At 43.8% G+C, this 262,740-nt stretch overlaps 1 protein-coding gene across 1 annotated transcript; it reads left to right on the forward strand.

Annotated features, from left to right (window-relative positions):
- Positions 1–41,706: 41,706 nt before the first annotated feature.
- Positions 41,707–182,156, forward strand: TMTC1 (transmembrane O-mannosyltransferase targeting cadherins 1; the record flags this gene model as incomplete). Its single annotated transcript, XM_080635398.1, has 20 exons — positions 41,707–42,020; positions 54,411–54,588; positions 56,301–56,374; positions 57,511–57,687; positions 59,580–59,786; positions 97,830–97,911; positions 98,898–99,001; positions 111,434–111,623; positions 124,839–124,960; positions 139,391–139,555; positions 147,635–147,748; positions 163,331–163,474; positions 169,312–169,420; positions 175,207–175,309; positions 178,288–178,423; positions 179,213–179,357; positions 179,471–179,608; positions 180,007–180,129; positions 181,199–181,276; positions 182,016–182,156. 20 exons carry the CDS (start codon positions 41,707–41,709, stop codon positions 182,154–182,156), a joined length of 2,844 nt encoding a protein of 947 aa, XP_080491524.1.
- Between the last annotated feature and the right edge of the window lie 80,584 nt (positions 182,157–262,740).

Below are 262,740 nucleotides of genomic sequence, written 5' to 3' on the forward strand. Positions count from 1 at the left end.
ATTTCTTTACAGCAGTGCCCCAGCTGAAAAGTCAAAGCCCTTCCCATACCCCATCAGATTTCCATTGACTGTAATGAATTACAGATTGTTGGCCCCACCCTGTGCTGAAGCTTTCATTTCATGTACCTCAGAGTAATTATAATTCAGTCTGATAAATCTGAAGCACTGTATGCCTTGCCTTCTGGAAAAGGCCAAAGTGTCTCTGTCTGTTTCTTGCCCCATCCCTTGGGATTTTCTGAGCCTGGCAGCTGAGGGGCAGAAGGTTCCCCGCTGCTTTCCTTTTTCCTGCACCTTTATGTCAGACTCTCTCCAGTGCTGTTCTCTGCTGCTGGTTCTTTCCTACCCTCCCCCAGCAGCTGGAGATTAAAGTTGGCCTGGTTTGTGTAGGTTTTTCACTGCTGCTACTCACTTAATAGCAACAGTGAAAACTTCTCACTTTCAGATTTGTTGAACATATGGAAAACTCTGAGAATTTGAGGGTCTGTGTTTCCAAAAGGGAACAATACATTGAGCTGCATTGGGCAGGCTCCTCAAGCTCAAACAACAGAGGGCCAGAACATCCTTTATTTTGAACATCAGGCCATGAAAATTATAGGTCACTTTTGCTGATTTAGGCCTGGGGTGAATTGACTGAGACGGTAGGAAGACATTATATCCAGTTTGTTGGTGAGTTTCTCAGAAACCATAGAAGTTTTGAATTCCTTCATGAATTTAAGGAATGGGGTTTTTTTTGAAATAAAGGATATGGACATCTTCTCTCTTCCCTGAAAACCGAAGTGAAGTATTAGTCAGGTAAACTGTTTAATCCCTTTATTATCTTATTTTTAAAAATGAGATTGTTGAGGTGGGTTTCTTTAAAAGCCCATTTGCCTTCTCTACACTGACATGCAGAGTAGAAGAGGGATTTATTTTTCTTCTGCTAATGAGGTTGCTTGCACAGTCACAAGCTAATATTTAGGAGTTGATGTGTTCAAGGAAAAATCTGCTTTTGCATAGCATCTTTGTGTCACTCAGCTGAACTATGGCTGCTCCCTAGTTCTGCTTCTTGTATACTTTACAAATCAACTGCCAAGAAAATTTCACCCAGATGTTTCTTACAAGGGGTTTAATCAGCAACGTGGAGTCGGGAATCTTTGTTGTCTGTTTTGCAGTGGGGGTCAGAGATGTCTGAGGGGATGGCATGTAAAAAGGTTAAATGCCCTTCCCTTCCCAGGAGATTCATGAGCAAATGTTTCTACTGGCAAAAGCAAACGTTAATTATTTTATTCCTTTTTTTTTGAAAAGGGTTTTCATCCAAAAGGATTTATTGAGCTCTAGCCTCCACTTTAACATACGGTTCTCTTTTAACATGATAAATATCCATTTGTACATGATCATAAATAGGTAATGGATTTTAGGGATTTCCTTCTGACCTGTGTCCAGCTTTGTACTACATTAAAGGGAGAGTAACACAATGTGCATTACTGTCTCGCTTTGATGCCAACGTAATAGTGGAATATTGGGTACCAACATCAGCCAGTCAAGCATGATGTATTTGCCATTGAAGTGCAGAGAATCGTGAATGTATTGTAAAATAAGTCAAAGGCTGATAAACAGTGACCTGTGTTGCCCCATGTTCATCTTCCTAAAGTGTGAAGGTGACTTGTATGGGCGCTATGGGGGCTTTACATAGGAAATTAGCATTCTGTAGGTTATAATCATAGCAAATGTTAACTTACATGATAAGCTGCTTTTTCAGATAAAATTAACTGATCCTGGGTATTGAATTGCATATGCTGTTTTGTCACTTTGAAAAGAAAATGAGATTCACCATATGTTTTGACTGTTACTTTTTACTCTCTCTCTTTCAAAGTTGAAGGTCTTGGTTTGCTTTCATTAGAAGCAGAATCTTTGATCAAAATGGCCAGGTCCAGGAAAAGTGCAGAATATCAAGCTAAGGAAAAAGCTAAATCCCAAACCTCAATAATCCCCCAAAACCCACATGTGCACAGTCTGATTGAAATAAATGTGCTTTGGGAGTGTAAATCAAAATATGTAAGGAATGTTACACAAAATGATATTGAGAGATTCTTTGCTTTAGGGGGAAAGGCTGCCTGCAGGGTGTCAGGGAAGCATGAAATCAGCTGCATTAGGACATGCCCTTTGTCTGGGTAGTTTGTGACTCTGGAGTCCATCATACATTGTAGAGGAGAGAAGGTAGGACAGTAGAGGATTTATTTATTTTTTTACTATAAAGCAAGAGTCTGTCTTGAGACTTTGGTGAACATGAATGATTAACTGTCTTTTGTTTCCAGAATCCATTTTTCTTCCCTCCTTTATTTCTATTTGCCAACCAATGTGTTATCAGATATTTCAGGGGTTGTTGAAAATACCTGAAAAGTTAAAGATTAAACAATTTTTTTAAAATCCTATGGTTCTTGAAGCAATGCAACCTATCCATTGCATTTCTGTCTGTAGAATAAAGTCTCTCTTTTGACGTATGCAGATGTTACAGAACTACAAAACCCCCTCACTTGTGCCTGTGGTTTGATGAGTGTTTCTGTGTTTTACTTCTTGAGGATATGGGTACTTTGAAATCCCCACACCTTGTACTGATATTTACTCAAAGGATAGGCAAAACTGCAATATGTAATGGAGTACCCAGTTCTAGTTCTTAGATGCCCTCGTCAGTCTTCTGATGATGTTTGACAGGCTGGTGATCAGTTCTTCAAGGATCTCCATCTCTGAGGACATTCTTGAAGTCCAAGAGACTCTGAATCTTTGCATATGAACAGAGAATCTGTATTTCCCTGGTCACAAGAAAGCATACAGCAGGCATGGCTATCAGCTTCTTGATCTTATAAATGAAAATAGCACTCTCTTCTGTCAGATGTCAAATTTTACTCCAAACAGATGGCGTACAGAAGATGCGGATGTTTCTTAGTGTGTTAAAGGAAGCCAGATACTCTTCCAGACACCAGAAAGTCTTAGCATAAAGCCATATCATAAAGGATATGTGAGAGGATATATGAACAGTTCAAGCTGCTTGCTTTTGACACCCGTTCCACAGCTACTAATTTGTAAAACAAAACAACCAAAACACTGTCCTGCACAACACCCTTGTCTCTGAGTTAAAGAGGCATTGATTTGATGGATGGACCACTGGGTGCATAAGGAATAGGTTGGATGGTTGTGCTCAAAGAGTTGTGGTCAATGGCTATATGTCCAGGTGGAAATCAGTGACGAGTAGTTGTCCTCAGGGGTCAGTATTGGAACTGATCCTTTTCAACGTCTTTCTTGGTAACACGGACAGTGGGATTGAGCGCACCCTCGGCACGTTTGCTGACAACACCAAGCTGTGTGGTGGTGTTGACACACTGGAGGGAAGGGATGCCATCCTGAGGGACCTTGACATGCTTGAGAGGTGGGCTGTTGCCAACCTTATGAAGTTCAACAGGGCCAAGTGCAGGGTCCTGCACCTGGGCTGGGGCAATCCCAAGCACAACTATGGGTTAGGCAGAGAATGGACTGTGAGCAGCCCTGAGGAGAAGGACCTGGGGAGCTGGGTGACAAGAAACTGAACATGACCCAGCAGCGTGCACCTGCATTCCAGAAAGCCCACGTTACCCTGGGCTACATCAAAAGGAGCGTGACCAGCAGGTTGAAGGAGGTGATCCTGCCCCTCTACTCTGCTCTCATGAGACCCCACCTGCAGTACTGTGTTCAGCATTGGGGCTTCCAACAGAAGAGGGATGTGGACTTGTTGGAGTGAGGCCACAAAGGTGCTCAGAGGGCTGGAACACCTCTCCTATGAAGACAGGCCGAGAGAGTTGTTCAACCTGGAGAAGAGAAGACTCCAGGAAGACCTAATAACTGTTTTCCTATACCTAAAGATGGCTTACAAGAAAAATGGAGAAGAACGTTTTACAAGGGCATGTAGTGACAGGACAAGGGGGAATGGCTTTAAACTGGCAGAGGAGAGATTTAGATTGGATATTAGGAAAAAAATTCTTCACAATGTGGGTGGTGAGGGCCTGGCACAGGTTGCCCAGAGAAGCTGTGGCTGCCCCATCCCTGGCAGTGTTCAAGGCCAGGTTGGATGGGGCTTTGAGCAACCTGGTCTAGTGGAAGGTGTCCCTGCCCATGACGGGAGCAGGGTTGGAACTAGATGAGCTTTAAGGTGCCTTCCAAACTAAACCATTCTGTGATTCTATGATACTAAAGGGCTGCCTAAAACACTCTATGTCTAGGGAGCTAACTGCTTCCTGACTAGAGTTTTGTGGAACAGCAGTTCAGAGAGAATCTGCAGGCATATGTAATTGTAATGAATAGAGGAAGCATCCAGTTTCGTATCCTGTGATATATCTGATATGATCTCAGATTTGCAGTGTTCCCGATGTTGCTTGGATCTTCTACAGGAGCATCCAAGAACTTTGTCCCATGCCTTTCTCCAGGAAAAGAATGTAATGGGGCAGCCCAAGATTTGATGGGATGCTTTGAGCGTGGGGTCAGAAAGCAGTTCTTATTACAAGCAGGTAGTTGTCCATATCAAAGAAATGAGGTGAAAATGGTATATTAATGCAAGGATTCTCTTTATAGCCTGTATAGAAGTTTGCAATTTCAAGTGCTTTGCAATACGCATGGTGGTGTAAGAGTAGAACTTTCAGAGGCATCAATTTCTCCAACATTTATACAACAGTGTCAGTTCCGGGATTCACCTGAGGTGAATGGAAAGTGTTGGTCAGGGGCTGCCTGCTGGACTATCCAGGATTATGTTAGATGAAGTGAAAGGGTAGTTTGAAGCTGTTGAGCAACAAAAATGAGTGTTTTCTTGAAATGAGATTTTAATGTTATGTTCAGGTATGTTTTAATTTTTGGGTTTCTTGCTCTCACTCAACATACAAAATCACTACATGACATGGAGGCCTATTGACTTTTCACAGGACAGCTTACTGTTGGAGGGGTTAATCCAAGAATTGTTCCTCAGTTTTAGGCATTTTCAACGCGTTTGTTAGTGAAATTACACATACCCCTCTTTCACTACTTTCCATGCACAGAGAACTTGAAATGAACTTAAGGAAAAAGAGCAGTGCTTTAAAAGAGAAGACTGTGCATAAGGTGGTTATTTTTAGAAAACAGAACAACTATGGCCTCTGAACGAAATATGAAACAAATATTTATACTAAAGTGCATGAGGTAAAGAAAGAATTTAAGACAATATAAGCAGGACTCCGTTCTTTGATCACAGCTGTAATGGTTGTTTTTTATTGTTGATAAACAGTGTGTGAAAATTGCTTTTGATTGCATGTGCTGTTGGTAGTATGCTTGACATCACCTGCAATGTTTTTGGGCTCAGAAAGACACCAAAGAGGCCATGCAGATTTCTTTTGGTATTAAAAGCAAAAATAGGAGCCTGTGCCTGCAGTGAGGTAGACCACTATGTGCTACATTAGCAGATTGAATTGCAGGTTCATCACCTTTGTAAGAAGCCTGAAATACTAAACTATGGGTTGGCTTTGAGGGCAAGAATTGACAAATGCAAAACATGCATCGATGACAAGAAGAACCTCTTCCTAGCTTAAAGAATTCTGGACAGTGTGCTCTGAAGCTGTGCTGAATTTGCTTTTAAAATAGTAATAAATCTTACTGCTTAGGTCGAATGTTACATCTGTTGTGCATTTCTATGGGAGGAATAATATTTCTTAAAAAAATGTAACATGCCACCTACCAAGGACCCTGATCTCATTTTACAGCCTCTCTTCGTGCAGCCATAAAACTGACTTGCAAGAACACCCCAGAATTAATTTTAAACAAATGTGTGTGTTAACAATCCGGAGTTAATGTGTGCATTTGTGTAGCAGTGTCTGTTAATCTCAGATTTGTGAAGGTAACTGTTCACATGCACACTTTGTCTGCAAAAGAACACAGCTGTTGTTTAATGGAGATGATACCATTATAGATCAGCCATATACATTTCTTAAATTATCAAACTAGTTAAGACAGTGCTGAGAGAGGGGATTGCACCAGGGCTTGGGCCAGTCTTCTGTGAGTAGGAATCCTGCTGAAACTGCAAGCCCAGTATTTGTATCAGTGGAGTATTTTCCTGACAGTGAGTTGCTGAAGTAGCCTGTTTGCTAGCAAACACAACTTCCTTGGGTGAGGCACTGGAACAGGTTGCCCGAGGAAGCTGTGAATGCTCTCTTCCTGGAGGTGTGCAAGGCCAGGCTGGATGGGGCCTTGAGCAACCTGGTCTAATGGAAGGTGTCCCTGCCCGAAGCAGGGCACTGGAACTGGGTGATCTTAAGATCCCTTCCACCCAAACCATTTTATGATTCTAAATTGTACTGATTGATAATGCTTACCCTTTTCTGTATGGGGCAATTCTGTGCCACAGTATCTCCAAGAGCAGTGGTTAGTGCCTGATTGTTATAACGGGGGAGGTTGAGTTAGTATAGTTTGCCCAAAGCTGTAGCAGTGTGTTGCAGCTGGCATGAGAAATTAAAATCCTGTCTGTAGAAGTGTCTGGGAGTTTTGCCATTCGTTTTAACGGAGCCAGGATTTTGCCCAAGAAATTTGCTAGGTCCTAATGTTTGGATCACTGCTAATACCTTTCCGAAAAGCTCTGTCAGAATGCAATTTATGAAAATGCGTAGTAACAGTGACTTCCTCTATTGAGCTGCAATTCTAATCTGTCTAGCAGTGACATTCTTTAGTTGTATCTTTTGTGGGTTGCTTGGTATGACGAGCTGTCACGTAGAAAAATGGTTCTCACCTAGCTGATGAATGACATCCTGACTGTTAATTCCTCTTGAGGCTTTGAAGTGAACCCGTTGACGTGGGAGCAAAACTCTGGGTGACCTGTGTGGTATCATCTACACCATGTATCAGAGCGTTGTGGAGCTTGTAGCCTGTCTGCAGGTATTAACAAACATGCTGGTTTGGTTGTGAAACTGTATGTTGTGATTGTAAGTGTTCAAGGCCAGGTTGGACAGGGCTTTGAGCAACCTGTCTAGTGGAAGGTGTCCTTGCCCATGGCAGAGGGTTGGAAGTGGATGAGCTTTAAGATCCCTTCCAAACAAAACCATTCTGTGATTCTATGATTGCCACTTTTAATGGGTTCTATAGGTGTATTTTCTACCAAAGTAAATATATGGCTCCTATGCCACCTCCTGCCCTCTGACCGAACATTGATCTTCTTTTGCCTAGAATCACGTTCTTAAGCTGAATTCTAACTCCAGATCTCTTAAAATGGTCATTTCTCTTGGTTGGTCCCCAGCAAAGGTGAAAGGTCGTCGGTGTTTGCTTCCTCTTACTATCAGAGATGTTAAATGAATAATTTAAATACTGTATTTACCTGTTTGATTAAGGTCTTGGGACTTCACCAATCTCATGCAGTATCCCACTGAATTTATGGGTTTTCTGACGAACTCAAGCTACATGGATTTGTGTGCACATCAGGAATACTCTCCATAGTCATCTTAATGAGATTCAGAGTAAAAGAGAGAGAGAGAAAGCGTCTGGAAAGGTCATATCAGCACATAAATAATGGATGTTTCCCTTTTTTATTAAAGATATTGGCCTTCTATCTCTCAGCACCTTGTAGAACAGATCATGCAGTGTCTGTATGGAGAAAGCATAACCTGTGTCTCCTTTTCCTCCTGCAATGAGTATCTTTCTGGAGGATGCAGGGGGTTAAACAAAACTGCAACAAGAGAAATTGGAGAACACCAAAAGCATCTGAACATGCACTGAACTGAACTAGCTATCACCATCCATTTCTATGTATAGACCACTCAGAAATGTGTCGACATCAAGCGAGATTAAACAGATGCATGAACTCTAGTTTTCCTCGGTACAACAAGGTTCATAGTTGTTGAATTCTGCCAAACAAGAATCAACTCAAGGTAAACAGCATGATTAGCTCAATTTGTATTCTTGTTTTGAAGAAAGACTGACAGGATCTGTCTGCATCATTGTGGAGATAAAAAACACCACCACCACCAACCTGGCCAAGATAGAGACCTTGAAGAAGTCTCCCAAGCATTATTTTCACTGGAAGAGCAAGCATGGAAATTCTCAAAGGCAGAGTTACTACTCCTGGTGCTCAGTTACAGAATATTTATCCTTTTTGTATTGTTAATCGAAAGATTTACTGATCTCATGAAGATAAGGTAAGTAGGTTGCTAATACTTCCCCACTGTGCTCTTCTGGTAAGCATGGTTGATTTCAGAACTAAGGGTCATCTGAGCCACTAGGCTGGAGGGTCTGAAGGGCTTTTCCTGGCTGCCAAAGGTCCTTCTGTCAAGAAGGGAGAATTTTGCAGTCTCAGGTTGCCTCAGTTCTTTTGGTTGCTTCTTCCTAACTGCTGGAAAGGGATATTTGGTTGTTTAATGGGATTTGCTATGATTTAGCGATTGATGTTCTTCTAATAAAACACACATACTGAAAAACCGCTGCCACCGTGTGGCTGAAGTAGCGGTTGTTTGTGGTTGCAAATCATTCCAGGCTGCCTGTCACACAAGAAAGGGTGGGGGAAAGTGCTTGTGTTCGTCTTTGTTATGATCAGGCTTGTTAGCCTCCTCTTTGCTGTCTGTTCTATAGCTTTAGGATGCAGTGGTCTTCCAAGGCATCAGGATATTACCTTAGATCTTCAGTTTCTGCTTTTTGTCAAAAAAGATTCTCACTTAATCATGATTCTGGATTTCTCTGTCTCCCACTCACCTCTTCAGGGCTGTGATCTTCTGAATTAAGAACAACTGTGGAGTAATCCAAATTTTTCTGTAAATACGTATTCCTACAAAGCATGGATTATTAATAATGAGATTTTCTTACTACTCTGTTTCTTTCTTCAGATACAGTAGTGTGGAAAATGCTTTCAAATAGATTTTGAGCAAGTTTTTCAGTGTTTCAGGGCCCAGATCCAGATTGAATGGAAATCTGTCACTACAGCAGGTTGGGGAAGATGCAGGAAATGTGGCAAACAAATCAAAGGTTAACTATGAGAAGAAAAAGATAGCATTGCTTTGTTTATAAACTGTAAATACTCAGTTTTATAGCTTTATGTTCTTGCTCTGTTCCTGATTTTAGGGTGGGGGGGAAGATTTGATTGTCTTTTTGTTTGGATATGGAGTTGCACTTGACTGTTAACTCCAGATTTTACTTTGTGACAGTACTGCTGCAAGAAAAAAAGGACTGACTACTTAATGCCAAAGAATTAAGTATTGCCAATTGCCAGCTTATTTTGTTGCCATCGTTGTGGCTTCCATCCAAGGTCCCTTCTGCTACAGGACACCTGAGTCCAAGTTTCGTTTTGCTGCAGGAGATTGCCTAACAGGACACTAACAGTTCTTAATCTAATGAATTTCCAAAGCAGTATTAAAGCACTGGAAAGCATTGCATCCTTTCCTGAATGCTTCGTTTCACCATATAGTTTTATACAATAGCATTTTTTTACTGTTTTTCATAATATCCCCGCTTTGGTTGAAGAGAAATAGAGGGAAAAGATGACCAACTGTGGATATGATGTTTAAAGACACACAGGTGAGCACTGTTATGTGTAGTACTAATGAGGACATAAGGGAAAAAATAAGCACACCATCTGGTTTTAGGTACCTAATTTAAGTTAGGAGGCTTATCTTGTTAGGCTTTTGTAGGAGGGTGGGGGATAGACAAAGTTGTGCTTCTAAGCCGTCAGATGCTCTAAATCACCCCCTGGCCAAGCCTGCTTCCTTCTCTTCTTGCAGAGCTGGCTCAGGGAGATGAAACATCCAGGTTGAATGGGTAATTCAGCTCATGTGAGTACGCCCACCTGGTGGGTTTGTTTGGAGGGGAAAGAGAAGCACTCAGGAAGATTGTAACACTCAGTAATCAGAGAATAAAAGTCTCTGCTTCTTGTTTGCTGATTGTGTGCAAGTGTATGGTCGGTTTTGCTGATGCTTGTGCAAGAGAGAGATTCTGAAATGTAAGTAATTTGATGCATAGGCTTTGTCTTGTTACAGTAAATGACAGCCTTTCCTTGCCCAGGAGCTGAGTGATAGCTCTTCCTGTTTTAAAGTGTTATGCTGCCTTGATTGCACCATGTATTGTGAAATTTTTGGTGCTTTTTATTTTTGTCTTTTCCTGTGGATGCTCTAATCCAAGTAAATGGTACTGCAGCATTCAGGAAACTTGTCAGACTGCATTCAGGTCAGCAGTTCATCAGTGAGTGCTATGAAAGATAATCTATGAATGTCAAAGTTGCAGGACCTTGAAAAAGGCAGTCAGCAGGAACAGCTTGAAAATCTGCTGAATAGAAACACCTAAAGGTAGGTAAGGTAGTGATTATGAATTATTGAATGTGTCAAGCCCCTGGGTGTGTGTCCAGATTCTGGGCTTTGTGGTGACCATTAGCCTATCCCTTAGGATTAGGGGAAAACCCTAAGGAAGGGAAACATACAGCCTGTGGTTGGGAGTATGTTACAGAGCTGGATTTTCTATCAATTTCTGTTATTGTCCCTGCTTGAAAACTTAGAATCACTAAATAGTTCAGGTTAGAAAGGAGCTTAGGAGGTTTCTAGTCAACCTGCTGCCCAAAGCAGGGTCAGCTTGGAGACAGAGAATATTGATTGGGATTTTATTGAATCAGTCTTGCTGCTCTTCCTGTAGGATGGGCAGGGGGAATTGGGGGTTGGCAGTGGTGAAATAGCTTGGCTGGGCTATGTGAGCAGAGATGATTGGGAGGGCAGGTGTTTGACTTGTTCAAAAATGTGATAATTGCAATAATCTTGAATGAAGTGGCTGTGCTTCAGACAGTCAGAGGATAATTAGACTTTACATTTGAAAGGACATGATCAGAAAATGCAATAAGCTTTAGGCATGAGTCTCACTACCATGCAATTTCTAGCTCTGGAAACTACAGCTTGAAGTAGCATTAGCTTCAATTGCTAGGGTATGTCACTTCCTTAGAGCAGTCCAGAACTTGTAGCATGAACTATAAAGTTGTGTGGGAGGGGAAGGTATGAAAAGTATAAACTCTATTGCATGAACTATAGATGTGTAGGAGAGGAGGTATAAAAGGAGAACCTACATGAGAAATCAATGTCTTCTTGGATTGCAGAGTGTCAGCAGGTGTCTGGTAGGTTCTGCTTGCTGAAGGAAGCAGGTGGCTTATTATTCACAAGAGAAGAAGGAGCATCTCACTGACAAAGGATCTAAGCATGGGAGAGCCAAATGAATGGAGGGATCTCTGGAGGTCTCAATGAGATGGGTTGTGACCCCTATGTTCTTAACCTTTTCCAAGATGACAAAGCATATTGCTGAAGTAGAAAAGGCTGGACAGGGAAATACTGTCTTTTAAAGGCTGAGAAAGGCACCTGCAGTCATTTACTTTGTGTTACTGCAGGGGAAAGTAGAGGCACATCCATACCCTGCAACTGTTTGCTCAGCCCTAGTACAGGGATGCACATCCAGCACACCTGTGCCATCCAGTCTCACGCTTTGCTGCCAAATTTCAGCTTCTTTGCAATGATTCACTGATGGGAGGTGCAGGTGTATTGCCTCTTCATGGGTGCCTTGGAAAGCCAGATGGGGCAGACCAAGCTGTATGAAGGTCTAGATAAAAATGTAGCAGTGAAGAAGAGGGGGCATGCAGGTATACACAACCTTAGAGAGAAGACAGAGAGTTATTAATACAGTTACAAAACCCATGCTTTCTCCTTCATAGCAATTTAGAACACATTTGTAACTCTTTCCTATATTTCTACTCTCATTTACAGGGGAAATGTTTTTCCTCTGGTACCAAGCCCAGGTCACTACCACAGAGCCAAAGCCTGCCATGTTCAGGTACAGCTCTGCCATGAAACACCCAAGCTCAGCAGTTCCTCCAGCAGACTCTCTTCATCCAGCTTCATCTGCAATGTCTTCTCCAGAGGACACTGTTGTGCCAGTGTTCAGTTCATCCTGTCAGCTATGTGGCAGGGCCACAGCAAATCGGGGCCCAGCAAATCGGGGTGACATTGTGAAGGGGACTGTGTCTTCCCCTCTTGCTTCTGCTTGGGCAGGCTCCTTCCACTGAGCAGCAATCACAGGTTTGCTGTTGGCTTCCTGCTTGGTCTTGAAAAAGATTGGCTGCTCTATAATCTTTCTGTCTGTAATCTCTCTGTCATTTCTCACAAACTGTGACTTTGGGGCCCACTGGAACCCCGAGATTTTCACCCTTGCAGATAGCTGAATATCTCCAACAAGGGCTACCTTTCCTATTTCCTTGCAGAGAGCTGCTATTGCTGAAATAACTGCCTGCTAATCTGAACACAGTGGGGAGTTCTCAGGAAGATCATACTTCCGAAAACGGCTGTGCTACACCAAACCAAGGAGCACCTCAGCTCATTAGTTGAGAGTTGCAAAACCTGAGTCCTTAAAACCCTGACTGAACTGATACAGCTGAGCTTCTGTATGCTCTTGATTACAATACTTGATTGCCTAAACTGCTTACAGTAGCTAAAAATATCTGATATATTCCAACTATCAGTGACACATGCAGCACATAATACTGGATGCCACCCACTGGCTTGAAATGTTTTTTCACCATGTGCCTGACTCGCTACAGGAGCCAGAAGGCAGGAAGAGAGACAGTTGGGGTGACGCTGAAAGAGGCTCCCTTATTACTTATCTAACTTGGATCAGTTTGTGGTTCAGAGTTTTGTAGTACTAAAAGCTCTTTACAAAGTGTGATTATTTAAATTGGTGCAGTCTCTCTGATGATGTTGGAGAGCTGCTTCTGGTCCAGCATTTCTCAGGAAAGCTGATAGTAAAAACCATTCCTATAGGTTTTACATACTTCTGACACTGTGGTTCGGTCTACTGCAACCTTTGGGTCCATGAGAAGATCATGTTGGGCTCAGCTGTACCATTCTTTGGTGACTAACGCTTAAAAATCTAACATTTTGAGAATAAAGATAGATCTATTTTTCACTTTGACATGTTCATGGGTTCCTTCTGACAGCGTATGCATGCCAGTCAGATTCAAGGAAGAAGAGATCTCAACACCCACCATCACCTTGATTCCCTAGGCCAGCTGAGGATCCAAGGAAGGAGTGTTTGAGAGGAGATCCTGTATCTCTACACACGTTTTATGATTCTGCAATCTCTATCAAGCATCCCTTTTGGCCGTTTTGTAAAAAGCCCTTGTTAGCAGGATGCCTTTTCCTCCTGCTTCTACCTTTATCTTGCATTTGGCGCTGTTTCTGTTTAATTCAGGGAATAGCAAAATGCTTTTATTCAGCGTGATAGTCCTTGGTTATAAGAGTCACAAAGCTGATGCACTAGAGCTTTACTTCTGTGCCTGTTGTTTCCTTCACTTGCAGGAAGGATGTGAAGTTTCATCTACAACAATCTTGCTTTTAGCACAAGGGCTTGTTCTCAGGATTATCGTTAGCATGGGACATTTTAGTGTTATATATTAGGATTCATATGATTCTAGAAATATCTGCTTCATTTCTCCCACTTGTTCAAATAATGGCTGTACAAAAGAGACCACTCATCTTGCCCGTGCCAAGCAAGAACTCATTTCTGCAATTGATGTACCATCACCCAGTCTTTGCCTGCAGAAATATGTTATGCACAGAAAGAGTCAACTGTAGAGGGAAATCTCCAGGAGTGGAGTACAACCATTTATAAACCTCCTGCAACAAAAAGCATAAAGTGTTTGCCATTACAAGTCATGCCTGGAGACTTCAATCATGCATGATTTTTCATCCCATGATCTTCAAGAATGACGCACATGTAACTTTTAAATCTTTTAATAGTGTGCACGTTAGGAAGATTAGGTCAGGCAGAGCTCAGCTAGCCATCAAGATGATTTTCATGCTTTGTCACCAACTATTTGTTATTCCCAGAAGGCTAAATTTGTGGTTAGGTTGATTGCACAAGGTGACGGGCACAGGCTTAGCTTCCCTCTCCTTTGCAGTATTTGAAGCTTAATTGGTGGTTGCAGAAAAAGATTCCAGATACCTTCAGAGACTAAAATGTTTAAATCCAGGTGAGAAATGCTTCTGTCAGACCAACACGTTGTGCCAAGTAGAATAGAGCTTCCTTAAAGCAGAGCCATGTCTGTTAAGTCCCTGTTCTGAAATACTAGTTTTCTGACCTGATTATTTATATGGGGATTTTAGAGGGAGACATGGAGCACCCCCAATTGCTCTGTGACTATCTCAGCATACCACTCCTTCTCCAGAGATACACACCTCCTAGTTTCCCTGGTCTCTGTTGTGACTATATCGATCCCAGAGGAAATATTGTATGCACTTTTTATTCCCTGCAAAGCAGGAAAATGCCAGTTTTACATTAGCAAAGGAATGAGAGTTTGATAGAGCCCTCTCTCTGCTCCACTGTGATATGTTAGGCAGTAAATTTACTAATGGCTTCTGCTACCCACCATATGACTGTGTGGCAAATATTATGGTTTGGGAGCACAAGTCTAGGTAATATGTGTCTGTGATTAAAGAGGCAACAGATTAGCTATGGCAGTGTGTTTGTAATGGTTTAACCCCAGCTGACAACTAAGCCCCACAGAGCTGCTGTTTCACACTCTCAGTGATGGGGGAGAGAATCAGCAGAATAATCAAGTGAGAAGATTCATGGCTTGAGATAAAGCGAGTTTAATGAGTAAAGTAAAAGCCACATGTGCAAGCAAAGCAAAATTCATTCACCACTTCCCATCGACAGGCAGATGGTCAGCCATCTTTGGGGAAAGCATGTCATCATCATGCTTTCCCCGAAGCTTTACATCACATGTAACGGAAGATAAACACCATTACTTCAAATGTGTCCCCCCCCTTCTTTTTCTTCCCCCAGCTTTACGTGCTGAGCATGATGCCATATGGTCTGGGCTATCCCTGTGGTTAGCTGGGGGCAGCCTGTCCTGACTGTGTCCCCTCCCAACCCCTTGTGCACCCCCGGTCTGCTTGCTGGGGGGGTGGCGTGAGAGGCAGAAAAGGACTTGAGTCTGTAAGCGCTGCTCAGCAATAACTAAAGCATCCCTGTGCTATCAACACTGTTTGCAGCATAAATCCAAAACATAGCCCCATGTGAGCTACTATGAAGAAAAGTAATTCTACCCTAGCCAAAACCAGCACAGCATTTCATCCTAATGAACAAGAGCAAGGCCTGACCTACCTGACCTAGTTGGCCCTGCTTTGAGCAGAACACTGGACTAGACGACCTGCAGAGGTCCCTTTTGGTCTAAATTATTCCATGATTCTAACACAGCTGCCTGAGCATATAGCCAGGATCAAGGGCTCTTTATACAACCGGTGCTGGATCCATTGCTGCTGCAGCTGCTCTTGGACAGACATTGTCTCCAAGTGCTGTCTTCAGTTCTCCTAATGAGTGTGGAGGCACCCAATAGATACAGTTTCTGGGACTGCGGTGTGGCCAATTGTGCAGTCTGAACACTCCAGCACATGGCAGTTCTAACATAGAATCACAGAATGGTTAGGATTGGAAAGGACCTCGCCTCTGGCTCCCTCAGTTCTCTGCCTGCCACCATGGAGGTAGTTGTATTAATACCTTTCTGTAGTACCTGCATCAAAGAAAAATCCCTGCATCCAGAGACAGCCCCTTTGGGCAGGTCTGGTGCTTTGTGAAAGGCTCAGTGCTCTCCAGATGTGAAAACATAAGGCCACCTGCCACCCCACCTGGTGATCCATTGCTTTTCATGGTGAGTGGGTCATTCTCTGTGTTCCTCACAGGGTTGCTGATTGCACAAGCCAGCACCAATTTATTCTGTGGGCAGTCCTGCATCTCTACTGGAATGCATGCCCCTTTCCACTGCTCCCAACCATGATAAATCACACAAGACTTTAACCTTTATCTTCTACAAATTGTCTTTTTCAGTGCTGTGCCATGAAACCTCCCCATAAACAGGTGGGAACTGAAAGAACTGGAGCTCCTTTGAGTTAGACATAAACCAAGTTTGAGCCCAAGTAGTGACATTTATAGAGGCAGGTGGCTTGTTGAATAGTATGCTCAACTGCAAGCATGATGCTAAATGTCAGTTCGGGAATGCTGTAAATTCTATCTAAAAAGCATTCAGATTGTTCTGTGTTTCAACACACTAGCCCCAAACTCCACACATAAGAAAAGAATAAACAGTGTGGGTGGCATAACCATTACTTTTTTACATCCCAAACATACGCTTTTAGCAATCAGGACCTCACAAATTTTCCCTCAATGCTTGTCAGCATTGCTTTAGTTTCCAACCGGGGGCTTTGAACTCTGCTGGCCCTTCTCCAGAGCTATGATCATATTTTATGATCAGCTCCGGGGGACTAGTAAAAATGCTCCTGAGAAAAAAGCACAGCTTCTGTTGGTGAAAGAGAACTTCACAGGTAAGGCTAAGACTTGTTTCTATTTAAAATGAGCCTTCCTTTACCAACCACCCACTCCTTTGTACTCCCATCCGCACCTCAAGCTCCGGCTATCCTACAGCTCAGTCCTTTTAGGTTTAGCCTTTTGCAGTCTCTGCTTGTCCCGTACTCATTTCATCTACAAGTTTCCCTCCTGGCACTGAAAATCCTGCTCACCTCCTCAGCAGGATCTGTGTGAACAGTGCCACCAGATCCTGAGGCTGTTCATTTCTGCTGCCCGTTCTGCCCTGTGGATGATGCTCTGCAAAGCCTGGGACTGTAGCTGCTGGAGACAGGCTGCTGCAGGGCTTGCATGTGTGGGAGTTATCAGGGAAATGGGTTTGAATTCACTTTGATTTCATGTGACTTTCTTGGTTTGCCACATTTCTACCTTTGTTGTTTTATTGGTTGTTTGGGGTTTTTTTAGCCTCCCTGGCATTGCCCAGTTGTCAAAACCTTTTGATTAGTGTCTCCTGTAGGTCCTCCGCACTGGCGCCAAAGATCTCTCTTAACAGTGTGACTTTTGCTTTCTTCTGTTCAGGCCCTTGTCACTGTTCTCACCACAGGATCGCCAAGCACAGCGCTGCTCAGAAGTCACCTGGAGTTGGAAGGGCGATATCCCACATATCTGCCAACATGAGCTGATTTAGTGTTTCTCACTGGGATGTGAGTGCCAGCCTGTGAACATCTGCTGCCCGTGTGGACTCTGTTGAATGGCAGCACACGGTGGGGATGGTGTGACCGGTCCATCTTCCTCAGCCACTGCATGCTGCAGGGCTCACCGATAGCTGGTTACTCTCCTCCTAGCCGAATGCAGCTTGGACTGGGGAGGCTTCTGTTTTCTTCTTTGGGCTTATAGGAAATAGCTTTCCCTTACTGAAACTTAACAAATGTGACACTTATTTGGGATGTGTCTGATGACTGAAAAGTGGGGGGAAATTTGGGGTTGTTTGCACAACCCTAAGCAGACTCCTGAAGTCTTTTTTCCTCCCTTTGCTGAAAGCAGATTTCACTTTGATAAGTCTAACCTTTAACTATAGCAGACCCACCACAGGGATGAATGTCACCTTTATACGGGAAGGAAGATTACAGGAAGAATTATGTAGTGCTGCAGCTTTTCAGTGTAGTAAATTTAAGGTGCTCAATGTACACCATTATAAGTCTTCAAAATGATCTAAAATCACCTCTGAAGCCCAAACTTTGCTTACTTTTCAAGTGCAAAGACTAACCTTTTGTGAAATCTTCATATTAAACAGCTGCAATTTGGCAGAAGTATGGGGAGGAGAGAAGGAAATGGTCTGGAAAGATGATCATGATTTAAGAAGCTGTGCTCAAACAAAGCAGCCTCATTCATTTATTTCTATTTATGTAGCCTGTCTTTCAGAGAGCATTTTTGGCTATCAAAACACATTCATTTAGATGTTTCTTTTATGTGACTAAGACCTTGTCAGTCAGTTCCTAGCTTGTAACTGCTCGATTCTGCAACCTTAATATTCTCTTAACATTGGTTTGTATATAATTTCCTATATTTGTCTTAGGAAGCAAATGGAAAAAACCCAGCTTTCTCACCATATGGAACCATATGTACCCGCACAGGGGTCAGCAAGATGGCTGATCTATTTAGACTGAGATTTAGCAGAAACCTCTGCTTGAGTTAAGAGTGTGCAGCGAGAGCAGTGAAGAGCTATTTGCTCTGGCAGGGTGGTCTGCCGTCCATGACTGTCAGTGACTGCAGCGAGTAGCCGGCATCTATTCTGTAAGAGTTGTGTTAGACATCAAAATAAATGTACATTAAAGGTGGAACACTCTATTTGAATAGCGGTGGGTGAGCTGTGGGTTTACTGTGAACCACTGGGCTGCAGGGTTTGGTCTGTATGGCCACCTGCTAGAAGACAGTGGGCCACCTTCTTTGCTTGGGAGTTCTTCAGATTGTGGAAGAACTTGGGCTTTGATTTGGGTTGCTGCGGAGGAGTGTATCCACAGACATCCCTCCTGTCTCAGGTCCTGTTTCTCACCCTGTTGCTTGTGAAGGGGGTCGTTTCCTTCCACCTGTGCAATCTGGGTGATGCCACCCAGAGTGAGGTGCCTGAGGAGAGGGGTTGGTCCTTGGCCCTGCTTTAAATCAGTGGTGGGCTGCTGGACATTTTAACTCCAGAGGCCCCATCCACCCTAAATCTTTCTGGTTTTGTGTTGTCTAAAGATTGCACATGCACCAAGCAAAGCACGTCCCTCTGCAGTATTCTATGTATTTCCTTAGGGGTAAGCAGCTGAAATGGATGTAGCCCTGCCCAAGCAAAGACAATAGTAGGTATTTTTTGGCAGTGCTAACTAGGACATTGCTGTTTATAAAAAACAAAACAAAAACCCTCCAAATAACCCAACCCTAACTTAGGGCAGCTTTCGCATTCTTCTCTTATGGTCTTCTTTTAAAGTTTGCTGCTTGCCCGTGTTGCCCAGGCACTATCTCTGTGTCCCTCTGAACTCAGCCAGCCCCTGTTCGCTGAAGCCTGCAGGGCAAACATGATGTGGTGTTGTAGCCGAACACTTGCAGCATTGATTGTCTCCTTGTAAATGATTTTATAAACATCCACTGTGGGTTTGCTGCGTGCCTTCTGTGAGTGCAGAGATCTCCCGTTGTGACAGAGCATGCCAGTGCAAGCACACGTGGGTGACTCGGGGCCTGGTGCGCAGTCAACAGCTGAGTGTGAACTGCTGGTTTTGGGCATGTCTCTCTTGGATCCTGGACAGATTTCCAAGGCAGCAGCACATGCACCTTCTGGGATACAGCATACTGCTTCCTTTCTGTGTTTTGAAGCCTTGCTTCAAAGCTTCAAGAGCTTCTAAATAAGGCAGTTGGAGCCTTTCTTAATACTGGTGAAACACTGTGGTTTCCCTAACTTCATCCTCAAAATGGTTGGGCTATTTTTGCTGGAACTGTCTGAAAATGTTGAACCTGAGACAAGAACATTAGAAGGATATTTTCTGCCTGAACACTGAATGTTTGGCAGTTGCAAGCAACTGAAATCAGGGTCTTATAAAAGGGAGTACGAGGCAAAATTTAACTGTTGTCATCTGTGCCTGGTGTCTGCCTATACTAACATTTCTGGGTGGATGCATGAGTAATATGTGCAAGTTCATAATACATCCTTTCTCTCTAGGAACCAGCTTTATTCTGGTAAAACTCATTAATGTCTGTGGAATTACAAGATCATAAATCTAATATCACACTGGAAAAATCAGGCCCTGTAGATGTGCTCTGTGTGTGGTATCAATCTATTTGCAGTGTATATATAAATAAGATCTGTGGTGAAATGAGAAAAACAAGCCTCTTGTAGATCATCTAGGAACGAGCTCTATGTTGTGCTTAATATTTTCCAGAGACAAATGTGGTGACAGACTTATCAGAAACACTGGCTGAAATGAAGCTGTTGATCCAAACATCCTCGTCATCCTTTATCCTAAAGCCAAAGCAAAAATGAGATGTCCCAGTGGGTGTGGGCCATGGTAACATTACTTTTTATCATTATTATTATTATTGTATTCAGATGTCGGTTGTGTTTACAATTACAGTGCTGGCAGCCTGACTCTGTTAGAGCTGCCAAAACTGATCATCTAGCCCCAGATCTGATCATATTACTGAGAACACAGTCTGGGATTTTACAGTGGCCGGAGACAAATTGACTCTTTCTTCCTCGCTGGCTCATCTTGCCATATCTATTTCAGAGTGAGGCACAACATCTATTTTATTGAGCCTCCAACACTTACTTTGGATCCTTCTGGGTGGCTGTCAGGCAGAGACCAAGCAAAGCTAGCAGCTTTGCACTGGAGGAGGGAACAAAACACAGGTATCCTTGCAGGTTCGGCTCATGTTCACTGTGCATGAAAGATAAATAAGGGCTTTCTTTCCCATTTTGACACTCTTTTGAAACAAAAGGAGTTGTGGAGGAGGGAAAGTGCCTGACAAGCCAATATGTGTCATTTCTCTGTGGTTAGGCTGATTATCTCTCCGTCCCAGGGATAACAAGCCAACAGCACTTGCACAGTGTACATTGCATCCAAAGAATAAAGTGGATGAAGCAGCAAAGCCAGGTCAAAATATATCCTTCAGGTAGGTCTAGCAGCCAGCGTTTCGGTGAGTTTGCACTACACAGACTCTGTTCCCTAGATTTAATGGCTCACTGAATGGAAATGAAGAAATGAGCAGGTTAGCTCACCCTCTGGAGAGAGAGGTATGCTCTTTGGAAAGCAAGGTAGATATTCAGATTATATGCAAGCAGAGCCAAGGAAGCAGGAACCGCAAGGAAATGGCCGTGCACAAAAGGATTGTTCTGAGGAAACAGCCTAGGGTAAACAGCGGAGCAAAACTGCTTGATCCTTACTCCAGCAGAAGAGCTGTTTTCTACCATAGGAATGATTTCCATAGACCAGAAGCCCCCACGAGAAAGTCATAAGGTACCACCGCCAACCAGCACCTCCAGCAATGAGGCATTCAGAGCTGGCCAGGAAGGGGCTGGTGTTCTGCTTACAGCCCACTACAGGTTTCTGGGCCCTTTAAGTTTGTGTAAGCTGAAAGGGGAGGTAGCTTTGAGGGCTCTTTCTCTGAGTTATTTTCTTGTTTGTTTGTTTTCCCTAAATTCAATTTATTAGCACCTCTTTTGGGAAGCTTGTAGAAAGTATGTTTAGCCTAACTCAGCTGGTGTTGGTCTGACAGCTTTTTGTTGTGGACAATTCGGGCACCTCTGTGTTAGACCTCAATCCAGAAAATTGCTGAAAATGAAGGAAATGGAGTTGAGCTTGCTGGCTTAGAGCAGCTCAGCTCAGAGGTGAGCCCTTTGCAAGAGAGGACTGTCTACAGAATGGACAGTGACAGCAGGAGTCTCCATCCTTTGGACAGACTGTCAACCCTCTCCATCAGATGGGTAAGTCCTCACAGTTGCTCTTCCTGCCTTCCAGGTCATAGAATCATAGCATGGTTTGGGTTGGGAAGCACCTTAAGATCATCTAGTTCCATCCCCCTGCCATGGGCAGGGTTGCCTCACAATAGGTCCCCCATGTTTCCCTTTGAGGTGGTTTCTTCTAATTTTCCCTGTATTTTTCTAAGCATATATTTTGACTCTTTCTAATGGATATACGAATTGATTTGCATTGATTTACTACATAATGTTTGGTTGTGCTGTGATAGGCAATCCAAATAGGCCAAGTAAAAGCCGCTGCTCTGTGTGATAGAGTGAAAACAGAAAGGTGTATATACAGCTGTCAGCAAAGTTCATGGAGAGGAACCATTTTGCCCTTCACCCAAAGCAGTAAGCATTAAGGTTTTGCATGACTAAGAATGTAGCATCATCTTTAACTCTTGTTTGTTGCTACTTAGCTGTTGTCACTTCATTGGAATGAATAAGCAGCTCTGAAGAGGAGCTCTTTGGTGCTTTGTGGTTTGGGTTTTTTTTCCTGCGGACAAATGCCTGTATAGAGGAGCAGTGAAGCTCAGCTTAGATGTTATTTTAAGCAGATCATTTTTGCTGCCTGACCTATATGACTGAGTTAAGGTCACAGGAAAGAGCTTCCTTTTTCCCCGGATTAGATGATGTGCCTCATGCTTTGAGCTGATGCTAATAATTTTGATTTCTGGGGCTGGAGGTAGAGATAAAAACACCCCTTAATTCTACCAGTCCCAGAGGAATTCTGTAAGCTTCTTCTGTAAACCACATCATCCTTTGGTTTCATCTTCAAAAGTAAGGGTATCAACTACCCCGTGAAGGACAGCATCACAGGCTGCTTTCCAGTAGAAGGATGAATGCAGCGTAACTGTCAGTCCTGCTCCAGTCTGAGTTTATACAGTACCATTAAGGTGACTATCACCTCCTTCATGATGTTGCTTCCAGTTATTTTGTATATTGGGAGTAGCTGATACGCCTCGGAGGGAAAGGCAGCAGGCTTTCATCATCCAGGGAGGACATGAACAGACTGGAGAAATTGGATGAAGGAAGCATCATGAAATTCAAGAAGATGAATGCAAAGTCCTGCACCTGGGAAATCATAACAGTAACAGAAGCAGTGGGCTGGCTGACTAGACACCAGGTTAGCCTAAAAGGGCCTAGAGGCCTTGATGGACATCAAGCTAAACATGAGTCAAGAATGCTCCATTTCTAAACACATCAGACATGGGGTGCTTTCATACCAGTACAGCCAGCAGGTCGAGGGAAGTGGTGGCTGTTCTCTGTTCAGCACTTGGGAGGCCAGGAAGTTAACTCTTTACAGAAATGACAGCTTTCAGATGTGACCCTTTGCTTTGCAGCATTAAATATACATTTTATATGAGGTGTACTCATTTTGCCTTGTAATCATAATTGACATTTGATCTCCAACACTGATTTTGGAAACAAAACAAAAGACCTGTTACCATTCCTGTTCCTACATTAGGGGTTCCTACTCCTTTTCTTGTCTTCCAGCCCCTGGAATAGCAGACAGGACTGTGGAATATGTCTACTGAGAAGATCAGAAGTTACTGAAAAGGAGAGACGTTGTGGAAGTGCTCTATCAGGTTCCCAGTGAGCCATTGTGCCCCACTGCATGTCTCTGCTCCTCTGAGGAACCCTTTGGTCACCTCACCTGTGCCAAACATCAGATTAGCTGCTTGTGTGGCTCTGATCCAACCAAAAGGGTGAAGCCCTTGGCTGGAGGAGAGGTGGGAGCACCTTCAAACTACCTCAGAAGGTGAAGATGATGCATGCATTCCCATGTGGACATCAGTGGGCAGGTTACTATTTCACAGCTCTCGTCTGTATCAGACAATCTGTTGTTTCCAAAGGCAGTTAAAAGGTGCGCTGCAAAAGCCTGCTTTGCAGAGCAGAGGGAGGAGAGCACAAGCTCTTTGAGATGAATGTGACCAGGAGCTGCTGAGAGGTGTTGGCATTAGTCCCCAGATGAGGTCAGCAGGAGAGCTGCAGCCGAGGTGCCTGGAGAACATCAAGCTGCTTATCTCAGCCACAGCTCACCCTGGCTGCGGTATGGGAAAGGTCACACTCGTGACTACTGCACTAGGCTTCCTTCGGACCCCGTCCAGCAGCTGCGAATGAGTATGGAAGGAAAGAAGAAGCGAAACTCGAAGGCAGGAGTGAAAAGCATGGGAATGCAGCCATGACATGTTATTGTGCTGAGAATGTATATGTTTGCCAAATACATCCTGCTCCTTTTCCCCTAGCAGATAACCCCCACAAAAACCAAGCCTTTGCTCTTGCTGCCAGCTGATGAGGTTATTCCTTTGGTTCTCACTGACAGGTCCTGCAGTTCCTGGAATCCCTCCTTGCTTGTGTTCCCCTGCCAGGGCTGTTACAGTGGCTGTAAGCTTTCCTCATGCCTGCACTTTCCCTAAAAAATAGCAAGGCTGGTCAGAAAGAGACAAAAGAGAGGAGGAAAGACGACAGCTTTGTCACTTCTGCTACCTTGGTAATGGTCTGTGAATTTCCTTACAGAGAATTAAGCAACTTGAGAATCTTGAGGACAAAGGTTCATGAGGTCCTTCACACTGGCTGTGTGCTCTGCTACCCTTTTGCAGGGCAAGGACACCCTCCTTTCATACTGACACAGCACTGTAAAGCTTTGTATTAGCTCACTCCATTGCTTAGTGTACGCAGAATATGCCTTTTATAAGAAATAGAGAAAAAAGGAATTAATTTTCTCTCTGCTTAGACTATTGATGACACTTTCACCAGTGCCTCTTTCAATAAAGCCATTTTTACATAATAGAAAATACCAGGGGCCTCCTGGTACCTTCTCTTTCATCTGATATAATACATCTTCACTTCATAATACCGTGGCACAGCAGTTGTATTTTCAATGCCAGTGTAAACAGTACTTACACCATGTTACTAACGACCATACAAACCCTTGACACATCTCTGTAAACCTCTGCTGTAATCTCAAGTATTTTCCTGTTCCCTCATAAGGCCTGAGGAAGATCACAGCCTAATGGGAACACATTTGAGGAAAAACTGTTTTGGACACCTATTTGTTTCTTTGGGTTGCATTAGAGTACAAACATCAGAGTTAAGCTGAGAGCAGGGGAGAGCCTCCGCATTCTCTGATCTGTATATTTTAACTGGGTCACTGAGTGAAAGCCATTTGGATGCTTCATGCTCTGCATCTTCCAAGTAATTGCAGTTTAAAGATTCATTTTAATGTTATTTTTTCCCATTTATATGTTTGAAGCTGAGCTTGGAGTTATGCAAAGAAGAAGCATATCTCAATCTATTTTGAATCTGAAACCAACTGTCAGTGTAAAACCAACCCTACATTATAGCGTTACACATTAAAACTTTTTACATGATGCTTTTGAGGCAGGGAAAGACAAAGGACTCTGCCTTTTAAAAATGCCCCTTAAACAAATGCCCCTTAGATAAAAGGAATTTCATAAGTTTTCTGAAGAAGAGAGAAATAAGATGTTGCTTCACACATCCGTGTCTTTGAAACATTGGTTGTTTCAAAGCAAGGAAAAGACAGGACGCTTACACTGCTTTATATGACCCATATATCCCATCCAGCTTCTCAGTCAATTCATTTCTTCTTTGTGATGTCATGGCTCCTAACATCAGTCCTATCACCTCTGGACACTAGGATTGACAGGACCTTTAGGAAAATGAGAACCAAGACAAGTTTTGTGATGACTGAGATTTAAAGCTGAGGGTTGGGACTCCTGTGTCCTATCTGCTCCTATGCAGAAATTAGAAGAATTTCCAAATGCATGGATTTTTTGCTTCTAATCAGGTAAGTCTGCAAAACAAATAATAAAAAAGGTTGCTTAGTCAAAGCAGTGCCTGGCCGTCACGATTGACATTACTGGCCCTTTACTGAGATGGCTGTGTTTGCCCTGAGATGGCTCTAGGCTGAAGCTAGATAGCTGGTACTCCAGCTGCCAGCCTAGTTGGTATGACTCTTCAAAGCCTAGTCCCTTCCCCTAACCCAGAAGGAGGGTGAGCATCCAGCCCGGGGCTTCCTCCCCATGTTCTGCCTGCGTAAAAGGGAAATAACATCTATGAGGAATTTTGTCAAACCTAACATTCTGACTTCTTCCTCACAGCAACCGGCACAAGTGTTTCAGGGGCTGTGTGTCCCCTCACTACAAGACTTGGAGGTCTCCAGACAGTCCCAAGGGCAATGCAGTTCCAGCTTTGGCAAAGCTCTGGGGTAGTCTTTTGCTTGCAGATGGTTAGTTTGTTTGCTTTGCAATAACCCTTGTAAATGTGTTAAAACCTGTGAAAGTCCATAAGGGAGAACAGAGGCTTCCCCAAAAGAAGAAAAGAGGAACAAGTTCCGTCAACAAAGGGGTTTTGCTGTGTAAGTAAGCGCTTTGCTAGCTGGCCACTGGGAAAGGGTAGTCTCAGATGCACTTTTCAGCATGCTGGTGGAAGTAGCTCTGGAGGGAGTGGGACACCCTTACTGAGCAGAACTATCAAGGGGGAGTTGAAGTGGTCACTGATGGCAAGGACAGTGGCTAGAGGCATGAGTGGGACTATTGGGGCAGACAGAATGAGGAGAGGCTCAAGGATAAGGAAAAAGCAGATGAGTTAGATTAGGGATTCAAAGCAAATGGCATTCTTCAAATGACTAGGCAGGAAAGGTAGTTTCAGAAGCAAGACAAGATGAAAGCTGGACAGTAAAGAAGGCCAGTAAGTGAACGATACAAATTTTATTGCAGAAATATGCAGCAAAAGAATTTAATTACAGTCATGATTTATTAAAATGAGCTGGGAAGCATCCCAGTACAGGGAAGCTTTTTATAGAGGAGGCAGCCCACATATTGCCTATCCAATTAGCAAGAGAGATTTGTGGACATAGGATGTGGAAACTGGCAGCCACAGGGGTGAATGGAAGTGTGTCTGTAAATCACGCTTTGACAAACGAGGGAGAAGACTGCCTTGGCTCATCACAATCCCTCCTCTGTCTGCCTCTTTTTTCCCAATCCAGAACTGAAGTGTTTGTCCCCTCGAACAGCTGTCTTGCCTTTGCTTCTTTTGATGCTGTGAAGTTCATCAATATTGATTAGGACTGGAGAGACAGAGAGACTAATTTTCAGCAGAGGCAGCTGGGTGACTCACTGTCAACCCCAACACTGGTAACAAGTCCAGATCCTTTGCTTTTTGGCATCTCCCACCACCCTACAGTAGGAAATCTACCCTGCCACTGCAGTACCCCTTGCTGTGGGAGGCCTGCCGAGGACCACAAGGATTCAGATGTGATGCCCACACTAATCCTAACAACTCCAAATGAGAGCAGGAAAATCTAAGCAATCCAAGTAGAAGCTTTAAAGGATGTGCTGTTATATCTAGCCCATTGGCAAGGGAAAACCCCCACAATTCTTTTGAGAACTTTTCAACCAGCTAGTTGGATTGCCTGTATTATTATTGTTATTCAGTTTTTAACTAGAAATCAAGTTTCTTTAACCTGTGCACTTCTTTTCCAAAGTTCTAGTCTAAGCAGACCAATTCACATTCTTCTTGCTCTGTGAAGTGGCTCCTAGTTGGTATAAATCATAAAGCATCTGTACATGGTTTAGGACTTTCTAATATTGGTTATGTGCTATCTACAGGAGGAGTGTGGCAACACACTTATCATAACTGTGTATTGGGATGCAAGTCTCTGCAGAAGTAAATATTGTACCTCAATGAGGAGAGTAAAATCTCGCAATTGAGCTGAGAGAGCAAGATGGACGCTTTTTGTTATTTCTGTATTAAATATAATTTTCCTTTCAGAGGGGCACTTCAACCAAATCAAAACGGTTCTTCTATACAGTCAATGCCATTCCAAAAATCCTGATTGTACTCTGAAGCGTCTCCTGAATTTTGGTGGCCCTCAGGCTATAACTCTGTGATCTCAGGTAGGTGCTGTGGGCACCCCAGAGTCTTCAGCTTTACATTATCTGCATGCTTACCTTACTGGCTTGAAACTATTTATGAACCTACAATATTCTTGTCTACTTGCGAACTTTTATTTAATGGAGATTTCCATAAACCTGTCCATAAATGCAGAGAAAGGAAAACAGAAATGAAACCCCAAATGGTTAGGTACATCCTTTTTGCAGCTGCTTGATATTTAGGAATCCAATGTTGTGGAGGATGCGCAAAGCTTCTGGGGCCTTTTTCGGTCCTTTGCCACCAATCCAGGCTTGCTATCAATTTGAGATGTAAATGTGAAACTGACCCAGTGGCACTGAGATTTGCCTTATTTCACATCAGAGTTGGACTTGCTTTCACCAAACAGGTCAAAAGTGATAAAACAGAAGTGTAAACTGTGTTTTAACAAGGAAAATAAACCCCATCATTCAGGACAGCACAGAAAGCACCCGCTTTGATGCTTCATTTCCATGTTTAAACATAGAAGAGGCTCAAGGAGGCATCTGCTCAGCTTCTGGATGGGTTTGGATCAGCTGCAAACACCTGTTTGCACAGAGGGAGCGAGAACTCTGTGTGTTGCAAGGACCCAATGCTGCAAATAAAACCGAAATTTGTCACTGATTTTGCTGAAATTCTGCACCCTGCACGATGCAGGAGTTCAAACAGGATCTTCACAGTCCCTTCCAACCTAAATCTCAATGGAAAAGGGACCCACATTCTTGAAATTAGGCACCAGAGGACTTCTTTACAAAGAGTTCTCTGAGGAGACAAGAAGCACGTTGCTGTAGTTTTCTCACCCAAAAATATCAACCATTTGTTTCATTTGGTAAAAAAGCTGGGAGAATGGTAATGCCATGGCCACCATGCCTGCAGGTTTGCAAAAACAAAGAGGAAAATTGACTGCTGTATCTTACATTTGCCATAGGATGCTTAGACATAATAAGGTATGGATAGGTTTTGTATTTATCAAGAGTGATCACTTTAATACTGAGCTGAAGTGCTAAGTGAGAAAAGAACTATTACTGTTATGACTGATCTGAATCTGGCAGGATTCTCTGTTGTTTGTAGCTTATATTTTGGAATTGTTTTTCAGCTACTACATCTACAGCTTCTCTGCAAGCTGAGCTCAGAAAATGAAGGTCAGTAATGGGGGAAGCTAAAAAATGCTGCAAACCCATCTAAAGGCAAAAGGTTTAAGCCTCTGGGTTGTAGTAACTTGCAGGAAATCCACCGTCACTTTGTTTGCGATGATTGAAGGTGAGCAACTTAGCCATGTGTTGAGTTTCTTGCCTTTAAAACACAGTTAATTATTACATCTTAATTTGTTTTCTGCTGTAGAATAAGCCTTGCTGTGGGAAGCAGAGCATAAGAAACACAGCATGGTGCTTTTCAGTGGCAAAGCTTCGACTATGGCATCGTTTTTCATACTTGCAATATTAAACCACAGAATCCACAAGGGAAGTATCATAATAGCAAAATGCTATTTAAAAGTATGGTGTATTTTATAAGAGCTTCCAGTGTCTTTCGTAATATTTGCAGATAATCTCAGTTTGCCAATTTGTCAAGTCATTACTCTCCATCTGTAATATCCAGCAATAGCCACATAGATTTTTAATTCATTTTTTATCAACATTAGTGAGCTCATCAGTAATATGTTGAAAAAACAAAATGCAAGCATTAAAAGCAGTGTAATGACAATGTGTTGATATTCTAGCATGTACTCAAACCTGCATAATTACTGCTAAATAATAACTAAAATGCTAAGGTCTTCACTTAAAAAAGACTAGAGGTTCTATTTGCCTCTGTACACTACTATCCACGAATCATCTTTGTAATTTGCTTTCTAGGATTAGTGACCGCAGGCTTGTTTTGTCCAGCATGAGACAATTTCACTTAATCAGGCACATGCACTAAAAGCCATCCATTGCAGTTAAGCATTCACTTATACCAAATGTACTACCTCAAACCAGTATGTGCATGTGACCTTAGATCTCCACATGCCGGGCATTTTGCTGCCTCTGGAGAGGAGCACAGTGAAATTGTAAAGCTTTCTTCATGTTGGCAGATGTGCACACACATCCTTGTGCCATAGCCCGAGCGGGAGTCACTTTCATCAGCAAAAGTTCCTTTAAGAAACACATAGGTGGGAATAATAAAAGACAGGTGAGAATGAAGGAGACACCTGCACCATGCCTTTAAACTTTTGAGTACAGTATTGGTTTGGGTGATAGTGATATTTAAGTAGCACTTTGCACATTACTATTAGCACTGAGTGCCTGAAAGAAGAGACCTAGGCCTTCCGTTTGCACATCTATTTGATTAGGTCGCATGCTCCTAGCATCTTCTTCTTGAACTGCAGTATTACAACTGGACACTAGAGAGCTCCTTTTACCAAAGACAGCTCAGCAATGAGAGGGAAGGCTCCTTGAGAGGCACCTTCCAAGCATTCCCTCTTTTTTAGGGGAGTTTGATTCGGTTTTAATTTTTATGTTGAAAATTAATATTCTCAAGGGAACGATATCTTTGCTAGAGCGATGGCTGCAGCTGTAATTCTGCATCTCCTACCCCCAACAAGGCAGAGATTTTGCAGGAGTTGCAACTTGGGAACTAATTACGCAGTTTCAGAGATAGCAGAAAGTAAATCAAATGCTGCCAGCTTGGAAATGATAATTAAGTTTTCCTTGGAATAACAAATGCACTCAATATGTGATTTATTATGACTGTTACTGTATTAATGATAGTAATAGTCTATGCCATGCATCTATGCAGAGTACATGTTTTCATCTAAATTGCTGGATTACAGTCACAGATGCAGAATGAATTCTAACTAGCTCTCTGCAGTCACTCTGCTGATAACCTTAAGCCTTACAACACACAAGCTATTGCTAAACACTACTCTATTAGCAAGTGATATAACAGGATGACGACTGGGTCTACTTTTTTCATTAGCTGTGTTTGACCTGTTCCCCAGTAGTTCCCTGTGCCCTATCAATCATTTATTCAAAACCAACTCAAAATCTCCTATGCTGTCATGGTAAGGGCATAAGCATTCCTGCTTCTCAGACTGTGACGCAAACACAGGCTGCTGCAAGATGCTATAGCAATGTGGCATCCTGTCATATTCCCTGACAGGGATTTTGCTCTAGGGTTGATTTACAGGTGATCATGCCCCGAGGTCATCAGTGGGAAGGCATGGGATTCTGCCTCCCAAGCAAGTCCTGTCTCACAATCCTGTAATGCAAAGATTGAAAAAGTCTATAAGAAAACTTCAGAAAGGTTGAGGGAATCATTGTTCCAATCCTTGTGTGCCCTCAGGGGCAGAAGATGACACTGAAATGAGGGGGTATGTTTTCACCTATGGCCTATATTTTCTGCCTGAGTTCCTTTCTAGCTTTGGGCACATCTCTTAGCCTTCCTATACCTCTGTTGCTTCAATAGTGAAGGCTTGCTTGCTTCCATTACTTCTTTGCCTTGCTTCCCTGGGACCAGGAGTCTCTAACTGTGCAGGTGTGAGGGACTGCAGCCCTGTGGGAGGCTGTAATAAGGTCCAGGCCTGGGTGCAGGTGCCTCTTGTGTCCTGGTGGGAGGTCAGTGTTCCTGCAGCTGATGGCACAGTGGGAGGGGTGGAATAGGGAGCCTCCGCACAGTTGGAGGCTCGCTATTGCAGGTGTTTAGCGACGCTTTTGGCCACATGGACCAATTCATTATGAATTAAAATGTTCCAGATCTGATTAGGTTACTTATAGGCAGCCTGACAAGGTGAAAACGTTTATAGTTGTCTTTGCCTAGCTGTTGAGGAGGATATTCTGCAGGAGGGAGTCAGGTCTGATCAGGTTTTACTTACACCACTAAGGAAGCAGTATTGAGTTTTGAAGAAGCTTCTCTTCCGGCACAGGCTGACTGTGTTAATGACAGTGAGCTGAAACGTGGCATGAACATCTCGACACTTAGTTTCCAAAACCAGCATGCGACAATGACAGTTGAAAGGCAAACTCCAATGTTTCTTTGGTCTTTTCAGCTCGCAGTCCTCTGAAAATGCACAGATAGATGGAGAGAGGGGGTTTCAAGCGAGGGGCAGCTCCAGAGAAGGTCAGTGTGGGAGGAGAGAGGCTGCCTTTTGATTAATCTGGAATTCTTCTCTCTTCCGAGCTGCTCTATATGAGCCTCTGCTGTGTTGTTATGCAACCCGTACGCTACCTCCCATACATGCAGAGCAAGTCCGCAGCACGACACCCATCAACTCTCTTCTGAAATGACCTTAAGATACTCGAAGGATCCTCTCCTACTTTTGTGAACAGAGGGCTCATAATGATAGGAAATGTAAGAAAATCCAGCCCTAACTCGCTGAACTAGAGCTTACAAAATGAAAGGGTGTGGTGGAGTCAGGGCTGGCATGTCCCAGTCCTCAGAAAATTGAGGTTTATTGTTTCCAGCCCTGGGAGCTCACATTACATCCCAGCAAAACCTAGCCGGCCCTGTCATTCCTCAGGCACTTTTATGGCAGGACGGGAGTCTGCAAAATTAAAAGCCAGTTAAAGAAATTAAAGAATTTAATGGGATCCTCCGACTGTATCTTGCAAAAGGAAAGAGGAAATGCCTTGGGATAGCTTTTCCTCACAGGGAGGATTGTATGGGCCCTCAAAAGGCAACAACGGCGAGGTGGCCACTGGAGAGAGAAAAGCTTGCGAAGTTTTATGGAGGAAATTGGAATGTGATTCCTGTCAAGTCACCCCTCATGAGCCTGTCTGTTCTTATCAACGTTTTGGACCATGGGATATTTGGAATAAAGTGAAAATGCTGTGAACTGTTTTCTCCCACTCATTTGATTCTGTTTCAGCTGTCCAGAGAGCAAATCTTTTGGGAGGTGTCCAAGACCTCAGCGTCTGAGGAACTCTTTCTAGAAACTGAATGTAATAGTGCCACCATTTTAGCTGACAGATGTGGTTATTTCAGTGACAAAGCACCCAGGGACCTTCTAATCCTCTTCTCAAAAAGCAAAAAAATGCCCTCAGTATCGTTTCATTCATCACCCCAAAATATTTTGGTATGTGGTCTTAGGAAAAATGGCTCATTTTATATCATTTTTATAAACTGTTATTGAATGGACGGTGATCCATAGGCTATTTTTTTCATCAAGGTGTCACCCACTGACAAGTCTGACTAATAAGGGTCTATAGACCATCAGTGAGTATAAGCAGTCTCAGTGACACGCATACAAACTCAGCAGCTCAGCTTACTGCAGCTTAGCATGGATTAATTGCCCATGGCAGACACCAGCCTCATGCCAAAAAAGACTAACCGCATCTTTAGGATTTTACTCCTCTTCACAATTGTCAGTCTATTTAAATGCAGAGATAACTAGAAATAGGCACAAATTACAAAGTGCGGATCTTTGCAGCACTTCACTGAAGTTGAGCTGTGCCTGAGTCCTCCTTCAGGCACCTCTCCAGTTCTTTCCCTTATAAAACTATTCAGCACAAGCTTTGTATGTTTTCACCCCTTTTTATCAACAGATGTGTTTAAGCAGTAGTTACATAAACTATGTTGACTCTGGTAATGATTTTTTTCTCTCCATCTTTTCCCAAGGAAGGTTTCAGAGTACAGAGGGGTATTGTGGTTTGATGGAGTGGTTTGTTTGCTGTTATTATCCTTTTTGTTTACACTGGAGAGTGTTGGTCTTTTTGCACTGAGATGATGATGATGAGGGTCACAAAAATCCTTGGGTCCTGTGGGGAATCACTCATTATTCTTGAAGCAGCTTCCAGGGAAGTTCTGTCTCAGCGTACATGACCTCTCATCTACAAAAGAAAAGGTTGCCTTGTGCCTGAGGAGCAGAGCTGTGGCATGAACTCAGTAATAAGCTATGCTGGGCCATGGAGCATCTCTGAAAGCCTTTAGACAGCCTGCAGGAAAAAACTACAAAGGATCTAGGACGTGTCAGTGAGGTCAGATGAACCTAAAACCAGGCCCCTGAATTTAACGTGGTGCCCCAGGAATGGAAGAAAAGGGCAGGTGTAAAGTGCTAGGATGGCTCAGCTAGAGAGGACAGAAACCCTACAGAGAGGTGTTGCTAAGCAGGGTTAGTAACAGCGACCACGCTAGATTTGCTCTCAAACTGTGGTTTATTTTGGTTTCTACACCTTCCAGGCTCCAAATGCAGTCCGGAAAGCTTCCAGACTCCTACTGCAGGGATCTTAGAAGCGTTTCAGCTGAACTGCAGATGACTTTTGGCTTTGGGCTGGAGCCATGGGAAATTCTGTAAGCTCTCAACTAGGCAAAGCTCAGTAACTTGTTTTCTCAATTGTTTAGCAATAGAAACTCTAAGGTTAGACGTTCCTACTGACTGAAAAGAAAGCTGGAGCGGAATCAGGAGAAATCAGCTGAAACACATGAAGGGAGTGGGAGTGGGCATAAGAAAGCAGGAGAGACTCATCTCCTTGGAGAGAGACTCTGAAAGGAGAAAGTCCTGTGGTCCCCGTTAGCAGGAGGAGCTGAAGATCCTGAGCTCATACATGTGCAACCGCCTTTAGGAAAACTGAGAAAATCACACATATGTCTCCCCAGAGCATTCCAGGCAAGCCAGGAGCTTGCATTCATATAGATAAAAGGTGTGTTAGTATTGCAGGCATGTACAGCTCATAACTGCAGCATTGCCACGTTTGTAGCCCCAAAACTAATTTTGCAACACTGCAGTAAAAATGTAACAAAGCTCAATGTGAGCTAATGTAGGCAAGCAAGGTGATTTTACCCAGAGCAAAACACATGCTCCACACCCTCATGTGCTCTTCATCCTGACCCGTCCCTGGATTAGGATTTATTTTTCTCTCCTTACTTGGGTGTTTGATGGCTGTAAGCCTATTCTTTTCTTCCTTGCATCATTTCCTTAGGTTACTGATTTATATTCTGTCTTCTGTTTTACTCTGGGTGTAGTCTGTCTTCAGTTTAGGGAGGCCCTTGGTAAACTGCACATAGATGTGCTGGCATCTCGATGACCTAGCTGTCATCTGCACTTAGCATTCTCACAGCACTTCTACTGGTCCTTTTGGTGCTTCCATACCTAGATAATAATTCTCCTTTAGAATGGGCTTAATATTTTTATTAAATATTCCTCTAGCATTGCAACATATTTCACCTGTCCACAACAGACTCACATGAGTGCTGAAGAGCAAAGATCACTGCGAAAGGTCCAATTTATTCTACTACCAGTAGGATAGATATGTGGTCTGTGGAAAATATGAAAAGAGAAAAGGGAGCACTGAAAAGCTACTCCAGTCATCCCCATGCCTCCTCCATCCCACTTCCTCCTGATATTGTCCTTCTCAATCAAGCTTTCAAATTGTTTCCTTTGAGAAGCAGCACAGGGTTTTATTGCTTTGATTTTTAACTGATCTATTAGCTGGCTGTGAATATCTCCGACACCTTGGGAAAACAGCAGCCAGCACATGGTGATGTTTGCAGGTGAAAAGCAGACCTGCATGATAGCTTTCCAGCCAGCATAGCACCACTGTTGGCTTAGGTTGTTGTAATTGTGCTTGAGAACTTACCTTTGCTTTAACATAGACAGACCTTCTCAGTACACCTTGGTGTAAGAGAACTAGTGAGAAGCAGCAGTGCCCGGAGTGGCTGATGGATGTGTTGTTTTATCTGGAGTGTTTGTTCAACAGGAACACTAGAAAGTTAAACACTGAAAAATAAAACTGTAGCTGCCTGAAAAAGTAAAACCCAAAGAAGTCACCTGGAAAAAAAGAATAAAAGAAAAAAAAATAAAAATAATGGTATTCCTTTCCCAGTAGCTTTTATGGAAACTTTTCCCCTCCTCAAATTGCAGTGACTCCATGTGGCTTATTCTACAATCTAGATTTTAATATATTTGCTAAAATGTATTCCAGCTGTTGCTAGTCATAGAGATATGAATAATATTATTATACAGATCCTTGATTGGGCTTGGTGCAGATTTATTAATTTGTAATTTTCCATCTTAAACCCAAATATTAAAAAGTAGATGAAAGGAAAGAAAAGTAATTGTAACCACTGGCTTCTGCTTCACCATGATGAAATTGAGCTTGCTCACTAATCAGAGAATAAACGTAGAGATTTCCTGATTTTTATCCGACTGTCTGATTTTATCAGACCATGTGCAGTGACTGCAATTCAATTGAAACTGGTGATGTCAGAAGATCTTACACATAAATCAGCTACTTTTAGGACGTAACTGCTACTGAATTCCAGCTCAGAGATGCCCAGAAAACAAACCCAACTGAATCTGAATAAGGAACAGACTTGGGGTATTTAATCTCTGTTCTTTTTTTGACATATAAACTTTCAAGAGACAATTACACTGAGGATCATACAGCCAACCTTGAAGGCTGAATATAAGGTCAAATTAAACTGATTCAGATCAATCCAAGCTGAAAATGCCTCTTTTATCTCACCAAAATCAGATTCTTCTTCTGAATCCAGTGCCTCCCTGCAGGAGCAATATGAATCCCAACCGCTAAATACTGACCACAGTGCTGTGCTCAAATGTTTCTTATGCTGTGTTTGACTCCAGTGCACTCAGCAGCTCAGTATCCAACTTTGCAGCCATGTGACAATTTACACATGCCCTTGCATAAGCCTCATAGGAAGTGTATGAAGTCTGAGCTACTAATGTCCATTTCTCAGGAAAGATATCCTTTTAAAGCAACTTCTCTCTAGCAAGATCCCTGCTTTAAACAACCTCACACCCATTCTGACCTGCTTGTACTCAGAAACAATGTGCCATGTATAGTACAAATGTAGTCCAGAGCTATGCACTGTAAGCAAAAACAATGTTGGGTCATCTAAGTGTACCTCATTTGCTCCCTCAAAAATGGGACTATCTTGAGTTGGGTTTTCCCCTTTTATTTTTTGTGGTTCTGAGCCATTAGCTGATTTCCATGAAGTACATAAGAAATCAACTTAAACTGTCTTGTACTTAATCATCATTAAATAGATGACTGTTACAACTGATAACTCTTATGACTCAAGCCCTATAGGCTGTACTTTTCCCTTGCTCTGCTGCAATAAAAATGATTTTTTAGGCAAGGGCAAGACTGAGAACTCTTGGAATTTGGGAAGATTTCTCAGTGCTTCTAGAGGAGGAAAAGTGCAGATCCATGCTCAATGAGGAAAGAAAAATGCTTGCTTTCTTCCACTCCCCATTCCATCATGGGGCTCTTCACACCTAAACTATGCCTACAAAAATGGAAAGTGATGATCTTCTCAGCTCATGAGTGAGTCCACTGGATAGGCAACTTCAGCAGCCTATGCCATCATCTGCCTCTGCTCTGCAGGTGAAGAATCTAGTATTCTCATTTCTGGGACTTGTCCTACCTTTGTGTTTTCCCTGACCTTTAAACTGCAATTATCAAGCCCAAGTCACTCTGCACCATTTGCTGGATGCCTCTCCCCTGACAAATTGTGGATGTTCCACCCATTACAGGGGTTCAAAGACTCTGTACAATCCTGCCCATAGACTAAGGCTTAACCTAGGACTCTTTGAAGGTAAAAAATGCATTTGTTGTACGAGCTGAAAAAGAGATTCCCTCTAATCCATTAACAACTATGGCAAGCTTTTTCTCAGCTTGAGATTGCCCATTTTACACAGGCATATGAAACAGGTAACAAATGGATCTGAAAATGGGTCATGGAGGATTCTGTGTTACTTGCCATCTGTGTCAGGGATGGGAAATGTGCATCCATGGGGATCCACCAAGCAGTGCTTGCCATATGATATCTTCTTCTTGATAGCGCTTTATAAAAACTGAGGGGGTTGAATTTTTAGGGCTAATATTTAGCATACTCCACGACTGCAACAGGAAGCAGGTTTATTAGGGGGTTGTGGGCTGAAAATACTATATCCTCATTGAAAAAGAGAGATCATTGTAAGGATATTGGATTTCTTTGTCTCCTAAGGATCACAGGACAAAGGTACTAAGTCCAAGAAGTTTTCCCCTCCTGCTTGTACTACTTCTGACTCTTGGCCATAGTTGAAACTGAAAGCAAAATCACAGAAACTTTCACTGGGCTTCAGGAAGAATTCACCAAAGAGAAACTTCCTGTAGCCTGCATGGACCCAAAAGCTATTTGGTAACAAGCAAAATGGATGATAATTAGGATTTTTCCAGCCCAGTCCAGTCTTTCACTGCACTTTTGCTCCTGGTAATTCCAAAGTTCAATTCGTACTTGCCTAAACAGAATGATGCCTGCACTTGAAGGGGCTATGAACTACATGAATTGCTCTCCATCTCTCCAAAGCTCTTCCAGCGCAAATGGCACACTGGATTAAAGATGCCAAACTTGATTCCAGGTTTTGCAACACTCCTTCATTTAAGATGGCAATTTCCTTTAACATCTACCAGAACCTGGTGGCTGGCTCTTTTTTTTGTTGTTGTTTGTTTTGCTTTTAACCATATGAACGTAATCTTTATCAGCTGAAAATTATATGCATGGCAGATTGAGAGTTTCATCCTAGGGCTACTTTAATGAATTGCAGAACCAGTCAGTAACTGACTAAAAGCAGAAATCAATTGTACCAGTTACCAATTGACTTAGTTTAACTGTAGAATTATTTGTTCAGACAGCAAGAAACTATTTACATGTGCTACTTTTGAAATTTACCTCTAGCTATGACCATATGGTAATTTAACTTTTAAATTGTATTTACTGCATTCTTATACTTTAATCAGTCAGTGCAAAGCTAAACTCTTCAGAACCCCACGTTTAAGCTTGAAACACAAAACTTTTGCAGTTTCTTTCTGCCTTTGAGCGGTTGCCATCTTCAGATAATAACAGATCAATCACTGCTCAGCCCTTTGAAGTGTAACAGTTCAAACGTGTCTACTGCCTTGATACCCTACCGTATGTTTTACTCCAAGCCGAGGCTAAACTTTCCTACTTCAGAAGTAATGAGCTCTGCTCAATTAGCAGAGCAAGGTTTTTTTCTGAGTGTCACACAGAATTAGTTTCAAGATCTCTATTTCCAACAGGCATTTGTTAATCTTTTTGTATAGCTCGCACGAAACTTGTGATTCAAATACACGTAGGCAGTCAAATAGCTGGGCTGCTTCAAGTACACATGACTCTAGAACTCAGCTAGGCTTTCAGAGAAGCAATTTGATTTTACATTTCGGAAGTGATGACATGGCTACTTTAGGTAGAAAAGGAATCAAGGCTTGCAGGAGGAGGAAATACTTCTTATTAGACCAGATATCTTTGGAAGTGGCAAAGCAGCTTTGGAGCAAACCATCCCATCACTGGATTCTCATTTTTTCCTCTCTCTTTCCTCTTCCTCTGTGCATATGCCTATATATACACATACAGACTTAAGACCCAATACACAGTGGTGTTCAATATGTGTTCTCCCACTCTTTGAATTATGACTTTTTTCTCTTAGTTTCTTTATAGGTTGTCAGGACTTTTAGTAATAAACAACATCTTGAATTTAGTCTGTGATGGTGGCTGCTGCATGATGAGGTAATCTTTCCCTTTGTGAGTGAAAAGGAGAGGACTATGTGCTTGTATTTTAGCAGGTCTTGGTGTGAAGAAGGGGAGGTTTTCCTCCATGGCTGACTGGAGCATTGCTTTGTCTCTTTCAGATTTTTGCTTGAGGGAAGAAAGGAAAGATCTGGTCTATCCTGGAGAAGTGAGAATAGATTTTCTTCTCCTAAAAGAAACTTGACAAATCAGTGTTAACTACTTTGTGCATAGCATTTCAATAAATGCATAAGAAAATAGATTAAAAAACAAATAGGGTTTTTCTTCCCTGCAAACTCTAGTTTTCTGTACCAGACAAAAGCAAATGACCAGTGTTTGTGCCCTCCCAAGAATGAGGGCAGGAGGAGTCCCGAATGGATCAGCACTACCATCTCTTTCCAGGCTTTTTGGTATTATTCAAGCAGGGTGGGTTACGAAAGCAAACAGGAAATTGTAGATCTGTATGGGAAGCAATATTATTTCTTCCATAGAGGGTGTCTGTTGTTCTACATGATATGGCTGTGTGCATTACTGTCATAAGATATTGACAGGAAATCCCTTAATGAGAAAATGATTTTTTTATCACCTCTTCATCATTAACCATTTTATAACTCTGCATTTTTTGTCAGCTTCATGTGGTGAGCTAGTTAAGCTCAAAGGGATGAACAGCGGGACTTGTGCCACAGCAGGAACGTGTACCAGAGTCCCCTGTGTACCTGCATGTCCCCTGCGTGTGTACCAGACATGTCCCCTGCCCCAAAGTTGGGTTGCCTTATGGCAGTCACGGACCCTGTTTCATGGCAGGAATGGGCTATCAGCAGGCTGCCCACAACCTGTGAGGAACTAGAAGGATGGAAGGCTGAAAGACAGCAGTGAGAAAGGCTGTGAGGACCCTGATTTACAGTGGGTGGGCCTGTGGCACGGGCATCATGTACCTGGGCTGCTGGGTGCATTGGGTTCACCGTACTCACCTCAGCAGTGTTGCTGAACCACTGTTTTGGCTGCCTAGTTCACCTATGTGTGGTACATCTGCCTCAGAGAAGACCCTCAGCTGCCCATTTTAGAACTCCAGGGGATCGCAGATTTTGTTCGGTGGAGTAATGAAGGGCTTCAAACACTACCTGTAGTCTACTGCAAGGCAATTTCAACCTTTAAATCTTACACATACTGGTTTTGCTTTCATCAGTATTCGAGTCCATCCTTCTGCTCATCTTTCCTCCCACTAACTGTCACCATTTTAATTTATATCACCAAAAAGTCACAATTCCACCTTTTAGGCATGTCTGCAATAATGACTTTGTTTCCAGGGCTGCTGGGCTTCAATACTTCAGTGCCTCTGTGTACCAGGCTGTTTTTCTGTGAGCATGCATAGATGTTGAACTCTAGTTTTTACACGCCCAAACTTTGAAACTGGTGAAGATGAATACCAACACACCACCACAGTCTCCCATGCTGGGGAAAGCTTACAGGCAGCCGATTGCCAACTGTCATCAGCCACTTAAGGGAAAGTTAGGGTTGATGACCCTGCTGCTGGTGGAGTTTCCTTCTATCCCGGATATAAACATGCTGTCCTAGTTGGAGTTGAGTGTTATTTTTAGCTATGACCAAAGTGCATCTGAAAAGCCAGTTCTGTTGCTCTTGGAAAATACCAGATCAGTCCGAGTGCCAAATATGCTGGGGAAATGCATTCTTGGAGAGGGCTCACCCCGGACAGCCTGCATGAACTCTTCACGGCTTCTGCTCCTCTCTTTTTCCCACACGCAGGCAGGCGCGCTCACACGCACACACAGCGACAGCAGCTTGGAACTGCACAGGAGGGTGGTGAACCATGCTCAGCGTATCTTTGTTCAAGAACAAATTCAAAGTATGTCCAGTATGTTCATTCACCTAATCGAATCTAAGCTTCTTTGCCAAGCAGTGTTATTGCTTTGGTCATAAGCAGGAAGTTTTATTTAAATGGCAAGAAAACATTAATAGAGCCCTTGTTTTTCTGTTTTCTGAAAAAGCCATGGACACATAACTTTTATACATGGCTGAATAGATGATCTGAACATAGCCTTGCCTTAAGCAAAAGTTACTGGGAGTTGTCACTAACATAAGAAAGGTCGTGTATGAGAGGGGATGGGCAAACTGCAGACATCAGAATAATCCTTTGGAGAAGGCGGCTCTCAGGTGATTTTGGAAGAGGGACGGTTGGTGGACCAAAGCAGAGAAAACAAGTCCATAGCACCAAAAGACTTTCCCCCCACAGCAGGACGCAGTGGGGGACTGCTCGGCACAGATGATGCTGCAGCCTGGATGCTGTGAGGTAGCGTGGATGGTGTGGGGAAAGCAGGGTGGATGCCGTGGAGCAATGTGGCTGCTAAGGGGCAGTTCAGACGCCGTGCAGCCGGCTGGGAGTTCCCGCTGCCCAGGTAAGCACGGCCCACGGGGAAGCTACTCCTGGTGCGACTCTCTGTGGAGGGGGACGCCCGCCGGGGCATGGAGGAGGCAGTGGCACCAGGGCAGCCTTGCACCTTCCTCCCGCGAGTGACAGGGGCGACCCGCTGCACCGGGGCTCCGCTCCCAGCCCCGCAGCGCATGCCGCCCGCGGGGAGCACGGCCTCGCGTGGGTGCTGCCGTGCCGTGCGTGTCTCCCTCCCCGGTGTGCGGGGCCACCCCGGGCAGAGCCCAACCCGCCAACGGGATGAGGTGGCGGCGGCAGCGGGGTGACAGCGCGGCAAGGAGCATGCGTGCGGGAGGGGGGGGTGAGGGGGAGGAGGAGGAAGAGGAGGAGGAGGAGGGATGGCGCGGGGAGGCGGCCGCTGTTTATGTGCAGCCGGGCAGGCTGCGCCTCGGCAGAGAGCGAGTGGCCGGCGGCGGTCCCGCTGCCCGCTCCGCACCATGCGGGTTCCGCTGCCTCCGCGCGCCGCGGCGGCAGTGGAACTGGAGCAGGGGCAGCCAGCGCGGCGCCCCGCGCCATGGTGACGGGCTCGGCGCTGGGATCCCGCAGCCGGGACCGAGCCGCGCCGCCCCGCTACTCGTCCCCGTCGGCGGGCGGGCGGCGCGGCGGGGCGGCGGCGGTGGCGGTGCTGGCGGGGCTGTGCGCCCTCTGCTACGGCAACTCCCTGCGGGGCGAGTTCGTGCACGACGACGTCTGGGCCATCGTGAACAACCCCGACGTGCGGGCGGCCGCCCCCGTGGCTGCCGCCTTCGCCAACGACTTCTGGGGCAAGCGGATGGCCGAGAACACCAGCCACAAGTCCTACCGGCCCCTGTGCGTCCTCACCTTCAAGTAAGTGCTCGCCGCCGGCGCTGCAGTGGCTCGGCTCATCCTCCCCGTCTCCCGGCCCCTCTCCCGGGGCGAGCCGGCCAGCGGGCGGAGGAAGGCGGCCAGTACCGGGTGGGGTAAAGCGGGACACCCCCTCTATCCCCTTCCCAGCACAGTCGCCTCTGGTCCCGCGTCCTCGGCTTCGTGATTCAGCATTTCTGCCCGGAGCTGTACGGGACGCGGGGTGCCCCCGGGTGGTAAAGGGGCCGTGGCTCGGCCCAGTGGAAGTTAACTGGAGAAAGGGAGTGATGAAGAGCCGCTCCGGCGAAGCCTGGCGCTGTCCCGGCAAGTTCCCCGTTTCTCTCTCAGTTTGGGAACAGGTGGTGACTCTTCCCCAGGCTGCGGGGGGTAAAAGGGAAATTTCGGAAAGCTCTTTTTTTTTTGCTGGGAAGAGTGTTCAGACTGAATTCCCCGTGAGTTCTTCCTCTGCTGTATCTCCGGTACTTTTTTCTCTGCAATTGAATGATCACGCCAGAAACTTCGCCGGTGCTGTTTCGAATCAGACTCACAGTCATCTGTACCTTTCTTTTTAACGCTAAGCGAAGGGGTCTGCTCCGTGTACCGCGCCAGGGCTGGCAACAGCAAGCCTCTCCTGACAGCCCCGGAGTTCCCCGCCAACCTCGTCTGCCTCAGACGTTCCCTGTGTACCAGGCAGAGCTGATGAGGAGGGACTGTGCTTTCACAGGAATGAAGGGAAGTTGAGTAGCGGCAAAGTAACTGACAGTTACCGTTGCTTATCCTAGAAGGAAAACCCAGACAGCTCTCTTTCCCCGAGAAAGATAATTTGTAGCAGACCAGCTTAGTTACAGTTCCTACAGTTTGCCATACTTCCCTTTAGCTTGTTCGCTTCTTATTTATTCTGATCAAACAAATGATGGTGGATATTTACCATGTTTTAGGATTTAAAAACAATACGGGTGTTTGCAGGGAGCTGTGCTGAAGAACTAATGTAGCTGGGCAGCGTTTAGCACCGAGTCTTGTTTGTAGGTGATGGGTAGATGCTCATTACAAACCTATGGCAGGCATAAGGAACTAACTATATAGACCATATAGTAAGTATGCCAGGAGGAGGTGTTACCGGAACCTGGTTGACTCTGCTAATTGAGTAACTTCATTAAAATACCTGATTCATAAATAGCATTTAATGAACTATGTGAAAATTGCGTGTTTCTGTGAGGCAAGAGCAGTTCTGGGCAATGCAGCATCCCTTCAGCACTCCCACGGAGCGCTGGCCACCCTTCGGTTGTTAAGGATGGGCTCAGAGCCAAGAGCCATCAGTATCGGCTATCAGGGAAGCAGGGCTGGGTGGGCACAGGGTGGCATATCCGCAGTAAAGCGAGACTGAACTGCACAGACCTTTGTAAACTCGCTTGTCTAGGGCATGTTTTGTACCTGCTTCTCAAAGGAGCTCTCGGCAGGTTTCTGTGGAGAGCAAAGGGGATGTAGGCAGCCACGGGCAGAGCTGGCTTTGTGGACACAGAGTGCCTTCTCCATCGGGTGTCCAGCCAAACTGTTGCAGCTGGGGGAGCTGTCCGACTAATCCAGCAATGCATTGAGGGGCAGGGGATATAATTTCAGAGGTGGGTGAACCTGCACGTATCACCACTGGCCATACTGTGTGCAGTATTGGTGCTGGGCTTGGCCTCCTCGATTGGGTTGCAGGACTGAGGTTACATTATGCTAATTAGCAAAAGAATCTTAGACTTTAATAATGGAACAGAAACTAAATGCTTTGGTTCCCATTTACATGTCTTGACTCTGAACTGGCTTTGCCTTTGCTATTCAAAGGGGTGTGTGTGTAAAGTGCTGCCTCCATCTAGTCCTTTTTGGAAATTAGCGAGACTAATTTTGAGAGTAAGATTTCATCCTCAAGTGCTTATAATAACCATAAACTAAGACATAGGGTCAAAGTCAGAATCATTTTTTCATGGCTTGGCATTGCATTTGGAATAGGGAAGGAACTGTTTATCTTCCCTGGCTGCAGAAGATTATTTCCACCACATCCCAAATATCCTTCCATCCCTCCAGTTTCCACATTCTTCGCATTTCATTTCTATCAGTAGGGTGTCAGAGAAGGATATTGAGATCTGGGTGGAGTGGATCCTCCAAACCCAGCGCTTCCAAAGAGACTGCAGGGAGCTTTTGCCACGCAACACTGAGCCTGTGGTTGAGCCATGCTCTGCCTGCCAGAGCCATCCACCCCTGCCTTGCCCAGCAGGAGGTTGCTGGTTGCGTGCTGTCCTCTTGCAGAAGGAAAAAGGATTTAACCTGATGCTTGTAAAATGCTCTGCAGAAATGGACTTTTAACAGAATGGAAATTAATATTGTTTGTTAATACTTCTGTTAGGATTTAACAGAGGATTAATTATCAAGTATCCACTTAGGATACTTGAAAAAAACAGGATCTTGCTGAGGAAGAGAAGCAGGGGATGCTGGTGGAGGTGGTTGTGGTGGTGTATTCTGATCTCTTTATTTTTTATTATTTACTTGTTTGGGTTTTTTCTTTTTTCTTTTTTTTTTTTTTTTTTTTTTTTTTTGGTGCTAATTTGGTCAAATCCAAGGCATTTTAATAGTAGCATGATTCTTCATAGCTGCCCACTGGTTCTGCATCTCTTGCATGAAACTTTCATCTGGAAAGGCGTGTTTTGGGTCTTGCTGTACTAAGATTAAAAATCTGGGAGATCTCCAAACTTTATGTACAGAACAGATGTGAAGGGTGGGCTGAGATTTGCATCTACAGATCCATCAGTCTATGGAAACTTTGTCTTGGTGTCTTTTCTGTCCTTCATGACTGTGAAAGTAAGAGGAAGGACTCATGATGCCCAGTAGACTTCTCTTAAGGCTGAATATATCCTATATATATCCTATGTAGTCCTGAAATGATCTCAATTAAAGAAATTTATCACCTGTTTGTCAGACAAATCTTAAGCAGACATTACCGAAATTCTGTAACAGTAGTGCAGTGTCCCTGACAAATTTGCAATCTTAAATGACAGCCCTCCTCCTTCCGGTAACTAATGCTCTGGAGCCAAACAGTGAAAAGAGCTCAAGTATTTGACATCATTCACACCGGGTCTGTCAAGATTCAGAGGAAAATAAGAGCGGCCCATGTTACTGGAACCATTGAGCAAACTTAAAATATTCTCAGGACTGCTGCATTGTTTTGTGGGGGTTAACATCAGAAGGGGGAGAAAAAAAGCCTGCACATGGCCTGTTGAATTAAATAATGTTTGCTTTGTGTCTTTGAACTTCTCTCACCTTTTTTCTTGACTTCAGTAGAGTAAGGGGGTGTTAAAATTAGTTGTTTCAGAAACATTCCTGTTTTAAGTTGGTAGCTGTTAGGTGAAAGGTCTAGCACAACTCCTCATCTGCACAGGAGCTGAGATGGTAGGCAATGGTTTTGCTTAGTCCTTATGAAAAACTTACTGAACTCTCTTTTCCAGTTGCTGTCACTCAGGGAATGTTTACCTGCACCTATTTTCTTCTCCAAGAAGTGATTCAGTATACTTCTTTCTAAAGAAGGTGGCTTTTTGGACTCAGGATATACACTGTTTCTTGGTGTCTTCCCTGTAAAATGTTAAGAAGAAGAGTGGAAAAAAAGAAAGAAGAAAAAAAAAGAAAGAGCTGCCAGTTCTGTAATTCACCCAGGATTTTATATTTAAACTGGGTGCTTTCTGTCTTACACCTTTTCTCCGCTAACAGAAGTTCAGTGAATCATTTATTCCCTCGGTAGCACTTAAGTTATTCCTTGGTTCCAGTGGTTTCATAAAACTGTTTCGCAACTGTTGAAGCAGAAGGTGCAATCCTCAGTGCTGTCTCCCTCCCTCTTTCTCTTCTTGTCTGCCAAATCCCCATTTAGATAGATTTTCAGCCCAGAAACAAACAGGTGATGGAAGTTTGGTATAGTCACCAACACAGCAGACTTAGCCTGAAGGTGTGCAGTGGTAGGAAACGGTGAGAGAGAAGCCTTTTGAAGAACCCTAGTGCCAAGATTTAAAGACTCTTAATCAGAGATCAGTCTCCTGGTTTTGCAGGTGGTTGAGAAGGGAAGGCTCTGCCTGCTCAGCCTTTTTGGCAGAGGATAGAGAGCACTGCCATGGGGGATGCTGGTAAGGGAGGTACCTAAAGTGACAGCTCACCAGGGACAAAAGACTGGTGGTGACAGGTCTAGGTCATGTAACCATGACAGACTCATGAGGATGAAGCACATCCTCATGAAGGAAGGAGGGAAGCACAGCACGTAGGTGGTCTTCCTTCAAAGAGGTGGAAGTTACTGTTCACTGGGAATGTGCTTAGCTCAGTGGGAAGGGTTTAAGAGTGCCCATCTCAGCTGCTGCTGAGTGGTTCTCATGGCCCAGGAGGAGAAGAGCTGGGAGAGACAAGCTGTGAAGGGGAATGCTACTCTCCACCAGAGAAGACATAGACACAGAGTTTGTGCATGCACAGAGCCATGCTACTAGTACTGTGGCTGGAAAAAATGGGAAAAAGACACATCAAAAAGCCCAGGCTGTGCTCAGCTGCTCACTGCAGAGAGGTTGACCTTCCAGGCCTGCCCACTGAGGCTGCTAGCCAGTGATGGCTTGGCTACATACCTGCTAGGAAGTAAATGGGATCCTTCAGCAGCGGTGCAGTATTCTGTTTGGGCAGCAAACGCGTAATGCAAGACTATCAGGGGCTTCGCATCAAAGCGTTCAATGACTGTGAGCTTGGGTTAGGTGTAAATACATAGCCAAAGAGAGAATTAATTCAATAATTCACTGCCAACCTTCTGATGTAGCTGCTTACAGCTGATCCTTCTGTTTTTTCAGCTGTATCAATGGCATGAGTTTCAAGGACAGGGAGCTTAAGAAAACCAAAACAAGCCACGGAAGAAAAGAAGACCTTAGATTTTATTTGTTCTTGATTCAATGTTTCATTACAGTTTGACATCACAGAGTAATACAGTGGGGCTATAATGTGTCAGGTTAAATACACAGTGCATGAGTATTCTGTTCGCTCTACATCTATAATAGGGCAATATCACAACATTTAAGATTGTATCAGTATTTCTTCTGTACAGCTTAGTCTAATATTTCTAGCTATAGCAATCACTCTCCATACTGATACTGTGATACCTGCCATGAAATTGATATAGTACTGGTGTAGCCATGCTGGGTGAGGGGGAGCTTGTGAAGGGAGGCAGTTGCTTTTTTTTTAGACTAGTTTTGTTATAGTTGGAATACATGGACACATTTCTAGGCATATAAGCTTTTCTTCTGACCCAGAGCAGAGTGCCTTTTTGCCATTTCCCATCTGTACAGAGGGCGTACGTGCCTCAAAGCTTGGTTTTTCCCAGTTCCAGGTGCACTGAATTCCTTTCCCACTTGAATGTAGTCTTCATGTCTGGTGTCTGATGTTTTTGGTTGTAAGTTTGGGCTGTGTTTCTCTAGGGGGGGCAGCAGGGTTGCTTGCACTCCCTGGAAGGAGGAGAGGATTCCTGGGGAGCGTTGGGGGAAGCTCACTGCCTCGGAAGGAGGGCACAGACCTCCTTGCAGCCAAGCGCGGAGGTAAGGATCTGCCCAGTGGCAGAGGTCTGTACAAAACATGTAGGGCTTCTGCCTAGTCACAACACTTTCTCAGTCCATAATACTCAATAAAATTTGTCTGTCTCTTGAATTAAAAGCCTTTTACTATGAGGAGAAGAGTTCACTAAAATGTCTGGGCAGATTCTGCTGAAAGATCTGGCTGAGGTGAATCCAGTAACGCCTGTGTTTGCTGCTTGCCTCAGTGGTGTTTTGTCTCTATTTAACACCTACCAGTTCCTGGGGATTTTCTCTCATTCAGCATCCTACTCCTTCTGTACTAATGTCACCCTTAATTTTCTTTTGTCATCTTTTACCTAAAGAGAGCTTTTGACCAACCTTCTTCCCCACAGGAGCATCCCTGTCAATACTCTTTAGAATCCATGAAAATAAAGTACTCCGGTTGCTGCTGGTTAGCTAAAGGCATTTTTCTGCATTTACTTGTTCTCTTTCTGACTGCTTTCCTGGGCTTTCTCATTTATCGTCTCTCAGATTTAAAGAAAATAAAAGAAAGCGCTGTTCTCTTTTCACTCTCCATATTGTGGCTTTTATTCTTCTTTGCTTCTGTATAAACAAATGTGGCACTTCCTTCATGGTCTGCAGCTTGAGCTGAAAGATTGCCAGTTATTTCAAATTTGGTGGGAAACTCTTGTACCCAGTTTGAAAATATTGTCTTCATTATGCCTAATAACTTAAAACTAGGTTTCTGCTTTGTTTTCTGTCCTTGATGAGTGACTGCAGCTTGGCTCTTCATTGCATCGCATCTCATCTCTTTCTTTCTCTCTGCTCTCGGAAGAGGACTGCTTGATGGCTGCTGAAGTGTTTCATGAGATGTTTGCTTTCTTCAGTACATTGCTCTTGCTAAGATGCTACTCAAGGATAATTTTGAAGACAAACTCTCTTTTGTTCGACATCTAGGTAAAATGACACCTGCTTTATCATTTTGTCAATTGCCATCATCTGGCTGGTTTTTAATTCTTCAAGGCTGTTTGTGGAGACACATCTAAAGCCATGTGAATGATGCCTTCAGTATTAGCACAGCAATGACCATCAAGCCACACTTTCTAGTGTTCCACTAGGAATTTCTGCCCTGGCATGTTTGCTGCTTCCAAGGTGCTGCTACTTCCCAGTCTAATTGTGATTTCTGTTTTCTTTTCCTTGCCCTACTGGAAAGTAATAACCTGCTTTGAATGCCAGTGCTTTAACTAGTGCTCTTGTAAATGATGACTGTTGTGCTCTAAGGGAATTCCTATAGCTTGGGAATTGATATGGCCTCTGTCTTCTCACCCATCCCCGTTATAGCAAATCAAGCAACAAACTATTTAAGCCTTATTGTCCATTTAATTCTGAGGCATTGTACTGAACTATGAAAATGCTATCAGCACAAATCAGCGCAAAGTGCTGTTGCGCTGTGATAGAAACTCTGCTGTGCTTGTGCTGGCCATCGCACGAGCAATGCTGCAAAGGGGGCTTATTTTCTTTTTACTGCTACAGATTTTTCATTAGTCCTTGAGCAGTTTCCATGTAGCTTTAACCATTATTACCACTGATGCAGCTGCGCCATTTCTGGAGTGCAGATGCTCATTTTCCTGGCACGAAGTAGATGCATCTGTAGCATTTATAAGGAGATTCCACCATGCACTGAAATTAGGCATTAATTTGCATAAAGTTTGCCATATATATCATGCAATTCCAAAAGGAAGGGAAGATCGCAGGAAGCTTAATCCATCCTTGTATGTTGGATTAATTTATATAAATCTGCATGCGAGCCTACCTCTATAAAAACTGTGGGGGTTTTATGAGGTGTGGGATGCTCTGAGACTTTCCATTAAGTGTTATTTGCTATAACAAATTACCATTATTATCCTGTGCATTTCTATTTCATAACATGGTGTGGGTTTTGTTAGTCTTTTGAAAATAATAAAACAGATTAAACTAAACAAGAGCTGACCAGGGATAATAACAAAGTCTATAAAAAGAGAAACTCTCCAATTATGGTTTACAATATAATTAAATTGTAAGAGGCCTTAAAAAAGGTTGAATGAGTCTTTGTGTGTGCCAGTGGTTGAAAAGCACTGTATTAGAGCCCGGAGGTGCTGATGATTATATATGGTAACTAGATATGTATGGAATTTGTCCGTGAGCCCCTAATCTTGCAGCATAGACCCCTGTAGTTCTGGTTATGTGGGGATGAAGTCACGGAATCCCACTCGATTTCCAGGCCCTCTGTACGAAGAATTGCTTACCCAGGAAGGTGTGTCCCTGCCTGATGACTTATGTAGAGGACGAGTAAGTTCCTGTGGCTTGAGGGGTAGCATGGTGCATGGTCTGGGCTCTACACGAGTCAGTTGTCACTCCTCAACCAAGGTGGCAGTGCTGGGGGGGGAGGGAGGGTAAGTGGTTAACTAGGAATGCTGATAGGTGCTGCTTGTACTTCTAAGAGCAAGAGTGATTTGATTTCTTTTGGAGAGCTCTTTTACAAGCTCTACTCTGTGGACCTTCAACAGTTGGTGCCTGTGGAAGTCTGAGAGCAGAGCTATGTAATTCCTTTTCCTAGAGTGGATGGTGGAGGAATGGAAAAGCTGCTGTAGGTGGCAAGGAAAACTACAACACTGTTCCTGGAAAACATCCATTAGCCTTAACAAATCAAGGGATTTCTGTGTTAGGCATATGCCTCTTATTTTTGTATACCTCCTGCTTGGGCATGTAGCTTTGGCAGTGCTCTGTCTTGGGTGTTACATGCTGAACTGCACATGCTGCAACACTTGGACACAAAGACTGATGTTAGGACAAGAATCTGCTCGAATACATGTTTCAGTGCAGCATTCTCTGCCCTGATGGGACACCTGATCAATGCTGAGATTTCTGTAATAAGCTTTTATTTTGGTGGTAGCTTGGGTGATGCTGATCAGCGCTATTAGAAGATACCTGTCATCTGGTATTGAGAGACTGCTCTTCTGTATATGTGATCTTTCCCCTCCTTTTCCACATGGCCTTTTGAGGGCCTTTGTGTTTGAACTGCCATTCACCACTTCTCAGGAGGCTTAGCCCACTCTTTTCCCCCAGGGACTCTTCCAGCAGAGGTGTTGAAGCAATGTAAAACTCTTCCTCTCCAAGAGCAGGTGGCTCTCCTGAGGAAAAACCTCCTTGTCTGAGATGGTGGTGTTTCAGGTGTCTCCATTCCTAGGACCATGGTCACTTGCTTTATTCAGCCCCAGATCTATACTGTCTGCAAACACCTCTCTGGTTTGATGAGCAGTCAGTCCAAAAAACCTGCCCAGCCCAAACCATGTGCTGTCCTAGCTGTGTGATCTACCAAGGCCATACCATGTATCTTACAAGTTGTGCTTTAGCTCAGGCAGATGTTATGATCTTCATGGAGAAGCAGCTAAGGTCTTCCATCTCACACCATCCTGCAAATTAGAAATGATGGTAATGTTTAGTGTCTTTGGGGCTTGCGACTTAAAAGATGAAATACTTTCCCCAATTGTGGGCCTGTTTAGATATGGAAATACACAGACAACTCCTTCCCTCCAGTGGAGTACAGTTGTGAAGCCAGAGCTTCTGTTCATCAGCATTATGTTGGATAAACACCACTTCTTACTTGATTTTGAGATTCGTATCTCTGTTTTACTTCCTTTGTTTGCTGAGCTGTATACCGTGTATAATTATTACATGACTCCATGATAATGCTGCTGGCAGTAAACAAAGACAAGTCTGAATCTCTGTAAGGGTATTAAAGTTTAAGAAGGGAGAAGTCATTTTTGATTTACTTATCTTCTCCTGCTCCCTTGCCCACAAGTTTCTTCATAGTTGACCACAATGGAGCAAATTTGGCTTCCCACATTAGGCTACCTTTTTCTTCCCCATGGGTGTGTGAGTGTGCTGGGGAGCTTGTGACTTGGATTAGAGCTGTTTGGAGCCCCAGATTTGCTAGCCCGTTTGACGTGCAATAAATTCAAGCACTGCTAACTTTTCAAAATCATTCTGCTGGGATTGGTTCAGGACAAAAGAATGTTTCCTTCATTGCTGTGTGGCCTAATTTCTTATGACAAAGAGATTTAGCAGCAAAAAAACACTGGTGTGAATATAGCACCTGCACACATTCATGTTTAGTATTCATGGACCACCAATGATGGTGTTTAAGACATACACTGAGGCATGCTTGCAGTCAGATTTTGCTGTTTAATGGAAGGCTGAATACCATGGTGTTGTTATGGTTGTGTTTTGTTCTGCTTTTTTCCCCTTCTTTATTGTTTTAAGAATACACAGGGGAATAGCCAAGCTGTGAGGCTGCTTTTACATAGCTGTTTTCAGTAATTTACCTCAGGTAACTCGCAGCTTATAAGGCTTGTTGACTTGATGCTTGCCCAAAGAAGGGGCATGAAGAGCATGCCCTGACTTTGGGATAGAGTCACCTATCCTGGGGGCAGGAAGATCTCCCTCTCAGAAGATCTCTCCCATGAGATTCTGCCTGTCTTGCCAGTAGACCTGTTTTGCAGGATGCGAAGTGATCAGACATGATCTGTGGAGACTAATGAGAGATTTTTCCAGAGTACTGTTGGATGTTGTGGGGGTAGTGAGTTAGCCAAATAAACAGAATCATAGAATAGTTTAGGCTGGAAGGGACATTCAAAGGTCATCTAGTTCAACCCCACTGCAATAAGCAGGGACATCCTCAACTAGATCAGGTTGCTCAGAGCCACAGCCAGCCTGGCCTTGAATGTCTCCAGGGATGGGGCATCCACCACCTCCCGGGGCAGCCTGTGCCAGTGTTTTGCTAAATGAGAATCTCTTACATTCTGACGCATGGGTTCATATCATGTGATAGCCTGAGCACTTCTGGTCTTCACTGTCCTCACCTGCTCACATCTGCTTTCTCCAGAAATGAGGTTCCCAGAGCATGCTTTGGCGTTTGAGTGACGACTGTGCTTTACCCAGCTGATTTACAGCCAGAAATTGTTCATTTTTATAAAGATTGGGTCCTGCAGGTGGTCCCTGCCATTGCACACGTCTGCAGGGGCCTCTGAGTGGGAACTTTGTCTTCTTTGGGCAGGGTGGCCCTATGCTGCCCCTTGTTCCTGCAGTGTGCTGAAAACAAGATTAAGGCCTGGGGGTTCCCACTGCTGCAGCATATTTACAGCTGAAACTCTGGCTGGATGTCTGTTACTGCCATTTGCTGTGGTTTGTCATTCTGTGCTGGTAGAAATGAGGGAAAGTGATGTATGCTGCTGCCCTGAAGTGGCTTGCAGGAGAAATGGGGAAAAAAAACCAGAAAAAGCCCCAACTCTTCATGTTATTCTTGAATCACACAGACTGATGTCTTGTCAAAATGCAGCTGCATCAACCCATACTTCAAAGGGAAAGGTCATGTCATGCTAAAATCTCACTTTTGCCAAACTCTGAGATTCAACTATTGCCTCCATGAACACTGGGAGTGGGAGCAGAGTAGGAATGCACAAGTAAGACTCTTGGTCTGGTAAAGTTGGATTGGCCTGGAAAATGCAGCCCAGGACAGATAACGCTCTGTTGCTTATGAGTAAGGAATGTAGAGAGTATTTATAAAAAGCATATGTTGTCTGGCCCTTACAGACATACCACACCTCCCCTGTCTTACAAAAAAACCTAAGGTGTTTGCATAGTAGCAACAGCTCAGTGGCTTTGCTGATGCATCATGTATGTCATGGGAGACCTGGAGTCTGTTAGTAACAACAGGAAGGGTTACTGACCCTTTAGCATGTTTACAGCAACATGCAAAATATTTAGACTGAGTCTTCTTTTCACTGGCTGTCTTGCTTTATTTTTTAATGTCCGCTTACATTAGTGCTTCCGAATTCCTTGTTCATATATGGAGTCTTCCATAGACAGAGGCACCATGTATATATGTGTGGGGGTGTGTACATATATATATATATATATATTTGTCCAAATATACAGATGCGGTTGATTGTAAAGAGAATTATCTTCAACTGCATGTAAGGCAAAGCCTGTCAGCAGCTATTAAGCAAGCTGGCTGTAAAAAACAGTGACCAAAAAAATGTGTTAATACACGCTGTCAAACAAATGTCATAACAGCTTGTTATGTTTTCCTTTTTTTTTTCCACAGTCAACACAAATGATGAACCCCAATTGTCTCACTGAATCGAGAGTGATGTTAGCTAACTTATCTTTACCATCAGTGTCCTTATCAAAGTGATTAGACCATCTTGGTAGTGTAGCCTTGATGTTGGTAAAGCATGTAAATAAATGCTTAGCCTTCAGTATATGAAAATATTTTGAAAGTTAAATGGGAATAAATGCAGCTGGAATGCCAAGCGGATGCTCCAGAGCCTTACCAAGCCCTTGCCTTGGCTGTTCCCAAGGAAAACCATCTATTCTGTTGTAGAAAATAACTACCCATATTGTAAACCTGTCACGTGGCTGTGACAACCACAGAAGGTGCCAACTGGGAAACAGGACAAGTGCTGTATTTCTGATGTTGGCCGGTGTTATTTGCTGCTAGGGAAGTACAGACGTTGCCTCACTGCAGTAAACTGTAGTGGGAGGGCACAAGCCTCTCCCATCTTGGTGCCAAGAAGATTGCCAGATGAAACCACATATTTTAAAAACTGGGGAAGTGGTTTCTCTTTAATCAGATAAACCAGAAGTTCAGAGCTATTTGCACTAATTAGTTTAATAGAACTTAAAAGATTGCAAATTAGGCAAAGAAAGCATGATTTACAGTATTTGAAAGATGTCCTGCTATTACAAGACCTCTCCAGTCTAGTAATGGTTCCATTTTATTTCCTTACAGGTTAAACATATTGCTGGCTGGTATGAACCCCTTCTATTTCCATGCAGTGAATGTAATTTTACACTGTCTAGTGACTCTTGTGCTGATGTACACTTGTGACAAAGCTGTGTTCAAGGACTGCCGACTTGCTTTTGTCACGGCGCTGTTCTTTGCTGTGCATCCCATTCACACCGAGGCTGTAAGTATGTGACACACAAAAACTGGGTGACACAGAAGCTAAAGATAAATGTATACTTTAAATTATTTTTTGTTTGTTTTTAAAGCAAGCTCTGAGTCATACAGAGCATGGCACTTGTGATTTTTTTCTATGGAGGAGGAAAGGTGAGAATATACTATGTTTAAAATAATTTGCAGGAGTCATTAAGAAAAAAGCGTATTCATACTTGCCATCTCTCTGCTCTGGCACTAAATCCTTATTGATGTTCCTAATCGGCGATGCTGGGAATAAATGGACAGTCATTCAGATGATGAAAATGTTGAGTCTTCTGAAACCAAAGACCTCAGTGAGGCTACGGTCTCCTGCTGGGACGTTGTTGCATGCCTTCAGTCATCTCCTATAGTCATCAATTTAAGGGAGAGAAAGTGAAGGGAGTGTTAGTGTGTGTACTGGAGGAGATGGCTCAGGTTGAGGCGATGTGACCCATGGATTAATTTATATTGATTTCAATGGAAAGCTAGGAATATCATCTTCAGTACGACTTGTTAGCTTAATAAATGTCATGGTAAGTTTAGAGAGCAACAGCTCATATTGGACATTTTCCATTTCATTATAAGGAAACAGTTAATGACATAGTCATGCTAAAACTGCAGTCTGTTAGCACTGGGTAGTACTTCTGTAGATAAAATGAGCCTTTGAGAAGGAAACGCTATGTCCAGCTACCCATACTTAAAAGAAACGCACTCGTTAGCTGAGGTACTACTGATTGAGCGAAGTACACATGCTTTCATTAAGAGCCTTTGTAAATGAGCGAGGGAAATGGCTGCTGAGGCTGAGAACTTCTGAGGAGAGATTACCTTAATAACAAAAAGCCACGAGCTTTACAGTTACTCCCTGTGCTGGTCTTGTGTGAACTAATCAGCTAGGCTCCTTTTGATAACACAGCTTTATATTATGAGGGAGGTTTTAAAAGAGGCACTCTTTGAATTTATTTTTGTCTGGGTCAAAACTTAAAAAGGTTAAAAAAATGCCTGAGTGCTGAATATGGCTTAATTATGTAATCTCAAAAGAGGCGAGACTTCAAAGGGGCTTTTATTTGCTTTATGGGCAGTTTTTAGAGCTTTGTGAAATGGAATATTGAAATAGTTTCTCAAAAAAGTGTTTATGCATTCTTCTTCAGTATTCTCTTTCTTATAAAAAGATTTGGTTAATTAATATGTAGAAAAAACTCCCATGAACTCAGATTATTCAGAAAGAGAATAAATTACATATCACTGTATAGCTTTTTGGTGATAAAGTTCATTCAGATATTAATCATAAACTCACTTCTATATAATAAGTCTTCTCCAAAGAGTTGCTCTTTCATGAGTGTTTTCCTTTAGCAAATCTCAGTTCTGGGAATTGGATGTGTTTCTCATTTGAGCCTTATTATACAAAATTAAAACATATCCCTAAAATAGGCATTTCTGTATGCAACTTTATTAATATTTTAATAAGAAATTAAAGAATGACTGAACTGTTGGTTTACTCATTTGTTTTGCCAAGTGAGAAATGCAGTAGACAGAACTGAGCATATCCTAGGCTAACCAAGTAACGTTTCACTATGTTGAGAGAGGATAACACTGAAAGATAGAAAGCTTAAAATAGTTAGCATGGATCATTGAAACACTCACTGAATGCACATGCCTTTTTATAGATGTGCCTTTACACCTGTGTGTCTCTTTTCCTTTCAGGTAACAGGTATAGTAGGCAGAGCCGATGTCCTAGCCTGTCTACTCTTTCTGTTGGCTTTTCTCTCCTATAATAGGTATGGATCCTTGCTATTGGTTGTGTTAATATAAGTTGCTCTAGTCAGAGGAGGAGACAAAGGGGTAACCTGTCAGTTTTTGGTTGCTAGCAGAGGTACTTCTCCCAGCACTACTTCGTGGAAGTGTCCTGGCCCCTGTTTTCAGCCATGGTGCCAAATAAGTGATGCTTATGAGAACATTATAAACAGAAAAAGAGAAGTCAGTATTTAAGGTCACCTCTTCCATTGATGTTACAGCTGAGCATACACTAGAGAAGGGCCTGCAGAGCTAAAAATGGTAAAGAAATATATTCAACTAAGGCAAATTGTCCATGTGTAGAGTGAAGAAAGGACACATGGCTGCCTTTGAAATACATATGCTGTGACTCTGAAATACATGGTCTTGAAGAGTTAAGGATTGCATCTAGAACATTACTTACCCTTTTCAGATGAACACTTGGCACTGTTTGCTGGTCTGTGTCCTGAAACTGTGACTGAACAAGTATAGATAAAGAAATAGCTTTACTTGGATGGGGTTTCTGCTCCTTTTGGATTGTTATTTCATTTAGGAATAGCACTATCATCGTGGCCATGTGGAAAAACTGCTTATATCCCTCTTGGGCTGTTTGCAGCCCTGTTTTCATCAGAAGGTTACAAAGCCATAAAACTGGTAGTGACCCTGCAGGAATCTGCCTGTTTGATTTTGATGCTTCTTCCCCTCTTGCAGGCTTGCTGCCCATTCTATTAATGATTAGGACACGTCTTTGGCTCAGGGGGGTGTGGATGGGATAGAGGAATTTTTGCTTGCATAGTGCATTTTGTCACATAAGGAGAATTAAGCATGTGTGTTCTAGATGATGGAAAGCAGGTGTTTTTCTTCCCTTTCTGTCTCTACACTTACTCTGCCTTCCTGTTTCTTTCAGCTTGTCCTTTTTCCCTTCTGTGCTCAAATTCTTGGTGCATCTCTCAGTATTTGTGTTTTCCCTTCCTGTCCCGTGTCTAAACCCTTCCTCATTTATCGGTGAACAGTATAGACTGTATATGTCATTGATTACCAGCATCTGAAGAAATTAAGGAAAAGTGTTTCAGTATTTGTGTAAATGTAAACATGAAAATAACAAGAAAGTTAAAATATTTATGTCAAATCTATTTTTCAGGAGTGTGGATCAGCTTTATGTTGGGGAACATTTCCCTCCCACTGCCTCCCCATTCTTTTTGCTGCTTAGTTTATTCCTTGGGACATGTGCAATGCTGGTGAAAGAAACTGGAGTCACTGTGTTTGGTGTGTGCTTGGTTTATGACTTCTTTTCCCTCTCCTGCAATGGACTCAAACTGTAAGTAACTCGCTGTGCTAGCTGTGCTTTTCAGATGTTTCCACCTGTGTGTGCAAAATACATATGATTATAGACAGCACTGTGGGAGATGGACTTGCCCCACTGAATTTGATGGCACACATTTGACAGATCTTGAGGAGGGGAGGTTGTTACTCTATTGTTGCCTGATAACTTTTGCTGGGTAGGTAGAGCAGATGTGAAGAACAGATCTCTAAAATGCTCAATTCACTCTGGCAAGGCTAGCATCTATTTTTTTCCGTGGGAGTTCTGAGTGAAGCATCAACATCTTCCAATTTCTTTGGCTCAACTCCTTCCAGTTACAATGTCTGCTTGATTATTTAGCCATCATGTCATAGTTTTAGAATATCATATGATGTTTAGTAGCAAAATCAGGTTTGATCCTTTCTGTCCTTACAGAATGGAAAAAGAGGGAAAATATTCAGCCTGTTCTGGAATGACGGGAATAATTGGCAGCTCTCAGAAGTCAATAGAGAAAAATCAAATACTTTGAAGTTTATATTCCTCACCCACTTAGTGTCACAATTAACTGTGCTATTCTGTATCTCCATTAAAAGTCTTTTGTTTGATAGAAGCTGGTTTTTATCAATTTCTCTCCAAAACCATACCATAAAAGCTTACTGCCACTGAGAATGGGAGGTCTTGCTACTGCCATTGCTTCTTGAGTTCCCAGCGGTGCTGCCCCACAGGCGCTGGAGCCTGTTAACACCCCTGTGTGAGCTAGCGTATCTAGGCTGTAAGAAAGAACACTGAATTTGTGTTTCTGCAGTAGTAATTAAATCAGCTCCCAGAAGGGTTTGGGGAGTACCAGAGTTGGCACAATGTGAGAGCAGCAAATGCAGGGAGGAGAGAAGAGGGATTCTCTTCTTTCAGGAGCATCCTGTCTTCCCACCCATTTCAGCCCTTCCTCTAGGTCCTAATGGGGAATGGACCACTTTCAGACCCACCTGCCCTCCCTCAGCCCCTCTAGCAGCAATACCAATGAGAGAGCAGGTACAGTGGATTGGCAGAGGACTTCTATTTTGACCAGACAAGTAATCCATAACAGTGTAACCGGTGGGCAAGTAGCCAGCGAGCAGTTTTCTGGGGACTGATAGCCGGCATGCTTGTTGACATTTGCATTTACAGTCTGCCAGGTGCGCTCCAGGAGCTGCCTGGCTAAAGGTAACACAAATGTCAATTAAGTAGGGGAAAATCTGTGCCTTCCTCCTCCTCCTTCCACTCATCTCCTTCCTATAGGTTCACATTCCAGTGGCCTATCCAGGTTATTTCTTTGCTTCAGTGGCATCCAGTTGCCCAGGTATGGCAGTTATTTAGCATGCAAGAATGAAGCTTTGTAGTCCAGATGTGCTGCATTCTCATATTTGCTCTGGTTTTCTGTCTGTTTGTGGTGCTCAGGATCTGATGACTTTTTTAGGGGGCAGAAAACCAGCATCCTTCCACATGCTGCTAAAACTCACTTCCTCCTGCTCCTTCCCCCAACCTGGACAGATTTACTTTCTGTTTAAAAGAGGCAGAACACCCAATTATTTTCTGCAGAAAAAAATTAGGAATAGCAGCATATTCTTCCTCACAGTGCTTCCCATCTTACCAGCGGACCAGAGAACAGCTTGATATGGGAGTGCTCGTCTTCTGTTGTTGTCAGATCTCTTCTGATAGACCTAGTTAGGAACTAATAAATCCTGTCCTCCCAGCATGCGAAGACTTTGTATTTCGGATTAAATAAAATGTCACCTGTTGTAGTTAGGTGCCATGTTGTGCTGTTTTCATAATGCTCAACCTTTTGATGAGTACATCTGAAAAATAAAAATCCTTAAATCCTTTTATTTCCCTTTTCCCCTCTTTTTTTCCCTTTTCTCTGCATGTATTACCAGGAGAAATGGGGGGATCCACCACAGACCTGCGCAGCAACCCGCAGCTTCTCCCTCTGCCTCGCTGCCGGTCCCCCTGGCTGGTCGGGAAAATGGGAAGCATCGCTTTGCTCACCGGGGCACCTGGAGCTCCTGCCACCCGGCATCACCCGAGGAGCAGCGGAGCGGTGGCCTTTCTGTGCCCAGCAAAGCTATGTGGGCCATTCGGAGGTACTGCTGGCTGCCTGCCGCTGTGTTGCGGTTTAGTTTGTAGCCTACATGAAAGTGGTTTATTCATTTTTGGTTAACTTTGGATTACCCATTTTTATCCTGAAATGTGCTGCCATTTTTCTTGTGCTCCTGGAGAGGGACGAGAGGGGAAGGTGGAAGGAGAGTTAAGGAAAGAAAGAGGATGGCATTGAAAAGGGTATGTCTTCTGCTTGGGAAGAAGAGAATATCTGAGGGCTGTCCATGTTCTGAGATTTCTATCCTAGTACGATATTAGGCAACGCTCCTTTTCCCAGCTTCTCTGTGGAGAAACCAAAACTGTTATCCTAGTTTGAATGTGAAGAGGAGGCATGTGTGCATGTATACAATAATGTCCAAAGTGAGTGCAGTGTAAGCAGCGTATTATGTGATATTGCTATATATCTACATATAGACATGTCTGTAGGTATGATTTGTGCACATGGATATACATACGTATATGTGTGTATGCATATTTATGTATATATATGAAAGTAGTATATATGATAGCCACTTCTGCTTTATACTTAACAATGTGCATGTAATAGTGAGAGCCAGACTTGAGCAGTAACAGAAGGATTTTCACTGGTCACATCCAGCAGTTCTTGGCATGTTCACTGGGGAAGGCAGGAATCCAGGGCCACACTCTGGCATGGGACCAGTGCTTGGCGCCTTTATCCCTGTGGAACTGCACTGAGTTAGTAAGATCATTTGAGGTGGTGTGACTCAGCAGCCACCCCACGGATGTGTATCAGAGCGTGGGGGTTTTTCTTTTAACACTGACTTTTGTACAGTCTCCCTGGTAGCCCTTGTCCAGCTTGTCCTTTGTTGCTAACTACAAAACACTCCCAGTATGATTTCATTTAGAGACCTGCAATAACGAATTGCCCTGCACTACCTATTGCTTGGAGAAAGTGTTTTGTTACTGAAATGGATCAGGAAGATAGATCAGTTCTGTGATCATTTAATGGTTGGCACCTGAACGGGCCCCATGCAACACTCCTGAAATCTGGAAAAGGGCATGTTTTATTCCCACGTAACACCACTCATTAATCAGTTCAGTAGGAGCTGTTTGTTTGTTGTTGTTTGTGTTGGGTTCTCTTATAAATAATCTCGCTGCATCAGTAGTGATGACATTTAAGCGTTGCATGGGATCTGTAGCTTCTCATATCAGAGTCTGTTTTCTTTTTTCTGCAGATTAAACGGTTCAACCCACTTGAGAGCTTCTGCCCTGCATGTATTTTGTCTGATTGGTCTGACTTGGGGATGGTTGGGTTCTGCTTTTAACAAGGAAGGGAGTGGCTTTGGTCCAGTTGCCTCTCAGTGTGGGAATCTGTGACACAAATATAGTACAGAAGTTGAGGCTTTTTGGAGTGGGTAAGTGCTGGCTGCTGCAGCACAGAGGCTTTTCTGGCCGTTTGGAACAGCTTTTAAAATTATTTGTTCAAATTTATTTCTTCTCCTGTATCCGAAATGTTCCGCACAATTGGAAAGCGTGGGTCACCCTGGTAGCTTCTGTTATGCCAGGTCAGAATGGACTGTCGAAAAGTCTCCTTTGACATTTTGCCTCTAAAGTTTAGGACCCGGTGGGAAGGAGTAACCTGAGCATGACACTGGTGCAGCTGCTATTTGCTCACTCCACGTTTCTCTCAATGCTTCTCATTGATATTTTTGTTTGTTTCCATTTTCCCTGATGAATACTGTGGTGGATGGTACCCATATAAAAGGCATCTCCTGTCTTCTTCCATTTTCTTGTTTCTTTTACCCCTGTTTCTTTCTGTCTTCCTACTGCTCCTTTCCCCTATCCTTGGCTTTGTAGTTTTCCCAGACACCCTCACCCTGCCCCTGCTTTTGGGAACATCTCTTTCTTACACCACAGGGAAAGCCTCTGGTTTTCCAGCTTCAGCAGAGGCTACAGAAGTTGTGTTGGAGAGACTCTACACGTGGGATGCCTTCGGAGGGAGCTCATCCGTGCTGCCAACTGGCATTTGCTTTTCAGCAGCTGCCTCTTTGAGTGTTGTAAAGGATTTCTGCACATGGCAAATCTAGCTCCGCGTGTACATAGCTGCTTTCTTTTTTAAAAGGGTCTCTCATGGTGCAAGCTGCTCAGCTTCTCTTTTCAAGTGACTGACTGTGTACAACACACTTGCAACAACCTGTTGTCTGATGATGGTTCACTCTGGGATGCCCAAAGTAGAGCTGGCTTGGTCCCGGTGGCTGAGAGGGAAGCCTGTTGCCAGGCATTTGTATGAGAGTTGTGCCTGAGAGCCTTGGGAGAAAGCCTGGGATGGGTTAATGGATGCTGCACACTGCTGGCAACCTTCTTTGCTAGTTTTTGCCTTGTTCTGAATTCCTCTTTCCTCTCAAGGCTTAGAGGATAACTTCTTGTTGCATGGAATGACAGCCTCTTAGTGCCTGAGCAATTTGACCAGTGCCTGCTTGTCTAATGTCAGTGATTGCTAGTCACTATAAAAAACCTAAATGTGCTGCTACAGCATTTGTAATTCCAAGAGATCTTCTCAGTTCACAACCACATGGAGCATGCTTGCAGTCATATGGAACAGCAAGATTAAATATATTGCAGCTCACTGACTCTGAAAATGATGTTCACCTCACATACAGGTTTGTGACCACTACCTGATCTGATTGCCGCCTTCTCCTTACTTCCATTTGCTGACTCCTCTCATAGGGATAGATTAAAATAGTTGAAATACACTGTAACACTGTCTTTAGTGCTATTGGCAGATTATGTGATATGAAGTAGGAAGCGCTCAAGGCAATTGCTCTATTAAAATACAATCCATCTTTTCTAAAGTAAATTCTCGCTATAGACGAAAAAAGGTAGAAGGAAAAAAATTGAAGTAGCTGTCTAATACACAAAATTAATTGCACAATTTCTCCTCTGTGATCGATGTTTCTCTGACTCATGTAGGTCTGTTCTGTGGCAAAAGGGAGGGGGAAAGATTTTAAGTATTTCAAAAACTCCAAAGTTGGAGGGCAGATTGGGCACAGTGCAGTAGCTGCTGGTACCTTATCTAGTGCACCAAGTTGCTTGTTGTAAGGTTGTCATTACAATAAAATAGTTGTGCACTGTTTAATAGGTACTTCTAAGTACTTGTGATCAATTACATTTCTAGTTAATAATAATTTATTACATATCTTGCCACTACAGCTAACTGAAAAATACAGGTAAATGTAATGGAGGAGTTAAGGGAATCAGTCTAATTAGTAGCAACTGGAGTTATGTAAATTCTTAGTACAGAATGATTTCTGTTCTTTATTGTCACTTGCTCGTCAGCTATTCAGTGAATGTGGGTGTTACAGTCCTGGATGCCTTAAGGAGTAAGGAATGAGTTAGTCTGGATGAAATTGCAGGTTTTATCACCATGATTTATTGCAATTTTGGGGGATGCTGGCATATACACTGAAACAGGGTAGCTAGGATCTCTTATGAGTTTGATCCATCTCCCTGAGTTTTAAGACCTGAAAGAGACTTGTGACTGCATGTGTACTCCTATATGACACAAATGGAGAAGTGCAGGCAAGAACTTTCATGTCAAGCTTGTACTTCTGTTTGGGGCAAGGCCAGACCTTTAGTGCTTTCACTGTGATGATGCAGTGTACATATATGTGTCCTATTAAAAAGCATTATCAGTGCCACACGCTCACCATAGCGATACTCCGTCAGATCCATCAATATGTTAAAACAACAAGTTGTCACAGTCCTTTGTGCAAGTTGTGTCTGTAGTTATTGTCGTTCATTCTCTTTTTCTTGATTTGTTGAAGCCACTGAAAACAGAGATCTGTTTTTTAATTTCTTTCTTTTATTATTTTTAATTCCAAGGCTACATATAATTGTAGTCATGCAGCCTCATGCATGCCTCACGCTCAGCATTGCTAAATGCTGTCCTGCCTGTGGATACCCTCATACCACCTAATCACCCTGATGGTTTTGAGCTTTGAATAATGATCCTATGGTGAGCCTGCAGTCTAAGCTTCTCGAAAAACAAGACTCCTTAATAGGTTGCATACATTTGAAACTGAAATCTGTTTATCTTTGGTGATCTAAAACCTGCTTTTTATTGCATTTGCTGGTGGTGATTTAGCTGGTGAGACCCTTCCTTTAGAATGGACAGTAGACTGGTGTTAAAGACTGTCATTTTCCACGTACATGAACTGTTCTATCAGATTTTTGTGGTGGTTTAGTTTTGGTTTGTTTTGGGCTTTTTTTCCCCCAGCTGACAGAATGAGAGAAGAAGCAGGTGTACTTGGAGCTGTGCTCAACAACATCACTTTAAATCTGTGTATGTGCAGAAGAGAATGAGGGAGATCACTACTTGTTAGCACTGTGGGATCCAGGCGCAAAACCCCATTGATCCAAAATTCAATGAAATCCTTCAGGCTAAAGCAGGAATAAGTGTGATCTGATGACTAAACCGGCAGCAATGTTCCTTTCTTTTGCAGTAGCAGGGGAAGGAAAATGGAAATGCTTTGCAGAATGTGGTGCATTCCAGGGATGGCTGTGCTGGCCCTGAGATTGACATACTATGGGGAAAAGTATGTTAAGGTCATAACGTGTCTTCCCTTAGTCCCTGTGCAGCATGTAGCCAGGGTTTGAGCTGAAACAGATGCCGCTCTGCAACATGAAGGAAGAGCGGAAAGGGGGTGATCAAAGTGTTGGCACACATAACTTGCGACTACGTAGCAATTGCTTGGTGTTGATTTGGCTTTCCTCACTGGGTGCTTCTATTTCTAATTCTTGTGTAGCAATTGTTTTTTTTCTAATTAACATGCCAGTGTAGCACATTCCTGCTCTAACATGAAATTCCTGTTCAAAAAGCAGAGGTCTCAACTGCACTTTTTAATGCTCCCCCTTGCCACGCAGTGCAATGCTGTTTCCTAGATTCATAACCAATATAAGCAGAATAGTGTGACCAATTTCCCAGATACGAGATTTCATGTGTGCAAACTTTTACCTTTTTTTGAAGTTTAGAGGCAGTTTTGTAGAGGAAGATGTGGCTCAGAACATGAAACTGCCTGGGTTGTAGAAGGTGAGGAAGACCCTTAACGTAAGATGTGGTACAACTTTCTCAAACTTCAGTAAGTTGTTCTTGGTAGCACTCACACACCCTGAAGGTCATTGGTGGTTGCATTTATACGTAAAGTGCAGTAGTAAACAGCACTGCATACTTATGAGAAAACACTAAGGTACCTACTATTAATGTATTATTTTGGTCAGGGGCAAACATACAACAATACAACAAAAAAAAAAAAATCTGGATACTCGTTGCTGGCTTAAAAGATCCTTGCCGTGCACAGCAAAATAGCAAGGAAGGGATGTAGGGCTTTGCAAACGCCAGAACAATAGTTACTGGAGAAATTCCAGGAGAGTATGGGATTCAGCCTCTGGTGAAAAAGGTCTGGGGATCCAGCAGTCAAAATGATTTCCTTCTCTAGGAAAGCAAAACGAGTAACCTGGAGCATTAAGCAATGGAGCCAGCTAGGCTTTTCCCTTCCTTCCTCTCTCACTGGTGATCTCCAGAGGGTTGTGAGGTTCTGAAAATAAAGGAGCAAGCTGCTGGTCTATGATGCTTTGAGCAAAGGTTGGTGTTGGATTGCCTCCGTGTGAAAGGAGAGAAAAGGAAGTGCTGAATTGTCACTGGTCTTGGACTGATTTTTTTAGGGAATTGATGTTGAAGATTGAACTGAGAATTGGACAACACAATTTTACTCCAAAAGGCAAGCAGGGCTCCGAGTCCTAAGGCTTAGGAAGGCACAGTTTGTGCTGAAAGATGACAGGTAACTGTCATTGTTATCTTGATAACAGTGGGATGATGCTTCTATGATGTTGCAAGCTTTTGTTAATTGTAGCAGGTTTGCTAAGGCTCTGCCGTTCTTTTATTCAGCAAGCTTAAGTCTTGAATGAAGCTTGGCCCCCTGTGTGGAGCTGTATTGCAGAGGTGGATTTGTCGTGTGGTTTACCCTTCTCTGAACTTGGTTCTTCAGACCATTTTTCCATAGTGAATCTGAGCAATAGCTCTAGCTACTGCTGTGTCTGTGTCATGTCTCCTTAGGAAATGTTTGCTAGCAATATGTGAATCTTACTCCTTCACCTGCAGTCAGTAATGACATTTATAGTCAGGCTGAGATGGTACCTGAGGCCACCAGAAGACTCTGCTAGAGTCTACAAACATGGGAGAGGTGGGTGCCTCTATGCTTAAAGCTTTGGATTCAGCCAAGGATTTATGCGCTCTGGCCTGTGACTGTCTTCCAGAGAATCCTTGTGTAAACCCGGGAAGAGCATTACATATCTCTGTTCCCATGGCATGTGTTGGAAGATGAAACACAGTAATGCACTCTTCTACCTCTATTTGTGTGATGTGGTGGTTGTTTTAAGACTCCACCCCAAAAAAGCCAAGGACTCTCTCTGTTTTATGCATACTTGTGGCATTATGTGTCTCAGTCTTTGAAATCTGCAAGTGCTGTTTCAATGCAAGTAACTGAACTCATTGCTTCCTAACTAAAATTTATTCAAAAAACAGCACCGCTTTGGTCTGGTGATGACTGATATTGCATGCACACACAAAGATATGTTTAGACATCATTAGATGCAAAATTATGTACTCACCAGGTAAGAAAGGCCTGATTTAATTTTGGCCCTGTTATGCGTTTATATTATGACAAGTCTTTAATTACACTATCGCACACCATTTTTTCTGTGTGATTCCTGCTCTATTCATTGTCCAGAATGGATAGGGTTCAGTTAATGAGCAACCATTCAATATTTTGTTTCTTCCTTGTCCAGAGCATGGCCCCATGCACAATTTACTTCATATTATTCAAGTCCTGCTCTGAGACAGATTAAAACCATCTTGATAATTTCTCTGTGTATAAACTACGAGGTGCTGGTATTCCTTTGCAGTTTGTTGCCTTCAGCCTGTAATCTTTTAAAGTACTTTTGGCATAGTTTCTGGATGTGTAATTTCCTTGCTTTTCAAAACAAGTGGAGTGAATGGCCAGAAATTATGCAGTGGGAAGCCACATGGGTGTGAACAGTTGGATTGAAACCTTTGGATCCAACCCATTGACATCTGCCACTTAGGCAAGCGAACTAGCTGGTGGCAGCAGTAGATTGTGCTCTAAAGGAGTTGGTATTAAGAAACAGGGGACTTTTTCCCTTAGATATTTGTTGACAGAAGAGGCACAATGACATCATGTTCCCTTCCAGACTCGGTGAAGAAAAAGCCCTGGCATGTGCAGCTTCTTCTGGTGGCCCCTTCCTCCCTCTCTCCCCATTTTGTTGTCCTGCCTTGTCTGCTCTAGCCTGCCCTCATCTCTTCCCTTGCATTCTTCTACTTAGTTATTTAATTCCTTCCAATCATTGCCTCTCAGGCTTTGCCTTTTGGATCTTATGGCTTTCCTGAAAAGTGTGATAAACTCCCTCTCCAAGGGTCCAGCCTATATTCCTGGCCCCCAAAGTCCTTGCCCAGCCGATTCAGGGGCCTCCACCTATGGTCTTTGTACTGTGTATCACATCCTCCATGTGCTTCCCGCTCCCCCTGTCTTTTGGGTTCAGTCTCCTGCTGTGGGAGCTTTGCCCAACTATGGGGCAAGATCCTTCTTGGGTTTTCGAGCTATTTGCGCTTACTGTCTCTTTGCTTATCTCCTCCCTTCCTCTGCATGGATTTCTGTTCCATGGGCTGCAAAGCCTGGTTTCTTTTTGACCTCTTTTCTACAGCTTTGGGGTTCAGCTCACCTCCACTCTGTACCCAACTTGTGAGTTTTCCCTGTGCTTGCTGCATGGGTTTGAGGATAAGCCAGCCTGGAGAGCCAGGCAAAACCCAGGGGCCTCCTCTGCTCAGGTGCTCGGCATGGCGCTGAGCCACAGTTAGTTGTACTCTTGGCTTATTTGTGTATGGAAATGAGAGTACTTGTGCACACTTGTTTGAACAGAAGAGGCTTGGTTTTAAATCTTACTTCCTCTGTTGAATTGTTATAGCTGCTATTCTGCATAGTTTTGGGGTTGTTTTTGTCCTGCAGTACAGAAAAACACTCCTCTCCCTATTTTTAAATCCTCAGAGAGGAAGTGGAAAGTAAATAATATCCCCATGACTATTAATGTATGATAGTATTGAGAGGCCCTGTTTATTTCAGTAAGCAGCAAATAAACTTAAGTAGTTTGGCTTTATGTACATTAAATGTCAGAAAATAGGGGGCAAAGCTGAGTATGATGTTTTTCTTAGGTGATGATGACTTAACATGTTTTATTTATTTTCAGGGAAGACCTTTTAGCCTTTTAAAGATCCTTTAGACCTTCATTTAGTCCATAAAACTACGTTTTTGTGAATTCTTGAGTGGGAATTGTGCCTTGGACAAAGAACCACACTGTGCAAAACAGAATCAGGAGGGAAAGTTAATGGCTGCTTTTGTCTGAGTGTTTTTCCCCATCATCTGAAAGATGCTGATCGCTTATTCATTCATGTACAGAAGGAATGTTTTTTTCCTTTCATTAATGGGAGTTGTGTTTAAGCCCTGCAGTTGCAGTCGCTTCATTGTATGTCGGCTTCTCTGTTCGCTGTGCTGCTAATTGGAAATCCCCCATTTGTAGGTGCAGTCTTGTTTGTCCCAGACCTGACTCACAGGAGACTCTGTTCATTCCTTTTACTTCGCAGGACTGCCTTTTATTCACAGTTCACGGCAGTCTCATTAAACCAGCGTTTGAAATAGTAGCGTGCCCATGTTCATTGGCTTTCTCTGAAAGCCCTGTAAGCCAGTGTCAGGGAATTAACAGCGGCTCAGAAACAGAAAACCCTTAATGGCTTGCCAGGTCGTTTTCCTTGCAATAAATCTGGGTTAGTTTGACACAGAACGGTATTTCAGTCACCCAGGAAAAAAAATAAACCAAGCAAACCACAAAACCTGAAGATAGATGATGATACCCATATTATTGCAGGTATTCCCCCAGAGCTAATCTAATTGAACAGTTTCTCTCTTACAGCTTTGACTTCCAGGCACATTTTTGGCTATCTAGTGGAAAGGAGACATTTAGGCTATTCTTAGGATTGAAGGATTCAGCTGTAACTACCTAACTCATTAATGACTTATAGTTTCCAAGCTGGTCTGTGTCTCCTCTGTAAAGCTGGTAATCACAGCAAGTATTAAGAGAAGGACAGCAAACTCTCAGGACTAAGTTACTTGGCTTTAGGTTTTCACAAGCTGATGCAAGCAATCATTTACTCAAAACCATGAGGACACCAATCTTACCAAATGCGACTTTACGTGGACGGTTCCAGTTGTGTGATGAATGTTACTTTGTGTTTTGTTTTTTTAATGTGAAGTAGCTGATCAGATTTAATTCTTGGCTTAAAAAGACAAAATCAGTTAGCATGACTGAAGCCTCTCCCATCCTCCCTGTATGCTTTCCAAAAGGAATAGATCCTTCCATGATTAGAAACAAGTAGTATATCCACTTTCACATTTCTAATTCAGTTATCCCAATATTCCTTTCCAGCTAGTGCATTAAAAATCTTAATCCTCTACTTGGCTTGGAAATCCTGGAACACACATTTCTCTCCCAAGTGCAGATCTTTGAAATGCGGATTTTTTTTTTTTTGTTGCTATTCTTTTAAGCAGTTTCCAGAATGTGAATGTCCAGGAAGCTGCAGCGCAGAAGGGACTCTTATAAATGCATTCCACATTCCCAAACACCCGTGCTGAAATTCAGACATTGGCCAAAATGAGCCTTGAAAGACAAGGTTTGCTCTTGGGCTGTTGGAACACTGCTGTTGAGTGTTTGCTTTGAGGTCTGACAGGTCTTGCAGCATCTGGTGATGCTCTGCTTTGCCTTATGAATTCTCATTACCTGCCACAAGTGATCACGGAGCAGTTTAAATGAGAATCTTCCACTGAAATACATTGTGGTGGTTGTTACTTTTTCTTAAAGCCACCTTTCTCGAAGCTAGGTATGGTTATCTTAAGCAAGTAACATTCTTTTGTTGTGTGGATAATGCAGTTGTTCCTTCTGAAAGCTTCGGTTGGCAGCGTGTTTGCATAGGTTCTCTGTTTAGTCTGGTGACTAAAAGTCTGCTCAAATCTCTCCTTTTGTCATCTGTGAATCCCTTGTTTTCGCAAATCAGCTATTTCAGTAAGAAAATACTAAGCATAAAATTTGTGCTTTGAAACTAAGTAAAGTTGTACTTTGTACTAGTGCAAAAACTATGGAATAAAATACAGTTCTTTTAATCCATGAAAGATACCAACAAACCTGCTGGATGTTCACTTCAGAAAAGGAAAATTAGAAGGAAAACTCTTCTCTGTTTTCCTCTGAGACAAGGACCTTATTAATTGTTCAAGATAAAATTCAGGGATAGAGTAGTTGTCTTGCAGGGGGGTTGGCCTAGATGATCTTTTGATGTCCCTTCCAACCCTCGGGATTCTGTGATTGGTCAGGGGTGGAAGGGAGAAGGAACATTACCTTTATTTCCCTCCCATAAAATGCAGTTTTATCTCATCATACAACCCCGTTACATGTATCATTCTTGCAAGACCATGTTAGGAATTTCTGCAGAGACAAAGCTGCTGTGAAATGGCAGCCTTGGATTCTCCTGCAATATTTTGACATAGCTTGATTTAATTGCATTTACAGTAACCTCTGCCTAATCTCATGACAGCAGCTTGTATCACTGCCGCGCCTGTGAGTTATCTGTAAATATCTGAAGCAGGGATGTTTCTTTTGTATTTTGGTAGTAAGCTCGATTCGTTTTGTTGTTGTTCTCCCCCATTCTCTCTAGTGTTAATTATGTCACACATTTATTTCAGAGGATGAATTGTTTAGAGCAAAAATGGTTTTGGTGCAAGCATCAGGAATTTTCATCTTTAGAAAGCTGTCACCTGCTCTGTGATCTAAATGGCTGCTAATGCCAGACTTTCTAATCTAGCCATTACAGATCAGCATTCCTTTGCTGATCTTGGCTGATGTACTGATGTACTGAACAGTATCATGACCCTACTTATATTCCTGAATGGTATCTCCATTATGGAATTGCTCAATATGGAAAACCAAATTCCTTCATTCATGGACCATATGAGCTTTTGGAGATGATGAATAACTTTTCACCCTGAAGGCATTTGTTCATCCATTTGCTTTAGTGCTGCGCATGAATATAGGATTTTTTGCATGGTATTTCTTCAGGGGAAGAAGCCCAAACACTTACTTTAACTTTATACTAAGATTTGTCTGTGGCACTCATAACAATATATTCAAAATAATAGAAGAACATTGTAGGAAAACTGTATGAAACAAACGGTCCGTCTAGCTCCAGTCGCTGTTTTCTAACTGTGGTCATTATTAGATGCTTACAGAGAAGAAAAGGATGGGAATAAGGCCAGTGTGAGGTTATCTTTCCTCACCGTGCATACAGAGTGTGTGCCAGTCAGTGATTTAGAGAGTATGCATGTGGATGCTTTATCTGGAGCACTGTGTTTAAGATTCTCCATGGACCTGTCCTCTGTGGAGTTGCCTAATTCCTCCTTTAGAATCCTTCTCTTCTCTGACTTTGAGGGCATCTCGTCACAATGAGTTCTGTGATTTTATTATACACTGTATGAAGAAATCTTTCCCTTTGCTTGAAAACTGAGAATTTCACTGGGAGCCCCTTGACTTTATGTGATAAGATGTAGAAAGTAATTTCTCTGGTTACCTCCCCAAGCCCTTCATAATTTAATGATATCTTTATATGCACTCCTTTCCAGGGTGGAGAGGAGCCCTGTTCTGTTGACTTGTCTCCTCACACAAAAGCTATTCCATGTGTCTGAGCTTTATTACCCTTTCCTGTGCCTCTTCAATCTCTATTAGATCCTTTGAAAATTGGGCAGAGGAAGGGGTGATGTCAGAATAACTCTGGATGCAGGGGCACCTTGGATTTTTATTCAGTATATTATTGCTTGTTGTTTCCGTTCTAAACATGCTATTCAAAAGCTTCATTTTTCAGTGCTGATTTATGGCACCAGTCTTTTTTAATTTGTTATTGATTCTTTTGTTCTGACTGCAGTCTGTGTGGGTAGCTGAGATGTACAGTAAAAACCTGAATGGAAAAATCTGAGTATCTTTTATTACTGTGGTTTGAATTCTGAGCACTGCCTTTGGCTGAAGAGTATCCTGCAACTACCTGGCCTGTTCCCCATTACAAGGGAAAGGCTGGAGCAAGGTGCTGAACTAAGCTAAGATGGGCTTGGCTGATTTCAGGGCCAGAGACAATACCACCAGACACTGTAGCTGCTGTATCTTGCCTCAGTTACCTTGATCTGGGTTATAATATATATACAATATATCCTCCCTTTCTTAACTGCTATTTAGGCACAAGTAATAACTCGAAGTAACCTGGCTTGGGCCATGCTTGTGGACCTCCCCAGACACCCATGAGAATGAACACTTCTTACTGCTTTTTCTTGGCTTCAGCTGTTTTCACTTCCACTTAGCAACGTAATTACAGTGCAAAGGGACTGCAGCCCCTGTCTCAGCTGCCTAGGATCCGGGGTGTACATGTCATCTCTGCACCAATGTCTATGCTCCATCAGCCAGGGAAAAGCGTTCCCTCTCCAAACCAAAGAACAGAAAGTATGAGCATTTGCCCCAGTTCACAAACAAAATCTGCCATAAAGCAGAGATATTTGGGAAACCAGGGTTTTCCAAATCATAAGCAGATCCACTGTAGCAAAAGTCTTGCTATTTTTGCTGGTAAATTGTCAATTTCTTTCTTAAAATTTGCTGAAAAGAGAGAGCTCCTTATCCCTCTCCCCTTTGCTACAAGCTAAAAGCTTTATTTGTCCTTTTTCATGTACGAAGTTGTAGACAGTGCAAGCCATGATAGCTGCTATCCCAGGGTTTCATGTCACTATTTGTTGCATTATTTACTTTGATCTGATTTGGCCTCTTGACTCCATCAAAGTGCCTTTCAATGTGAATTAATTAAGAGAACTGTATTTTCTTCTTTCAATTGCCTTTAAAAGAGAAGTGATCCCAGATGGCATTAGGGAAGGAAGGAGTGTTTTTTCTCCCTCCACAAGCCATGCTTTTTTCGTAGACCAAAGGCTTTCTCTGCCGTTATGCTTTGGGAGTCTGCAGTTTTGATGGATTGAAGGTGCTTTCTCCTGGGAATTTGGAAATGCCAGAATCAAATAAGGCCGCCTCAGTGGCATCCCAGCCCAAGTGAGCAGCTTTCTAATAATGAAGATGACTTTAATATTGCAGCATCACTCTGCAGGCACTCAGTTAATTATGAGGTGTGAATAAGGAATATGTTTCACAGTGCCTTAGCAATTTTCTGAGTTCACTGATCCATAAACAAGATTATTCCCTAATAGTCCTTCATCTCTGCCATTATTACACGAGGGTGTTCAACTTTAAATTAAATTAAAAATTATCATCCTTGAAGTTTGTTGAGCCACAGCTAATCTTTTGAGAGTGTTTCCAGGATTAACTATTTTTAAATTGCTTAGCTATTTGGGGAGGAGAGAATTTTGTGTCGTTCCTGCTCTGCCATTTTTATAAAGACTGCACTGTAGCAACTCTCCGCTGGGAAATGTGGATTAGACCCATTTTTCTCTCTTTCTTTCCTGACACTATCAGACAGCTGATGTTTTGGAAGGAAGCTGCTTTATCAAGGTACGTGTAACTTTTTTTACAGTTCTTTCAGCTGCTGCCAACCCAGGAGCAAGGGACTAAATCTGGTTCCTGAATGCCAGCTGTTCCAGCCTGGCTCTGTCCCTGTCCCTTAGCCAGTTTGTACAGGATGGAAATGAAATGGGCTACTGGTGCAGAACTGTCAGGCGGTTTGCGATCTCTCAGGGTTGAGCAGAGCTACAGCTCCTTGAAGACGTTTTTACCATTACTAATAGTGTCGTTGTAGATTTTTAAGGTCAAGAGTGACCATTTATGATCGTCTAATCTGAGCTGGAGCGTGGTGCAAGAGGCAGAGCTTATCTTAGATTTACTGCATGGAGCTTGCATTTCTCTTTGAGCTGTGTCGCATGTCTGTCAGCAGCCCTGACTTTAAAGACTTGATGTGATGGAGTGTTTGAAATATTCTTAGGTGGATGGTTGCAGCGGTATGCTATTTGCGCTGTTAAAAATGTGTGCCTATTCCTAGTCTGATTTATCTAATTTCAGCTTCCAAGCACTGCATCTCATTATGTCTTTTTCCGCTAGATTAAACTGGGCTCTCCTAGCTGAAAGTTTTGCAGTCTGTGGTAGTTGTTTCACCATTCTTAAAGACAGATTTAAAGGCCAGGCTTCCTCAGGGTATGTCTACCCAGCAGTTGCTGTTGTGATGCAGTTAATGTACTTGGATCTGAACAAGTCTTGGATTAGGTAGCTTGGGTCCTGCTAATAATGTCTGCAATGGCATGGGGATCAGAGCAGGTGAAGCAAGCTTTCTAAGCATTTGTCAATATTTCTTTTTCTTTGATTTTTTTTTTTGTTTTTCCCCCCTCTGGATGTTATGCTGAAGTTTCAAATCAGTAAAACAGAGTTAATTTTTGCAGTGCAGAATTTACATATTGTAAAAGTCAGTACTTTGCTGACTAAACCCAAGTAGATTAGAGTAAAATTAGAGTGTCTTTGATGATAAATCCCTATGGGGCAAGAATGAGATAGTCCCATGTGTTTTTTGTGTTTCTAGCGCAATAGCGTTTCAAACTTAATTGGAAAATTAGTCGTATGAGGAGGTGCACTTGATACTGCATCTGCACACAGATAACATCTGGATGGTACACAGCTCTTGATCTTAAGAGCATCGCTTCGCAGTAACAAACACCAGTGCTTAGAGTCTGGAGTTGACTTTTTTGCCTGAAAGGGCTGTGATTGAACACGCGGTCTTCAAAATGCTGCATCAAGCCCTCGTTCATGGTTGTAAAGTTCAAGAAAAGGAGATGGAGAACATTTGGATAGATCATCTTTTGTAACACAAGATTGTCCCTCACGATATCGTTCCTAGCAGGTTGAATCTAGTTTTAGAAACAAGAAAATATACAGATTGATATCTTTATTTCACACTCAATATGTTTTATAATCAGGGAGTATAATTTCAGAGGGGAAAAAAACCTTCTGCTGAATTGCTGGCAGCCTTACCTAGAGTGTGTAGGAAGCTGTCAGGAAAGCAGGGATGTCAGGTGTTGACCTACGCTGGTGATGCTTCATTTGTGAGATTCAGTTAGATTAAAGCACAAAGTAATATGAGTAATTTGGCTCCAGGTTCAGTGCTTAAGAATACATAAGACAGAACATTAGTATAATTCTTTTATACCAGCTGAGACTGTGACCCAATTGGCAGACTACTCCGAGGGTACCATTATCTTTTACATAACAAGTTTAATATTCTCACATTTATTTTTCTTTAAGCATCTGTCATTACCTCTTCAGAAATCCCTTACAAATTAGAGGTGCCTCTTGCATAACTGAAGAGCAATTATTGTTCCATTACCAAGTAATGAAGTGCAAGCTTGCATGGAAAGAATGATGACTCTAAATATGATAAAGTTCAGCAAGATTCCCAAGATAATTTCTGAAAGTGTGTCCTACCTTCAAAGCTTGTATTTTAGTAGTTGGCAGATCTTAGATCCAGTATCTTCTTTAAAAAACTATTAAGGAAGAAAACACATACATGTGAGCCTGAAAAAGGGAGCTGTTTCCATATCAAAGTCGAGAGATGTTTTGCACCGTCATGAAAGATGCTTCCCTGTCATGACCCAGAGTTTGAGTTACTGAATTTGGTTTATTGTGGTGGTTCAGTGTGTTATGCCCTCCTGGTAATTCTGCCAGGACACAGAGGAGGCTTCTGGGGGAAGTCTTGAGAGTTAAGTATAGCGGAGTCATCCCCCAAGTCACATTTGAAGAAGAATCAGAATCATAGCATGATTTGGGTTGGAAGAGACCTTAAAGATCATCTAGCTCCAACTCTCCTGCCATGGGGCAGGGACACCTTCCAGGTTGCTCAAAGCCCCCATCCAATGTGGCCTTGAACACTTCCAAGACATCAGTTTTCAACTGGATGAAGTTGCAGTTCCTTGAGCGAGTCCAGATGGTGCTCCCAGGGCCTGCCTCTGAGATTCCCAGTGTAATCACCTGAAGCAGTAATGCTCTCTGGGAGTTAGGAATTGCCTATTCTTGGGCTTCCAAGCACTGAGGTACTTGAACAGAACATTTAGTCCTTACATTTAATGCTTTTTTGAGTAGAGCTTAGTGTGATGATCACAACCTACTAATCCCTCTAGCAGAGTCCCCCAGTAACTGGGACATGGATGATTACTGGGTCATTGCAGCCGAACAGCTGGTGTCGATTGCTGTAGCTTTGTTTGGTTTTGGTACAGCTGAGGTTTCCGTATCTCTTGACATCCTCATGTCAAGTCTCAAGCCCCTGCCAGCTTAGTGAATGGGATGGCTAACAGTACACATCTGACCAACTCGCTAAGCCTGCCTGTGGGATTCTTCTCACCTTCTTAAGCTAGGCTTGGTGAGTTTTGGACTATTAATTTTAAAAGCCTTTTCCAATATGTTAATGATTATTTTCTTAAATGGGTCCTCTGATGAGAGTTGCAAGAAGTCTGATGGCTTTAACAAGAAGAGAGCTATACTCCCTGATTCAGTAAAAGAAAAAATCAAAACTTAAACAAACCAACACCATCCGTAAGATCGTTTGCAGGTGATTCTTAAAGTAATCTCCTTCCTTCTGTCAAAGAAACATCAGATGTTAAGGGACTGTTTAGCTCATCAGACATAGTCCTCTGTTATCACATGCAGCCAGCTACCTAATCCCTTCCATAGACTGATTCAGTGCTGCCTTGTGTCCAGTTGGATCATCTCCATGTCTTCCCTTGAATCGCTGCTCCACAGTCTGACAAGTTTGCTTGGAAAGCTTTCTTTTCCAAGCCTAAATACCTCATTGGCAAATTTAAGCCCACTTAAACCTTGTGTTTGTGCATCAACTTTGCCTTCCTTTGTGTGCCTGTGTGATAACGTGTGGGCATGCAGACCTAAAAAGACTGTCAGGTGGTGTACAAAACTGTTGTTAGTGTGAGGATTCAGTAGCAACTCTTTATTTTGTATGTGTTCCTGGGGAGAGGATGCAGAGAATTGCCATGGGTTGTTGCTAAATAATGTAAAATAACCTTCTTGCTGGTGTTATTTAGGCAAGCTTTGTGTAGTGACAACGGGTGAAACTCTCCAGAGAAGCTGCCTTTGCTTTTGCCAAGGAGAACGGTATGTTTGGAGTGCTTGTTTTTATTTTTATGTTTTTCCTTTGGTCAAGAGCCATGAAAATCTCAGCAGCTTCAGAAACTTATGCTTTTCATTCTGACAGCCATTTTGAGAAAGCACAGAACAAAAACCGTCAGCAACTGCAAATGCATGTGATAAGAAAACATACCACCAGTATCCTCACCAAATATTTTTAAGGTCCATTTATAGGAGAATGAAGCAGTAGAGAACCTCCTGCATTATCTTGATAACTAGTGAATAGGAAAAGTGAAGTTCAGTTATTTTGGGTAGTGGCTCGTGCTTACTGTTAAGTTGTGCTTAACAGTACAACTCGTACTGTTGTACAGTAGTGCAAAACATGTCTAAGTCAGGTGTGAACTGGAACTGGACTTAAAACTTAAATATCAAGACTTTCCTAATATGTTAGTCAAGAAACTTGCTGCTGCTTGCTTTTTCTTCTGGACTCCCAGAGGCATTAGTTCTCATTATATCAGGCCTTCTGGAGACCTCAGCTCCTTTTTCATGAGCATGTTGGACAGGCTTCCTTTGCTATGCTGGTCGGGCGCTTCTTGCCTATTGTGTCAGAGTCTGAATGATTGTGTGAATATGACATAGCCTGTAAACAAAGATAGTATGAATCATAGTTAAAAAAGCCCAGGATGATTGTCTTTCCTTTCCTGGTAGTGAACTTCCCAGAGGCACATCTTCCAAAAGGGATGTCTGTCTTTTTTGCTGTCTTTACCATGGATTTACATCCACAAAGTCCCATAGAAAGAATGCCTTTTACTGAGTAGGAGTGACTTGTTCTTTTTTGGCTAGACAGCCTAAAAGGGCTGCTAGACCTCTAGGGGACGAATGTGCATCTCTGTCTTCCTGGGAAGGTATGTAGGCATGGTCATCCCCATGCCTAGCGCAACCCAAGGGCTGACTGACCTTTCTTCAGCCACTGGGTGAAGCTGAGGGCTTTCCTTGGCCATAGCTGGTCTGTGTGGGCAGGTGAGATAATACTGTACTTGCTGTTGTAGTTGTAGTTTAGGTTGCTGCTGGGTGAGGGAAGTCCACTATGTGCTGGGTTGTTCCGTCTCTCAGCTGTGGAGCAATAGCTTCAAAGGAATGGCTGTCCAAGTCTGCACTAAGAAGCAGCCATCACTCAGCAGTGGTATCAACCATTTTTTTGCTAACGGGGAAAAAAGGCTGAAGAGGAAATAACTTGGAGCTGCATGTGTTAGTGGTCTGAAGTGTTTCTGGTTCAGAGGAGACAAAACAAACTTAGTGCATGAGCTTGGACGTGTGGTGCTGTGCTCCCTCACCGTCTTCTGATGGCAGTGTGAGGTGAAGGCATTTGGCACCTTTCAATACTGGCATCAGGAAGAAACTAAGGCTTCTTAACACCTCCCAGCAGTCGCGTGACTTTAATTTCCTGAGAGCAGAGAAGGAATGTTGTCCTACTCTTTCCCTGGCAGGCTTTGGGAGGTGAATTTCTTCGGTTTGGAAACAAATGTGATCTGAAAACATTCTTTCCATAACAAAAATAGACTGCGTGGTACAGCCCCTAGACCTGATGTGAAAGTTGAATGTTTCTGTTGTGAGGAGGTGCCTTTGGTGTCAGGCAGTAGACGGCTTCATGGATGCCATGCTATTGGCTCTGAGTAACAGCGATGGTATTGGTTACATGCTGGGGTCCAAGGAGCTGAAAATCTTTGAGTGTGAAGGGTTTCAGATTTCCTTCTTAGTCTTCTGTTTTTCTGGTTCAGTAAAATCTTCATATGGAGCTATTTACTTTAAGAAACAGAGCGTAAACACCTCTGCTCCCCTGTTTCCTCCATTTTCCTCATCCCTCCTGCCCCCATGCTGGCCTAGCTCTGGGTGGCTCAAATGGAGAGGATCTCTGCCCAGGACGTGTGCCGGCTTTTAGGATAGAGACCTGCTGCAGTGTGTGGTGAATTGCAATGTGCATGGACCTGATGCCTTTGGGAAAGCATTGCTGTTTTGCTGCTGAACTTGCAGCTTTTCAGGTTGTTCTTTCTGTCAGCAAAACTACCAATCAGTTGACATTCCCTGAGAGGCTGCTTTTTGTTGTTTCTTTAAAGGCAAATAACAATTGCAAAAGCAGCAAGTGATGTCTGATGTGAATGAACCCCCTTTATTTTACTTTCTAGCCCTGTCGTGTTAGTAAGGATATATTAATAGCTTTCTTAACCTTAGTTCACTTTGGAATGTTTATGTATGATGAAGTAATATATGTGTGCTATTCAGTAGGAGCTAAGTTGTTGCTTTAGTTTTACTTTTCTTTTGCACATAAATTTAAGGAAATAGGGATATATTTATGGATTAGGTACCCGATGTAGGAAAATGTTCCCAAAAGACAGCAAGAAATTAATACATGCAGCCTATGTTGCAAATTGCATTTAAATAGCTATTGCTTTCCTTTTCCCACACTTGAGTGGGAACTCATGCTGCAGAGAGAAATAATGACTCTGTGATAAATCTTGAAAGAAGTATGGACGAAATATCTTTACAATGAGATATGATAATTAGCAACTGCTTTTTTTAGGATTGTGTGTTTGGATGCAGCAATTATGTAGGTGTGGTGAAAAAGCAGAGGAGGGGCAGGATTAAGAAAACTGGCTCTTAAATCTCCATTTTCAATCTCAACCAACCTAATATTGCATAGTAGAAGCATAGTCTAGTGCAAGCACTGCGGAGAGATAAAATGCTGCATTTCACTTTTCCTTCCCTACCTCTCTGTCCTCCCAGCATCACCTCTCTGCTGTTCTCTGCAGCGTGTTTTCTTCGAGATGGTTGGTATGATGTTAAATCTTTTTGTGCCTTTTCATTTTCTTGGTGGTGGTGGTAGTGGTGTTTTTGTTGCTGTGAAAACAAAAGACCCAGCCTTCCTCCATTCTTCCTGCTGTGTGAGCTTTAATTAATGTTTTTGCAAAGTGTGTTAAGATCCTTGGATAGCAGCGTAGTTTTGGCAGTGGTTCAGTCTCCTGGAGAAAAGCATATGCCTTCCTCTAGGAAAAAAATAAACTAACAGGTTTTCAGAGTTAGGAAAAGGTAAAACAAAGTGAACAGGGTTAAAAAAATTACTTTTCTTTGGCTCCTCTAACCTGAAGCTCTAGTCTCATAGCAGCATACTTTTTTAGTTAATGGGTTATCTTTGCTCCTGGAGTTGGGAGTCATCGCTGCTGAAATCTTAGGAACAACGTTCATTTTACTGTTTTGGAGACAAACCAGTGCATGTTGTTACTCAGCCTTACCCTTCGCTTCTCTCTTCTCATTATAGAAATGAGAAGAAAACTAAAATGTTTCAGCTGTTGTCATTAAAAAAGATGGAGTGCATCCTTTTTTTTTTTAAGCAAAGCAACAGAAACCACAAACCCCTCTGGACTGCTGTCAGCCCACGGTGGGGTAAAGATCCTGAATGTATCCCATACAAACTATGCCAGCATGGGCTGGCTGTCTGTACCAGCACCCCTGTCTCAATCTCTGATATTAATGCTTTGAAAGAGGTGTCTGTTTCAGGAGTAGTGTTGAGTGGAACAGGAGTAGTGTTCCATCAGCAGTGGAAGAAAACCTGAAATGGTCACTTGCTTCTTAGTGTTAAATCTAAATGTAAGAATGGTGTTTCCCATGTGTTATGGGGAGGCTTTTGTGTCCCAGAGTCTCTGGCAGTCTGGGCTCTGTTCCTGCAATGCCTCAGCAGCAGAGACCTGCTGTGAGGTGGGCATACATGCAGCAAAGGCTGCAGATGTTGCAGAGCTGTGGAACAGTCTTGCTTTATGTGACTGCTTACAAAATACATTTAAGGAAATCAGTGTTAGGAATGTTAGGAGTAACATCTGCAGTTCCTGTAAAATGGTTAGCTTCATTTTGGGAACAGTTCTACATTTTCCACATGCTTGCTCTGAAAAGTGGCCATGAAGCAGCTTGAGGACATCTGGAAGGCTGGGTAACTGGTACTTCTGAAAAAGCATGGAAGCCATTTGAGATGGGAAGCTGTTTGTTACAAAGCATTTACTTGCTGGTGAAGATGCATTGTACCAAGCATACTGACTAGCTTCTTATCTTGAGAGCACAAGGAATTATGCGTCCTCCGTCCTCCCATTTAATTTCCAGTGGTGGTGATGCAGTTTTTACTGTGTGAGTCATTGCTGTGGAGTTTTCAGTTTAATCCACTCTTCTGTTTTGGAGGCAAAGCCCTTGAAACTTCTGATGGCAAGAAGAAGAACCATGGGCTGTATATTCCTTGAAGAGCCATCTGATGGGTACTGTAGTAGACTGTGGGTACATACAACGAGGTGATAGTTATCTCTAAGGAGAAGCCTAGCAGCACAGCTAGTGCTTGGCTTGGCAGTGATCACTGAGAGATGGACTCCGGTGAGATCCAGCAGCTGTGGGGCAGCCAGGCACTCTGCTCTCAGCCCTGACGTGTGTGGTCCCAAAAAGCCTGTCCGAGTTCAGCATCTTGGGAACTGCTTGGGCTCAGGGCCCTGGCTGAAGCAGATGACTGAGGTATGATTGCATTGACACAATCTGTAAGCTGTAAAGCAAATATCCCCACCTTGTTTTTCCAGAGTTGCCTCTGCCAAAGTGCTGTAAGACTGGCTGGCACTTGTGGCCCTGGATAAGCTCTCCTCTGACCCTCTTATTACTGATTTTAAGCATGTGTTACCATATCAACGTTATTTGTAGTCTCATTTTGTAGTTTAACTTTCTTCCTGTCAAGAGGCAGTCTGTCTGTGTACTGCTATTGTGAGATGACTGAAGCTTTTCCATTCATGAATCTGTCTCTTTGATTGACCCACGGAGCAGCGAGAGAAAAGCTAGTCCCATGCTTTTTGGGGCTTGGCAATCTTTTTCCATCAAAGCTGGCATTAGTTCCTGGGAACTCAAAGGCAGGGTTGCCAAGAGGGTGAAAATATCCTGCACTCTTGTGCACAAGAAATACCAGACCCAATTTTTCTCCTTCAGTTGCTGTAATTATTTTTGTCAGAGCCTGAGCTGCATCTGGATGGTGTGGGTTTTGAGGGAGCGGAGTCCAAGGGAAGTGAGTTCCTTCTGTAACCAAGAAAGAGGGTCCTCAGAGGCTAGCTCAGGGGAAGTGATGGCTCTGCATCCCCTCTCCCCTCCCCTTTCACTGATGATTAAAAAGGGAGCATGGGGAGGCTTTTTCCCTTTGGCAAAATTTAGCCTTTCTGAATACCCGCTGAGCTGCTACGCTTCTTGCAGGGGTTTCTAGCAGCTTTCACCAGCATGTTTCTTGGGGTGCTTAGTTTTGGGAAAGTAGATTGATATATCAGATTCCCAATGCACGCTGTCACAACTGGGATGAGCAAAGAGGGCAGGAGAAGAGAGTGTGCCCTCCTGGGTGGCAGTGATCCCGAGTGGTGATATGCTCACATAAGCACTGTAAATACCTAGCATTGGGTCGGTAAGTGCCAGGAATGCTGGTGGGACACGGGTGAATAGCACCAGTGGGATTGTCTCATTCTTTGTCAAGTGCTGGCCCGCTACCAAAAGTTGTTTTAAAAAATAATAATAAAGAAGTGGAAAGAAGTTATGATTCCTGTGGTGAAATCAGTAAGAGGTGGCTGTTGACAGAAGTGAGAGTGGGATGGAATCCATGGGGTTTTGACTTCCTTTTCCATAACTTTGTGGATGCTGATATTATTTGTATCAGATGTGGCCTTGCAGAGTCAGTAAGACAGATCAGTAAGAGAGAAAGAAATTGAAATAAATGAGGTATCTGGTGTGTCTGAGTTTTATAGTGGGCTTGTGTGCAATTGTGGGGGTGGTTGGCTGAGGCAAGGAGTGTGATCTGGTATGATACAGTCCATATTCTGCATCAGGTCAAAACTACGCAGTCAGCTGTAGCCTTGCTCTGTGCCCAGGAGACAGGCAAAGGGCATGGAAAGTCTCCATGCATCCAGTGGTGCTGTAACACGTGCTGAAGGGGCCGCTGCTGTTAGGTTGCTCACCCCTGCCCAAGCAGGCAGGAGGGCAGCCTTGGGTTTGTAGTGCTTCAGCCAGCTTGTGAGCTTTCAACGTCGGTGTGCCTTTGCCAGTGCAGAACCAGCCAGAGTGTGGCCTGATGACCTTGGAGGAAGGAGGGAAAAGAGTGAGGTCCTGTTGGCTCCTGGCAGGGTGAAAATTCATTTCTTAGATTCATCCTAATGAAAAAAAAAAAAACCCAGCCCCAAACCCCTGGATATCCTAAACCAGCTTTGCTAAGCTGAATTTGTTTTTTATTACTAACCCTCTCCATCTGCAGAAGAACCCCAAAAACAAAGAGGCAAAAAACCCAAGCCATTTCTCAGTGATCAGCATGTTTTGTTTCTACTTTGGACATTTTCTAAATAAGAGCTGTAGAAAAGGAGTTAGATTCAATAACAGTCACACTTTTCCCAGGGGTAGGATAGAAAGGGGAGGCTATTAAGATGCTGCTCCTTGTCCCCGGAAGCCTGGATTGCTGAAGGCTGGTCAATGCAACTTGTGGTGCTTACAAAAGTATGGTGTGGGGCTGGCAAAGGTTTTTGCAAATCTGACTTGGAATAACCAAACCATTTAAACCCAAACAAACGCTCCCCTCCTCTCAGAGTATTTTAGAAACGTCCCTGCTCCCCTGTGAAACTTTCAGTATGGCACATACAACAGCTGAGTTTGTGTAATAAAAAGGGAAAACCAAACAAAGGAGGCAAAGAATCAGCTCCTGTTCCCTTTGGGAAGTGGTATTTCACCCAGCAGGAAAAGCCCTTTTTTGAGCTGTGGAAGACTGGGGTCAGTTCAACACTTTCCAGGGAGATACAAATTTACACCTCAGTGGAGTGCCTGCCAGCTGTGGTTGGTGGAGCTTGGGATAAATGATGTTGCTCTCTGGTCCCTCTCTTGATTTTGCTCATTTGTGTAAGATATTGCAGGAGAGGTCTGCCTCCTTAATCTGAATTTGCATATGGATGCAGTAACCTCCATTCCCACTCTGTATTCCTCCTTCCTCCTCCTGTCCCCATCTCTACGTTAAATGAGAGTGGATTGGGAGATCCACTTCATGCAGTACCTATAGCACTTGTGGCTGGCCTTCAGAAGTTTTCTTTTTTATTCCCCTTCAGTGTGTTCATAAGGAAGCTGAATCATTTAAACCAGCTGGAAGGTCCCTGAATTGCTACAGTTCTATAATAGTTTCCCTCCCAGCTTATAAAACTGGCTCTCTCCAGTTTACTGCCAGGCCCTTTCATTGCAGATTGAAAAAATAAAGGTCTCCAAGGACCGTGTGCTTCTCAACTCTGAGAGATCGATTGGATCAATTTGCCTCTGTGCGTTTCAATGTCTCTGTCCTAATCTTCAGACAGCTGCTCTGCTGTGCAGTCAGGTAGCTGCTTGCAAAGGGAGAGACTCCTGGACCTGCTCAGGGCACTAAAACAAGCTCATTAGAGATTGAAAAACCCCAACAAACAAAAGAAGGGAGCAGTGTGTTCTTGCTCTGGTACAATATTGGTGAATTGGGCACAAATTTTTCTTACCTGAGGCGAGAACAGCATGTGTGGTTTGGTCAAGACTTTGAACTCAAGCAGGTGATTTGTAGTGATTTTGTAATGTGAGTTTTATTAAGTTGCATGAGGTACAGTATGTTCATCAACACTTTGCCTTGGTTCATTCCATCCATCTTGTAAAATCCATTTCTTCCTGGCCCCTGTGAAAAGTGCCCTTTTCTGTGTTCGTCATCATAGCCTTGAGCTATCAATTTAAGGAAACAAAACTGAAGCAGACAACATGGTTTTTACTCAAGTAAAGTTCACTTGGGTGAGCTTGTGCTCTCTGGATGAAGCTTTGACAGGCAACAGCAGCTTGAGTGAACTCCACTTCACTGCTTCCCAGCAAACACTGCAGTAACCCCTGAGCTGGTCAGGTTAGAGACTCATCATCACAGAGGAGAAGCTCCAAGCCAGGGCTGGTGTCCATAGTCTAGGTGCCTCCTATGCTTTAGCCCCATGGTATGGGCTCACAACAGCCAAATTTAGTAGAAACTGCTGCTGGTTTGGGGATTGCTCCTTTCTTACCCGTATGGGATCCACAAGCTAAGTGTGATTTGAAAGCTTGTGTTCTCAGTGATGTGTGTTCTCAGAAGATGTGTGGCTGTACTCTTCCAAAACTCTTGGCCCCTTTCCTCTGTGGGAGATGGCAGTGCATAGGGCTCACCGCTTGCTTGGTTGGGCTGCAGGGTCTCAACAGAACGGTCCCTGGTGTCTCCCTGGCATGGTTTCTGCCTCTGGCTCTTTGCTCTTGGCTAGTTTGATGGCCACTGGTGAGGATCTTGCTCTCTGTATTAGTTTCTGGTGATCAAATGGGGACTGCTGAATCAGTACATTTGTTTGGTATTATTCTTACTCTCTTATTTTTCTCAGAATAGCCTTCTTTCTTCAGGGTCTGAGGGCAAGAGTTTTACACAGCTAATTCAAGAATGTTTTTCTTCCCTTCCATTTCATCGCTTAAAAAAAATCTTCAAAAGTAAACCAGGAAGCATAAAAAAAGAAAGCCAGTTTTCTGGACTCAGTAAAGCATTACTGTTTCACAAGATTTTTTCCTACTGAGAGATATTTTGGAAAAAGGCCCTGTTGCCTGTTTATATTTACATGTAACCTGAAAAGTATTTACAATGACTTACAAACCACAGCCTGTATTGACACTTCTCATCTTTGAGTTATGTTTTAGAAATCTTACCTTTGTTTTTGCTCCGCAGGTCAGGCTTCTGTGATTTGTTTCTGTTTGGCTTGTGGGGATATTGGATGCTTTACTTGTTTAATTGCATTTTTAACCACAAGAGTATATGTGATTGGCACTTGGAACAAGTCTTTACTTCTCTGGGAATGTTTGCAGAATAGCAATTCTGATTGCTGCTCCACGGATGTTACATTTAATCAATAACTCAAATACAGAAATAACAGCAGCGCTCTGTCTTCAGTCTTGGTTGACAATATCGCCCACACTCACTGGTACTTTTTTCTTAATTACTCAACAAGGGGCTATTTGTTGTGTTTAATAATAGGATCGAACATACGCAGTGCAAATTTTAAAAGGGAACAAGAAAAGAAAAAGAACGGGTTATTTTAATGAAAATAGCTGTTTCCTGCGAGCACATCTGTGGAAGAGTCTTCCCATCAGTTCTGTTGCAGCACTGCTTGTCCTGGGGCTTCTTTACAAGTGAATTTGGGAAAATCGGTTCTTCTGTTTTAGCTGCAATGGGATTGCCGCCATGCTGCAGAGCAGAAGCTGTGCTGATGTTCTTCCCTGGCAACTTTTCTGGTGGCTTTCCAGGCCAAGGTCCTAGCACCTGTGCAGCAGAACCACCACTGTCCATTCAGAATGAGCAGATGTGTTTGTGGTAGCTCAGCACTTCTCACCTTTCCCCTTCTCCATCACCTGTGCCTTCATGGCTGGACATCTTTATCAGTTCTGACTAGATCCCATCACTGTTCAGAATCCAGACAAGCACAGACCATGGGAGTACTCTCTGAGGGATCTGCAGCATTTCCCACAATGTGTGGCTCCTTCTCCTCGCTCACCAGGGCCTGCCTGCCCACACCCTTGCACCTTCCTTTGGGATGACTTGTGGGATGGGTGCGATGCTAGAGGATGCTCATGTGGTGCCTGAGCAGGCATACCTTTGGCAGTGAGTTGCTGTGTTGCGTGTTGGTCTGTGGAAGGGATGTTCATTACGAAATGACCTTTTAGAGTGATCTTGGTTGTGGTCTACCAGAACAACCGAGACCATGGCTACGCTGGAGTGTGACGAAGCCTTGAACAAATTTCACAATGCATTTTCGTGGGTTTCCCTCAAGTGGGTGATGTGCCTTCTAGCATGGGGAGTCTGGGGAAGAGAGGCAGCGTATCAGGTGTGAAGAGTTGGTTACTCAGTCAGCTCCAGTCGCATCCTGTAAAAGTTTGATATGGTTGGGGGATGTGTTGCAGGCTGCTGCAAAATCTCCAAGGCAGAAGGGGTTTGTATTTTTGGCTGAGTGCAGCATCCCTTAAGCTTTCTGGTGAGCAACTGCACAGGATCTTTCATGTTTGCCAGGCTTTTAAATACCAGAATTTAAGCCCACTTCTGTGGAGATGGAGACTACAAAATGATGCTGCTTTCTTGCTGCTGCGTATTTTCTGAAGTTGCCAGTGCAGTTCAAAGTGAATATCTTAGTGACTTACTGAAGACTGGAACATTTGTGGTCTTATTTTTCTGGCAATAGATAAGACTGAATTGTGGTCAAAATAGGATAAAATGTAATTTTTTTTTCTAATTCTGCCAAGTTTCAGAATTATTCTTTTATTGATGTGCTTTTGGCTTTTACCATTTATTATCTGTTTAGATGAGATATAAAGAATAGCTTTGCAGCGGAAATCCATTTAAAGTAAGCCACTAATCTTTACTGACTATTGTGGATTCTAATTCTTATTTTGCACAGATGAACCCAATCATAACTGAACCAGGAGTGCCTGTGATGAAGGGACTGGTCCAGTTTTAATTTGAAGAATTTAAGGACCTGTGTGATTGTGTGGAAAAGTGACAGAGATAAAAGCTGTTGCAAGTACAGTGCTTGGCATCTCGTGCCTACAGGAATAGCGCAGGCACAATTTACTTACAGGGATGCTGAAAATCAGAAGTAATTTGCTGCCAATTTTTGAATTGTTTTCTGCTAGATTCTTTCTGTGTTGCAGGATAACTTTGGCATCGAGTTGCATTTGATTGCAAACATCAAGAAGTTTCTCTGAAAGGACACTAGCTCCCAAGAATGTTATTTTGCTTCTTTGCTATATTGCTAACAGCCTCGTGTCATTCGTATTTAAAAAGAACAAGCTATTTTTGAGGACGTTAAAAATAACAGACAGATTCTTAATGAGAAAAGAGTGAGGATGGGTTGAGGGGTGGTTTTCTTTCCTTAACAGTTTATTTTGTATTTAGAGATGGTGGTACCGTATTTATGGGTTGCTTTATTTAACCTGACAGAAGTAATAGAACATGGTAGATCAAATGTCAGATTAAAAATTTTCCGGAAAGGAAATACCTTCTTCCTGAAGTGTTTAGCACTGACATCCAGTAAACTGCTTTTTAAGTAGCTGATGCATGGGTTTCATTTGGAAGGAAAAGTTTGTGAAAAACAGGCCAGACTTCAGTGTGAGCACAGTGCAGCTGAATTTAATGTCTCTGCTGCTCGTGACTTTTGACAGAAAGTCTGGATCCACACAAGGACAACTTCTTTCTTTTCCATTACAAGAATTTGGGAAGATTTTAATGTAAATGAACAGGTTATAACCTCTTTCACTTTAGAAAGCATCTTCCGAAGAAGAATTCACACATGCTTTCTGTCTCTATTAATGCCTCAATAAGAAAACTCTTGCTACTAAAGTTGTGTCTCATACCTGTAGCTCTTTCCCATTCCTCCCTCTCTCCTGCTCCCATTAAGTCTATGCTAACATGATCCTTTAAGCCAGCCCCAGCTCTTAAACCTTGCTGTCCTGAGGCAGAGGCAGCCAGGGGAGAAGGGCAGATTATAAAATGTATATATCCCCCTTGAATTTTAGTATCTCTTGTTTTCACTTATTTTCTCATTATCACTTGGTGTTTGTTTCTAGATGTCTGTAAGTTGGTTGTTGGACATTAATGCTGTAAAATATACTCTGTTTTACTCCCTGAAGGTCCACAGTCCCCCTACCCAATCACAGCAGTGCAATAACTACTCCTCTTTCCATTCTCTTGTCTCAAAGTTAAGGATTCAAAATATGGATGTGTGATTCCCTCCCCCCCCCGCAATTAAATTAAAAATGTCAATTTAAATTGAATTTGACAAGTAGTTTCAGAATACAAGTAAATTATGAAGGAATTAAAGAAATCAAACCAAATAGGTTTTGAAATAAAGCAATACTCTTCCGGGTACATTTACAGGAGGTTTCAGGTGCTTATTTTCTCCCTGCATTTCTTCGCAAATTGTGCCAATGTTTCCTTCTGAAACCAGACTTTCACTTGCCACTATCACTTGATTTACTAGAAATGTTCACAACAAACAGCATGTGCCTTTCCAAGCATTGCAAAAACTTTTTCTTGGGCTGACCCCAAATGGCGACTTAACAAATAATTCAGCTCAAGTATATTTAAGAACCCCAAACAACTGAGTAGCTGTCCTGATTGAGAGTAGGCTCAGCTGTAAAAATTTGCTTGCTTCCCCTCCTTTCTCAAGTCAAACTTTGTACCAGCAAGTTACTTAAATTCCTTAAAGAGGAACTTCTCATCAGTTCGTGTCACTTTTTTAGGGCTGATGCATGGAGGTGATGATGGGTCTGTTCTCCAGGGAGTTCTTTGCATATCCTGGTGGTTGGGTAGGGGGTGGGTGTATCCATCCTTGCTGTGGGATTAGGTGCTTGGGCTCTTGCCTTTCCTGGGCATATTTACAGCTGGACTGTGCTCCTCACTGAGTCCTTCCTGTGTTTTCTGGGGGCTGGATGCCTGTGTGGTGCCATGTGTTTTTCCATAAGGAGTAGGTAGTCTGCCTGAATATGGTGTTTTTTTGTTTTGTGCTGTTATTTTTGTTACCAATCTCCCCTCCCTCCTCCTCCCACCTTCTATATTTGATCCTTTTTGGCACTGTATTTGAATCCAGGATGGTTTGTTGTTGTTAGCAGTTGTATGTATTATTTCCTACTTGGAGGTGCGTGGAGGAGAGGAAAGATCTGCTCCTGTTCAAAAGCTCACCAGAAAGAAACTGACAGTCTCATAGACATGATTTCTGTGCCCTTTTCTCTGCCATATTGTACTGATGAAAGGATTAATTCCTCCTTTTCTGCCCTGATGTAAGCTTTAAATTTAATTTATTTTTTTAAGTTTATTTACTGGGGTCCTGGGCAAAGACAACAGCAAAAATGCTAAAGCCTTTAATTCCCTAATTGCACACACATAATTTTAAAGTCACCGTGGCTCCTTCTGTAGATTAGCAGACTAGTTGGACCAGTGTGTGTTCACTGACACAAACCGCTTTATGCAGAGCATCAAAGCAACACAGCAGGCTTCTGCACCCTTTATGGTTGTTTGTAAATTTTTACTAGAATGCTTGATTCCCAGGGACACCTCAATAATTTCCACCCACAGTAACAGAGCCTTGTGCATGACTGGAGGATAACTTCCTCCCCTCTTCACATAAATGCTGGCAAGAAGCTAGTGATTAGGGAATATATTTTAGATACCTTGCGGACCCCACGCTCCCTGCCTGCATGTGGTGGGTCTGCAAGCAGCTCCTTTACCAAACCTGGCCTTGGAGAGTGAGTGTGACCCATGAATGCTGTGCTGTGCTTTGGAGAAGGCTGTATTTGAGAGCTGCCAGCTGTTCTCTGTGCAAATACACAGAGACAGCAGTCAGTCTGTAGGAGTCCTGGCTATCTTCTGTGCTTTTAGGTCCATCTGCTCGTGCTCGATTGCTTCACTGAAAAGCACAGCTGCTTTCTTAAGCGTTGCCACTCTGGGGAAGGCAGGTGCTTTCCTGCCTCCAGTGGTGCAGCCCAGTTCCTGAGTGCTCACTGGGGATGCAAGTGAATGGAGCTCTCGTGGCAGCAGATTTCTTGGATACCGCTGCTGGATCTCTGACAGCAGAAGAGGCCTGAATATCTCCGTGTATCTCCAGCTTTCTCTTCCTCTCTGTCCTTCCTGGTTCCTCTTTGTTCCCATCCCTTTCCTCTTTGCACCCACCTTTCTTTCTCCTTTATCCCCTCTATTCCTTGTAACACGTATGCACAGGGCCTCTTCAGACACGAATTTTCAGCCTTCTGCAGTCCAACCAAATGGTCTCCTCCAGGCTGGATTGCAGGAGAGTATCTCCTCAGTGGCTTTGCAGGAGCAGCACAGGAGGGTCTGATGCTATTGCTGCAGGCCCCTACTAGAAGGTGCTGGGTAGGGCTGGAGACCCTGGGGAACTGACACATCTCTCCAGTGAGCATTGCCAATGGAACTTTTTTTGCACTGGCTTGTCAGGTGCCCAGAAGCAGTCAGTTGTCACTGAAAGCAACCATAGGAGAATCTCTGCAGTCCCTCTACTAAATTCAAATCCCTACTCCAGAGTATGGAGCTACTGGAGCTTTCCCAAGAAAACAGTCTCATGACTTGGTTGATATGGGCAAATCTCTCCAGTTGTTTTGTTCAGAAACAGCCTAACTGTTTTAACTGATACTTTCAAGGAAGAAAACAATTTTAACTTGACAACAAGCTCCCGTTAGGGAAAACTTTCAGCCTGAACGAACACAGCTTGTCACAAGAATAAGCAGCTGAAAATAGGGGTTTGTAGTTAAATGTCTGGAGCAGCCCAAGCTGCTATCAGTGCTGATTATAATGCAGTCACTTGAAATACTGCTATACCAGCCCTTAACTGGGCTAGGACAAGAAATAACAAGCCTAATGGTTGATTTCAGTGCCTCAGGTCTGTGTGATGCAGAGGAAATAAAATGGCTAAAATCAATGGAAGCTTTAAATTGCAGGCATGGTGCTTTGGTTTCCTGAAATCTGGTGGAAAGTGGCTGTGCGTTGATGAGGTCTTATTTTTCCTGTTAGCCTTGCTCCACCTTGTCTCCTCTTCACGTCGGTGGAATGTCTGGTATGAAGGAAGCCCTTTTTCATCTTTTTGGTCACATCTTTGATCCGTTAAATGCATTTTGTGATTTTCCTTTTTTCTTGTTTTATTCCTGATCCCTTCCTGTGCCTCTTTCTCCTCCTTTCCTTGTTCCTCCCAGTTTTCGTCCTCTACTTTCATCCCACACAGAATGAGATATGTATTGCCTAAAAGAATATGGGAAAGCCATGAGTGGGATTGTCTTCTCTGCTGTACATGCCAGTGCATTTATGCCCTGCTTTGCTTTCCCCAAAAATTCAGTAGCAGCAAGATCTCCAAATGTGGTCACAACTGAAAATGTACATGAAGAATATGTGACGTTATCAGTGCAAATGAGTTAAAACGGTTGTGACTTTCATTAAATCTCTCCGTGGCCCTCTACAGAGTCTGTAAAACTGCTTCTGTTTGGAGTGTGTTTATACATCTGCATCTGCATGGGTAGTTGTGGCTGGGGTTTAAGGCTCTCTGGGGAGATAAGGAGCAAGGATGCTACATATATGCTGCAGGGAATGTCAAGACTGCTCATAAAGAAGGAAGCAGGAGGGCTTTCTTCTCCCTTGTAAAACCTGTAGCTGTGACTGGTATTTTATTTTCCTGCATTAACAAGTATTTTAAGCAAGTTAAAAATCCAGACGTGTCTGGAATATATTGGTTTTCCTTTCCTTTTGCTCAATTTTGGTTTTATTTCATGATCGATTTTCATTCTTGTTTTCTCCCTGCCCTTCGATGGTTGTCCTCAAGGAATAATATAAGCCAAGCTAGGTTGAAAAGATACTTCTCTGATATAAGATATAGCTGGCTAGATGGATTATAAGGAAGTCATCTTTAAGTAGAAATTGTAAGGTGGTGTCTATAAACAAAATATGGCTCCTGTAAAACTTGCACATTCTCATGAAGGGAGTGTGGCAAACTGGTTTGGGATTAGGTGTGCATCTACCAATGACCTAAAGCTTCGATGTTCACTTAAAATAGCCCCTTCTAAGTTTAAAAATATCTTGATTGTAGATGTCTTACCATTATCAGTAATTAAGAGCAAGTTAGCAGCCTTGCTTTTATACTAATCCTTCTGATGTCTTCCTTTAGTATTAAGGTTTTGAATGTGCTAAGTCAAAACTCTGTCTGTTTCTGGCAGTTGTATCTATTTGCTGTGAAGAATATAAATGGGAGCAATGATCTTCTTGCAGTGGATGGGCCTGGCGAAAACAGGCTCTTGAAATACCAAAGCTTGTTCTACTGCATACTTAACTTGGTCTTTTAGACGTTTCCGTGCTGGATGTTTGCTTCCCTTGAGAAAGCCTTCAAAGAGAACACAAGAGCAAGTTGACGTTTTATACCAAAGCTGAGTCGGCTGCAGCGTGGGATAAATGTGTTGCTAGTAGTCTGTGATAGCTCACAGGGCCATGGCAATGAACAGCAGCTCAGTGAGCTGCCCCACTCCTTTCTGTAAACTCTAGATGCCTCCAGTGGTACAGGCAAATTGAAAAAGCTGCCTGCTTCTTAGAGAAGTTTGTTTTGATTAACGCAGAGTCCATCTGGTACCAGCAAAGTTTACGTTCCTGAAAACTGTGTAGTATTGAGTTTTACTAGGCCACCTACCCTGCTGTCTTCAATTATAAAACCTCTGAGTGCCCTGATGATGTAATAGATTTCAGGATGAGCCATGCTTTTCAGGAAGCTGGAGCTGCCAAATATCTATCTTGGCCTCCACTCGAACTGTGCAAAACAAATCCCAGCATTATTAAGCATTTCTTAGATTTACTGGGTTTTGTCATTCTGATTGCTTCAGGGAATATTCCTGAAAGGCTTTTAAAAGACAGCAAGTAGGCAATTACATGCTGTTTGGCTTTGTGGGAAAGCTGGCACTATGCAGAGGTGGAACCTCTACCCAAGTGGGCTCTTTTCACACTCATTTAGCAGACCTGATGATCTGGATTTCCTCCTCTAATTTTATTATATCATTATGAAAATCTGGGAGACCCACACCTTGAAATATTCACCTACTCTGGGGGTAGCATTTTGCTGAATGGAGCTACCATCAATAGAGTTTTCCTACATATATCCCACACCTGCTCTTGTGGGAATGAATATGTGTGTGTATTTTGGCATGGGGAGCCACATTACGCTGGTTGGGGTGGAGCAGGTGATAGGGAGTAGTTCCCATGAACAGTGGGATGTTTGGCAGCCTAATGTGGTTGGCAAATGCATGGAAATCTGACCTGTACATGACTTTATACAGGCAGCTCTTTAAAGCAGGTATAAAGCAGTTAAACTTGTAATTTCTTTGAGTCTCCCAGCTAAAGACAAAATAAAGAGCATTGGCTGATCTAAAGGTTGTCTGAGAAAAGTTCAGTGTAACTTTAGATGGTCTCTTGTCCCAAGTAACAGTGACAGAACAAGAGGTAATGGCCTCAAGCTGCACCACGGGAAGTTTAGATTGGATATTAGGAAGAATTTCTTCACCAACAGGGTGCTCAGGCATTGGCACAGGCTGCCCAGTGCAGTGGTGGCATCACCATCCCTGGAACTGTTCAGAACCCATGTAGATGAGGCCCTCAGTGACATGGTTTAGTGGTAAACTTGGCAGTGCTGGGGTAATGGTTGGACTTGATGATCTTCAAGGTCTTCCCCAACCTAGTTGCTTCTATCATTCTATGTATTTGCAAGCTGCAATTTTACATGTAAATGCTAGTGCATTTTTAAATGTTGCGTGTCACTGATGTTTAGCAAACTTCCTCATCCAGGTCCCATTTGCAGTTCATTTGATTTTAATATATAATCTGTGTGTTGTCCTTCAGCAGCGCCAGACATGAGATGTTTTAATAACTGCCTTCTCTGAAACAAGTAGTAGCCTCAGTAAGGTACTTTGGAAAACCACACGGCTCTTGTAAAGCTTTGATGCATTGAGCATAACAGGTATGTTTATACCACCCACACAGGTTCATCTGCTGGCAGACAGCTGGATTACCAAGCAATGGACCATGCTATCCTTTATGGTTTCCAGATAGACTTCAGGACAGCAGCTTTCTCAAAATGAAAAAGCTTTGCTTCTTAACTGAACTATCGTGGGAAACCCCCAACATTTCTTAACAAGCTGTAAAGTATCAGAAGCATTTGGGGGAATGATCAGGAAACTCGGGGCTCTCTGAACTCTCTTGCTTCACTGATTCCCAGTTACCCATTGCTTTCATTCTGGTTTCTTCTTGCTTACAGCCCATCTGCTCTCTAGCATAGGGTGGTGATTTGCAATTGGTGTCAGTGCAGGGGTTTGTTTTTTTTTCCTGGCTAGTTATTGCTCCACAACATAAACTGTGAGAGGCCTGTCAGGATTTTCTGAAATGTTTTCAGAAGGCCTCCTCTGCAGTGGCCAGAGCTGCCCTGCAATTCATGTAGCACTTCAAATTAACTTCGACTTACAGATAAACTCATGCCTTGAAACTGTGCTTGGTAGCTTGCATGGTGTTATGCTTGCTGCAAGGAAGGTGTGAGATGTGGGTAGCATTTTAGTTTCTCACAGATAGACAAAAAAGTCAAAATCAAGATGTTTAAAGCATAAGTATTCTCACACCGTACTGTCAGTGATGAAAGAACAACTACGGCCTTCCATTTACAATTCATTCTTTGACTTCAATTTTCTCCTCAGGCCAGGCTTGAGAGGGAGCGAAGAGATGGTAATGAGGGTTCCTCTATGCTGGTCTCCCAACCTAGATCAGTGTTTGTAAGTCACTGAAGCACAAACACACTTTCCTGAGCCTCAGCAGACTAAAACAAAGTTTACTCTTCTTGCTGATGGGGTGCTACAACAAACAGCATGTTGTCCCCAACGGTCGTTGCAGCTGCAACATCTTTGATGCAGACTTGATCTGTTAAAAGCCAGATCCTTGCCAAGCAGCAAGGTCTGTGTGTCCCTACCTCCCTGTCTGTGCTATGCCCTCAGCTTGCTGCCTGCCTGATCACAGCTGGCTTTTCTGGAGGGTGGCAAACACGTGGCCTGGAGATGATGGACACCTCACGAGTTCTGGGTCACTGGTATGAGGTGATGCAGTTTCTCAAGGATGAAGTTGGCAGACTTCTTGACACCTATTAAACGTGCTCCTCTGTCTCTAAGTCTTGGAGAAAAAGCTAAACTGTTCTGGCTTATCTTTTCCCGGAATAATACCACCTAAAGCAAATATTTGTAATGGAAAATTTCTGCTCAAAGTGTTGCAGTTAGTTAAAACTACGAGCAAGTGAAAATGGGTTCTTGAAAACAGTGAGGCAGCGTGATTAATAGAGGGCTTTCCTCCCTCCACCCATAAAAGTATAAACAAAATGCAACCCAACACTTCTGTTCCCACTGCAAATCGTGAGGGGATTGAGTTTTATAGAAGGTTTCAGTAGGAAACAAAAGACCGGGGTTTGATCCAAATGCTATTAAAGTCACTGACAGTCTTTCCCTTTGGCTTTGGTGGGGTTTGGAGCGGGGCCATGGTGAACACTTGAAGGCCAACCTGACCTTTCATGGAGAGAGAAAGCTTAAGGCTTAGTTTCATCTCACTTGTACTTGCTGGAGCCTGATTAAAATCAGTGGGAGCTCAAAAAACTTTGCACTTTGTGGAGTTGAGCCCTTGAAGACTAGTCTGACATTTAAGTCAGATTCAGAGCTTAAATGTCAACATTTGTAAATAGGTAGGCACTAAAGACTGAAAGTCCTCTGGCTTGCTTTGCAGTGTGTGGTGCGGTCCCTAAGTTTTAGGTACAACACTTGGGCACTTTTCTGAAGAGCAGTTATTTTGTGGAGAGCACCCAGATTGTACTTCCTTTTTCTTGTTCAATGTCACCTGTGTTTCTTGCTGGCTTTGCCCCTGGTGCTTTTGTCTGCAGTGTGCCATGGTGACCAGGCTTGCAGACTTCCTCTCACAGAAAATTTGACCAAAAAGCCAGATATTAAAGACTCTGCAGCGCTTCCTAATGCTGCCAAATCTTGTGGGTTTTTTGAAGACTTGGAGAGTGGGAACAATCAAATGATAGACTGTCCTGAGGAATTTGGAGAGGAAATAAGATGTGTTTTATATGCTAGATGTTCACGGGAGAAACATATGATGATTTCATGCTTGGAATGGTAACTTGCTTGCTGGTGTTGTGATTCATGCTACAGGTTTCGTAAATCATTTAAATAGAGTATCCTGATACTGATTGTATTTTACACAGAGGAACTCACAAATGTTTTCCTTCTGAATTTATTTGTTTACTTGATATTTATAACTTCTTAAAACTGTATTTTTTTTCTATAGTTTTCTAGCTCCTATATGCTTAAATTATTCCGGTTGTCTCTCCTATGTTTCTTTTTGTTTTTCATCGCCTTATTGCAATGACGAAGCCTCTGTAAGGCTCAGTAGAAATGGAATTACAATTTAATTAATAGGTACAGCATCATTTGTTATATTAAGAAAGCGCCATAGAGTCTGGCAAGTGCTTCTACTCTATATTAAAATAAATATGTAGTTTTGGCTCCAGATACAATTTAATTTTACTCATTGAGAAACAGGAAGGTTTTTTTATGAACACTCCTACAACAATAAGCCACCTGTGTGTTTGTCTCTGCGCAGTTTAATTATCATAACACTTTGTCAGCAGAGTTGTGATGAAACTTAAGTGTGCTGAATGCACTTAAAAAAATGCTTAAAATTAAGTTCAGATCTGCTAGACAGTTATTCCCATCTCTAGAGACTGAGCAGAGAGCTGGGGAAAAGGAGTTTTTGCAGTTTAATAATGGCCTAAAATCTAATTGTTCTCTTTGGGTAACCTTTCAAAAATATGTCTCGGTGTAATCTTCTGGGAGTCTGAAGATAGCAGTCTTAGTGAGACACACATGGAGGTTTTCTGAGGATTATGGAGTTAATGATGATTTTAAAAACCTACAAACCAAAACCAGAGTTTGATGGGAAACTGCAATGTATTATAGTATCTGTTATTTGAAGTGGTCTCGATATTTTACTTAAATCATGAGGAAAGAGCTTTGAAGAATAAGATTGATATCACTATTACTGCATCGTTACATTAGGGTAGTTTATCACAATGTGTTAAGACAAACAGCTTTTTCTCCAGTTTGAAAAATGAGTTGTTGTTTCAACAAATACTTGTTTCCTTATGTTTCAGCTACCTGACTGCAAATAACAACCAGAATTTCTTGTATACCGCTCGGCCTTTTCTGAAGAGAGCTGTTTTGGTGATAAGCTATGTAAGTACGAATGGACTTGACCATGTATTTCTGCATATGAAGTAATGTTGTGTGGCCTGGTATCCCAAAAGACTCTGAAAGCTTAGATGGTAGATGTTAATGCAAAATTAGCCTTGCAAAACAGTCTAGAAAACTTCAGCTGGGCAGACACAAGAATATTGCCGTGCTTCCAGTTCAGACTTACTTTCAGTTTATAGTGGTTGCCCTTACAACCATGTAATAATGTGCAGGTATTTCCTGCCCTAAATACAGGGGAACTCTGTGGTGCTGGGCTGACTTTTCAGTGGCATGCCATTAGTATCAGAGCAGTTCTTGGTAAAAGTCACAATAAAACCTCTGCCTGCAAATACCTGTTGCTTGGCATGCTCCAAGCACGACTTGACATGTTGCAGGGGAGAAAACAAGTACCCCCATGGGGGTGTGCTGGATGTGTGACTCTCTGTGCTGCTCTAGGAGCCAGATCCCCTTGCTTGTCCCTTGACAAGTGGTTCCCAGAAAGCTGGAGGAGTGCCCGCCTGCTAAAGTCCTTCCAGGGATTAGGATTACGCAGTATGAGAAACTCTGGTGAGCTTGTCCTTACACCTATGCCAGCATGAGTGAATAATAATAGCTTTTAAGACATCAGCCATGTTTTCCTCCTCTGTATTTAGGTAGAGGTCAATAGCAAAACTCTGCAGTCTGAGCCACAGCAGGGTGATAGATTTGTCCTTCAAAATGCTGCCTTTGTCGTGGGTAGCTGAGATATGTCAGTTGCTGTCAGTAATGCACACATGAAAGGGGGACACACAACAATGTATTGTGCTATCTGCTGAGCGTTGACACATTTGTCACCCTACGTAGGGTGGCAAAATTGAATTTAGCCTAAACCGCTGAGCTGACTCACTTATAGGCAGAGAGAGCGTGAAGATCTAGCACAACAAAATACTTGCCAGAGGCCTTAGTTCTTCTTAGTAGCTCACTGCTAACTGGGATGTTCTTCTTTGAAGGTGATTCTCGTGTTGTACTTCCGCCTCTGGATAATGGGAGGTTCCATGCCGATGTTTTCAGAGCAGGACAATCCAGCTTCATTCTCACCGTATTTCCTGACGAGGTACAATGCCATTAATCAAACAAAAGTTTTCAAAAGTGAAGTCTTGATGTTTTCTCCTGCACTAAAATGTTTTACAGATGGCAAATGAGAAGACTCGTTTTGTTGTCTTAATTACTTTTCCTTACTGCTCTGCCTAGAATAGAAAGTAACCAGCATTATTTGAACCCTGAAGCATGCTCCAGGTCCTTTAGATTACATTACAGATGTGGGCTTATTTTTATCCAAAGCCGAAAGAATATAGTTTAATTCCCTGAGCATAGGACCAGGAAGTCCAGTGACTAAAGCCTAATCCCAAACCTAAAGCCTAATTTATATGAGACTGAAACATAATTGTAAACCTTAAACTGGCCGCTCCTGAGGCATTGGATGTGACTATTTGGAGTTCTATCTTCAGCTGAAGTTTGTATAAAAAGGGGATGACCATGCCTGCTAGTGGAGTATAGGTGGCTGATCAGTGAAGGTGGAATGCAGAGTACTGCAGAGCTCTGGCTAAGCATAAAACGGGCTGCTGTGGATTAATTAAAACCAATGAAGCTGAAATTCATGTTAACAGATTTGTGTTATTTTATAACTGCTTTTTTAAAAAGACAGATGCTTAAATTTGGTAAAAACATGTTTTGTTTTCCTTGTCTGGGACCCAGTGTGTAATTAGGAGGGGCTGATTCCACATCCCTTTGGCTCTGCTGGGCCAGACCAGCAGGGCAGTGGAAGCTGTGACTTAGTTCTTCCCTCCAGACCTAACCCAACCAGTGCCCCAAGAAGGTGGTAGGTAGTTTCCTCTTAAGACAGGGCCATGTGCGTAACTGCTTGCTCTGGTTAGCTTCTGAACTGGGGAAATACACTTTGGAGGCTTCTGGAGGGATTTCCTTATGTCTCAAATGAAAATGGGAACAGACTTCCTCTGTGTCACTTTCTGGCCTTGCTGGTCCATGAAATTGGAACTGAGATGCGGGTTAAGGTCAAGCAATCCTTATTGAACATCTGCTGCAGAATTGGACTGGATCTCATTTGGAAGACCTTTAACATAATGTGACAACAGCTCCTGTTACCATCAAGGCTCAAAAGACCTCTAGGAAGCACATTGTCTGATTTGGAAAGCTCTGATCTGTTCACAGCATTTCTGGTGGAGTCATTACTACCAGACTCTGTGCGGCACAACTGAAGGATTTGCTGCTGTCCCTTTTTTGATATGTTTATGCTGAGATGGGGGTCATCAAGTCTTAAATGAACATGGCCTGATTCCAATTGCGTATGCTGCGCTGCAAATGACTTTCGTGTGTTTGCTCTTTACATCTTGTAATGACAGAGGAAGGTTTTTTAAACCCAAAAGCTAAGTCATTCCTGGGCTATGAAACAGTGTCTATTTTTACCATCAGCACTGTGGATTCATTATTATGAAACTCAAGTGAGAGTGCTGCTGGCTAAGGTCCTTCCTGGTTTCAGAAGCAGACCTGGCTTTACCTGCCATCCATCAACACCTACCTGCTCCAAACCTAATTACGGAAACCCTTGCAGTAAACCCCAGTATTATTGTTCTGCAGAGATTCTAAACCCCTGTAGTTATCCCAGCTCTTCTGCTGAGCTTGATCTTAATCCTTACTTTAACCAATTTACCCAGAAGCCCGTACCTTCCACCCAGACATCCTTTCAGCAAGCCCAGATGGCAACCATTATGTGGCTTTCTAATATGCAAAGTTAAATTTAGCTGGTCAGTTCCACTGCTGCTGATCCAGCACCAGCCTCCCATAGCTGATGTTGAGGCACAGGTCTTCACAACAGAACCTGAAAAGTACGTTTGTTCCTGAATCCTTGTCAGCAGTCAGGAGACGGGACTGGCAAAGCTGCAACATTGCCCAAAGTTCATGCAGGTGAAAGGGCGAGAGGCAGGAGTAAGGACAAGCAAGAATGTGTCTCCTGAATGGACCCCCACAGACACAAGCTACCTACAGCACAGGTCCAATGTCCATACAGGAGACAGGGGTGAGCTGAAATGGGGTGTCAGGTGTGGGACTAGGTGGTGCTCATCAGGGCCCTGACAGTGTGTTGCCAAGTTCAGTACCTGCCACCTTCCCTGCCATGGATGTTGTTCCTGAGCTTTTGTGATAAGTCCCTGTCCTCACAGTCTGGGTGCTGTATGATCTAGGAAGAAACTCGGTTCTGAGCTTCTGCTGGCCTTAACCCTAGCCTCCTGGCATGAAACTTCATCTTAGATGTGAAGTACCTGCAAAATATATCTGTAAATTCTCTGCAATTCATGTTTCTCTGAACTCAAATCTTCAACTGACCACTAACCTGAGCTTTCAACCAAACAACCTCAAAGACGTCAAAACTTGGTTATCCTGATCCCATGTACCACTGTAAGCCTGCAGGATCCACCTGCCAGCACGTTAGGCTTGCTCAGCGACCCCCTTCCTGAACGAGACCTTAAGCCTTCATTTTGAAATGGTCACTGACCCACTTACTGCCTCAGAGCTAGCTATAGGCCCAGCTGTGCTGCTGGCAGTACTCTTCATGTTAGACATGTGGGATCACCTACAAACAAGAAATCGGAGACAAGAGCTGTTCTTTTATTGTTGTATCTTCCCAGTCTCATGGAGCTGTGGGAAGGCTAGTTAGTCAATATGGATGACAAGTTTTTGGACAGGTGGGGTGGCAAACTTTTGGGGAATGGGAGAGTGATTAATCCTGCAAGGTAGACAGAGCTGGTGACTGCCTCTGAACGGGCAGCCTGTGATGCACACACTGACCACAGCCCTTATCTTGGCAAACCTCTTCCTTCCTCATGACTCAAACTGTAACTCTCACCTGAGACTTCATCTTATCATGGTCAGAGCTGAAGCTGTTGCTGCAGAAATGACACAGTGCCAGTCATCATGAGTGCAGGACTGGGATGTCAGACGGAGACAGCAAGTCTGAGTGATGTAGGCCTGGTTTCCAGGAAGATCTGTGTATCTGGCTAGTAGGAAGGCTAGGCAGGGCTGGTGTTCAGCTTAGGTGCAAGGAAGAGGGAGGCTGAAGAGACAAGATTAGTTTTAAAGCCTTGTATTTCCACCCTGTGGAAATAAGAAGCAGTGTTAGCTGAGTAAATTGCTTGAGGGTATATCTGGAGGCAATACGACTTTCTAGCCCCAGTGTTAGAGGTGACGTTAGGTTAGGGTCTGTGACATCAAGGTTTGAGGATAGTCAACATCTAATAAGTGCTGGTCTGTGTGGTTGCTTGCCCAGCTGCTGGATCTCTGGTCAGATGGGAGTGTTTGTAGTTATGGTCCAGCCTCAGAGAAGCTGCTAAGCAATGTATGTTCCTCAGCTGCAGACACCTACAGCAGCAGCATATGAAGAGTTGGTGTGGGAAGCTTTTAATGAGATTTTGAAGGCAGTAATTTTGTCACAGCACTGAATTTAAAGCCAGGATGTTATTTGTGACTTGGGTTAAATTGGGAGGAAGGGAGTGGAAGAGCTAAGTTTGGTGTCAACACCAGAAGGAGGATGCCCCATGAAACTAAAAGAAAGGCCAGTGTTGGGTGGTGATCTTAAGGGGGTTGGTTACTCACACTTTAGCTGTGGCTGAAACAAGGATTAGTGCTTGGGCAGCAGGCGAGTTGTTTTGTAACTCTTTGAAGAACCTCTTTGAAGGGCACAAATGGGTGTTTCTATTCACAAGCAGTTGTTTCTATTTGTACTAAGCTGGAAATATGGTCATTCTGCATGTCTTGCCAGGGTAAATGTTATGGTTTTCAACAGAGTTAAAAGCTATTGTAAGACTTGGCCAACTCTCTGGGGCTAGGAGGAAGGCTGATGACAACAAGTGGAATAAAAAACAGTAGTTTGGAAATGTGTGGCAGTATTTGTGAAATGTATAAACCTAGATCTGGAGTTGAGTCTTGGCTGACATAGGAGGAACCCAAAAGAGTATTGTTAACTCTCACAAGATTTCTGTGTTAGCCTGTGAGCTGTACAGGCATGGTTTGTCCCGAGGCTGGCAAAGGTTATTGGAGCTAAGATTAGGGGTAGGTCTAAGTTATGGGTTTGAAAAAGTATTTGAGGTCAGATTTTTCCAGCCCTTATGATTCTTGTAGTGTAAGAGAGAGATCTGTGCATCCATGGTTGTGTGGAGGTGAGGAGCATATAGAAACAAAGGTTTATCAAATGAATTTAAGAGGAGACATTCAAAGCAAGCCAAGGAGGTGGCTTGCAACAGGTAGTTGAGCTGGGGAGCTCTTTCCTGCAGGATCCTGTGGGTGTGCTGAAAGTTTATGCAGGCTCAAAGAGAGATTTGCCAAGATAAAAAAAGAAATCCAGACTACTAAATATGCAGAAACCACATCCAACTCGGGGACATCATGATAGCTAGAGACTGGAAAAAATTATCATGTTCTTATATGCTTTGCTTGCCATTAATTTTTGGTCACTGCTGGAGAGAGGTTCCTGGTCTTGACAGACCTTTGGTGTGGCCTAGTTTGGCCGTAGAACATGGCTGTGTGTTCTGTGCAACGTCTTCAATCTTGGACATACAAATGTATACATTAAAGATTCATTTAACCAGTGGAAAATTAAATAAGCTGAAAGTCTCTAACAAGTTCAGTATGTTCACTAAATTACTGTTCTTAAAATTACAAGTGATATTTCCAAATAACTTAAAACTTAGTGACATGAATGAAAGCCACATTTCCATGTCCTTCAGTGTGTTGCTTGGCAAAAGTGATCTGTGAAGATGAAATCTGTCCATCATTCCAGTTCTCAGTGTAGGCAGAAATTAGCGTTGGGAATCTTGCTATATATAAGCCCTGCCATTAAAACCTGTCCATACAGGCTGTTTTACACTGCAGAAAGGATGTACCTTCTCCAATGACCTACCTTAAAGAATGTGTGTTTCCAGTCATTGTGACTTGCCATCCTGAAATCTGCTGTGGGTAAGCTGTTGCAGTAGAAAAAACAATCCCAAAACTCTGTTAAAACATTCTTGCTTGTATTAGATGAAAGTTGAGGAAGAATGCAATTAGAAAGGTTTGGAGAGCTACCCAGCTTTAGGTAAACAGTGTACTGAAGTGTAGCTTGAGTGTTAGCAAGGCGTTGAGTGGTGGGCTGTCATGCTTCAGATGTTTTGCACAATGTTTCCTTCTTCCACCATTCTTGAAGGCAAAGAAGTAGGAGGCCTCCAGATAAACAGATTGTATTACTAACACCATGGTGATACAAGGGAAAAGGCCATTGTACAGCATGTCTCAAGGTGTGTGAAAGAGACTAAATCCTGCCAGTAATTTCAAACTAAAAAAGTATAGTTGTGTTTTGTTTTTTTAAAACCATATTTTTGTGAGTCAAGTTTTATGAATTTCTGCTGGTATTTGCCTTGTGACCTCTGTTGGCTATGACTCTGGGCATGAAGCAGGCTAAATTGTGGTGTTGCATTATATAGTTAATGCATTTCTACTAAGACTGCCTTGAGATAACATTGTCCTATGGTTGAACTGCTCTCTCTGTAAGCTGGTTTTCTGTATTATTTTGCTGTTTCAATAAGGTAAATGAGAACTCAGTGCTGTATAAAGCTGAAGAAATGCTTATACATAAAAACTGGCAAATGCTCCTTTTCAGATAGATTTGTGACTATTTCCTGAGCAGTGCATTTAATCATCCCAGTTGCAACTGTGAAGGAAATGAGTTACTGAGAGGCACACAGCAGACCTCTGTTGGAGAACTCTGTGTGTGTGCCAGCCAGTTCTGACAAGGCAATAGAAGTGCAGCAACTACATTGATAGAAGTTTTTCATTGACCTTAAACTAGGAACTGGCATTGAAACAGACCCCTGCAACAGATCAGTTCTTAATTAGCTAGACTTGCACGGGCTTCCTGAGTGGAAAAGTTCTGCCTGTTCTGTAAGTGCTTTCTATCATGTGCCTAAAGCTACTTAACTTCAGCCCTATGTGAAGTGCTCCATCCCTGGCAGTGTTCAAGGCCAGGCTGGACAGAGCCTTGGGCAACATGGTCTAGTGTGAGGTGTCCCTGCCTATGACAGGGGGGTTGGAACTCGATGAGCTTAAGGTCCTTTCCAACCCAAACCATTCTATGATTCTGTGTAATCTCTGCAGGGACCAAGCATTCAGGGCTTGCTTCTAGACAAAAGGGAGAACAACATGTGTCAGTAAGAATTGATGTCATGTCCACCCAGGGGCCAGATAGCCCCTACATTAAGTGTAAGATATATTCTTTATTCCAAGGGGGCTGGGGGGGAAGCCTGTCTGGAAGATGGTGCTACAAAGCAAAGGCCATCAACCTACAGTTCCCAGAGGAACCTGCTTTCCCAGAGCCACATGAAAGATTTGAGCGTCCCTCTCAGTTAAGTTTTCTTGGTTTAATGAAGAAACCCAGATAGACGGTGCTGCTCTGGAACTCAGCGTGACAGGCATTTTTAATGGGTCATGGCACTTGCTACAAGTGCCAGTTACAAAACAAGCCTCCTCTGCCAAAAGTGGAGGGGGTGCAGCCAAAGCAGAGACTGTTGCCTCCTATAGAAAATGCATTTTGCTTTTCAAAGCACTTTCAGACAGGAGGGATAGACCATGGCCAGCCTCTGAGGCAAAGCAGCGTGCCCAGGCCATCCCTTTGGCTCCTGTAATGCTTTGGGGGTACAATGGACCACTTCCAGAAATGTTATCACAGCAGGTTTATGAGATCTGGGTTTCAATTTCCTGAGGATCAGCCACCAGTGTCTCAGCAGCTGTCCAGAGGACCCTCCACCCCCTGCCACCTCGGTGAGCCTCTTCTGAAGCAGTTGTCACCCATGGCTGGCGGTTTGGACTGAGTGGCTTCTGGAGAGATGCTGCTGTCGGTGGTGAGCTGAGGATCGCTTTTGATCACAAGGCACGCTCTCATCCACAGCACACATGGGGTTGTGGAGGGAAAACAGTACAAGATCAATCCCAGGTTTTCCAGCATTCAGGCTCTGAAAGCAGGCTTGGGTTTCACTGGAAATTCGCAGGCTCTTTGAAAGTCTTTACTCTTCAAAATTTGATATTTCTCAGATTCTTAGCCACAGAGTTGAAACAACTGAGAGCAAACTGTTCATCAGATCAAAGCTCTTCAGTCTCTGAAGCTAGAGAGGACAACGCAGTCTGCGTTCTCCCTGTGCTCCTGGTGCAAACAAACCCACCTTCCAGAGGAGTTACCTTGCTATTCATCAAGCTGTAGCTGTCTGTTTATTCATATCTTTGTTTTTCCAACTCCCATCCTCTGCTGACTGGCAGCTCTTTTCCTCTAGATGCAAAAGTTTTGATGAAAGGGAATACAAGAGGCACTTTTCCCAGTTACAAGTATTTTCTACCTGGCTGATACTTGCACTTGGGTGTTAAATCTGAATATGTCTTTCTGTTGCTTGTTTGTGTAGTCTAACTCCACTGTCACTGAATGTGCTGGATAGACAGTGTTATTTTAATTCCAAGGCTATGAAAAGAAAATGTTTAGGCTGACAATATACAGAGCAGAAAAACAAACTCATGTGGGAAGGTATGACTGGACTGACAGTTCCCCAGGGGAAGCACAAATATACACAGTTTTAACACAGTATCCTGAAATACCACCACCTGGTTATAACTGCAGCCACATTTGTCCTAGGAGGACATTATTGTGAAGAGGCTCATCAAACACAATTGGTTTTAGGGCTTTGTAGAGGATGAAGAGAGCCTTAAGCTGACACCAGTTCAGCTCTTAATGCAAGTGAGAAGCTCTTTTCCCTAATAAAGGGGCCCTTCTCACCCTTACAGTGAACTGAAACTTCCATGAGTCTTTGCAGTGTGCAGGCTGTCTTCACAGAGGAGCATTAACAAGGTCTGTGGCTTCTGAAATGGCAATGACTATCTTCCTGCTTCTGTCTCAGATTTCCCCCCCTTTTTCATACACCCCATCTTTTCCCAAATGCCAGTTAAGTGAACTGTTATCACCTATCTGCTAGATTGGTCCATTTTTTTTCCCAACCAGGAGAATATTTTGCCTTTACCTTACTAGAATCCCTAGTGCAGGAAAATCTTCCACGTGCAAGTGGATACCCTGCTGGGTCTTTGGTGGAAAGGTTGTTGGTTGGGAATGCGATGGATTGTCTCAAAACTGGATAGGTGGTAGGCTGCACCACTGCATGCACCTAGAAAGAATAGGGTCACTGGCCCCTGCTTTTCCATGCAGCTTCAGTGGGGCATGATCTGAGCCTTGTGGTCACTTGTGTGGCATAGTTTTAGGAGGAAATCTATAACCTCAGTCCCTGAGAGCTGGGGGGAAAAAAGCTTAAAATGCTGCAACATCAGAAAGTAAATGAAACTCCTTATAAATGTCTATAAATGTTGTATTTATTTTAGCTAGTCTCACAATCCTCATGTGCTCTGATGGCCTGAGTTTGGCAGAGCTGAGACTAGAGCTTTTCCAAGCTCGTTAGTCTCTATTACAGCAAAAGGTAACAGGCAATCCCTCCAGTATTTTTCTGTTGTATTGTTTATGGCTTTTAAATAGTATCCTTTACTTTCATTTTTGCAGCAGAAGCAATCAGTTCAGGTAGTTGTTTTCTGCAACAGGTTCTGTATATGAGTCATCTTGTATTTATCTCACACAAAGCACACACAGTACATTTAAACTAAAAAATGCAAAACTAAACAAACTGAATTGCCATGACAACACCTGCTACCTACAGGAGGAGCTGTGTTTTTCCGAACATGCCACAGACACTGAGAAGTGAAAAGAAACACTTGATACCCACTGAAACTTGCATTTCCCTGTTCAGTTTGCAAATTAAAAAGAATGACTCCACTGTAATGCAAATGCCTAGGGAAAAACTGATTGCCAATTAAGAGGCAGATTCTTCCAGTCACCTCACCAGTAGTACTCTGACTTGGCTGGGATTAACTGACAGACTGGGAGGTGCTACAGGCAAGGATTTTTCTCCCTTGGAATTTCAGCAGACGTGAACAGCAGTATACAGAAGATCATTCATTTAAAATGTAATTCACTTAGTCAACTAATTAAAAGAAATACTTTTGTTGCCATTTGCAGGTAGGCTGCTGAAATGCAATTAGCTCCTGGAATGATTCCAGGAATCTTCAAGTCTTCAAAATCTGCAGATTATTTCCTTGAGGTGTCAGCTTTGGTGAGAGGGTTCTTCTAAAGTTTCTTCCGCGTTTAGCTTTACCCCTGGTTAGCCTTGTGATATGAGAGCCACACGGATGTAGAGGAATACCATGTGCTTTTGAAAGCTGTAAGTAAAAAGCAGCACTGAATTGACAGTAACTATTATTAGCTTCCTGTTATTTTTCTGTTCCTAGTATCTAGAATAGAGATAGTTTGTGGTTTATTTTTATACAGCCATCCATCACATTCAAGGACAGGTTACCAATACTGAAAGCTTATCCAAACTTTTGCTTGGATCAGAGCTTGCTCAAGACCTTTTTTGCAGCTTACAAATACCTTCTAAAATCAGGCAGCACCTTCCCTGCATCTTGCTTCTGTGCCTGCTGATGGCACATGCACATTCAATGAGGGTGGTCAGGCTTGAAAATGAGACACATGGCCAAAGGGCTCTCCAGCAGAGTGTCTGGAGAGGCCAACCAGTTGACTTTACATAGATGGTTAACAACTGTCACAGGCTTTAATGTAGTTCAGTGCTGGTGACAGAGTGTGTTTAAGAGACCAGTTATTGCTGTGATGGAACAGAGCAATTGCCCATCTCGTCTGAAACCTGCTTCTGGCAGGAAGTTGTGTGCATGGCTCCCAAGGAAGATGGAAACCTCACAAGCACATGGAAAGAGAGACTTGTTTACAGACTTCTCCTGATGAATGTGTGTCCTGAAGCGTGTCTTCTCATCTTCAACAGCAGTTTGTCCTAACTTTCCAGCAGAAATGCATTTAACAGACACTAATCTGGCTAGTTCCTTTTAAAATTTGTTAAACTGACTCAATTTGTTATGGAAACAAACTGGGTTTAGTTATTCTGTGCTGCATAATGATTTAGCGGCTCCTGCCTTATCAATGAAGATGCAGAAAAGCAACTAGACTGTTTTTAAATGCAATGCTGCAGTTTGCAAAGATCCCAAATGTCGTCTCATTCCTTCCTACCCAACATCCTAGTCTGAGTAAGGAGGGGAGGGTTTCTGGTGTGCGTGGTGGTTTGCATACAGACTTCCATGCATATTGCGATGCTTACTGAGAATGTTAATATGCCAGGGTATAAATGACACTCCCTCCAAAAACTGGGCTCTCCTAAGACATCAAGAGCAAAACTAACTCAATGCTTGTGAAAATCCTGTCTAATATTCACTCTTGTAACAACATTGTATGCCATGACACAGACTGACAAAAATGGACATGCTTTTTCTTTTAAAAGGGGATCTCACCTTGGCTTTTAAGCACGTAGCTGTAAATAAATGCTAGCAACCTTTTCTGAGCTGATGTTGTATTGAGGCTGATACAGAAATCTCTTTTTTTATTGCGGTCAAGCAGAGATGGGGCCAGGCCACACATAACATCAAGGAGTGAGCACCTTGGTGTGACTGAGTTCCATCAGATTATGCGTTGCTCTGTTCCTCTGTAATGCAGGCCAGAAAATATGGGCTTTATTATTAGAAAAGGCATATTTGTTTCTTGAGAAACACTGAATGATCAAAATTGTAAGAGTAAGTTTGAGTAAAATCAGATTATATTTTTGAGGGATGCTTTCTCATATAGCAACTGGCTTTTTAGTCACTACCTCTGTTAGAAGATGGATTTTCTCTTTTCCCCTTGTTTACTACCTTGGGATGGGGAAGGGGAGGAAAATTGGGGGATGGAAGAGAAATGTATCAAATATATGAAAACCTTCAAAATGTGAAAGTATTCCATTTTCCATCAGAACTAGGAGCTTAGAAAGATTTGCGGGGAAATGAGAGTGTGCCTTGTCCGCTGTTTACAATGAAGTGTTATTCCAGCTCTGTAAGCCTCCGGGCTTTTGGGTCACTGTGCTGCTGGAGATGTTTGGGGGTTTGGATGAGAAGAGAAACTGATATCCTAACAGTTTGTGGTTATTTAAAACTGTTTTCAGAAAAATTTAGGCCTGTTTCATCCCTGTGTCTTGCGCCAACTTCCATCTAGAACTTCCTGCCTGCTTGGAGTCACATTTAGTTTCAGTGTCTTACCCCTTCTGCCACAAATACAATATTAATAAGTGGAAGGAGCTGCATTTTGACCCCAAAGAGGCATGTTTGTAAGTGGCAAGTGAAACAATCCTCTGTCTACATGGGTTGATGTCTCATTGATATCATTTTAATAAACCTGCTAAGGTACCATGGCAACTGGGTGTGAAGACAACAGTCAAAGCAGTCTCAGATGGAAGAAATCTTATGCAGGACAGAATATAACTTAATTTCTTGAATATTTGCTGTCATTGCTGCTGTGCACAATGTGGCTTTTTCCATTTGCAAACCAAGGAAGGGTTTGTCTGTTCTAAGGCTGCCATAACTTTGCTTATTTGACTTCACAGTTGCTGAAATAATTTCCAGCCTATTGCATACAAAAGTATTTGAAGTGTTTTAAATGTGGTGTGAGGCAGATGCGCTTTTGGGCAAGTAGGTGCCAAGCAGCAAAAAGCTGGAGGGGAGAGGGGATGTTGGTTTGATTTGATTTTTTTGGTTTCTAGTTTTCTTTTGTTTCTTGTTTTCTTTAGCCCAGTCACGCACATGCTGTTCTCGTTCAGTCTTCTGAAAGCCCTGCATACTTCCCAGAGGGCAGTATGCTCCCCATTTCTATTCCCCGTTAATTTCCTCTCTATTGAGAATACTAATTGATGAAGATTACAACAATTTGAAAGGCTGCCTACTTCTCCATCATTTCTGTGGCATATCTCAGGCCCTACTAAGTGGTGGTGGGATCAGTCAAGAATTGCCTTGTGCCTCCTTTCTTTTGTATTTTCTCTCTGCACTGGAATGCAAAGACAGAGAGGTCTTGACTTTAATTGCTGAATATTATGCACATAGGAAAACTCCTAAATTGTAAGTCAAACCTAGCTAGAGGGATGTTTTGTATTGCAGGAGTGATGCAGTGAAGTGTTTAACAGGTCAGTATATGTATGTACCTGCCCAGTTATTCATTTATCGTTGAAGCAGGGAGCAAATCAGTTCAAAAATCTAACATTCATGGGAGATAAAGATCTCTTAGTTTTCTAAAGGTTAGTGCCCAGAAACCATGTAAATATTATTGATCTTATGTTATTTCTTTAAGTGACCTGTTGAAGTGGCTCTCACCTATGTTAGCATCTCTTTGTTGATAGAGAGGTACTGTATTGCCTGTGTGTGTAGAGGTTTTTTAGCTTATTTGGTTGTTGGGTTTTTTTTTCCCCTTTTCCCATATAGTATACAGTAACGACCAAAGGAAAATGTTTCATGTGTTGGCAGTTATTCCATATATTACATTATCCATATTCTTTTGCAGGTTTCTGACTTACTCCTACCTTCTGGCCTTCAATGCATGGCTTCTGCTGGCACCCATCACCCTGTGCTATGACTGGCAGGTCGGCAGCATCCCTTTGATTGAGTCAATCTGGGATGCAAGGAACTTAGCCACCGTGTTCCTAGTACTGGTGATGACCTTACTCAGCCTACATTGCATAGCTGCATTCAAGGTAACACCAAAAAGTCATGCAATAGAATGTTTTGTTTAAAATATTCTGTTTCCTAACATTCATATGAAATGATCAGTAAGCACAAGTTTTCGTCTCAAATGCATCGGACTGAGGTTAAAAAAACCCTACTATATAACTAATGCAGGCAAGCTTCAAAGATGAAAATGCCCCTCTAGTTGAATGTCTCAGTCTCTAATTGGTGTGATTTGAGGGCAAAACTTGTCCTAGAGTCCTGCATTCAATTATCATTTAGGATCCAAACCCACTGAAGTTAAGTGTCTTTGCCTCTGCCATAGCCATTAGGCTGTCACTTGCTTCAAACAGGACTGGGAACTGTCATCTGCAGAGCCATTTGAAAATAAAATCAATTACTGTATTCATTCCTTTGCTGTGCTTCTAAAAGCTAAATGTTGGATCCATCTTGATGAAAAGATTTCTCATCAGTGGAGTAATGGAATGTGGGAAACCTGAAATGATCTGGAAGTTGTTATTCAGTGTAAATAATATAGCTGGTAAGCCATGCTTTGCAATTCAACATTTCAGATCCACCATTGATCATATTGTGGATATGACAGTGAGGTTGTACTAGACTTGTCAGAGATCAGATACGCACTTACGTGGAATGGTTTTTTTTGTGGATCATAGGTAATTACAAGCTGTTCCTCCTTCAACTGTGTTGGAAGGAAAGTGCTGGTAATTATTTTTGAAATAGTACAAAAGTTTTTCTTCCTTAAATATATGCATCTTTGAAAAGCAGAGTAGGGGAGGGTTAGGTTTTTAATACTTACATTATGCTAAAATGCTCAGGTCATGTACGTACTTCAGTTTACCCTGGCAGTCTTCCCTCTGCCCCTGATAAGAGACAGAAAATGAACCAAATGGTTTGAGACTGCAGAGTCATTAATTTAGATTATACATTGACAGATGCTATATGAGAAAATGCCCTATTAGATATTCACTAGTTCTACCTGCAGGTTTTACACCATCTTGTATTCCTCCTGCTTTTATTACTCACTGCTAGAGATATTCAGAAGTGTTTGTATTAGACCTAATCCTGTTCCCATGGAAGTTAATGATAAAATTCTCATTAGCACAGTACTGAACACTTCTGAAAAATCTTATCCCATATTCTTTGAAGTTTCGGTTGCCGTCAGTGAGATTAATGTTGTTGGTTTGCTGGGGAAAAAAAAATCTTTCAGGATTATGCAAAGACATTTGATATTATTTTATTTTGGATGAAACGATAATCCAGAAGGATTCCTTTGGGTAACTGAAGTATTTGTCTTCTGTCAAACTGCAAAACAAAATATTTCAAGGCACTTTGTGCATTAAGTGCCTGGATTTTATAATATTTTTGTTCCTTCTGGCCTTTTTTTTAAAGGCAAAACAATTCAGTCTGAATTTATGAATACCACTGTTTGATTTGAAATGGCCATTTCTATTTTTTTTTGTGAAATAACTTCTCTGCTTTGCTCTTAACCACTGTTAATGTAGCATTAAACAATGTGAATTTCACTCTTCAGGCGTTTAGTTGCTGGATGTTTTGAAATTTTCATCTTGTAGATTCTTTTGTGTTTATCCTTGAAAACCCCAAACATGGAATAAATTGGATCTGAAGTGATCTGCTTTTGTGGCTAACCCAAGTAAAACCAGAACCATCACCTATTCTCGACAAAGTGCTGTAATCAGTCTCTGCTCTGCTTCCCTGCATTCTCACTGTAAACATGGAAGTGGTAATGGTTCCTCAGGATCAACATGCTTCCCCCAGCCCTAGGTGTGATTAGAGATAACTGAAATATTCTGCTTTTCAGGAAATTCTGAATTTTGGAAGCTGTTTTCTGTTTTATGTTTAATGATTCTTATGACTATGGTGATACAGCCATAAGTGGTATGAAGGTGATTGTGCTGAATAGTGTGGATTGTTGAGGAAAGCAAACAGTAGGAAGAGACGCATTTCCTGGAAATGCATTATCCCATTTGGCTTTGGACACTTTCAGGAATATCTTCTACAGCAAGGAGGGGGAAGTTCAGGTCACATGAACTGCAGGAACAATTCATTGTATTAGGCTCTTAAGAAAGCTTCTTTCCAAATACAACAGCCTTTCATACAATATTGCTCCCCCCAAGAAGAACCATCCTTCTGTCAAGCCCCAGACAGGCTATTTCTCAGTATTTTGCAGGTTGTAAGCAGCATGAGACACATCAGTTGATTTTTCACATTGCATAAAGTAAGATATTATGCATTCTTTCTGAAGCAAACACACAGAACTGTCCTAGCAGCCATTTTTTCTCATTTTTCATTGCAAAGTCTAACCTGGAAGGAATAACTTAACGATTTTCCAAGGAATGGTTTTAGAATGAACAGGCATGCAGTTTGTGTGTGCCTTTCGTTTGAGTGTGTAGGTATGCAGGGCTAAGAGAGGAAAAAACCTCATATTTGTTCTCACTGGCACCGACACTTTCCTTTCTGTGGCACAGAGAATGGAAATGCTAGAAATTATTTTGGCAGGAGTGAATACATTTGTGCATTGAACACAAGAACTGATTTCCAGTGGTAAGAGGCAATGTGTGTGCATCCAAACAAGCTCACAGGAGACTTGCAGAATATATTACATGGAATGCAATTAAGAGAATGCATGTATTGGATTTCTGCCTTTGTTGCCTTTGAATTTTAAACAGGGCTGATTTGTTGTTGACGTTTGTGATTAGGGTAATAACCCTGTTGTTAGGTATGTGTAGTGCTGATAAAGGACATCTAAGGCAAGAAGCTTTCTTGTTCTGTTTTGTTTTGAGAACATTGTTATACCTCAGAAGGAGAAGAAACAGTGCAAGATTTCTACCCATAAGTGCTTCACTTGGAATATGTCTGTTACTAGATGGAGGTGTTCATGCTCCCATATGAAGGGAGGCTAAAAAAGTTGGGGCTGTTCAGCCTGGAGAAGAGAAGGCTGCATGGAGACCTCATAGCTGCCTTCCAGTATCTGAAGGGGACCTACAAGGGTGCCAGAGAGGGACTTTCCATCAGGGACTGTAGTGATAGGACAAGGGGTGGTGGGTTTAAACTAAAACAAAGGAGACTCAGGTTAGACATAAGGAAGAATTTCTTTACTGTGAGGGTGGTAAGACACTGGAATGGGTTGCCTAAAGAAGTGGTAAATGCTCCATCCCTGGCAGTGTTCAAGGCCAGGACAAAGCCTTGGGTTTCATGGTCTAAGGTGAGGTGTCCCTCTCCATGGAGGGAGGTTGGAACTAGATGATCTTAAGGTCCTTTCCAACCCAAACCATTCTGTGATTCTATAAGAGACCTCTCCAGTTTGTTATTGTTTGGAGAGAGAAGCCTCCCTTCTCATCCTCCTCGTGCCATGTCACTGTTGTCCTCCTTCTTTCTGAATGAGGAAGTCATTGAAAAATTGCTCTGTGAATTTCTTGTATATAGCTTTCATTCGCTGGGTTGTTTTGTCTGCGTAGTGCTATTTCCTTTTGCTTATTGGCTAAAGAGCTCCCTATGAGCAGCTCCTCAAGGACTTGTTACTCTGCAGTGTTTAGGTGCACAGCCATGCTTATCTCTTGCTGTAGCCATCCGTACCACACATGACAATTTCCATCTTCAGAATGCCTGACAGGAGTAAAGAGAAGGCCTGCTCCTTGTGTCTCCCACTGTTGGACTAAGGGACCTTGCTGTAATCTGTGGCCAAGACTTTTCCGTAGTGATACAGTTTCCTGGTGGCTAAGCTGCAATCCATCATTAAGCAGCTCTTGGAAACTTTGATACTTGATTTTTTTACTACACAGATGCCAGGCATGCTCTGCAAATTTGCCTCTCTTAAGGTGTTCTAGCCAAGGTGCGAGGAGTCACCAGAGGGTCTCGAAATCCTCAGGTTCTGTTCAGCTCTTTGCAATGAACTTCCCCTCCCTGTCTGGTTGGGCTTTAAGTAGCATGCAGGAGATGTGACAAAGGCTGGGGATGCTATTGCAGATACCTGCATCCCAGAGAAATAATGATAGTTGGGAAAAGAGAATGAGATTTGTACATTGTTCATTTTCAAAGACAGCTTCAGCTGCAAGGCGTGGATGTGGTCTGTCTTCCAGCTTTGGGACTAGGAAGGTTACAAAGATATCAGTAAAATGGACGAAACACTCTTTTTGATTGCCAAGCACACCAGTTACAAGGCCAGAGAAATAATGTCTGATGCTTCAAATGGCCACTAGAGTACCCAGGGGCCCATAGTGCCGCCTTCCTATGCTGGAAGAAATGGCAAGCACCTGGTGAACTACAGAGAGGACAACAATTCTTGGTGTATTGTCAGGACAACAGTTATTTATTTGGCATTCATAATAATTCAATAAGCATGAAAGGAAGACCCTTCGGATGTTTAGAAGGCCACTCTGAGTGGCATTTCTAGGAAGCTGCTTAATTAGCAGTGTGATTAAAATGCAGCTTGTCTTGTAGTTGTAGCTGTGAAGGTATGTACAGAGCACATGATGGATCAAATTCCTCTTTCTATGTGGTACCTGATATATGGAGGGCCGATAGTGGGAAAACTCCGATGTGTGTGATGGGATAATTCAGAGCAAAGTGATCTGAAAAACCAGTTTGAAACAGTAGCTTTGGTACCTGACCAGTCTTGGGGGGAATGTATTGTGCTTCATGCTGCTTGGTCCTTGTATTGCATTTATACCCATGACCAGCACGTGGAGGTACCTTATGGTGGTTCACGGCACCTTTTACTTGCTCAGCAGTAACACGTAATGACATGCAGCAGTTTGCTTGTGTCTGAGGAGGGAGTGCTACTTATGTTTCACATTAATAACAAAAATATCTGTAGTGTCCTCTAGGATATACCTTTTTAAAGAACATGCTTTGCTGCTTTCTGATGTGGCTACAGGTGATACAGGAAGTTGTGATGGTTTTCAGTTTATATTCATGACAATGTGACTGAGATGTATATTATTATCCTGATCTTTCATATGCTACAGTTGGTTGTTTTTTACTTCAGGTCTAATTTTAAGGTAGTGCTGCTTCTTTACATTTCTATTCATAGTACTTCTTAGCCAAAAGAAGGCATATTATAGCAAAGTATTACGACTTTAATTTGCGCTGTAATTGGCACCATATTGCCATTTATCTGGCGGTTTGTATGTATGAATATCATCAAAGCCTATTCCTCAGTCACACGCAGCCTATATTTCTTAGCCGACAATGTTTAATACCATCAAGGAGAGAAGTGCATTTGCATCTTCTCTTTGTGTGCATGTTTCTGTTGTTTTTGCTAGAACTCATTATGTGTATTCTGTCATGCTATTTACTTTACTCTGCACTCCTGAGACCTTTGCCTCGTTTCCCAGGTTTGGCATTTCATTAATAAATCACAGCTTACAGACCTTTCTGGGGAACAATTGCCTTTTGTAATATTCTACAGTAGTACATAGTTAGAAAGTATGTCTAGCAAGATTCGTATGCCACAACACTTCTAGAACAATACCTGCTTCAAAGGCATGGCAAGGTGAATAAGGCTATTTATCGACGGAGTCTATCAGACGAGCTGGAAACCACAGTCATTTTCGTAAAAGGTCCGTTTAAAATAAATCCTGCTTTCATTTTCCTGAGGGCTCACTTGAATTCCTTCCACACACAGAGAAGGTCAGGACTGATGCTCTTAATCCTTAGCAGCGACATTTTTCTGTGCTGCTTCTGTTGTTAATATTTGCTGCGGGGAGAGAGTAATAAGCCAGAAAGACTCTGTTTAGTGGAAACTGGAGGAAGGGGGAGGAACCCCTTGTGGATGCCCTGTGTGTCTCACTGGCCATGTTTCTGCTCTGTTGAGTACTGCAAGCAGATCAGATGTGGATTCCTGGTGGGGCTGGGAGAAATAGGGAAGCCTTCCCAGGGTGCTTGCTGTGCCAGCTGACACTCAAGTGGAAGAAGGAACCTTCCTCAGTCTGTATGCCATTGCTGTTCTGAATTAAAAAAGCTAATACAAGAGCTGTCAAAATACCTTTTGCATCAGGTTTGGGGTTTTTTTCCTGGTAGATGTTTGGAATACCAGGTTTGGAGTGTGGTACTCTGAGTAAATATAACAATAGCTGAAGTAGTTCCGATTTGGCTCACTGTAAAGATCTTGCTAAATGGGCTCTCTCCTACAGGAGTTTTGTCACCCTAGGTAGGTCATTTTCATAGGTGCGGGTAGTTCTGCCTTTACCAGCATATTAGCATTGAATTACTATGTTGTCAAAGATACTGTTTTTGTTTCTACCATTTTCTTCTGGCTTTAGTTAATATTTCAAGGCCCACTGAGGGCTGAAAGGTTTTTTGAGTGGCACAATAGTAGGCGTAATCGGAGAGGGTAAGTGGAATTGAGGACTAGGAAATTTATAGCTGGGGGTGATAATGATTGTGGCTATTTGGTCTGAAATGTTTGAATGCCAAGCTATTGTGTAATTTTTGTTAGGATCCTCTTGTTATGCGTTACCTCTTAAAAGCAAACTCACCGTGAACAGAGTTGCTTTTCCAGACATCATGCTTTTACGTACTGCAAGCAGTGAGCATGTGTTTAAATTTCATGGGGTTTTTTTTCCTTCTTTTTTTCCCCTTATGTAGTGAAGCAGCCTGCTGTCACAGAATGAAAGGGAAGAGTGAAAAACAACTGTAAGGTCACAAACATTATTCTAATTCCTGGAGCGATTTACTGACTTTCCTGTTTCCTTTTGGAATGTTCCACTTCTCTTGCAAAGATGTACGCGGTCCTGCATTCTGCTCAAATCGGTTTGTCAAGTGGTATTAGAGGTTGCAGAGATTAGGAATTGGGAAAATGAGTTTGTATCTTCAGGGAATTTTGGAAACCTGAGTAAGAAAGTCCTTACACAACTGAATGGATGGATAGCTGGGGACTACAGGGGAAAAGAAAGCAGTAGTTATCAAAATTTTACTTTAAGATACTAAAATAAAAGCTGAAGTATCAGTAGAATGTACTTCTGTGCCTTGCTGTGGGTTATGAGATTGGGAAAGGACTGCTTTCTGCTTTTATTCTGTAACTGAAAGCCTGAATTCCAGAGCTGTTGAGCATTCCCAGCTCTCAGTGATGTAACTAAAGCTTTAGGCATTTTCAGCATTTGTAAAAGTAGGCTGTTTTATCTACTGGTACAAACCAGTACTTGCTTCCTTCTGGAAATGGAAAGTGAACGATCTCGTTAAAGTGATCTGAGATATGTGCCAAGGATTTCTCTTCAGATAAGCCTGGGTCAGGAAGTCAATGGTACTTCCAAGGGTTTTGATTTGTTTTCTGACTGGTGTATGTCTGTCTGTACACCAGTTCCTGAATAGGTGCTGCTACTGCTGAACTGGAAAGTAGGTTTTGTGTTGCTGAATGGCTCAAATAGGATCAACATGTCACGTAATTAATAAGCAGTTAGTAGTGATGGTCAAAATAGTATTGGACATCTCCATGGCTTTGGACTGCCTGTGAAATACAACATTTACTTAATTCTAGTCAGTAGTAACTGGGTGGTTTTGTCAAGACTTAGATGATCACCAAGGAAAATAGAGCTATTTTAGGAAGACAGGAAGTTGCTAAGACTGGCATTCAAGCAGCTGGCGCTACTGAAGATGCTGGGGGGTTTTATGAGATGGAAGAATAAAACTCCTGATAAATTGATTACAGAATTTGTGGCTTTTTGTAGGAGCAGGCTGTTTAAGCCTAGTGTCTGAGCCAGGTTTGAAGCTGGGCAGTTACCTTTCCCTTACCAAATGTCTGAGTTTTTCAGACCATCTGTTGACACCTGATGTTTGGCACATGGGAAGTGGTGGCACAAGCAGCAGAGCGAAATAGCCACAGGTCCACAGTGCCCTTCTGTTCAGCCACAGAACATAAAGATGTACTTGTCCCATCCTGATTTCTGCTGGTGACCTGAAGAAGACCATGTTGATGGTACATGGAGCATGGTACAGCTCTGCCATGACCCATTTGGGCCTGCACCAGTAAGGCAGGACTTGGGAACACCCAGTGCTTGCTTCTGCAAGCTTTGCATCAGCTGTGAAGGAATGAAGCCCAAGGGTTGGTTCCCGATTAGCTTAAGTGTGCTTTCTATCACCTTGTGCAAGACTGCAGTGTGAATTTGAGATGTCCCTTTTATCTTTGGTACCATATATGTGGAAAGTGCAAGAGTAGATGCTTGCAGATCCTGACCTCTTGCCAGGTGAGATGCTGCCAGTGATTTGGTGCAGGCAGATAAGAAGTCATGTTGCTGAGCTGCTTGTGGCTTCACGATGGACTGGTACAACTATACCAGTCATGGTACATGAATAAAGTTTGTGCACAGTTTGCGCTAGCAGTTTGCACAAATGGATGTTAGGAATAAACTGAAAAAATGTAATCCTCTGTCTGTGGTCTACAGTCAGTCATGTAGTTTCTTTGGTTTTCTGTGTCTTTTTTGATGGATAATGCACTTACCTCCTAGGCCTGCGAGCATTTAAAAACATGTAATAGCAATCATTGCTTTTGTACAGTCAAGCACTACTAGCTTTCCTGGATACCAGCTTTTCTGTGCTCACAGTCAGATGTTCCAAGCGTAATATCTCACTGGCTGCAGTGGACCATCCAGAGCTTGCTGGCAGAGGGTGATTTATCCTTTTGGTAGGAAGCAAGTCTTTATTGCATGGAGCTCTTGGTTCTAAATGGTGGAGAATTAACGCTTGCCTCATTCTCAAAATAAACTATTAAGAGGAAGAAATGGAACCCATTTGATTGCCACCTTCCCATCAAACGGGCAGGAACGTATAAACACCTTCAGAAGCATTCCAAGGTAGAACAGAATTTGCTTGGACTTGTTTGCCCAGCTGCTGTCTCCCCCAAGGTGCAACTTTGTCCAGCTGACAGAAGGGTTCTCCTCACAGCTCCACTTTCCAATGCCTCAGCTCTTGGAGGTGCCAGGGGATGTGAACATGTGCAAGACTTAATGGATCTGGCACCTCAGACAATGTTTCCTCAAGGAGAAACACAGCAAATTTACAGTGGGCTTATGCAAGTCCATAGTTTATGATAGGTATGTAATCTGCATACCTCCTGCGCTTGTACTTTGTAGGCTTTGGCTTGTAGAAGACTTGTGATCTAACAGTAGTCAGCAAATAATCTAACTGTAGTCAGCAAATATTTATTTGTAGCACAGAAATATGTCTTATATGTAATATGGGAAGTTCTCTTTCAGTTGTAAACTCAATATTTTCTTCTTTTTCCCTCAAATTGCTAAGGAAGTAATTTGTGAGACTTATTGTTGTTTCGGTTGATTTTGGCCTTGAATGGATTCTTTCCTATTTTGTTTGAGATAGTGTGACAATTTTCTTTCTTCCCTTTGGGAGAAAAAGTGGTGTTCTTTAGTTCTTCAAGTCTATGAAAAGTAGCAGGTTAAAAAAGTTCTTCTTTATTGTCTTTTGGCTTGGTTTCTTGGGTTTTGTTTGGTTTTGTAACAATATAGTGAAGGCCTAATTGTAATTAGAGGTAGATGTTGGCTTGTCTTTAACAAAAGGAATCATTCTAAGGTTAAATCAAAAGTGGGCTTTTTTTACCCCCAGAGAATTCTGTGACAGGAAGGCAAGTTTGTATTTCCAAAAGAAAGCACCATCTTTAAGAGGAAAGGAGATGTGTCTCTGTAAAAGGAATGAAGTGATCTATAACTTCTATACTAGCTCTTCTTATTTTAAGGAAAAGGGAAGACAAGCAAAATTGCCTACTACTCTTTAAAAGCTTTGACTGCTGCTCCAGGCCATCTTTAGCTCAGCTGCCTCTTAAGTGATCTCATATGACCAGAGTAGTTAAACCAAATGAATGGTCCCAGTATTTTTTGTTTGTTTGCTTGTGGGTTTTTTGTTCTATTCTCTTAAATATGTAGCAAGCTACATGTTGGGTTGTGGGTTTTTTTTCTCTAAAAAAACCATAGTGGACGTTTTTTTTTTTATGGCTTGTGTTGGATGGAAGATCCTGCTGCTCTCTGTTCCTGCAGCCCTACAATACCAGTCTCCACCATTCTCGTGCCATTCTGTTGTGCTTGTCTACTTATTCGTAAATCTATCAGTCCCTCCAGGGGAAGGGGGATTAAAAGGTGAATCTACTAAGTAAATTTTGATAGGGGAAGAAGATAAAGGAAAATATGGTGCCTTATGAGACTTGTGCTGTTAGCTTTTAGCTGTCTACAGTTATCACCTGTGATACATAGAATCCTTTCAACATATCATGATTGCATTTCTAGTCCATTTTTCTGTTTTCTCTGAGCTGCCTAGGTGAGCGGATGTTAGCCCTTGCTGGGAAGGCAGCGATGTATAGCTGTGCTGTGCCACCAGCCCTCACAAGGCTGGAATAGAAGAATGTTCTGTTCTTCCATCAGGGCAAAGGCTGGTTTTACTCATTATCTAATCAGTCAGTAGAAACTATTCAGGGAAATGAGAAATAAGATCTGGCTGAGAATAGGATGATTTTTTATTTCAGTATAAATCCCAAACTGTGGGCAGGGCTTCCTGCCCAGGGGCTCTCCCCAGCCTTTCTTCCTGGGCAGGACCCAGCCACAGAGCCAAGGTGTCAAATACATTAAATGTCTGTACAAATTTCAGGAAAGTTAATGGCTTGGTAGAGAAGAGAAACCCAAACTGAGCTCCGGAGTGACCGCAGCCATGAGCTCAGCAGTTTGACCTGTTGGCTCACAAGCAACAAAATCAGGTAAAGCCTGGCCCTCAAGAACCACCTCTTCACAAAAGCCTCAGCCTGAACTGAATGCTTTTAAAAGGGTACTGCCAGATGTTTCTTGTTTCAGAAATGAGTAGCGCTATAAGGAGGGCTCTGCTGCTCTGTGAGGCCGGTTTGTGAGTGTTGGGCTCCTGTCTCTGCTCCCTGTCTGAAGGACTGAGCTGGCAGCCCCCAGTGGCATTGGAGTGTGACTTGTGGAGAGAGAAAGGGCATGCAATACCATTTTCTCCTTCAGCCGAGATAATTCCTACATTTTCTTCTTTCCCATTTCATGTACAGGTTTATTTATCTTTCTCCAGAATTCAGTTTCCTTTGCTTATCTGCAGTGCTGCAGCTTTGAATAACACTGTGTCCTTCCTAGAGATGCTAACCAGAGGTTACTTTCCCAATTACTGACTTAATGAACAACAACTGGAGAAATACATGATAGCTGGTTCATTTGAAATCAAGAGCGTATCTTAGGGACAGAGAACATTTTATGCAATAGCAGTGCACTCCTTTTGGTCCAACATACCTTCTTTGTCTTTGTTGTTAAACCCCTGGAGTTAGAGCAGTGACAGCAAATGGGCACCATAATTAGGCCAGACAAGGTGGGAAGAGAGTGTCAAATAGCTGGAAAGAAATGGAATATATATTCAGAACTGGGTGGCAGGGAAGTTGGAGTTGAGCTAGGACTGATAATTTTCAGTCAGAGTTGAGTAATCATTTTTAATCCTCTTTCCTTTTTCCTGTTAAATTTTCTATTGTAATTAAAAGCCAAATTGACCATTATCAGTCATCTATGCTCATCAGTTTTATGGATTGGTGTCAGCTTCAGCTCTGGGAATAATGTATTTTAGGTGGTGGTGTGACTGCAAGAAGGCAGTAACACTCATTCCAAAACACCGAAAGACTGGATAATAGAAGCAGGTAAATGTGGTGCTCTATAGAGCAGGTATTGATAAAGAAGTCTGGAGACATAAATTATTCTCCTCTCACTGCTTCATGTTTCCTCATTGAGCCAGGGGAAGCCAGTGCAGTTTTTTTGTGATCCTGTGGTTTAGCTCCTTGAAAGCAACATCAGCGCCTCCTGACGTGTACCCTTGCCTTTGGTACCCATAGGGAACATTCATTGTTTTTCCCAGAGAGTGGATAAATATATTTTAATACTGGGACTTCTGAATTTCAGCCACTGCCTAGGCCAGTGGTAACTGGTGTCTGTAGCTGTGCAAAAGCAAGACAGGTTGTACTGCTTGGTCCCACATCACTGATCAGGCTTCATTCCTCTACTCAAAAATCTTGTTGAATGTTTCTAAATTTAGATCCCTTTAGTAAAGAGAAGTCAATTTGCTCTCTAAAGTTGAGAAATTGCTCATAACAATTAGAAAGTGCTGCAACCATTAAGTGATTCTGGTTGCATCTGTTTCTAAGCGTGACAAAGCTCCTCTCAATGGCTGCCGAAGGGTGCTGCAGCAGCTCATGAGGCAGTGGCATGCAGGGCAGGAAGGCGCAGATGTCTGCCTGGGTGATTTAATAGACCCAGTGCTACACTTCTGTTAGCCTGATGACATTCTTTGGTATCACTGACAGAAAGCATGAGCTTATTCACCCTCTTGAGGTGGAGCAAAATTAACATTCCCGAGGAGGCTTAGGTCTCCTATGGCTGCAACAGTGGCTGCTCCTAATGGCATCCTGAGAGGCTTGTGTTGGCCATGCAGATCACAGTTGATTTGAAGTGCATGCGGCAATTCAATTTCTCCTCAAAGAGCAAGCCAACATTAAAGTGAGCTCAAGTGAAGGGCATTAACTGAGCTCAAGTGAGAGATGTTAATTTTAGCATCTAGCATGTTTTAAATTTCCAGCTCTGTATGAGTATGGAGACCTCGTGTGCTGAAGTATCATTTCAAGTTTAGATATGGTCTCCAAAGGGATAAAATGACTGCATTGATATGCCATTTGGGGCTAGTTTACTTTACACAAAATGTGACTGATGGAACAGCTTTTTCTCAGTTAATAAACATTCAAGATTGAACACAGCAGTCTGTGTGTGCAATGTGCATTTGTGTGTTTACATACAGCCAGAGTGTGGTAGACATGCTAATGTATACATACACACTATCCTAAACTTATGTATTACCCACTTTAAAATCATAGAATGGTTAGGGTTGGAAGAGGTCTTAAAGATTATGGGGTATATTTTAAGTGTTACTTATGCCATCTCAAGAGAGCTGCATACAATAGAGTTGACCTTAGAAAAGATACCAAGGATAGTAATACACACTGTGGTTAGTGTTTGTGCACTTTCTGGACATACGAGAAGCACAAACAGTGTGTATATATAGAAGAATAACATCTTGAAATAATTTCTTTTAAATGCAAAACATATCAAATATTATTCTAAGTTGCCTTTTTCATATGTAAGAAACTCAAAAGGAAAAGGGAAAGTTAGTGGTGAATTAAGTTGGATTTGTTTAGTTGATATTTGTTTAATTTTGTGTTATTGCAGAAACTGGAACACAAAGAAGTTTTGGTTGGCTTGTTGTTCCTGGTTTTCCCATTCATCCCAGCCAGCAACCTCTTCTTCAGGGTGGGATTTGTGGTGGCAGAGCGAGTCCTTTACATGCCGAGGTAACTATTGCAATTGAATTCCTTTCTAATGAGACCACCATCCCATTTTGTAAAAGCAGGCACAATTGCTTCTTTCCTTTTACAATACTTCAAACATTATATTGCTAGTCAGTGTGCTCTCTGCCTTTCAGTTTTGGTGTGATAGCATGAGACATTTTATGGTTGGTTGAGAGCAGGTTTTTTTGCTGTGCCTGAAACAGCTCAATACAGAGATTAGCTGTTGTTTTTGAAGATAGGCCTCTAAGACTCTCTTTCTTAGTAGTAGTATCAACTTACATTGTTTAATGACTTTACCTTAAGGAAAGCAGCTGAAAAGTTAATCTGTCACATTTTTATTGTGATGTTACTCAGCTTTCCCACTACATTAGGTGATCAGTACAAACAAAGGTGACTTGCTCTCTTAAAAGGGTGTTGGCATCAGTTGTGAAAATACGCGTATGACCTCCTGCCTGTAAGCTATTGATTGCATACACATCTAAGAGGGCAGGATTTGCAGTTGTTGAAGAGGATGAAGAAAAGCCAGCCACTTCTCCATCCCTCAGCCTCTGCCCTGGGATTTCTCTCAGCTTCCAGTCGCTAACAGTTATCACTTCAGCAGTCTGGGTGCTTCTGATTACATTTACTCAAGGACAACTTGGTGTCCTTACTTCTGACGTCTCCACAGTACCCAGACCAGAGGCTGAGGTGGCAGTAAGAGAACGTTCATCCAAGATGCACCAGACCTTGCCCATTTCACAGAATCACAGGATGATTGAGTTTGGAAAGGACCTCTGGTGGTCATCTGGTCCAAACCCTTTTCTCAAAGGGGGCCACCAACAGCCAATTGCCCAGGACTATGTACAGATAGCTTTTGAATATCTCAAAGGACAGAAACTCCACAACCTCTCTGGGCAACCTGTGCTGGTACAGTTTGTTCCAGCTATGAGTATAAATGGTTGTTCTTGGATGCTGCAAGTCAGAAAGCCCAATTCTGTCCTCTGGTGCAGGAGGTCAGCATCTGTTATCTCTAGTGGGAACCGCTGTTGTGGAGCTGTTGGAAAAGCACAAGTCTTCAATTTCACTCTGGATTACTTTGTGATAACTGAAAATATAGTTTTATCCCACAAAATGTTTAAATTGTATTCCTCAGAAAACATGGATCCAAAAATCCTAAGAAAAATGCTTACAGGTGGTCTTTTGCAAAGCCGTATGCATATTCTGATCATCATTTGTATAAGCACTATCACAAAAGGGCTGCTTGGTGGTGTAAAACTCAGGCTGTGTGGGAGCTGTTGCATTTATTACAAGCTTCTCATGCAGTTAGACTGGATCTCTGTGCTCTGCTATATACTGATATGCTTTTTGGGTCAAATCCTGCTGATTTCATTCACATCACTAGCATTGCTTTTGTTTGCTGAGAGTATACCTGAAAGTATAGTGAGTGAAAGTTGTTCCTTGGAGTTATTTTGCAAATGATACCCTCAACTAATGGATCCTGCATCATTTCAAATTAACTTGGAAATCAGATTGCTCTAAATTCATGTAACAGAAAATGAGGAAACACATGAAAGCGCAAAGCTATTAAGGAAACAGTCAGCTGAATGCAGGGCTGTGTTGAGTGGTTGCATTTCTGAATCTCAAAAGAACTGCAGAAAATACTTCAGCCGTCAGCAGTTCCTCGTTGTCCTCCAGATGAGACTGCTGATATAATGAGAGAAGGGGCAATGAAGAAGGAAAAAGGATATGTTTGTGCAGAGAAAATTAATCAGCGTTAACATGTGTGCATATAGTTTGTATAATGCTTTTCATCTCCCTGAGGGCTTTGCAAATATATGACCTACAAAGTAGGCAATTGATAGATACTGTTGGTTTTTTATTTTTCCAGGCAGGAAAACTGAGGTAGACAATAGATTAAATGATATCTCTGGAGTAAGTCTGTGTCAGAATCCCCTGATATCTCATACTTTGCTCAGATCACTCATGTCCTGCTTTGTAATATTTGGTTTTTGCTCCCACCTCAGACTGGCAGGCAGCTGGCATGAAAAGGGAAGGCAAACCCTGGCAGTTTATGGGAATGATGGGCAGTTTAGTTTCCAGCACAAGGATCTCGAGAGAGCTGAGCTCTTGGCTACGAGTTACCAAGAAACGAGCTCTCTTTCATCCTGTGGGTGCAAAATGACATGAGTGGTGAGGGGAGCTTCTGTTAGCGTTCATGACTATGGAAGAACAAAAATAATGTGTGGGGGTTTTGTTTGGTTTCTGTTTGTTTGTTTGTTCCTCCCCCACCTGGGGAGCATGGCAGTTTGATAACGATGGCTTTAGGAAGCACTCATGTTCTTTATTTGGAACAGCATTTAGCAGTTTTCTTAGGTTATCTCTTGAAAAGGGATTTTCTTATTCTTTACTATTCCCTTTCTAAAACTCAGTTAGCACATCAGAGGTGGGTTGTTCAGCTATATTTAGACAGAAGTTCTCAATTAGGTGGAGAGAACTCGGTGATCTATGGTTTTGGGCTTATGCTGGAAGGTGCTTTTCTATCTCTGTTTCAAGTAATAGCCTTTTATTATTATTTATAGATGTGACAGTTGTGTACGCGTGTTGCAGCCTGAAGCCGTAATTCGGTGTTGCACAGTAGTTACCTGGGCAAAATGTCAAGCATTTTCTTTTCAATCTAAGTTAAGTAAGGACCCAAGGATTTATGTAAAAGATGTTGTAAATAGAAAGGAACAGGGAATAAGCCTTTTGCTTGATGTCTAATTATATGGCTGGGCCTTGCCTTCTGGGGATTGATGAGTATTTGGAACAATTCCTCTTCTGTCTGCAAGCTGTGCCTCAGGGGAGAGGGATATAAGCTAAGTCAAAATGGTTGAATGTTTTCTTTAATTGGCTTTAGCAAACCACAGATATTTAGAGAAAATATTTCGTGTATTTAGTTTTTATTTGGGGCTTACAAGCACTTATTTGTTAAAATCAGGATTTTTTAATAATAGTATTACTTTAGCCTGAAAAAATTCAAAGGAAAACTATTTGTATTTCAATTTCTAATTTCCATTTTGTTGTTGTTCTCTTATACTTAAGAGGGGAAAACTTGTTTTCAGGAGGGCTAGAGGGATAGAATACGTATCTTGGAAGTGTTAGCCAGGATACAGCTCTCTAGACCACAGTTTCCCAAAAAGACATCACAATAAACAGCTGGATCAGTGAAAGACTTAAACCACTAAATTTTTTTTCCCTCTTCAAAGCGTAGATATAATAACGCTTGCTGCCTATCTGCTAATGTACTCAGAACACCACAGGCAGCCTGATTCTTTGAAAATCCAGAACAGCTATGTAGATGCAGGTATTCTGAGCTGTGAGCATTTGTCTGTACTTAGCACTAGCTTGTCCTCTGTGTTGCCCTTCACCATGCAGAAACTGGAGAGGTAATGCAAACTTGTTGACCATCTGGGGGCTGCCTGCCCTACTGACGCATCAGCAAAGTTGAGGTTGCTCTCACCTCATGGATCTATCCTATCAATCAGAGCTATTTCTACATCTTCCTCATCTTTCACTGCTACCCTGATAGCAGTGGCTCTTGGCAGGGCTGCTGTATTGTAGCTGGACAACTTAAGCTGTTTTCACAACCTTATATGAACCAACAAATCAACCAAAACACTGCTACATGGCTTATTTCCAATCTGCTGAAAGCAATAAGCAAGTCAGAGGTATCTGCACCATTTTTGGGCAATGAGTGGGTTGCAGCTACTCTTTCCCAGCACAGGCAATTACGGGTTGCTGTCATTTTCTTTTATTTCTTTTTTTCTTTTACTGTCTCCTCACTCTATCAAGAGTTGGTGTTGCAACCCTAATTGTCAATACTAGAAGATGAGATAATTGCTATATACAGGATGGCGTTTGCTTCAGCATCCATCTCAAAATCTGCAAGAAAGCCAGCATCTAGCAAAAAGTGCTTGCACTTTTCAGGAGCTAAACACATGTTAAAGCTTTCCCTGTGCCATAGCAAAGCAGGCACCATATGAATTTTTGCATTTGCATAGATCATGTTTTGGTTTTTGTGCTGATGCATTTATTCCAATTAGTGTAATTCCATACGTTATTAACTTTTGGAAAATAAAACCACCCAAAACTGGTAGGTAGTGGAATTGTCTGTGATTTTTGTGGACCTGAATATCTCTGAGCAAAGTCCCTTTGCTTATAGGACAGCCACTTGAGGATGGGACTTACTGGTGCTTTTTTTTTTTCTGGGAGCATGTTACTCTTTCCACTTTATTTTCATTTTCTTGAAGAGCAGTTTTGTAATGGGATGGTGGTGTGTTTTGAGTTTCCTTTGCCACCTATTTCTTTAACATAACTTGAAGCTATGAGTTCACCAGGAGCTGAATTCCTGTTTGCCTTTCAGAATTCCTTCAGGATTAGATCAGATACTGTAAGGGATCATCTGAGTTACAGAAGAAGCTTCTGTTTTCAATTGGAGTCAAACCCTGACCCCAGCAAAGTCAGTGGTGAAAGTCCCATTGATTCCATGGAGCCAATTTATCTGCTCCCTGATCTCAGTTCGAGAACATAATTAAGGTTTTTGCCTGCTTTCAAGTTATAAATGCACAATTCCTTTGGGATTTGGATACGGACTCTGAGTTACACCTGTTCCATTTACTTAAACCAAACATGATTTCAATGCCTTACTCTATTGCTGCTGTTCTTGCGAGGGCCACGTTCAGAAGGAACAAACTAGATCGTATTTCCTGTAACTGGGAGCACTGGGAGAGGACTGGGAGGGCATTATGTGATGGCAGTGGGCCAGGCCCCAGCCCCAGCCTGGTCCCTCTTTGCCATGGGGGATGCCTGTCCCTGCTTCAGGGCATTTGTTCAAGCTTCAGTCTTCAAAATGCCTCATGGCTGGAGGCGAGGAGGTGGGGACCTCGGTTGAGGCAAGCAACTCCGGTTCTGCTTTCTTATCTGTTCAATAGAGATAATAATTCCACTCTGCCTTTTGGCAGGGGACAGAGAGAGTTCACACTAATTAATGAGAATTAACTGCTTGTAGAAAGGCTGAACACCGCAAGCAGCTACCTTTCAGATGGGTATCCAAACTTAAGCTCCTATTTTTGAAGGCTTGCCCACCCCTGTTAAAGACTTTAAGCAGAAATCAATGCAGCCGTCCTTCTGCAGGCAAGAAATGCTGAGATGCTAGTGTCATATATTTTGACAAAAGGCAGTAAAGACCTAGGAATAAAAGCTGAAATGATGCTGAAAAGCTGAAAAAGATTAGTTTATGGTGCATTTGATCTAGACTACAGTCTTGCATTATTTTAGCTAAATTTAAAACATGCTTTTGAGAAACATGTTGTGTTTTGGCCGTGTGCAGTCTATTCAAGGAAAAGCTGAATTTCTGCAAAGTAAGAGCATTAAGGGCTATACTGGAAAGATTTTGGTTTCGTTGTGATAGATTAAAGGAAAACCTTCAAACTCATTTATTCTGCTTTTGAAAATAATGCAGATATGTAAGGATATTGCTTTTGAAAATAGTAATAAGCTAAGTTCATGTCATCTTGTGGAAATAATGTACTTGGTCATGTTGGTTTAAAGAGAAATTCTTATTTATGAGCATATATGGTGCCCTTAAGAAGATGCCTTGTGAAATTTAATAGAAAACAGTTTCTTACATGATGGTTTTTGAGACTTGTGATGGAATTGAATGGAAAATGATGTCCCTACTATAGAATTCCAGAAGTTATTACAGTATTTTAATTAAAACTGTAGCATACAGACCCTTCTACAGTAAAGTATATAAGATTTAGGGGAACTTCTGTGGAATCCCCATGGAATTTTATCAGATTTCTCATTTATAAAATGTTTTCTTTCCATAACGCATATGGTAACCAAAACCATGAAAATTTGTGTATTACCTGTAAATTTTTCAGATAGGAATCTGTTGGAAGTGAAATCTTGGACTTGAATGCTAATGAAGTAGGGTTTTTTTTAATCACATGACTTATTGGAAAGAAGGGAAGGGAAATGTGTCCAAATGTTAAATAGCCTTTCAAAGGTTAGCGAAATCATTCATTTCTAGTCCATATTTTCTCTCTAATAAGGAAAATAAGACTTCCTGCATTTTCTCCAATTATGGCATGTTCTGGCTAGAGGACCCCATTGCTTGTGCAGGTAAATCATTTTGATGACTTAGCCGGTTATGTCTAAGTGTCTTTAATATAGGCATGCATAGCTTTTAATTCAGAGCCAAGGACAAAGTCTAACACTAACTCATAAGGTACCTTTCCACATTAGATGTATTCTGCCAGTGTTTAGGGTTCTCTATGTCTTTGCGCTTATGAATTGCAGACCTTATTCCAGGAAAAGGCCTCTTAATTCTGGTGAAAATTTGACACATTCAGCACACTCTGTAGTAAGTACACTGCCAGTTCCTTGGTTGTCACACTGATATTTCTGAGCTGTGAGGCTTGTTTTTTCCCAATAGGATTTATTTTACGTACTAGCCATTATACATTGGAGGTGGTCCTGAAGTCTTTTAAAACATCTAGTAACCAAGAAAAAAAATGCTAATTCCATGTTGCCGTAACTGGAAGATAGACAATTTAAGCAACACTTTTCCCTTTGTCCCCAGACTTCAGCACCAGTGAAGAACCAGAGATGCATTGCTGGTTGTCTGAGTGTGACAGAGACACATCCCATATCCTCCTTGCCTTTGGACATTAGGTCCAAAAACGTGACTGTTCCAACAGGTTTTTCCCTCGTACTCCAAACTGCTTGAGAAAGTTTTGATACATTTTCCCATGGAAAATATCACATTTTAGTTAACCCAAAACTTTCTGCCAAGGTGTGCAGAAACTGTAGTGAAACCTCAGATAAAAAGGTTGGAAACAAAAGACTTCTCCAACGTAAGATGGAGTTTATGGTCAAAAGAACAACAGAAATGGGCTGTTAGATGGATGTAGCCTACAGCTGCCTCTCTGGGGGAGATACTCATCTGAGAGTTGGGACACCGAGGTCCATGTGCCACACACCAGCATTTTTCCAGTATTGCTAGTGCAGATCTACAGGCTTCTGGATCACTCACTCGGTGGCAGAAGTTTGATACAGACCTTATCTATGCTCGCACTTACATTCCTGTCAAATTAGCCAGTCTGTAACTTGCTGAATTTAGGCCTTGTACCAGCTGTGAGAGAACATCTTGATCCAGCAGTAGACTTGGCAGTACAAAGTAAACTTCTCAGTTTCCCCAATATATTTGGACCAGTGGAGTGTGTTTATTCCATATCAGCACTTGGGCTTTGATGACTGGAGAACTTGGGGGACACCAAACTTGGAGCCCTACACATGCACTCACTGAGTGCACCCCCAGCTCTCAGCCTTACCTTGCAAGGTTTGAATCCATGGGATCCGAGTCACAGGGAGGTACCCTGATTTCTGAGTATCTGGCTTTTCTGCATAACCCCAGTGCAAGCTAGCATGCACATACAAATACACCATTTTTCCAGATGAAAACCTGTTTTTTAAAGTCCAGATTTTATTCTTGCCTGAAATGGCTCCAGCCTTGGAAAACTTGACCTTTTTCATGAAACAGCACATTTGCTACACTGCCAGCACTGCTCATCGCTAGAGCTTCGTGCCTGAGAGTGCTTTTTGGGGCAGAAGGAGCCACCCTGGCCGTCCCTGCTTGCCAGCTCTCCTTTCCACATCTGACTGCTGTGTAGTAAGGCAGGAGCAGCCCACAGGGCATTCCAGGCGTGCTTTTTGCAATCAATTACTCCCCATTAGAGCAGCGTGAGCAGAGCTGATAAGTTTAACAGGGGTGAACTGCCTTTTTCCCCTGAAGCAACAGCCCTGCCTGCAAGCTGCATTTCAGCTGGCTTTAGCTCTTCCTCTCAGTGTATTTCTTCAGCTCAGGCTGCAGAGCTGAAGTGGCTTGGACTGGAAGCATGAAAAGCATGTTGTGCCAGGTAACATATGTGCGGGACTGGGGCTAGGAAGCATGTGGAGGACTAATAAATCCGAGACAATCAAATGTTTGTGTTCAGTGTTTGGACCTGGCAGCAGACACCGCCTGTCTCAAGGCTGTGCTCCCCGCTCTTGGAAGGGCAACAGCGGAGTATGAATTTAGCTTAAGTCACACACACAAGGGTTAAACTTGCTTCAGCTTGAAAGCAAGGGTTAGTTTTTATGGCGGGAAAGGGAGTAATCTTAAATAAGAGCTGGAAATCAAGAAGAAGGTTTGCAGTCCAGAAAGAGCCTCCAGGGTGAAATGTCAAAGCCAAGTGCATTTTCTGGTCTCAGTACCGTTTTGAGAGAATCCCTTTTGTTGCATTAGCAGCCCCTAAACAGGGCAGTATTTCTTCCATGCTTTGACAGGCTGCTTATGGGCAACTCTTTTTCTGATATGTACATGCATGCATGCATCTGGATTCTTATCTAGGCTGAGCTCTGAAATCCGGAGTAACTGCTTTGATGAAATCAGTGGATTTACTCCAAGTTTACATGCATGCAGTTGAGATTAAATCAGTTTTCCTGAAAACAAACGAACTACTTCACAAGATTTGACATCCCCAAAATAACCATTAAAAGGTGTGAGGAAAGCATCTTTTCTGCATTCTTCCACCGTTTTTAACTCCTGTGGTTACAGCTTTGCCTGGGTGAGTTAGAAAAGACCGGGGCTGCAGCGCTGGTGTCAGGGCAAGTTTCCTCACGTGTGATGCCTCTGAACGGCAGCACTTAGCCTACTCTGCCCACAGGCTCCTCTGTGGAATGGAAACCTGTGCTGTGCAAAGTCACAGCCCAGAAAATGCAGTAAGATGTGTGATTGGAACATACCTCAGTTTTCAAGAGCTGATAGAGGTAAGATGGTTTCCCGTGCTGGCAGATTGCTGTAGCAGAACAGCAGAACGTCCTAATAATCTTGGGCTGTGGCACTAACCACATGTGTCTTTGATTAGATGCCATTGCCAAGAACCAAATGCAGCCAAGTGGTTCCTGACTGTGAGAAACCTGATCCATAGAGGGAGAGAGAAGCTGTGTCTAAGCATTGTCAGTAACACCTTGCCTTGGGAAAGGGCCCAAGGCCAATGGCCGAGGGAAAGATTGAATTTGTGATCTGGTTATCCAAGAAGTGTTTGCAAATACTAAGTATCTGCTGATTTGGCTCTTGTTTTAAGTGGGCAATACATGTAGTGCACCATGGGAAATGAGGCCTGTGTGCCACCTCATTCCTATCTGCCTGTGCCTGCTCTCTCTCTGCTTCCTTGCAGGTGGAACGATATTAACAAACCATGGAAATTGTAGACAAAAATCTATTATTGCACAGTTCCCTGTGTGTGATCTGCCAGAAATACATGGCAAAGGCACAGAGGGGTTTGCCTGCCCAGTGCAACCCTGCCCTCACTGCAATTCAGGACATGCCTAAGGTACCACTTTAGTACCACAGGAGTCTGAAATGCGAACAATCATGAAACCGTTGGCTAGTTAGTCCATTTGCCAAGCTCTCCTGCAGCATCATTGAATTGCTGAAGCCACAGTTCTCCCATAATAATGTGCTCATTGTGAGCCCGTGGAAAAACTATGTTAACCTGTTGGGCTGTTCCTCTGGTCCTGCTTTGCATCTGACCCCAGGGACCAAGCTGGCATAGACTTTTCATAGTGGGGAACAGTTGCTGTAGCAGGCTGTTGCTTATTCTACAGAAGGTTAGAAAGAGAAAGCTTAGCATTTTCACAGTCATGCAGTGGAAAACTGACTTAAAAACATAATAGGGGTTGGGGATTTTGCTTGTTTCCCATTGTTTTGTTTTCACTACAGAGTATTTCAGAAAAGTGTATGCATGGCAGGCATTACAATGCCAAGAGAGAAGCCCTTCAGGAGAAATGGTCCCCTCCCTTCCCCTTCCTAGAAAATCCTAGAGTTAACAACAAACCCAAGCAAACCCCAAGCCTACAACCTGACTGCCTGGATGCATATGCAGATAGCTATGGAGATGTTTGGAATGCAGTGCTTAAGAGTAAGATTTTTCAAGTAGCAAATAGGTCTTTGATGAAAGGTCCTTCTGAGACAGTTTAAATTTTCTTTCTGTGGATAAGCCAGCGCTAACGTTTGATATGGATTCCAGTTCCCCCACCACTTTGAGAAGAAAAGCTAGTGCATTTGAAATGTTCTCTGTGTTTGTAGGTGATAACAGGATCGCCACATAGGAAATGCCTTAGAGTCACCCGGCAAGTTAATCAGATAAGTGCAATCTCACCTGTGTAGACTCTTCCCAACATGGGTACCACTGTTGGGGTGCTGCTGACTCCTAAAACTCAGGACAGCTTCAAATGGCTTACGTGAAGCCTGATGAGGTTGGGATCAAGGGAAATGGGATGAACTTGTATCTCGGGGCTGAAGCACTGAGGAGGGGCTTTCCAGGTCTAGTGACAGACACGCTGCTGCAGCAGCATCTAAGCATCTAACTCCATCTAAGCAAGTTTGGGGATTTACTGGTTCAAAACTTCATGTTCTCTCTACTAAAGCTAATTTCTGTACTGGGACTGCTAAGCCTAGTGTGAAACAAGTGTGTTGTGAAGTATGATGGATTATGTGATTTTGGGACTAAGAAACAATAGTAATATAATTGTGCTTTTTTTACAGATGCTTAATACATTGGTATGGATTCTTTTTTTGTTTGTTTAGAGCTGGATCTGGAGGAGGGGTCTGGATTTGCCCTGATTTCACCATAATTATTTGGCCTTAAGATAGAAATATAAAGTGAGATGCAGAAATTACCAAGGATAATAGCTTTGAGGATGTTGCAGGGAGTTGTTGTTTTGCAAACAATTTGTGGCATGAAATCACAAACACACATGCTTTCCTGGCAGCAAAGAACACATGAGTGCTTTGTGTTTCTGGGAGTCCTTGGCCTGCAAAAGACCTGCAGCCAGGAATGTAACATTCACCCTTGACCAAGGAGTGCCCTTGCAATGACCATGTTATAAAAAAGCCATGCAAAAAGGTGCAGCTCCACCTGACATCCGCACTGAAAGGTCCCTGAAAGATAATGCGGGTGTGTCCTCCCCACCCTGTCCTTGATGATCCGTGGCAGGAAATGGTCTGAAGTTTTAAGCCAAATTTATCAGGTTCTGAAAATAAAGTACTGACCGGCTTCATGCTTCCTGATCCTTTTCCTTCTTTTCCTTTCTTTTGGGCTCCTATGCATTTTATAGTGCAGGTACACGGACTGTAGGTTAGTTAGGCTATAATTATAGCACAACTACAACTCAGCCCTAATGCTGTCACAATTATCTCTATCATAGAATCATAGAATAGTTAGGGTTGGAAAGGACCTTGAGATCATCTAGTTCCAACCCCCCTGCCATGGGCAGGGACACCTCACACTAAACCATGTCACCCAAGGCTCTGTCCAGCCTGGCCTTGCACACTGCCAGGGTGAGCATTCACCACTTCTTTGGGCAACCCATTCCAGTGCCTCACCACCCTCACAGTAAAGAACTTCTTCCTTATATCTAACCTGAACTTTCCCTGTTTAAGTTTAAACCCCCTTGTTCTATCGCTACAGTCCCTGATGAAGAGTCCCTCTCTGGCAAACTTGTAGACCCCCGTCTTACTAAAGTGTAAATAATGCTTCAGTCCTGCCTCTTTGGTGTCACTCCTTTAACCTTACCCTTAGCAGCTTTGCAGTTTGGGATTCTGGTAGGTTAGCTGCCAGCAGCCATTTGGGAACCCATGCTCATCTGTATTTGTACTTCCTGCTGAATCCTGTAGCCTTGCTGCCTTGCTGAGCGTGGATGTAGAGCCTGCCTTTGGGTGACTTGCCTGTTTATCTCATAGGGAGTCCTGTGGGCTTTTCAGCAAGGTGTTTTCCATTGCATACTCCGTTGTGTTGTGGGTAGGGCGCTGGACAGAGCTTTGTTGCCTTGTTTGCCAGTCCGCTGTCAGCAGAGCAAATCATGTTATTGACATGTTTCAGGTTCCTGCTCTTCTTTAAGAGGAAAATTGCAGCAGACCCTTAGGAAGTGCTTTGGGAGCCTCTGATGGAAATTGCCGTGTGGAGCTGGGTGCTGCTGCAGTGTCATTGCCAGTGCAGCTGGGATGGGAGCTGCAGGCTGAAATGAACCCTTAATTCTCTGCAGCACCCGGCATTTCTCTCTGCGACTTGTGGCAAGGCACTGCAGATACGGGAGAGCAACCCCTGGAAGCCCCTTTCCCAGGGCTACATAAGCTCTAGCGCGATGCTGGCTGTGCCCTGGCCAAGCAGACTGAGTGCTACTGCTAAGGCAGACATTCCCAACAGCCCGGGCAGGGTTTGCCATAAATACCAAGACATTGACGTTTGCATTTTTTTGTTTTCTGGACGTATTCACAACTCTGTTAGAAAAGGCTTGTTCCTGAAGCTGTGAAGGTCTGGGGAAATTCCTTTGAAAATGGCCTTGTGCTAAAGCAATTAATGTTTATGTCAGATAATTAATTCCAAAGGAGGGATAAAATTGCTGAAAGGCAAAATAAGAGAGTGAAAACTATCTGCAGGTTTTGGAGGCATTTCTTATTGCAAAGAGAGGGCTTATTACTGAGATTAGCTTTTCAGAGGTTTTATAAAGTAGAGTTCAATAGCTATACAGGCTGGATTGTTTGGCACTCACGTCTTGGTTTGTAGATCTAAATGCCTGCTTGCAGTTAATGTAAGTGCAATATGTGTGAAAAAGAATTCATAGAAAAAAAACCAGTGCAAGTGCCATAAGAAATGTGTTGCAGCAAAATATGAGCATAGTTAAATAAAAAACCCCAATCATACTGACACCCGCCTCTGAAAAACAGGAGAACTCTAAAACAACAGCAAAGAAAGAAGTCTTGAATGATTGCTAGATCTGATATCTCTGGGTTTGCCCCTTATGTCTGTACTTCTCTATGACTTATATGGCACCTGTAGTATGCCAGAGATGGCACCGCTGCCTGCTGCCTGTCAGCACATACAACAGAGTCACTTTATTCCGCAGTGAAAGCGAGACTTCTTGTCCCTCTCCATCCTCAGGAAGCCCAGCAATAGCAATGTGCCCAGCCCTCCAAGAGGGCAGAGAAACTGTGCTGAGAAGCACACTCACAGGTCCCTGAAGATGGGATGTTTATCTGATATCCAGACTGACTTTCACCATACCATGTGCTGGCTTGCAAGGTCACTTCTGACAGGGAAATTGTGTTCTAGTTTTTCTTATCTCCTAGCAGTCTCATAGAGAAGTTGCTCGCATGTCTTGGTGCAGATCAGGAAAGCCTGTAGATGTCCATCCGGAGTGCAGGCAGGTGTGATGAGCTGTCTGCCTCCAGCCCGCCTACATTCAAGTGTGGGATTCAGCTGGGGTTCACGGTGTGCCAATGTCTGGGGAGGGCTGCTTTTTTGTCCTGAGTACTGGTGGTCCCCAGGTGTTACTCCAGATCCTTCTGCTCTCTTTTTTCTTTGTGGGGGGAGTTTTCTGGACTAAGATAGCTTTTAAGTTTAAACCAGGGGCTAAGTAACTGAGTTATAAATAAGCTACTGAAATTCCTCAAGCAATAAGAATTGAAATTCCCTTTTAAAAATGCCAAGTAGAATTAATGGCATACTAAGTACAGCAACCGAAAACACCCCATTTCCAGCCCAGAGAGGCATCACTTGAAGAATTAACATAAAGCTTGAATTAGGGTCAATAATTACTGAATTGATTTGAAGTTATACAGGAATAAGACCTCAGTTCAAAATGCAGTTCACTTTGCAGAAAATGCCTCAGGAGTTGTGTATGGAGAGCCATGAAAGTACTGGGAGCCTGGGTGCTGGAGAAGACCGTGTGTGGTTTTATGGAAGGGCAGTGAGGAAGCTCTGCTACTGCATCTCAGCTGTTCTGGACTGGGCACTAGAAGGGATGGGCTGGCTCTGATGTAGATGTGCAAGACTCAGGCAGGGACTCCTGCCTTGGACGTGGCCTTTTCCACCCTCTCTTGCTGTGGCATTGGCTACAACACTTGTTCTCCCACCACGACTTCACAATTTGTAAACTAGAATTAGTAGCGGCCACTGCTGGGGTTGTTTGGAGACTTCCCTGTGTTAAAAGTGTTTTTCGCTTCCACGCTGCCCCAGTAGTGCTCAGTATTACTATTATTACATGATGCTTTCTTAGCTTGCTGTTCAGAAAAGCAGCTGCCTTTTGCCGGCTGGTGTAAGCTACGATTATGCTCGGTGGTATTATGTGCGCTACTGTACTTCTGGCATCCGGCTCTGTCATTTAGATTAATTTGGAAATTGTGCAGTGACTTGAGGAAAACTGCTTTTGAATTGGAATTTGTTAGCCCAGAAAATACAATTAGTCCAAAAAGCCCTCTAATTGTGTAATAAATGCAATAATATGTGGTCTTGCATATAAACCAGAGTACTGGAATATAACTTGCGGTGCATTTTCCTTTTGTTTGTTTGTTTGTTTTTTTCCCAGTATGGGGTACTGCATCCTTTTTGTCCACGGTCTAAGAAAGCTGTCTACATGGTTAAATAAATGGAGAATTACTGTTCTGACCCTCTTTGCTTTACTGCTGATGCTCTTCTCTTGGAAGACCGTGAAACAGAATGAAATCTGGCTGTCACGAGAATCCCTTTTCAGGTATGAGTGACCATGGGAAAGTAATTGTTCTCTTGTATTGTTTAAAATAAGTTTGTTACGTGGAATAGTTTTCTTTAGCAAGAGTCCTGCTGTTGATGCATTGTTGTGATTAGCATTTTTATTATTATAAAGTAACAGCTACTTTTTCTTTTCTGGCAACTGTGTAAAAACTGGTGTCAGCACTTTACATGCTTATGCACAGACCCTGGTTCTGGCAATCACAGTTTTAGGACATGCTGCTTTTACATAACTTCAGTTCTCTGGAATTACCAATAGTGTAACACTTTTCCTTTTGAAGACATAACAAAAATTTGTTGTGATCCTCCAGAACACCATAGTAATGTTATGGAATATATTGAATTTTCTTTAGTGATGTTCTCAATGACAAGAAATGAAATGCCATGAATTGCCCAACTTAATGTACCATATTTTATTTTATTTGATTACTCTTTGCCAAACAGCTCTCTTTACAACCTCATTTATGTATTTTGTTGCACTGAAACAAACTGTTTCATTTTGTGTTTTGCTAGCAAATATATTGCATTTGCCTCTAGCTGCTTTCAGCAGTTGTCTAATTGTGAAGTAATTGTGGAAGTGCAGGTGATCTGCACATGGGTTGCTTAACTTTACTCTCTGACTTACTGGCCAGAGCAAAGTTTAATTTATACAGCCCTAAAGAGTATGAAATTATTTTTTATGTGTACCCTTCGCTCTTCAGGAAACTCCAATGAAGTGGTTGGAGCCCTGTTAGTGGGATTTAAAAGAAAATAAATCTGGAATAGAGGTTTCTTCACTCAAACGTGATTCATCGCCCTTCTCCCTGAAAGGCTGTTTGCTGTTCAAACAATAGCAGCCATGGTGACTGGTCTGGGCTCATGCAATGATCCCTGTGAAGCACACCTCCAGTCCAAACCTTTCTGGCTAGCAGTGGCTGGTCAGAGGAAGAGCGTCAGGCTTTCCAAGTTGGATGACTTTGTTGTTGAAAGGGGGGTGGGAAGATGACAATTCCATATGCTGAGTTGCAGGCATCCTCTGCTATCACATTGTGTACAGTTACGGTCACCTCTGTTTGGGAATGATGGAGTCAAACTGGAGCATATGGCAGGAAGACATCTCCTCCTATAAGGAGCACTCTTGGGATGATATGGGGTGCCAGCGGGTCTGTCATGGAAGAGAAGAAAAAGATTATATATGCCTAGTTGGACACAGATGGACTTCTGTTCATCCTACCTCTGTTCAAAGCAGGGTGGCCTTGTACAGTCCAGCTCATACTCAGAAACCGTGCAACTGCTTCAATGCAGCACCGACCTGGAGCTAATACACCTTGCCTCAAGGCAGGGATTTGGTATTGCGCAGGATAGTATGCAGGGCTTGGTGACTTAGGTGAGCTAACTTGCTTTTCAGCTCATGACTTTTAGAGACAGTTCCAGGAGAGGGATCTCCTTGGGCTTTTGAGGAGAAGGCAAGAACATAGGTGTGCTCCTGCTGGGTCACCTCATGTCAAAGCCTTCCCCTGAGACGAATAAGCAGCGGATGCCTAGAAAAAAAATGTAAGAACAGGGCCAGCAACAGTAATGCTTCTTTCCAGTCCTTTTCCAGCTTGCAGTAATCTGCAGTTTAAAGACTTCCTGAATCAGGAGTTACTTGCTATTTTTGCTTTTAACAACCACTGATGGATTTTCTTCCATTAATGTGTCTGACTGCTTTTTCAAATCTATTTATAGTTTTGGGTTCTACAGCATCCTGTGTGCTCGGCCCTGTTGTTAAATTATACAATGTGCACACTAGGATTTCCCTTCTGTCAGCCTTCTGCCTGATCATCTTGTCTGGTGTCCCCTAGTTTTGGTGTGCTGAATGAGTAGTGAGTAACAATCAGCTCAGCACTTGTCCCCCTCAGCCTTTATCCCCATGTCCCCCAAGGCTGGAGTCTTCTGATTTTGAACTCATACAGAAGCTGTTCTGCATTTCTGTTCCTGCTTGTTAGTCTTTGCTGGGTGCTTTCAAACTCTAATCTGCCCTTTTGAGAAGGAGACCAGGATCTCCTTTCAAGATATATGTATAGCACAGCAGCATAGGGCTTTTGCTGGTTTTAGTTCTCGTATGAATTCCTGATTTTCCACATGCCTTTTGTGACCTCTTGTAAGCAATGGGTGATACTTTCACAGTACTGTCAGCCGAACTCCAAGATAACAATTGTGAGTGGAAGTGCCTGATTTACAGACTTGAATCTGTGTGCAAATTTGTGCAGATTTAGTGTTTGCATATACACTCCGATACTTGTTCCTCTACCAGAACTGCATTTCATTTGCCATCTTCTTGCCCAGTCTTCAATACCATGAGATCCTTCTGTGTAGTTAGCTTTAATTGCTGCAGTGTTATTCACATTGGTGTCTTCAGCAAATGCGTCTTCTCCCTGTTTGCTCCCTTTTCAAGTCTTACGTGAACACAGCTTAGATGCCACTGCATGTCTCTTGGCAACCCTGCTTGCAGTCTTCTCCAATTGTAAAAACTGTTCACATACTCATTTTCTTTGCTTGCTGTCTTTCATCTAGGTGTTGATTAAGGAGAGGACATTCCCTCTTACTCCATGATGCCTTTAAGAAATTTGAAGTCTTTAGTGAGAGATTATATCAAAAGCCTGTTTGAATATTTAAGTACACAACATCGATGTGTGTGATTCAGCCTGACTGGGATATTTTTGGATTTTCATAAAAGCTTTCCATAGTTTCAATACCACGTAGCTGTTGAGTCTATCAAAGAGCAACAGATCTGCCCAACTAACTTCTTCCTGCAAAAAGACAAGGTTAGTTCTTCTCTGTTGGATTGTAGTTACCTAGAACTTTGCTAGAACCAGTCTTCATTATGGATCTCCCCAAATTACCTGGAGTGGAAATCAAGACTTGCTGCTCTGTTGCCCCCCAGATCCCTCCCCTAGAGCCAAATGAAGTCATGTTCATCACCTCCTATTTCCCTAGTGCTGGTCTCGTATAAATGACAGGCTACGTACCGCAGCTAATAGCAGCTTCACATTTGATTTCCTTTGCATGCGTACTACCAGGCCCAATGGATTTATAGCTGTTCTTGGTGTTGATTTGTTTTAAAGCCTCTTTTACTGCCACTTCTGTTTGAGATAGGGCTTTGGACTTGACCCTGTAGGGAAAAGCTCCCGTGTGGCAACCTCTTCAGTACCACTGTAGTGAGCACTGGTGCAGGGAATCCATTTAGCATTTCTGCCATGGCCTTTTCTTTTTCAAGCACTACTTTGAGACCTCCATCATCTATTTGCCTTAGGGGATCTTTGGCAGGTTTCCTATATCTGATGTATTCTATTATCAGCTTTGATGGCTTTAGCGAGTTTTTCCTTAAATCTCTTTTGGTCTGCCTAATTATGGTTTATGTTTAACTTGCTGAAGTTTATACTCGTTTCCTTTTTCCTTCTGTAGCTGTGATGCTCACTTTTTAAAGGATGTTTTTCATTTCTCGTAGCCTTCTTTACTATACTGTTTAACCATATTGGTATTTTTGTTGTCCTTTTAAGATCTTAGGTGTTATACATCTCTCTTGAGTCTGTAATATGGTAGGTCACTTCTTATTGATGGGAAGGAAATGCAAAAGAAGAATAGTATAGCAAGAAGATAATGTCATCCAGGAGTGGGAGATCTCTTTGGGCAGGAGGAGGCAGCTATATATAGGCTGATGAGGAGAGAACGGAGAAGTGGATGGAGACATGTGCAACAGCAGTAAGTTAGAAAGGACAGCACAGGAGGAGGAGATAAGGAACAGTAAAGAAGTATGAGGGAAAATAATAATGAAACTGGGCAAATCTATAGATGTGGGAAAGGAGACATAAATCAACCTACTTGGTAGTCTCTGCGTGTGTTGAATATTTTATTTTTAAGAAGTATGTGCTGAGGGATTCTTTACTCCCATTCCTAGTTCTTCATTCTTCTTTTTCCAGTTCCTGCTTTAATTAATTACTGTTTTTCTCGCCTCTTACATGTTTCTCTACTTTCCATTCCTCCATTTGCTTGGGTATGTTTCTTCTGGTCAATCTGTCATGATTGCCTTGGCTAAGACCTGTTCTGTTATACAGGCTTTCTCTACGCTGATCCAGGACATGAGTATACCTAGCATGTTATCAGTTTTGTGCTTGTACCCCAATATGTCTCATTCTCCAGGCTTACCCCGCTTTGACATTGTGCAGCAGCACTGTTGCCATCTCTGAGCCATCCTGGCTTTCAGTCTCCAGCCCAGAGGCCAAGTTTTCTGGATGCAGAAATCCTGCCGTGTCCTAGGTGAAAGTGTGGGAGGATGATGCTGTCTGAGGAAATGCTGTATCTCCACATAAGTGCGCAAACATATGTGCAAGGACTAAATGAGAAGCAAATGAACCACAATTATAAGAATTGCTCAGATCTAGAGAGAGCTCAAATACACGGAGAGCATAGAAGTGCTCAAATATGTATTATTTCAATAGAGCTCTAGAAGCCCCAAGCAGTTTGTTTTCCTGTATTGGCAGGTGGGCAGGGAGGGCTTATTTGTTAATTATTTAAGGAACTACCCTATAGAAAGAATGTACAGGCCAGGAGGTCAGGCTCCATAGGCTTCAGTTGCGGTCAGTGTTAATTTCTGAAGCCAGGGAGAGAGGTGAGGGCTGTGGGCTAACCTCTGCATCCGCTGTACCAACCTTTTCAAGGCTTGTCAAGCTGCCATGTTTCCTGTTGCTCCTGGAAAGCATCTGCATGTACTGCTCACATTTGTGACAGACAGTGCCTGGAAACACAGTTGTAACCGGCAAAGGAACTGTATGAAAGTGGCACTTTCTTAGCAGTTTTTCCTCCTAAGCCAGGCCTGCTGACTTCAGTAATTTGCAAAAACCAGCCCATCCTCAAAGGTGGCATTTACTGCTGTGTTATTTTGTTAATTCTGAAAGCTGGCTCAGCTGAGGAGAACAACTCCCATTGTGTTTTGTGCGTCTTCTGTAGAGCAGTTTAATGTGGCCCAACATTGATACCTGTGAAATCAATACAAGGGTCAGAGGCCAAGGAAAGCGGTTGGTTGTGTCATTCAGAGAATAATTTGCTGTAGAGAATCTTTATTGGTGATAATGATTCCCAAAGCAGAGGAGATGCCATCTATCCCCCAGGGGTCTGGCTGCGGTGGGAATGGCCTTGTTTCCCTGTAAGCGGAGCACTTTTCATGTGGAAATCACAGAAAACAAGTAAAGCCTCTGCCCTGCACCCCAGTCACTTTGCAGAGCAGAGCATGCACTTAGAAAAACAGTGGAAGGGATCACAGGAGACTTTTCCATACTGAAGGGAGATTTGGGTGATGCCGATATTTGAGGTTGGAAAATACCACTGGTATTTTATGTCCTTGATTTACAGCTAGTAGGGTTTTGACTTTCCATGGAGAGGAAGTGTTGCGTAAAAGGGTTTGCCTATTGTTTATTTTCCATTTATGTCACTTACTGCTGTCGTAGAAGTCAAAAGGGAAGGAAATCCTCTGTAGGAGTGACGTCTGATCTCAGTGAGCTTGTTTCTGGCTGGAGCCAGATTGGTGCCATAGGTTTTCAGAAGGCACATGTGAGCCGGGCTTTGTGGGAGTTTGAAAAAGCACATTGGAAAATTAGATGGAAATTGTAAGAGACTGGGTGCTTGTGGGAAGCAGAAATGGAAAAACATTGTGTTCTGCCTTGTTATTTATACTCCACCCTTTCCTGCTTGGCTTTCATTATGGACATTATTGTTTCCTCTGTCAATGAGCAGACTGTTCTTGGCTGTCCCAGGAATCAATTAACAGGAGTGTTTGCCTAAACTCTCCTACAAAACCCTTCCATGTCCAGTGCTGTGTTTGCTGCTACCTCCCACAGCACAGAGACTCCAAGCAGCCTCCGACTTTGCTCTGTGCCTTTGCCAAATGAAACTCCCCCCTCCCTGTCCGTGCAAGGAGAATAAATAGGTCAGGGAGTATGAGCAGTCTGATGCAGAAGAAAGCCGAAGTGAGAACCCAAACTGATTTCTGCCTGTCGTATGTCACCCCCACCCCCAGCGGAAGCACGCTGATGAAGGGAGCTTGATTAGTGATGTTTTAATAAAAGGGACCAGCAGGATTAATAATAAATTCTATTTAAAGGGAAACAGTCCAGAGTGAAAATATTTAAACATATGCATCTTACTGTTAAAGCCATATCTCATTAGAACTGAAGTACTTGTGCATATGTACTGTACTCCTCACTGTTTGCTCTGGTTCAGCAAAGGCTTGTAGCAGAGCCAGCAACTCATTGCATGTAGCTCAGAGAGCAGCAGTTTTGAGAGCCTGTCCATGTCTCTGCCTGTAACACTGGCACTGATGTAATGAAACCTCTCTGTATAAGAATTAATATTCCAGTAATGCCCAGAGGTTGTAAGTGTGTAGTTAATAGCTCCCAAGGCCAATGAAAATTAACACAGCCATAGCAGTCACACATTACTTGCTGCTGCTGCAGTATATCTTTGTGAAAACTAATACAGAAAATCATTCTCTTAAGAATAGCATCAATTAAGTGATTTAATTCAGCGATTAGTCACAAAATGTCTTATTCCTGTAGTGCTCCCAGTAAGTAATTTGGAAATACCTAATGGTTAGGAAGCCAAATGCAAGGTGTATTTTTAATTTCAGTAGGCAAACCGTGGCTATGTTGTGCTAAACTCTGTAAGGCAGCTGTGGGTGAAGCTTTGGAAGCTCTCACAAGTAGGCATTAGCAATGCTTGATACCACTGGCTGCAGATAAGGAAAAAAGATATCCTATTTGCCACTAGGATTCTTCAGCGCTGTTTTACAGTGAAAGGCAGCAAAGGGTTTCTACAGCTGTAGGTGCACTCTCCCCCACTGGTAGGGGCTGTGCGCAACCCTGTGTCATAATGATTAACTTCCATGCCCTCCAAAGTTAAACACGAGAGACAGACAAGGCAAAGCAACACTTGAGAATTTCCTAATCCTTTATTTTTAATGCCTGAGGTAGGAGGGTCAGAGATGATGGGGGGAGAAAAAAGAGCAGCTGGCAGGAATCTGCTTGTGAGCAAAACCCAGCATTTTGTCTGCTTTTACGTGAACAGATTCATCCATCCTTATTTCCCATTACCTCAGAGAGCCCCTATTTATGTGCTGGAAAGGATTCCCCTATTAAACAGAGTACACACTTCTCTGGATTCTTGCAGGGAAAATGTTTCCATGCCGTAAGTGCCTCTGATTTTTTTCTCTCTTTAACCTTGAAACGGCGTTTCCTCTAGCTGTGCAAGGTGTACCTTGCTTTCTGTGCACTTAATTAAGTAAATAAGCATATGCTTGCTCTTCTCCTTTTGTCTTTGTGCCCTCATTATCAATTCCAAATGTTGAGTCCAATCTGCATGTGGCAGTGGAGGTGGAGGGAAGCGATGGGGTGGCTGTGCAGCCACATGTCCTCAGTCGTGTGTTAGAATGCCAGAGTGTATACCTTGCAGCTAAGGACAAGAGTCCCAGCTAAGGGCAAGAGTGCCATTAGCCCTCACTCCCTGGCTATACTCCTCTCAGCACTAAGCAGCACATATGTGCTGAGTATGCTATGCATCCCCTCTAGTGGCTGATGCACATGAAAAAGATACCTTCTTTGTGGTACCTGCAGCTGACAGATTTAAATCAAGATTTTTCATAAGGTGCTCCATAAGACTGAAGTTTAAGCAGGGAGTCTGTTATGGCTACATTATAGAAAGTGGTACACACTTTCCCTTTAAATATTGGCCTTTTTAGGGTCTTTCAATTTAAGAATTCAGAGTTTGAAATATGACAGCATCTGGACACAGGGAGTGTTGCAGTGTTGGTGCTAGAGGTACCTGCGATGACAGCAGCCAGGATAAGGTTAATTCCTGCCACATATTTATGTCCACTCAGAGCATGTGGTATACCAGTGTGTGGGACAAACTCAGGGTTGTAACACAGGTGTGCAGATGCTCAAAGTTCGAGCAAACATGTCAGAGAAGGGGACCATGAGAAGAAGGTGGACCTTGGGAAAGGTGGGGTAACGGAGCACTAACACTGTCCTGCTTCTGTTCCTCTTTGCAGCTCAGGAGTGAAGACCCTGCCCCACAACGCCAAGGTGCACTACAACTACGCCAATTTCCTCAAAGACCAGGGCCGTAACATTGAGGCGATCTACCACTACAAAACTGCTCTCAAGTAAGTCCCTTGATGGCCCTGTGGGGCTCTGGCTGTGTGGTGCCATTATCCCTGACCTTCCCTGCCGGGCATGGGACGAGCTGCCTGCTCCTCACCACTGATTCCCAGGGGCAGCTCGGCTTTTGGAGGCTGGGAAAGTTCCCTGGCTCAGTGTTTGTGTGTCATTAAATGAGATAGCCTGGCTTCCCTCCAGCTCCACACGTGTGTGTGTGTGTGCACACTTCAATATATGCGATAGAAATGTTACCATAGCTACACGCTGAGCAATGAGGTGTCATTTATGCAGCTGAATGTATGCTGGTAAGCAGGAGGTAGTTGTCCTAAATGCATTTTCAGGTTCCTGGGCCATTTATCTTAGTAAATTGTTAATGGTGTGTGCCTGGAAAATGCCAGTGCTGTAGCCATCTGAAGTGCAGTAATAATAATAGTACTTACTACTTGTATTGAGGCCTCTGTCCACAGAGCTTTGCATGAACACTAAACTAATTGATCCTGAAAATGTTCCTGTGCAGCAGCTGCATAAACATCATTACTGCGGTTCCTGCTGAAGCCGAAGGGTGAATCGCCTTGCCCATAGATGCACGGTAAAACTGAGCCCTGACCTGGGCTGTAATATAGGGCATCTCCTGTGGTATAGGTCTCTGAAGAACCCTCCTGACCGAGGGTGGATGGGGTCACTCCCTGCGAGCAGCATCGCTCCTGCTGGGGCTGTTAGTGTAGATCACCTGGGACCTCGGCGGATTCTCTCTGCCTGGGCACTGCTCAGTGCAGCAAGCAGGTCACCTGAGTTCCTCAGACCTCTCCGCTCTGGTCCTAGGGGTCTGGGATAAGGGACAAGTCCCTCAGCGGTATAAGTGCAGGGGAAAAGGCAAGGGGACATGTTGGCAAGGGAAAGCAAACACGGAGGGTGCAGGTGATGTCTTTGGGAATAAAAGTGTATGTGGGAAGGACAGACAAGGTGAGGAGTGGCTCAGCCGATGGACAGCAAGGACAGAGCTCAGCTCTATAGGGCATGTCAGGAGGTGCAAGTCATGTTCTTTCCTGACACATGGTGTGGCAGGAAACCCCAGAAATTACATCTATGTTTTGTCTTCTGACCAGCTGACAGGGTTATAACAAAGGCTCTCCAAGGGCTCCTAACCCACCCAGGCTAAGCTTGCAGGGCAGGAGTTCATTGTCACTGAGGAGGGCCTGAACCTGGGTGAAAACTATTTTTAGCTTCTTTGGGCAGCATCATGCTGTTTTACCATGCTGGGCATTTGGGAAGTCACCTAGAAAAACCTCTATCCTATTTTTTAATGTTTCCAGGAATGGAAAATCCAGCACAACCACCAAGGCACTGAAGGTTAATTACCTTGGCTCTTGAAAACATCCTCATTGTTTTTTAGTCTGATTTGTTTAATGTCATCTTCCAGTCACTGGGTTTGTTCAAATGCCACACTGAAGATCCCACGACTGTTTTCCATAGTGATCAATTCCTCCTTTTACCTGCTGCTTGATACAACCCACTGATGTAGTTGCTGGCATTTTCAGTGTCGTGTGAGTTTTTGCAGTCCTCCAGTTATTCCTACAGCTATTCTCTGAACTTTCTCCAACTTACCAGAAAAGCCCATTGCAAGTTAAAAAGAAAGACTAACAAAAATTGTTAAGTCCTTCAGTGAACATGCGAGCACAAAGGAATGCAACAGCTCCTACCAAAATTGCCTCTGCTTGTGTAAATGGGATTTGCTAATGAAAGATTCTGCTCTTTAACTCAGCAGCACTCATTTATTATAATTATTATGCGGCCTTCTGCTCTGCAGTGTTTCAATTGTGAAAGAGTCTGCTTTGAGAACTGATTGCTAACATTTCCCCAACTTTATTAGATAGCGTGGTTTGTGCCAATGGTATTGTTTATAGAATATCCAAAGCCTTGTTGGGACTTGGAGCCACACAGAACCAGCTGTGCTCTTCTCTAGGTGCTTGGTGTTTCAGTGAAACCAGTGATTTCAGGATTAGCTGGCACTTCTGAAAAGCAAGACCAACCTTGTGCATTTGCTGTCTGACCCAGCAGCGCAGACCAGGAGCTGGGAGTCTCCTGCTGGCTCCACCACTGGGAAACTGCATTGCTTGATCCCTTGTCTCTCTGCACGTGTTTCCGTATTTTTACACCTTTTTCCCACTCCTGTCACAGGGAAATTATTTGTGTAATAAGCAATAAAACAGTGCAAGTGAAAAGTATAGTGTGTTCTCCAGTTGAGAATTATGTTCCATGTCTTTCCCTCAGACATACCCCTTCTGAAATGCCTGGGGTTGTGTGTAGGCCTTGCAGACTCTGCTAGGTGCCTACACGTAATGGCTGCATTGAAGCAGTAGAGGAGATGATGGATGTGGGACAGGCAACATGATGGTGGACATAGTGGAAGACCCTAGACAGGTATCTCAGCTAAGAACAGATTTCATGTCCAAGCTGTTTACCCATCCTCACACATTCCACCTGCGCAATCACTGCTCTGACTGTAGACTGCTCTCTGCAGGTAGAGAGAAGGAAGTAGTAGCTCTAATATCCTGACCAGATTTTGATGGTTCAGGATATTTTTGGCCACTGGCCTGACCTGAAAATAGAAGAACAGCTGGGAAAACGGATTACCTACTCACTCCATAAATTTTATCATCAGGGAGCAGGCTGACAAGCTACTGAAGTGCTAACACAACAAGCTTCCCTGGTTTCCCTTAGGTATCTCTCTCTGGGTGTCTGCTCTCTAGATGAGTCCAGGTGGATTCACCTGGATCCCAGATTATAGCAAACACAAGCTACTCAAGAGGCTTTGCAGTCTGGCAGCAGCACTGTCAGAAGTAGGGAAGATCAAAATATTGTATCTGTCTAGTGTGCAGTGAGATCAATGAAGGAATTAATAAGGAAATTGAGTCATTAAGGACGTGGACTGCCACTGCCTGGGAGCTCCTGGGAGGTAAGAAAGAGAGAACATGTGCCTCATATTGGCTCTGTCTGAGGCACATGTGTGATGGCTCATCCACCATTCCAACTTGCTTCTAAGCTTGTGCCAAATTACAGTGTAAGGTCTGCTTGATCTCTGGTGAATGAGTTTAACTGTTTGCTAAACAAAAGTGATCCTGTCAGTCTGCACTCCACTGCTTGAACTGCTTGCAATTACCATTCCACCAACGTAACGATGTGCTTCCACGCACTACTGCTCTGCCAGAAGTGTTGGTTGCCATGTAGCTACTCAGCAAAGCAACCCATTGCTCCTGTGAAGTAGGTAGGTGATGTTGTAGCTAGAGCTCTGGGAAAAGATGCTGAAGTGCACACAGGTTACATAGTGAAATAATAGCAATTGAGACTAAATCCTGGGAAAGTTGATCCCTCGTACTTTAATCACTTGCTCCCATTCCTGCTTTCAAAATCAGGCTGGTCGTCTGCTGGCACAATTCTGTTAACTTCAGGTCAGGTAAGTGGTGGAGGAGAATGTGCTTTCTCTGACAGTAAAACAACAGCACAAGTTTCCAAGGCAAACTTGGTGATCAAGTCCAGCAACCATGCTGTTGCAGGTGGCCTGTCAAAAAGTTCATTCCTCAGTCCAGGGGCCAGTGACACAACACCCTGACCTAGCCAGGCTTAGGTAATTAGTGCCATGTAATTATGCTGTCCAAGAGTGGGGGAAATGAAACTGAAATGACATGCAAAAATGGAGAAAACCATTTGAATTGGAGATGTGGAGAATGAAAAATACAAATTCTGTGTATGTAGGAAAGGCTCTTCCTGTATGTTGGGTTCCTAAAAGGGGAATGATGGAAGCAGAGCCCTTCGGAGATGCAAGATGAGTTACCCATAAAACAGACCTGATGAACAGCTGATGTTCTGCAGCTGTAGCAGTGGGTTATAAACCTTTCATCTTACCTTCAGTAAAACAAGAAAAACACACTGCTGGACTGGACTGCTTCACTGGTTTGCCTGACATATGGTAGTGACCCCAGGAGATACTTGGGGTTTTTTCCTTGCAAAAAGTAAAGGCCAGAAATACTCCATCTGAGATGTGAGTTGACCGTGGCTGCTCTGAAAGCTGGCGTTAACGTCCTTGCTGCTGCTTCTGCTGCAGATACACGGGTGCTGTGAGGCCTTTCAGAGCCTTCCTGCTCCTGCAGATCAAACAGTGCTGGTCTTGTCTGAAGCAAAACTTGTCTTGCCACTCTTGTGTTTGTGAGTGTGAATATGAGGTTGTGCAACCTCACGCAAATATGGAGAACAACTCTGATGTGCTAATGAAGACATTTTTGCTGTTGTTGATGGCTACCAGGCTTTTGTCCTGCTTTTCCCCAGCCTTGTTTGCTGGACATTGCTGTTGAGACTGTTTTATTGCTCCTCAGGAATGCACATGTGCTGACATGCAGAGGGGAAAACAGCAGAGGCTTAAAACCCATTTGATGAACATTCGTTATGTCTTTAATAACCCTTTTAAAAATTGGTGGGAGGAGGAGAAATTCACCTTCCCTGCTACAATGGCCCTCATTCAAAGTTTTAACTCCCAAAGCAACACTGTCTTACCATCTATCTATATGCTCATTGCCGGGGCCAGGCTTCCCATGGATGGCAGATTGATGTAAGGAGCAGCAGGTGGGGCTGAAGGAGATTGCTGGGTTTCTTGCTGGAGTTGGGTGAATAAATGTGCTAATAATAGTTTTGTGCTATTCAAGCTGCATTTCTGTGTCTGGTCAGCATCTGAAAATTCATGTTTGCATTCTTGCATGTAAAACCATATAGATTTTCCCTTAATTAAAAAAATGCCAATGTTGTGTTTAAGTTAATAGTGGGAGAGAAAGAGTTATCTTTGTCTGAAAGCTGACACTGTGACCATCAAATAATATAAATGGTGGAATCATAACTGAATTTTTTCTTCATAACATTTTTGCTGGATGAAAGTCACAGAAATAGGATTGGGGGACTGAAAAATGAAAAGTGATAGAAAGAAAGAAATACAGACAGTAGGGCGAGGACAGAGGGGTGAAGTAGAGACTCAGGCTGTCCCTGCAAGTGCCAGGCACCTCAGAGCAACCCTGCACTGGCCTCTGGGGTGCCGCCCTTTCCCAGGGAAGCCATGGGCAAGTGTGTGAACTGCCTCTTACCATCAGCGTAATACCTGATACTATAGAGTTCTGCAGGAAGTATCCGCCGTATATGAAAGTGTGAATTTATGTACATAAATGCACTGGTGTGTGTACCTGAGAATGCACACATCTGCAGTGTGCCTGTGTGTGTGTGTATGATCCATCAACAGGTTCATAGCCATAAGCTCCTTGTGGACTTTCCCTGCCAAATGCTGCTGACCAAACAGAGCAGGGAAGGGGACCAGTCTGCCTTGCAGAAACCTCCATTCTTCTTTGTGGCATCTTCCAGAGAAAAGGACCTCTGGCTAGCAAGCAGGAATCCTTGGGCTGGCTTTCTTTGCGGCTCAGGGAGTTGCTCTGGTGCTCAGCCTTAAGAGGGAGGAGGGAGTGGGCCAGGAGGCAGATGAACCAGTATGAAAACACTTGGTGCTGTGACGTGGTGGGGCTCTCACAGAGCTTGCAAATAATACAGCTTAGAGCACTGCTCACACATGGAAACTGGGAGTGCTGGTTTGTGGCCTCAAGAAGTGTCACAAGATCATGCTTGTGTATACTTGGTACTTGAATGCAAGCTAGATGGAGGAGCAGGGAGAGGAATCAGTGTGGGTACCACATCTGTGTCCCTCACTGAGGAAATAAAACTGGTTCATAACATCACTTGAGTGGAAAGAAAAGGAGCAAGCAAAGCCGCTTTCTCCTCACTCCACTTTAGAAATAAAGCCTTAATCCTGTAAGGGGGACTCAGGTTTCTTGCGAAGCTTTCCCACACACCTTCCCACTGGGTTTTTATATATCTTAAATCAACAGTATCTGGGGTTGTTTAAATTCAGTTAAATTGCACTCTCCATGCAGTAAAAAAATTGTGTTCACAAGGCCCTTTGTGTGTGTGTGTGTGTGTGCCTGTGTGTGTGCCTTGAAAATGCCTCTCAGCGTGGACTGCAGGTGGCCTTGGATACCATCTGTGATTTATTTCTGGAAAGAATTAAAATACCAGCACCATTTGTTAGCCTGTTTTTACAGTGAGTCTAAAATGTGCAGCGCTGCTTTGCTGTGACTGCCAAGGCTCTGTTTGCTCCCGAAACTGTGAGTGCCCTTCTGACACTTAATGGTACTTAGGTCAGGCCCTTGGAGCAAGCCCTCTGCTTCGACACTTGATGAAACATCTTCATAGAGGCTTCACATAATGCACTGCACTAGTGAGTGTTACAGACTTGAGGCAGATCACATCCAAGTAGTCGGAAACATCTTTGCACGGTGTTCTTCTGAATTGCGTTTTGACAGTAGGCTTTTGGGGTAATTGGTGCTCCTGTGTACCTGTATATGGTGGTTGTCCTGAAGCTAGACAGAATCGTTGAGTAATTTAATAGTAATTGATGGCTGAGAAGGCTGCCTGATAATTTGAATCAGAGACTTAATGGCCTTTACAACACAGTGCATGGGATGATGGCCAAGTTCCTTCAGCCAGTGCAATTTATTTGTTCTCTATAAAGTGCTAATTCTTGCCTGTTTTGGGGTGTGCTCCACCTCTGCTCAGTTTTTGTGCTTTTTAGTGATAAAATATTAATTAATCAAGGCATGGGCTTTTATTTTCTCAAAACCAAAACTGGTGTAAGTGCAGCCATGAGCCCTGATGCAAGGGCAGTAAATGTGTAACTGCACTGACAGTGGTGGAAGCTACACATAGATGCATATATAACTCACCCCTGGACAATGGTATTTACAGCCAGGGCCCCTTTCTAGAACATGGCTTCTGTCATGGTTGCAGGTCCTTCTACACTGTTCTTCACGGACTTGATGGCTTTTCAAATGCATCTTCTTGGAGAAGAGCCCCCATCAGCTGTGAGAATGACTGCTCTGTAGCCTACCTCAGGCACTGCATCGTTGCTCTGACTACTTAAATATTAGGGACTGAGCTAAAAATCTGGGGAATGGAAACTGTTTCCCTAATGAAGCTGCAAAGCTGTTTTCTTACTGGGGCAAGGCATCTATTTTGATTTTTATGTGGACTATGCAGAGAAAGACTTACAGCTGTATTACTCAGGTGTTTGAGTCTACTTTTCACTTTTGGCTAATGAGAACCTCAGATCCAAGGGTTAATGACTTGATCCCACAGTTATTTCTTTTTCCCTAGCTGGCTGTCCTTGTCTTTGTGGAAACTTTGATCAAAGAATGACCAGGTAGCACTTATTATCACTGTGCTAAATCATCAGAGACTTGCCTTCACTGCTCCTTGCCACGGGTCAGCAGAGAAATTGGTTCCCAGCACACATCTGTCAAGGACAACCTTGAGACTTTCTGTGAAGGCTTGGCAGGAGTTGCTGAGGCACTCTGCTTATCCCCAGACTTCTGAATGGCCCCTTTGGCATCGTTGGAATGGGTTCTGCTCTGATTTACACCGAAGACTGAGGCAACCCCCAGACATCTTGGAGACAGCAGTGATTACGGATGGCGGTGTGGGGCTGTACAGCTTCCTCCAGCGCCTCTTAACCTTAGGAGATGATAGGTGTGATTTCATCCCATCTGCTTCAGTGAGATACAGGTTGTTATTTCATCCCCTCGTGTAGCGGTTTGGTGGAAGAGCTCACCCAGTGGTCTCCTGTTTGCTGTGGTGTACCTCTAGTTTCTGTGGGCTCTATGGATGCGCCTGCACTGTTCACACTGTCTGTAAGTCAGGCACATTGTGAATTATTAGCCCTTTGTTTGGCTTGAGTGGTTTCTGGAATTGTCCAGGACTTTCATGAATCCTGCATAAATTTTTTATGTGAGAGCATAAGCAGGCAGCCCAGTTTGATAACCTCATATTGCCTCAACACTGCAGGGAACATGTGAATTTAGCAGGAAACGTTTTATTTATTTATATTTAGCTGTAACATTGTTTGACTTAAAATCCTGGTTTTCTCCTCAACTGTAACTCTTAAACTTCTACCCCTGCCCAAGTTTGAAAATGTAATAAAAATTCAGGAATTGTAATATTGTTTAATGAGCTGCAGGTTTGTTTCTTCAATGGCATGCTTCTGGGTGGGTTTTCTTTTCAAAGAGTTAATTGGGCTTTTGTCAATACACAGATTAAATCTATTCAGCTTCTCTTCTCCCTCATTTCTGTCCCAGAGAGGTTTTCCTCAATATTAGGGTACAACACGTCCCTGTGCTCTGCCCGTCAGCCTTTGGGGCTCACCCTGGTGAAAGGGTTTGCTGGTGGTAGGGTGCCCATGGGCTGCTGTTCCTGCCAGCTGGAGGGCCAGGCAGGGAGAGAAGGACCCTTCTTCCTTCCACTGATCCCTGGCTGAGATTCAGCACTTACTATTTATACTGAACTAGCCTTTGGAGATCTCAGCTGAGATCAAGATCCACTGTGCTGACCACTGACTGAAGCTGGAGGTTGTCATCACCACAGAGGGCTTGTGCTGTGAGTGGAGAGGCAGGGAAGTATGTGAGTATGGGGCAGGGAAGTTTTAGTGTTCCTTTAGTGACAGGGCATGGACACCCTGGGAGACAGAGTTGTCCTAGGCCATGTGGCAGAGATGAGCACCATCTCTCAGTGTCCACATTGTAGGTGCTCATTGTCAAAATGTGGGTGACTTCTGCCCACCAGAAGGTAGAAGACTTTTGAGGTAGGCTGGGGTACCCAAGGCATCTGGCAGAGGACCCCCTACCCTTCAGCAGCAGCAGGGAGAGGACAAGCTGGGTGGGTGTCTGAACTAGCTATAGGCACTGGTGATCAGGCACTCACCACACTGACTTCTTGAGCAGGACCTTTATCAGGACCTGAGCCAGTCCATGTAACATCAGTGAGGACTCTAATGGGACCCGCAGACCTGCCAAGGGTCACTTTGAGAGCCCCTGGCACCATGCTGGGGTGGGATCACTCCACATCTTGTTCCCAGTGTTGTGTCAGGCCCTGAGCCAGGCCATCTCACAGCTAAGTACTTGGAAATGAGTGTGATGTAATACCCAACCTGTGTACAGCCAGGAGTCTGACTGCTTTGTCACGCTTTCTCTGAAGAAGATTATGCCTGAGGCTTCCAATAGAACCTAAAAGCATTAGATCTCTCACCTACTGTTTTTTCAACAGGATTTCCAGGTTTGGGGTTTGTTTTTTTAAAATATAAAAAGCCCCAGCCTGCCACAAACCTTCTGCCAAGCTGAAGGGTGTTACCTTTGAGGAAATAACTGATGCAACTACAAAAACTCTTCAGAAGAAAACCAGCTGCTGCTTAATATTGCAGGATCATCTCTCCCACTATAAAAGGAATTCAAAAGCTGCAAATTGAAGGTCTTTTTGAGAAAGACATAGGATCTGGCTCCATGACCCTACACGTCTCTACATCATGTAGAGCAGCTCTTAGAACAAGGTGTCACACTTGAGGCTATGGCCCGAGTTGTTGCCAGTGCAGGATTGTTCCCTGTAGGATGACTGGTCTCAAAATTACATCAAGTCAAGCTTTAATTTCAGCATGATATAGAGCTTTATTGAGAACTACGTAGATACATGAACATGAGTGTGAGGTAATATTAAGATTGGAAAATTGGCTTGAAATAGTATACCGGAGTAAATATAAAATGGGCAGTATAAAAATTTGGCACAGATGAAACATTATTCATGTAACATTCTTACTTTTGTTGGCAAAATGATGCTAATAAAATATTACAGTATGTGTTGGAATGGGGCAAAACGTGCCTTAAAAACTAGTTGCCACGCTGCCAGCAAGTAATTGGGCTTGAATAATTAAGGCCTGACTGCATGCTTAATCTGGCTGAAGTGAGCCTCGTGGATGCTGAGCACTGTGGTAGGGTCATGCAGGCACGGGGAGAGCTGAAAGCAGGCAGCAAGGACGTGTCCTGCACTATGAAGGACTTAGGAGAGAAGGTCTGTCCCAGGGGCTTTCAGCCTCTCTTTTCCTCTTAGGAACAAGAGAGGTAACACAACCTGTTTTGTCACGGCAGCTCAGCAGTGGCAATTAATCACAGCTGCTTCGAAGGTGGAACATTCCCTGCGAATGCTAGGTTTTAAATGCATTCTTTAATCAAACGATGCATTAACAACAACCAGGCACGCTCGTTCTTCCCAGCTGAATAAGTTGCTGATTCTTCTTTTTAGCAGAAATTAATGCGCGTGGAGCCCCTTTGAATATTGTGCAAGGTAACACAGGCAGGTTTTTTCTTTCTGCTGCTGCCATAGCATGGCCATTAGGATAATAATAGCCAGTGTTGCTTACAGCTTTTATAATAGTTTTAAGGACTCATGTTTTAAGTCACTGGGAACAGGCTTATCATCAATACTTGGAGAGTAGCGAGGGGCTGAGCACTGGGCTGGGACACCAGCGAGAATCGCACTCTAGTGTGTGACATCTCATGGCTGTCCTAGCTCTGAGAGGTGGCTCTGGACTGCTTTCAATAACCTTTCATCATGCGGTGGCTGTGGGGGGCTGCGTGGACCCTGAAAGCTGGCATTGAAGCCTTTTCCATGCTGTTTGTGGGAGATTCGCAGGCTTTATTCCAAGTTGGTCTGGCCCCATCCCCTGTTATTTTCTGTCCCTGCACAGCAGTGGCTGTGCAAAGCCCACATAATGCTCTTAAGAGCAAGTGGGGAGTTGTCACACTAACAGCTTTTGCCCCCTGAATACCTCTGGCACCAGACTAAGGGCTGTTTAAAGGCAGGACTGGGAGGAGAGCTTGCCAGTTGCTTAAGTGGTCTCTCTCAATCTGAATTAAAAGAATTAAAATTCTTGGTGGATTATAGGTTGTAGTCATGACAACAGATTTCCTCCCTTTCTCTTTTTACTGGAATTGTCTTGTAGTTCAGATATGGTGCCAAACAAAACCCTTCAAATCAAAGAAAAGATGTTTCAGGTAATAGCAGCATTAAATTAAAAGGCAAAATAAATGGTCATCAGCATTTTGATGACTGTGTTATGTTTTGTTACTGGTATCTTCTTGTGAAACTGAATCTGTTGGCTATGCAAGTCAGTAAGGCTTTTGTTTGGTGGTATTAGAGGGAATTTTACTAGCCTAAAAGAAGTGGGGATAATTACTAGCAGGACTTCTTGCGCAGTGTATACCTGTAATAGTTAAAGGGAAAGCTGCTTAAATTTATTCTGACAATTGCAGATACAGCACTGGAGGAATCATTTGAATTATTCATTCTGCGACAACGAAGCATCCCACTTGTCTTCCCTTTAGAAATGAAATCCCAGTCTGATTAAAAATATAGTTTCATGGGTTGATTTCTTTTTTTTCTAGGGTAATTTTGCCATTTCAAAACTTCTATTATAGTTGCCTGTGAGTGTAGATTTTTAAGGAAAGTTATTCTGATTTCCAAAAGAAAAGAGAAACTGATTTTTTTTTTTTTACATGAACTGCTTCTTGTAGAATAAGTTTAATGAAATTCAGCTTTCTTTCATAAATAATGCAGCACTTGCATTCGATTAGGTGAAGCCTAGAGGAATTTCTACCTAATCAGATGCATAGCAAGAAGGATATTGCCTGCAGACTGTTACCATTATCAGTGGTGGTGGCAAGGAAAACACAGCTCTGTGTGTGTCCAGATGGAAAGCTTTGTTTCTTGAGAGAAGTTGCAAAACAAGGCATATATGTTCCAGCTGATTCCTTGCATCTCAGTATCCTGACTGTAAAATAGGGTCTGGCTTCTGAGTATTGTCATTATTGTGGCATGAAGAAACCTCAGGTTAACTGGAGACCTCCTTGTCCTGGTAATGTGTTTCTGACTCTTCCAAAAAAAAAATACATGTAGGAAAAGATAATCTTTGCATCAGGGAGCTTATGGTCAAAATAAGCAGAGTAGACATTGGCAATCGCTGGAGCCAATTCCAAAAGTATTGAGAAACAGCACAAGTCTCCTGATAACATCAAAATGGAAAGCAATGTTCATGTGCCTCCATTCGTTAAAACAATAGATCATGTACAGCAAACCAGTTTGCAAATGGTGTATCTGCAAGTTTTGCGGAAACATGTTGAGAGTTCTTAAGTAAATGTTGGTTTAATTAGTCATTTATGGTCAAGTTTTACACAGTTCTGTAAATCCAGCCATAAGACTTTGCTCTACTCTGGTTTTATCCCCAGGAAGTCATTAGTAACAGCAGTGGGTGTGCGTGAACAGAGGGTAGGCTGAATAAGGCCATTAGTGCTTTAGTCAACATCCATACTAATAAATAAAAAAGGGTCTGGTCCCCATTCTCCAGCCGTTAGGTCAGCTGGCATAAACTGACCCACAGGTATTCAGTATTTGTATCCTTTGAGAAACAGTGGCCAAACCCAACTTGGCTGCTGGGAACAAACCCTGGTCTGGGCTTAGCCCTGGAGCACTCCTGGCAACTATTTGAGGGTGGTGTGAAAGTGTTAGGAACCATGTTTAGCAGTACAACAGCATGGATGGTCATGGGCTCAGCCTCTGGCTCTGGTTACTTTCCTAGATGTGATGCACTCTTAGAGCTTGGTTATAGCTCTGCTGAACTCAATTGAATGGTATCTCGCTCTACTACCTTAATAAAGTAATATTCCAAATAAAGCTGTAAAGAACTGAACCCTAATGGCAAAGCTCAATGCCACTGCCTTATCTCACTGTGCTCAGATTTTTCTCTCAATGTTTGTTCAGGTATGTAAAATTGCAAATGTCAGAAGTTCTTCAGGCCAGATGCTAAGCGGGTTTAAGCTGACAATTTTTGCTAGCTGGGGTTCTGGTTTTTCATTTACATTTCTTGGGAAAGGTAACGAGATGTAATGAATAAATGTAAAACACAAGAAACAGAGCCCAGGATGCATGGGAGTTGTGCTTGCATCCTGTGATTTGCTGTCGAGAGGTTTTAGCGCTGAGTGCAGGAGTGTATTTATGTAGCTGCTGGTCAGAACTGTGCAATTTAAAGGTGAAATCAGTTCTCTTTTTTAATCTTGAGTTTTCAGGAAATCTTCTGGGCCTAAAATCTCATGGGAGCACCAGAGGCCAAGAACAGAATTAATTTCTGAGTTTGAGAGCAAAATCATCAGGTTTAGGAATGTAAAATGTTAATCTGTTTCTTTCCCAAGACTTGTCTGAAATACTTTTGCCCACTCATAACTGAAGCAGTTTTATGTCAGATATTAAAGCTGGTTTTATGTGTGGGTTCTGACAAAAGTAGTGCACAGCTTTTATCATAGCCAACTGGAAAAAAAATAGCCTCAGAAATATAAGTCCCAGACCTTCTTTTGGTCCAAAACAATGTCAGAATCACATGGAAAAAGTGGGAAACAAGGCTGAGCCCTTGGTCATTTGCCCTAAGATAGATAAGACATTCTTCACTCAGGATCCTGGTCAAGGTATCACACAGAGCTGCCTTGCAAGTGCTGAAGAGCAAGCAAGTGTGGTCCTTCCCATTGCTCTCCTGCTGCTGCTGTGGAAAGCATTTCTCCCAGCTTGCTTCAGCTGCGGAGGCTTAGCCTTGATGACCAGTGGGTTTTAGGGCCAAGGTCAAGATCCAACACTGTATCCTCATCACCATCTTGTCCTTTGCTGATTCTTCTTCAAGCGCAGGTAGCCTCTTGCATCCCAAAATGCATCAGGCTCCCTGGGTAACTTCAGTGATGGAATGCGATACTATTCCTGTGCCAAATGCAGTCTCACCATGAATTTCCTAGTTTCTGCTCCTCTGTGACCAAACCAATTGTGGAACTCTTCAAAAATTACTTGAGCAGCGAATGCAGGTGGTATGGGTGAGTGGAGACACTGGGCAATGCACCTGAGGGCTGCAGCAGAAGTGGTTGCCTCTGAGAGACAGGCTGCTTATCTGTACAGGGCGGAGGTTCATAGAGTCTGCATTCGTTAGTTACTCTAAGTGGTGGTCACTACATTTGTCTTCTGCCATTGTAATAGGTTCACTAAGTAATCCTTGTCTGCTAGGCTTATTGTTGGGTAAAAAAAAGGGACTTTGGGCTCTTCTCTTACTTAGTTACTGGTGCATGTCCATTTTCGCTGGAGTTCCTTCATGTGTTCCCAGCTTCACCCCCAAATAAGACTGTGCCAAAATCACTTATATTCTGTGGAGCAAAAATGTGACTGATACAACTGTTGCAGCAGTGTGTAAAATACTAAATTATTCATGGTACTTAAGCACGGAAAATCCCAGGGCTGAACTGACATAATGAAAAACTCCAGGCAAAAAAACCTACCATGGAAAGTCTTAGATTAAAAACAGTTGCAAACTTCAGATTCAGACTATATTATGGAGTCTTAATCCCTTCTTCCTTTAAATGCCCCTCCTCACTCCTCATGCTGTACCCTGAGCTATCATAGCCAACTACTTTTAATGTCATTATCCACATCACTTTCCCATGAACAGGGACCTAAGGCAAAGAAATGTCAGATGTCCTCATTTAAAACAGCATATCTACAGTGGCAGCGGGATTTGTGACTAGGTCTTCTTAAACCCAAGCATTGCCCGTCTTAACCTGTTTCCTCCCTATCATGAATGGTCATCTTGAGTTCAGTGGGCAAGCACCTGTGCACCATTTCATACCAGAGCATTGGACCTTCTTCATCAGCTGGTCTTCCAGGTTGCCTGGGACTTGTGGGCTACTGACACAGATTTATTTCTTTATTATAATGAAACTCAGTTTTCCCTCTTCTATGACACAAAGGGTCCTGGGTGCTAAATCTTACCCTGGATTACTTTCTCCTCTAGAGTTTTCTGGTGGAAGATCTCCAAGCCAAAATACTAATGAGTCAGAGCACAGCTTTGAGAATTTAAGCAGCTGAATGGACCATAACATGCTGCTTAATTCATGGAGAATTTTAACGCTTGGGCCAATATGTAGTGTTGTAACTGAAACAGATTGATATAAAGATCAACAGATCAGTTAAAAGAACTGAACCACATAGTAAAAAATTATAACTAGAAGCTGAGGGAATTCATACTGTTAAGCAGTCTATTTCCAGATTTTCGTATCATTTTGTTTGGTCCTGAAAACATTGTTCAACTGCTGATTTCAAGTTTCCTTTTGCACTTTATTGTTACTTCTATTGTGGAAAACTGATTTTAAAGAAAACCCCAACAAACAACAAAACAGATCAATTAAAACTGTTTTGTTGGTTTCTGTGTATTTCAAAACATATTTCCATTGGAAACATATTTTTGATAAAGCAGTTCTTGCTTGTTTGAAAAAGCATTTTGTATAAAAACATTCAAGCTGCTTTAGTCATTTTCCTTTTGCTTTGAGGGTAAAAGAGACTTTCAAAAGTGTTCAGTGTTCCCTTTTGCCCTGGAGGCATACGGGAACTGTAGAAGAAGATCTGATTTAGTGTCTCTTTGAGAGGTGAAAAAGTTCCTCAGGGTCCCATGAGAACCTGCTGCAAATGAAGGGAAAACAGTGTTTCCTAGCTGACATCCTTCCCTTTACCAAGTGTTGAAAAACACTGGTGGCAGCATTAATGACTTTGGCTTTATTTGTCAATTAATGAGTGTCTGTAACTTGATGTTTCATTTTTCCTAGACTGTACCCTCGTCACGCAAGTGCTCTCAACAACTTGGGGACGTTGACCAAAGATGTGGTGGAGGCAAAACAGTACTATAGACGGGCCCTTCAGTTAAACCCTCAGCACAATCGAGCTCTCTTTAATCTCGGCAACCTGCTCAAGTAAGTTGAACACAGAACAGGCACCAAGGAAATTCACATTTTCTCAACACTCATCACCAAACTAGTTTTTTCTGCCAACTGGTGGAGGAGTTGCATTTTTTCTTAGTGCCAGCCAAGAGTGCCAGCACAAAGGTAAGGCTTAGTCTGGATAGCCTTATGCTGGTTTAGATATCCTTATGCTAGTTTGGATATCTTTATGCTAGTCTGGATATCTTTATGTTGTGTACTACATCACTTAAGGTGGTGTTTGCAGTTGTGTTGCAATTAGAAAATAAGCGAGGGTTTTACTGGAAATATTCACAGGAAAGAAAAATGGTAGAGACAGTCTTACTACAAGAGAAATGGAAGGTCTTTGTATTATTCATCAGATTTGGTTGATTGAAATTAATCTTCAGTGGCAACAGTTTTAAAAAATACATGTTGTCTTTTAATTCATCATGTTTGCCTTATTATTCTCTGTGATTTTTTTTTAATATAAAATATTAATGCAAAAGGATATAAGCCAGAAGCAGGACCATGACATCTCATGTCAATAATGTTTAAATCTGGCCTGCTGATGGGTTCTTTATGACCCAGCATATGGGTAGAAACTGGATTTGTTGCACTAGCAAAGCACAAAGGAGGCGTGGGAAAGTCTCTTAGAACTGCTCTTCATTTTGTATACAATATGTCATATTTTTCCTAACGTGATAGTTAAGATATTGTGTCCCCCTCTGGATATTACATGCGCAGCATTGTTCCGTGGTGCCATACATCGTAGTATGTTAAAGGTGTGTGATGCTTGCTCCAAGCTCATTAAAAGAAAATGCTCAGGTTCCACTCATGAATTTACTGGGACTAGTAACAAAACTGTCTGGCATAGGGAATTTCCAGTTGAATTCTGCTGAGTTCCTTACACCCATCCCTGCTCATAGTGTGGGAATATGGTGGTGGATATTAGATTTCACCTCGTGGAGTGCTGAGAAAGGGGATCTCCAGGATTTTCGAAAGATGGGTTTGCTATTCCCAGGTGGGAATCCGCTTCTCGTTATTCCTTGTAAATAAGCTATCTAAGCATCAGTTGCTTCTGATTTACTAAAAATCTGGTTTGAGGACCACAGGGTCAAATTTTTAAGGTTTTTTTTTCTACAGAAGTCCTAGATGAAAAAGGATGTTTCCATTTTCTGTTTGCACATAATGAGGACAACTGTGTGCCAGAAGATGAATGTTCTCAGGAAGCTTTGCAGAGTAATGGCTGAATAAGCCTCTGGTTTTGTTTACATATCCTGAAATAAAATTGCATGTCATCATATTTTTGCTTACAATAAATATTGGTGAGTAGATAATTAAACAATGCCAGCAGATTTCTTAGTTAAAATAGACCCAAAGATGGCCTACCCAAAAGTGAGAAATCTCTCTCTCTGCTTTCACGGCCCATCATCAGTGACACAGAGCAGCCTGATGCTGCTTTTTTGTGTTTTGTTTTGAAGCTTTCCTTTAAATAAATATTTAACTTCTCTATATACATTCATTTTTTTGGAGATACAGCATGAAAAACTGAGATGAATATCATTCAGAATACCTCACAAATTTATAGTCTGTGGGGTATTCTGTAAAGACACGAGAAATAAAATATTACGAACACTTGAAGTAAATATTTATCCCGGCTTTCTGTTGCAGGAAGAATGGGAGAGAACTTCGTATTTGCAGTACTCTATATAGCCATACCTCAAGCACTCCAATATTCAGGACACTATTCCTTATAAAGAAAAGGCTCATAACTCTTATGTGCTTTGAGTGTGCTATGGTTTCATTTCCAGAGGGAAAGTGAAATGCCTAGAAACAATGCCACTGAAACACTGAGTTTATTCAAAGGACTGCTTCTCTTCTGAACGTAGAATAACACACAATGTGTCTTGTTGCCATGATTTAGTCAATGTTTAGTGAAACCATCCATTCAGGGGAAGGAGGACTGTTTGCTCTCTCTGATACAGGCTTCTGGATATGTATGTGTGTGAATGTGCTGACACAGGTTTGTGTAACTGTCTGAAGATGCAGATAGATATTATGTGCATTGAGATTTAAGATCTTTTAGAGGGTGAAACATTATCCCTTCCATTTAAAGAAGCAAACTGAGCAATAATGTTCAGTGGTAGCGCATCTGGCTTTCTGGATGGTTTCTCGTTAGGCTACTCTGCATTGCGTGAAGTGCTATAGTTATCCATCAGTACCACATACATGTTGTAGCCTATTTCCTAAAAAAAACCCAAAAAAAAACCCCAAGAAAACCCCAACCAAACAAAAAAATCCAAACCAACAAAACCCAGACTCTGTCAGTGTCAAATTTATAGTAGATTAAAGAAATAACTTAGGTTGGAATGAACCTCTGAAAATCATTTGGTCAATCCTGTTGGTTAGAGCAAATCTAATTGGATCAGGTTGCTTAGGGCTGCATCCAGCTGAATCTTGAACACCTCCAAGATGTTACAAAGATGCCACAATCTCTGTGCAATCTGTTGCAGTGTTTGACCACCCTTGTGCTGAAAAATATTTTTCCTTATATCTAATCAGAATTTCCCATGGTCCTACTTGTGTCTGTTGCTTCTTGTCCTGTCACTGTGCACCTCTGAGAAGAGTTTGGCTCTGGTCTTTCTGTATCTTCCAGCCAGACAGTAGCAGCCAGCAACGAAGTCACTCCTGAGCCTTCTCTTCTCCAGGCTGCACATATACGGCTGTCTCAGCCTTTCCTTAATGCAAAGGATGCTCTAGCCCTGACCTTTAGTGGCCCTCTTTTGGCCGTCTTGCACTGAGGAGCTCAACTCTTGACAGATATTGCTCCAGGTGGGGTCTCACAAGTATCATATAAAGGGGAAGGATCACTTCTCTGGCCCCACTGTTGGCCTTCTTTGCCATATAGGGTACATTGCTTGCCTGCAGTCAAGTTTTTCTCCACCGGGACCCCAGTCATCCCCCAACCTGTGCTTGCACATGGAGTTATTCCACTCCAGGTGCAGGACTTGCATTTGCCTTTATTGAACTTCATGAGGTTCCTGTCAGACCTGTTCCCCCTGAAAAGCAGCTCTGCCTTGCAGTGTGTTGCCCACTCCCCCACTTTGGTGTCATCCACATAGTATAGATGAATGGCAAAGGAGTGCATCTAAATTATCTGAGTCAGTTTTAAACCAGGGAGTCAAACAGGCTTCGAGGCTTCCTGTCAGGCAGGCAGAGTTAGACACTGCAAGCTCTCCTTGTGTTTGGGTGTGAAACCGAGATGCTCAGTTGTGGAGCACTTACTGAGTTCTGTGATTCTGGCTTTACAGAACTAACTTTACAGAATAAAACAAATCTTGACAGTTAAAATGTTCCCTGGAGCACTAATTCCTAGTTTACTCTTTACATTGCAAATGAAATTTGCTCCAGTGCTAACAGCCCACATGCAGCCCTGTGCATCATCAGATTTCTGTGGAGTGGTTTAAACTGATGCTTGTCCAACTGTGGGGCACTTGAAAAATATGGAAAAGATGCTACCAGTGGAAAGAGCTTTTTCTTGTTCTGAGCTCAAGCATGCTGGCTGTAGAGGGCAGATTGAGAGCTCGAGTGGAAGAGGGAGTCAGGAGAGGGCATTGTAAGGCAAGGTATTTGGAGAAAAATCAGATTGAGTGATCATAAACTCCTCATATCAGTTGAATTTGTTCTTTCTGTCATAGCGAAAGTATAGATTACTTAGCTTTTCCTGCCCCAGATCCCCAGTTTATGGCAAATTAGTGTGTATGACTGTTCCTTCAATTCTCTGTGCTCTCCCAAACTGCCGGAGATTTATAAAAGCCACAGCCTTGATCCTGCAAAGTATTGGCCTTGATCCAGAAAAGCACTTCAGCCAGTAATTAATTTTCAACTTGCATACATAAAAGTTAAGTACGCGTTTAAGTGCTTGGCCAGATCGCCTGGTATCTTGCAGGCCTAAGCCCTCTGAGAAACTACTGGATCTGCTTCTTTTAATGTAATTCAGTCTGTCACATAAAAAGATGCCTTAATCTTTCCCTCTCTACCCCCACTTTCAGGAGACAAACATTGTTCTTGGATCAAAAGAAAAAAGAAAGAAAGGCCATTTGAGAGGAAAAAAGAGTAATTAAGAGGGCTGCCTCATGTTCAGAGTGCGTGCTTATGGGTAATGGGGACTTTTACTGCTGCTGAGTGGATCACTTAATCCTTTTATTTCTGTAGCTGGCATTTCCTAGGGTTTTTTGCCAAACATCAATACCTTTATAAAGCAGTCATCTGGTTTTGATTTTTGTCACGAAACTGCAGCCAAAAGTTTTATAAATGGACAAGCTAGCTGGTCTCTAATTAGCGTAGGAGAAAAGTGGTTATTTATTTGTTTTTGCTTCATTCATGTAATTCATATGGAACACCACTGGAAGAAGAAAAAGACCAGCACAACTGGCTTTACTTAGCTTAATGCAAGGCAAAATATTCTTCCAGCTATACAACTAGGAAGGGGAAAAATCTGCAAAGCCACATATATTATCAGCTGAAATTTGCACCTTATAAACGAGATCTGGTTACTTGACTATGTCATGACTAAGGCCAAAGCAGCAAGGTGTTCACATATTTTGTGTCCCGAAGCCTTTTGTTTCGTTTTGTAAAGAAAAGAAACAAAATTTCTCCTATTCATATTCTTTCTACAACCAACACAAGGAAAATGTTCCAGTCCGGCTAAACGTCCTCAGATGTTTGTTCATGAAACCTCATTTTTCCAAGGAAAGAAATACATGGAGATACTGGAGCAATGTAGCTCAAATAAATAAACATCCTTAGATTTTCATTCAGGAAACCTTTTCTGTTTTCCATGGTAATAAATGCAGAGCAACCCTAGCTCATCAGCATAGCCAGCTCTCAATTATCTCTGTTCATAATGTTAGGATCTGAAGAGCAGACTACTCTAGCCTAATGACTGACTTACTAAGGGATTATTTAGAGGTCCCAGGCAGATTTAACTTAGCAATATTTCAGTTTCAAAGTATAATTTAACTAAGCCATAAGTGGCTCTATAACGGCACTCATTGTCTAGGAACATGCAGAGGGGTTTTAGGAAAATGCAAATGTTTTGGTGTCGCCAACCTACTGATGTGAGCAGGGTTGGTGAGAGCAAATGTCCTGTTCCCAGGACCTCAGTGACATGACTGGGGCCAGACCTCCAGAAGCTGACTGCAAACTTGGTGTTACCCTGACAGCATCCCTTCCTGTAGGGCATGTGACTTCCCAAGGACATTGATGGGAGGGTCTTGCATAGTACTTCATGTCTGGGGACGCTTTTGCTATCTTGTCCTTTATGTGCCTTTAACTCCTGATGGGTTGAATGCATAAGAATGCAATGTATTTGCCATAAAGAGAAATATTAAGAGGATATGTATGGTAGCACTGGAGAAGTTTACAAAATCTGGTGGTTATGACTCAACAGACAGAGCATGTGGCCTGTACTGCTTGCCTGATAGCAAGCAATAAAAATACCTTTTGTTCTTCAGTGTGTGGGGCTGAGGAATGAGTTGTTTTGGGCAGTGTTTTGTCTTCGCTAGGATCATCACGTAGTGCTCAGTATGACAGATACCAGAATAGAAGACCAAACAGCAGATTAATTAAAGCCCATCTTCTCCCAGCCCCTGAAAATAACATATGGAAACAGTGATGGGCTGAGGAGATGCACACTGTGGAGAGGATGCAAAAGTGAATATTTTAGTCTTTGTTGAAAAGGTCAAGCTGGGGACTTTCACATCTCTTTAAAGCAGTTAATCAGTGGGATGACCTAAACCTGTGCTTACAGGAACGTTTCTTTCTTTCCCTCCTTCCCTGTTGTGCAGGTCCCAAGGGAAGAAGGAGGAAGCTGTGATTTTACTTCGGAACTCTATTAAGTACGGCCCAGAGTTTGCGGATGCTTACTCAAGCCTGGCCTCGCTGCTAGCCGAACAGGTAAAGGTGATCGCTTGAGTTCTTGTGACTATTGTGCATGTGTATGCACTGCAGCTGCAGAGCCTCCTGCGCATCCCAACAGAGCACCCTCACCTTGCATGCAGGCGTGGGTCCCCCACTGTCTGCAGAGAGCTCTCAGGCTGCGTTAGAGATGACTTTTTCGGGATGGGAGGCAACTGATTTGCAGTGAGTAATTACACCCACATGATGTGGCTCTGAATGAAATCACTGTTGAAGTTGTGAGTAAACACCCTCTCTGCAGCTCCCCACGTCTATGGCGAAGTCTTAATCCATTGTACTTTGTTGTGACAGCAGAATAGGCGAGCACTTCCCCCTCAGACACACATGCCTACGTAGGTAACTGTCCTGGGTTCAGCCATAGCAGGTTTTTTTTCCCCTTCTTAGTAGCTGGTGCAGTGCTGTGTTTTCGACTTTAGTCTGAGAACAGTGCTGATAACACACCGATATTTTAGTTGTTGCTAAGTAATGTTTACTCCAATCAAGGACTTTTTCAGTCTCATGCTGTGCCAGTGAGGAGGGGCACGGGAAGTCGGGAGGAAGCAGGGACAGGACACCTGACCCAAACTAGTCAAAGGGGTATTCCATACCACAGCACGTCATGCCCAGTATATAAACTGGGGAGAGTTACGCGGCAGGCAGGTGGTGAGCAATTGTGTTGTCACCTTGTTGTTTCCCTTATCATTATTATTATTGATGGCAGCAGTAGTGATTTGTGTTATACCTGAGTTACTGGACTGTTCTTATCTCAACCCGTGGGAGTTACATTTTCCATTCTCCTCCCCATCCCTTCAGGAGCGGGGAGGGAAGAAGGGGGTCAGTGAGTGAGTTCTGAGTTACTGGCTGGGCTTAAACCAAGAAAGTAACTTTGAGATTTCATAATAAATCATTCCAAAGCTAGGAAATGACAAAAACCAGGTGGGCTCTGCAGCCTGAATTCTGCCCCTTGCATGCATGCATCGGGATATGGCCCTTCATTACCGTGGTAGATGATCACATACAGGGGATGGGAAAGCTCACTAGCTTTATGTTGCTCTTAATGAACAGCTGTTCAATATTTTATTTAACCTTGTTGTTCAATATATGCCCCCAGGTCTTATTTACTGTGCATGACCAAGGCTGTGCTCTGGAGGCAGGATTACTCATTTCCTCTCAGGCTTGCTCCCCATGCTCATTACTTGAGGCTCTCCCTACTCCCTGTAGTTAGGTAATTTATTTCTACGAGGTCCCTGTGAGGTGAAATATTGCCCCCATGGAGAAAAAGGGAAATTGAAGCACAAAATGCCTGAGTTCAGAAGCCACAAAGTGTGGGTGCCCATGTTAAGATCACCAAGCCCTGCATTTCTCCATGCCTGCAGCAGGAGATGAGGGATGCTGTGCTTTGGGCATTGCTCCCATGGGCTTTGGCCATAGCCAGTGGCCCCAGTTTGGGGATACAGGGTTGGGTGACAAGGTCCTCATAACTGCACAGCTCCAGCACACCTCTACAAACCTTTGAAAACTGATTTTTTTCACCACCAGGTTTCAAATCTAACTGTTCCATAGCATGGTGTGCTAAAGTTTTCTATAAAGATTGCCAAAGGCAAATACGGATAAAGCAGAAATGTATCCCATTTCACTGTTTTCCATTGATCTGGTTAGTGAAACCTCTCTGTAAGGGAAGTGGATAAATTTCAGCAAAACTATAAGCAGAGATCTTGTTCTGATTTAGGCTTCTTTAATGATGTAGGCACTCTGGAAAACTCATGTATGATATATGTGGATTACTAAAAAATGTGCTATTTTATTTTCCCTTTTAAATTGCTTTCAAATTACTTTCTTCCCTGTGACGGTGCTGAGGCCCTGGCACAGGTTGCCCAGAGAAATTGTGGCTGCCCCATTGCTGGCAGTGTTCAAGGCCAGGCTGGATGGGGCTTGGAGCAACCTCGTCTAGTAGGAGGTGTCCCTGCCCATGGCAGGGGGTTGGAACTGGATGGTTTTGAGGTCCTTTCCAACCCAAACCATTCTACGCTTCTATGAAATATTCAAATACTATTAATGTCAGCTACACCGGCATAGAAATACAGTGTGTGAATTGAAAGAACACACTCACTGAATGGGAACTATGTTTTGAATAAACCTGTCAATAAAGAGTCTTCTGCAAGTATAGGAAATGAGTCCTCCACAGTAGTACCTGGTTTTAATATTAATTGAATTTATTAATTAGAACCATCGATTGTAAGGTCAACAGAGCAATAAAACGATTATAGAGCCCTGAGGCCTTCTGCCCAAAGCAAATGCCACTAATAAGTCCAGCAATAATTCATCTACTCTTACATATAGATTGTTCACCCTCTTGAGTAAGTGGTAGGGGAAAGAGATACTACAATTTCCTCAGAAAATAGCTATTTCCTGCAGGCTTTTAACACCTTCTCACATTCAGCCACAGCGAATGACTGCCTGTGCAGCTTCTGCCTCTCACACTCATCCTAGTGACTGCAGTAGGGGCTGTCCTACAAACATGTGCTGCTGTTTGTGGCTGTGGGCTGCGGAATCAAACGCTAATGCTGTGTGCTTTCTGGAGGGGTAAGGGCAGAAGTTTTGGTATCTTCAGCCCAAAAGATGATGATGGGATCCCATTTTTCAGTTTTGGGTTTCCCACTTTGTCCAAGCAGTCATGTCCAAACTGTCTAAAAATTACAAACATGTCTTTCTGTCTATTTGTGGCCCAGTGTGTGTGTCTCACAGCTGAAGGGTATCTGTGATGCCATGCAGTTTATGCAGTAAACACTGAGACGTGATAGAAAGGGCCTGAAGTGTCATGAGTGGCGCATTAAAATAACTCACATGAGATGACCATGCCCATGACAAGCTGCTGCTCCTCCAGCTTTGCACTAAGGATAAGAAGGGAGGAAACATGTGGATGTGGCTCAGTGAAATATTGCCAGGATTACCTTGGTTGGTCCCACACAGCATGTTCCCCCCTGTCTTAAGGGCGATGAATCCAAAATAAGGCTTATTGGCCCTTTCTTCCTACAGATGTAAAAAGTGTTCCTAAAAGAAATGTCCCATGAACCAGGGAATTAGCCTGTAACTCGATGTAATTGCCCTCTTCTCTCTTTGGTAGTTGGTTCTGAAGCCAGAGCTGACATGGAGAAAACTACCTCCATATCGTATAAAACAGTTTGGCTTGTTTGTGCCTTTTATCACAGAATCATAGAATCATAGAATGGTTAGGGTTGGAAAGGACCTTAAGGTCATCTAGTTCCAACCCCGCTGCCGTGGGCAAGGATGCCTCACCCTAGACCGTGTCACCAAAGGCTTGCCCTTCTTACTGCTTTTTCTCCTTGATGTTGCAATTTGGTCACAATGTATTGTTGTTTTCCTTGTTCTCCATGATAACTGCAGTGGTGCTAATATCAGAAATCAAACATTTTTGTTTGCTATTTTCACAACTCTCCTGGTTCCCCAGGATTTCCTCTGATGCACTTGAACAGCACCTTCTTCCCAGCACGTGTGTGTGTGTGTGTGTGTGTGTGTGAAAATTGAGCCATGAAAAAACAGACTTAAACCTCTTGGAGTTCAACTGAGAGATCCTCACATGCATAGTATTTTTAATATCATAAAAATCTCATACTTTTTTTAAGCCAATCTTCTGCATTTTGTGAGGTTGATGAATGTTTCATGAGCATCGGGAGTGGCATTATAAACTGTTAATGAGAATCAAGCCTTGATGAATTTAGAGCATTTCTTCCAAGAAGAGGAGATGCTGTGAGAGAGAAAGCTCTGGCACAAAAAACTGGTCCCACCCATCCCAATTTCTGACTGTGCTTAATGCAAACACTTTGTTAGAGAAATCATCCCAGACTGTGCTGAGCCTGGGGCATGCAGGTGCCGAGAAAGCAATGCAACCATGATGAAAATGCTAAAAGTGCTCAATATTAGTGAGTGTGTTTTGCCATGGGACACTGCTAATCCAGTTTAACACAACCCTTCCGTGTTTTAAAGATTGGGTTTATGGTCAGTAAATAAAATGAAGAAAACTGACATATGCGCACACAAAGCCACATTCCTTGACTGAAAATTAAAATCAGAGGAAAAGAAACTAATACAGAAATCTTTCAAGATACGTTTGTTAATGTCTTGGTAACACAGATGCTTTCTCAAGAAGTTGCTCTTCATTTTAGTCAATGCTGATGGTAGCTACACTTTTCCTGACCCCTCAGGATAATGATGTCAGAGTCACATAAATATATCCAAAATGTCCAAACTTAAGCACTTTTTAAAAATGTGTTTCTGGGTTTTATCACACACTATCTTTTCTGCTGGCTGACCTTTATCATGTAAATGTGAAAGCACTTAACCATGGCAAACTGCGCGCTTTCATCAAGTCGTACTCTTCCAATGCGATTAATTCCAGCTCCCCAGTTCTGAAATACGAGGTGAGAAAGGAGCCCACACATTTAATCAGCTACAGAACAAAAGCTGCCATCAGGTACGCCATTTAAATCCAGAGAAAACCCCAGAGGCTCTAGGATTTGCAGGGCTTGGGGAGAGCACAGTCCATAGCTGGGAGTGGACCAACCCTTTATTTCAGTGTGGGTTCAGCTCCCAGGCAGGACGTTTGCTTTGGTGGCTCCTGGCCCTCCACAGTGGAGCCCCAGATGGCTGATTTTGCTTGGGAGCATCATCAGGGGGCTCTGGAGTTTGTTGCCGTAGGGTTGTACCACTCCATGGCAGGGAAAGAATTGAAGAAAGCACCTTTGGTGCTGGAGGCTTGCCCCACAGCCCTCTGCACTCTGCTTGTCTCTGCTGTTCACAGCCTCCTTCCATAAATGCGTGCAACAGCAAGCCTCTGAGGTTAGGGAGGGAAGGAAGATTGTGATAACCCATGCTGGTGAGCGTGTGCAGGCAGTGGGCAAGCTCTGGCTGGCTGGAGGGAAATGGAAAGCTTATTAAATTGCTATTTATCTAAACGAGACACCTAATTTTCATTTTACAGGACCAGGCTGCCTGTAGCTCAGGCTAGAGAGCAAACAGCCTCTGGGACACTTTCTGTAGGCAGGGTGTTCCCAAAGAAAAGTTCTGTATTTTCTAGAAATGCTCAGCACCAAGAAATGCCCTTTAAATCCATGCAAAATGTAAGGGCTCAGTGCATCTGGGAATCAGCGTGATGGCACATCCCATCAATCCCAGTGAGCTACATCTCATGCATTGACAACATCTGGTTTTAATCTGGATCAGTCAGATTTTCTCCACTCTTTCATTGCCCCCCATCCTCCTCCAGCTTCCCTTGTCTCCCTGTAGAGCTCCCCATTCCCCAGGCATCACACATGCCAAGCTTTCACTCCTTGTATTTTCTCTGCTGCCTAGGGATAGAATAGCAGAGCTGCAGAGGGGAAAAGTTAGCCAGGGAGATGCTCATTAAACAAATAAATGAAAATATATCAGCTCCCAGATGACAGATATTTCTCAGCAGAGCGAACACAACCCCTGTCGCTGTGTATTACCTGGCTGGGTGCATGCCCAGCTGGAGCTCACTGACACTGCATAGGAGCCACCTTTTCCAGCTATCATTCTTGTTTCACAGGTAGCTCCAATTGCAAACGTATGGGGGAAGGCTGTTTGAATTGCTCTGGGGTACCAGATGGCAGCTATACTGCATCCATGCCATGGGGTATAATTCTGGCCTCCTAGACAGCGGGTGGGCTCGGACCTTGGGCTCCACATACAGCAAATGATGCTGACACCCTTTCTGCCATGGCTAAGAAATCTCTTTCTCTTTTAAGGAACGGCTTGAGGAAGCAGAAGAGGTCTATAAGGCTGGAATAGAGAATTGTCCAGAGAGCTCCGATCTGCATAACAACTATGGTGTTTTCTTGGTTGATACCGGTAAGTGAGAAGCAGCAAGGAATTTGCCCTTTCTGCCTTATTTACTTTGAGTTGTTTTATTCAGCAATATGCATCTGAAAGGGTGTGAAAAGCTTCCAAAGCAATAGATGTGCCTCTGCTGTAGCTTGGAAATAAATATCCCTATGCTATCAAGATGGCACAGTGTACTGGAATTTGTAATCAATGCAGGCACTGTGCGGCAGTGGCGTTCAGCCCAGCTGTTCCCTTCAGTGTTTCTCAGCATCTTCATACGGGCGATTGTCATCCTCAATTTGAGCTGGGCAGCACCCCAACAATAGTGCTGTTTCTTCAGGAAAGCATGGCCACATCAAACCAAATTCCAGGCACACAAGTGAATCGTTATGGTCTTTGGAGCACTTGCAGCTCTACTTGGTGACAAAGCAGCTCTTTGGCTGTAAAGGTTGAGTGCCACCACTATAAAAATAAACATGGCTTTTAAACAGCAGTCATCTTGTGAAAAGAAAAGCCAAGATACTCTGGGATGAATTGATTTCTCAGGAGCTCCATAATGACAGCCAAAGCCTTTCTTTTCTGAGCTCCTGGTTCCTATTCAAATTCCATGGACTCAAGCACTTCCTGCCATCCACATAACAACAAGAACAACAAAAAACGCCACTGTAATTGCTGACTTTTATTGACAGCTTTATAAGCAAAGCCAAGTTTGACAAATGACTAGTGGAAACCAAATTACTGTCTCACTCCTGGCCCTTCGGAACAGAGCTGGGACCCAGTGATGTAATATTGCAAGCTGTAAGTGTTTGGTTGCTACCCATTCTGCCCCTCTGCCGCTGTGCCTGTGGTGCTTGGGAAGACAGGACAGTGGTGCCCATCAGTCTGCAGCTGGCTGTCCTACCTCTGAGCTGACATTCAGCCATTGGTCTTCTGTAGTACCAGTGTGAAATACACAAGGAAGCAAAATGAATATTCATAATCAAAAAAGGCATCTCGGCATTGGCGACAGAGGTTGAGTTTCTGAATTTGTGCCCTGCAAAATTCAAGCTTGCAAATAATAGAAATTCCTCAGTATTTTCACACTGACATTGTGCTTATCTCTGCTTGCCATCCCAGATAAACTGCCCTTTTCCTGCCAAAAACTGTGGTCCAAATGCACTGCAGTGCACTTTCTATTTTTTGCACCTGTGCCAAAGTGAAAACTAACTTTTCCTGGTTTACTACTACACTTCCTTACACTCAAACAAGAAGAAAAAACCCCACTGACTTCTGGTACTTCAGGCATTATGTGTAAATAACCCTCCTGGAGACATGACAAGGCATGAAGGAAGCAGCTGGTATGGAGCCCATCACAGGCTGGGCTCTTCCCCAGCAGGCACAGGGAGATGCTGGGAAGCACCACACCAATTAACTTGCAGGACTTTGTGCAACAAGCCTCCAGCAAGAAGCCATAATAGACAGCTCTGCAGTGGTCATAGACATTCATCTCCCTTAACGATGCACATTACCCCTGTGTGTTGAGCGGGGAAGGCACTGGCTGACTCTACAGACTAAGGTGCACACCCAGCTGCTTCCCAGGATGTTTTGTACGTGTGCTTTTCGAAAACACCTGCCAGAGGTGGGAGAAGATGAAGGCTTCCAATGGATGCGTTGAAAAAGTCCTATCTTGAAAGATGCACATTGGCCTTTGATGAATCTTAAGTGCTTCTAAACCTCCCTGCAGACATCCCTCCTCTTTCCTGTAAAGGAGGTGCTGAGAAGTGTCACTGTTACTTTTATGTTACGGAGATAGTCTCAGAGAAACCAAAAGAGATCTGAAGAGCTATGAAAATAAAATTCCCACGGCAGCAGGTGCTCAGTGCCCCAGCACGCACAGGCTGCTTTCAAGTTCTGCTTTCCAGCTAGAAATTGAATTAAATACATTGTGAAGTGATTTGTCTTCAAAAAATGCCAATACTCCAAAGCTTTGTTGGCGGACAAAGCTCTGTGAGTATCGGTTTTCATCAGGAGATTATCTGGTCTACAGTGTGCAAACCAATTTAACAAGCACTGGGGTTAAAAATACGATATTCACACTGCTGGAATGCTGGAACTTTATACTGTGCTCTATTAATTTATTTAGTAGGTAGCCAGCAGGCCCTGCCTGAGGGAAGCACTTCAGAATCCTTCTCGAGGAAAGCCATTACTTAGCTAAATAAAAATATGGTGTTAAAAATAGAACTTTAGGCCTTTGGGCTCGTGGTCTGGTGCCTTTCCTTTTGCACCGCGTTGTATTTTGTGCTGGTGCTCGATGATGTCATGGACTGCGGGACCTTGCACCAGTACACATTGTCACACAGGGAAGCAGTGCCACCCAATGGCTCCTCTGCAACACAGAGTTGGTGCCTACATGATCCAAAATGGGCACCTGGACACCTCTGGTCTGGGATTCATTGCCCCAAGGTAGGAATTAGCTCGTCACTGGCAGCTACTCCCGGTCCAGTTGAGCAATGCACAGAAACTGAGCAGGGCCAGCCAACAGAGGTGGAGGGAATCAGCTCTGTTTGAGAAGACCTGAAACTATTTGCAGCTCTGGTGAGCTTGTGGGGTATGCCAGGAGGCTTATTTTCCATGTCTGTGTTGCCTTTCTCTGCAGCGGGCCAGGGCGGAAGAGTGCTCTACCAGGAAATGGGACACGTGCTCCAGCCCCCTCTCAGGAGTGGGCTCTGTGTTTAGCACAGTGGGTGTATCTCCCCTGCAGCATGATTGCTGCAACAATTGACTTGACTTGCTACAGCCCACCCCATGAAAATCTACTTATCAGGGTCATCTCTGAATATTGGAGCCTATTAGTCTGGACAGCAATTTTCCTTATACTGAATCTCAAAAGGCTGAGGCTGTATTTCTCTCTCAAAATGGTTCCCATGCACAAAGCAGTAGATGAAAGAACCCAGAGCATTAATGTGTGCTGAATTTGTGACAGGCTTTTTTTAATGCACCAGTTTAATTGCCGTGTTTCCCTCCAGGGGCTCCTGAGCAAGCCGTGTCCCACTACAAGCAGGCCATCCACCTGAGCCCCACTCACCACGTGGCCATGGTCAACCTGGGCAGGCTTCACCGCTCCCTGGGGCAGAACAAAGAGGCTGAAGTGTGGTATAAGCGGTAAGAATTTGGGATGCTAAACAGAGGTTTCTCTCTTCCCCCTGTAAGGCTTGTCTCTGCCAAAGAGCCTCGGATAGATGAATCTGTCAGTGCACGTTTCTTTCTTCATCCGGATAAAAACCTCCAGGTAAATCTCCAGATTTACCTTTGGTTATTTGGCTATTTTTGGGGAATGCTTGGAGAAGCAGCACAGACTCTGGCAGTGTTGACTTCTCTGGACCATTCCCAATCCACAGGATGGACATGCTGCTGCTTTTGGCTGGGGGATGCTCTAAAGATGAAGTCGGAGGTTCCTTGATGGCATGAACAGGTTGTTAGCAGGACTCCCACCCTTCTTGAAGCTGGTCTGTGTGTGCCGCACCAGTAACAGCTATAACTGCTGCGCAGACCACCACTAAAACTTTGACACCATCAGGGACTCTGACCCATCCTAGCAACGTGCCAGTAGGCAGGCTCTGACTCCTAGTATGCAGCAGGGTGGATTTTTTTTTGGGTGGGAGGAGCCCTCCTTTTTGGCATCCTGATTTGTGTTGACCTTTCCCAGTTTCTGCCACCATCAGCCATTCTCACTGCTGATGCACTTTGGAGGTGGCCCTCTGTCCTTTTCAGGTGGCGAGAGAAATTGCTGCTTGGGCATGCTTACCCCTCCAAGAGACCTTAAGTTCATGCTTCTCAGGGTGTGCTGAGCAGGATGCAGAGCTTAGCTGTTCTATCTCAGGAAAAGCCACACCTCGCTCTTCTGCTTTGATCCCAACACCACCCAGAGCATCTCTTTTTCCCAAATTCCAGGGCACTGAAGGTATCCCGGAAGGCTGAAATCCTGTCCCCGCTGGGGGCTCTGTATTACAACACGGGGCGGTATGAAGAAGCATTGCAGGTTTACAGAGAAGCAGGATCACTTCAGCCTTCAAACAAAGAGATCCGACTGGCACTGGTGAGTGTGGGGTGAGACCATGGAAGTGGAGCGCCAGCCACTGGGTGCAGCATCATCTGTTAAGGAGGGCTGAGCTTTTTAATACCATAACCCTTTGTAATGTGGCTCCATAGGCTCAGGTTTTAGCAGTGATGGGGCGGACAAAGGAAGCTGAAAAGATGACAAACCATATACTCAACGAGGATGTGAAGTGTCTGGAGTGCTACCGCCTTCTCTCGGCCATCTACAGCAAGCAGGAGCACTATACTAAGGTACCATGGCTGCAGAGTGCCCTTGTCCTGAGGGCTCACACACAGAGCTCAGGTTGAATTTTACACTCCATCTGTCCAGAGACATATCACATGCCTTAGTGCACATCCAGTGGGTTTATTTTTTTCCTAAAGCCTCCTTTTTATCTAGATACTGGGACTGAAGTTAAGCAGTGTGGGGTTTTTATTACTTACTGCTCCCTCTGCTGTCAGCCCCGCTGTCAGCCCCACTGCCACTAAGCCACAAGCATGTAAAATATCATTTCCATGTGTGTTAATGGTGTGGGGCAAACAAGGGAAAGGAGGAAGGTAACTTTTATGCTGGGAGGCCTAGTGGTGAAGAGAGCATAAGAGGAAAGGCACAGAATACGGTAACACAATGTCCTCTTGCATTTTCACAGGCACTTGAAGCTATAGAAAAAGCTCTTCAGCTAAAACCAAAGGATCCAAAAGTCATATCAGAGCTCTTTTTCACTAAAGGAAACCAGCTAAGGGAACAGAATCTCCTTGACAAGGCTTTTGAGGTACGACTGCTTTAAGCCCTATGGATAGTTTTGTAGGCTTAAATATAAGAGTTAGGTCACTGCATCTAATGCTCCCTGGGGCGTGCACCCTGGCTGTTGCTCCTGGGAGCTCAGCAGTTCAGCAGTGGTACAGGTAAAGCTATGGGGCACCTCATTTTGCCAGACCTGGCTGCAACATTTTTCCTTATTCCTGTGTGGGAGTACAGCTCCCTGCTCTAGAGGTTTAGTACAGAGTTGTGGTAGGATTATGGAGGAGCCTAGGCCTTTTCCTATTGACCAGACCCTTGGTCTATTCAGCCCCAGCCTCCTTCCCAGTGATGGCCAACCCCAGGTGGTTCAGCTTGAAGCATGGGGAATTGTGAGAACCCACCATGTTGTTATATCTCACCTTGTTACCTAATAGCTAAGAGGTTGTCTTACCCTGTGGATCCGGAGGCTTGAGAGCTCAGAAATTATGTTACGTTAAATAATAGTACCGAATATTACTGTATTACCCCTCATGATGCCTAATCCTGATTTGAATCCTTTCCTTTTGAGACACCATAGAAACGATGTTGTTTGACAGAGTCCAGAGGGTCCTTGTTGCTGCTTCTCCCACGCACAGTGGTGGAGCCAGTGGAGAGGGGTAGCATTGCCCTCCGGTCCTTCTGAAACCTCCTCACAAGTGACTGTACCATAGTCTGCTGCCAGCTCCAAAGCCTTGCAGATGAGGAGCATCACAACTGACACATGGCTTGTGGTTGGCAGGCACCTGCCCAAGGAAATGACCCTGATGTGGAGGAGACCCCAGTGGTGCAGGGTGCAGAGAGGGTCACAGGGGTTGGCATGGCTGCTCATATGGTGCTGTGGGCAGGGAAAACCTGTGAGGTGAGCTCAGCAGTGAAGCAGTGTATTATGTTGCCTCTGGTGTGAAGAAGCTGAAATTCAGCTTGTGCATTGTGTGTGAGAAGAATTTGAAATTATATTTTAAATGTATTCAGAAGGAGAGGAAACTTTCTCTTTCCCCTCCAGCACTGGTTTTGTTTGGAGATTCAGACTCTTAACCTAAAAATGTTTCATATTTATGTAGAGCTATAAACAGGCTGTGGAGCTCAACCCAGACCAAGCGCAGGCCTGGATGAATATGGGAGGCATTGAGCACATCAAGGTATGACAGTTTTGCTTTTCCTTGAGATGCCGAGTGCAGAGACTACTACTCAGGACAGAAAGCCAAATTTGTTTCAGGCTGCCAAGAGCTGCATGTGTGTGAACAGTGAGTGTCCCTGACACATTTTACCCAAAAAGGGAGGAAAGTCTGCTCACCCCAACTAGAACTTCCCAACCAGACTGCTTTGGAATATCTATCTTGCAATGTAAATCTCATATTTTAAGAGGGCAGGCTGCAAGGAACAACCTGCCCATCTCTAAAGCTTTCCTGCTTCAGTTGTTTACCTACCTTAGAGAAAAGTCACCGTGAGTTGACTTTTAAGATTCCTCTCTATGGAATTAACTTAGTAAAGATGTCTAATGCAGAATACTGGCATGAAATTATGGAAATAGACAGCCTGCCCTGTGATTGCTTATCTTTTTGAAGACTTTAGCATATCATTATGATTTGGGTCTTAAGGAGTCACGCTGTATGATATCCTCAAGCTATCCTGTTGCTGAGTGAAATTAACACTTCTGGTACAATGTAACAGACAAATGTAAATCTGCTGTGTGTTTGATCAAATTTAGGCTAATGGCACTCTGTGATCCATTTCATAATGAAGAAGTATTCCTGTTACCTAACAATATCAGGTTTTATAAATTCTTTTTCCTGTGTATTATGGTCTTCACCATTCCCAAGGAATTAACTTTGTATGTTAGGGAATGCGAATGAAATCTGCCACTCATTTTCTTCGTAGGGGAGCTACATCACTGCCCGTGGCTACTATGAGAAAGCCTTACAGCTGGTTCCAAACAGCAAGTTGCTGAAGGAGAACCTGGCCAAACTGGATCGCTTGGAGAAACGGTTTCAGGAAGTCCAGGAGAAAGACCAAACATAGCATTCAGTCACCAGTGGAATGAAACTCATGCCCCTTGGAGAAGAATATGGTGGAAGCCTATTCTTGAAGTGATGCTGAAGGAACTTCGACAGGACTCAGACTTACGGAAGGCAGATTTTGAATGCATGCTTACGTTTGACCAAAGTTACAGGAGACACTTGGCTCCTGTGGGACATGCTGGAGAATGAATGAAAACCTTCCTTTAATCAAGATTTTTGCTTAGGCTGGACCCATTTTAAACACGCTGGGAGTGTGGGTGGGACGTGTACCTTCAATATCTTGGTTATGACCGGGGAAACCATGGAGACTAAGCACTCATCCATTGCAGCAGGGGTGAAGTAGCACCTCTTGTTACTCAACATAGGCTCACATTTTTCACATAAAGTACCACTAATTGGCTTCATTGCAAGTGCTGCCAGGCCCTTTTGAGGGAGGAAAAATGGTCATAATGGTCACATAAAAAAGTTTCAAGGGGTTAATGCTGAGGAAGTGGTGGCCACTTGTAGAGCTCTAAATGTGACTTGAAAAATATTCTAAAGGAAGGGAAAACAGTATCTAAATACCACCCTGGAAGGATGATTCTACAAGTAGGACAAATGAACCTTTGAGAGAAAACCTCACCTGAACGTGTTACTCACAAGGTAGTCATGTTGTACTAATTCAGGTTTGACAATGTTGTCAAATACATGGCTTTACCCTTTTCCCTCTCCCTCCAGGCCAAGTAATTATTACTCTGAAAAAGAAAATAGAAGCATTCAAAGGCAATAGGAAGCTCTAGGATTACTTGTCCTCCGTCCAGTCCCTAGTAAAAAACCCCAACTGATCTGATCCATATAGGAGGTAAAGTAAAGCCACAGAGAATGAGGGAAGATTTCCTAGGCCTGGAGAAGTACTAAGGAGGCTTTTTTTATGGGTATGCAGGGACAAAGCCCATTTATCATGGTGATAACACTGACAAAATACTATGATGTCAAAGTGTTCTCACCCCTTCCCCCGAAAGAAAATGACCTATAGCTGATCAGTCATAAATCTATATTTTTGAATACTGAAGTGGGAAAACAAAATCTCTTCAGAATTGGGGCTTTTATTTTTGAGCTTTATTTATTTAACTTATAATAATCAAATAATTAATATATTTTCTCTTTTTATACAAATTGGGCAGTATCCTTCACAGCTGGCTACATGGCTGGGTGTTGTGACTCGCATTGTCTGAAGCTGGAAAAATGCAATACCATCAAGGTGTGCTTGAATAACTCCCTCTAATGATGTTTCTAAAGCAAATGGCTGCAGAGCACATTGGACCGTACTGTCACTGCAATAACAGCACTGCTGCTGCTTCCACCAGGGTTTGTGGCCAGTTCCTGTGAAGGAGCATGCCAGGGTTTGACACTTTTAGTAAAGGACAGTTTAGATTAAGTATGTGATTCCTTCATACACACCCGTCAGGAAAAGCCTGTGTGCCATGACCCACGTGGCACCTGGCTTTAGTTGGTGCTGGCCATGGCACCTCGGCAAGCTCCAGATTCGCTCAGTGTGATGGGACAGCCATGTGCTGATGACTCCACTGGCTTCATTTAGAAAGCTCTGTGTCTAGCCGGTACTGATGGTCAAATTATTGACAAATTATTAACATGATTCCACCTGCATTTGGAGCTTAGAGGGAGCCCAAACTGGTGTGGATGTCTTCCCTGCCAGGGCTGCGTGCCCACTGAGATGAGGCTGGACTTGAGAGGTACAGATCCACGCTGGCCAAGGAGACCAGCCAGTGCAGCTGCAAGGAGACAGGCAGGCAGAGGTGAGAAGGAGAGAGCACTGGTGGGGGAAAGGTGGTGACACATGTTTCTGGGCTCTCTCCCCAAAGGGAGAGAAGTGGCTGGGACCAAAATAAGCAAGTCTTTTGCTTGTGAATTTTCCCTTCTTCCCCCAGGCCAAACACACTGCTTTGCTTTCCAGAGCCAAGGACAGGTTTGAGATCCTGGGTCTAGGTCAGCAATCCTTGTCGTTTCATACAACTTTTATGGCCACAGGCTTGCTGACCTGATATTTCTGCAGGTCCCCAGTGCAGGTGCTGCACTGGGGACCTGTTGGATGCCATGCATGAAGTAGCTTTGCATAGCCCTGCTGCTGCCAGGATGGCTGGGAAGAGATGGGGCCATGCCAGCAGAATCCCATGGGATGGGGAAACCAAAGCTTAAATGGCCTCTGAGAGCAGTCAGTTCCTCACCATGCACTGCAGGGTTGTAGATGGTGCAATACTGGGATATTCAGAGGTACCTACACCTTAAAGCTCTCTGCCTCTCCCCAAGGTGAGCCTGCCTTCACCAAAGCTCCATGTGCCTGGGCTGTCTGGCTGCCTGCAGTACCACTGCATGACATCGAGTCTGGGAGCTGGCAGAGTGGTGTTAGGTGCAGCTTGGGACAGCAGTGCCATGCAAAACAACCAGCGGAGGAGGCATCTGCAGAGTGCTGTGACAGCTACCTAAAACATGGGGATAGAGGCGGGAGGAGATGCCTCTCATTTAAAAATGTGTATCAGCTATAACCTTTGCTTCATAAAGATATATTAAATAAATACTATATATTCTACAAGCCCCACAGCAGTGTGGCTTTAAATCATGGCCAATGAAATGTATTTTTTCAAATATAGAAGTTGTATTTTTTATAGCAATGCTTTGTGAGGAGGAAGACTTGGTTTTGTGTTTTTAACTTTGGTTTAAATCTGAGTTTGTTTTCCCTGAGAGACCTGGTAGAAATGATTGTCTCTTTCTTGTCCTAGAAGAACCACCTTGACTTCCTAAAACTGGTGCATGTGTAAAATAGCTTTGGGTGCCTCCCTCCCAGATCCTGGAGAAGGATTACCATTTTTGCAACACTGTCTTACTTGCAGAATAACATAGAAAAATAGATAGACTATAGATAGATAGAGAGACTATCCTCCCCGTGAGGGAGGTGGTTTGGTTGGAACGCATGACGTATGTTCATCCACTCACCTGAATTAGGCAGGTAACATATCCATGGAGTTCGGTTCCAGTTGAACCTGATTATGTTTATATGCAGAAAGGCCGACTCTCCACATTTTGGACCTGGTTTATGGTAGTTATGGAGAGAAGAGGGCTCAGTAATGAACCCTGCTTTCCTGAACCAGCACTTTATACCCCATCTATGCAGGATGATGGTCTGCAAACTGGCAGCGTATTTGGAGAACAACTCAGACCATGAGCTACCGAAGCAGTTAAATGCTTGTGAAGTTCTGAGCTGACTCCCTGTGTCATTGGCGTTCATGCTGAAATGCTGTGTTTGTTCAGGACATTAATCGTGTGAAAGGTTTATTGCAGGTGAAGAAGAATGGAATATGGTATGAGATACGTTACCTCCACCAAAATAGCATGCTATTGTGGAAGATAAATTAAGCGACTTACCTTGTGATAACTGGATATTATCTTAATTAATCATAGGCAATGTCCTCTTCCCCTAGCATTGCACAGCTTCTAAAATAATGAGTTATAAAGACATTGTTTTCTGCCAACTCCAGCACTCAGCATGGTTAGCAGAGATTACAAATTAATAAATGGCTGAAGCTCTACCTGGTGCGGGAGAGTTCACTGTCTCTGCAAGTTGCACTGGCTAAACCTCAGTGCTCACCAGTATTAAAGTGGAGAATTAACGTAAAGCTGGTTAGATAGGACTCTTGTGTACTCACTGTGCATTTTACTCCTAAATGAAAAACATAATAATTGTGTTGCTTTTTCCTTTCCCCATGAATAATATTTCCAGCTGATGGATTTAGTTTTATTTTATTGCTTATTTAAAGTCCAGCATACTTTGTTTCCATTCCTTTTCTACCCCTGGGATAAATGATGTAGTGAGGGCATTTTCTCTCTCTTATAGACTCCTTGGACTTAGATTTTCCTATAAATGTGGAGGCAACACATTTTGGCCAAATAGTAAGTGAATGCAGCAGTGGAAACAGCCTTCATTCCGGAGATCTCAACAAGAATGGAGGTGTGTGCATGCATGCACATGGGTGGAAGAAGTCTAAGTCAAAAAAACCCCAAAATTAAGAGCCTAACTTGCAGGGGAGGCTGGACACCCCTAAAATTATGCCAAAGCTATGAAAGCTCCACAGTTACAGAAACCAGGGCAGACATGGTGTACGATATTTGGGGAAAGAAGATAATTGTCATTCTAATTTTAGTAATTAGGCAATTTAGAATATACTTGTATGATCTTTTGCCCCGCTTGTCCTCCAGCTCAGTGTAACTATAGATGCTTAAGTCTCCTCAATCTGTATGTGATTAAGTTGACCAAGTGCTCAATTTCCATCTTTCTATATATACAATTATGCACAATCTTTGAAAGAAATTAGCCCTTGGAGGGTTAATATTTTTCCCAGCCGTCAGTCTCTTGCAGCAGTTTCTAAATGCACCATTTTGCTTTCATGTACATTTAAACCCAGCAGCAAAAAAAAGGAAAAAGAAAAAGAAATAAAAAAAAGCGCTTGGCATTCCCTAGTGATTCAATGTGGCAAAGTTGCTTCAGGTAATCTCGATGCCTTTGTGCGAAACTTCATTGCCATGTTTGTACTGACTTGCTGAAAAACTATTTCTGGTGGAAAATACCCCCAGTGGTATCCTTTATAAAAGTTATGGCTTCTACAACTCTATTACTGTCGAAATCTCTGCCTGAAGTGGATGTCACGCTGCGTGTTTCTCTCATGCAGGAGTTGTTCGCATTGCCTCTTGTTCATATGGTTCTTATTTCTGTATCTGTTTTTTTTTTTAATCAGTCGTGCATACCTTTAAAATAACCCAACAAACCAAGAAAACAGCCCCTGGAATAGAAAGCTTTTTAAACCAAATTCACACAGCAGCAGCTGGATGTATGTCAGTGATACAAGAATTTGCAAAGTCTTTGCTTTTTCCACTGTGGGATTAATGGCTAGATTTCACATAAAGGAGTTACGCTCAAAGACTTTGCAAAGCAAAATGTATGTAAATGTCTATTTTATATAAAAAGTGGAAAAGTGAGTGCTCTGTCTGGTTTTGTTCTCTTGGCTGTGGGGTCAGTGTTCCTTAGGACCAACCATGAACAAGTTTTTCTGGAGGTGGAAAGGCCAAAGTTTCCACTGCCCAAGGAATCCCAGTTATTGGTCATGTAGGAGCAACTATGCAGCCCATGTATTTGTGTCTGGCCATATAAAAATACTGGAGCAGGCATTTTGTGGAGCCTGAGCATAAGAAAGGATGAGGGCTGGGGCTTATAAGGTCACACTGATTGGACATGTTATACTGACACGAGATCTTCATGTCAGACTTTATGCATCTATGGGGAATGTATCAAATAAGTCTACAGAGTGGAAAGAGAAAAACAGAACAGAAACTAAAAAGAAACTCATTTTGTTCTACTTCCCTTCATCCTGGCAGACATTCCCAGATGTTCCTGCATGTTCCCAGGGCTTTGGTGATAAACACCTCTATTGAAAATGGACCTAAAAGAACATCAAAAGCCCTGAACACAAGCCATAGCGTTTCCTGCCATCTTGGCCTGTGCCAACCCCTCTGTAGCATGAAGGGGAATTGCACGCTCACTTTGAAGTCAACCAATACATCCTGAGGTTCTCCCAGATCCCAACAGTGCAGGGTTTCCTGATGGAGCTTGCTACCCAGAACCCACCTTTCCAGGACCTCCTTTGTACTGATGGAGAAATAAGATGTACATCCAGGTCACAACCTGGATCCTGCCCTGTGGAGCAGTGTGCAGGTTTTGCCTTTTCACCAGAACAAGGAGCACAGCGTGGCGGTCTTGCCTCCCTCCACTGCCTGCAGAGAGTTTGGTGGTGTTACTATCAGAGGAGAGGGGCCTTCCTGCTGCCAGCTGTCCATGGGGCAGGGTGCGGATGGGCAGTGGCCCGGCAAGTGGGGACAGGCTGGGCCATGCATCCCCAAAGCTGCTCTGCTGTGGGTGACACCCCTCGTATGCCTGGCAGCACCACAGCTCCCAGAGGCCTCTGCAGCTGCTGGCCCAAAGAGAAAAGGCAGCTCCATGCTCCAGTTGGCCTTGCAGATGTGGACAGCAGCTCTCTCTGTAAAAAAGGTCAAACAATTTTCATCCTTACGGCAGCTAATTAAACCCCATGTATTGCTGCAGAGATGGAAAGCTGTTGGAGGTGTCCAACTCTCTTGGTGTCCTCTGGGAAGAGAGAGGCACACATACCACCATACCCCACAGACATGCTCTTCCAAGGTGAGGAGAGACCACAGGGTGAGGAACTTGGATCACCTCGCCTTTGCCTGTGCTAACCCTCCTTTGCTAAAGTAATGGGGTTTGTTTCCACTGAGGCAGCTCAGGTCTGGTAGCAATGGAGAGGGGGGACATTAGATCCTGATGCTGTCCCCATGGGTAGGGAACAGCAAACTACAAACAGGAGAGCCCACGGTGCTAGAGATGACCAGCAAGCCGTACCTGGAGGCCCTCCAGACCCACCAGAGTTGCAGCCCTGCAGCCTTACCTGCCAAAACTGATCGGCCCTCAGCTATTAAAGGGGCTCCTTAGCTCAGGAAAGGAGAGTTGTTCCTCCTGTGTGTGGCAGAGCATAGCCTGGGCTCCAGAACTGGGTATCTTGTCTGGGCCATGGTGGGAGCACAGCTCCTCTTGCTGCTGGTGTTCCTTCTTGCTCCATGTGATGAGTCCTGTGTGTCGGCTGTGGGAGATGTGCCCTGATGTGGAGGCTGCAGCAGCAGGCACTGGTGTACGGCTCTTTTAAGGTATGAAGCAAGTGAATATAACCAGCCAGTTTTCACAGATCTTACTAGGGCTTGGTGTGCTTGCCCCTGGTGAGTGACTTTTGGGTTGCCACTAGTGTAGCTCTGCTGGGACTGGAAGCCTTTCTTATCCTCTCTGTCTCTGCACTGCTCACCACAGCCCTCTCCTTGACTGCTGTGGCAAGTTCCACATGCAGGCTGTTCAGCTGCTGTGTGAAAGAAAGTAATAGCTTGATCCCACTGATCTTGCTCACTGGTGATCCTGGGGCACTCAGGTCAGCAAAGTATCTAGGAGGCCAATGAATGGCAGCGTGTTCTCAAATCCTGCTTGCACATTCTCCTGCAGTGGCTAATGTATTTATAGCTCACTCTCTGGCCTGCTCCTGCATCCCTGTAAAAATATATTTCCTAGGGATGCTTTGAAGTAGGGGATGGAAATCAGCATGGGGCAGGCTGCAAAGGGGGTCAAGTTGGGCACAAGAATAGTGATCATTGGAGTGATTTGCTCCTTGTAATGAAGCTAGTGCTAAAAAGACCTGCTCAGCTGGGACAAGAGATGGCATAACCAGTTAACTGCCATCATTCCTGCTCTGCTTTAGTACGATGTTGATCCTTCTGCTATTGCTAATGGTATTTCTCTCCCCACCTATGGGAATAGTGTTTTCTCCGTCATTTACCTCCCTGATAAAGTCTACTTATTTTCTACTTCACTAGTAGACTCACTGCTATAGCAATAATCACCACAGACTCTTGTTGGAAATGCTAGTCAGCAGCAAGAGCTGGGGAGAGCTTGGTCCAGGTCAGTGGCTTAGAAAATTGCGCTTGATTTTGTGACTGAGCTTTCTGCAGTAGTCAAATGCTTTGAGGCCAGAGAGTTCTGGGAATGTGATGAAATGCCATTAAAAAAAGGGAGAGAGAAACTGGACTGAACAGGGCAGCAAGTAGTTCAGCCCTTCTGCAGCCAGGAGTGCTGCAGGAGTTGTGCAGGTATCCCCACAAGCTTGTAGGGTGAGTGCCAGTTGTTTCTGCTGAGCTCTTGGGGTGATGGTCTGTCTGGGCAGAGGGGAAGATGTGGGCTCTTCATTGGCACTCAGATGAGGTGGTGTGGGAGATCAGCAGGCTTCCTAATGCCTGTCAGCCTGGTGGGAAGGTTAAGCAAGGAGCATTGGCTTCAAGCCTATGCAGAGGACGTAGGCCCCAAGTTAGAGACGGCTGGAGGGGCATTGTTGTGACAGTAACATTTTGGATCCAGACTCAACCTCTGGTGACTTCAGTGATTCCAGGATCTTATAAGAGCAGACACAGTGTGGATACCTCCTAAATCATAAGCATTATATTGTTTATATTTGTATGGCTGGGAACTGAACTCATCCCAGCCTTGGCTTGGGAGAGGCAGAGAACCATTCCTATTGGCATGAGGAACACATGGACAGGAGTGATTAACAGAGTGATTTTTAGGTGGTGCAGACACAGGCCAGTTGAAAGGAGTCAAGAAGAGCTGCTGTCCTCAGCAGAGGAGCCAGGAGACTGATGCTACCCCTCTCCCACCAGCATCTAGAAGGAGAAGCAGACCTCTGGTATGAGAAGTTGTAGTGGGTTCCTTCCCTTTGTGTCCCAACTTCCTGTGCCATCTTTGCTGTGATGACCATGTTCTAGAGCTGACCCACGGGGGGCAGCACAAGTCTCGCAGGCCTGTCAGTGTGTGTGTCACTCCCTGCTGGGTGAGGACTAGTGGGGATATCCCCAGAAAACATGAATGAGATTCCCAGGAATTTATCTCAAACTGCATAGTGAAGCATCTAAAACTCAATCAGACCCAGCCATCCGTCTTTTCCCATGCTTATTGTCCACATTTCTAAGGCACAGTCAGTGCCAAAAGTGATACGAGAAAGTTCTGTCTCCTTGTGATATGTTTCAGACCAAGAAAGTGAGTGGTAGACCAGCTTAGTTTAGACACAAGATCTTTCATGGTGACTTTACTTTCTCGGGTTAAGCACCCTAGGGCATTTAAAGAATAAACTCTCTTTGAAATAAACTCTCCATAAAGTCTGGTGGCATCATTATAGCTTGTTGTACTTGTTACTTAATTTTGTAAGTCCCAATTGCATTTCATTAAGAATAATTAGGTTACTGAATGCAATATAAATTTGCTGCCTTTATGACTGTGCATACACGTCACGAAAGAACCTGACAGGAGACCTCAGCTTTGTGCACATCAGCTTCTGAGCAATAGATGCTGCTCTTGTGTGTTTTCATTTGTCTCTGTATAATTGCCTTCAGCTTGGAGCTCAGGCCTGGCGTCCGGATAACTGTGACATCCGGGATTTGTCCCACTGATTCCCTACCTGCCAGGATAGACTGAGTTGATGTATTTGAGCATGTGGGTCCATATCTCACTGCAAAACACTCTTGTTCCTGCTCCCCTTAAGGCCTGGAGTGTGGAGTTCATCCTGTCAACCTGAAGAACTTGGGACATGTTCTACAGCTGTGGTTCTTCACTCTAATCATTGGTAGGAGGCAGGTGATTAAGGGCAGCCCTGACAGGTCTGTGTTGCAGTGTGCTGCCTTCCTTCTAGGAAAGGTGGAGGAGAGGCAGGAGCCATCTCTACTTCATCCTCAAGTCACTGAAAGAAGCTTTCTCAGGAGCGAAAGCTGGACTAAAAGTCCTTATCGTTCAGCTTGCCAGGCTGATTTCCCTTCACAAAGTGGGAGGCAATGAGCTGATGTAATGGTTAAGATGAGATCTCTGGCTGGTGTGAGCTAATGTAGCAGCAGAGGTTTTTTGAGGACTTCCTTGGTTTACGGTGCAGAAAGAGGCTGAAAAGGTGGAAAGCGAGGATGCCTCTCTGGTCCCCTGTTGCAGAGAAAAGTTGTTTTGCCTAGTGTCTTGTTTTCATGTAAGCAAAAGCAGTGAGCAATGGTTGTGGGATGACACTTTAGGAATAACTGAGCAGGGCACACCTCTGTTTGGAAAAGTACTACTTGTTTGCAAGTAGCATGAAATGCAGGAAGGCACAGGAGGGGGTGGTGTAGGAAGAGGGTAGGCTGCTGGGATCAGGGGGATGGATGGATGGACCCCTGGCTAGCATCAAGATTTGGGGAAGCTCTTGAACCAGTAAGAAAGTGAGATGTCCATGTGGTCCCCTCTGTTTCAGGATGCTCCAGGGTCCCATTTGTCTCATGTACCCCTGGGGCTGAAAGTGGCTGCCAAGGTTCAGCCATGGCTTGGAATGACTCCCATGGGCTCCAGGTAGCTGGGCATCCTGCACACTAATACTGGGAGGGAATATTTGTTTCCCAGGCTGGGCTCATCTTTATTATTTCACATTGTGGGAGGAAACGGGAGTCACATCATCTCAAAATGTACCTGAGCCTTTCTTTGAAGATGTCCCTCAACTGGACCATTTCCATTTCCATAGTGGCAGCCTGATCTGAGAAGATGTGGTTATCACCACTGCTCACCGCATGTTCAACCTGGAGCAGCAAGTCCTGCTCAGCACCCAGGATTTCTGTGAGGTGTGAGCAGTTCTGGGGCAGGGATCAGGGTATGGAAGTCTCCATGCTACCATGGTTCTCCTAAATGTCTAAATCATTAAAGGGCTTTGTCCTTAAAAAAACCCTGATCACTAAGCAAGCATCCAGAGAAGTGTTTCTGAGTCAGGAGCACTGCTGCTTCCTGGTAAAAGCAGCTCTGGTAACTGTCTTTTTAACTCCTAGCAGTCATGTTGGTTTCTGTACTTTTAATGCAAGACCAGCTTCATGGGCTGTGCTAAAGACCTCTTAATGCGCAGGGACAATGATATAAGCGGCCCCTTTGCCAGCCCTTTTATAATCCATTATAATGTAATTGCCGACCAGTCAGCTTCACATCTGTTTCTCGCTCAATTTGAGCATCATTTTTGAGGACTAATGTTGAATAATGAGAAAGTTGCTATGGTACAAAAATTTCAATGCACAAGAGTAACCTTGATAATGAGGCACGTCCTTGTTTCTCTGTTCTGTGCAAAACTAGCCAGTGCTTTTAATCTCCATGTTATGCTGCCAATGCCGTTCTGATGTTCCTATTACTGCAGCATCTGCATTGCCAGGCAATCCTGGTGTCAGACATTGCTGGGAAGTATGGGAACTTTCCAGTTCCAGTAAACTGCCTCCTGGGATAATGTTGAGCTGTGCCATTAGTAAATCTGCTACTTTTCTAAGTGATTAGAAAATGAGAGGAATGGTTTCCCTGAATGGGGAGGGGAAAAAAGAGAAATCTTAATTTAATAGAAAGCATTGGAGCAAAGGCTCAGGTTGAACTCCTCCATACCTTGATTCAAAATGTTTGGGGCTGCGGTTCAGGGCATGCAGCCATAATAAAGTGTGTGCTATCCTCCTCAAGCCAAACTGCACAGACTTGCCACCTCCAGAGGTGGCATGGGTGAAATAACATGGTGGTAATTCACAGCAGTCAGACTTTCTAGCAGTCCCATGGGGGTCAGAGAAGAGATTGAGGATAGGGGTTTAAAAAAATCCTACTAGAAATCAGTAGCAAATAGGCTTCAAAGCTCTTGTCTGAGCACTGGACTCTCAAGTAAACATAGTCTGGAGACAAAAGGCAGTCACTTCAGGTCTGGGTTTTGTTCTATTTCAGTAATAGTTCAGGCAGACCTTTAATCACCCCTCATCGCAAAGACAGCTCGCTGCTGTGCTGCACCCTGTGTTGTGGAAGCTGGTAACACGGAACACTGACAGCTGAAACACAGGTGAGTTGTGTGGCTCCTGTGGGCATTTCTTGCAGTGTTTGTTACCAGGTGGATCAATGAACCCAATTCAAGTCTCCTACTGAGTGCAAAACTATCCCACCCTGTGCCCCAGAGCTGGTGACAAAAGAGTAAACTCCTTTGCTAAAGATCTGGTTTGCTGAAGATGGGATATAACACCTATCTATTGGGTAGCTCTTCTCTGATAGTGTAGCTATCTACTTAACTGCTAAAAGAAATGATGTTTTGACTCTGCTGGAGCTGATTGCTCTATGTTTAACCGTGACGTTATAGTGTTTATAAAATATACAGAAAAACCATAATATCCATACTTGTCTAGTATCATAAAGCTCCTGGATGTAGGCCTCTGCTCCTCTCATAAATTCACTGATAAAATTAGAAAGGAGGATTTATGGGGCCAAAACGACTTGGCAATCAGTTCCCACTGCTTTTAAAGTTTCTCATGTGCCTTTTAGGATCCTGAACTGCAGGAAACAAGCGCTGAACTTCATGTTTCAAGGCCAAAAATGGCACAAGGGTTCTGTGAGACCTAAGGCAAAAGATAAACTATTCTTTTCCCTGTACTGAGCTGGCTGCAATGAAATCTGCTGGCACCTTCCCCAGGCCTCCTGGCAGCTCTGTGCTGCCCGGGTATGAACAGTGGCTTAATGGATAGCAGATGAAACAAGAAATCTATGTATCCATGGCAAGCGGATTGCAACTGAATGATCTTAAGGTCCTTTCCATCCCTAATCATTCTATGATTCTATCCATTCAAAAATAAGTCCAGGTTTTCCATCTGGAGGTCAGGGATCCTCTGCACTGCTGCCAGTATAAAATCAGCCCAGATGAAAGTCTTATTGCTGAAGGCCAGGCTCAGTTCCCAGGGCAGAAGCACTTTGCAGGGTTGCAGACTCACTGTCAGAGTTTGCTCTGTGGCCCCAGGCCCTTCCTTCATCACCCCAGCACTGTTTGTTTTTCCCACCAGGAATCTCAAGCCCGGTGGTGACAGTGGGGGAGCGCCACCTCCAGCAGGCAGAGAAGCAGGAACAAAGCATCCCTGTCTTGTGTGTCATCATCCACCCCATGCTAACTGGCTGCACTACATAGATTGTGATGTGGCCCTGCTGCATCTGCAGCACCCAGCCTGCTATGATAAGTGGAAGCCCAAGAGAATGAGCTACCACTGCAGGAGGCTGCTTTATGCAGGCAAAGTCCTCATCTGATTCACTGGTCCAGAAAAAACACTCCTCTTCCTTCCCTTCTCATGTTCTCTATACTGGAGAAATGTCCCCTCAGTTATGCTTTTGTTTCTTATCCAAGTAGCACAATTGTGTTACTTTTTGTCCTAGGCTTTGATTAATTGTCCCAGAAGTTTATCACTCAGTCAGGGTCTGTGCTCTGTCTATGCCCCTGCTTTCTTCATGTCCTTGTGTTCCCCTCGTACAAGCTGTACCAGCACAATTTCCTTCAGCCCTGTTGTGCCAATGCTAACTCTCAGCTAGCTGTTGGAAAGCCATCAGCTTCCTCCTGGCCATCACCCTGGGCTATTAGCTGCAAAAGCCCTGCCCACTGAGAAGCAGGCTGGATTAAAAGCTGCTCACTCCAAATTCTACTTCTGGCAAAGGCAAAGCCTCTGAGGTAATTTTAGGTTGTCACTGTTGGGGAACTGGTACAAGTCTCTGACTTCCTAGGCTTTTCAGCAGCAATTTCCTGAGTTGTATAGAGCTACAATGGGTTACAGCCAACTGGCCATGACTGCCTGTGACCATCAGATGGCAGATCAGCCAACATAAAATAACCTTCTGTCACGGTCATGTACTAACTCACCGGCTTGGATTACAGTTTGCCCATAATGGCAGGAATAAGGGAAATTACACATTTCAGGGCTCAGACATCCTGACATGCAGCATGAGGAGGGCTGCCAGTTTCCTTACAGAGCAGGATGTGGAGATGTGCTGTACTCTGCAGCTAAACAGTTACGTCTCTTGGCATGAACTGGCCATGCCAGCATCTGAGCAGTATGGACAACCCCAAAGAAACTGCAGAGCTCCCTGCTTAGTGCTGTAAAGGTCTGGCACCACCAATGCCCAGTCAAGGCAGCCGAGGAGAATTGTGATCCATTTTTCTCCCAGTATCGAGGAAAACTAACCAGTATGAGTCTGGATCGAGCAGAAATCTCTTGAGTTTTTCATGTCCTGCATAACTCCTCTGATCTGACCAGCTCTGGTCTTTGGTGAGAATGATGTAAAGAGTTTCCCACAAGCATCAGCCTTTCCCACACTATATGAGACTGATACAGAGGCAGCTCTGTCTCCTCATCTCTGCCAAGCTGTTTCGCCTCTTTGTCCCCTTCCCAGGTATCCTCCTGCTTATGTTAACATTCAAAGGCAGCTAATAATCTTTCTGATCTCTGTCTCTGAATTTGCCATGTATAAATTCAACTATATGTTACTAACTTCAGTTTGTATCCTTAGTTTATAAACAGCCACGTGTGACTGTGGTGTTTTGTGAAGGGTAGAAAAGGAACAGTGTGACTTGAAGGATGCTGTTTGTAGCTGTAAATCAGACATGCTCCTGGAAGCATGGGGTTCATACACTCCTTTGTGCACCCATTCCTCTGCAGGGGATGAGGTTCAGCCCATCTGCCTTCCCCACAGGGGTGAAGACTCCCAGGCTGGGATACTGTACAGCAAGTGGCTGGGGAAAGGTGAGCCAAATGGCAGGATCTTCTGGTCACGGTTGGAGGAATAAAGGGTAATGAATAAGGGAGTCACTTTCAGAAATAGAAATGCAATGGAAGGTGACTCCTGCCAGATGGAAAATTCAAGTAGCCCTTTGCTCATCAGGTCTCCTCTGCTTGTCAGAGGACCAGCCCCAGTAGGGATGTGTGGATCAGCATTTTCCTTCAGCGTGGGACCTTGGAGCACTTTGCAGTGCTGCTGTGAATATTCATGTGTGTGTATCAGAGCCTCTTGCAAGCAGAGCTGTCCTTACAAAGTGTTACAGAAGTAGGAGTAGTTCCCTTGTTCATAAAAATGTATACTCTTTTATGCTCTCTCCTCTAGCTATAACAAAACTGTTACCTCGAAGGAATAGGGCTTGCTTGAGATTTGGTAGATTTTAAAGGAGATGGGAATGTTTGTGAATGTTGCTTTTTAATTTTACATCCCCAGTGGTTTGGGACTCATCCACAGTAAAGGAGACAGAAGGGACTTGCCTGTCCCCACTTCCTGCAGCAGCCCTCCCAGGAGAGGGCATGCTGTCTCTTAGCCAGGACTTTTATCTCATGTTAAGCAGTCAGGAGCATCTGCTCAGTGATACAAAACTGCTTCAGAATGTCACGGCAAAAAATGTCACAGGTGTGCAACTGGTGTGCGACCCCCAGTACCTCTCGCTGGGGTGCTGGGGGAAGGGGTGGATGTAGATCCCAGGCAATGGGGTTGTTGGCTATCATTTGGCTGGAGAGGTGAGCTGTCTTGCAGATGCTGCATGTGGCCTCATTGCTCCCACAGTGGCTGTGGCACTGGTTCTGGTTCTGCAGGAGGTGGAGCTGCCCTTCATTGACAGCCAGACCTGCAGCGTCATACTGAGGACGTGAAACTGTCACTGGTGTGGGGCTCCATGCGGTGTGCTGGCTTTCCTGATAACAGGAGAACGCATGGAAGGTAATGGCTTATCTGCCCTGGCTCCTGCTGGGCAGCAGGCTTGTCTTGTCCACCTGCAAACCTTCTTCTCTTATGGGGATAAAGGGAAGCAATAGCACTGAGAGTGCTGTCAGCACTTTGCTGAGCAAGGGCTTTACAAGGTGCTTCAGGATAATGAAGGCAGGAGGAGTCTTTTGTGGGTGGGAGTATGCATGTGAGCAGGAGACTGAAGCATGATTGCACTCTTGCCTAGACCTGCCCTGGGCATTACTAACAGCACGACATCTGCATGCAGGTGGCACCACCTCTACTGAAACAGGTGGGACCTTCATTGTTGGGACTCCAGGTAATGGTCAAGGAAGTCTTGGCATGGGCAATACTACCAGGAGGATGGAAAGAAGGCAGTTCCCATCTCTCCCTTGATGTCTCCTTACACACACTCGAGGAAAAGCTGCTGACCAGGCTGACACTAGTTTCCTTGAGGTCTACTTGCATGAATATTTTTTACTCAAGCAGGAGCTTGGGAAGCTCCCTGTCCTCTGCCATACCTTGTGTGAACATTTTCAAAGCAGTGCTGCAGCTAATGTTAGTGAAATGGCTTTCATTATTACATTCTTTATGGCAAAAGTAGTTTGTGTACAGCGAAGGGCAGGTTGCCAAACTGGAAGTCAGATCAGGGGAGTGAAACAACAAAGCTTAGATTGGTGCATTTTAGATTAAACAAGAACAGCTGAATGAGCAAGGATGGTGCCAGCCCCCTGTGACTGGGGAAAGCAAGCAAGGTTGTGTTGGCCTGTCATGCAAAACCTTTGAAGGTTGGGGCTGCTGGCACATGAATAAATGGTACCTTTCCTCCCCAGTGGAGTTTGGACAGGGCGACTCTGGAGACTCACTTTTGTGTCTGAGAGCTGGTGGCACCTGGACTCTGCCCTGGTGGGGCTGGTTGTGCCACAGGGTGGCATGCCCTCAGGAGAAGCACCACTACTCGGGGCTCACCAGGCATCTTCTCCTGGGTGGCTGTGTTTGTAACTTCATTGTCCAGCACATGACAGCAGGTAGGCATGGGTACTGGGTTATAGCACCACAGGGATCCAAATAGCCCTGCTATTGCTGTCTCCCCCTGCTCTACCCACAGCAGCTCTGTTTAATTTCCAGCCGTTGCATCAGCAGCAATGTATATTACCTTTTAATTTGGGATGGTGAAACCAAAGGTCTAAACAGATAAGGCCGCTTTAGAAACCCTGTTTTTATAGCAGATCTGACCCCTGCATCCCCTGAAGGAAAAGCAGAAGGCTACTCAAGCTGCCTTCCTTCTGGGTGAATGCAGCCCTTCCAGCCTGGCGAGGTGTCCCTTGAGTGCTGTGTACCAGTCCTGCTCTAATAAAAGCCTGCTTTGAGTGCTTGCCAGCTCAAGATCTGGACAGCTGTTGTGCTCCTGAAACAGCGTGCAGGACTGATCAGGGGTTATCTCCTCATCAAAAACAACTTTAAATGTGTATGAGAAGAGGGGCATTGTAGTAAGTGCCACAGTTTCAGTGGCTTATTGGAAGTGCCTTTTATAGCTAGGCACAGGTCTAGTAACTCCCCGTCAGCCACTTGTATTTTTCTGTACAGAAGATTACAGGGCTAATACAAGTATTAAAGAGATGGCGTTATTTCTGTCATAGCCATCAAAGTTGAGGTGCTGGTATTAACTAATACCCAACCTATTGTGGCTTTGCTAGGGATTGTTAATGATTATGCTTTCAAAGGGGGACTGTCCATAGCTATGAAGGTGCCTCTTAATTGGGAGCAGTAACTGCAAGGAGCAGAAGCCACATGGCTACAAAGTGGTTGCATTACCCTTTGCGAAGGGGAGCTATCAAAATTCACACAGGCCAAATACCCATAGAAAATGAAGGGAAGGCCAACATAAAAGTGGTGTCTCATTAAAAATGAGCTTGGAGTGGTCACGTCAGCTCTTAGCAGGCTGAAAGAATGAGAGCCCCTTGTGTCAGTGGAACAACTCCTGAAAGTTTAGGGATTTTTAAGTAGGACTTTGGGAAAGAAATTGCGTGCTTTTATCTGAGGCTTCTCTCAGCTGCATGTCAAGCATTTTGTGCTTGATAAAACTGCAGTGCCACAGACCATGCCCTAACTGATAATGCTTGTATTGCAATACCCCATACAACCCTTTTCTCTCCCTACCTGCCCTTTCCTTGCACCAGTGAAGTGCGGTTCCCAAAGCATCTGTCTCTGTGGAAAAAGTATGCGCATTTGGTTCTCCCCAGGCTTTGGAGGATAACATCCCTGACAACAGATAACAGTAGTTTGGCTGTAGTAGCCAAACACTGAGTTTTCCTCAGGGCACTCACCAAAGTGTTTCCCAGGGCTTGGAAACCCTGACTAACGCTGGCTTAGTCTCCTCTCAGCAGTGTCGGGATGACAGCAGCTGTGTGTTCCCTGCAGTGCAGATCCTCAGCTAGGCTTGCTGGGCAGGATAACACTGCGGGAGAAGGCAGGACGACAAAGAAGTCTATCTGTATGAGTCATGCTCATAAAACGGTAGTGGCTGACTAGAGGTCTGTTGAACCCTTTATCCTGTGGTCTAGCTGTATAGATGTCAGCTCACACAAAGAAGCTTCCAGCTCCTGCAGGAGGCAGTGGAATGAGACAGACTGGGCTGGCAGTGTGTCAGTCACACAGCAGAAAGCTATCGCTGCTGCAAGGAAGCACCAGTTCTCACCTAGGTCTGAGCAAATTCACAGCAGTCCTCTGCTATCGGTAACTTTCTTCCAGGATGGCCTATTGTCCTGGGTTCAGCAGCAGCAGTCACTTTTTCTCCTTCTTAGTAGCTGGTTCAGCACTGTGTTTTTGACTTTCAGCCTGGGGACAGTACTGATAAAGCCGATGTTTTCAGTTGCTGGTCAGAATGTTTACTCTGACCAAGGACTTTGTGAGTCTCATGCTCTGCCAGGGAGGAGGGGAAGCTGGGAGGAAGCAGGGACAGGACACCTGACCCAAACTAGCCAAAGAGGTATTCCATACCACAGCACGTCATGCCCAGGATGTAACTTGGAGTTACCTGGAAGGGCACTCTTTGCTCGGTCGGGCTCGTTTTCGGCAGCTGGTATTGTATTCTCTTCCCTTGTTATTTCCTTTATCATTATTATTATTGGTGGTGGCAGTAGTGATTTGTGTTATACCTTAGTTACTAAACCATTCTTCTTCAACCTGTGGCAGTCACATTCTCTCGATTCTCCTTCCCACCCCTCTGGGAGTAAGGGGAGGGAAAGAAGGGAGGGGGAGTGAAAGAGAGACTGCGTGGTTCTAATTTACTGCTTGGGCTTAAACCATGACACCTATGCTTGAGGGAAAGATGATAAAATTTACCAGGTGGAGGTGAGGACATCAGTTTTCAGCTTCTGGTTTGTGCTTGCAGGAAAGCAGTTGCTGAAGAATCCCAGCCTGTGGTGGGACTGACAAGGGCTGAGCTCAGCCATGCAGATACATGCCTTCTTCTTTCTATGTGAAATATAGCAGTGCTGGAGGACAATATCATCCTGATACACTTCACCAAATTAGATGTAAAGTACCAAGCTGGATCTGACTGGCACTATGTGCTCCTCTATTTGAATGGAAGAAAGCTAATCAGTAAGTATGGGTGCCTTAGAGGAGTGGGGTTTACTGGGTATAATTTCTTGTCATTCATTGTCATGAAAAAAGCAAATCCAGCTGGGTTTTTAGAAGCCTTTTGGGTTTTGCACAAGGAATCTGAAGAGCTAGAGACAACACCCAAACGGAGCAGGGCAGGTGGGACTGAGGGTCATGTTCATATTTGTGCTGGCATCTAGTGCAGTGTGATGGGTGCCTCAAAAATTTCTTCCAAATGAACTTAGTTCTGTGCCCCCTATATGTCTCCAGTATACCTGTTTTACTCCTAGAGACCTTGAGTAGTAGAATAAACTGAGTGCTTGGCCTTGTTTAGCTAGTGCGTGTCCAGATGAGTTTCCTTCGTGCTAACATAGCCAGCAAGTGGCATATGTGTTGGAGACACAGCTCAATGACTGGCTCTTCCTTGGTTCAAAATTTGGTATATGGCACAACAAGCATACAGATTACAGGTTAACTGTATGAATTAGACAAAGAAATCTGGTCTGTTGTTCCTCTGTAAGGTGTGCTTAGCACTGAACCAATAACAAATAAGTATTTCCTGCAGATAGTGGCTGCCTCTGCACTCTTAGTGTAATGGCGATGTGGTAGTGACAATGTTAATCCTTAGTCATGCAATTCATCCTCTAAGAATATTTGGTTGTTCCTTTGGTTGGGTTTGGTTGTTTTGGATGAAATTCCATCTCCTCGATTTCTCTGTACCACCTCTATATATTTTAAAGGTAACAAAAGCAAATAGTCTCTTCACTCACCGTGACACAAGATCTTTTTGATGGGATCTAGCCTAACAAAGCACTGCAAGATTTGCCTGAATATACATATGTTTGTATCCAGCCCACCCTTACATCAGCTTCTAGTCTCCCTTAGGTAGATCCTGCAGGGATGCCTTCCAGGCAGATGAGGCCACTGTTAAGCTTGTTTCTGCTAGGAACAACTCTGGCCATAGCTTTGAGCTCACATTCACAGCCAACCATAAGGACTCCAAAGCAGGTGACCTCACTAATGCTGTAGAAACTTCTTTCCTCTCCTTCCTGACCCCTTAAAATAACTATTGTTAGTGTGCCTGGGTTCCTAAAAAAATCAATTTGAAGATTCAGGTTTACTAAAAATACAGTATAATTCCATCTGTCTGAGTATTGCAGGTTTGGGCTGTGGCAGTTCCACAGTGTTAGTGGAAGAGGGGAAGATGGATACTGCTAATTAGCCTGGCTTGGATCCCAGGAACATGGAGTGCCACTGGCTCATTGAGGGTCCAGCAAAGTATGTCATGAAAGTAATAAAGGGAGAAACTGCACTTAAACCTCTGCACTAAGAACTGTTCAGGGGAATGATTCAATAAAATCCTGCCAGAAACATCTGTGACACGCAAGACTGAATTTTAAGGTTTACAGGTCACTGATTCTTTTCAGGGCATATTTTGTCAATTAGACATCACCTCCAAACTTGTATATGGAGGGTTGTGACTGTTGTAAGTGCTTGAAGTCTGTAGGCACCAATATCATCTCAGGATAGCTTTATCTTGAGGTCCATCACAGATTTGAAGGTAAGAAGGCAGAGAGCATGTTGCAAACCATCTAACTAGCCTTTCCAACAAGGCAGTGTCAAAACTCCCCTTATCAAGGTGTCTGTTTCTCATGGTGCATGAGCTGTTTGATAATAGTTCCTACTCATAGTACCAGCTTCTCTCTCTTTTTAGTGCCGATCGCTGCTCGTGTGCAGCAGGTATCCCACTAGAGCTCATGCTAACCCATGAGTCATCTACATTTCTCAAAGCAGCAACATCTCTCCTCCTGTGCTGCCTTGGCTAAAGGGTGGAAAAACTGCTAAGCGTAGAGATGCTGGATGATATGCAGACCTGTTGTTTGGGTTGCTGCTGCTCTGTTGGTGTGAAAACTTGCTGTCTGGATTAAAAACAGAACACTTTCCATGCCTGAAGAAAAGCTCTTGGAAGCACACTGTATATGGAACACTGACCCTTCGGAACAAGACATTGAGTGCTGCAAAAAAGATAAAAATTGAAATGCCTTAAGGTAAAGCTTAGGCCATCTTCATCCTCTGCAGACTTGTCTGTAGCCCTGCACAGGAAGGAGCAGTCAGGCCAAGACTGCCAACAGACTGTTTTGATGCAAAATGTGACACACTTTCCAAGGGACATCATACACAAAATCTTCCAAAAATCTAGCTTTTCTCTAGGTTGTGGTTAAGCAGGGTAAGTGTTTCAGCCATGATGATTCCCTCTTGCTTGTCCACTTTGCAGCTGGAGTTTGAAAACTTTTGCTATGTAACTTAGCTCAGGTTGCATTTATGATGCAGTTATGGGTTCTGGTGATGAAGAAGAAAACAATTTGGGTGAGCAGTACTTTTTTCAGATCTAAATTAGAAACCTCTGTGGAAGCAGGTGTTTTTTATCACCAAAATACACTCTCTTTGGTAACATGGTACTTGGTACCACTGGAAGGGCAATGTAAGGTCTTCTGCAATAGCCATGATTATGTGGCCAAGTGTGTCATTGGCACACCAGATCCCACATCCTGGTCCAAGGCCCTGCTTTCTCATAGAGAGCTGGATGGTATTGCAGGGCTGGATATAGGACCCATGGTTCATGTTCTGCTGCAGAGCCAGCAGAGCACACAAATTTTGCTCCTAGGTCAGGCCTCCACTCTGGTTCTCTCTATCAAAGGAGAGAGAACAAGACCAACCTTAAGTGTCATTGAAAAAGACAAAGTTAGGCAGAGTGAAAGAATGGATGTCAGTGAGTGTCTAATTCTATTGAAATGGATGTGAATTCTTTACAAATTGAACTAATTCTGTTGGAATTTCATTAATGGAAAATTGCTAACCTGAGGCATTGCTTTCTCACACTTTCAGAAGGAAATATTTTTTCACTTCCTCACTTTGAGTCTGCTTCAGTTTTATCAATATAAAAATCTTTAGTGAAATAAATGTTCTTAACTTTGCCTTTTTTTTCCCCCTGACCATCTGTATTTCCAGATGTTCCTGTTAGCTGGACAAAATGAAAGCATGCTGTAACACCCCGTCTTTTTTTGAAGAGCAGCTTCTAGCCACCACGTTCACTTCAGAAGTGCTTGGTATCTATTCTTAAGGTGAAAAGTAATCTGGGTCCCAGAAGTGAAAATATTTGAATTGAATTTTGTTTACCTCTTTACAAGCCTGTATGTCAGTCAAAAGACAGAGTGTTGAGGGGCTGATGCTCTTTTCTTTACATCAAATAAGCTGGGTAAGAGGCTTGAACTGCTATTGACAAATGATATTTGGCAAATGGCTTCTATTTTTTTCCCACATATTTTAAGGTGGTAATTTAGTTGCATGTGCTTACCAAATGCTGAATAAGTATTAACACTATGATTCCCTTGAAAAGAAATCTGGTTTTCATTGGAAAAGAGTATTTAAGTGAGGGGAAGAAGGCTTTCAGCATCCCAGAGTGTTTCACTAGATGCTTTCCAGTACAGCTTTGCTGTTGGAAATTCAGATTATTACAGGAACGCTCCTCTGGAATAAAGTGCAAGCTTCCAATCCAGCTGCAGTTATGGGACTTCCAGACTCTATAAAAACTGAATGCTCTCAACTGGAAGAAAAGTTGATCAGGTGCTCTCTAGGTCCTCAACCTGTGCATGCAGACCATTCAAGAGAGACTTTGCTTGCACCCCTCGGTGGCAAATATAATTCTCAAGTGTAGGTTTTGTGCAATGGAAGGCATTTGAATGTTGAAGATTAATTGTAATTCAACTATGAGAAAATTAGGATTACTTTTGTGTACCTGTATCGTAACTGTAACAGATTAATTCTGACTGCTAGTGTGCACTGATGTCACAGATTATCTGCTCTGCAGACACCTCTTCTGCAAAAATTCTTGATTTAATTAGAAAGTCACCAAGTCTCTAGGGGTTTGGGCTTTTTAGATATCTAGATTAGCTAAAGCCACAGTACTTACAGAATGACATTGCAGATTCTTGTTCATTCCCATAGCTAATCTCTGTGGATTCCCAGCTCCCTAACCAGTGATGAATTCAGGGAATACCATGTTAGTACATTTTAAAAATGATGGGGAGAACAGTTTCAGAGGTTTTAGAGCCTAGCTTACTTTTGTTCGTTCAGGTTAGTAGAGAGATGCTTGTGTCTAACAATGTCCGCATCATCTGCAGCAATTCTTAGACACCTGATCTTATTTTTAAGGCTAATCCTGCATTTTTTGTCAAGATAACTTTAAAACACAATAGCTACCAGTGGCAGAGTTCCCTACCCTGAATAATGAAGATGAATCAAGGGGGTTTTTATCTCACTGAGAAATGAGATGACTAACTCCACTTACCTGAAACAAGCAGCCTTATTAATTCTGTCAGTCTGACATTCCCCTTGAAAATCTCATTATAGAGGAGAGTCTTGTTCCTGGGGGCTAGTTTGCTATTGCTGCTTCTCCTTTCATGAATGTGTGCCAGCTGCTGCTTGAGGGGATGAATAACTTTTCCCTTCCAGGGTGGGAATTTTTGAGGGACAAGCCAGAGCTATTGACCCAAGTCAGAGCTCTCTCTTATTTCCTCTTCTGCAGAGAGGGCAGGAAAAGAAGATTCAGGATTAACTACTGCAACTGATGTTGTCTCTAAAGGATGTCCCTTTACATAAAAAAATTGAATTCTGCTCAGTTGGTATGGTCTGAAGAGCTTTTCTCTAACATATCAAAGGATTATGCAGGGAGACAGATGCTTTCTGACCTCAGGTCCTCTTTTCTGCACTCTTGCATGGATGAAAAGTGACAGGCAGGTGCCTCATCTCTCATTTTCTGTACATGTGGTGCATCCTCTCCATCTGGCTGCATGCACTTCATACTGAGAGTGGGGATACAGGGCTGAGGATGGTAGTGCTTTCAGTGCCTGAGCCTTGTTTGCTGTGCTCCCCTACTTTGGATTCAAGCTTTCATGTATCTGTTTTTCCTTCCCCCTCACTTGCAGACAGAGCAGACAAATTTGGTCTCTCCTGTGCCTTTGGCCTTGCAGTATTCACTATGTGAGGTTACCTAGGAAAACAAGAAACCTGACTGAGAAAGTATGCCTAGTTTTCTTTCACTCTTACAGACACCTGGGACCTTCTTCCAGTTACTCCTCAGTGTCTGTTCAAGCATGTTAGTGGGGCTGAGGAGGCCTGCCCTCTCTCTTGTCCATGGCAGGCTGTCCTGAAGCTCTTCGGAGACTACTAGTGCAACGGAGCTGTCATCAGCCCTGGGTGGCTGCTGACAGCCACCCACTGTATGCAGCTGTGAATGTGACCATCATGTCCCTGTGCTGTGCATTGCCCCTCCTCCTCCAGCCTGGGGCACAAACATCTGAAAAGCTACAAACTATGTTCACACATTCTTGTCCTCTATGAAACCTTCCTTCCTCCATGATTTTAGCAATGGCAACAATGTGGTCTTGCTTGTAGGGGATCCATTAAAGTTAATTGGATGATCTGCTATCAGAGCTGTAGCAAATCCAGAACTGATGCAACGCACTTGTCATGGTGAGAAGTTCTTGCTCAGCAGCCTTGGGAATAAGTAACTAATTAGAAAAGAGCCAGAAGCCTGCTGAATAAGGAAGCTGTATGGCTGATTAAGTAGCTCCAATGTGTTCGCTTTCATATATGGATCAAATAAACCTTTACACTGGACTGTGACAGCTGGAGACCATGACAGAGTCTGAAGAGAGTCAACAGAACAGGTAAAACCCAAGCAATACCACTGAAAATACAGACTTTGGTGTATTTGCCCCTAAAATCTTTCTCCAAACAGACCTATATGCACAGATAAAAGAGTGTTGACAGCAAGGTAAAATAACTGATCTGTAGCACAAATTGAGGAATGAGAAAGGAAACCTGGTAATTCTGGTCTTATTCCACTAACTTGCAGTTTTTATAGAAGTATGCTTTATATCTGATTCTTCTTACTGGCAGTAAAAAGTCTTAAAATCTAACAGAGATGACTGAGTGTCCTCAGCATCTTACTGTCTTGGTGCTGTGCAATATACTAGTCTATAAAAAACTTGCTGATCCTTTCTTCCTAATGGGGAAGAGGAAGACATACATGTGGAAAAGAAGCACAATTGAGCCATACTAGTGTTCTGCAAAACCTTGGTGCCTTGTGTCTGCACAGTGAGGCAGTCAGCCTTTGCTCTAGGCTCAGGAGGCCTATATAACCTGTCCCAGCAATCTTCTCAACTGAAAAACAGAGAAGTGGAGGATTTGTCTTCAATGTCCTTGTACCTTGTTTGTTTCTTTTCATGACCTACATTGAGCTTGGTCATTGATTGTGTGAATTTTGCCCTCTTCCTTTACAAGTATGCTTTCAGCATGCTCTTAAAGGGCAGCTTGTTTGTTTTCTGCCTTGGTCACAGATGAGACCGGTGAAGGCAATCATGGTACATCCCTGATTTGACATGCTATGACTCTGATATTGCCCTGATGCAGCTAGATGTCCCTCTGGAGTGCAACACTGCTGTGGGGCCAGTGCTCCCGCCCAAGGGCACAAAGATGTTATCCTCCTCTTCCCCCTGCACTGTGTCTGGATGGGCCATCACTGAAGAAGGTGAGTCTTTTGATTTTGCATGGTTGCCCAGTATGAGCAGAATTTACATTTCCCTCTTGTGTTTTATTCTTCTGCCCCAAACTAACCTCAACTTTTATTTCCCAGGGAGATGGAGCTGAGCTAGACAGTTGCAGCAGACATGAGTGCCAGTACTTGAGAATGAAATCTGTGAGAGAAGCTACTACTTCAGTTACCCCAGAGGGATCACAGGCAGGATGCTTTGTGCTGGCTTTGTTTCTGTGGGAGGCCAGGATTCAAGCCAGGTGAGGTAAAACTAAAAGTGAGAGCTCTTGAAAGTGTCTGTATATATACAGATGTCTACAGATCATCCAGGAAAAGGGACTGGGGAGGACAGAGGGAAGAACAGCATGTAGCAAGTGACAGTTAAAAGCTCCAACAACTTGCTGTCCCTGGAGCAGACAGTACTTACGGGAGCAGTAGACACAGCTGATCTGTAAGGGAGATATATGCGTTGTGCAGTGTTGCTTGGAAGTGGGACCATTCAGTAATCTTTCTCTGGATGGTAATTTTCATGAGACGTGTGGAGGATGAGATGTTCTTCCCCTGCACTTTCAGATCCTCATCTCTTATCATAGTGAAACACTTCCCATTGTCGTTTGCTTGGGGTTCTTTTTCATGGCACTCGTTTGTCAAGACAAACTATGATGACTTCTGTTGGTTATTATAAAGCTCTTGTGTTCAGAGCACTGTCCAAGAACTAACTAATCTCCCTGAAATCACGAGCAAGCAGGTAAGAACAGCTGAGTAAATAAAAAGTAAAGTAATTCTCTCTGAGGCACTATCAAGCTAAAATGCCAGTTCTGGTCAATACTGCAATCTTATGGTGGAATAGTAAATTATGTGTAACAGTAAAGAACACTATTCAGTCATATTTTGTCTGCAGCCTGTACTCAGTCTTTGTCTCACGCTGAGAAGCAAGCCTTTAAATCAGTCTTTTCATTGCAGGCTAGGGCTGGGTTGTGCCAGCAGCTTCATGCCCTGTTCTGCAAGAGGCTTTTTCATGGGCAAATCTAATCTGTGATAGCTTTCTTCTAGCTGCGTCAGTGTGGAAGCCAAACAAGGTAACTGCAAGTCATCTCTCTTTTGGTTCTGGTATCCCTTTGCTTTGCAACAAAGAAAATGTCCTTTTAGTCCTTACAGCATTGTCAGCTGGGGTGTTGGCTATGCCAGCTCAAAGAAACCAGGGACCTGTTCAAGGGTAAGGATTCTCCTGGGCTGAATAAGACTGTCGGTGAAAGGTGTGATTTCTTTGTCAAAGTGAGATGAGTCCTTTATAAAATATTGCAAGTGCATTGAGGCTTTGTCTGGTAGACTTTTAGAAGCAACTTAAGAGGAAAAAAAAAAATAACACAAAAACTTCCAGGTGATTTCCTGCAGGAAGTCTCCACTTCCTCCTCTTCTTCATGCCTTTCCCCTGAACAAAGCTTATTGGATGTTAGAACGAGAGTTTCAAAAGCATTAAGACTTGTATTTAACACTTCCAGCTCTTGAATATAATCGTTGGGCAGATACTTTTCTTAGTAAAAGGCAGCTGCTTGCGAAAATGCCTGTCAGCCGCACGCTTTGATGGGCAGAATAGTTTGGGACAATGCTATAAATGGAACTTATGTGTGTATCTGGGTATAATTAACACCACATTCAGCAGTCTGCAGGATAAATTTTGCTAGAAAAAGAGTAGCATATGCTACTGAATAAGGACTGATTGCATGAAAGTGGTGGTGTCCTACAAAAAGAAGAGGCCCTCATTCTCAAAGGAGGAGGGCTGTCATGCAGAGAAATGAGGGGAGCAAACCTGTTTGAGGTGTTCCACATGAATCCAGCACTGGCATACTGCTTCCCTGCACCAGCTCTCTCTATTCTTTCCCAGAAGTTTCTTTACTGCTTGAGGCTCCTCAGGTCAAGGTGAATTTGGCTTTATAGTTTCATTGGCAAATGGAGAAATCTACCACTGAGAGATTTCAAAGAGCCACTAGACAGCTTCTAGTCTTTTTTCCATGTTAAACAAACTGATTTGTCATTCTAGAGAAATATTTCTCTTTGGCTCAAAGTAGTTGAACTGGGAAACTGCTGGTACAAAGCCTTTGTCTTCCAGAGTTTTATCCGTCCTCCTTCCCTGCACATACACACGCTCAGCCAAGTATGTATTTCTACATTTAGTGAATAGCTGTGATTATCCTCAGCATTTCTTAAGAAAGGTAAAACCTAATCCTGGACAGAGGGTTTGTGTTTCTGCCCATCCTATATTTTATTCTATTGCTGCCAGAAGAAAATGGAGGATTTCTGCTAATAGAAATATATATATATATATACTTCCTGTATCCCAAATAACTTGTACTGCAGTTATGAGCAGGAAATTAAAGGATATAGTAAAGAAAAGAGCACGTTGTGGATAATGCTCCACTCTTAGGTCAGGCGAGCACTTAGACTCTCCTGCTCTGCTGCAGCTGCCAGTCCTTCTCCCTTGTGGCATCATTTGGAACTAGATGATCTGTAAGGTCCCTTCCAACTGTAACCATTCTGTGATTCATAGTCCCACCCTGACCTAACAGAAATGTTAGTACAGGTGCTGACTAAAGGCGAATTTCTTCTAAACTAAAACCAGTTAACAAAACAAGTCATCACTTATATGGCAGCCAGACCATCCCCACAGATAAGCTGGGAGCTTGCTGGAGATCTTCCATATCCTTGGATCTGACACAACTGGCTACTGACCACTGACTCTCTGAAGACTGTAATGGCTTTCATGGTCAGGCAGTTACTGTAGGGAATTATTCAGCTCCGTAACTGTAAATCTTTCTCAGAGGTGGAGGCTGCAGGATTGCATTCAGCTTTTACATATGCCTTCATACAAAAGGCTCAAAACCCTGAGGGCTCTTTGAGCCAGATACTGACCATTGGCTCCTTTATCTGACCTTCATATGATTGCCTTTCTATTGCAGGAAGTGCTTGGCCATGATGACTGTTCCTGAGTTTTGTATTAAACTGTCTGTGCACCTCAGATGCTGAACAGAGCATGCTGTAGGGAAGTGGCAGTGCACCAGAGACCTCAGCAAAGGAGCAGCCAGTGAAGCTGCCCACAGGGCTAGTGTGGGAGGCATGCACACAGGGTTGCTGCAGAACTATGTGGAGCCGTCATGTGCCAGAGGCTGCAGTGCTTGGTTTGCAGAAGGTGGTGGAGCTGGTTTGGTTGGGGAGCAGCTCCAGGTAGTGCTCAGTAACAAGTTTGAGACTCCTAACATATTGGTGCAAGAGGACAGTGCTCTCTGGATTTTGTCCCAAGAAGTGTGTGTGTATAAGCAGGGAGAGGGAAGGAAGGAAGGCCAGTGAGCAGAGAAAAGGGAAGGAAGGCCCTTTTGTTGCTAGAAGCCATGGGTCACATAGACGAGCAGGGGTCCATTAACACTGGTGCTGCAGGTTTCCTGTGCGCTTGGGTATGCTGCTTGATCAGCTCTCTCTCTTTTTTCATCCTTGGAATGCGGTATTATTTTTTTAATTTCTGTGTTTTGGACTGAGTTGCTCAGAGCAGAGAGAATTATTTAATCTCTTATACATGTAGTTTGCATGAACAGAGCTGTGGTCTTGGGTGAGACACTGTCAGCTTGCTGCTGCTTTTAAAGCACAGCCAACATCCCTATCCTACCGATATGCCTTCTCCTGCCTATTAAGCACTTACATGTTTCTCCACATCCAATACTGTGACTGTGTCGAAGGAAGAATGATGAAAAGGCTGAAGTACCTCCAAGTTACTGGGTGACTCTGGCAACAAACTGGAGAATGCTGCTGCTCACAGCTTTAAAAAGGAGGGGATGTGCTACTGGCTCTGCTTGCAGATTTGTGCTGTAGCCAGGCTGTTAGCATGCACTGTGTGCTTTCCTTCTCTTTCCACTGGCACCCTTGCTGGTGCTCCACCACATCACACTATTGAGATAAAGATAGGTGGCCCAAAGTGATAAGCAACAGGAGGTGGGGATGATTTGGCTTCAGGAAAATGCAGCACAGCCAACAACTGTGGGGGCCTTATTAGCACAGCAGCTCCAGGGATGGTTAGCAGGAGTTGGAAATGCTCATGAGGCTCTTGCCTGCACTGGAGAGGGCTTGTCTCAGCTGAGCCACTGATGGCTGCATGAGCTCAAAGTCATGGCAAGCACACGGTGCTGTAATGACCTGAACTGGGTGTCACCCTGAATGCAAAAGAGATTTTGACAAGCTCTTGGGGCTCAACCTGCTGGGCTTTTCCCCCTTTCAGACCACAGTACCACTGTTCCCTACTGACTTCTGACGCAAGCACAGGGCCTGTGTCCTCCAACAGTGCTGAGCACATGCAGGAGCCCTTGCCTTGCCCTTGTGCAGAGCTGTGTGATTAACTCATTGTTTTTCAACCTAGGCTGTGGTAGAAGAGGTTTGGGTTTTTCAACGCCAACTCTTCTGGACGAAGGGTATGCTTCCTATAGCTCAGCTTGGCCAAGCTCTCTTTTGCTGTGGATTAAGCCAAGTCATGCTTCCCTGTGTGTGCCTTCTAGAAGAGCTGCTGTGCAGTGCTGTTCATGCTGCAGCATCTTTCTTGGGAGGCAAATGTTCCCCATCTCCCTTCTGGATGTGAAAGGAGGGAGATGACCCTTCTTATCTAGCAGAAGGGCTCAGCTCTTCACTCTCTGCCCTCTCAGCATTCCTGTATGCAGAGACACAATATGGTGTCAGCATCCATTGTGAGCAGAAAGCTCATAAACAATGGTGTGGGAGGAAGCACACTTAAATAGAATTTAAGCTGCCCTACAAGAGGGTATGACTTTAAAAATTGCTGCCTTGGGAGGCAAACAACCCTATTGTACTAAAGGGACATACAGTTCTCATTAGTGTTCTTGTTTTCTCTCCTCCTGCTCTATTATAACCTCTCAGATGCTTCCAAATATTCCCTGTCGATTTGGTCTCTTATTTAACAAGTGTTGAATCTGACTGCATTGTGTGTGCACGCAGCTATCGGCTAAGCCTGCTCTCCTTCTGTGTTTCTGGAGAACCAGAGAGTGCATAAACAAAAGCATAATATTTCGCCATTCTTGTCAAGTGCTGGTCACAAGGCTAGTTAAAAAAAGTAACGATTTTCTTCCTCAGTAGTGAGTATTTGAGGTTGGTGGGCCTGTTAGCCCAGGTACTTGACCAACCTGGTATCTGTTTATCTGTTTTGCAGGCATTCATTCAAATCACAGCCCAGAGCAAGTCTGCAAGCAAGTCTCCTTTCCTCTAAGGCCTGGCAGCTCACTCCTTTATGCTACCTGGGTCTCCAAGGCTAAGGTAACAGGACTGTCTTGTGACCAGGTACACTTTGAGAACTCCTGCAAGCTTGTACCAGCTGGCATGCTGGACCCTAACAAATGATCCAACTGATGGGGATGGGTTTTAAATGTGTAGATGTATATACATGTATCTGCCCTATGTAGGCATAAGATTCCTACCAGATCCATTTGTTTTGGCCTTTACAGTGGCTGCAGCAGCTGTACTCTTGCCAATGATATCAGGATATTCAGATTTCCAACAAACCAAGTAATACTGAGGTGGGAGGAGGAGGAACAGGTTTAGGGAAAAAAGGCAAACTAAATATTGGAAAACCATTTCCCAGTAACTCTATTGACCTGCTAGACTATCCTCAATCATGGGCAGAACTGGCAGGTTTTGTAGAAAGCTCTTACTGTCTTTTCTTAATGCTTTTATCACTGAAGTGCACATTTATCCACAGAATGTGTGTCAGAAGTGGAGTTAGAAGAGCCTCAGGGGGTTATCTCTGCTCCTTCCTCATCAGGATACTTGGGAAGCACAGAGTACTCTTGGATACTCTGACTGTCTATGAAGGGCATGGCAAAGATCATAGTAAAGCATCTGTCAATAACATTATCACTGAACTGCCAAGAGGAGTTTCTTGGGATTTATGAAGAGAGCTAGAGAGGAAGAAAAGTGCTAGGTAACAACAAACAACCCAATTGAGGACACTCAGTCCTAGAACTTTCTCACTTTACTTGGGTCAGTTTTGGAAAGGGTTTCCAGCCCCAGCTGCATGGCTCCAATGGGCGGCAGCCTTAAGTTAAGCTTCAGAGCCCAGGCTGTAAACTTGGCCAAAGACATTAATCCCTGAGTCAGTTTGCTTCATTGACACAGCAGCAGAGCATAGAATCATAGAATCATAGAATAGTTAGGGTTGGAAAGGACCTCAAGATCATCTAGTTCCAACCCCCCTGCCATGGGCAGGGACACCTCACACTAAACCATGCCACCCAAGGCTCTGTCCAACCTGGCCTTGAACACCGCCAAGGATGGAGCATTCACAACCTCCCTGGGCAACCCATTCCAGTGCCTCACCACCCTCACAGTAAAGAATTTCTTCCTTAGATCCAATCTAAACTTCCCCTGTGTAAGTTTGAACCCGTTTCCCCCTGTCCTGTCACTACAGTCCCTGATGAAGAGTCCCTCCCCAGCATCCTTGTAGGCCCCCTTCAGACACTGGAAGGCTGCTATGAGGTCTCCACGCAGCCTTCTCTTCTCCAGGCTGAACAGCCCCAACTTTCTCAGCCTGTCTCCATACGGGAGGTGCTCCAGTCCCCTGATCATCCTCGTGGCCCTCCTCTGGACTTGTTCCAACAGTTCCATGTCCTTTTTATGTTGAGCACACCAGAACTGCACACAATACTCCAAGTGAGGTCTCACAAGAGCAGAGTAGAGGGGCAGGATCACCTCCTTCGACCTGCTGGTCACGCTCCTCTTGATGCAGCCCAGGATACGGTTGGCTTTCTGGCCTGCGAGCGCACACTGAAGCCGGCTCATGTTCATTTTCTCATTGACCAACACCCTCAAGTCCTTCTGTGCAGGGCTGCTCTGAATCTCTTCTCTGCCCAACCTGTAGCTGTGCCTGGGATTGCTCTGACCCAGGTGTAGGACCTTGCACTTGGCATGGTTAAACTTCATAAGGTTGACATCAGCCCACCTCACAAGCGTGTCGAGGTCACACAGTATCACAGTATGCTAGAGATTGGAAGGGACCTCAAAAGATCATCTAGTCCAATCCCCCTGCCAGAGCAGGAACACCTAGATAAGGTTACACAGGAATGTGTCCAGGCGGGTTTTGAATGTCTCCAGAGAAGGAGACTCCACAACCCCCCTGGGCAGCCTGTTCCAATGTTCCGTCACCCTCACTGAGAAGAAGTTTCTTCTCAAGTTTAAGTGGAACCTCTTGTGTTTCAGTTTGTACCCATTACCCCTTGTCCTATCATTGTTTGCCACTGAGAAGAGCCTGGCTCCATCCTCATGACACTCACCCTTTATATATTTATATACACTAATAAGGTCACCCCTCAGTCTTGTCTTCTCCAAACTATAGAGACCCAGCTCCCTCAGCCTTTCCTCATAAGGGAGATGCTCCACTCCCTTAATCATCTTAGTTGCCCTGATCCAGCTCCCTCTGGATGGCATCCCTTCCCTCCGGCGTTATCAACCGAACCACACAGCTTGGTGTCATCGGCAAACTTGCTGAGGGCGCACTCAATCCCACTGTCCATGTCACCGACAAAGATGTTGAACAAGACCGGTCCCAACACCGATCCCTGAGGGACACCACTCGTTACCGGTCTCCAGCTGGACATCGAGCCATTGACCACAACTCTTTGTGTGCGGCCATCCAGCCAGTTCTTTATATACCGAGTGGTCCACCCATCAAATTGATGTCTCTCCAATTTAGAGACAAGGATGTCGTGTGGGACAGTGTCAAAGGCTTTGCACAAGTCCAGGTAGATGACGTCAACTGCTCTGCCCCTGTCCATCAGTTTCGTAGCTCCATCATAGAAGGCCACCAAATTGGTCAGGCAGGATTTCCCCTTAGTGAAGCCATGCTGGCTGTCACCAAGCACCTTGTTGTTTTTCATGTGCCTTAGCATGCCTTCCAGGAGAATCTGCTCCAAGATTTTGCCAGGCACAGAGGTGAGACTGACTGGTCTGTAATTCCCCAGGTCATCCATTTTCCCCTTCTTGAAAATGGGGGTTATATTTCCCTTTTTCCAGTCATTGGAAACTTCACCTGACTGCCATGATTTTTCAAATATGGTGGCCAGTGGCTTAGCCCTCTTAGTACACTGGAGAGTGGTAAAAAAGACTATATGGAAATAAGGTGTGATATTTGAGCAAACCCTTATGGACACTTGTCTATATAAGAGACTTGTGACTTCCTTTATTGGCAGCTTCTTTTTGAAGTCAAGCTGTCTGTCTTCATACTTCTTATGATGTGAGATGCAATGATGGTACATATTACTGGTCTCTTTGAAGTGGAATGAATGACACTGAAGTATTAGCATCTGGGAAACAGTGGGGTGACTCTTTATACCAGAAAATGTATTATCTTCTATGCAGAAGGCCATAGTCTTCCTCACCTTGACCTTGCTGAGGTGCAATCCAGTTACTGAGACACTATTCTAGATGAGCACAACCCACAGAATTAAAAGGAAGCTAAATTAAAAAGAAAGTGAGAGCTTTCATGTTGTTTACTGGAAAGTTTCTAGAGGCCTCTATGTCTGCATGTGTACTTTACAGTGTGTAGTTAAGTAAAACCTAGCTGGAAGTGCAATGTGGCAGGAGCAGAAGCACATCAAGTTAATCCCATTCCAAAATGCATAGAAGAAATGCTTTTCATTTCCTGTTTTAAAAGTCCTGTACACAGAGTAGAGGAAAAAGAGCAAGGGAAAAAGTGGATGGGTTGAGATGCAGGGCAGTAACATCTGCATCCATTTAAAATAGTAAGTCAAATGCCAACTTTCTTGTCTGTTATACAAGTGCCGTAGTATATAAACATTTTTTATATAGAGAGAAAATCAGTTTCTACCTTTGCTGTATTGAAGCCTCGGGATAGAAGAGAGAACACCCATGCCTTTATATACACAAGTGATGTGCTTTAATTTATCTGCTATCACTGAAATATTGGAGGGTCACTGGAGCAGATTCATAGCCATGAAAAGTATAAAACAAGGCATCAATGTGAAAAGGTAATGAATAGAATATGCTTTACTGGACAAACCTGAGGAACCAATCTTGTTAATAGTGGAGGGGTGGGGGTTGATTTATTTCTTCTCCCTGCTGCCCATAAACTAGCATGATGTTTATTCAGGAGTTGGTCTGGTGCTCTACTGGGAAAGACTCAACAGGCTGGAAAAGATAATGGAGAAGTGCAGTAGCTTCATAGACCACTACGAATGGCACAGAAAGGTGCCTAAGGAATGCTTAGTCACTAATTTTTGCAAGGTAAGGAGTAAGGACATCAAAGGGAGGTATCAGACAGCAACTTGAAAGCAAAAGGAACTTGTTGACATAAAATGCAAATGGGGAGGGGGGAAGTAATAGGAAAACAGTAAGGTAAAAACTTCTGAAGACTAGATCTTGCAGAGGCTTATTGAGTGTGCTGAAGGATCTCTGACCTTTGAAGATGCTCCTTCTCCCAACATCCCCTCCCAGCTCTTCAATGTGTTTGGGTTTTGGGGGTTTTGGGGTTTTTTTTGCCCTTCTCCTTCCTCATCCCCCTTTTTTTGCTTCTGCATAGGTTTAATTTTTTGTGATTACAGATGTTATAAACTAATTATACAGAAACATTTCTCCTGGATAGATGTCCGTAATGATGTCCTGATAGAGAAAAGTGTGGTGGAGAAATCCACCCTCAGCCTGTAGGAGTCCAGTAGGTGAATTCCAGTGTGTGTGTTCTCCAAATATTTTCAAAATGAAGTGATGCCTCTGGAGAAAGCTTTTGGATAACAGCTATTCTGTGTAGACCCTTATCCTCTCAAATCACATCAGTGGTGATGGCTAATGATCTAGAGATGAGGCCCTATTTAACTTTTGTCTGGGTGTAGATGGGGAGTGTGTTCATGATCATCATACAAGGGTCATAAGCTGCTTTTTCCTGACTTGAACAAGAGCAGTCTTTACTTACCAAATACAGTAGTAATGCTTCCAGAAAAAGACCTTTAGGATAATGGAGCATGCTTGGAATACTCTTTTCATTAAGAAAAAGTAAAAACTACCCACTAAATCTGAAGTTTAGCAATGTCAGTTAACTCTGAGTTGGGAGTGAAAGCACAGGAGAGGAGAAAGAGGATGGAGCTTTTAGAGTACTCCACAGCTTTTCCTCCAGGAACTTATTTATAAAAGCATATCAAAAAATTCTAAAAGTGTGTCTATTACAGCTGAGAATAACAGTTTAACTATCATAACTATTTACATGCAGGACAGAGGAAAATACAATCAGAAATGGGGCCATCAGTCAAACCGTTCCCTGAATAGGAGTCTAATTGATAGCTCCCTGGAGCATCCTCCAGCACACAGACTCACTGCTAGGTAATAGCATTTGTTATGGCTGGCAGTTTTTCAAGGTTGGGTATATTAAACTAGATTCCTATGTCTATTTATATGCCAACATATTGAAACAGACTAGTTTGGATTTTTTTTTAACTTCACTCTGTCTCTAGAGCCAGTGAACAGCAGAAGTCAGTGGGTGCCTGTCACTAAACCAAATTACTGTTACTGAGGAACTTAAAACATAGGCTTCGGGTTTAGTAACAGCATGAGCTAGAGAACTTTAGGATGATGACATGACAGGGGAGAAGGAGGTTGGGAATTCAGAGAGCCAGAAAGTAACCTGAAAACAATTTAGTGTGCTTAACAATTGAAAGTACCTACCAGTGGAGACAGCAAAGACCCACTGTCCCATTCCATTTTCAATTTAAGTCCAATAACGAACCCTTAAATAGTCTAGCAAGATTTCAGGGCAGATAAATCAAACAAGATGTGTAGCTTCCTGGATAAAATTGGGGCAGCTGGCACAGTGCAATGAGCTGAGCAAATCCTTGCTGGCCAGAAGTAGGGCACTTCTTGTGGGAGAGGGACTGGAGGTGCTGTCTGCTGTCGTCATGCCGTGTCACCAGCAGTGAACATCTGTTAAATGTGAATAGTTCCTCTCTTTTCTGCTTTTGTGCAGAGTAACTTGTATGCCTTTTGCCTACATTTCTCAAATGGTGTTTTTACAGTGGTGGTATTATGTTTGGATGTGCTTCTAGCTGTGCTATGTGGTACCATTCAATCTCCTGTGGTTCTCCAGAGGCCCGGGCCTGTGGTGAAGATGGTGCTCTGCTCCATTGGCCCTGTTGTTTTCAGCACTGGATACTTGATGCTCAGGGTCCAAGGTACAGTCAAGCTGTACAGCTCCTTCTCTCTAAAGATGAACTGACCTGTTTGAAGCTTCAGGTCGAATTTTGCTTGCTTTGAAGATGCTTTTATAGGCTTTCTGAGACTTTTCACACCTTCTCCAAACGTATGAAACAACAGGGCTCTCCAAAGCTCTAGCCTGGATAAAACTGACTGATATGCAAAATGCTGAAGTCTGAAGCAAGGCTGAAATAATTTTGGGGTTTGTAGGATTATGACATACAAGGTCTGGCTTGGTAGAGTAGGAATGTAGTAGCTTTTCAAATTGGTTTATCCTCTAACTGAACACATTTTTCCAGATGAACTTTAAAAATGAGCAAGTCAAGGTTCTGCTCTTCAAATTGGTTCTCACCCATGATCCATGCTTTTCTGTAGGGGTGACATGTCATATAGGAATTGCCCTGTATGTCCCTAGTGAAAGTCCATTTAAAAACTAGTATTAAGCTGAATGTAATGCTCTACTTTCTTATTCTTTCCAGTACAAAAAACCTGGCAATGTCTCAAAAAATCCCAAGGAGCTGAGGTCAGAGATGTCACGGTGCAGAGGTGAAATTCTTACAGATTGGGAAGGAATGATCCAGTCACTGGGACACCCCATGAGACACACAAATGCCACCAAGTGAGCGCCAGAGTTCTTCTGGCTTTTGTTACTCCCACATGAAAATCTGCAAATATCTGTGATGTGGTTTTTAATGATTCCACAGGTACTTCAGTGCATGTTAGAAAACTGGGAAAGCTCCTCAAAGAGTGCCAGGACAGGTGGGGGGTACCAGTACCTTCTTTCCAGTATACAGCAGACAAATCTGACACCTCTGGGCAAAGCTCTCATCATAAAGCCTGTCAGAGGCTTGAAGCTGGCATAACTGAGGGGTTAACAATGGCAGTGCTAAACTATGTCACGAAAAATAAAAATCTTCTGGCACTTTCATCTGTTTCCTTTTCTTCCTCCCTTATTGTGCTTAGTTAGGGTAAGAGAAAACTTTTCATTCACATGGCAGTAGCATAGACTTCTAAACTGTTTGAAAGCTTAACTTCAGAAATAATGAATAATATGACCAAAATAGATTTGGATCAGTATCCCATCTGTGATTTTTTTCTTTTCTATTCTCTTTTTAATGGGTATTACAATCCCTTCTGCCTTTGCTCACATTTTGATAGCTATCCCTAGGAAATAAGAGCCAATTGTAAGATACGCTGGCATTTTGACTTTGTTCTTTGCTTTGTGCTACAGCTGCTACTGAAGAATTATAGCCCCATTAAAATCCATTATTCAGCTTGAAGTCCTCAACTTCTGGACTGAAAGAAGTTTGTCTAATTGTCATGTCCAACTGATGGTATATGAAGGATTGGACTAACTGAAGAGTTAATAGGTGAAAGAAAGCTCACCCTGATACTGGGGTGAGAGAAACACGAGCTGAACTAAGTTTCTTTTGCAGACACACAAGTGAGTTTTACATGGCACGCTTCCGTGCTCCAGGAAGGATTTCTGATAATACTTGGAGCTACTTCAGCTATCTCAGTAACTTTCCTTCCTAGAAATACTTTTGTAATTAAGTGCATTGGATACAAGGTCCAAATCATGGCATGGCTGTGCCCCAGGAACAGTGTGAGTCTGTCTAGGTTGCTCTTTCCCAGACTTGACCTTGCAGCATGACAGCTTGCTCTGTGTGTCCAAAGCTGTGTGCCGAAGACAAGGCAGCAAGCCAAAGTGATGGGGCCGATGAATGGGAAGCTTTTCCTACTCCTTGTTAAATGAGGGGAGGTACCTACCCACCCTTGCTAATGAGCTATTGGCTGGATTATATAGGATATTGCTGGGGAAGTGGAGCTGTGTAAGTATCTTCTGTATGTGGGAGGGAAAGCATAAACTGGAAACTTAAACTGTTAAAGCACTTACGGATATGAGGTTCTTCAGTGCCAGGTCTCAGTCATGCAAGACTCTCAAAGTGATTTATTCCCTGGAGAATATGGATTCCTGCAGTCTGGTGAACACTGCATAGTTGCACAAAGGAGCCTGAGGTGGGGGCTGCCTTGCAGAGCACGGATTTCTTCTGACCAGCGTAGTCCAGGCAGCGTGCACTTGTCACTAGTGATTTGTAGTGGTTATAATGGGTGTCTGTACTTGTATGCTTGAAGAAGGCCCCCAATCCCATTACAAGTGTAGCAATCTGTATGGTATAGTTATCTGCTGGCCACGTTTGTACTCTAATGCATGAATTCAAAGCTGAATGACACCAGAATTTTTTTTAAGAGGCTTTTAGATAGGGAAATATTTTTCTGACACTTTGAAAGACTATGCGCTCAAGAAAAAAAAGGGAAAGTAGAAGGCTTACATCCCATTCTGGTTTATTTTGCAGGCAACTTCTGTGGTGAAGCTTCCTTCTATCCCATAAAAATCTCGAGGTTCAGTGGTGACAGTGAAGCAGAGCTGAGGCAGCCATGAAGGGCTTTCTCTGGACTTACTCTACTCAGAAAACATAATCTGGTAAATCTATTATGATTTTGGGGTGGGGCTGGAGATGTCAAGCCTAAAGTATGGCTGTTGCATTGAAGAAAAACAAACATAAAATCTATCTTTAGAGAAATGGCCATTACGAGGAAGAGATCTATTAGTGATCTTGAGTGCTGATGATTAAATGCATAGGTAGTGAACTAATTACTATGTTCATTCCCAATTATAAACCTGTGAAAAAGAGATACTAACTTAGCTGCCGATCTCTACATGCTCCTTTCCATTCAGCTCTACAAAACCATGTTTTATTAATGGTTATTAGTTCTAAAACCTCTTCTGCTTGTTTACCTAGTAGGCAATGCTTCTATTGGGTGCTGCTGCTATTTTGCTCTGTTTGAAATAGTTTGAGCAGATGCTGCTCTGAGCGTCAAAGCTGTCTTGTGTCATATGAACATCAAGATCTTTGGATGAAGAAATGTTCACTGGAACGGCTTCATGCCTGTCTAGTTTTCTTACTGCCTTCCCCCTGCCTTGTCCCATGTATGTCTACAAGAGAACTGGTTATTGAAGTAATCTCACTGAAGTAACCTCATGAGAGGCACTCATGTAGAGCATGAGAACAATTTGGCCACTGCACTAGGTTTTCTCTCTTCATCCTGGGTAGGGAAGGATACTGCACAGGCCACTAGAGATGTACTTCTTGAAAAACCTCAGAGAAATCCACTAATATCTTTGAGTATCAAATGGCTTGGATAAAAATGCCTGTATCTGGTAGTCAGTATAAGGGCTATGCCTCAGACTACTTGGCAATGACTGCAGCTGCAGTATTTTTTTCTTTCCCCAACCAACAAGCTTATTTGGCCAGAAGAATCTTTCATCATGTGCTCCAGCAGCAGCTTCTCAACCCTGCATTTCAAAATTGATGAATCTGTGAGACACAGAGGCTTCAAAATCCTTCTAGAAGAGTTGTACCAGCAGCCAACACAAAGTGAGCTGGAAGGCAGCAGCCAGTGTAAGTAAGGCTCTGGGTCTTTCCCTGCCTGTGCCACAAAGCAATCCTGTCGTTAAAATAGTATTGAAGGTAACAGGCAGGGCCATTTGTATGTTCATTTGCTGAACGTGCTTCCCTTAAAGCTATTGTCTGAAATCACTTCAAGATATTCTCCCATGCTCTGATGTATCCAGAACTGCTCTAAGTTAATTCAGTGCTCTCTCCAAGCAGTTCATGCTGGTGTATATCTCTGCAGTTCACACTGTCATTGAGTTGCATACAGAAACATCCCTGAGGAATGACTGTTTATTAAAACTAGGGTTTGGATTGGCTTGCTTTTGTTTAAAACAGATGCTTATTAGGTGGAGTGATTGGTCTCAGCATGTGACTGACCTCTGATTAATTAATAACCACTGTCTGGAACCTGACAGTGTAAACAGGAAGCAGAAAACCAAACAGTTTAATCCATCTGTGCTAAATTGTGATCGAGAGCTTGGCTGCTCTTATTAGAGGGTTGTGCCTTTTCCTGGGGCACACAGAAGAAGGGATAGAGGGAGCCCATTATGAAAAGATTAGTTCCCATGGCGTCATCCAGAGTGCCACTGAAAGAGGGGAAGTAAGGGGATGTGTTGTACCTCAGCCCTTAAAATTCTCAGTAGGTTTCTCTGAACCAACTCTACCAATGACAAGCTTTTAATGGACTTATGTTAAACCTTTTTTCCCTCTAGACTCATCCTCTGTTTCGGAGGAAAGTAAATACTGATCACTTCTAGTTTTGATTCATTCCTTTCTCATGGTTTCATGATCTCTTGTGATCAGTGAAAGCTGCAGGTGGTGGGATACATGTTGTTTGTGCACAGTGTCTACTACGTGTGTGGGAAGTGGGGTGAAAGGGTATTTGTGTATCTGGAACAGTAAGGAATCCTAAGAGGGAAATTAACAACAAGCCTTTGGGGAGGCTTGCCTCATATTATCTGGTTAAAATACAGCATGAGGGTTAGGAATGTTGTTGCTGTTGTCAACAGGCTTTGTATCAGGCTCCTCCAAGCAGACTTGCCTGTGACTTTAAGGGATAAGTGTAGGCTAGACATGATCTAGAGAATAGCAGAGATCACCTATTCTACCTGTCTTCCCTACCTGTCACAGCTGTACTATGATCGTTAAAGTTACTGAACCAAAAATAAGCACACATGTCCCAAGGGAGCTGTTCTCTTTCTTTTTTAACCTCCACAAAGACTGGTATGCACAGCATTAATATGATACACACCCCTTTGCTGGTAGCAAAGTAATGTCTGAGATACAAGGGACTGAAATTTAAAGGGAAAAAGCTTTTAAGTTGCCTGTACCCTTTGTCTAAACCACAAAATATTCTGTTAGAGGAATATTTTGCTGCAGTATCTAAGTCAGACTTTATACAATAAAGTGCAAAGCTTGGATAGAGCAGAGAGAAGCTAGTTGCTCTTTCCAGTTCATGTGCAACCTAGGGTAGGACTTGGGGGAAAGAAAGGAGAAGAAATGAAGACACATGCTAAGGAGTAGGAAAATGTGACCTAAATTGAGCTGCTGTACAAGGACAGAGCATGTGAATAAGGAGGCTACAAAAGCATAGGGATCTTGGCATGTTCTGTTAATAGTATACACAAAGAAAATGCTACAGTCCTTCCAAGAACTACCTAAATACATGCAATGATGATGGGAGGCTTCTGCATTGAAGGAGTGAGGTCCTGGGGCAAGCTGGCCTAAGGAAAGTGTCTTCCCTCAGCCCCCTGGATCCATGCCTCTTTGGAGGGTTTCCTCTTTCTTCTTTTTAGAAGCAGCCTTCAAAAGTTGTTCAGTTCGATTGTGCTGTGGCCTCATACAGTGGTATCAGGAGAAATCCATATTCGCCTCATTAAAACAGCACTCTCAGGCATCCAGCGAGTACAGTGAGGGAAGATATACATTATTAAAGCTGTATCGTCTGTTTTGCAGTCTTGTTCTAGGATATTTGGGAGGAGGGAGAAATGAAGCAGTGAGTTAAGAGGCAAGAAAATCAGAGGGCTGACAGAAGACCAGGGAAACTGGACCTTGTGTTGATGGGAATTTGTTTTCCAACACAGGCAGTTCTGCAGCAACAACTTGCTTATTAGGCAGAGGGAAGGAAGCAAGCGCTGCTGCAAGGTGTTCAACAGCAGGACAGGGAGAGACAGGGCTGGCAGTAAGTGCAAGTTAGGCTTACATGAAAGAGCATCTATGACCTATCGAGGGCAGTGACAGCTCTGACTGGGGACAATGCCAGGAGAGACTACCCCTGCTCCCTAAATGTTGCCTGCAGCTTGTGGAACATTTTCAAGACACAAGCCAGGCTGCCTCTTCTGTCAGAAAGCTGCCACTTCGGGAAAGACGAAGCCAAGGTGGAGGCTAAGCCAAGGGGAATGAACACAAAGGAGATGAGATCACTCTCATGGCGTCTCAACGGCTGGGGCCTCTGGCCCTTGCTGCCCCGCTGCTCAGCAGCATGGTCAGATACCTCCTGGTGACAGTGTCTCCTTGGGACAGCTCAGTGGCTGGGGAGGAGAAACAGCCGCTGACCCCTCTTGCCAGGAGACACAGGGTACATGTGCCTGAATGCAGCTGGCACAAAGCTTGTCTGCATCCTGGCTGACCGGCCCTTAGCCAAAGTCTAGCACAGAGAGTGGAAAGGAAGCATCCTGCTAGCTGGCTGAAGGTTAATCTGGGAAAGCCGGTGGATTTCATCAGTCACAAAATGTTTGATTAACTGGAACAGGAGTTTTTCAGGGTTTTGTGTATTTTTTCTCTAAGTAAAGAAGTTGTGATGTATACTGGGTAAATGTTTGTGATTCAGGTCACCTTCTTCCAAATCCTTCCTCTTTGGCAGTTCGAACTTGAACGCTCTGTTTCAGAAATCCTCTTTTTTTTACTGCAGCAAGGTTTGTGGTGCTGTAGTGCTGATATAAATCCAGTTCCTGAAAGGTGCCTAGGAAACACTATCCTTCAGTGTTTGGGTGCATGTTTAGTGTCAAGTCCTTTATGCAGCTGGTACACATCTGTCAAAATAAAATTGGTACCCCTGTTCCTCTCAGATAACCTGATTTACCAGAGGGAAGTAGCTGCTGCAGCAGCATGGATAGCTAAAATGGACTGCCTCAGATGTAGTGTTATTTCACTGAAAAGGAAGCAATCTGGAATTTGGTGTGAGGGCTCATCTGGTGTAAAAATACCTTCAGGTTTCAGAGAGATATATCTATGCCAAGCTTTTAACCTTGTCTCTCATGTTAAGAAGGCTTTATTGACGTGACTCCATTGCCAGAAGCTTGTATATTTTGTTTGAAATAGAGGGGTTTAAACACACTTTCTTGGGGGAGGGCAAGGCGGTGTCTGACTTATCTAAAGCTGGTAGAGAAAAACTAGACTTGGAAGTATTTGTGAAGAAGGGTTTTAATGCTCAGCCCTAGCAGCATGTATCAGTGAATTACAAGCCAGAAAGCCTCTGTCTGCATCCATCACCTCTGCTTTCAGCACTGTTGTGCACTATATGCACATCTGTCCTTTAAACAGAGGATAGCAGGCTCTTTTCCATCTCTGTGCTGCATATGGCAGTCCACTTAAGTATGGAAATACAAGCATAGGAGTGTTTGTGAAGAAACAACTTGAAGGCTGTTGTTGAACCAAATGAACAATGTGACCATCTGCTGCCAAAATGGCAGAACTACAGTCTGACCTTACACCAGGTCATTCAGGTACAGTAGTTTAACAAATGGAAAGTTACACACATGATATTTTGACTTACCAAATGCTAGTCTCTGTTGCTTAAAAGAAACCCTTTGTGCTTGTACCTCCGTCCTATGCTACTTTCAGAAAGAAAACCTCGTATTCTAGCACAATTCAGAAACCATCAGTCAATCTTTACAAAAATAATAGTTCCCCTGAACTGGCAGAGCTGTAAATTGCAGTATTTTGTCAGGCTGCTGTTGCCAGTGACTGACTTGTCGTGCTATAACTAACTCTGAAAAACCGCTCTGCCATCTTGACAGCAAATGCGTTGGGGTTTTGGCTCAGAGATGTGATTTCCCCAATGTGTCTTCAGCTGTGCAAATAGAGCAGCTGAGGGTTTGTAATTTAATGCTGTATCACAGACCAGGGAGGCTTCCTATTGTGAAAATGTGTGCTGCATTACATGAATAACATACTCACTGAAACCTTCAAAGACATTGGGGTAGGATTGGTCACCGTGCCTGCTCTTGATGGCAGGGAGCTAGGAAGAAGGAAACCTGCTCCAGGACTCCTGACATGCCGGTAACCACTTCTCATATCTGGAAAGAGGATGTGCTACCCGGTGAACTGACAGCCTCATCCCAGGCATAGTCCTGCCCATGCCTTGGAAGATTGGCAGTGCCGCAGGGTGAGACCAAGCTGGGGGCACACTTGTGGTGACAACAGAAACCCCTGGCCTGCCACAGGGGATTTTATATCTTAAATTTCGATGGGAGCAGAGTTTTAGGAAAGCTTTCAGTAAAGTTGAAGAACAGCAATTGATATTCATCTGACAAATTTTTTCTTTACTGACCTGGAAATGGGCAGCTAGGTATGAAGGGGCATAACTACTGGTTTGGACTTCCAGTGCAGAGCTGGAATTGAAATGGTCGTGTAGTGTATCCGCTGTTTAAGTTGCCCCTTGAGATCTGCTGCATGGTTTCCTTTTGGACCACCTGTTTGATGCAGAGACATTTGGTAAGTGAAGAAAAAGCCCCAGTGCAGGGTGAGGTGCAACACTATATACAGAGAAGTTTTCCCTCTCCACCTTTTCACAAGCAAGTCTGGCTTTTATAAATATATCCTCTAGAGGAAAGGGAATAGCAGAACCAAGAATGACGTACACCTTGTGAAGGAAGAAGCACTCTGATACTGAAGAAGGCATAGGTAGTAGGGGAAAGTAGAGTTTCATAATTAGAGTGTGACAAGCAATTCCCAAAAGCAGGGACCCTAATGAGCTCTTTTCTCTAGTTCTAGACATGTTTGTAGCAAGAGCAGATCATAAATTAATCTACACAGCACTGCTTTTTGGGGGAATAGCTCTGCTCTCCAGGACGGCAGCTTTACCACACTGCAAATTTTATGCCTGATCCAGCCCTTCAGAAATACCTCATGCACAAATCCCACAGCACTGAAGTTTTTCAGCTTAAAGAGGACAAAATAAGTGTATGCTGCACCAGTCATAACTCTTCTATGCCATTGGATTGTAGTGCCAACACAGGAGTTCAAAATCAGGAGGAACATTTGGCCACCAACGCCTCCACCAGCCCAAGCTGCAGTTCAAGCTAACCTGGATTTCTTGTTTCTTGGGCACTGGTTTGTATATTAAGGTCTGGAGGGAGAGGGAGGCTCCTGCCTGGCATTAGCTGCATGGGCTTGAATGCTGCCTGTGAGATTTTTGTGGCACAAGAAACTGGACAACAGAATCCAAATAGGTTTCTTACTAACATTTCTCAAGTAGCCAGGAACACCACACATCCTGACACAGCTGGAGATGTCCTTCTATTAGCAGTTACTGTGCAAAATTGATTGTCCTCTCAAAAAGGTATGTTCTACTGAATTGCAGTGGAAAGGTTATGCTGGTTCACTGTTCTCACTTTGTGGATTTCTTTCTCTTCACTGAAAATCAGTTTAGCAAGAAACTAGAAGCTGATGATTTTATAAGCAGAATTTCTTTTTTATTTTAGCAAGTGCTGGATTAAGACCAGTGGTGTGAAGTTTTCCTTTAATGTTTAAAAAAAAACCCAAAAATACCCATGAAAAATCCAAGTTTTGACGATATTTTTTGTTTCCCCAGAATAGCTTGTGCATAATGCTGGGCCTCAGGTTTCTTCCTTTTAATGCTCTAAGTAGCCTTTCATATTTGCATATGGACTGAAAGGCCTCCAAGAAGAATCTGTGACATTTGACTTAAAGAAAACTTACAAACTCAAAAGCAGATCAGTATATCCTTGAAGCAAAGTAGCCTGAATCGATTTGAAGCTCCGTTTTAGCCTCTACATTTCCGTATGAGAGCCATTTCTTTGTATGTTTTCTTTGGATACAGAATGAATGCACCCATACACAAATAAGGATCAATTGCTTCTTTTTTCTTCTCATATACAGGATTTGATCTGTGCTTGCTGTACTCTCTGCTCTTTGTTTAGTGGCACTGTTTATATAATTGCTGCTTTTCTGTTTAAAGGACATGAGTACAAGCTGAAAGCTTGACATGAGGCAGCCAATGCTTTTTAATTGCCTTTAGTTCACCTCTAGCTGCGGCACATCCCTTTGAATGCAGCTGACTTGCGAGAAAGTCTGGGAGAGAAATGATGCACTTTTTATTTATGCCTTTTCTCTGGCAAAATTGTTCTGTGAAGTTTTATTGCCTAATGGTTTCTCTGACACCTTTAAAACTGTTTAGCTGTTCACCAAGAGACTCTTTTATATGAAACTTGGGCCAGTAAACCATTTCTGCGGTTTGGGAAGTGCTATCCTTCCTTTGCAGAGCAATCAATTTTGAAATTAGCTGAGCCTGCCTGCTCAAGAAGAACTCATAGCTGCTTGGCTGCTAGTCCTGAATGAACTTATTAAACGCCATATTTCTGTTAAAAAAAGCAGCAAAAGTTTATTGCTGAAATTCATGCATATCAAGGGTAGCATAAATAGTTTTGGTATGTGGTTTTTGAGAGAATAGTGATCTCTGGCTTAGTAAATACTAGCTTCTATCCAGTCTATTGAAAAAGATGATTATATAAGGTGGAAATCAGCCAGGGCCCCAGCAAAGCTGAAAAGAACCAGCTTCTCTTCCATTCAAAATGCCTTTTAAAATTGGCAGCTCTTAGTGATATGGTTGCTAATTGACTTGTCCTTTACTAAGCTATGTCCAGCCTTGCTGTCCTCCTCCCATGTGGTTCCAAAGCATGGTCTGAAGTTCCAGGTCTTTTCTTTCGCTTGCCTAAGGCATCTCGTAGAAATGCCATCACCCTGTATCACCCCCATTGATGTGCAAGGGAGGTCTGGTCTATGGTAGATTATATGGGACATTGCTTCTGCCTCTGACCAGCAAGGGGGGAGTTGCGCTGGACTTAAGCACTTTGAATTTCCCTCTGGAAATCAGCAGTTACAGGTAGGTGTCTGCTCACCCTGGTGAATTATAATGGCAGGCTCTTGGCAGGTGATGTGCTGCTTTCCATTGTTTTCAGATAAATGCTTCCAGCATGAACGCTAAACTATATTTAACTTGCATTTTTATTTGAGATTCAGTACTTAGAGGTACTTAGAGTACTTAGAGGGGGACAGGAAAGCTGGGATGCCACAAGGTATGGTGAATAATCCCAAAGAAGAAGCAAACGGAGTGTGTGCTAGAAGCAGAGAATGGGGACTCGTATGTGTAGGCATGACAGCAGAAAGACACCATGCTTTAAAACCGTGACAGGCTCCATGTTTAGACTTGCAAATAAGGGAGCAGAAGGGGAGGGCACAGAAGTCTTATTTGGGAGTGAGAGCTCTTTAGTCCTACCAGTCGGCTGGAGAGTAGAAATGGGTCTTGAAGGCAGTCAACGGTAGGTGTCCCAGAGTCCCTAGCCACTGTTATTTCCTCCCCTTCTTGCTCTGTCCACGTAGAGGAATGTGGATCTTCATGATGCAGAGCTACCCTAAACACTAATGTCAGCACTTGGCCACAATTCTTATGGAGAACTACATTTCTCCTGTTCTGTGTCCTGGGGCACATTCCCCATCATATGTGAAGCTACCGTCAACAGACGCCACTTCCTGAGGAACTGGAAGCCCTCAGGAAACTGGTGCTGTGGCCTTTCCCCTGCTGCTGTGGCTTTTCCCCTGCTGCTGGTCTACTGTTGGCATTGCACGGGTTGGAAAATGAGCTTATGCTGCCATGACATAGCACTGCCTGAGATATCAGGTAATGAAACTAGCTGGGAGGGAGCTATTCTCACTTTCTGATCAGGAAATGAAAATGGGTCATTTTGAGTTGAATTGCTTAGTAACTGTCCATCTCCTCAACCAGCAGTTTCTTAGGACATACAGTTCCTGTGAAAAGCCAGAGGAGCACCTTGCTCGGCCACTCCATTCTCTAGCTCAGCTGGAATTCACTATGTTTTTTTTCGACCAAATTATGATTACATTTAGCAAAAGCATGTACTGTAACTTACCCCTCCTTTGTACCCCCTGGGAAGATCTGCTCAGGGGTGACCTGGCTGTAAATGCCAGCATGGTCCAGTATCAGTGAGAAGTTTGGGGACTGCCGATGCCCTGTCAGCTGTCAGAGTGGTGGGCAGAAGAAAGGATGTACCCACCTGGCTTGCAAGACGCAAAGCAGAGCTCACTTCTTCAAAGATGCATCAGACTCAGTGACACCAGGTATTTATCAGAGTAGAAAACCATGATTTAGTTGCTTGAGGGTTTTTCTTGTCTGCTTCTCTTTTTATTAAGTTCATTTTTCTTTATTCCTGACCTGTGACAGCTGAAACAGTCTTCCTGGGAGAGAAAAGATGATAGTGTGCATGCATGTTGCAAGGAGCAGGGGAATAGCTGTCAAGCCAGCTTTTGTTGAGTGAAAGATGCTGTACAGTTTGGGTTCAATATGGACCACCCTTGTTCTGTGGTTCCCACACTATATTTTTCCTATGCCTTTCCATCCTGCTTGACCAAAAACAAGTGAGCTGCAGGCTTTTATTTCCTTAGAGCTGAGATTTTTATTTCCCAGGGTTACAAGCCACGGTGAGAGACTTCAAATGGGTGGATGCCACATTGCTAACGTACATGACAGGATGCACACCACAATGGGCATGTACTTCTGGGCTATAGAGGGAAACCCTGACGGTTCTTGCTGCCCTCTACCTGCTCTTGCTGCTCTGTTTCCAACTGATGAAATCTGCTCCACACTTCTAGGTGCTGCTGGGTGCTCAGAGAATCTGTGAGGCACAGGAAGGAAATGGTGTCTTTATGGTTGGTGGCATGGCATGCTGTAAGCTTAGACGTTGGTGTTCCACCTTTAGAGCAGCTCCACCCCAAAAACTGCCAGGTGACAATGACAACATGTTTGTGTGGACTTCAGTCTTCTGGATGGATTTGGGCAGTCACAGATGCTCAGTGCATTGGGTTACAGTTCTAGTTTTGAACATGCATGCACTTAAGCGTACACTTAACAAAGAAATGCTCCAGCTCTGGTCACTAATATTTATCCCGGGTTTCGTGTAGATATTTCCTCACTTTCCTCCTCTGCTGCCACCACGTGGACATGTTTCTGTATTAATTTAAAGTTTGCTTTGGTCTTTGAGAATATGCTCCACCCTTGATCGTATTGCAGTTTTTAACTGCACACAACATGTTTCTTCATTTGCTGTCAAATTCAGGTGGAAGGAATTTGACACATTAACATAAAATAAGGAGAGAGAATCTCAGTCATGTTTTTCTTTCCCGTTTTCTCATCGAACGCCTCCCAAAGGGTGTGCATTTCTCACACTCCAGAAAAGGTTATGTAGAGTAACTGAGTGTGCATGGGAAGTTACAAATCCCAGACGGAAGTCTCACAGACATCTCAATCAGGAGCCAGGCTCAAGCCTGAGCAAAATTTTTCCAAAGGGCTGCTTATGAGGCTGTTAATATTCAGAAGAATCTGTGTCACCAAGGGCTGATTGAGTGGCTTTTACACGCCGTACATTCAGCTCTGAAAATTGCACTTGGGGCTCAACACCATTTATGCACTCTGGGAATACTTTTTTGAGAGCAGAACTCTATTAAAACTGCCAATGTAGAGTTCTGGAGGAGAAGAGGGACTAATGAAGATGGCTGGTGCAGCTCACAAATTTTAAAGACACCAGCATTGGTGCAGCAGTGCAGCCTGGGTCCTGTTCTCCTTGAGGCTTTCTCAGGCCACAGCCAAGGGAATAGCTGTATTTGAAATTGGATGCAGACAATTTTAGATCAAACTATAACTTATTTTCCTATATTTGTCCATCAGTAACCTTCAACATTAAATTCATAATTTATAATCTGCTGCTATATAAATAGAAGCAGCACATAAATGCAACTCTCTTAGAAGTGGTGGCGTTATGCTGGGTCAGGTCCTGCAACCTTAGCTTTTGTGAGGTCAACTTGTTTCAGTATTACACATGAACAAAACGCTCAGCAAGTCCTTACTTTGCCTAGTGATAGGGAATCAGAAGGCAAAAGAACAGTACTCTTTCCCTCAGTAATGAAATGTTGAAAGCAAGAGGTAGGTTGGGGTGGGGGAGCTGATCATCTTCTCTATCCCCTTTCAGTTCAGGATGCGGTTCAGGGGTAGTTGCTGGAGTAAACCTAAGAGTGCTTTTTCCTCCCTTTGTATCAGAGAACATCCTTGTGAATGGCTGGAGCAGTCTCACTTTACAGTCTTGCTAGGGGAAGCACAGAACTTAATGCATCAAATGCAGTTCTAGGTGCATGGAAAGCTGTGCTGACTCCAGTTGTCCACAGTGATATGTCAGCTGTCAGGACAGATTACAGCTGAATTCACTCCTTGATATTAGCCACATAGCAGGATGTTCAGTGCAGTTACAGTATCTAAAAGAATAACTAAATCTCATGTGGTTTTATCCATTACAATAGTTCTGACAGAGCAAGTTTAGCCCCAGGGCTATGAAGTCCTGGTGCCAATATGAAAGAGAATTGCTATTCAGCCTCAGAGAATCAAGAATGACTCTTTCCATTTTCTCTCTCTTTCCACCCTCTACTGGCCAACATAATAAAATCATAAAGCATTCAGAGTTTTCTTTTGGTCTTCAAAGACACCCTAATCTAGAATTCAGCAAAACTTCCAGCTCTGACTCATCTTGAAGGTAAAATGAAGATGCGCAAAAATAGGTACATCAAAGACCTACTTCAGGCTTCCTTGCTGTTCTGGGGCAAGCATCTGTCACAGGGATGCTCTAAAAAGGCAGATGCCAATGAGTGCCTTAGACAGAAAATGACCTGAGAGCAAGCCTGGTTCATCTGGCTGCCTTGGGTCCAGGCTGACCATTATCACTCCAGAACTGCAGAGTTGCTGAGGTGTCAAGGCACCTCTGGAGGTCTTCATCCTCTCCAGGATCATCTCCAGCAAGCTGCCAAGGGCTGTGTCTAAATCAGGTTTTTAATAGCTTCACAACTCTGGGTAGCCTGTTCCACTGTCTGACCACTCTCATGGTAAAAAAACCTTTTTCTTATGTTTAACTGAAACCGTATTTCAGTTTGTGCCCATTGTTTCTTATCCTTCAGTGGGTACCACTGAGAAGTGCCCAGCTCTGTTGTCTTTACTCCCTCCTACAAGTTATTTATACACATGGCGAAGACCCTACTGAGGCTCCAGGTTGTATTGGTGCATGGGGTTATTCCTCCTTAGGTGCAAGGACTTCGAACTTCCCCTTCTTGAACTTCATAAGGTTCCTGTCATCCCATTTCTCCAGGCTGTTGAGGTCCCTTTGGATGGCAGCACAAACGCTCTGGCATATAAGCCATTCCTCTCAATTTTGGATCATCTGAGGGTGCACTATGCTTCCTCATCCAGGTCATTAATGAAGATGTTAAAAAGTATGGGTCCCACTACCAAAGAAGAGTCACTGTTCATGGGAATACAACCTGTGCCATTCTGTTCCTTCTAGAAGCTTTTAAGGATGCTGACAGGAAACCTTGCAAATATCCAGTATTGATGTTAAATGCTTTTACACCCCAGAGTTTTAAACTTTCCCTTCTATATTGCCTACTGGTTTATATTTTCTGAAAAGGAATCTCAGAGTATAAAATGAGATGATATAGGAACAAACACTTTTTAAAGTCTGCTTCTGCTAAAAGAAAGCCTGTCCAGCTACATTAAAAGAAATATGAACCTCTTAAAGTTGCTCAACCCTCCCCCCTGACAGAAAAAAGCTATATTCTGTTCTGCCTTAGACAATTTAGTAGCAGCCATTTCAAAATCAGCCTTCAGCATCTTAAAAGAATACATGCTTTTGACAAGGCTACTAAAAAAAAGACCTTCATAAAAAACATGAGTAATAAAAAGTATTCGCTTATAACAGCCAGTGAAATAATAGGAAGTATACTGGACTAAAGTTAAATTTTGCTATCTTTTTGATTACTGGCACCTCAGTGCATGGGTTTTTCCTCTCTCTCTCCTGGTCTGTATATGAGAGTTATTTGGAACAGATCTGCTTTAGATTTAGTACACTCTTCAGACTAGCAGTGACAAAAGCCATCTTTAACCACCTTCTTCACCAGCCGGAGAGCTCTTTGTCTTTCTTCCCAGCTTCTTCCAATTTTTTCATCTACAGCAGAGTAGATGTTTCACAGCTTTTCCTCCAAGAGATTTAGAAGTACCCTGTGTATTGTGATAACTTACATTTCTTATGAGACTTCTTGAAATCTTCCATATAGCAAGTTCACTCCATTATTGAAAACAGTTTTCAAGATGTAACTTATAATACATTTGACAATGTTTTATATGGTTATTTTAATACAGCACTTAGTAGTCTCTACCCCTCCTTCTCCCCAGACTGCAGTTTTTCAAAGGACAATAGCTGTGCCTCCATAAATCACAAAGAATCCCGTATACTAAGGAGGAATATGTCATCCAGACTCCACTGCTGTTTAGGATCACCACAATTTTCACCATCACAATACCTGTTGGTGAGTTTGGTTTGGTTTTAATTTCCACAGAGGCTTGTGGGGGACAGTTCAACCATCACCTTGCCAAAATACGAATTAAATATCTCAGTTCAGATCTGAAGTTATTGCAGTGAAGTGGTGATAGTGACAACAGGATATTTAATCACGGGAATATAATATGGATAGTCATAAGCAGTGGTAAGAAATTTGTTGGCTTTTTTGTCCTGGATATGTATGCAATGCAGCAGCAATGCAGAAAGCCCCTCAAACACTGGTATCTTGTAGTGCAATCCTTTGGAAACATCTGCAGAGAAGGCAATATAAAAGATTTGCAATGCAATGGTGTCTGTTGGATGACGTGATGGAAAATGCCCAAGTCCTATCCAAAGCTTTCAGGTTAGTTTTTCTCAAAGCACATCAACTTCCAGGTGATGAGCTCAGAAGTTACAGACTGCCATGTTAAACGTTAGAGAAGTAATCCCTGAACTAATCAAAAGCCATGATTATTTCTTACCCATAAAACAGATTTGGAAAACTCTCTTATACAGTCCTAGGACACACCTAGTCCTTGTGTATTTTTTTTACACTTGCTTCCCAAGAAACTCAATGGTGTAACTAACTCTTCTGGAAAAGCAGAACTGGGGCTTTGTTAGAATACTCAGGTGCTGACTTTGCTGGTAAGAGTGATGGAAACCTCCCTGTTAAATGTTCATGCTGGAAAGCATCGCATCCAAGTATTGCAGACATGGGAAATGCCCTCCCAGACATGGGAAATACCCTCCCACACATGGGATTTCAGAAGCCATTCCAATCAACTTGGCAGTAACCACCTCATTCTTCCCTTTCTGTTTCTCGAGGTACAACTCTTTCAGTCCAGTAAGTATGCTGTTTGGCCTGAGTACTTCGTACTTCTTCAGGTAAAAATAACCATGAATCACCCTACCTTTGTATTCTTTTATTTAATAAGTGATTCTGTGTGACAGGTTCATGCTTTCAGTCACTGTGAAAATGTCATCAGTGAACAACCACCCATAAACTTACTCGATGTTCCTTTGGATTTAGATGCTTTTAGATGGCCCGTTTTCTTAAGAAGACAGAGCACCTCTTTTATTAAAACAAGAGAAAACCCAACTTCCCATAGTTTCCCAAACCTTCTGGGAGTACGAGGTCGTTGTAATTCTCAAGGCTGCTGTATACATTTCTATGAGGGTGGCAGTTAGCTCTGGTACGAAAATACTGCTAACACATCCATGTAGCAAGAATAATTGTGGGTTCTGAACTCTAGATTTTAAAGTGCTGTTAAACTGCTTTACAGAATCAGCTTTACCTTCATTATTGGTAGCAAAGTGATGAATGAGGTGTTTGAGCATTTTGTTTGAAGACTTGTTTACAGTTTTTTTAATCTCAACGGAACCATAATTCTGAGACATGCAAAAAAGGAGCCTGCCTAAGTAGTAGCAACTCAGTCTTCTGTCTTGTCATTTAGCTGAAGAGCCCAACTTAGGTACATTTAGACAAAGCTGCTATTGCTGCTGTAATGGTTCAAGAACTGGCCAATCCTGCCTGCCATTGTGCATCCACATCTGAAACAGTAATTCTCTTTCCCTTCAAATTTATTTGTGTCACCTACAGAAAAGCTGTAAGAGCCCTGCTCCTGCCTGTCATTTTTCAAGACCTTGGTTTGCTTCTGGTTTCTTGGAAAAGAGCACTTGCCCTTCCAGCAATATCAGATTTGTAATACATTTTCTTTAGCAGTGACATGTTTAACCTTTCTCAGAACCACTGCTATTATAAATATATGGTGCTTTTCAAATATACAGTAAAAATCACCCTGTAAAACATGATTTATTAACCATGTGTGGAGGTCCAATATTTCACAATAGTATTTTACTCTCTAGTTATCCAGAACTCTTCTCATCTGGGCAAGAACTGACTACCCTGGACTTGGAGAAGGCTGAGGTTCTTAATGACTTCTTTGCCTCGGTCTTCACTGGCAAAGTCTCTGACTGCACCACCCAAGTCTTGGAAGGCAAACGCAGGGACTGTGAGAACGAAGACCTTAGGCCCACTGTAGGAGAGGATCTGGTTCGAGACTGTCTTAAAAACCTCAACGTACACAAGTCCATGGGACCTGAAAAAATCCATCCACGGGTCCTGAAGGAGCTGGCGAATGAAGCTGCTAAGCCACTGGCCATCATATTTGAAAAATCATGGCAGTCAGGTGAAGTTTCCGATGACTGAAAAAAGGGAAATATAACCCCCATTTTCAGGAAGGGGAAAATGGATGACCCAGGGAATTACAGACCAGTCAGTCTCACCTCTGTGCCTGGCAAACTCTTGGAGCAGATTCTCCTGGAAGGCATGCTAAGGCACATGAAAAACAAGGAGGTGCTTGATGAGAGCCAGCATGGCTTCACTAAGGGGAAATCCTGCCTGACCAATTTGATGGTCTTCTATGATGGGGCTACAAAACTGATGGACAGGGGCAGAGCAGTTGACATCATCTACCTGGACTTGTGCAAAGCGTTCGACACTGTCCCACACGACATCCTTGTCTCTAAATTGGAGAGAAGACATCAATTTGATGGGTGGACCACTCGGTGGATAAAGAACTGGCTGGATGGCCGCACACAAAGAGTTGTGGTCAATGGCTCAATGTCCAGCTGGAGACCGGTAACGAGTGGTGTCCCTCAGGGATCGGTGTTGAGACTGGTCTTGTTCAACATCTTTGTCGGTGACATGGACAGTGGGATTGAGCGTGCCCTCAGCAAGTTTGCCGATGACACCAAGCTGTGTGGTTCGGTTGATAACGCTGGAGGGAAGGGATGCCATCCAGAGGGACCTTGACACGCTTGTGAGGTGGACTGATGCCAACCTTATGAAGTTTAACCATGCCAAGTGCAAGGTCCTACACCTGGGTCGGAGCAATCCCAGGCACAGCTACAGGTTGGGCAGAGAAGAGATTCAGAGCAGCCCTGCAGAGAAGGACTTGGAGGTGTTGGTCGATGAGAAAATGAACATGAGCCGCCTTCAGTGTGCGCTCGCAGGCCAGAAAGCCAACAGTATCCTGGGCTGCATCAAAAGGAGCGTGACCAGCAGGTCGAAGGAGGTGATCCTGCCCCTCTGCTCTGCTCTCGTGAGACCTCACTTGGAGTATTGTGTGCAGTTCTGGTGTCCTCAACATAAAAAGGACATGGAACTGTTGGAACAAGTCCAGAGGAGGGCCACGAGGATGATCAGGGGACTGGAGCACCTCCCATATAAAGATAGCCTGAGAAAGTTTGGGCTGTTCAGCCTGGAGAAGAGAAGGCTGCGTGGAGACCTCATAGCAGCCTTCCAGTGTCTGAAGGGGGCCTCCAAGGATGCTGGGGATGGACTATTCATCAGGGACTGTAGTGACAAGACAAGGGGTAATGGGTTCAAACTTACACAGGGGAAGTTTAGATTGGATATAAGGAAGAAATTCTTTACTGAGAGGGTGGTGAGGCACTGGAATGGGTTGCCCAGGAAAGTTGTGAATGCTCCATCCTTGGCGGTGTTCAAGGCCAGGTTGGATGAGGCCTTGGGTGACATGGTTTAGTGTGAGCTGTCCCTGCCCATGGCAGGGGGATTGGAACTGGATGATCTTAAGTTCCTTTCCCACCCTAACTATTCTATGATAAGAACAGCACTCAGCTGCATAGGGTTCACTCAGGGGCATGAGGATCAATACTTGGCTCTCAGCAACTCAGAGGCCAAAAGCTGGGCACAGGAACAGAAATCTAGGTCCTCCTAAGAAAGCAAGGGCTGAGACCCTTCGAAGATTGTTATCTTTAAGCTACAAGCCAACTCCGATAGGTGGGATGTTAATGGGATTTGCAAACAGGATGGGGTTGCATGATTGCGCACCAGTTTCTGGGCACACATCTGGAGGGTTGTGCGGCTGTACTGGGAACAGCATGATGTCCTGTGTAAAACATGAGCTGGACACTAGGAGTCTCACCAGACTTTGCCTGAATGAGAACTTCATAAAGAGAAGGAAGCGCATTCAATGCAGAATGGGTTGAAGTCTGGCTTCCAAAGGAAACAAAGCTTGTCCAAGCATGGCTTTATTGTCTGTCCATGTTTGCTGTCACTTTACCAGCTATTTCCTTATCATTTGTCAACTAGCTTACCAATTTAATCAGATTTGACTGAGGGGAGGATGGTACAGAGGATATAAATGTCCTGCTCATTCTGGAAAGCTGATTTTCCTTTTATAGAATCATAGAATAGAATCATAGAATAGTTAGGGTTGGAAAGGACCTTAAGATCATTTAGTTCCAACCCCCCTGCCATGGGCAGGGACACCTCACACTAAACCATGCCACCCAAGGCTCTGTTCAACCTGGTCTTGGACACCGCCACGGATGGAGCATTCACAACCTCCCTGGCAACCCATTCCAGTGCCTCACCACCCTTACAGTAAAGAACTTCTTCCTTATATCCAATCTAAACTTCCCCTGTTTAAGTTTTAACCCATTACCTCTTGTCCTATCACTACAGTCCCTAATGAAGAGTCCTTCCTCTTTTATCCATTTTCTGCCTCAATTTTTTGTTGTTTTCCTATTTAAAATACTTCTCTGGGTTGTTTTTCTCCCTCCTGTTTATTTGTTTGGTTTTGTGTGTTGGGTATTTTTCTCCTCCTGAATCTACACAATTTCCCCTCTCTAATTTCTCTTTTTCTCTCTTTACTTTTTCTTTTCTATTTTCTTTGCCCTTTCCTCAGGTGTAAGATGCCAATCAGCCATTCAAAAAAGAACACCTAATGTGAAGTCAGATTTAAAGCTTTCATACTGAGTATTTCTTCACACTGGGCACTACACTCAAATATTTGTTCTTATTCTTACATATGACTCCAAGAAGCCGTAACATGAAAAGATGCTTAAACAGGCACCCACCTGAGCACCACTAAGCTGGGCTTATATCCCCACATCATACTTCTTTTTTAATGAAAACCTGCTGGCTGCCTCAAATGATAATGTCTAAACAAGCACAAAACAGCCCTGTAGAGAGATTATCTCTCCAGTTTTATATACACAAATTTATTACTGCATCATACCTTTAAGAAAAGAGAGGTTTCTTGCTTTCCTGTTCTGCAAAGCACTCTTTCCACAGCTGATTTTTAAACTTTCACTACAAGAAGAAAAAAATTCTATAAAAGTTAAGCAGTAAAATGAAATTATCCTGATTTAGTAATGTTAAGGGGCATATTCAAACTATGTAGTATCGGGTCTTGAAAGTCATGGTGTGAACACTTAAGGAGATCACATAAAGATAGATAAAGCAAAAACCAAAAATGAGAGGAGGTGTGTGTTTAAAAGATTGAGGAAGCATCATCCCAGGGAGATACCAGCTCATCCATCTGAAGACTCTCACATTGCCCCTGGTTGGAATGGTTGATGGGATTTTTCTTAAGATAGGCTGCACTTGGGGTAAGTTTCAGGCATCCACATGCACCCCCAGTATCCTTGTGGCATCATCCCCCACCCATACTAGTGCACTGCACCACCATCTAAGGTCACTTTTTCTGCTCCCTCATCCAAATGGGAGAAATCAGAGTCCCAGAAGGAGCTCTCAGGTTTTATGGGCTGTCAGGCTGGCCTGGTGGTGGGTAAGGCACTTAGATGTAAAGTCAGCATTAAATATTTTCTCACCTCTAAACCAGTTCATCTCTTCATTGTCTCAAGATGCAGACAGCTTTATGCCTAGCCAGGAAAAAGAACTGTGGATATCAAGTATCTGTACTTTTAAACATTATCAGCCATTTCCCCTGGTTCATTACATTAAATTGATAATGAAGGAAAAGAACAGGATTTACCTGTATACACATAAATAATATTTCTGCTACTAACTTTTTCAGGACTGAAGATTTGGCTTTCTTCCCTCCACCTCTCTTTCCCCTTCCTTTATCTGAAATCGGCTTTGTTTTTCTCTGCTTTGGCTCTCTCTTCCATCTTTCATTACAACAGTGTTGTTTTCACTCACCCACTGGTTATTTCTTTTTACTTCCCTGCTGCAGAGAAGAAAGTGTATTTACTTGGAAGGAACTGCTGCAAAGAGCTCCTCCTTGCACAGCTTCCCACCTAGCCTGAGTGTCTGCGTACTGTGAAGCATCACAGCTAGGTGTATAAAGGTACTGTGGAGAGAGGCAAGGGAGCATGAGGGTAGTTGATGACCTAACATAGGCAGGGATTGCTCTACAACAGCCCACCCTTCCTTGGACTTCAGCAACAGACACAGGCATGCACCTCTTCCAGAAGGCACATGCAGCACTGTGGGCATGCACATGCCTCCATGCTGACTCCTTCCCCATAGCCTGTGTTTTGCTTGGCTGTGGTTGGTGTTCGTGTCAGGTGTTGCTGCAAGAGGTGTTAGATTCGGGACCTGTTGCAGAGGATGTCTTCTAGGAGAGCACATGGCTGTGGATTGTTATTATAGTGCAAGAGGCAACAGAGCCTGGCAGGCTCTCTCGTTTCAGAGTAAATTCCTCTTCTATTCATCAGTGTATGTATGCATTCTCCCCTCCTTCTCTTGCTCTGCTCCCCCATAGGCTGGATGTCCTCTCCTCCCTCTGGAGACCCACTCTTTTTTGCTGTGTTCCAAGTGAACCATATCACTTTGAGGATGAAGAGGCAGTAGGGTTGGTTCTGCTACCTGCAGTCACAAGGCAAAGTTGCCTGTATACCTAGATAGATCTAGTCTGCTGTATTATTGTAGCAGAGCACAGAGGATAATCAGCATGCTGATGGGAGATGACTGCAAATCAGGAGCTGAACTAAGGAATGCAGCAGTAAGAGACATTGTTCTTTCACTGCTTTCTTTCTGTGGAGTACCTGCCAGCCACCAGGAAGAAAACCGTATGCAGCTCTTGTTCAGTGCAATATAAAGGCAGGGTAAGTAAAAGTGTGTTTTGAGCATTGTAAAAGATTGCTATACAACAGTGCTTTGCATGGCACTGCACAAGTTAACTGAGCACAGAGCTGCTGTTAGCACTGGAAGAGCACCTGAGGATGGGCTTATTATATTGGGTGTGAACGCAGACTTAGGATGCTTGAAACATAAAGCTGAGCTCCAGTGTTGTTTGGGATCCCTTTTCAGACATACCAGCTGTGAACCAAATTGAGGATGGTTACAATGTGCCTTGGTCAGGATCTTAGAAGAGCCGAATAAATGTGTGCTTCTCTATTTAAGACCAGGATTAATACCATGCAGACTCTAATTTGGATTCCAGGAACGAAGTTCAAGAATCTATCCTTGCACAGCCAGGAGGGCTATTTGAGGCAATAGTGAAATTGATTTTGGTTTAAAAAGCTTTATGGGAGATAGGAGTAAATATGGAGAAAAGTAATCTAAAATTGATTAGAAAAGAGCCATTCCCCAGAAGGCATTAAACCACTGAAGATAGACCATTGAATAACCATGAAATGAAAATCAGAATTTTCTGGTATATACAAATAAGAATCAAATTATTGCATTCTTGAAATAGTATTTTTTGCTTTGGTCCGTGTCACTCTTTTGTGGTTTAAGATGAGGCGAAAATGTCATAAAAGTCTAGAGATGTGGCCCATAACTTGCAAAAAACTCTGGATCAGGATCAGTAACCATCAGAGGGATTTATACCAAAGTTCACCCTAGAAACACAGCAGTGGGAACATACTCTGGGAGTGCAGTGCAAGCAGAACTTGTGTGTCAAATTATATCACAGATACTAAACTGAAGGAAAAATGATGGATTTCACACTTGATGCTGGCATGGAAAAGGAAAGTCTGGCTGTGTACTTGCCAGATTTATCTGGATATCTATCCAGATATATCTGGAACATGAAACTGTAGTAGTGATTTTAATTACCTAGATGACATTTACTGGATACATCAGTTTGGAGAATGTCGAGGAATTCCCAATGAATGGCTGTGTCACAGGCATTAAGTTGTTGTGCAAATTTCTTACTACGTTTTTACAACTTTACAATGGAGTTTGCACATTTAGAGATGTGGTCTGGGCATTTCTACTTCTAGTTCTCTCTTCAGATTTGATGTATATAAGGCATAGCTAACACGGTAATGAGAAAATGAAATTATTCATTCAACTTTGTCCTTACGAATTTGTAGAGGTTGTATTACCAAATATACCTGTGAACTCCTTTAATTTATGGATTAGTTCCAAGTCCGTGAAATAATAAATGTCTCACCAAGCTGTATACGTAACTTAATTAAATGTTTTAAGAGTAAGAGCCTAACTGCTAGTTCAAATGTTCAACTTGGTAAGAGTTTGGATTTAGAGTATCATGCGCAATCTTAAACATCATTTACAGAATTCTTGATGGGAAGTGTTTTTAGGATAGTCCTTATAACAACCAGGACATTAATCTTGCACCCAGCTGTAATAATAGCTACATTTCAAATAATTACATTAATGTCATCTGTTGCATAGGTAGATAATGTATCAGACCTTCAGTGCCATATAGAATGACTGCGGGTTTTTTGAGATGAAGGTTTATGAAAACCAGTGCTTAAATACTGTCCCCCTACCCCAAGGGGTGGATACAGCCTGGTGTTAATTTGGACACTGGCTGGTTAGATAGTGACCTAAAAGGCAGGAACCAAAACTGGTCCAAAAGTCAAGTTTTTTTCCAGGCCTCTTAAATAGACCTTCCTGTAACACTTTGGTGTAGTGCCTTAGGTGTTGTAAGTAGTCCATGTGAGAGTATGTAAAATATATAAACCTGTGACTTCAATCTTAAGAAAAGCATGTTCTCCATCAGCACAAGTCAAGGACTGAACTTCTCTCAGACACTGGTGACCTTCATAGTGTTCATGCTGCTGCTTTATAGAAACGTGCCACAGGTGCTTGCACTTGTCTTACTAAATTGTAATGATTAAGCAATGACTATCTGAATGTACAGTTACAAACCTATATTCATAGCTGTTCTTGGTCTCAAAAATAGCCAACCTGGCTTGCAGCTGGACCAAGCCTCTGCACCTCCCCTGTCCTGTATATTCCCGTATTGGTCTTCTTCAGCCCATGGAGTTATGTTAGGTCTCTGAGGGGACCAGCTTTGCCCTGTATAAAGTAACGAGCTGAAGTCGGATATGACTGAAGGAAAGGATGGCATTACAAGCAGCTGGTGGTGTGGGATGGAGAAGCAGCGCTTCTGTCTTTTGTGATTGTTTTTTCTTGTGAGACCTTAGGTTTTCCTTCAGTCCTCTGTGTCTAAAATCCTGTGATTTTACACACGAATCTCAGCCTTCTGAAAAGGGAAAATTAGGTTTTTATCCACTGTATATTGCTATAGAGGGGCTGAAGGAGTTTTGAAGGGCCTTAATTTCCTGCCAGGAATGAAGAGACTAAAAGACCTGTAAAGAAGATGAAATTGCCTCTCTCAGAGGAGCAGTGAGAGCAGGTCTAAGCAAGTTAGGCACGGATAGATATACTTGCCCTCATCTTATATTCTGTTATATATTTAGTTTATTATAGCTGCTGGTAAAAAGGAGTCAGTATTAGGTTTGAAAACATTACTTATGTAAGATAAAGGAAGCCAGAAATACAATGCACATAAATATGAGAGAAGGGAACTGCTTGCTCTCAGAAATGTGGAAGAAATTTGCAGAGGCACAATAAAAGATGAGAGATTATAAAAAGGCATTAGGGCTGTCACTGTGAAGGAGTCAGGGAATTGCAGAGCAAGCTCACATTTCCAGCTCAGACTGGAGTTTGTTGTAAAGAATTTCCTGGTCTTTAGAGGTAACAATAGCAGTGCAAAGTGCATTGAAATCTGAAATTCTTTGGAGAATTCAGCAGGCTCATATGGGTATAAGAAAATGTAAATGGTAAGCACAACCTATGTATATGTAGCAGCTTCATAAAAGCTCAGAGACAAAGAAAATTGTGAAAATGAGCTATTTCTTCAAAACATCAGTCTAGGAAAGAATAGGACTTATACTGATAGAGGACATGTTACAGCCATGGTTTGAAGTAAGTGTAGATATATTTACATCGCTTTTCTGGGAGCAACTACAAAGTAGTGCTGGATCATGATTTGCATTTCCCTGTGGTTGTGCTATAGGAGACCTAGCATTGGAGCATCTCATAACACCCATCATATCTGCGTTTGTCAGGCAGAGAACCACAAAAGGGGGCTGAGGTGGTTCAAAGAACAGGATTTTCAACCATTTTCTAGGGCTGACATGGGAGATGTAACACCTAGCCCCAGATATCCTGTATTGAAAGGGCTACTGAAGAATGGAATTAAGATACTTGAGATTTCTTTAAAAAGCTAACAGATCTAAAATAAATTCTCCCGGCGCTGAGCTTGAGAAACTGCCTTTAAAACGTGGTCAGTCTCCCTTTATTTTAAGAGGTGGTTGAGAACCACATTTACTGGTACAGGACTAATCTGAGTGCTTATAAGTATAGTTAAAGATATGCTAGAGTCATATTATTTAATGGTGAACAAAGATAGTAAAATGCAAGGAGACACAGCCTGCATACAAAACCAAGGCAAATAATATCACAAACCTCTGCCTGCCAAGGAGATTGCTTCTTTCTCCTTCGGAGTATAAATCCTGAAAGACAGGCTTTGGGGAGACAAGAAGAATATGGAGATGGAGCCTAGGGAAGTAGCATCTCAAAAGACTCTACCGAAATCAAGCAGAGATCAGCAGGAGCTCCTGAAAGGCATTTTTGAGTGCTGCGAGAGCAGCTAATGCCATTTTATTTTTATTCTTTATAAGAATCATAGCGGGGGGGGGGGGAAAAAAGGAAGAAGGAGGTGTAATATGTGCTGTTATTAAGAGAATCAGTGAGAACTGGCCTGACTATAAGCCCCATTTCTCCAGCTAGAGTTTCACCATGCTTGTGAGCTCACTTGCACTTGTGAACAAATGCCCCAGACCTTTGCCACTGGTTTAGGATCATTGGATGCCTTCTGCTGCTTCTGCTGCCTGTTGCAGGGAAAGCCCACACCACATTGGTGTCCTCTGCACAGAACAGAGGGTGGTGGTTGTCTAGCAAACCTCTTGGTCATCTAGCCTGATTTTGCTGTCTCATCTTTGGCTGTGATTGAATGGTGGCTTTGTTTATAGCATCTATTTTCATGTACCAGTAAAGCAGCTCATGTTTTACTGGTGATGTTCAGGTGAGAAAGGGTGTCTTTCAGGATGGGGGCCAGGAGGGGCAGAGGGAGTTTGATGGGGATTCTGTCAAGAAAATGGAATGCCAACTGTGTATTGAACCTGGTAAGACTGCAGCAGCATCTCAGATTTTATTTCACTTTGGAGACCCTCTAAAGAGAAAAGAAACTGTGTCCATTTGTACCAGACTTTATTTTGGGGAAATACACTCAAAGGATACTTTTGTTTGACAGTGCTGAGAGTTGAACTCTGTGGCCACTTACTGGAGCAATATGGGGAGAAACGGGTTTTTTTTGCTGTGTTAGACATGAAACTCCAGTAGAGTGTGCAATTCTCCCTCTCATCTGTGGCTTCTCTTCCTTAGTTTTGGGTTACGTTGCAATGTTGAAGGTATCCATCACACCTCCATGTGAGGCCTTAGAACTCTGCCGTGCCTGTTTGTCAGCTGTTTGTAAGCTTTTTTAGGACAGCTGCACTTCATAGATGTGAATATTATGAAAGAAAGGTTTTTTCCCTCTTCCCTACTGCTGCCTTGCACTTAACATTCTTCTGCAACACTGTTAGGAGACTTTAAGCATATACCTGTGTGTGTCATATTCTTCTTACAAACAGCTTACTGCCTGCTTGCTAGAGACAAGATGCTTGACTAGGTGGATTTGGCCTCATGACTTTTCATCCTTTTCTTAAAATCAAAGCAGTTTATACATGAATTTTGCAGGTTACATGTGAATATACGTGACAGGTCTTTGGGCTTTTTGCTTTAATGCCAATAGGTGCCTTTCAGCACCATTTTCTCCCACTTGCATGACTTCAGAGCCAGGCATGTAGGCGCTCGCTAGGAGGAAATGCTACCTAGTTGGCTGCAGACACCTGTATAATCAAGGATCCATGGTCACCGAGCAGCAGAATATGAATGCCTCAGAGGCAAGTCAGAGATTTACTTTTCTATTACTTGTGAGCATAATGAGACTCCTCAGCTACACAAATGGAAGTTAGGAAAACAAGCTTGTTTATTTTAAGGTTATGGAACGCTAAACCTGACTTTCTCCCAGTTCTCAAAGCATTGCTCTGGGAGCAAAGTAAGGTCTTTGGGAGACTTTTTACTGTGTATTTCAGAATGCTTGAATGCTTTGTTTTCTCCAAAAGTTACCTGCAAAGAAACCAGTTTCTTGTTGCTTCTTCCACATATCTCTCGGTGTTCCGAAAATCTCTCTAGTAACATACCTGTAATTACAAAGTCAGACCTTGTTTGCTTTGAAAGGCTGTGCCTGCTGGGCAAACAGGTAATTAAGGGTTCCAGCCAACTGTAGCCAGCTTTAGCCAGAAAACTGTTCATTTCAGGGGGAGCTGGAATAATTGACTCAACTTCAGTCTGCTTTGAAAAACTTAAACAGTTGTTGCAGAATATTGGCCAAAAAAAAAAAAAAGAAAAGAAAATTAAACTGTGCTCACTGAACTGGAATTGTTGATTCTGGTTTCGTGTTTGAGTTTTCAGGGTTACTTAAGGCGTTCCTTTCTAATATATAGCGGGCTGGGCTTTTTCACCCCTTAATTATCAAGGAAGATTTTCTTTAAGGACTTGAGTCCTTAACTGAAGGAATATGCTCATAAGATGTGTGAGACTGCCAAAGATCACAACCATCAAGGAAACTAGGAAATAATGACCCTGTTACTGCTGAGATTAAAAAGTAAAAAAATGGGGGTAAGGACTTGTCTGGCGAGACTGTGAAATACAGTCTGGGGAGACAGATCTGGACATTTTTGCACAGTCATGAAGCAGCAAAGAAAGGCTTGTTAACCTTTTCCATTGATTCCACTTTCCCTTACATTTAAATTGGAGTGTGTAATATTTCCTCTTTTTTCACTACTCTCTAGTGTAATTCAGCTGCTGTTGCTAATAACTTTCATGCAGAAAGAAAATCAGTGAAAGCCGATGTGTGATAGACTTTTATCTGGAATTTATAGCCCTTGCCCTCAGTTTCAGAGAAAATATTGTAAGACTTGATTTGTGATAAAGGTAGAGGGAACGAGAGGTAGTGTGGCTCAGAAAAGCCATTTTCTGTTGTCTGATGGCGAATTCCTCTGCTTTATTTTGGCCACAGGTGTCTCAAAGCACAGATGAAGGAGTTAGAGAAAGCAGAAATGGTTAACGCCCTACAAAAGCCTAATGTTCCATAAACATAAATGTGGAGAAATCATGATGGCAGCTGCTTTTGAATCCCCCAGTGAAGAAAGATAAAGATGTGATGAAACCTGCTTTGCTGGGCTGCACGCCCTGCTTTGCTGGTACCTGCAGTTATGCGCCCCTGGTGGGACTGCTGTTGGAAACTGTGTTGAAAAGGTGTCTGTGAAGGCATTGTCTGCCCAAATGGGTGGTGAAATACCCTTACTATGGAGTGATTGTGGTGGTTCGTAATAGTCATTTGTAGATAGCAGCATCCCTGGGTAAAGTGGTGGGGTTTCATCGGACTAGTAAGTGGAATGACTCATGTTTTCACAGCTTCTGCTTTCATGTATGCCTGCACTGTTTATGTTGTATGGATACCATCTGTGGAACGGATCCACTATGCTGGGCTGCTAAACAAACGGTGCAACTGATTTAAACCAGGTTTACAGGGCACACTGGAGCAACAGGTGAAGGACCATCAGGTCTTATTTGAGTTTTCCTGAGTGGTTTTTAAAATATCCAAGGCCATTTAGCTAATGCCATGGTACTACTTTGAAAAACTGAGCTGACAGTGGTACTTGAGACACAAGCCAGCCAGGTACAGGACACTCGCTAAGGCATGCTCTCAGGAGGCAGCAAAGGCATGCCAGTGAACAGCAAAAATGTAGACAGGGTGGAAAATTGCAGCAGAGGCCAGAGGTGATAACTGGGCCTGGGCTCTTAAATCCCATGGCAAACTCTGATAATACCAATGGTCTCACTGTGGAATACTGATCAGCATGAACTGGTAAGTGACAATTTTGCTCTTTCATAATTTGCTTTTGATACAAACTGTTGTCAAAATGGATTTTTCCCATGTCCCTTTGAGTTTGTTATCAGAGCTGTGCTGCACGTGGCCTTTCACAGCACTCTACAATAAGAGGCAGAGATCTTGCTCTGCCTGCCCATCAGAAATACTTCGCCTTCCCTCGTTTGCCTCTCACTCTTTGCACCTATGCTCTGGTAGCTGGACTTCTTGCTCAACTGGTTTGTTTTTTGCTGCTGGTGTGGTATTATTTTTACTTGTCTACCCTACAAGGGGCAATGGCTTCTTCAAAGGGAAGGTGGAGGGAGCTGGGGCAAGGCTCACAAGAAAGAATGTGCAATCTGTGCAAAGTCCTTCCCTCTGCAAAGGGAATGCTGCAAAGTCTAGATTTGCGCAAGCTTCGTGTCTGTCTAGTATCTTTGGAGTCAGCAACTGCATTATCTATAAAAGACTTTGCATTTGGGAATGACCTTGATCCCTTTGCCTTTGGAAAAGTTGTTAAATACGTTAAAAACTCACTGTCACATACCTCAGCCCCCTTTACTCTCATTCAAAGGGAACAGCCATTCCTGCATTCCCCTGGGGAAAAAATACCTGTGGATCCACAGCACTTGCAGGATGTACAGTGAGAGATGAATTTTGCCTGGGGTGGATGGACTTTTCCTGTGGCATATGCATCTTTCGCTGTCTGGGTACAGCATAAGACAGCCCAGCAAAAGATGCTGCAGTGATGAGCATTGCCAGCATTTCAGAAACCCTTTAGGCACAGTAGCAGGGTGAAGCCTCCACTCACCTTAAATAAAGCGTCTCCAAGAAGGAAAAAAACATCCTGGCACTGAGAGCTGGAGACAGAAAGCAGCTCTTTGCTTTGGCTGTAGCATTGGTGCTTCACGATGTGCCAGGGCTTGCACTGTATAACACAGCCAGTGCTGGGACACGTGGACAAGGAGCACTGAAAATTGATGGTGCGCAGCTCCCTGGCGCTTGTGTCGTCTTGTTGAGCACCGTATGCCTGAGGTGCGACCCATCTTCTTCCAGCACAGGGATGACAGGGGTGACCCGCCAGCCCGCGCAGGCGGGTCTCTGCTCCCCGCCTCCCTCCCGGGGGCGGCCCTGCGCGGAGCACGGGCCCTCCCCGGAGACCCTCGGCCCGGCCGATGCCGCGCCTGGAGCAGACACGGGTTAACACCAGCGAGTGGAGCCGAGTGGAGGGCGCCGCGCCGCCCCTCGCACAGCGGCCCCGCAGCGCCGCCGCCCGGCCCCGCCGCCGCCCCCCGCCTCCCCTCGGCCCCGCTGCCACCTCGGCCGCGGCTCCGGCCCCGGCTCACCGCCGCGCACATGGCCCCGGTAAGTCCGCCGGGAGGAGCGCGGCTCCTGCGCAACAAAAGCGGGGCGGCGCCGGGCCGCGCAAGCGGAGCGCCCCGAAGTAACGGGCCGGTAGCGCGGGGCTGCGCTGAGGCGGCCGCCGCGGGGCTGGGGGGAGCGACGTGACATTGCCGAGAGGCCGGGCACCCCGCGGAGCTGCGGCGCTGGGCGGGCAGGTGGCGAGCACCGCGGCCCGGAGGTGCGCAGCGTGCGGGCACGGCCGGTTCAGAGCCGGCGGTCACGGCGGGGATGCGCGGCCCTCCGCGGCCTTCAGACCGCGCAGCTCCGGTGGGAGGGCGGCCCAGAGGCCGCGGCCGGGGCCGTCGTGTCGTGGGGGGCACGGCCGGAGCCACCTGGTTAAAGAATCTCTAGCGTATGGGTCGCTGAGACCAGATCTGGCAACCCCATGAGTGTGGCAGCCCCACGGGTGCACAGAGCCACACGGGGCGATGCGCACCAGAACCTGATGGCGACCGAGGCTGCTGCAAGGGATGTCCCCACTTTGCCCGGCTGCAGGGGATGGGGGAGCTGTCATTGCCCGGGCAACAGAGGGGATGCGAAGCTCTGGTGCCCCAGGAGGGGATGTGGCAGGTTTGGGTGGTTTCTAGGGAGAAGAGGATGAGCTGGTATACCAGGGTGAGGTCAGAGCAGCCTGTGCTCTATTAGGGATCTCACCCAGTGAGGACTATGACTGGGCAGCCCTCCACGAAAGCAAGAGAGCACTCTTGTTCAAAGGCTTGCACATTTCCCATGTGTGATCCGCCTTTAGCTTTGGGAAAGGTTATGCTTCCCAGGACAAATGGAGGACCTGTCATTTGAAGATCATCTCCTAAGGAGGTCTTCTTCTAACGACTTCCTTCAATAGATAGAGACAGAGCCTGTATTTCACTCAGCTGTCTTTGTGTCACTTAGGCAGTGTAGAGGGAACAGACATCCCCAACTCTCACTTTAAGGGGAGCAGACATCCCTGACCCTCAGTGTTAAGGGGACAAACATCTGTGACCTTCCCTGCAGGGATGTGCTTGGTATGGTGCATCCATAAGGAGAGCTGCCTTTGTTCCCTTTCTCCTTGTAGCCCTTGGTGGAAAAGATTACAGGAAGGCCAGTGGGAGGAAGAGTGAACAGGGGATTCTCACTTTAACTGTGGTCTTCTGAAAGCCGAAACCAACCACTGGAGTTTAGAGTAAGTCTGAGGTAGCTGTAAACTCATTCAGTGGAGATTCAGAAAACTGGAGCTGGTTCTTGCAGAGTTCCCACTCTGCTTTTAACAGCAAGTGATGGCTTTGGATGGCTTCACACGGGTTTACATAGAGCTATGTCCAGTGTTTATAAACGGAACAGCAGTTCAGCCTGGGTTCCCATAAATTAGACTCTGATTTTCTGAGAGAGATGAAAGGAGGTTCTTACTATGAGCATTTATCCTGTGTATTTCATAGCATCATTTCAGAAGCAGCTGACAACCCTCTGCAACTAAGGCCTTCCTGCACTTAGAGAGCACCCTGTGTGTATATATGTATGTATATTCACACACATGCTTCCAAAGAAGATTCTTCCCTTAATGCTTCCGAGCATGAACACTGATATTTGATGAAGACTGGCCATTATTCTCCTTTAACATTCATTGAATGACACAACAAGCCCCATCTCTCTGCCCAGGACAGAGAGCCAGATATGGTGACACAACCCCAAGCAGGAAAAACAGATTATTTTTCCATCGTGCCTTGTTCAAGAACAGCCATCTCCCACATTGAACTACAGCAAGTGAACAGTTTTTGTGAGAGAGGACACTATCTCTTCAATACAGTTATTTCCGAAGACAACATCTTTCTCTTTGAATGCTGAGCAATACCATTTCACATACCTGGGTCTCCCACACTTTTGGCCTGGGGAAGCACTGTTGACCTTGATGATGCAGCCTTCTCTTGTTTCCATGTTCCCATATGTCCCCTCTCAGACCGTGTATCTGTTTCTAGACCGTGTAGCAGAGCATCAGTGGCTGATCCTCCTTGGCTGCTCACTTCTCTCTTTTGTGCCTTTTATCAGTGCTGGTTGCCTGCTGATACACTCTTACATTGTTCAGGGCCACCAGCAGCTTCCAGGCAGCATCCTGCAACTCTTCCTCCGGCACTGCTTTCCCCATGATCAGCAACTGAAGTCTCTGCAGTGAACTCTGCACCTGGGTATCTTGTAGCCTCAGGAGAAGATCCTGCATGTCAGTGGTGGGCAGCTGTCCTTGCTGCTGCTCACTGGCTGTCACCTCTGTGGCATGTGGGTCAGAAGGATTTAGTTGCATGCGCTTAGACTGTGGCATGCCCACAGGTAAGGAGGTGGGGATCTTCCTTGTCGGGGCTGGAGCCCTGACAACTACTTCCTTGGGAGGGCTGGAGCGGCTTGGCTGGGCGGTTGTGGGACGTAAGGGGAGAAGGAGGGGGGCACTGAAGATGCTGGAAAATATGGCATCAGTGCTCATGTCATGGAACGTGCGTGTGCTGTCCGGCTTGGCTTTGCTGTCTGCTGGGCACACAATCCTCTGTGGAAGAGAAAACACTCCCCTGTAGAAACAGTGGGCTTCGGGAGCAGGCAGCTAGACACCCCCCTGTTCTGTGTGGTTAGCACTCACTGCACAGTCCTATCTTTCCCACTCCTACAAAGATGAGCCCAAGAAAGGAAAGAAACCTTCTGCTCCTTTCTTTGTCAAGTTTCCCCGTAAGTGTCTCCTTGTGACTCCCAGTTGTCTTTCTCTTTACTTTCCTTCTCTTCTAGGCTGCATGAGTCACCCTTTCTCCTGCAGTAACCTAGATAGATAGTCTCAGCTAGGTTGGGAATGAGAGATGGAGCTAAGGGCTGAACCTGAAAGGTTCATTTTCTTGAAGAATACCTTTGTTGAAGAATCTCTTTGTTGGCAAGTGGCTGCAGGTGCCATCTGTGCAAGCTAGTCAGCTTGGTGTGAGTGTCCCTGGAAGGTGGGCTGCCCATGGCTCTCTTGGATCTTCCCTGTATTTTAGCCTTCCTCCTGTTTTCCCACTTCCTTATTTCCAGGGCACCCCGTTCTGCCTGTTGCTTGCCCAGAGCACACCACAGTCTTCAGGAAACAGCTAAATAACTCACCTTAATGAAATACTTTTTCTTAGTACAGCGATAAAAAGAAAAGGTGCAGAAGTCAGGAAAGATAGGACTTTTTGGCAGTTCAGAGCATATGGGCCCTAGAAAGAGGCAAATAAAGACACAGACTCAGCTATAAACTCCAGTGCTGGGGTCCCACCAGCCCTCAGCAATAACCTCACTGTGGAATGACATCACTCCATGAAAAGCTCCATGGCCATTTGGGTGCCTCCCTGAACCCAGGTGAGAAACTCCATCACTCCTTGGTTATTTTCATGACCCTAGGTATGAGAGGAAGCTAGTCCTAAGGACACGTAGATGCAATCAAGTGTGAGAGAGGACGCTCACAAGCAGATGTCTTCTCACCGCAGGATTGCTATCCACCCTTCCCGCCCACCAGCTCTTGAGTCTCCATCTCTGCCAGTGGTCAGCTCAGTGCTGGCCATGGGAGATGCCCACCCATCCGTTTGCCTGCCCTTGGGAGTCATGGTTGTCTTTACCCTCAGGGATGACTCCGTGGTTTTCATACTCATCCAGCCTCTGGACCAGGCGGTACTGGCAGCCGTACAGTGTGCGAAGGAGGCAGGCGGTGTTGGCACGGCCTGCTGTCTGGAGGAACCTGAAGAACTGGCTGTACTCCTCATCGGAGAGCGGTGTTCCAGGCTGCTGTGCCTTCCTGCCATGGGGGCCGGCATTGAAGCCCAAACCCAAGAGCACTGGTGAAAAATAAAATGTAGGGAGTCACAGGAAATGCTAACCATGGCACACTCGGAGGAGCTGGAGGGCCAAACCCAGATCTCTGTTGCCTTCTCTAAGTGCAGGATCCAACAAATGGGAAAGGCAGTAACAGGCTCAAGATGGGAGGTCTGGACCTTGGGGAAGACCTTCGCTGCCCATGTGGAAAGGGGTATAGTGTTTGGTGGCAGTACGTGGCTGAAGGACCTTCTCCTAAGCTCTAAAGATTCAAATCTTGAATTGGGAGAAATGTCATGGAAATCATGGCTGGAACTGGGAATGTAGCTCTGTTGTCAGGGTGGAGCAAGGGAACTGTTTCCTATCAAGATTTCAGCCTCTGCAAATTCTCTTCCTCCACATAACTGTATCCAGACCCCTCTAGTTAATGGAGCATGCTCCAGTGGATGTGTGTGTACCCTTACAATGGTCCAAGCATTCACTGAACCCTTATGCAAAACTTAAAGCCAGTTCTTCCCTGTGAAGAACATTAGGAAGGCTCATGAAATCAAACTTTTGGAGGTTAGATGCGCCCAAAAATAAAAGCTCCATGTGCAGTCTTAATTTCATCTCCCTTGCATATGTTTTTTATACGTTCTTTAAGTACACAGCAACCTACTCTTCCTTGCTAAAGACTTGGTAGCTCCCTCAGTGTAGAGACTGCACCTGGTCTGTGAGGGAGTTGGGTTCCCAGGTTAAACACTTACTATATTCAGGACATCTGCCTCATTTCCCACAGATTGGAAGATATATGGAAGAATGAGTCAGGAAGACACTGCAAGGGTAGTTTTGTGGATACTCTTCGAAGAAGTAGGTTTTATTCCTGGCTACACCACAGAGGCTCCTATGTGACGCTAGGCAAGTACCAGGTTTCTTAGTGTGTTATTAATGGCATTTTCCTTACCTTGTGGGTTGCTGTTTATAGGAATGCTGAGCTCTCTTGCTGTTTTGGAGTCTGCGTGTGGTGTATTTTGAATGGCAAGTAAGTGCTACATTAGCATATGTATTCTGAGAAGCCAGGGCTGAGATAGCTCAAACTGAGATTCTAAAAGTAGCAGATGTTTTTGCCTTTAATTCCTCTCTGCCCTCATTTTGCCAATTGCAAAATCACTAGAAACCAATTAATAGCTGTAAGGCTCTAAAACATAGAGTATGTAAGAAGTTAATGAGGAAATGAGTCATCCTGTCTACAGCAGAATTCAAATGAGATCAAGTAAATAAATCTGAGTCAAACACTGAATGATAAGGGTGACACAACATACTGAATAGCTGCTTATTAGAAAGGCTGTGTCCATCCAAGGGACTAAAGACGCCAAAACCCATGTAAAAACATTGAAGCTAGGTAATTAAAGAGCTGGGTCACCATGCCCATGCCCAGCGGGAACAAATCTAACAATGTAAAATGAGTGTGATTCAGGCATGCTCAAAGTTTGACTTTGCAACCTCTGTAATGTTCTCTTTGCATAGGACATTGGGGGTTTTTTTTTTGGTTAAAAACTAACTTAAAAGCTTCCTCATGGCCTATGTCTTATTAACAGCTATGCCAACTTATTAACACCTATGTGTCTGTAGATGCAGCAGGATCAAAGAAAAGCATGTAACCTTTCCCCCCGAGAGGACAGCAGGGGTTACTGAGCACTCCGTGATGCAGTAGGGGAGAACACCACACTTCGCCAGGTGACTGGGTGTGGGTTTGCAGAAAGCAGGGGAATGAGTAGACTGGGGGATAGTGGACCCCTCCAGGGTCACCTGCTAGGATGTGGCCAGAGCAACCTGGCCTTTCTATCCATTTCTTCCAGCTATATCCCCTTCTGTTTGTCTTTAGACAAGGTCCTCCCTCAGACCTCTTTCTCACGTCACTTCACCTGGACAGCTCTTCCCTTCTGGCCTGGTAAGCCACATCTACATCTGTGCCTTTGTGCTCATGTCTGGTTTACCCACCCAGCTGTCCCCATCATCACATCCTCAATCTCTACCTCTGCTCCAGCCTCAGCCCACTACATCCAGCTCCGAGTCCTCCTCCCTGGCTCCTAGGTCACTCTCTGGCCCTCCTTGAATAACATATTAGCTCCAATCAGGTAAGACTGGAAAAGTTTTAATCTCTTTGTGCCTCAGGCATTCAGGGGTGCTCCTGTCTTTTCATCTTGCCCTCAGATTGCTAAAGCTGAGGAGCGATGAGGAAGGGTAAAGAGCAGCTGGTTTAGTTACTGCTCCTCAGAAGCTGGCTTGAAAGAGAGATGTGGCCTACTCACCAAACAAAACCAGACAAGCCCATGTGGCCGACATCATGCCGTGAGCAATGCCTGTAACAGCCTGGGACACTGCTGCCAGAGGTGCCAGATCCTCTGCTTTGCCCGCCTGCCTGTGTCCTCATCCTGCCACACCCCGTTCACCAGCAGCTGTGGAATGTCTGGTGTCGTCATGGACACCTCAGTTCCAACTGTTCCTCCTGCCCGTGCTCCCCTCCGCCTCCCCTTCTGCCCTGCCGCTGGGTCTGTGCCCTACCCGGCTCCGGGTTTTGTGTTGGGGAAGGCAGCAGGGGACTCAGGCCGCTGAATGAGGCTGAGTTCGGACCCAGGCTACCTGCTGCCATAGCGGGGTCTGCCCTCCTCACCATGACACCAGGTCCAAACTCAGAGAAAGCCCTCACAGAGTATGTTTGGTTTTCTCAGGTTGATGTCCACTGCAGCTTTCTGATCTCCATGCCCCTTCTGCCTCCTAGGCTTGTGGGCTTAGTGGTGGCTCTCCCATCCCCAACCAGCTGCATCTTTTGTGGGGCAGCCCCTTTGGGGCCTCTGTCTGTCCATCATCACAGGACCTTGGTGTGGCCCATTGCTTCCCCATGCTACAGGTTCTTGCTCCTCATTCCGCCTCGTAAGGCTGGGTTATCAGTCAGGACACTCTCTGGGGACTTGGCTTTATCCAAACACGGTTGTTCTGGAGACTGGCACCTTGTCCCTGTCTAGTGCTTGGTGGCGCTTCAGGCTTCCCATATTGTTTAGGGACAGATCTTTGCCACCCATTGCACAATGTGCTTTTCTGCCATATCCCACAACCTGCCTGGCTCTGCACAACATCAGCTGTCTCCTGCATCCGATGTCTGCTTTCTGTAGGTGCTAACCCACCATTTTAGGGGGCCTGTTTTGACTACATGCTCACCTTGAACAACAGCAGGGACTGAACCAGAAGGACATTCCTCTCCTCCTAAAATCAGGAGGATGGCTCAGCAGGGTCACAGAGGCACTGCCTCATAGGTGGATGGGGGTTGTACAGAGAGGGAAACCCCGGCTTCCCTGCCTTTTACCTGGGATCAAAGCCTGCAGCCACTGCCTGCTGCTGGGAGGATTGGAAACACTCTCTCTGCAGGGGGGGGATACCCACTGAATCCACTGTGGAGTAGGCAGTGGGGAGCAGGAAGGATGTCACTCCAGGCTGAGGCAGAGCCAACAGAATGTCAGCTCTCCGTGTGATTGGGGGGCTTCTTTTATCATGATGGCATTATACAGGTGGGGAAATCTTCCCTCTGTCCTTGGGAGGGTCTGGCAGCTGATGTGTATTGTGGTACCCTCCTCTAGTACACCACTGAGCATCCAGTTCGGTTTTTCTCATTTTGAAAGCAAAAGATACTGGTTTACATTTCCTTTTCATTTCTACTGATGAACACCTGGCCATCAATAATTGTGCTTACTTCTAGTGTCACGGTGGGCATCCACATGACTAGAAAGGTGAAACTCCATTGCAGAGCTGGCATTCCCATGTGCAGGTTTTAAGCATTTTCTTTCTTTAACCTGTACAGTTCTAGGATGTCACTGAGCCCTCACCATCTTCAAATGCCTCTAAACAAATGCCGCTGTACAAATACAGTGCTGAAGCTAAATGGGTGACCTAATTTTCTATCCCACAAACCCCACTCCCGCGCAGCATACTTCTGCTCTGAACAGAGATCCTTGAGAAGTGGGATTGCGTGTTGGCTGTCAGAACTGGCCAGACTAAATCATCTTGGTGTTCATGCCTTAACAAGTGTGTGTGACTGCTTTCCTGCTCGCTGCCAGCTCTGTAAACTCCATCTGGAACAAGACAGCCAAATTGCCATTTTTCTGGAGCACAGGGCAGGACATCCTGCCTTTGAACTGCTCCTGTCAGTAATATGTGAGCAGATCAAAGTGTCTTCTCTCACCCAGACCTGTGCGTGCCTGGCTCAGCCACTGAGAGCAACCAGGCAAAATACTCCTTGGATAAACGCAATAGACTATCTGCATCCAGACAGACACAGAGAGCAGCCCAGTTGTCAAGCTGGCATTTTCCCTCTACCAGAACTGCTGGACCTGCATTAAGCACATTATGTTCTTACTTAGTTCACTAGGAAGAAAGGAGATGGAAGGAAAGTGGTTTGAGGAATTGATGTTTTTCTTACATCCAACTAGTAGGAGGCATTTTTGGTCTTGAAGTGCAGCAGGAGGAACATAGTGACACTTGTGAGAAGGCAGCAAGCTGGCAGGCAGCTCTCTGCAGCATGTGTAGTTGACCCTGGCTTCGCTACATGAGCTGGCCCTGGTTATTGGACCCAAACCACAGTGTCATGGTGTGTGTGGCAGGACAGACAGTGACCCTGACTCATGTTTCTGGGTGTCATTTTCCTCTGGTCTAGGTTGCTTTTGTCTCCTAAATACCTATTCTTCTGTAATCTCACTCTACAGCACTACTACTATTACATCTGTTTTCTTTCCTCTGATCAGGATCTGCAGTCACTGATGGCTTAAACCTCCTGGATGGCGTGAAGAGAAACAGCTTTGTGGCCAGAAGCAGCAGAACACAGAGACAGCAGAGAGTTTGCTTCCCAGGTGAGAAATTGAACAGATCATGTCCGGGAAGGGGGGAGAAGAGCTGAGTGCTGAAAATCTGGTGTGTGCTGTGCTGCATGCTACGCACTCATCCTGCCTCCTCTGCTCCTGTACTGTAAAGATTCTGCTTTCAGGAGGATTCATAGGCAAGGCACGATAAAAACGAAACATGCTTTTTGGGTATCTAATATCCTTTCAAAAAGGCCCTATCCAAATGAAATTAAATCCTGTGTATTTTCAGCAAAGACTATACTCAGAAAGCACAGCTAACCAAAGTGTGGCTTTTTCTTCCTTTCACACTGGCAATGTTTCTAATGTTGTACTAGTTTTCTGCCTTGAGTGCATGCCTTGGGCCAGTGCTGTACCTTTATTGGTACTGCAAATGTTTTTCAGCCCTGAGTGTTGTAAACAAAACTTTGGGAATCAGTATATAACCAGTGCAGTGGTGTCTTCCGGAATCTGCAGGTCACCTGAAACCAAACATGAGGGGTTTATCCTGCTGCATTCACCTCATATTCTGACCTTCCACATGTAAGAGGATGATGTTAACTCTGTAAGCAGTTCCATCCAGCTAATCGGCTTACCTCACACTCCAGCATCCATTTCTGAGGTGCGTTCTCCTTATAACTAATAAAAATCAGAAAGCTCTGAATGTTTCAGTCTAATGGTTCATTTCTGTGCTTGATTAATAAAACAGTGTATCTTTCCACTCACCTATCTGTTCTGTAGACAAAATCTACGTACAATTTGCTGCAGAATATGTAGTGCTTTCTTTTTAAGGAAAAGGGCTATGACTGGAAAGAGGAAAGAAGAAAGAAAATAGTCTACTTGGCAGGGGTGGATGCTCCTGTGGTGTTGGCTGCTTCCTTCCCTGATTAAGCATGGGAATACTGGAAGAAGAGCAGTGATTCATAGGCAACAGGAAGAGAAGCAGCTACAGTAGGTGTTGTTGAGGAGAGCAGTGATGACGTTCCTCTAACCTTGCTAGACATGGGAACTGTGAGGACAAGCACATGACAGGTTTTGTCCTTTAGGGCTTTAACTTTTTGACAGAGGACCCTTTTTGCGACCTGTGCAACAGCGGCTGCCTGTCCTTGGGTCACATTCCCCTCCCATACTCAGTCTCCGTGCCCTCTCTCTGCCTGGAGCAGATACTGAGGGACTGGCTCCTTTACTATTAGCTAATGGTAGCTGATGTGCTCTGGTTGCCTTGTTTGGACTTCTCCCTCAGAAAAGCAGGGGGGGTTATTCATTGCTAGTTCCTCTGTTCACTCCAGCAGGTGACAGGACCATGGGCGACACACAGAAGGGCAAGATTCATCAGGGAAGTCCTGTGAGAGCTGGACTGCATCTGTTCCCCTCCAGAATGCTCAAAGGAGATACCCTCCAGGATGCTGATCAAAGACATGACTGCAAGCAGGAGCTGGAGACAGAAAGTGAGGTGGAGACATCTTATGGAGAGAGGCAGGGAATGGTAACTCCCTGTGGGGTGGAAGTCTGGGAGTGCAACAACAGTGGTAGAGCCCACATGAGCAAGGTTATCCTTGGTGGTGACAAGCCAGAACAAACCATTTGTGGGAACGGTGCCATTTGGATTCAGCAGATGGGAGAGAAAACCTATGAGTGTCCTGAGTGTGGGAAGAGCTTCAGCCGGAGCTCGTACCTAAGCCAGCACCAGAGGATCCACCTGGCAGAGAAACCCTTCAGCTGCTCCGAATGTGGGAAGAGTTTCACCCGCAACTCAGACCTGATCAAACACCAGCGGATCCACACTGGCGAGAAGCCCTACCAGTGCAGTGAGTGTGAGAAGACCTTCAGCCAGAGGTCCAATGTGATCAGGCACCAGCGGACCCACACAGGAGAGAGACACTACCAGTGCAATGAATGTGGGAAGAGCTTCAGCCAGAACTCACACCTCATTGTCCACCAGCGGAGCCACAAGGGTGAGAAACCCTTTAATTGCCCACGGTGTGAGAAAAGCTTCAGCGATCGCTCCTCCCTGATCATACACCGGAGAGTCCACACTGGAGAGAAGCCCCACAAGTGCCAGGAATGCGGGAAGCGTTTCCGGGACAGCTCGGCCATCATTCGGCATCAGAGGATCCACACAGGAGAAAAACCATATGAGTGCACCGAGTGCGGAAAAGCCTTCCGGCAGAGCTCGTCACTGGTGACCCACATGCGAACGCACACAGGTGAGAAGCCCTACAAGTGCCCCGTGTGTGGGAAGGGCTTTAGCCAGAGCTCAGCGCTCACCACTCATCGCCGGATCCACGGTGGGGCAGCCTTGCCCATATACCATGGTAGCCTCCTGCCCAACCCCTACCAGTGCACTGAGTGCGGCCGGAGGTGCAGCGACCACTCCACCCTGACCAAGCACCAGAGCACGCACGCCGAGGAGCGGCCCTACATCTGTGTGGAGTGCGGGGACAGCTTCCGACGGAGCTCGGCTCTCAACGTGCACCTGAGGATCCACCGTGGGGAGAGACCATACAAGTGTGAGGAGTGCGGAAAAGCGTTCAGGCACAGCTCAGCCCTCGGTGCCCACCTGAGGATCCATGCAGGAGCCAAGCCCTACGAGTGCGGCGAGTGTGGGAAAAGCTTCCGGAAAAGCTCAACACTTAAAGTGCATTTGAAGATCCACACAGCCAAGAAACCTTATAAATGTATGCTGGGTAGGAGAATGCTCACTTCCAGCTCACTTCTGCCATAGGGCTGCAGTGGATGTTCAGAGTGGGAAACAAAAGCAGTGATTGAGGGTACCTGAAAAAGGTGGGTGATGAGACCCACGTTGGGAAGAGACTGACTGGAGACATGGTGACTGATGTCAGGCCTGGGTGCTTACCCCAGTGGCACAAAAACCATTAGGAGGTCTGGAAGCAGGGAGTCAGTCATAAGAGTCAACTGCTGGTGGTTTAGGAAGAGTGCAGAGAGCCTAAGGAATGGGCACCAGCTTCTGCGTAAATTGGGAGCTGTGAATATGTGGTGGAATAACAACTGGGAGAGCCAGGCTTGTAAAATAACTTTACAACAAGGCAAAGATCAAAATACAAAGGTCCAGGCTGGTTTTGACTCAAAACCTTAGCTTGTTATACACTGTGGTAGTCTTAGGAACTCTTTTTATTAGCTTCCCTTACTTTTCATGAATGTAGTAAGTTAACCCAGTGTTTGACAAGGCATTTCCAAATCTTTTGAGTCTGAGACTTTGGAGCTGAACTTCAATCTGTTTGTCTTTTCTAACTCTTTTCCAAATCTTAGACGGGACAATGAATTCCTACCTCTGCACGCAAAGCCTGAGTGACACGATAGCTGAGCAACACAAAACTGTCATGGCTTTCCCCACGAAACAGGGATGTGCAAGCACTTCCAGTTGGAACGCTGCCCTTTACTAGTCTGTGGCTGCTTCTAAATTTGTCCTTGGTGGTTTGGAGCACCTTCCAACTTGCAGTTATCAACACAACATGGGCAAAAGTGTGGCCTTACCTTCTTTAACCAAAAGAAATATCCTCCCTCCTGATACCCTAGTGTGAACTGGTCCACGATGAGTTCTTACTGGTAGTCCAGAGACTGTTGGCAGTTTTGTAGTCTTTTCTATGATACTCTTTAGCTCACTATGGTTGGTAAAGTATAAACATATAAAGTTCAGCATTGTGAGTTAGGAATTACTGTATTTGCATTTGTTACTATGTTAACAGCTATGTATTAC

Source organism: Psittacula echo (assembly GCF_963264785.1).
Source record: "Psittacula echo genome assembly, chromosome: 1".
NCBI classification, from domain to species: domain Eukaryota; kingdom Metazoa; phylum Chordata; class Aves; order Psittaciformes; family Psittacidae; genus Psittacula; species Psittacula echo.